General features: G+C 52.5%; 4 protein-coding genes, 1 long non-coding RNA gene and 2 pseudogenes across 11 annotated transcripts; 2 read left to right on the top strand and 5 right to left on the bottom strand.

Moving 5' to 3' along the window:
- Nucleotides 1-11,603: 11,603 nt before the first annotated feature.
- LOC103882166 lies at nt 11,604-18,155 on the bottom strand. The gene is made up of 2 exons (XR_643904.4): nt 17,703-18,155; nt 11,604-12,491 (listed from the first exon to the last, which is right to left on the bottom strand). It is a non-coding gene; the product is annotated as an uncharacterized LOC103882166 (long non-coding RNA).
- A 14,535-nt stretch (nt 18,156-32,690) lies between these two features.
- Nucleotides 32,691-64,776, bottom strand: CELA3B (chymotrypsin like elastase 3B). The gene is made up of 12 exons (XM_021934763.2): nt 64,532-64,776; nt 63,846-64,004; nt 62,633-62,739; nt 60,328-60,381; nt 44,289-44,372; nt 42,922-43,025; nt 40,482-40,579; nt 40,231-40,365; nt 37,890-38,026; nt 37,389-37,531; nt 35,339-35,491; nt 32,691-32,783 (listed from the first exon to the last, which is right to left on the bottom strand). Exons 1-12 carry the CDS (start codon nt 64,774-64,776, stop codon nt 32,766-32,768), a joined length of 1,437 nt encoding a protein of 478 aa, XP_021790455.2. The 3' UTR covers nt 32,691-32,765.
- On the bottom strand, nt 34,084-34,183 carry LOC116272017 (annotated as a pseudogene).
- An 18,956-nt stretch (nt 64,777-83,732) lies between the features above and the next one.
- HSPG2 (heparan sulfate proteoglycan 2) lies at nt 83,733-199,565 on the top strand. Of its 7 annotated transcripts, none has more exons than XM_021937060.2 (99): nt 83,733-83,803; nt 124,118-124,253; nt 125,198-125,242; nt 130,496-130,605; nt 130,705-130,763; nt 131,049-131,209; nt 132,459-132,509; nt 133,428-133,556; nt 133,820-134,074; nt 134,160-134,279; nt 136,061-136,192; nt 136,348-136,492; nt 136,586-136,737; nt 136,830-136,976; nt 140,398-140,561; nt 141,068-141,247; nt 141,344-141,540; nt 141,649-141,796; nt 142,780-142,907; nt 143,231-143,317; nt 143,406-143,464; nt 143,640-143,707; nt 145,248-145,388; nt 145,494-145,670; nt 145,858-146,037; nt 146,151-146,269; nt 146,890-147,001; nt 147,163-147,276; nt 147,359-147,486; nt 147,882-147,968; nt 148,477-148,526; nt 148,807-148,901; nt 149,137-149,277; nt 149,540-149,731; nt 156,150-156,242; nt 156,595-156,675; nt 156,888-157,118; nt 157,748-157,861; nt 159,583-159,710; nt 159,855-159,941; nt 161,800-161,858; nt 162,034-162,201; nt 162,360-162,470; nt 164,503-164,603; nt 164,694-164,874; nt 165,979-166,104; nt 166,216-166,368; nt 166,445-166,587; nt 166,900-167,035; nt 167,118-167,272; nt 167,565-167,715; nt 168,480-168,631; nt 168,717-168,849; nt 169,316-169,461; nt 169,623-169,758; nt 169,852-170,003; nt 170,747-170,882; nt 171,053-171,204; nt 171,975-172,113; nt 172,212-172,363; nt 172,905-173,040; nt 173,157-173,308; nt 173,485-173,623; nt 174,764-174,915; nt 175,100-175,247; nt 176,770-176,921; nt 177,629-177,770; nt 178,139-178,290; nt 178,690-178,831; nt 178,929-179,069; nt 179,398-179,532; nt 179,789-179,973; nt 181,284-181,479; nt 181,750-181,929; nt 182,210-182,470; nt 184,266-184,470; nt 185,924-186,021; nt 186,619-186,885; nt 187,640-187,749; nt 187,951-188,098; nt 188,181-188,297; nt 188,673-188,690; nt 188,960-189,071; nt 189,771-189,915; nt 190,005-190,104; nt 190,242-190,351; nt 190,476-190,584; nt 191,475-191,573; nt 191,964-192,185; nt 192,489-192,733; nt 193,142-193,313; nt 193,416-193,538; nt 193,649-193,705; nt 197,040-197,115; nt 197,204-197,282; nt 197,444-197,514; nt 197,616-197,699; nt 198,098-198,201; nt 198,329-199,565. In XM_021937060.2, the coding sequence occupies exons 1-99, from the start codon at nt 83,741-83,743 to the stop codon at nt 198,499-198,501; spliced, it is 13,245 nt and encodes a 4,414-aa protein (XP_021792752.2). In that variant the 5' UTR covers nt 83,733-83,740; the 3' UTR covers nt 198,502-199,565. The 7 variants fall into 7 exon arrangements, with proteins under 7 accessions (XP_021792752.2, XP_009199569.3, XP_021792761.2 ...); XM_009201305.4 differs by having other exon boundaries at nt 136,827-136,976; XM_021937069.2 differs by lacking the exon at nt 132,459-132,509 and having other exon boundaries at nt 136,827-136,976.
- On the bottom strand, nt 138,875-139,314 carry LOC108585485 (annotated as a pseudogene).
- On the top strand, nt 151,314-152,985 carry LOC103882153 (serine/threonine-protein phosphatase 4 regulatory subunit 3-like). The gene is made up of 2 exons (XM_009201265.3): nt 151,314-151,800; nt 152,334-152,985. The coding sequence occupies exons 1-2, from the start codon at nt 151,639-151,641 to the stop codon at nt 152,631-152,633; spliced, it is 462 nt and encodes a 153-aa protein (XP_009199529.2). The 5' UTR covers nt 151,314-151,638; the 3' UTR covers nt 152,634-152,985.
- LDLRAD2 (low density lipoprotein receptor class A domain containing 2) lies at nt 199,280-210,256 on the bottom strand. The gene is made up of 5 exons (XM_031664007.1): nt 208,962-210,256; nt 206,684-207,109; nt 205,143-205,274; nt 200,144-200,357; nt 199,280-199,370 (listed from the first exon to the last, which is right to left on the bottom strand). The coding sequence occupies exons 1-5, from the start codon at nt 209,041-209,043 to the stop codon at nt 199,280-199,282; spliced, it is 945 nt and encodes a 314-aa protein (XP_031519867.1). The 5' UTR covers nt 209,044-210,256.
- Between the last annotated feature and the right edge of the window lie 27,933 nt (nt 210,257-238,189).

The following is a 238,189-nucleotide window of genomic DNA, read 5'->3' as shown; positions in this document are numbered from 1 at the left end:
TTAAAACAATCACTAGGACAGGGTATGTATAAGGTGTAGAGGAATTGGAAAAGCAGAGTATTCACAACAGTTCTAGCTAACATTTGTTAAGCACTTCCTACACTCCAGGCACTGCTCTAAGTATTTAGTGTGTTATTATCTCACTTGAAATTCACAACAGCTCTGAAATACATAAATTATCAGCAAAAGTCAGACATGGAGAGGTTAGTAATATTTGCCCAAATTCATACAGCTGGTAGGTGGAAGGGGTGGGACTCAAACTCAGAGCTGATCACGGAAGTTTTCCCAAAAGAGCAAGGTCTGATCTGTGTCTGGTGGAGCTGCCCAGACTGGCCGGGCCAGGATAGAGCATGCTGTGTCCTGGCAGAATGAACAGGCGTGTTCAGGTACACAGGCATGGAAAAGCAGGATGCTCAGGGAATGGATGATCTCATAGACACAGTGTTCAACACAAGAAGACAGACACTAATGACTCCCTTTGGTTCAGAAACAGACAACACTAGGGCAATAATATTTCAGGAGGTTAACAATTGGGAGAGGGCATGAGGAAGGCTTCTGAGGTGCTCGTAATATTCTGCATTTTGACCTGGAAGGTGGTAATAAGGGTATGCCCACTTTGTACAAATTCATTAAGCCATACAATTAAGATTTGTACACTTTATAGGATGCATGTTTTATATATATATGAAATTTATTATATATTCTTATGTTTTTATGTTTCCATTTTTTGATTTTTTGATTTGGAGTCTCGCTCTGTAGCCCAGGCTGGAGTGCAGTGGCACGATCTCAGTTCACTGCAACCTCTGCCTCCTGGGTCCCAGTCAAGCAATTCTCCTGCCTTAGCCTCCCGAGTAGCTGGGATTACAGGCACGTGCCACCATGCCCAACTAATTTTTATATTTTTAGTAGAGATGGGGTTTCACCATGTTGGCCAGGCTGGTCTTGAACTCCTGACCTCATGATCTGCCCATCTCAGCCTCCCAAAGTGCTGGGATTACAGGCATAAGCCACTGTACCCAGCCTATTTTTTATTTTTTTGGAGACAGTCTCATTCTGTCACCCAGGCTGGAGTGCAGTGGCGCAATCTTAACTCACTGCAACCTCCGCCTCCCAGGTTCAAGCAATTCTCCTGTCTCAGCCTCCCGAGTGAACGATCTGGGCTTACTGCAATCTCTGCTTCCCGGGTTCGAGGAAGCTGGGATTAACAGGCATGCGCCACCATGCCCAGCTAATTTTTGTATTTTTAATAAAGGCAGGGTTTCATCACGTTGGCCAGGCTGTTCTCAAACTCCCTACCTCAGGTGATCCACCCGCCTTGGCCTCCCAAAGTGCTGGGATTACAGGCATGAGCCACTGTGCCCGGCCTTTATTTATGTTTATTTTCTTTTGACTCAGGGTCTCACTCTGTCACCCAGGCTGGAGTGCAGTGGCACGATCTCGGCTCACTGAAGCCTCGACCTCCTGGGCTGAAGGAATCTGCCCACCTCACCCTGCTGAGTAGCTGGGACTACAGGTGTGCACCACCATGCCTACCTAGTTTTATTATTTTTTGTAGAAACGGAATCTCGCTATGTTGCCCAAGCTAGCCTCAAACTCCTGGGCTCAAGCGATCCTCTTGCCTCGGCCTCCCAAACTGTTGGGATTACAGGTGTGAATCACCATGCCTGGCCAAGAACAGGATTTGATGTATAGAAATTTGACATGAGAAGATGGAGCTACCTGCAGAGAGAGGGTCAAAAGAACAAGATCCAAGGGATAGCTGAGGAAAGGTCACTCACTGAATCTTCCCCTAATTAAGCAGATTCAGATTCAGACACAGTAGCATTTACTGAGTATTTATGGACCTGGGGTGCTGTGCTAGGGTAACCCTGCCTGAGAATAAGCCAGGACCAAGATAAGTATAGGAGCTGAAGCTCAGAAAGGTGGCGTGACTTGTCTGACATCACACATCTAAGTGGTAGAAGTTATTGTGGCTAGAAACCATCCATTTGTGTTTCTAAGACAGGGCTCAAAACAATAAGTATTGGCCCCAATTGGAGGTGGAGTTTTGGCTCAGAGGAAGTGAAGGGGAGGCCCTGGCTGCTCTGGCGGTGTTGGTGGCTTCCTGCCCAGAAGACCACACCCAGCTTCAAAATCACCATTCTGGGTAGTCAAGTTGTTGCTAGGCACCAAAGAGGCCCCTGAGCTTTGCAGAGCCAACGAAGGGCAGCTAACCTCATCTCCTGCAAGGTCAGATGCAGAACAGAGAAGTGAAGCCTTCCCTTTGTAGTTTTAGTTTTTGTTTTGTTTTGTTCTTATCTCCATCCCTGCTCCTTCCACAGGAATCAGTAGTCTCACTCCTTGTTCCCTCCACAACATAGCACCTAGTGGTCACGATGAACCGTAGGTATTTGCATTCGCTAAAAGGAAATACCTTAAGAAGAAGCAACTGTGGCCGGGCGCGGTGGCTCATGCCTGTAATCCCAGCGCTTTGAGGGGCCGAGGCGGGTGCATCACGAGGTCAAGAGATCAAGACCATCCTGGCCAATATGGTGAAACCCTATCTCTACTAAAAATACAAAAATTAGCTGGGCATGGTGGCACATACCCGTAGTCCCAGCTACTTGGGAGGCTGATGCAGGAGAATCGCTTGAACCTGGGAGACAGAGGTTGCGGTGAGCCGAGATCGCGCCATTGCACTCCAGCTTGGTAACAGAGAGAGACTCCATCTCAAAGAAAAAAAAAACAAGAAGGAGCAACCATGTCTCCCACAAAAGTCAAAGTGCTCCTTGAGGATCCCCCAGGTGCAGGCCCTGTGTTCAATGCAAAGAACATAGAGAGTCTCCCTCTTCATGGGGCTCACAATCTGCCTGGGGACACAAACTAGATGCTGCACTGCAGTGTGATGCTTAGAACGGAGCATGGCACATAACATCTGTTTGCTGCATAAGCAAGTACCAAGAACTAAAGCTAAGGTGTTGTAGGAGCTCACAGGAGGGCTTCAAGTGCTAGTTCAAGGCAGAAATCAAAGAAGGCTTCATGAAGGTGACTGTGTCTATCTGCATCATAAAGAATGAACAGTTTGGGAGGCCAAGGTAGGCAGATCACTTGAGCCTAGGGGTCTGAGAACAGCCTGGGCAATATGGCAGACCAACCTGAGAACAGCCTGAAACTCCTTCTCTACTAAAAATACAAAAAATTAGCCGGGCATGATGGTGCATATCTGCAATCCCAGCTACTTGGGAGGCTGAGGTGGGAGGATCACCTGAGCCTGGGAAGTCGAGGCCATTGCACTCAAGCTTGGGTAACGCGAATGAGATCCTGTCTCAAAAAAAGAAAACGAACAAATACAAGTAGGCTGGCAAAGATTCAGAGAAGGGCATTCCAGGCCAAGGGAAAATGTCCAATTGTCTAATACATGCGTGGCAGTGGGTGGAAAGAGAATGTTAGAGAAAGAGTCAAGTCATTGTCAAGCGTGTTGTACTGAGCTGTCTAGGGAAACTGACCACACGACGCTCCTGGGAGGGCCAGCTGTATTTGAATTCTGCAGCCAGCACCATCACTACCACAGTCAACTCCTCATGGCCCCACACCCGCTGGAGCTGGCCTCCTCTCTGGCAGCCAGGGCCTGGCACCCACTCACTGCTCAGGGAGTAGCTGCCCAACAGATGACATGTTTTTCCATGGCACAAGCCAGTTGCTAGGGATCTCATATTACCTTGTGGTCCTAACACTGGTTTTTCCCAGCAGCCATCTCGCAGGAGCACTTTTCAATAGCTAGATGAAATTACTATCTTGTAAAACTTGCAGTCAACATAATCACAAAGGGGAAATAGACATCTTAGAAATACAATATGGAAGTATTTCTACATTGCCCTCGTCCTTCCCCCAAGACTCACGGACAGAGTTTTTAGGGTTCTTTAGAAGTGAGGTCTAGATTGATTCAAGAAACAATGACAGACACAGGTGGTAACTGTGGGTAGTGCGGACTAGCTGCTTAGAGAAAGCATAGGCACCATCTCAGAGGTGTGGCAATAGAAATGGGGGATTCCTCTATTCCCGAATCCTCACAGAGCCCTTGAAACAGTGGAGCTGCTCTATTCTTTGACATTCAGGTAGTGTGACCCTGTGGCAAGGGCATGTGGCTAGGGCCAGATGAAACAAGAGATGAACTGTAGCTTCTCCACTTACTGGGTTTCTTTGGCACAAGGAATCTCGTCTGTAAATTCACTTCCATAACAAAGAACTGTACCATGGGGCTGTTGGGACACAATGCTGGTTTCAGAACGTGAAAGTTGAGACCTGGCTCTGTCACTTACTTCTAAACCTCATTTGTGCCTCAGTGGTTTGAGTCCATACTAAATCCTCTACCTTACACCTATTGCTGGAAAGTAAAAGGCTAAGTACAGCCAAATGGCTGCCAAAAAATTGTTTTTTACCTTTTTTTTTTTTTTTGAGACAGAGTCTTGCTCTGTTGCCCAGGCTGGAGTGTGGTGGTGTGATCTCAGCTCACTGCAACCTCTGCTTCCCAGGTTCAAGGGATTCTCGGGTCTCTGCCACCCGAGTGGCTGGGATTACATGCATCCGAAACCATGCCCAGCTAATCTTTGTATTTTCAGGAGATGGGATTTCACCTTGTTGGCCAGGCTGGTCTCAAACTCCCGGCCTCAAGTGATCTGCCTGCCTTGGCCTCCCAAAGCGCTGAGATTACAGGTGTGAGCTGCCACACCCAACCAATTTTTTCAATAAAGTAAATCTCTGTATGTTGATAGCAAAAGGCCTCTAAGACTTATTGAGTAATGAAAAAATATGTACTAAACATGCATAATATATGTTTACGTAAATTCTAAAGGAATATATATGTGTATCTGCTCACATAAAGATAATCTGTATTTTCTGCTCACATATATATAATTTGTATTTTCTAGAAGGATACATAAGAAACTGTTAATAATGAGAAGAGGGCCTTTAAGTTTTCCTTTTATACCCTTCTATTCTCCTGGGCTTTTCTATCCATATGCAAATATATATTTTTATATATATCACATATTAATATATGAATTTATATAAAATATATAAGTACTTCAATTTATATATAAATATGTAAATCTATATACGTATATTCTGTTTTTGAGACAGAGTCTCACTCAGCCACCTGAGTTGGAGTGCAATGGCACAATCGCAACTCACTGCAGCCTTGACCTCCTGGGCTCAAAGGATCCTCCTGCCTCAGCCTCCTGAGAAGCTGGGAACTGCAGGCATACACCACCATACCTGGCTAATTTTTAAATTTTTTTTGTAGAGAACAGGTCTTGCTATGTTGCCCAGGCTAGTCTTGCACTCCTGGCCTCAAGTGATCATCCCATCCTGGCCTCCCAAATTGCTGGGATTACAGGCATGGCCTCTACTGACATTTTGTTTTGTTTTGAGACAGAGTCTCAAAAAGGCTGGACTGCAGTGGTGTGATCTCAGCTCACTGCAAGCTCCGCCTCCCAGATTCACACCATTCTCCTGCCTCAGCCTCCCGAGTAGCTAGAACTACAGGCGCCCGCCACCACGCCTAGCTAATTTTTTTTGTATTTTTAGTAGAGACAGGGTTTCACAGTGTTAGCCAGGATGGTCTCAATCTCCTGACCTCTTGATCCGCCCACCTTGGCCCCCCCGAAGTGCTGGGATTATAGGCATGAGCCAACGTGCCTGGCCTCTACTGACATTTTTTAAAGCTAAAAGAAATACTTGCAGGAGTGATGTATTGCTCACATTTGTAGTCCCAGCTAAGAAAGAGACCCAGGCTCTTAGAAAAAAGTCAGTAGAAATTTCCTGGGCAGTGAGATTATGAACCATTTTTTTTTTCACACTTTTTCTGTATCAAATGAATCTAAGAAATGTTATTTTACATTGTAAAACAGAGATTTTTAAAAAGCAAAAGAAGGGCCAGGCACGGTAGTTCACATCTGTAATCCCAGTACTTTGGGAGACCAAGGCAGGCAGATCACAAGGTCAGGAGTTCGAGACCAGCCTGGCCAATATAGTGAAATCCCGTCTCTACTAAAAATACAAAAACTAGGCCAGGCACGGTGGCTCACACTTGTAATCCCAGCACTTTGGGAGGCCGAGGCGGGTGGATCACGAGGTCAGGAGATCGAGACCATCCTGGCTAACATGGTAAAACCCCGTCTCTACTAAAAATACAAAAAATTAGCTGGGCATGGTGGTAGGCACCTGTGAGCTACTCGGGAAGCTGAGGCAGGAGAATGGCGTGAACCCGGGAGGCAGAGCTTGTAGTGAGCCGAGACAGTGCCACTGCACTCCAGCTTGGGCGAAAGAGCGAGACTCCATCTCAAAAAAAATACAAAAATTACCCGGGCATGGTGGCAAGTGCCTGTAGTCCCAGCTACTCAGGAGGCTGAGGCAGGAGAATCGCTTAAACTCAGGAGGCAGAGGTTGGATTGAGCAGAGATCGCGCCACTGAATTCCAGCCTGGGAGACACAGCGAGACTCCGTCTCCAAAATAAATAAATAAATAAACAGCAAAAGAAGAAACACTGTGCATACAGGAGATTCTCACAAAATGTTAAATTAACATTTCCATACATGAGGGATAAAGGCCCACGCCTAGGACAGACATCTAAGCCTCAGATCCTAGCTCCACACTTATTAGCCATATTGCTTAACTGCTGGACCTCAGACTTCTCCTCTGTAAAATAGGTAGATTTACTATTTACCTCACATGATTGTTAGGATTCAATGAATCATAGATGCATCAGGGCAGACTTTGGCACACAGTAAATCATCCCAACTAAATGTTCTAAAGGTTGACGATTGGGAGGTGTAGTATTTAGTCTTCACACCAAAGAGCTTCTTTTTTTTTTTTTGAGATGGAGTTTCACTCTTGTTGCCCAGGCTGGAGTGCAACGGCGCAATCAAAGCTCACAGCAACCTCCGCCTCCCGGGTTCAAGCAATTCTCTTACCTCAGCCTCCTGAGTAGCTGGCATTACAGGCATGTGCCACCATGCCCAACTAATGTTGTATTTTTAGTAGAGACGAGGTTTCTCCATGTTGGTCAGGCTGGTCTCAAATTCCCAACCTCAGGTGATCCGCCCGCCTCGGCCTCCAAAAGTGCTGGGATTATAGGCATGAGCCACTGCACCCGGCCAAGAGCTTTTTAAGATGTGCCAGAGTAGGTGGTATTACTCAAGTACATAATAGGAATTTTTTTTTTTTTTTAGATGGAGCCTTGCTCTGTCACTTAAGCAGGAGTGCAGTGGCGTGATCTCTGCTCACTTCAACCTCCACCTTCCAGGTTCAAGCGATTCTCGTGCCTCAGCCTCCTGAGTAGCTGGGATTACAGGCATGCACTACGATGCCTGGCTAATTTTTGTATTTTTAGTAGAGACAGGGTTTCACCATGTTGGCCAGGCTTGTCTCGAACTCCTGACCTAAAGTGATCCACCCACCTTGGCCTCCCAAAGTGCTAGGATGACAAGTATGAGCCACTGTGCCATATAATGGGGATTTAAAGATCAATTTATTATATATACCACTCTTCCTACAGCATTCTCAGTTCAACGTTAAGCCTGAGGCCAGCGATTGGAGGGCTGAGCTCCATGACCCCCTCAGATGGCCATGATGAACTCTCCTACATAATCAGTGGTTCTCAACCAGGGGCCATTTTGCACACACCCTCTCACCCCCACCCCCAGGACATCTGGCAATGTCTGGAAACATTTTTAGTTGTCACATCTAGACAGGTGCTTCTGGCATCCGGCAGGTAGAGATTAGGGATACTGGTAAACATCCTCCAACGCACAGGGCACGCCCCCACAACAAAGAGTTATCTGGCCCAAAATGTCAATAGTGCCAAGGCTGAGGAACCCTGTACTAGGGTCACTCAATTCAAGAAACCTCAGTTGACCAGGTGTGGTGGCTCATGCCTATAATCCCAGCACTTTGGGAGTGAGGTAGGAGGATCATTTGAGCACAGAAGTTTGAGAACAGTCTGGGCAACATAGCAAGACCCTGTCTCTACAAAAAAAATTAAAAATTAGCTGGGTGTGGTAGCACACGCCTGTAGTCCTAGCTACTTGTGAGGCTGAGGTAGGAAGATCACCTGAGCCCAGGAGGTCAAGGCTGCAGTGAGCCATGATCCTACCACTGAACTCCAGCTTCAGTGACCAAGTGAGACTTTCTCTCAAAAAAAAAAAAAAAAAAAAAAAGCCGGCCTTGGTGGCTCACACCTGTAATCCCAGCACTTTGGGAGGCCAAGGCAGGTAGATCACCTGAGCTCAGGAGTTCAAGACCAGCCTGGCCAATATGGTGAAATCCTGTCTCTACTAAAAATACAAAAATTCGCTGGGCGTGGTGGCGCGCCTGTAATCCCAGCTGTTTGGGAAGCTGAGGCAGGAGAATCACTTGAACCGGGAGGCAGAACTCCATCTCAAAAAAAAAAAAGAAAGAAAGAAAGAAAGAGGTTGGGCACAGTGGCTCATTCCTGTACTCCCAGCACTTTGGGAGGCCAAGGTGGGAGGATCACTTGAGGTCAGGAGTTCCAGATGAGCCTGGCCAACATGGGGAAATCCCGTCTCTACTAAAAATACAAAAATTAGCCAGGTGTGGTGGCGTGTGCCTGTAATCCCAGCTACTCAGGAGGCTGAGGCAGGATAATTGCTTGAACCTGGGAGGCAGAGGTTGCAGTTGAGCGAGATGGCACTACTGCACTCCAGCCTGGGCAACAGAGCAAGACTGTCTCAAAAAAAAAAAAAAAAAAGGCCAGGCACGGTGGCTCATGCCTGTAATCCCAGCACTTTGGGATGCCGAGGCAGGCAGATCACCTGAGGTCCGGAGTTCGAGACCAGCCTGACCAACATGGAGAAACCCCGTCTCTACTAAAAATACAAAATTAGCCGGTGTGGTGGCGCAAGCCTGTAATCCCAGCTACTCCAGAGGCTGAGCCAGGAGAATGGCTTGAACCTGGGAGGAGGAGGTTGCTGAGAGCCGAGATCGTGCCATTGCACTCCAGCCTGGGCAATGAGAGCGAAACTCCGTCAAGAAAGAAAAAGAAGGCCGGGCGCGGTGGCTCAAGCCTGTAATCCCAGCACTTTGGGAGGCCGAGACGAGTGGATCACGAGGTCAGGAGATCGAGACCATCCTGGCTGACATGGTGAAACCCCGTCTCTACTAAAAGATACAAAAAAAACTAGCCGGGCGAGGTGGCGGGCGCCTATAGTCCCAGCTACTCGGGAGGCTGAGGCAGGAGAATGGCGTAAACCCAGGAGGCGGAGCTTGCAGTGAGCTGAGATCCGGCCACTGCACTCCAGCCTGAGCGGCAGAGCGAGACTCCGTCTCAAAACAAAAAAAAAAAAAAGAAAAAAAAAGAAAGAAAAAGAAAAGAGAGAGAAACAGAAAGAGAGAGGGGAAAAGGAAAAGGAAGGAAGGAAGGAAGGAAGGAAGCAAGCAAGCAAGCTAGCTCAGTTGTCGTGTCATAAAATCTCTGAGGTGAAAATCTGAGTCCACCTGTAAAGCCAGGTCCTTTACTCACAGACCAAATCCTACATCATTGAAGCAGCTGAGAAACTGATGGAGGCCAGGAAATTCCTGAATACCAGGAGTTCCGGATCCCTGAGGACTAAAGGAAATATCTTCAGAATGATTCAAAATACTACAACCCTATCAGTGATACTAACTCCTTTGCCAACGTTAAATTTTACTATTCAAATTAATGATAGAAAAACTTACCGGCTGGGCACGGTGGCTCATGCCTGTAATCCCAACACTTTAGGAGGCTGAGGCGGGCGGATCACGAGGTCAGGAGATCGAGACCATCCTGGCTAACACGGTGAAACCCAGTCTCTACTGAAAATACAAAAAATTAGCCGGGAGTGGTGGCAGGCGCCTGTAGTCCCAGCTACTCGGGAGGCTGAGGCAGGAGAATGGCATGAACCCGGGAGGCAGAGGTTGCAGTGAGCCGAGATCGCGCCACTGCACTCCAGCCTGGGTGACAGAGCAAGACTCCGTCTCAAAAAAAAAGAAAAGAAAAGCCTACCTTACAGTGGCCGGGCACGGTGGTTCACACCTGTAAACTTTGGGAGGCCGAGGCGGGTGTATCACAAGGTCAGAGTTCAAGACCAGTCTGGCCAACATCCCGTCTCTACCAAAAATACAAAAAATTAGCCGGGTGTGGTGGTGGATGCCTGTAATCCCAGCTACTTAGGAGGCGGAGGCAGGAGAATTGCATGAACCCTGGAGGCAGAGGTTGCAGTGAAGCGAGATCATACCATTGCACTCCAGCCTGGGCGACAGTGTGAGACCTTGTCTCAAAAAAAGAAAAGTCCTTACCTTACAGTTACTAAAAAGCATAATTAACTCATCTTATGGTCACTATTCCCCGAACACTATATACCTTTACATCTTTGCATTCCCATGCTTTTGCCTTCTGTCCAATGATCTCCTACTTCTCTTTCAAAATTTCATTAAAATGTCACTTCTACACCTTGACTGTCCTCTCTCCTCTGCTTGTAATTTTTTTTTTTTTTTTTTTGAGACAGAGTCTCACTCTGTCGCCCAGGCTAGAATGCTGTGGTACGATCTCAGCTCACTGCAAGCTCCGCCTCCTGGGTTCACGCCATTCTCCTGCCTCAGCCTCCTGAGTAGCTGGGACTACAGGCGCCGGCTAATTTGTTTTGTAATTTTAGTAGAGGCGGAGTTTCATCATGTTAGCCAGGATGGTCTCGATCTCCTGACCTCGTGATCCGCCCGCCTCGGCCTCCCAAAGTCCTGGGATTACAGGCGTGAGCCAGCGCATCCAGCCTGTAATTTTTTAAAAAACAAAATCTTTTATCTTGGTGCTGTTTCAAAACGAGATACCAAAAGCAAGGCTAGTTTGACTCCAACATTTCTAACAACGTATTTTTAAGGCTTTTTCCTCTCTTCAAAAATGATACACTTCCTTAAAAGTGGGTTTTACATTTCCATTCTGTAGCAGTCGCAGAGGCACAGGAAGTACTCAACAAACCCCAGCAGAATCAACAAGAGTTCCAGCATGCAGCTGACCACTCCCCACACCAAAAGCTGTTTCTGAAGTGGCACCAAGTTTGCTAGAAGAGGAACAGAGTTACAAGTCCCAGAGCCAGGCCACAGAGGCAGACAGTTTCCTCTGAACTGGGCTGTGCTGGGGAGGCAGCTGCTGTTTACCCTCCCTGTCACAGACACAGCTACTGCTCTATCTCAGCTGTCAGTCACAGAACAGGTCTCCACACACAGAAAAACAACGATGACCTCTGTTGCGGAAAAAGCAAAACACAGTAGCGTCAGAGAGCTTTACAGTAAGTTTTCTTGCAGATAGGCAAGCTATAGGACAAAGGTGATGGACATGGTGAAACAGCCAATCAAACAGCTCTGTGTACAGGTTACTCACCTCTTATGACCCTGTTTGACCCCTTTCTCAGTTCTGTCCAATCTAAATCTTGACTTTGAAAACAAAGGCCAGGACTGTTCCTATTTCCCAGCGCAACCACCACCACAGCCATAGTTCTTATCGCTAGCTCTCATCTACGCCTGATAATTATCTCACCTGTCTCCAATCGCTGACTACTAAGCGCTAACTGATTAATCACCACAGGACATATTTATTGAGGACCAAACTTTAATATTTCAAGGGCACCCCAAATGAGTTACTGGTGGGGTTACATAAGCTTTCATTCATGCCACCAAACCAAGATTCACGAATTCTGAAAGTTAAAGCTGATTACCTCTTTGGATACATAAAAACAATATATTAAAGCATGTCACAAAGTGCAAAAAAAGAGGCATCCAGCAGATGAAAAATAGGCTCTTGGAAAAGCCCAAAGCAGCAGGCTGATTGTCCTAACGAGGACAGAGAAACTCTTTCCGTAGGAAATAAAGCTGCCTCAGCGAAAAAGAGATCCAAACATGGGTTTTGATGGATTCTTATTACAACCAGTCAAAGACAAGCTCAAAGAAAGTGGAAGTTCAGATTTCCCACAGGTGAGTTGAATCTTGCATCCAAGAGAACGCTTAGGTTGACATCTCATATGTAGGCTGAGCAAGAAGCAAGCAGCAAGACTTAGCCAGTGATTGATTCTAGGCTGACATCTCTGTGCTTGAGCTCTGAGCTCCTTGGGCAGGACAGCCTGGAATTGCTCCTGCACCAGCATTCCCACAGTCTGCTTCTTTGTGTGAATATCAGGTCTCAACCACCAACCAGAAAGGTCCCGGAGATGCCTGAGGACATCCCTGGAGCCAGCTGCATCCTCATAGCGGAACTTCCTGAACCTCTGGAGGCTTTCTAGCATGGTTTTAAAGTCTTCAACAGAGTCTTCACTGAGGCTCTCTGGCGGGAGCCCAGAAGGCTCCCATGGAATCTAGACCTGGAAAGCAGGTAGCAGGACAACTTCTGGCTCCTCGGCCCACCGTTTCATTGGGTAGTGATCTCATTTGATCATGCTGGACGTCTGTATTTCTTTGAGTCTCTGGGTACACTTCAGTCTCCATTCTGGAACACCAAGAAAAAAACGTTTCAGACTTCTAGGCACAAAGAGAAAAGTAAGAATCAGCAAAAACAGACCACAACAGCTGCTAAACCCCTCGGATCTCATGGATTTGGTCCAGACCCAGGTTCCATCAGCCTTCCAATCTTAACAGGGTTTCTTAATAAAGCTACTAGAAACTCTATTTTTGTCTTCTTGGTAGATCAATTAACGCAATTGAGAAAACATGACAGTGGTTTAACAAAATAAGAAATGTAGGTTCTCAAAGCCAATTGAAGAATACTGGCCTTGCTAGAGAATCGTGCATTCATTTTGCCCCTCACTATGAAGTATTTTACATTATGTTGAAACAAGAATTGCACATGCACATGATTTGCTTGAGAGACGGCTTAAAATCATGGGTGTTTGCTTCTTCCAACCATTTTGTTTTTTTTTTTCTTTTTTGCAGACGGTGTCTTACCCTGTCATTCAGGCTGGAGTGCAATGGCACGATCTCGGCTTACTGCAACCTCCGCCTCCCAGGTTCAAGCAATTCTCCTGCGTCAACCTCCTGAGTGGCTGGGATTATGGGCACGTGCCACCACGCCCAGCTAAATTTTGTATTTTTAGTAGAGAGAGGCTTTCACCAGGTTGGTCAGGCTGGTCTCAAACTCCTGACCTCGTGATCTGCCCGCCTCAGACTCCCAAAGTGCTGGGATTACAGGCGTGAGCCACCACGCCCGGCCCTTCCAACCATTTTTATATACCATTTGCTATGTCTACAAAGCAATTTATGAAGAGGTGCCAAAAGAGGAGAATAAGGTCAGTTCATTAATATCTAATCTACTGACTTTCTACTTCCCTAGTCTATCTCTTTCATCATGATTAAAGAATAGCAAACATTAAAAAGTACTTCAAAGGAGCAGTGCACTATGTATGATTGCACCTGTGAATAGCCACTGCACTCCAGCCTGAGCAACATAGCGAGATCTCTTTAAAAAAAAAAAAAAGGCCCGGCGCGGTGGCTCAAGCCTGTAATCCCAGCACTTTGGGAGGCCGAGGCGGGTGGATCACGAGGTCAGGAGATCGAGACCATCCTGGCTAACATGGTGAAACCCCGTCTCTACTAAAAATACAAAAAACTAGCCGGGCGTGGTGGCGGGCGCCTGTAGTCCCAGCTACTCGGAGGCTGAGGCGGGAGAATGGCGTGAACCCGGGAGGCGGAGCTTGCAGTGAGCCGAGATGGCGCCACTGCACTCCAGCCTGGGCGACAGAGCGAGACTCCGTCTCAAAAAAAAAAAAAAAAAAAAAAAAAAAGGAAGAAAGAAAAAAAGAAAAAGAAAGCCAGGCGAGGTAGCTCACACCCATAATCCCAGCACTTTGGGAGGCTAAGGTGGGTGGATCACCTGAGGTCAGGAGTTCGAGACCAGCCTGACCAACATGGAGAAACCCCGTCTCTACTAAAATTACAAAAATTAGCCAAGCATGGTGGTGCATGGCCTGTAATCACAGCTACTTGGGAGGCTGAGGCAGGAGAATCGCTTGAACCCAGGAGGCGGAGGTTGCTATGAACCGAGATCGTGCCACTGCACTCCAGCCTGGACAACAAGAGCAAAACTCCATCTCGGGGGGAAAAAAAAGGTGGATCACTTGAGCCCAGGAATTCGAGACCAGCCTGGGTAACATGGCAAAACCCTGTCTCTACAAAAAATACAAAAACAAAAAAATTATCTGGGTGTGGTGGCACAAGCCTGTAGTCCCAGCTACTAGGGAGGCTGAGGTGGGAGAACCACCTGAGCCCGGGAGGTAGAGGCTGCAGTGAGCCGTGATCACACCACTGTGCTCCAGCCTGTGCAACAGAGTCCTTACCCACCCCCCCCCCAAAAAAAAGAACCCAGGTTAAGATCAAGAATGAAGCACCTCTGATCAGTGTATGGGACTTGTCAAAATGCTAATAGAGTACAATTCCAACCCTCTGGATATTTGAGAGCTCCAGGATTATCAAACCAGCTATGGTAAGCAGGGGGAGGGGGGTGGCCAAATTAAATACCTGTAAAATGCCAGAAAAAAAAGCCTTTGCTTCATTTGGGCTAGGGCCCCAGTTCAAAAAAGGAGTTATTTACAGGAAAACACATCCTATGTTAAGTTTAAAATAAGAGACAGTTCAAATAATAGAAATGACTAAATTAATTCTCACATTAGGGTACAGCCCCATGATGCAGTCACTTTTCAAGGATCATCGTTTTGTTTTTTTTTTTTTTTTTTAGACGGAGTCTTGCTTTGTTGCCCAGGCTGGAGTGCAGTAGCACGATCTTGGCTCACTGCAACTTCTAACTCCCAGGTTCAAGCAATTCTCCTGCCTCAGCCTCCTGAGTAGCTGGGACTACAGGCGCGTGCCACCACGCCCAGCTAATTTTTTCTGTATTTTTAGTAGAAACGAGGTTTCAACATGTTAGCCAGGTTGGTCTTGATCTCCTAACCTCATGATCCCCCTGCCTCGGCCTTCCAAAGTGCTGGGATTATAGGCGTGAGCCACCGTGCCCGGCCCATCGTCTCCTTTAATACTCTGTTCCCTCAAAGAACTAATCCTTTCCTGACATATAATACATAGCAGGAGAGTTGACATTTAAAATCCCTCCCACCTCAGAGAATCTCTCAAATCTGTTTCCTGGGCAACAATTGCCAGAAGCCAGCAATCACTAACGCTGACTAGCTGCCATGCACCCAGCACCTAGTCACCCTTCTCTAAAGGTTCCCTGACCCATTTCTTAGCAGACTTTAATTGATTCTGGACCCAGCAGCTTGGATATTCTTGGGAGTACACCAATTCTTCTCATATTATCTTGGTTTTTGTTCAGTTAATAGGGTGTGCTCATCCCCCAAAGTAAGCTGTTACTAACCTAGGGTGGTGAGTAGGGAAAAGTAGAATCACTTAGGGGTGACTTGGACTAAAATATTTCGTTCAAGAAAGGTTATAGGTGAAACACCGTGGGAAAGCAAAATCTTGGGAACAACCTAAGTGACCATCAACAGGGAAATGACTGAAGTACAGTCAACCATTCAGTGGTGCCGCCATGTAAAAAATGAAGCAGGCTTTATGAGTACTGGTGATTAAAGCTGTCAGTATTACAACATGACTAAGGTCCTGATCGATGTGTAGTATGACCCCCCCATCTGAGGAAATTAAAAATACATACATACAAGCAAATAAAACCTTATATATCCAAATAATACATGGAAGGTTATCAAAGAAATCAATTGTATTTACTTCTGAAGGGCAGATACAGTAGAAGGGGGAACACTTTTCATTTTACATCTTTCTGTATTGGTTTCTAACTACACATATGTATTACTTTTTTTTTTTTTTTTTTTTTGAGACAGAGTCTCGCTCTGCCACCCAGGCTGGGGTGCAGTGGCGTGATCTTGGCTCACTGCAAGCTCCGCCTCCCGGGTTCATGCCATTCTCCTGCCTCAGCCTCCCGAGTAGCTGGGACTACAGGCGCCTGCCACCTCGCCCGGCTAGTTTTTTTGTATTTTTTAGTAGAGACGGGGTTTCACCGTGTCAGCCAGGATGGTCTCGATCTCCTGACCTCGTGATCCGCCCGTCTCGGCCTCCCAAAGTGCTGGGATTACAGGCTTGAGCCACCGCGCCCGGCCATGTATTACTTTTATAACAACTCAAGAGGAAGAAAACTTTTCAGGTTTTCCCCTCCTGCCCAAAAACCTTTCTGAGTGAAAACCCCTAACCCACTTAGGAAAACACCCTTTTATCACTTCTTCTAGCTCCTAGCACCCAACGTCTTTACAACCCAGGTTTCTAGGAACAGTTTGTCAGCGGCCCTTTTTTATTTTTATTTTTATTTTTGTTGAGACAGAGTCTTGCTCTGTGGCCCAGGCTGGAGTGCAGTGGCACGGTCTCGGTTCACTGCAACCTTTCCGCCTTCTGGGTTCAAGCAATTCTCTGCCTCAGCCTCCCAAGTAGCTGGGATTACAGGAGCCCGTCACCACACCAGGCTAATCTTTATGTTTTTAGTAGAGATGGGGTTTCACCATGTTGGCCAGGATGGTCTCGAACCCCTGACTTCCGGTGATCCACCCGCCTCGGCCTCCCAAAGTGCTGGGATTACAGGCTTTGGGAGTCACCACGCCTGGCAGTCAGTGGGCCAATTCTTAAGGCTGGCTCTCAAGGATGAACCAGCACAATTTACCCGGCTTATAAATCCTCTCAGCTTCAGAAGACGACTTGCCAAACACAAACTTATCCTCACCAGTTAAAAACTCATTTTCTTTTCTCAAAAACCCAGTGAGAAAAAATAACTCCAGGCCAGGTGCAGTGGTTCATGCCTGTAATTCCAGCACTTTGGAAGCCCGAGGCGGGTGGGTCACTTGAGGTCAGGAGTTCAAGACCAGCCTGGCCAACATGGTGAAACCGTCTCTACTAAAAATGGAAAAAATTAGCCAGGCGTGGTGAAGAGCGACTATAATCCCAGTTACTCGGGAGGCTGAGGCAGGAGAATCGCTTGAACCCATGTGGCAGAGGAACTTGCAGTGAGGCGACATCGCGCCACTGCACTCTGGCCTGGGCGACAGAGCGAGACTCCGGCTCAAAAAAAGATAAAATAACTCCAGTGTACTGCGCCCTTATTTCCTGACATTGCGCCGAACGTTACACATAGATCCTCCTCCGTGTGATCCTTAGTTCAGGTTAAATTCTTGATAAATTACTGCCCCAGGAGCCTCCACTGACATCAACTGCTACTACCATTTGTGGAATTCCGCCGGCCAGACACCCCACACTGCATTCCCTCACAACTGATTCTCCCGATAGCCCACGGGGTAGACACTGTTATTTCCATTCACAGATAAGCAAAGTGAAGCTCGGAGGGAGGGGACTTGCCCAAGGCCACAAGGATAAAAGGGAGTGCGATGACTCAACCGATAAAAATAATCCCGGGTGTGGTAGGGGGAGCTGAGCTCGACTCCTCCCACTATGCGGCCGGGGCTCCGAAGGCCTAGCCCGGGTCCGGAAATGGGCTTCTAGGGCCCCAGGACGAGGTCCACCTCCAGAGCTGAGGTGAGGTCCAAGTCAGCCCGAGGAGCCCGCAGGTCTCACATTTCAATCATTTTTCTACCCCACAGGCAGGGACTCCCAGCTCCTGGGGCAGGCAGCCACTGTGGCTGCGAGCGAGCGTGCGCGGGGTAGGAAGAAGAAGGAAGGGGACAGAAGGAACGTTCACCTGCGCAAGTGCCACCTTGGAGGACGGGGGAGCGGGGTACGAGGGAAGATCAGAATAAGACCCTAACTCCCACAACTGACTCCGAGAAAAGGGAGACCACCACTCCCCGAGCTTTGGAGCGCCGCGCGGGAACCGGAAATCTTGCCCCACCCGGAAGTTAAAAGGAGGAGCATAGGTTGGAAGCGGGGCCGGGTCTCTCTAGCCTCCGGGGTGCTCCGCAGCTTCATGATTTTAACTCTTGGTGGTCTTTTGACAGTCCTCAGTCCTTACCGTGCGGAGTTTTGGCTACATTCTAAGCAGCTTTTTTGCTCCGGGGACGTTCTTTGTCTTTTTGAGCTGCAGTTTGCCCAACTGCAAAATGGAAAGAAATGAAGCAGGAATTAAGATACTCTAGGAGCTCGCCCACAGCTGAGTCAGGGCCCCATTCTGAGGTTACACCCTTGAGCCTTTGCACCACTCAAAGGAAGGAAACCAAGAGAAAGAAGTGGCTGGCTGCTGTTTGGAGACAGTGGTTCTTGCATGGGCGCCCCGCGGAATCATTCCAGATGAGTCAGTGGATAGAGTCTATAGGTCCTGCCTCAGTGTACGCAAACAGCAGTGGGCATATGGCCGTTGGAGGTTGATACAGCCTGTCCGGGGTGGGACTCTGTGTGTATGGGAGGCTAAATCTCAGCAGGACTTTTCCAGTTGCTACCAGACTACGCACTGTCGCCTGATGGTTAAGAACTGAAGCTTTACAGTGAGCCGAGATCGCGCCACTGCACTCCAGCCTGGGCGGCAGAGCGAGAGACTCCGTCTCAAAAACAAAAAACAAAACAAAAAAAAAGATTGAAGCTTTAGCCGTGCGCAGTGGCTCACGCCTGTAATCCCAGCACTCTGGGAGGCAGAGGCGGGTGGATCACCTGAGGTCAGGAGTTCGAGACCAGCCTGACCAACAAGGTGAAACCCAGTCTTTACTAAAAATACAAAAAGTAGCCGGGCGTGCTGGCAGGCGCCTGTAGTCCCAGCTACTCGGGAGACTGAGACAGAAGAATTGCTTGAACCGGGGAGGCGGAGGTTGCAGTGAGCCGAGATTGCGCCACTGTGCTCCAGCCGGGGCGAGGGATCGAGACTCCATCTAAAAAAAAAAGAGAGAAAAAAGAAAAAGAACTGAAGCTTTGAAGTCATACTGATCTAGTTTGCGTCTGATCACACAGGTTCAATGACATAGCCGGCTAGAGGAAGCAGAGATGCTAACCACTGCAGCCGCGATCTTAACCCTAAGGGGGAGGGATTGAGCTGTTAGAGAGAGGTACTCTGTTGTCTTATCCCTCTCTCTTTCCAGCTGGCATATCCGAATGGGCTGAGCTACGGAATTAAGAGGGACACCCCAAAGCCCCCATTGCTGGGTTATTGCTCCAGAGCCAATGTCCTTGGGGAAAGGAAGATATGCCCTTTGTCTACACTGCCACTGCTGGTCTGTAAACTCCTAGACGGCCGGCTGGTGGTTCACAAACCAGGACTCCTTGCTCTGGCCCTACTCCTACCTACCAGAATGACCGTGAACCCTTCCCCACTCACTCCTACAACCAGGTTTCCACCTCCTCTCTCAGCTTAGGTTTCCCTAACTGTAAAATAAGAGGGTTGGACTAGATTAAGGACTTCCAGCTCTTTCTCTCTCCCTACCTCTAAGGTTCCTTAGGAATCCTTCAGAAAACAGCAGGGGTTGGGAGAAGGATGCCACTTGAGTCCCAGAGCAACTCCAACTTTATAGGTACATTAATTTATGGGAAAATATATACATTTAGGCTTGTGTAAGATTATCATCCCAGGTAAAATTCGGCCTTTGTGCTTCATCTTTCCCCACCCTCCCGCTCACTCAGTTTGCTCCAAGAATACTGGCCTTCTGGTTATTTTGCAAATCTGACAAGCTCATCTTCTTTTTTTTTTTTTTTTTTTTTTTTGTTTTTGTTTTTTTTTTGAGACAGAGTTTCGCTCTTGTTGTCCAAGCTGGAGTGCAGTGGTGTGATCTCAGCTCACTGCAACCTCCACCTCCCGGATTCAAGCGATTCTCCTGCCTCAGCCTCCGGAGTAACTGGGTTTACAGGCGCCTACCACCACGCCCGTCTAATTTTTTGTACTTTTAGTAGAGACGGGATTTTGCCATATTGGCCAGGCTGGTCTCAAACTCCTGATCTCAGGTGATCCGCCCGCCTTGGCCTCCCAAAGTGGATTACAGGCATGAGCCACCACACCCGGCCTTTTCTTTTTTTTTTTTTTTTTTTGGGGACAGAGTCTTCTTCTTTTCCCCAGGGGGGAATGCAGTGGCCTGATCTAGGCTCACTGCAACTTCCACCTCTTGGGTTGAAGTGACTCTCTTGCATCAGCCTCCTGAGTAGCTGAGATTACAGACTTGCACCACCATGTCCAGCTAATTTTTGTATTTTTAGTAGAGACAGGGTTTTGCCATGTTGGCCAGGCTGTTCTCCAACTCCTGACCCCAAGCCATCCACCCACCTCGGCTTCCCAAAGTGCTGTAATTACAGGCGTGAGCCACTGCACCCAGCCTCATCTTCACTTCTTTTGCTGATCTCTGCTTGCAGTGCTCTTTCCTGAGATCTGTTCACCCGGGTTCCAGTTCAATTGTAGTGTCTCCTTTTCGGCCCACCTCCTCTATCCCCCCGACCCTGGGCACCCTTCCAATCCCTTTATAATCTGTTACTTTGCTTTTTTTTTTTTTTGAGACGGAGTCTCGCTCTGTCGCCCAGGCCGGAGTGCGGTGGTGCAATCTCGGCTCACTGCAAGCTCCACCTCCCAGGTTCACGCCATTCTCCTGCCTCAGCCTCCCAAGTAGCTGGTACTACAGGTGCCCACCGCCACACCCAGCTAATTTTTTGTATTTTTAGTAGAAACAGGGTTTCAACGTGTTAGCCAGGAAAGTCTCGATCTCCTGACCTCGTGATCTGCCCGTCTTGGCCTCCCAAAGTGTTGGAATTACAGGTGTGAGCCACCGCGCCCGGCCTGCTACTTTGCTTTTGTGATTACCTATTTATTATCTATCTCATCCACTAGAGGCAGGGTCCACAAAGCCAAGGACCTTGTCTGCCCTGTCACCACCATGTCCCCAGTACTTAAAACTGAGCATAGGGGCCACGCGCAGTGGCTCACACCTATGATCCCAGCACTTTGGGAGGCTGAGGCAGGCGGATCACCTGAGGTCAGGAGTTCGAGACCAGCCTGGCCAACATGGCGAAACCCCGTCTCTACTAAAAATACAAAAATTAGCTGGGCATGGTGGCAGGCGCCTGTAATCCCAGCTACTCAGGAGGCTGAGGCAGGAGAATTGCTTGAACCCGGGAGGCAGAGCTGAGACCACGCCATTGCACTCCAGCCTGGGCAACAAGAGTGAAACTCCATCTCAAAAAAACAAACAACAACAACAAAAAAAAACTGAGCATAGGCTGGACAAACACTGAATGAATGAATCAATGAGTGAGTAAAGGAACAGAGCAGCTGGGTGTGGTGGCTCACACCTGTAATCCCAACACTTTTGGAGGCTAAAGCAGGAGGATCCCTTGAGCCCAGGAGTTTGAGACCAACCAAGGCAACATAGTGAGACCCATCTCTACAGACATTTTTTAAAAATCAGCCTGGTGTGATGGTGTACATCTGTGGTCCCAGCTACTTGGTAGGCTGAAGTGGGAGGATCGCTTTAGCCCGGGAGATTGAGGCTGCAGTGAACTGTGATTGAGCCACTGCACTCCAGCCTGGGAGGATAGAGCAAAACTCAGTCTCAAAAAAAAAAAATTTTAAATTTAAAATTTAAAAACAAAAAAAACAATGGTCTGGGCATGGTGGCTCACACTTGTAATCCCAGTACTTTGGAAGGCTGAGATGGGTAGATCACCTGAGGTCAGAAGTTCGAGATCAGCCTAAGCAATATAGTAAAACCCCATCTCTACTAAGAGTTCAAAATTAGCTGGGTGTCGTGGTGCATGCCTGTGACCCCAGCCACTTGGGAGGCTGAAGCAGAAGAATCACTTGAACCCAGGAGGCAGAGGTTGCAGTGAGCCGAGATCATACTACTGCACTCCAGCCTGGGCAACAGAGTGAGACTCTATCTCAAAAGATAAAAAAAAGAAAAGAGAAGGCTTGAATTTTATGACAAATCCAATCTGATAAAAACCACTAGGGATATAGTTGTAGTTTCACAAAATTAGGCTTATTAACTTGATGTAGCAAGAGAGACAACACACCAGAGAAACTGTGGAGGGTCTCATCAAAGGAAGAAATGGGATTATCATAGGATTTGGGGGAGGCTGGAGTTCAGGTGAAATTGAAATGAAGCCGTGTTGATAGGCCTAAAGCAAAGCTGGCAATGTGTAAAGGGGTTAACATCTGGCGTGGGCTGAGAATCAGATTCAGAGTCTTGTTTCCTTGGACACCACAAAGGTAAGACAAATATAGACTATTGTGTCCAAAAACCCTTTATCTGAAGCTCTGCATCTGGGTAGAAAATCCAGGCTGTGTCTCTGTATCAAACCTGGCTCTTCTGACCCACTAAAGAAGCGTGGGATGTTCTGCTCTCACTGATGTGATTTCAAACAGCAAAGTTTCTGACAGTCTCTGATTTTAGAGAACGAGATATCTTTTTTCTTTTTTTTTTTTTTTTTTAGGTGGAGTTTCACTCTTGTCGCCCAGGCTGGAGTGCAATGGTGCAATCTCGGCTCACTGCAACCTCCGCCTCCTGGGTTCAAGCAACTATCCTGCCTCAGCCTCCCGAGTAGCTGGGATTACAGGCGCCCACCACGCCCAGCAAATTTTTATATTTTAGTAGAGATGGGGTTTCACCATGTTGGCCAGACAGAGAACGAGATTTCTCAGCACTGTCTTTTTTTTTTTTTTCTTTGAGACAGAGTTTCACTCTTGTTGCCCAGGTTGGAGTGCAGTGGCACGATCTTGGCTCACTGCAACCTCCACCTGCCTGGTTCAAGCAATTCTCCTGCCTCAGCCTCCGGAGCAGCTGGGATTATAGCCACCCACCACCACGCCCAGCTAATTTAGCCTCCCAAAATACTGGGATAGCACTATGTCTTTGATGTTAATTAATAAAAGAAAGTTTGACAGATTCACTTTTTTTTTTTTTTTTTCTGACACAGTGTCTTGTTCTGTGTCCCAGGCTGGAGTGCAGTGGCATGATCTCGGCTCACTGCAACCTCCACCTCCCGCTCAAGCTGCATTCCCCTCCTGCCTCAGCCTCCAGAGCAGCTGGGATTATAGGCACCCACCCACCACGCCCAGCTAATTTAGCCTCCCAAAATACTGGGATACACTCCATGTCTTTGATGTTAATTGACAAAAGGAAAGTTTGACAGATTCACTTTTTTGACACAGTCTTGTTCTGTGTCCCAGGCTGGAGTGCAGTGGCATGATCTCGGCTCACTGCAACCTCCACCTCCCGCGTTCAAGCGATTCTCCTGCCTCAGCCTCCTGAGTAGCTGAGACTACAGGTGCGTACCACTACACCCAGCTAATTTTTATATTTTTAGTAGAGACGTGGTTTCACCCTGTTGGGCAGGCTGGTCTCGAAGTCCTGACCTCAAGTGATCCACCTGCCTCGGCCTCCCAAATTGCTAGGATTATAGGCGCAAGCTACTGTACCCGGCCCAGATTCACATTTGATAGGAATTCCTTCATGCCTCAATCATCTGAATGTGAAGGCCCTTGAGAGTACCAATCTTTCCATCCCAGTGTGACCCCAGCTCCCTGGGCCCCACATCAGCCTGGCCTCCATTACAAAACTACCAAACCGAGTCACGATCCCCACACGGAGGGACCCAGCTTCCCAGTTGGACTGTGGGCTTGGCTGAATTAGGGTCATCTGCTTCTGCCCTGCACCCAACACAGGATACCAATAGGTGCTTGGGCCGCGTCCATTGAATCTAACTGCTGATGGGTTTTCTAAATGCAAAGAAAAAGAAGTGGAAGGAATCATGGAAATGAGGTCCACTATGTAAGGTAAGTGGGAATGTGAGTGATTTTTGAAAAATCTATTTCCCAAAGTGGAAATCTCTAAAATGTGGCCATTAGTGACATTCTGAAAAAGGAAAATAAAATGGTATTGCTGACTCTTTTAAGATTAAAATAATAAATTACTGATGTTTTAATAATTTTAAAATGAGAATGAAATTGTTGATATGTAATTAAAAGAAATTGTTGATATGTAATTATTGACGTTTTAATGATTTTAAAAGGAGAATGAAATTGTTGGTATGTAATTAAAAAGCAAGAATTGCAATTGATCCCTTTTTTTCCTCTTTCTCTTTTTTTTTGAGGCGGAGTCTCACTCTGTCACCCAGGCTGGAGTGCAGTGGCACGATCTCGGATCACTGCAAGCTCCGCCTCCCAGGTTCACGCCATTCTCCTGCCTCAGCCTCCCAAGTAGCTGGGACTACAGGTGCCTGCCACCACGCTTGGCTAATTTTTTATATTTTTAGTAGAGACCGGGTTTCACCATGTTAGCCAGGATGGTTTCCATCTCCTGACCTCGTGATCCGCCCACCTCGGCCTCCCAAAGTGAGTCCCCACCCCAGCTTTTCTCTTTCTTTAAAGAGGCAGGGTCTTGCTATGTGGGCTGGACTTGAATTCCTGGGATCCAGCAATCCTCCCACTTCAGCCCCCTGAGTAGCTGGAACTATAGGTCCTCACCACCACGCCCAGCTTTGATCCTTTTTCTTTTTTGGGAGTGGGGCAGGGACAAGGTGTGGTTCTGTCACCGAGGCTGGAGTGCAGTGGAGTGATCTAGACTCACTGCAACCTGTGCCTTCCAGGCTCAAGCCATTCTCCCACCTCAGCCTCCCAAGTAGCTCAGACCATAGGCATGTGCCACCATACCCACCTAATTTTTCAATTTTTAGTGAAGATGAGTTCTTGCTGTGTTGCCCAGGATGGTCTCAAACTCCTGAGCTCAAGTGATCCTTCTGCCTCAGCCTCCCAGAGTACTGGGATTACAGGTGTGAACCCCAATGCCCAGCCTCTTTCATTTTTAAAGAGGAAATTGAAGGCAGGGCGCAGTGGCTCACGCCTGTAATCCCAGCACTTTGGGAGGCTGAGGCAGGCTGATCACGAGGTCAGGCATTTGAGACCAGCCTGGCCAACATGGTGAAACCCCATCTCTACTAAAAACACAAAAATTAGCCAGGCGTGGTGGCAGGCACCTGTAATCCCAACTACTCAGGAAGCTGAGGCAGGAGAATCACTTGAACCCGGGAGGTGGAGGTTGCAGTGAACCGAGATTGCACCACTGCACTCCAGCCTGGGTGACAGAGTGAGACTCCGTCTCAAAAAAAAAAAAGGGAATTGAAGCATTGACATTGTGCCTTCTTGAAAAATGGATTGCTGGCTTTTCATGATTTAGAAATCAAAAGCAAAAAATTATTGGCCTTGACATTCTAATCATTATTCAAAGAATTAAGTTATTGACTATATGGGTTTTAAAAGACTTGAATTGTTAAGACTTGGAGATTTGAACAAAGGAAAATTGAACTGTTGGCAGTTTTAGGCAAGATTCCCTGACTCTCTGCTGCCCATGTGTGGAGAGAACTGGGTCATCACAGCTCCCAGCCTCCCTCTGAGGATGAGTAGAGGTCCCTTGGGGGCCCACTGGCCAGCCACATTATGGAATTACACATATCCCACTGCCCTTTACTCTGAAACTATTTTGGAGAATTATCCAAGGGTTCTTCCTGACTCATTGAGAGGAAGTGGACACTCAGCCTTTGCAACCCTACTGTGCCTTGGCAACGCCTGACAGTTACATGTCACCAGGCACTGTCTGACTCAATAACAATGATTAATGTGTGTGGTTTCAGAACTTCCTCCCCACCTCCCAGCACCCCCATGATGCAGAAGTCTCTGCTCAGCTTGACTCTATTTCTCCCCTGCTCTCACTCTGTCCTTGCCATACCAGTTCTCAGGCTTTGCAAGAGCTGGAGTGTGCAGGCAGATCACCTGAGGTCAGGAGTTCAAGACCAGCCCGGCTAATATGATGAAATCCCGTCTCTACTAAAAATACAAAAAAATTAGCCAGGCACAGTGGTGCGCATCTGTAATCCCAGCTACTCAGGAAGCTGAGGCAGGAGAATCACTTGAACCCAGGAGGCGGAGGATGCAGTGAGCCGTGATCGCACCACTGCACTCCAGCCTAGGAGACAGAGTAAGACTCCGTCTCAAAAAACAAACAGACAAACAAACAAACAAACAAAAAGAGCTGGAGTGAGGGTAAAGGTTGGAAGAGAGTTGTAGGGGAGGGCTGAGATGCCAGAAGTGGTTTAGGAGAAAAATGGGGCCAGTTTGTAATGTGTGGGGGCAGTGGATGGGAAAAGAAAAAAAAAAGAGCATTTGAAGGAGTATTGTTGATACAATCACTTTGGAGAGCAATTTGGCAATTGGTAAAGTTGAAAATGAACATGTCCTCCCAGTCAGCACAGCACGTCCATTTCTTGGAATATACCCTAGGGAAACTCTCCCACACGTGCACCAGGAGACATGTCCAAGGACATCCACTGAAGCACTGTTTGCAATCACAAAAAAAAAATAGCTCTGCTTTAAATATCCATGTGCAAGGAATAAAGAATAATAAAAATTTAGGCAATGGGATATGCTACAAACAGCGGCAATGAACTAGAGATATATAAAACAGCATGGATAGATCTCAAAAACACATTATGGCCAGGCGGGGTGGCTCATGCCTATAATCCCAACACTTTGGGAGGCTGAAGCAGGCAGATCACTTGAGGTCAGGAGTTCGAGACCACTCTGGCCAACATGGCAAAACCCTGTCTCTACTAAAAAAAAAAATATATATATATATATATAAGCTGGGCACGGTGGTGGGCACCTTTAGTACCAGCTACTCAGGAGGCTGAGCCAGGAGAATCACTTGAACCTGGGAGATGGAGGTTGCAGTGAGCCCAGATGGCACCACTGCATTCCAGCCTGGGTGACAGAATGAGTGAGACTCCATCTCAAAAAAAAAACAAAACAAAAACACTCCCCACAACATTGAGTGAAAGAAGCAATTTGCAGGACAGTCCATACAGCATGAAGCTGTGCATGTATTTTTAAAACCAAAACAATGCAATATATTGGTTTAGGATATTTATATATATGATAAAAATATAACAGCACAGAGTAGAAGGACAAACACTAAACTCGTATTATCAGTCAGGATAGGTTAGGTCCATACCTCTGTGACAAACAACACCCAGTCTTAGTGGCTTATAACAGAGTTTATTTCATGGTTGGGCTACATGTCCATCAGGGATTAGCAGAGGCTCCAGTTCACATCTCACCCTGGGACCAGGCTGACCAGCAACAACCAGATGTCATGGCAGAGAAAACGAGAGCCTGACAACTTGCTTTGTCTCTCAACACTTCACCTTGGCAAGCCTAATGGCCAGATCCAACCTTTTTTTTTTTTCCCCAGACAGACAGGGTCTCACTCTGTCACCAAGGTTGGAGTACAGAGTGTGAGCACCCCTCACTGAAGCCTCAACTTCCCAGGCTGAAACAATTCTCCCACTGTAGCCTCCCGGGTAGCTGGGACTATAGGCAGATGCCACCATGCCCAGCTAATTATTTTATTGTATTTTTAATAGAGACAAAGTCTCATTATGTTGCCCAAGCTGGTTTCAAACTCCTGGGCTCAAACGATCCTCCTGCCTTGGCCTCCCAAAGTGTTGGGACTACAGGCATGAGACACCACATCCAGCCAAATTGATAGATGTATTATTATTATTATTTTCTTTAAGACAGAGTCTTCCTCTGTCACTCAGGCTGGAGTGCAGTGGCATTATCACGGCTCGCTCAATCCTCAATGTCCTTGGTTCAAGCGATCCTCCTACTCCAGCCTCACAAGTAGCTAGGACTACAGGCATGTGCCACCATGCCCGGCTAATTTTTTACTTTTTGTAGGGACGGGGTCTCACTATGTTGCCCAGGCTGGTCTTGAACTCCCAGGCTCAAGTGATCCTCCCACCACGGCCTCCCAGAGTGCTGGGATTATAGGTGTGAGCCACTGTGCCTGGCCCAAACCCAACTTTAAGGGGGCAAGAAAGAGGTATCCTATTATGTGCCCAAAAGCAAAAGCAGTAACTGATGGATAAAAACCCTCTGTTCATCATGGTGATGACTTTTGGGAAGAGCAAAAAGGGCTTCCACCTTAACTGTGGAAACTGAAAATAAAACCCTAAGCCCTCTCAACCACTGAATGGGCCTCCTCTTGGCCAAGGGAACCCCAGAGAAACTTTGAAATTTGAGTTTCCAGCCATAACAGGATGGGATGTCAGACACACCTCATTAGACTTCCTTTTGGTGGTGTAGACACAACTGACCAGCATTCACGTTAAAAATTAGGCCGGGAGCGGTAGCTTACGCCTATAATTCCACACTTTGGGAGGCCAAGGTGGGCAGATCACCTGAGGTCAGCAGTTTGAGACCGGCCTGGACAACATGGCAAAACCCAGTCTCTACTAAAAATATAAAAAATTAGCCAGGCATGGTGGCACATGCCTGTAATCCCAGCCACACCGGAGGCTGAGGCAGGGGAATCACTTGAACCCAGGAGGAAGAGGTTGCAGTGAGCCAAGATGGCAGCATTGCACTCCAGCCTGGGTAACAGAGTGAGACTCCGTCCCCCACCACCACCCCCCAAAAAAATTAATGTTAAATAGAGATCATACAACTGACAGAACAAACTCTTGGTGGCAGTAAGATACCAAATTATAACAAGATCTAAGGTCATGCCAGATAAGGGTTAAGACTCCTACACTTAAAAAACTATGTTCTAACTGCCACAAGATTTTTCTTTCTCTCTTTTTTTTCTTTTTTTTTTTTTTTGGAGACAAGGTCTCAATCTTTCACGCAGGCTGGAGTGGTACAGTGGTGCAGTCACAGCTCACTGCAGCCTCAACCTCTCGGGCTCAAGTCCCATCTCTACCTCCCAAGTAGCTGGGACTACAGGCATGTGCCACTGCACCCAGCTAAGATGGGGTTTTGCCATGTTGCCCAAGCTGGTCTCAAACCTCTTCAAGCATTCTTCCTACCCTGGCCTTACAAAGTGCTGGGATTATAGGCATGAGCCACCGCTCCCAGCTACCTGAGATTTTTCCTTTTCTCCAGCAGCTCAACAAGCAGTGGCCTTAAGATAAGTAATATTAAAACAACTGCAGCTCATCCACCACCAGACACTAACAGCCCCCCTGCTCCTGCTTCACAGCCATAACTACAGCTTTGATTGGTCAAGACACAGATTTCATTAACTTTCTCCTGATAAGAAGACCAGGGACCATGGACTGGTTCTGTCTTATTTACAGAAGCTGCACTTGAGTGCCTTCGTGTTTCTGCTTCACCTTTTGATGTACAGGGCCTTGTTTTCATGCTTTAGAAAAAGAGATGGGGTCTCACTATGTTGTCCAGGCTGGAGTGCAGTGGCTATTCACAGATGTGATCATAGTGCACTGCAGCCTTGAACTCCTAGCTTCAAGCTATCCTCCTGTCTCCATCTCCCGAGTAGCAGGGACTACAGGCACATGCCACCATGCCCAGCAGTAATGCATTTAAATGTTAAGTCTCCACCCCACAGTGAACATGGGACACATGTAACATGCATGTTTGTTCAGTACACATGTGTCAGGACCCCCTTTGTGAATATTTACAGCTCCTTCTTTGTTTTTGAAACGGAGTTTTGCTCTTGTCTCCCAGGCTGGAGTGCAATGGCACAATCTCAGCTCATTGCAACATCTGCCTCCTGGGTTCAAGCAATTCTCCTGCCTCAGCCTCCTGAGTAGCTGGGATTACAGGCACCTGCCACCATACCCGGCTAATTTTTGTATTTTTTAGTAGAGATGGGGTTTCACCATGTTGGCCAGGCTGGTCACAAACTCCTGACCTTAAGTGATGCACCCACCTCGGCCTCCCAGAGTGCTGGGATGACAGGCGCAAGCCACCGCACCCAGCCCACAGCTCCTTCTATAACCTGTTGAATATGTATGTTTAGCCAACTCTTTCAGCTTAAGGCTCCCATTCCAATCCATCCTCCTTTGGAGTGCCTGTTTCTGGTCTCTGCGGGAGGCTACACTTCCCAGCCTGTCAGCATGGCCACCGTATAGGCTGTAACCCTTTATAAGATATTAAATCTCCTCTCCAAATTTATAGATCTTGGCCAGGCACAGTGGCTCACGCCTGTAATCCCAGCACTTTGGGAGGCCGAGGCGGGTGGATCACTTGAGGTCAGGAGTTCGAGACCAGCCTGAGCAACGTGGTGAAACTTCATCTCTACTAAAATACAAAAATCAGGCCGGGCACGGTGGCTCATGCCTGTAATCCCAGCACTTTGGGAGACCTAGGTGGTGGATCACGAGATCAGGAGTTCAAGACCAGCCTGGTCAATATGGTGAAACCCTGTCTCTACTAAAAATACAAAAATTAGCTGAGCATGGTGGCTTGTGCCTGTAGTCCCAGCTGCTTGGAAGGCTGAGGCAGGAGAATTGCTTGAATCCGGGGGGCAGAGGTTGCAGTGAGCTGAGATCATGCCACTGCACTCCAGCCTGGGCAACAGAGCGAGATTCTGTCTCAAAAAAAAAAAAAAAAAATCAGCTGGGCATGGTGGTGGGTGCCTGTAGTCCCAGCTACTCAGAAGGCCAAGGCAGGAGAATTGCTTGAACCTGGGAGGTGGACATTGCAGTGAGCCAAGATTGCGCCACTGCACTCCAGCCTGGGCGACAGGCTGGATCTAAAATATTATAGATCTCTTTTTCTAGTGGATGATTGTAATAGATATTTTTTAGAATATGAAGCAAAATGTGAAATTTGTTAATTCTGAAGGGAGGATAACTGAGTATAGGTATATATTATTCTCCATATTATCTGTATTAAAATAATATATATTTATTCTCTGTTATATCATTCTCTATGTTGCATCTTTTTCAGTTGTAGCTGAAAGTATAAAGGGAGGCTACAAATGGGCCATTAATGTTAAAGTCATTTGTGTGTGTCCTTGCTGGGACAATCTTTCCTTTCATGGTATTCAAAGAGAAATATGAGTAAAGAGATTCCTTTTTTTTGTTTGTTTGTGTGTTTTCTTTTTTGAGACAGAGTCTTACTCTGTGCCCAGGCTGGAGTGCATTGTCACAGTCTCAGCTCACTGCAGCCTCTGTCTCCTGGACTCAAGTGATTCTTCCACCTCAGTCTTCTGAGAAGCTGGGACTACAGGTACACACCACCACACCTGGCTAATTTTTATATTTTTGGTAGAGATGGGGTTTTACCATGTTTTCCAGGCTGGTCTCAAACTCCTGGGCTCAAGTGATCCACCCACCCTGGCCTCCCAAAGTGCTGAGATTACGGGTATGAACCACCAGGGCCAGCCAGACTCTCTTGTTTTATGTTGCTTTTGTCTGTGTAACAGCATTCTTTTTTTCTTTTTTAAGACGGAGTTTCAAACTCGTGACCTCAGGTGATCCACCTGCCTCAGCCTCCGAAAGTGCTAGGATTACAAGCATGAGCTACTGCACCTGGCCAGCGTTCTTTCTTTCAAAACTCAACTGTTTGCTGGGCTCTGGGCTCGTGTGCAGCATTGTGTGTACCTGTGTGTGTACCTGTATGTGTATACCTGTGTGTACCTGTGTATCTGTGTGTGTGTCTTCTCCCCGCTGCAGCAAGGGCTCTCCCTAGGGTTACCTGACTTGTCTCTATTTTTCCAGCCCTGAACTTGCCACATGTTTAATGAATGACCCTGATATGCTCATGACATGGTGAGGCTTTGTGTCCCCACCCAAATCACATCTTGAATTGTAATCCCCATAATTGCCATGTGTCAAGGGAGAAGGTAATTGAATCATAGGGCGGTTTCCCCCATGCTGTTCACATGATAGTGAGTGAGTGAGTTCCCACCAGATCTGATGGTTTTATAAGGGACTCTTCCCCCTTTGCTGGGCACTTCCTGCCACTTTGTAAAGAAGGTCCCTTGCTTTCCCTTCACCTTCCGCCATGATTGTAAGTTTCCTGAGGCCTCCCCAGCCATGCTGAACTGTCAGTCAATTAAACTTCTTTCCTTTATAAATTACCTAGTCTCGGGCAGTTCTTTGTAGCAGTATCAACACAGAGTAATACAGCTCAGTTATCTTTAAATAATGAGCCACTTCAGGGCAGGAACCATGTCTCCTTACCCCTCTGAGCCCTCCTCTAAAACAAGGAATAAGTGTTTGTTGAATGAATGAATAACCAAAGCCCCCAGCCCATCAATGGAAGCTGAACACACACTGTCCTTCCCACTCTACCATGAGCCTCCTGAGGGGCTGGCAGGGTCTGTTTATCTGCAGATTTTTTTTTTTTTTTTTTCCGAGACGAAGTCTTGCTCTGTCACCCAGGCTGGAGTGCAGTGGTGCGATCTCGGCTCACTGCAAGCTCCGTCTCCTGGGTTCACGCCATTTTCCTGCCTCAGCCTCCCGAGTAGCTGGGACTACAGGCTCCCACCACCACGCCCACGCCCGGCTAATTTTTTTGTTGTTGTTGTTGTATTTTTAGTAGAGACGGGGTTTCACTGTGTTAACCAGGATGGTCTCGATCTCCTGACCTCGTGATCCGCCCACCTCGCACTCCCAAAGTGCTGGGATTACAGGCTTGAGCCACTGCGCCCAGCCTATCTGCAGATTTTTACCATGTTTATATGCCTGCATTGAAAAGCTACTGACTTATGTGTGACTATATACTAAGGCGACCAACTTGTCCCAGTTTTAGCATTAAGTGTCCAGTGTCTTAAGAATTCCTGAAGTTCCAGGCAAACCAGGATGGTCAGGTCACTGGAAAGCAACTCCCTTCTCCCCCAGCATCATTTTTGCCTCATCTTCATATGAAAGGGTTGGACCTGGTCCTATCTCTGCATATGAGATCTAAGATTTTAGGAACAGGCCAGAGGGGAAGAGGTGAGTCAACAAAGAAAGATTCAACTTGGAATTTTCTGAGAGATCTTTATTCTTTATTCAGGATGTGGGATCGATCAGCACTGCCAGCTGGGCCTTGGTTCTAGTGGCTTGCTATGGTCTGGAAAAGTTGGGGTGGATGGACAGAATAGTCAATTTAGGAGCACAGGTTCTGGAGCCAGATGAAACTAGGTTCAATTTCCAGCCCTGCTGTGTGACCCTGGGAGAGGGATTGACCTCTCTGAGCCTCAGTTTCCTTCTCTATGTAGTAGAGATAATGATAGAACTTACCTCATGGGGGGTTCTTGATTAAATGGTTAACTAAGGTTCTCTCTACAATGCCTGGCACAAATTTAGATGGTATGTGTGCATATATGTGTGTGTGTGTGTGTGTGTATATATATACAGAAAATATATACTTTGGGTTTTTTTTTTAAATAGAGTCTCACTCTGTTGCCCAGGCTGGAGTGCAGTGGCACGATCTCAACTCACTGCAACCTCCACCTCTTGGGTTCATGCCATTCTCCTGCCTCAGCCTCCCAAGCAGCTGAGACTACAGGCATACGCCACCATGCCTGGCTAATTTTTGTATTTTTAGTAGAGACGGGGTTTCACCGTGTTAGCCAGGATGGTCTCAATCTCCTGACCTCGTGATCTGCCCACCTCAGCCTCCCAAAGTGGAGGGATTACAGGTATGAGCCAATGCGCCCGGCCTTTTTTTTTTTTTTTTTTTTGAGACAGAGTCTTGCTTTGTCACCCAGGCTGGAGTGCAATGGTGCAGTCTCGGCTCACTGCAACCTCTGCCTCCCATGTTCAAGCAGTTCTCCTACCTCAGCCTCCCTAGTAGCTGGGATTACAGCCATGCACCACCACACCCGGCCAATTTTTTAATATTTTTGTAGAGACAGGGTTTCACCATATTGGCCAGGCTGGTCTCAAAATCCTGACCTTTTGATCCACTTGCCTCAGCCTACCAAAGTGCTGGGATTACAGGAGTGAGCTGCTGTGCCTGGCCTTATATATATATATTTTTTAACATGGGTCTGGGAACCAAGGTATTATGGTCTATAAATCATCACTATTACCATTTTTTTTCTTTTTCTTTTCTTTTCTTTTTTTTCTTTTTTTTGAGATGGAGTCTTGCTCTGTCACCCAGGCTGGAGTGCAGTGGCACAATCTCAGCTCACTGCAACCTCCGCCTCCCAGGTTGAAGCAATTCTCCTGCCTGAGCCTCCTTAGCATCTGGGACCACGTGCATGCACCACCACGCCCATCTAATTTTTTGTATTCTTAGTAGAGACAGGGTTTCACCATGTTGGCCAGGCTGGTCTTGAACTCCTGACCTCAGGTGATCCGCCTGCCTTGGCCTCCCAAAGTGCTGGGATTACAAGCATGAACCACTGCACTAGGCCAGAAATGTTTTTTTAATGGAAGGCTTCATGAGTTTGCATATCATCCTTGTGCAGGGGCCATGCTAATCTCTGTATCGTTCTAATTTTAGTTTATGTGCTCCCAAAGCAAGCATTACTTTTTTTTTTTTTTAAGAGACAGGGTCTTGCTGTGTTGCCCAGGCTGGAGTGCAGTGGCATGATCTCAACTCACTGTAACTTCCGCCTCTTGGGTTGGAGTACAGTGGCTATTCACAGGTGTGATTCTACTACTTATCAGCATGGGAGTTTTGACCTTCTCCGTTTCTGACCTGGGACAGTTCACCCCTCCTCAGGCCACCTGGTGGTCCCCACTCCCAGGAGATCACCACATTGATGCCAAACTTGGTGCAGAACCCAATGGGTATAGCGTACTACAGCCCAGAACTCCAGGGCTCAAGCGATCCTCCTGAGTAGCTGGGACTACAGGTGGGCATCACTGCACCCAGCTAGCTATTACTTTTTGTTGTTTTGGAGACGGAGTCTTGCTCTGTCACCCAGGCTGCAGTGCAGTGGTATGATCTCGACTGACTGCAACCTGCGCCTCCCAAGTTCAAGCAATTCTCTGCCTCAGCCTCCCAAGCAGCTGGGATTACAGGCACCTGCCACCACACCCACCTAAGTTTTGTGTTTTTAGTAGAGATGGGGTTTCACCATCTTGGCCAGGCTGGTCTTGAACTCCTGACCTCGTGATCCACCTGCCTTAGCCTCCCAAAGTGCTGGGATTACAGGCATGAGTACACCGAGTCCAGCTATTACTCTCTCTTTTTTTTTCTTTTCTTTTCTTTTTTTTTTAAGCTATTACTGTTATCACGAGCATTATTAATCCTCTCTGATCACCCATCCCCAGATGAAGCCTGGGGCCTGGACTCCCCTCTCTTGGCTCTCATCAGACTTCGTCATTATCGTTTATGTATCACCTGTCCCCCAGCAGGCAGCCTCTGGTCTGGCATGTCTCTCTATCCTCCCTGACAAGAGAGGACAAGACCAGAGGAGATACTTTATAAACACTTGTTGAAACAAGGAAGTTCAGCTGTAGTTCCAAGCGCCACTCAGAAGCCATCAAGTTCCCAGAGACACACTATATCAGAAAGCATCCCCAAGCTCTTCTGGAATGTCCCCAAGGGCCCTTCCCCACTGAGCTTCTAGGATCCTTTCAGGCCCTCCCCCAGGATCCAACGTTTCTCACCCATCACCTCTCAGAAGAGCCACCACCCTGGAGCCCTCCCGGCCGCCCTGCCCTCCTCACCTCCTCGATCCAGTCGATGAAGGCCGAGACTCGAGTGAACACCGTGGGCTTCCTTTGGGTGTTGCAGCCGAAGGAAGAAACAAAGCTGGTCACACCGTGGACCTGCCAGCCACCATCGTCTGTGGGGCAGTTGAGGGGTCCTCCAGAGTCACCCTGGAACCATCAGAGAGGGGTGGGTGGCTGAGCCATGTCTGAGGTTTATGGAACCGGTTCTGAACTCTAGGGATTTCGAGAAATTCCGACATTACTTGACCCCTCTAAACCTCAGCTCGCTCTTTTTTTTTCTTATTATTTGTAATTTTTTTATTTTTTTAGGCAGAGTCTCACTTTGTCCAGGCTAGAGTGCAGTGGTGCGATCTTGGCTCACTGCAACCTCCATCTCCCGGCTCCCAGGTTCAAGTGATTCTTCTGCCTCCCAGGTAGGTGGGATTACAGGCACCTGCCACCACACCCAGCTAATTTTTGTATATTTAATAGATGGGGTTTCACCATGTTGGCCAGGTTGGTCTCGAAGTCCTGACCTCAGGTGATCCACCCACCTCGGCCTCCCAAAGGGATTATGGGTGTGAGCCACCGCGCCCAGCCAGCTGACTCATTTGTGATAGGGAATAGTAGTATCTATCCAAGAGCCTAGGGAGTTACATGAGATGATGCATGATCTTAGCACGATATCCAGTAGAGAAGAAGCACTCGATAAACATAGTTCTTATTGGCAGTACTATAGTTAATTATTAATTCATACTCAATTATAATACAATGAGGGGGCTGGGCGCGGTGCTCAAGTCTGTAATCCCAGCACTTTGGGAGGCTGAGACGGGCGGATCATGAGGTCAGGAGATCGAGACCATCCTGGTGAACATGGTGAAACCCCGTCTCTACTAAAAAAATACAAACAATTAGCCGGGCGAGGTGGCAGGCGCCTGTAGTCCCAGCTACCTGGGAGGCTGAGGCAGGAGAATGGCGTGAACCCGGGAGGCGGAGCTTGCAGTAAGCTGAGATCCGGCCACTGCACTCCAGCCTGGGCGACAGAGCGAGACTCCGTCTTAAAAAAAAAAAAAATACAATGAGGGTATTTGATAGTATTTTTTTTTTTTAACAGACAAGGTCTTGGCCAGGCACAGTGGCTCATATCTGTAAACACAACAGTTTGGAAGGCCAAGGCGGGAGGATCACTTGAGCCCAAGAGTTAGAGACCAGCCTGGGCAACATGGTGAGACCTCATCTCTACAAAAAATTTAAAAATTAGCTAGGCATTGTGGCGTGCATTTGTACTCCTGGCTACTCAGGAGGCTGACGTGGGAGGATTGCTTGAGCCCAGGAGGGCAAGGCTACAGTGAGCTGTGATGGCGTCACTGCACTCTAGCCTGGGCAACAGAGCAAGATCCTGTCTCAAAAAAAAAAAAAAAAAAAGGGCAATGTCTTGCTCTGTCACCCAGGCTTGAGTGCAGTGGCAAAAATCATAGCCCACTGTAAGCTTGAACTCCCAGGCTCAAACAATTCTCCCACCTTAGCCTCTCAAGTATTTGGGACTACAGATAAGTGCCACCATGCCTGACTAATTAAAAAAAAGCTTTTTTGTAGATGGGCATCTCACTATGTTACCTAGGCTGGTCTCAAACTCCTGGCCTCAAGCAATCCTCCAACCTCAGCCTCCCAAAGCACTTGGATGATAGGCATGAGCGACTGTGCCCAGAACAATGATAGAATTCTTAATGTTTAATTGTAACTTCAGAACCACAGAGTTGACCTGGCATTAGAGGTTATGGTACTGGTGTCTCCTCCTGTGCTGATGCGGAAGCCTGAGGACCAGGGAGAGACAATGACTTGTCACAAGTCGTGTCAGTGTGTGAGCTGAGACTGCAACCCGGGGGTCCCGACTCCCAGGCCTGGGCTCTGTGTCTGGACTGCGCTGACTTCCTCCAAGTCCTGCCTGGCCTGGAGGCTGAATGGGGCAAGCAGGCAAGATCCCTCCTCCACCTTCCAGGCAGTTGGCCCCATTCCAAGATCCTGCACACCCAGCACCACCTCGTGCAGGTAAGAGCTGACTCACGTTGCAGCCAGAGCGGATGTCCCCACCAGCACACACCATGGTCTTCTTCACGGTGGAACCCCACCAGTTCCACCTGGAGCAGTGCTCATAGTCCACCACGGGCAGCAGGGCCTGCTGCAACTTGTCTGGGAGTGGTCCGTTGGCTGCAGGGATAAAAAGCACCGAGTCAGGGGCCTGGGGGCACAGGGCTAGGAGCCCCAGAGGAAGGGGGCATTCAAGGCGCACAGCTCTTCCGCTCTGATGAGGACTCTCCTCCCACCCCCTAAATGGTCCTGCATGCTTTGTGCACAATTACATCCCCAGCACGTGGCACACAGGAGGCACCAAAACATGTGCAACTGACCACATTCATGTTTTGGAGGTTGGTAGGAGAAGGCTGCAGCTGGAGAGAAACGGGAGAAAAGTGCAAGGTCCGGTCTTGGTGTTACCTTCAACCTGCAGCCCCCAAGCCCTGTCTTTCTGACGCCGTCCCTGTGGGCAGCTAGAGAAGTCAGCACGTACTATAGAGACGGCCCCAGCCGGTGATGTAGCAGGGTGTCTCGTTGGGAAGGATGTCACCAGCGGGAGGGAGTGAGGCGAGCTGGACGGCGTCTCCCAGCTGGGCGCTGCGTGAGAGCTTGATGAGGGCGATGTCATTGCTGGGGAAGAGGCAAGAGTCACAGGGCCTGGTCCTCCAGCCGGCCCAAGTCCTACCCTCCAGCTGTTGCTCCAGGCTATTCCACCTCTGAGATGCCCCGGCTCCTTTACCCTCCAAATCCACTCTTTCATCATCATCATCATCATTATTATTATTATTGAGACACAGTCTCGGTGTGTTGCCCAGGCTGGAGTGCAGTGTCACAATCATAGCTCACTGCAGCCTCCTGGACCAAGGGATCCTCCCGCTATCACCTCCTGAAGTGCTGGAATTACAGGCATGAGCCACTACACCTGGCCCAAATCGTTCTTAAGGCTGAGCAATTTTTTTTATTTTTTATTTTTTGAGTCAGAGTCTCACTCTGTTGCCCAAACTGGAGTGCAGTGGCATGATCTTGGCTCACTGCAACCTCCACCTCCTGGGTTCAAGTGATTTTCCTGCCTCAGCCTCCTGAGTAGCTGGGATTACAGGTGCACGCCACCATGCCTGGCTAATTTTTGTTTATTATTTTTAGTAGAGATGGGGTTTTGCCATGTTGGCCAGGGTGGTCTAGAACTCCTGACCTCAGGTGATCTGCCCGCCTCAGCCTCCCAAAGTGCTGGGATTACAGGCATGAACTACCATGCCCAGCCAAGGTTTAGCAATTTTAAGAAGCACTTCTAGCCCCTTGGCTCACTCTGACCCTTGGCCTTCAGAATTGCCCTCTCCTTTGGCGCTTTAACCCTCACAGTTCAGTATCAGAATCACCTGGAGGGCTTGTTAAAACAGACTACTGAGGATCACGAGGTTAAGAGATCGAGACCATCCTGACTAACACGGTGAAATCCCGTCTCTACTAAAAATACAAAAAAAAATTCGCCAGGCATGGTGGCGGGCACCTGTAGTCCCAGCTATTTGGGAGACTGAGGCAGGAGAATGGTGTGAACCCGGGAGGCGGAGCTTGCAGTGAGCCAAGATCGCACCACTGCACTCCAGCCTGGGCAACAGAGCGAGACTCAGTTTCAAAAAACAAAACAAAATAAAAAATAGACTGCTGCATCCCACCCCAGTTTCTGATGCAGTGGATCTTGGCTAAGGCCCAATAATTCACTTTTTTTTTTTTTTGAGACAGAGTCTTGCTCTGTCTCCCAGGCTGGAGTACAATGGAGTGATCTTGGCTCACTGCAACCTCTGCCTCCTGGGTTCAAGCAATTCTCCTGCCTCAGCCTCCAGGGTAGCTAGCATTATAGGTGTGCATCACCATGTCTGGCTAATTTTTTAAATTTTTAGCAGAGACAGGGTTTCACCATGTTGGCCAGGCTGGTCACGAGCTCCTGAGCTCAAGTGATTCACCTGCCTCGGCCTCTGAAAGTGCTGGGATTACCGTGCCTGGCCAATAATTCACATTTCTACAGGTTCCCAGGTGATGCTGATACTGCCAGCCCAGGGACCACATTTTGAGAACCACTGCCCTCTGTCTTCACCTGCCTGCGTGTCACTCCAGTCCAGTCCTTTTGTCTGGGTCTCCGTTTTCTCTCTACTCACCCCAGAAGCCCTGTGAAGACGGGTCGGGGTTTCCATCATACGGTGCTTCACTCCTATACTGCATTTGCAGGGGTTCTGCACCCGTCTTTGACCCTCTCGCCAGAAAAAACTGAGGCACTCAGACTTAAGAATTTTTCATACACTTGAAGGGCATAAGATTGTCTCCTTGGCCTTCACAACCACCCAGGATGCCCAACTTCATGATCACCTTTTGACAAATGGCAAAACTGAGGCCCAGGGAAGGCCAGTGACTTGCTCAGGCTATACAGAGAGTTAATGCCAGGCCTGACTCTCAGGCCAGTGCTCCTCCTTTTGCCCATAGTACTGGGAGCCCAGGATGCACTGGGTGAGCCATCTATTGAATGGAGAAACCCTCGGATTTAGGGGAAAGGTACCAGAGGAACCCTGAGCTCTGAAGCTACTAGCCAAGTGGCCTTGGGGGGTTCCTGCCCCTCCCTGAGCTCTGCCATCCCCTCTATAGGGAGACAGGTTTGGTGGTGATGGTCCTTAAAGACTCTGCTGGCTTCAACCCTCAGTGTGTGAGACCTGGACACAGGCTGCTGGACTCAGCACCCTCTCCCTGCATGCCTACTCAGAGTTGGAGCCTACTCAGACTTGGCTGTGGGTCATGGAGGGACAAGTAGAGGAGCCTTTGAGTTCCAGACTGGAGCATTCACTCACCCACAGGCCACACACAAGCGGTTCCAGAGTGGATGCACAAAGAGGTCCCCAGAGTTGATGGGGATCACCTGCTCGGGGCCCTCCTTCACAGCAAGGTTGTAGTCGCCTAACACCACCTGGTAGGTCAGGGAGCTCCTGCGGGAGGAGGTGAGGTCAGTCTGGGCCTGACTGGCTCACCTCCCTCCTTCCCCATCATCACCCACTCTCTCCGGCTGCCCGGGTCGTAGGCAGGGACAGGGTAGAGAACTCACGAGATGCAGTGGCCCGCAGTCACAACCCAGTCGGGGGCGATGAGGCTGCCACCGCAGGTGTGGTGGAAGCTTCCATTTTTCTCATACTGCAGGGAAACCTGGTGGCCCAGGAAGAGGGCCTGAGTGGGCTGGTCCCCACCACGAGAGTTGCCACCAGTGGCTGTATAGGTTGTGCACTGTGCAACTCCAGAGGGCGCCATTCGCACAGAAAACAAGAGCACGCTCTGAAATGTGCAACGCACGACCTGCACAGCTGCCTGTGGCGGCCCCATCATTTTTCCTGGGAGTCACATTCTGATTCTCCAAAGCCTCCCTGCACCAGGACTATGACCTCCCTGGGGACCCCAACATTCTGTACCTTCTGTCTCCTGAGAGCCCTTGATGGCCCTCTGTTCTATCACATACCCCTTACCCCATCATTTTGTTTTGTTTTGTTTTGTTTTTTGAGATAGAGCTTTGCTCTTGTTGCCCAGTCTAGAGTGCAATGGTGGCGATCTCAGCTCATTTCAACCTCCACCTCCCGGGTTCAAGCGATTCTCCTGCCTCAGCCTCCAGAGTAGCTGGGATTACAGGCACCTGCCATCATGCCCGGCTAATTTTGTATTTTTAGTAGACATGGAGTTTCACCATGTTGGCCAGGCTGGTCTCGAGTTCCTCACCTCAGGTGATCTGCCCACCTCAGCTTCCCGAAGTGCTGGGATTACAGGCAGGAGCCACCACGCCCAGCCTCCCTGACTCTTTTGAACCTCAGATCTTTCAAGGCTTCTTGAGCTTTCTGAAGCACAGCTCACCCTGATGAATTCTTTGCCTCTCTTCTCATTTCCTACACATTCTGATTTTCAAAAGCTCCCTCTAGACCAGGGTTAGCAAACTGTGGACCGTGGGCCACATCAGGCTCCTGGTCTGTTTTTGTAATAAAGATGTCCTAGAAATAGTCACATTCATTTCTGTATTGTTTGTGTCTGCTTTCATGCTACCATGGCACAGTCAAGTCATTCACATCCAAACCATCAAATAACCTAAAATATTCACTCTCTGGCCCTTTACAGAACAAGCCTGCTGACCCTCTCCAATAAAACTTCCCGTGATCATGGGAATGTTCTATATCTTTGCTGTCCAATATGGTAGCCACTAGCCCACATGTGACTATCAAACATTTGAAATGTGGCAAGCAGGACAAGCATGGTGGCTCATGCCTATAATCCCAGCACTTCGGGAGGTCAAGACGGGAGGATCACTGGAGCTCAGAAGTTCGAGGCAAGCCTGGGCAACATAGTGAGACCCCATCTCTACAAAAATATATAAAAATTAGCTGCACATGGTGGCGCATGCCTGTAGTCCTCTCTACACAGGAGGCTGAGGTGGGATGATTGCTTGGACCTAGGGAATCAAGGCTGCTGTGATCTGAGATCACACCACTGCACTCCAGCCTGGGCAACAGAGCAAGATCCTGTCTCAAAAAAAAAAAAAGAAAAGAAAAGAAATATGGCAAGCACCGAGGAACTGAATTGTTAACATTATTTAAGTAAATTTCAGCTGGCTGCAGTGACTCACACCTGTAATCCCAGCACTTTGAGAGGCTGAGGCAGGTGGATCACCTGAGGTCAGGAGTTCCAGACTGGCCTGGCCAACATACTGAAACCCTGTTTCTACTAAAAATACAAAATTAGCCTGGCTTGGTGGCGCGTGCCTGTAATGCCAGCTACTTGGGAGGCTGAAGTAGGAGAATTGCTTGAACCCAGGTGGCAGAGGTTGCAGTGAGCCAAGATTGTGCCATTGCATTTCAGCCTGGGCAACAAGAGTGAAACTCTGTCTCAATAATAATAATTTAATTTAAAAAAAATTTTTTGGGACAGTCTCACTCTGTCGCCTGGGGCTGGAGTGCAGTGGCATGATCTCGTCTCACTGCAACCTCTGCCTCCCAGTTTCAAGCAGTTCCTCTGCCTCAGCCTCCCGAGTAGCTGGGATTACAGGCGTGAGCCACCGCGCCTGGCCTAATTTAATTAAATTTAAACAACCACAGCACATCAAGTCCAGCCTTCTGAGCTTCCCTCCACTGGCCTTACAAGACCCCTTACTCCCTTATTGCTTTCAGACCTCATAGCCCTGTTGTATCATCCTAGGAATCTAGAAATGAGTCTCTCAAAATTTCACTTCTTCAACACAGTGCCTGAAATTCCACCATCGGTGTGCCAACTCCTTGAGTTAAGCATTACCTTCACCCCCGATTCCACTTTTAAGTTGCAAATAGCCCAGTAAGGGTTACAGATGGAGTGGGCAAAACCTCCCTGTGAAGTAGATGGTCCAAGGGCTGCCTGGTTTTTGGAAGCTGAAGTGGACATTGCAAAGGGAGCAATGGTGTCAAGGCTGGATGCCACACCATTAGAGCTTAGGGTCCAGAGCCCATGGTGGGAATGAGTACAGCTGGTATTGCTCTTACCTGCCAGGGCCAGCTGTAGGGGACCGCATCCTCACCATTGACAACGCGGCTGGAAGGGTGAGAGGAAGGTTGGCCATAGCCTGAGGCTAGAGGGGAGAGGAGAGCTATCAATCATCTGAAGGGTCCCAAAAAGCAAAGAGGAGGCCAGGGCCCCAGTCCAAGCTGTGCCTTCAACGGGCTGTGTGGCCCCATGCAAGCCTCTTTTGCCCTCTGGACCTCAGTAACTACACATGAACAGTGAACATTTAAACTAGAGCAGGGCTTTACAGAATCCCAGGAATCCAGGGATAGAGATTAAAATGTGGCCTCCTTCATTGGGAGGATTGAAGAGGTTGATACACTTAGAACAATGCCTGGCCCTCGATGAGCCCTCAAAAAGTGATAGCTATTGTCATACAGAGTGGAGGCTTTAAAGAAGGACTTCCTGGGGTCAAAGTGCAGCTCTGGGCAGTGTGTGGTGGCTCACACCTGTAATCCTAGTGCTTTGAGAGGGTGAGGCGGGAGGATCGCTTGAGCCCAGGAATTTGAGACCAGCCTGGGCAACATAGCAAGACCTCATCTCTAGAAAAATAAAGTAAAATAAAATAAAGTAGTCAGGTATGGTGGCATGGGCCTGTAATCTCAGCTACTCAGGAGGCTAAGGTGGTAGGATTGCTTGAGGCCAGGATTTTGAGACCAGTCTGGGCAACAAAGCAAGACCCCATCTCTACAAAAAAAAGCAAAAATAAAAACCTTAAGTGCAACTCTGCCTTTTGTTCTATGATAAGCTACTTTACTTCCCTGAGGGTCGGTAAAATGGGGATAATGATAATACTGATCTCATGAGGCTGTTGTGAAAATTACATGAGAAAATGTAAGAAAAACCCTAAACATTCTGCCTGGCACATAGTAAGCACTCAATCATGTTATCTGTTACCATTATGGTCAGTCAACGGAGGCTGCTTGGAAGAGGTGGCCCTGAGCTGGAATGGAATATGGCAGAGAGACGAGGAAAATGTCAGAGCATAGTATATGGAGCCAGGTAGCGGGAGTGTGAGAGGAGAGTTGGAGTGGTAAGTAGAACAATGGAAATTCAACCCAAGACGTCCAGCCACAGAGCCCAAACTCTTAACTGTTTGACCTTGTTTACTGCCCCCATCAAGGACTTCCACTACAGCCCTTCATGGTCTTTCTCCATCCACGGCTCCCTCCACTCTCCTGCTCCATCATAAGCTGAAAGCCCCCATAGTCATGCCCCCGGGTACAAGCTGAGACCCCCTTCTGTGGAACCAGGCGTAGGGTGTCATGGGACTCAAAGCGAGTGGTAGATTTCAAGGATTCCTAGTCTAGGGCAGCCCAGAGAGCACACACACAGGTTGGGGTCTTACCAAAGGCCACAAGGAGGAGGGAACTGAGAAGCCGAAGCATCGTGAGTTTTGCGATGATAAGAAAAGGACACAGAGCCTGGGGCTCTAATATAGGGCAGAAGGTGAGCAGGGGGCTGATTGGGCCCTACTCCCAGAACAGGTGGTGGAACTCCAGGTCTCCCATGGTCCAAGGCCACAGTCCTCACCCACTGCAGATGGAGGAGTGACAGCCAAAGGAAGGACCTAATGTTCCCTCTAACAGGTGGCTGCACAGGTGGCATGGAGTGGCCAACTGATAACAGGGGTTCGGGAAGAAAAACTCATGTCAGGACAAGACCTCCTCTTTCCGAAAGAACAGGGTTAAATCCTGGTTCTGCCACCTCCAAGCTCTGTGACTTTGGGCACATGGCTTAACCTCTCTGAGTCTCAGTTTTCTCATCTCTAACATGAGATTCATATTAGTACCCACCTCCACAAAAAATTTTTTGTTGAGCACTTTTTCTCTATATATCCGGTGTTGTTCTAGGGGATACAGCTGTGAAAAATACATGGTCTCAGCCCTTCTAGAGTTTGAGTCTAGGCCAGAAGCGGTGGCTCATGCCTGTGATCCCAGCACTTTGGGAGGCCAAGGCCGGAGGATCACTTGAGGTCAGAAGTTCAAGACATGGTGAAACCCCATCTCTGCTAAAACTACAAAAATTAGCCAGGCATGGTGGTGGGCACCTGTAATCCCAGCACCTGTAATCCTAGCTACTGGGAGGCTGAGGAAGGAGAATCGCTTGAACCCGGGAGGTGGGGAGGCAGAGGCTGCAGTGAGCCGCGATCATGCCACCACACTCCAGCCTGGGCCACAGAGCAAGACTCTCTAAAAAAAACAAAAACAAAAACAAACCAAAAAAACAGAAAAGAAAAGAAAGTGAAACATGGGTGACTGGGGTAGGAATGGGAGTAAGTCATTTAGATGGGGGGACAGGGAAAGTGATATTTGGGCTGAGGAGGTCACATCTGATGGAGTCCTGAGGATAAGTAAAAGCCAGCCACGGGAATCCCCGAAAGAAACGCACTCTGAAGGGAGGGGACAGCAGGTGCGAAGTTCTGGAGGCTGTAATGGGCTTGGCTTGTTCAAGGAAGGGGAGGCCAGTGTGACAGGAGCTTGGTGGTCAAAGTAGAGAGTGGTGGGAGATGAGGTCAATGAGCAGGCGACCCTGAAAGCTGAATTCATGGGTGATCCAGCAGTTTCCCTCCTAGGTCTCCACTGTGAGAAAATCTTACACGTGCTTCAGGAGGTGTGGATGAGATTGTTTGCCACAGTCCCCGTTCTCAAACCTCAACAGCAAAGACCTAGAAACAACTCCCACGTCCATCAAGGTTCGTACGTGAATATGTGTAGCATATTCACACAATGGATTATTATTTCTTTATAGTGGTGCGATCTTGGCTCACTGCAACCTCCACCTCACGGGTTCAAGCATTTCTCCTGCCTCAGCCTCCTGAGCAGCTGGGATTACAGGCATGCACCACCACATCAGCTAATTTTTGTATTTTTAGTAGAGATGGGGTTTCACCATGTTGACCAGGCTGGTCTCCAACTCCTGACCTCTGGTGATCCACCCACCTCGACCTCCCAAAGTGCTGGGATTACAGGCATGAGCCACTGCGCCCGGCCAGATGGGGCAATTTCAATGGATCCCTCCTGGAGGAAAGTCAGACATCTTGCTGGACAGGTTTTCTTTTAGGAGTGACCCCCCTCCAATCACACCCTAGCCACTCTGATAGCCTGGGTTCGTGGAACGTGTGTGGATACAGCGGAAGCAGCTGTGAAAATTCTTCATACTGTGATAAAAATAGCCATGCCCTCCCCTGCCCTCTGTTCCCTATGCGCCCGGACATGTTTATTTACTCAGCTTGAAAGCTCTGAGCCATTCTCCAGACCCTACCCAGGGGTAGAAGGAGGGAGAGGCCCAGGAGGTGGCTGGGGAGAGAGAGGGGTAGGTCTGATACGCCCAGATTCCACTGCAGAGTGTCTGAAACCGACAGGGCCTAAAACGCAATCTAATCCAACCACTTCTGTCTGACAGAAGGGAAAATGATGACCCAGAGAAAAGCCAGGACGCGCTCAAGTCTCCCTGGTTTGTCACTGCTTGGCCTGGTGAAGGGTTAGCCCAAAGGCACAGGGAGGGTCCACTCTCTTTCCCCCAACTTCAAACAAGAAGCCTTCCCAGCTTCTTAACCAGGTGACCTTGAGCAAGTCCCAGCCTCTCTGTCAGTTCTGCTGGGTCCCCAGGGAGAGGGGCTCCCTGAGGCCGACTGTCCCATCACAACCCCTGCCTGGTTGGTCACTTCAAGGCCTTATGGACCGACGCTGTCAGTTGCACGGCTGATTAACTCCCCGAGGGTGTTCTGGCCTAGGAGTAGCTTGAGTGAAATCTCTGAACATGAACCTCCTGCCAACACCTGCTCCCCAAGAGGGAAGACGAGGGATTAGAGCTACTTTAGGCCTCAGCCGGAAGCAAAGCAAGTCATTTCCTGAATGGGAGGTGGAGGTTAGGCCGGAGAGTATGGAAAATTAGGAGGTCAGTCTGGAAAAGAGAGGGAGGGGAGGGAAGCTGGGGAGGGGATGGAGGGGAAGCTGGTGAGCCTTTTTCTTGGACTGGGAGAGTTCCATTCTTTCTAGTTCCCACCCATAGGAAGCTCTTTGAGGGTCAAAACTTTGTCTTATTCCTCTTCGGATTCCCAATGCCTAGAAAGGATCCTGGCATATGGTAGGTTGTCAACAGCATGTATTAAAGGAGGCAACAAATGAATGAAGGAAGCAAAAGGACTCTTCAAACGCCCTCCTCTTCCTACCTTGAAAGCATGTTTGAGCCTGACATTCATGCAGGGTGCACCTGGAGGGTGTCCCCTCTGTGTGGCCTGGAAAAGGGCAGCAGCGTCTGGATGGTGTCCTGATGGGCAGCATTCTAGAGATATTTTTTTTTTTTTTTTTTTTTTGAGACGGAGTCTCGCGCTGTCGCCCAGGCTGGAGTGCAGTGGCGCGATCTCGGCTCACTGCAAGCTCCGCTTCCCGGGTTCACGCCATTCTCCTGCCTCAGCCTCCTGAGTAGCTGGGACTACAGGCGCCCACCACCGCGCCCGGCTAATTTTTTGTATTTTTAGTAGAGACGGGGTTTCACTGTGGTCTCGATCTCCTGACCTTGTGATCCGCCCGCCTCGGCCTCCCAAAGTGCTGGGATTACAGGCTTGAGCCACCGCGCCCGGCCTAGAGATATTAATAGATGTTTGATGATAAACGGACCCACTAGGATGGAGCCCCCATGGGGCGGGGGGTTTTGTGTGCTTTGTTCAGTGCTGTGGCCTCAGCTCCCAGAATATAACCCAGTGGGCACTCAGTGAAGAACTAAATGTCACATGGGATTGGGAAATATGAGGTCAAAGTTCGAATTGTTCTTTCCTACAGGACTTCTCAGAGCCTTTAATATGCCAATGTTTACAGTGAATCACACACACTGGTCTTAAGTCCAGGACTGTGGTGCCTTATTGCCCTGTAGTTTCTGTGAAAATAAGATATTCCAAATCTAAGCTGTTGGAACTTTAAAATACCTTAGACTTAAGGGAATGAGATACGGGACCTGAGTAACGTAAACAATAAGCCATAACTTTTGGATTAGCTTTTCCTCACCTACATTGTTTTATAAAATGTTGTAAATGACTAAAGGGTGACAGGGCAGACTCTTTCCCTCTTAACGTCAATCTTCATTATAGATTAACTTCCTTCTTTTCTTTCTCAAACAAAGACTCCTGACTATCCCATTATCTAAGATAGAATGTTAAATACACAAATTGGAAAGGAAAATAAAACAAACTGTATGGAAAAGAAGACAAATTTTAACTAGCTATATTGTTGTAACTCATAAACCAGCCTGGTATGGAAAATATTATAGTCCTACTAAATTTCTTTGTTTTCTGCCTGTATGAGCAAGATCTTTTTTTTTTTTTTTTTTTTTTTTTTTAATGAGAAGAAGTCTCGTTCTTGTCCCCCAGGCTGGAGTGCGATGGCAAGATCTCGGCTTATTGCAACCTCCGCCTCCCCGGTTCAAGCGATTCTCCTGCCCTCAGCCTCCCACGGAGTTGGAATTACAGGCACCTGCTACCATGCCGGACTTATTTTTGTATTTTTAGTAGAGGCAGGGTTTCACCACATTGGCCAGACTGGTCTCAAACTCCTAACCTCAGGTTATCCTCCCACCTTGGCCTCCCAAAGTGCTGGGATTATAGGCACCTGCCACCACGCTGGACTAATTTTTGTGTTTTTGATAACAGAGGGGTTTTCACCACGTTGGTCAGGCTGGTCTCAAACTCCTAACTTCAGGTGATCCGCCCACCTCGGCCTCCCAAAGTGCTGGGATTACAGGCGTGAGCCACTGCGCCCGGCCCTTTTTTCTTTTTTCTTTTTTGAGATGGAGTTTCGCTCTTGTTGCCCAAGTTGGAGTGCAATGGCGCGATCTTGGCTCATCGCAACCTCCACCTCCCGAGTTCAAGCGATTCTCCTGCCTCAGCCTCCCAAGTAGCTGAGATTACAGGCATGTGCCACCACGCCTGGCTAATTTTGTACTTTTAGTAGAGACGGGGTTTCTCCGTGTTGGTCAGGCTGGTCTCAAAGTCCCGACCTCAGGTAATCCACCCGCCTTGGCCTCCCAAAGTGCTGGGATTACAGGCGTGAGCCACTGCGCCTGGCTTTTCTTTTTTTTTTTTTTTTTTTTTTGAGACAGAGTCTGCTTAGTCGCCCAGGCTGGAGTGCAGTGGCGCGATCTCGGCTCACTGCAAGCTCTGCCTCCCGGGTTCACGCCATTCTCCTGCCTCAGCCTCCCGAGTAGCTGGGACTACAGGCGCCCGCCGCCTCACCCGGCTAATTTTTTGCATTTTTAGTAGACACGGGGTTTCACCGTGTTAGCCAGGATGGTCTCGATCTCCTGACCTCGTGATCCGCCCGCCTCGGCCTCCCAAAGTGCTGGGATTACAGGCGTGAGCCACCGCGCCCGGCCTTTTTTTTTTTTTTTTGAGACAAGTCTTGCTCTTGTCACCCAGGCTGGAGTGCAATGGCATGATCTTGGCTCACTGCAACCTCTGCCTCCCAGGTTCAAGCACTTCTCCTGCCTCAACCTCCTGAGTAGCTGGGATTACAGGCGCCCAGCTAATTTTTGTATTTTTAGTAGAGATGGGGTTTCACCATGTTGGCCAAACTGGTTTTGAACTCCTGACCTCGTGATTGGCCCACCTGGGCCTCCCAAGGTGCTGGGATTACAGTCGTGAGCCACTGTGCCCTACTTTTTTTTTTTTTTTTAAGAGAGACAGTGTCGGCCGGGCATAGTGGCTCACACCTGTAATCCCAGCACTTTGGGAGGCTGAGGCGGGCGGGTCACAAGTTCAGGAGATCGAGACCATGGTGAAACCCCATCTCTACTAAAAAATACAAAAAAAAATTAACCGGACGCGGGCGCCTGTAGTCCCAGCTACTCAGGAGGCTGAGGCAGGAGAATGGCGTGAACCCAGGAGGCGGAGCTTGCAGTGAGCCAAGATTGTGCCACTGTACTCCAGCCTGGGGGACAGAGCGAGACTCCGTCTCAAAAAAAAAAAAAAAAAAAAAGAGAGAGAGACAGTGTCTCACTCTGTTGTCTAGGCTGGAGTGCAGTGGTGTGATGATAGGTCAGAGTAGTCTCCAACTCGGGCTCATGCTATCCTCCCACCTCAGCCTCCTGAATGGCTGGGTCTACAGGTTCATGTCACCACACCTGGCTCCAAAACCTTAACTTTTTTTTTTTTTTTTGAGACAGAGTCTTGCTCTGTTGCCCAGGCTGGAGTGCAGTGGCACAATCTCGGCTCACTGCAACCTCCGCCTCCTGGGTTCAAGCGGTTCTCCTGCCTCAGCCTCCCAAGTAGCTGGGATTACAGGCATGCACCACCACACCCAGCTAATTTTTTGTATTTTTAGTAGAGATGGGGTCTTACCAGGTTGGCCAGCCTGGTCTCAAACTCCTGACTTCAAGTGATCTGCCCTCCTCGGCCCCCCAAAGTGCTGGGATTACAGGCATGAGCCACCGCGCCCAGTGAGACTTGAACTTTTAACTTTGGAGCACTTACTCCTTTTCTCTGGAACTCATGTTTCTGCATGGCTATTCTCAGATTTTTGCTGGAATAAACTCTTAAAAACTGGATTCTGATCTTTTTGAGGACTACAGGTAAACATTCCCCAGCTACCAGCCCCACCTGTCTCAGATGGGACAGCAGTGTCAGGGATGGGGAAGGAGGCCCTGCAGGTGCCCCACCTGTCGTATAAAGAAGCCACCATGGGAACCCAGGGCTAGGACAGTACGCGGGTATCTCTTGTCTCAAGGAAGGCATCACCCCGGCTAGGATCCAAGGAGGTTATTGAGCAATGGCAGTGGGGACAGGCACAGCCCTTTCCCCACAGCCAGTGCCATACCTTCCCGGTGTTACAGGAAAGGGGTCCCAATCCAGATGCCAAGAGAGGGTTCTTGGATCTTGTGCAAGTAAGAATTTAGGGTGAGTTCATAGAGTAAAATGAAAGCAAGTTTGTTAAGAAAGTAAAGGAATAAAGAATGGTCACTCCATAGACATGCCCATTTTTATGGTTATTTCTTGTTGATATGTTAAACAAGAGGTGGATTATTCATGCTTCCCCTTATTTTAGGCCATATAGGGTAACTTCCTGGCGTTGCCATGGCCATTTGTAAACTGTCATGGCGCTGGTGGGAGTGTAGCAGTGAGGAGGTCACTGTCATCGCCATCTTGGTTTTGGTGGGTTTGGCCAGCTTCTTTACTGCAACCTGTTTTATCAGCAAGGTCTTTATGACCTGTATCTTGTGCAGATCTCCTATCTCATCCTGTGACCTAAAATGCCTTAACCTTAACTCACTGTCTGGGAATGCAGCCCAGGTCTCAGCCTCTGAGACCTACCTAGCTCTGTCGCTCAGGCTGGAGTGCAGTGGCGCGATCTCGGCTCCCTGCAGCCTCCGCCTGCCAGGTACAAGCAATTCTCATGCCTCAGCCACCCCAGTAACTGGGACTACAGGCACGTGCCACTATGCCCGGCTAATTTTTGTATTTCTGTTGAGACCTGGTTTTGCCATGTTCAGTCTGGTCTCGAACTCCTGACCTCAGGTGATCTGCCTGCCTTGGTCTCCCAAAGTGCTGGGATTACAGGCTGAGCCACCACGACCAGCCTGACTTGTGTTCTTATATAAAGGGGAAACTGGGACACAGAGAAACCGCATAGAGGGAAGATGGCCATCTACAAGCCAAGGTGAGGGAACAGAACCTTCACTTATAGCCCACAGAAGGAAACAAGCTGCTAATACCCTGATTTCCTTCTTCTGGCCTCTAGGATTGTGAGAAAATCAATTTCTGTTGTTGAAGCCACCCAGTTTGTGATACTTTGTTCTGGCTTCCCTGGCATTAAAAGTGATGGCAAAAACCACAATTACGCTTTTACACCAATCTAAAAATAGAGCATGAAATGGCTCCTCCAGGACAACCACATTCCAGATGAAGAAAAGGGAAGGGGAGAGCTTCACCTTTACATGGTCAACCTGAAATTTGCATGCATCTCTTCTGCCACAGCCAGAAATCAGCGCATGGCCTCACCTTGCTTCCTGGGAGACAGGCAAGCGTGGCTTCCATTCTGCACAGCCCAAAAAAGTCCTCTTATCAAACAGGGTGCAGTGGCTCACGCATGTAATCCCAACACTTTGGGAGGCTGAGGCGGCCAGATCACGAGGTCAGGAGTTCAAGACCAGCCTGGCCAACATGGTGAAACCCTGTCTCTACTAAAAATACAAAAATTAGCCAGACGTGGTGAGGCACACCTGTAGATCCAGCTTCTTCAGAGGCTGAGGCTGGAGAATTGCTTGAACCTCGGAGGCAGAGGTTGCAGTGAGGTTGTGCCACTGCACTCCAGCCTGCGTGACAGAGTAAGACTCTGTCTCAAAAAAAAAAAAAAAAAAAAACGGCAGGGTGCGGTGCCTCACGCTTGTAATCCCAGCACTTTGGGAGGCCGAGGCGGGCGGATCACGAGGTCAGGAGATGGAGACCATCCTGGCTAACACGGTGAAACCCCGTCTCTACTAAAAATGCAAAAAATTAGCCGGGCGTGGCAGCGGGTGCCTGTAGTCCCAGCTACTTGGGAGGCTGCGCAGGAGAACCAAGGGCAACCCGGGAGAGACGGAGCTTGCAGTGAGTCAGACCACCGCACTCCAGCCTGGGCAACTGAGCGAGACTCTGTCTCAAAAAAAAAAAAAAAAAAAAAAGAAAAGAAAAGAAAGAAAAGAAAGGGAGAGCCAATATTGGGGATAGCCACAGGCCTCTGCCACAAAATACAGATATTTTCAGATACAAGCAACATGACACTCTGCCTAAGTGAAACAATTAAGTTTTTTTTTTTTTTTTGAGACGAGTCTTACTCCATTGCCTAGGCTGGGGTGCAGTCGCATGATGGGAACTCATTGCAGCCTCAACCTTCCTGACTCAGGCGATCCTCCCACCTCAGCCTGCTGGGACTGCAGGCATGCGCCACCACGCCCAGGTAATTTAAAAATATTTTTTGTAGAGATAAGGTTTCGCCATGTTGCCCAGGCTGGACTCAAACTATTGAGGTCAAGTGATCTGCCTGACTCGGCCTCCCAAAGTGCTGGGATTACAGATCTGAGCCACCATGCCTGGCCACAAATAGGAAATGTACAATCTCACAGGACTTGACTTTAAGTGGAGAGGAAGGGGAGCCGAAGAGAGGTGCACCTGAGCTCAGGCTTAGGATTTCTGCCGTTCCCCGGCTCTGCCCCACACCGGCTGCTGGCTTCCTCCTCAGGCTGGAAGGCTGCCTTTGTCAGTCACAGTCAAACCAGAAAACAGAAATCTCAAGTATTTGAAGTACAGGGAATTTAATCTGGGGAATTGGCTGCCTAGGTGAGGGAGGTGCAGAGAAGCCAGCAGGGAAGATGTGGGAACCCAGAGATGAGCACAGCTCCCTCCCAAGGTGGTAGGACAGAGAGAGAAGATGCTGGCAGCTGGAGCCCAGGAGCAGAGGTCACCTTGCCAAAGCTGGGCCCAGGCCAGGCATGTGTGGTGGGAGCCGTGGAGGAAGTGTAGGGAGAAAAGGACCTTCTCTCTCCCTCCTGCCTTCCAATCTGCCACTGGAAGCCTGCGGTCATAGGTGCCTGGGAAATCCCGCCTGCCCCTGCCCAGCCACGATACAGTGAGGAATAAATCTAAGGACTGGAGCTTCTCTAGGAAGGGAGCAGAGAAGTGGGGCTGGAGATTCCTGCAGGCCACAGGGGGCCTTTGAAGGGTTTTCCACAGGAAAACGTGATCCAGCTTATGTCTTGAAGCGTAATCTCTGGTTGCTGAGTGGGAAACGGTTTGAAGAGGGGCCAGAATGCCATCAGGGAGGCTAGTGTGGGTTTTGCAGAGGTTCTCCAGGTAACCAGGGTGGGGGCAGTGGAGGAGCGGATGGGCTGAGGTCGAGGGAGGTTTTCAAGAAAGACAAAATCTGAGTCCAGGCGCAGTGACTCACACCTGTAATCCTAGCAGTTTGGGAGGCTGAGGTAGGTGGATCACTTGAGCCTAGGAGTTTAAGACCAGCGTGGGCAACGGGGTGAAACCCCATTTCTACAAAATAATACAAAAATTAGCCGGGCATGGTAACATGAACCTGCAGTCCCAGCTACTTGGGAGGTTGAGGTGCAAGGGTCACTTGAGCCCGGGAGGTCTAGGCTGCAGCAAGCAGTGATGGAGTCACTGTATTCCAGCCTGGACAACAGAGCGAGACTGCGTAGAAAAAAAAAAAAATTTTTTTAAAGAAATTCAGAAATATTTGGCTTGAAAAATAAATAAATAAATACAATTTCTTTTCTTTCCTTCTTTTTTTTTTTTTTTTTTTTTTTTGGAGATGGGGTCCTTTCTGTTGAGCAGGCTGGAGTGCAGTGGTGCGATCTCAGCTCACTGCAACTTCCGCCTCCCAGGTTCAAGCAATTCTTCCCCCTTCAGCCTCCCGAGTATCTGGGACTATAGGCATGTGCCACCATGCTCAGCTAAATTTTTGTATTTTTATTGGAGACGGGATTTCGCCATGTTGGCCAGGCTGGTCTCGAACTCATGGCCTCAAGTGACCTACCTGCCTCAGCCTCCCAAAGTGCTGGGATTACAGTCATGAGCCACAGTGCCCAGCCATAAATACAATAACTTTTTTAAAAGAAAATTTAGTACTTTGTTGATTTAAAGAAAATTATCCTTGGTATTTTAGTGCGGAAATACATCAAAGCATGACTGTAACTATCTTAAAAGCGGATATTGTTATGTGGTGTCAGGACATCTGGACATCCTGCCATCGTCGGAGTTTGCCTTGCAGGAATTACTAAACCGCTTCCTTTGCCAGAAACATCTCATGGCCGTGAGTTGTGACTGGCTAGGAGTGTGTCTTGCTAGTTTGAAGATGCAGTTGATTTTATTATTTTATTATTTTATTTTATATTATTTTTTGGGACACAGTGTCACTGTGTCACCCAAGCTGGAGTGCAGTGGCACAATCTCGGTTCACTGCAAACTCTGCCTCCCGGGTTCAAGCGATTCTTCTGCCTCAGCCTCCTGAGTAGCTGGAATTATGGGTGCCTGGCACCATACCCGACTAATTTTTGTATTTTTAGTAAAGAGGGGGTTTCTCCATGTTGGCCAGGTTGGTCTTGACCTCCTGACCTCAGGTGATCTGCCCACCTCGGCCTCCAAAAGTGCTGGGATTATAGGAGTGAGCCATCGCACCCAGTGACAGTTGATTTTAAAATGGTGTCACCCTGACTCTCTTATTCTCTGTTTCCCTAACAGTGTCACCATGGACCCAGGCTCTTGTCATCTTTGCACTCCGCCAACCTCAGTGTGTTGCCCGCTCCGGACTGCCTCCTTCATCTCCCAGGAGAAGACTCTGAGACAGGATTTGAATGCAAGTGATTTATGTGGGAGGAGATCCCAAGAAGCACGTGTAGGGGAGTGGGGAAGTGAGACAGGGAAGAGAGGGAAGCCAGAACAGGGGACGTTCACGGACAACTGGCACCCGATCCCACTAGGGAGCTCGGAGTCAAAGCCTCAGAGCTGCTCCATCTGAGGTGAGAATGCTGCCCATGCACCTTCCATGCATGCACCCAGTGAACACCTAGTGTGCACAGGTAAGGACTACTCACACACACTTCTCCATAGCACCAGAGCACGCTTGTAGGCGAATAGCCTGCAAAAGTGACATCATCATGAAATGAAACTGCCATGATGACCGATGTCTGACTCCGGCATACCACAGTGGTTTGCAGCAATTTTATTATTTTTATTTTTATTTTTATTTTTTAGTTTTTGAGACGGAGTCTATCTCTGTCACCCAGACTGGAGTGCAGTGGCCGGATCTCAGCTCACTGCAAGCTCCGCCTCCCGGGTTTACGCCATTCTCCTGCCTCAGCCTCCGGAGTAGCTGGGACTACAGGCGCCCGCCACCTCGCCCGGCTAGTTTTTTGTATTTTTTAGTAGAGACGGGGTTTCACCGTGTTAGCCAGGATGGTCTCGATCTCCTGACCTCGTGATCCGCCCGTCTCGGCCTCCCAAAGTGCTGGGATTACAGGCTTGAGCCACCGCGCCCGGCCAATTTTATTATTTTTTTAAGACAAAGTCTCACTCTGTCACCCAGGCTAGAATGCAATGGTGCAATCACTGCAGCCTTGACCCCACCAGACTCAAGTGATCCTCCCACCTTAGCCTCCTGAGTAGCGGGGACTATAGACACACACCATCACACCTGGCTAATTAAAAAAAAAAAAAAAAAATTGAGGCCGGGTGCAGTGGCTCATGCCCGTAATCCCAGCACTTTGGGAGGCCGAGACAGGCAGATCACCTGAGGTTGGGAGTTTGAGACCAGCCTGACCAACATGGAGAAACTCCATCTCTACTAAAAATACAAAATTAGCAGGATGTGGTGGCGCATGCCTGCAATCCCAGCTACTCGGGAGACTGACGCGGGAGAATTGCTTGAACCCGGGAGGCAGAGGTTGCAGTGAGCTGAGATCGCACCATTGCATTCCAGTCTGGGCCACAAGAGCAAAACTCCGTCTCAAAAAAAAAAATAAAAAAATTTGTACGTACAGGGTGTCACTGTGTCACATAGTGCTGGGATTATAGGCATGAGTCACCGTGACTGGCCAGCAAGTTCTTAAATTCTTCAGCAAGTTCTTAAGACAATGGCTGTAGCATAGGTAACCCTTCATAAAAACGCTAATCATGGCCCGGCGTGGTGGCTCACGCCTGTAATCCCAGGCTTTGGTAGGCTGAGGCAGGTGAATCACGAGGTCGAGATTGAGACTATCCTGGCCAACATGGTGAAACCCTGTCTCAACTGAAAATACAAAAGTTAGCCAGGTGTGGTGGTGGACACCTATAATCTCAGCTACTTGGGAGGCTGAGGCAGGAGAATCGCTTGAACCCGGGAGGTGGAGGTTATAGTGAGCTGAGATTGCGCCACTGTACTCCAGCCTGGTGACAGCGAGACTCCATCTCCAGCCTCCCAAGTAGCTGGGACTAAAGGCACCCGCCACCACGCCCGGCTAGTTTTTTGTATTTTTTTTAGTAGAGACGGGGTTTCACCGTGTTAGCCAGGATGGTCTCGATCTCCTGACCTCGTGATCCACCCGTCTCGGCCTCCCAAAGTGCTGGGATTACAGGCTTGAGCCACCGCGCCCGGCCTGAGACTCCATCTCAAAAAAAAAAAAAAAGCTAATCTGGACTCCCCAGTGGTCAAGAGCTTCAGAATGTCTGAGACATGACCAGCTGCACATGTCTTTACCCTAAAAACTTGCTATAAAAAGGATATTTTCTGGAGGGTGGGTACAGAAATTGCTTGCAATTGCTCGACGGTGTCGCTATGGATAGATCTCAAAAGCTTTTGCATTTTATTGAGTAAATGAATTTGCAACTTCTGTTTGTAAGTCCCTATTTTCTTTCCAATAAACTGGACTTGTCAGCCTCTTTCTTCGGCCTCTCAGCTCCCTCGGTCTTGCAGTGGTTTGCATAGGCCTGCTCACCGCAGGACAGTGATACACAAGCACAAACTCAGAATGTGCACCCCGGCACCCTCGTGTACAGACCCCTCCTGTGTACAACACCGGAGCACACACATCCATGGTACACTCACATTCCGGAGCACACACCCTGTCCCCCCTTCCCAGGAAAACAAACACACATCTGCTACTGCTTCTTACTCTGGCCTTTGGCTTGGGCCTGACAAAAGCTAGGGCATTAGATCGGGCGCAGCAGCTCATGCCTGTCATCCCAGCACTTTGGGAGGCTGAGGCGGGCGCATCACCTTAGGTCAGGAGTTCAAGACCAGCCTGGCCGATATGGTGAAACCCCATCTCTACTAAAACTTACAAAAATTAGCCAGGCATGGTGGCACACACCTGTAATCCCAGCTACTGGGGAGGCTGAGGCAGGAGAATCACTTGAACCTGGGAGGCGAAGGTTGCAGTGAGCCGAGATGGAGCCACTGCACTCTAGCCTGAGCAACAGAATGAGATTGGTCTCAAAAAACAAACAAACAACAACAAACAAAAGGGTAAGGAGTTAAACATTTATGACAAGGACCGTAGTCTTAGAAGCCCCTAGAATAGAACTACTGACAGAAGTTGCTGTGCACCAGGAGTTAGTGGGGAGCCAGGGCAGCCGCTTCCCAGAGTCACACTTGGACTCTCCAGCCTAGGATGCAACATCCCAAGTTACCAGCAAGGGGCGCCCGAGAGCCATGACTGTCTCCAGGTGTTTTCCAGGAAGTTGCCAGGTGTGAGGGTGTTTGTCTCTGGGTGCGTCTGAGGGACAGGGCAGATCTCAGAGCCTCCTTTTAGGGGTTGAGTTGAGTGTGGTGGGCACAGTCACCACCAATTCTGGGGACTGCCTCACTCAGTTTCCAATGCCCTGGCACAGAGCTGGTGCTCAGTGTGTGTTAGATGAGTGGATGAATTAACAAATGAATGAATGGATGACTGGGGAAATGAAAAGAGAGGAGAGAACTCAAGAGAAAGAAGGTAAAAAGAGAAGGATGGACCCCAGAGATTAGAGGGGAGTTGGAGGGAAGAGAAATGCAGGGAATGGCAGGGAGGAGTCAAGGGGTGGATGAGTGACTTGGGGGCAGGGGCTCAGTCGGTCAGCCTCCAAGCCTTGGCCCAAAAGTCTCCCTCCCAGATGCCTCCCACTGCTGCCCTCTGCAATGTTCATCTTTCTAGGCTGGTTGGGACTGGTACCTCCTCCAGGAAGCCCTCCCTGAGCACCTCCCTGTTGGGACCAGTCCTTCCTCCCACAGCTCTGCGGATTGTACCAGGGACCTTCTGCTCTGGCTGAAATGTGGGCAGTTGTATCAGACAAACCCAGATTTGGTTTGAATTCCTGTTCAATCATAATTGTGTGATCTTTGTCAAGACACCTAACCTCTCTCTCTTTTTTTTTTTTGAGACGGAGTCTCGCTCTGTCACCCAGGCTGTAGTGCAGTGGTGCAATCTCAGCTCACTGCAACCGCCGCCTCCCAGGTTCAAGCGATTCTCCTGCCTCAGCCTCCCAAGTAGCTGAGATTACAGATATGTACCACCACGCCCAGCTAATTTTTGTATGTTTATTAGAGATGGGGTTTCACCATGTTGGCCAGGCTGGTCTCGAACTCCTGGCCTCAAGTGCTTCACCAACCTCGGCCTCCCAAAGTGCTGGGATTACAGGCGTGAGCCACTGCACCCGGCCTGAGACACTTAACCTCTCTGTGCCTCAGTTTCTTCACCTAGGGTAACATCAATAGCTCCTTCACAAGGTTTCTGTGAGAATTCAAGGAGATAAAGCTCTGAACACTGGGCTTGGCCCATAGGAAGCACTGAACAGAGGGCAGCACTGATTGCTCTCCTGTCCCAGAGAATCCCAACCTTAAGTGCTCCGTCCCATTGTCAAGTTGTTTGCTGTAGTATGGGTTCATAGCATATTGTCATCAGAGCCTGTAGTGAACACCCCTGCTCAGTGAATGTATGTTCCCTGATAACACTCCTCTGTAATTCATTTTTTTGACATGTAAGAGAATATTTATTTCAGTGTTGCTTGAAATAATGAAACATAATTGGAAACAACTGAAAAGTATGCATATTGATGGGGGACTGGATGAATTGTGGTATATATAGAATGCGATGTTAAGCAGTGAAAATGATTAAATTAGAGTCATATGTGTCATTATGGATAGATCTCAAAAGCATTTTATTGAGTAAAAAAGCACATTACAGAATAATGCATTCAGTAGAATGTCATAGTATGTGTAACATTTGAATCCATGAAGATCAGTGCTATGCCATATACAGCAATGTGTAGGAATAGGATAAATACGTGTAGCAAAGATAATCAGAGATTAGACGGTGCCACCCTCCAAGAAGGAAGGGTGTGAAGTTGGCCAGGGCTTCAGCTGTATCTGGAAGCTTAACTTGTTTTGAGCTCCTTGAATATGGTAAAGGAAGAGAATTCATGTGAGACCGTCTCTATTTTAATCCCTAAGCGTGAAATAGGATGAAGCAACTGAGGCTCAGGGAGGCGTGGCAAAGAGTCCACACTTTCCCAGCCACTGAGAAGTAGAGGTGGGAACTGAACCCAGAGCTCCTGACCTCAGTGCCTTCCCTGCCAGGGCAGGCTGCTTGGAACTGCTGGTGGTGGTTTCAGAGGCAAAGAATGTACCCAAGTTGCTACAGCAGGGCAGCTCTGCCAGGCTGAGCAAGAACGGTGGGCTTTTTGGTCCACTGGGTCCAGGGCTCAGCCCATGCCCGGTAGGAGCTTGGGCCCAGGCCAAGCCCAAGGAAGGTTTCCGGCCTTAAGGTCTGTTTCCTGGCACTCTCCTGGTGGAGTCAGAGGTCAGGGCTGGAGCCAGGCTTGGGCAGGGTCTCCACTGCAGGAAGTGGAGGCCTCTGAACCTCCAATCCAGTTTCCCTTTTACTCCTGCCACCTCCCTCACCTCTCCGGGCATCCAGGGGCACAGGAAGGAGGAGGTGCTGAGTGGGCACCAGTCCTAAGGAGATCCAAGGCTTCCTGTCCAGGAACCCCAAACCCTTCAGGGGCAGAGGCGTTCTGGTACACAGGCTGGCAATCATTCATCTGTCCTCTCCTCTTTCCATGAACCCACTAAGTGCCAGAGCCTGTACCAGGCCCTGGGGAGACAGCCCCTACCCTTTAGGGCCTCAGTGGCTGGTGGGAAGAGATTTGATATGTAAATAAACAGACAGCTAGTAGACAATACTTGTGTGGACTGAAGTCAATGAAAATTATCCAATAAAGTATGAGGTCTGGAAGGGCCACTAGAGACTGGCTAGTACGGCCCAGATAAAGGCTGGGACTTGTCAATGTCATAGAGTGGTTCAACAGCATAGCACTGACAATAGAACCCGGGACTCCAGACGCAATCCAGGGCTCTTTCTGCTGCGTCCTACTTCTGCATTTTCTATTCAAGTGTATCATTGTGAAAAATTTCAAGTGAACAGAAAAATTGAAACAGAACCATGTCCTTTGGGATGCCACCAGCAGGCTTTGCCACATCCTCTCAGTGATCATGGCTGGTGCCTTCCCAGTCTGAACAAGATGCTCTCTTTGTTTCTTGGGACGTATTTCATCTCGGGCGTAAAGGCTTCTTTCATTAATTTTATTACTATTATTATTATTATTTTTCTCACCCAGGCTGGAGTGCAGTGGCGTGATCTCAGCCCACTGCAGCCTCTGTCTCCCGGGTTCAAGTGATTCTTCTGTCTCAGTCTCCCAAGTAGCTGGGATTACAGGCACGCGCCACCACACCCAGCTAATTTTGTATTTTTAGTAGAGACGGGGTTTCTCCATGTTGGTCAGGCTGGTCTCCAATTCCTGACCTCAGGTGATCTGCCCACCTCAGCCTCCCAAAATGCTGGGATTACAGGTGTGAGCCACCGCAGCTGGCCTTCTTTCATTAATTTTAATTTTAATTTTTGTAAGGTATTGTTTTTTGTTTGTTTAAGACAGAGAGACCCAGGCTGGAGTGCAGTGGCGCAATCTTGGCTCCTTGCAACCTCCGCCTCTCAGGTTCAAGTGATTCTCTTGCCTCAGCCTCCTGAGTAGCAGCAATTACTTGCGGGCCCCACCACACCCAGCTAATTTTTGTGATTTTTAGTAGAAACAGGGTTTCGCCATGTTGGCCAGACTGATCTCAAACTCCTGATCTCAAGTAATCTGCCCACCACAGCCTCCCGAAATGCTGGGATTGCAGGCCTGAGCCACTGTTCCCAGCCTAAAAGTATTGCTTTTCAAAAAAAAAATTTTTTTTGTAGAGACAAGGTCTTGCTCTGTTGCTCAGGCTGGAGTGCAGTGGCGCAATCATGGCTCACTTGCAGCTTCGAACCCCTGGGCTCAATCGATCCTCTTGCCTTAGCCTCCCAGGGGAAATGGCTTTTACCTCACAATGTTATTGAAAGGGGGTGCTTGTCTAAAGCGTCCTGCCACCTTGGCCTCCCGAAGTGCTGGGATTACAGGCATGGGCCACCGCATCCTGCCTCAGCCTCCCAAAGTGCTGGGATTACAGGCATGGCCACCGCATCCTGCCTCGGCCTCCTTTTCCAGCTGGGCAAACTTAGGCCCAGCTCATTCAGCAAATTAATAACAGAGCCGGGTCTAAAACCCAGTTTTCTCAACTGTCAAATAATGGTGGCAACAGCTAGTATTGATTGAGAGCCTGCTACCTTAGGGATAAACCTGGTGGAGCAGATATGATATGATCTTAGGTGAGGAACCTGAGTCTCAGAAAAGAGAAATAACTTACCCAGGGTAACCCAGCTGGTACATCTGGTACAAAGAAGAACCTCACTGCTAAATTCCTCTCTTGAGAAAATGACTCTTTTTTGTTTGTTTGTTTTTGAGACAGAGTCTTGCTCTGTTACCCAACCGACGTGATCCCAGCTCACTGTAGCCTCGACCTCCTGGGCTCAAGTGATCCTCCCACCTCAGCCTCCCGGGGGAAATGGCTTTTACCTCACAATGTTATTGAAAGGATGTGTTCGTCTAAAGCATATTTGCAGGAAGGAACAAGTTGTCATCTGTTGCTCCCACATCTTAGTGGGGTTGGCAGAAGGAAGTCTGCTCCTTTGTCAAGGAAACCCCCACCACCCACCCCAGCTGAGAGTCAAGAGAGCCAGGAGTCACTCTGCCGGGTACAAGAAAGAACGGGGAATGCTGGCTTTTCTAGTCAACAGCTGAAAGCCATCCATTTTTCAGGCTCAGCAGCCAGAGGGTGGGAGGCCTACTGGGGCGGTGGGAGCCCTGCAATAGGGGCGGGGGAAGAGAGAAGCTGGAGAAAGGTTTCCTGTGGGAGTAGCAGTCACAGAGCAGTGTGGCGAGGGCTGCGACTTTGCTGACAGAACATGACAGTCACAGAAGGTGAAGCAGCAAGAGGGGCTGAGCATTGACCCAGAAGCAGAGATTCAGAGTGAGGGGTGACAAAAGGCCATAACAGCCCCCTGGGCTCCCTGAAAAATAGCAGGGAAGGCTCTGGACTTCCCACAGCCCACGGGATGGAGACTTGAGCCATTATATCTGACTATGAAAGGAAAGGAGCTGGGCACAATGGCTCATGCCTGTAATCCCAGTACTTTGGGAGGCCGAGGCGGGAGGATCATTTGAGGTCACAAGTTCAAGACCAGCCTGGTCAACATAGTGAAACCCCATCTCTACTAAATATAAAAAAATTAGCTGGGCATGGTGGCACATGCCTGTAATTCCAGCTACTCGGGAGGCTGAGGGAGGAGAATCACTTGAACCTGGGAGGGGGAGGTTGAAAGGTTGAAGTGAGTCAAGATTGTGCCACTGCACTCCAGCCTGGGAGACTCTGTCTCAAAACAACAACAACAACAAGTCCTGATGTGCCATATATGCCAATTCCTGTGGTCTAAATATTTTCCTCATGGCTGATTTCAAGCTACCTGTGGTTTAACAGCCACTCATCATATTTCAGAACATTTAACAATTGGCTCTTGTGGGCCAGCACACGGCTGCAGCCACTTGTAAGGTAATCAAGCACTCGGAAATGTGCCGGGGACACGGGGAGCACTTTGTGAACACTCGCTGGGATCGCCAGCCAGTCAAGTCAACAGTGTTCAGGAAGTCCCCTCTCTACCTCCACTTCACAGAATAGGAGATTGAGGTTTGGAGAAGTTCACCTGTTTGCCCCAGGTCACAGCACAAGACACTTACTTGCCATCCTACCTTCCATGAGCACTATTCTCTCAGCAAGGTTGTACATAAGCCTGCCTGTGACCATCCTCCTGCCCCCTCCTTACAGGGAATTTCCCAGGCCCCATCAAGATGGGAGCCCTGCTGCCTCCCAGATTGGCTGCTCTACCCGCAAAGCCCTCAGGTAGCTAGGAAGGCGGGAAGCTCTCGCTGGCCGGGACTCCTGCCAAGCCACTCCTGCCCCAGTGCTCCTGAGCTCAGATCTGCCCTGGCTTGTGCCTGCCACACGTGGGCTTGGGGAAGCGCTGTTTTTGGCAGCGGGTGACCAGGGGCCCCATATCCTTGAGGGTGTTAGGTGAGGAGGATGCGTGACTCACTGTGCTCTGGTGGGTATAAGGTTGCAGCTGGGGGAGGGCCAGATCCTGGCCCAGGAGAGATTTTTCAGTCCTGCAGGCAAGTTGGCTTAAAGCCAGGTATAGGCTCCAGTCACAGTGCCAACAGTTGCCTGAGGCTGGACACAGATGCCCTTCGGGCAGGGTGGAGGACTCTTGGCTCTAGCTGTCCCTGAACTGACCTGGGTGTCACAAACATGTGGTTGCTGAGCTGGGCTTATAAGAGCCTGAGTCCTGGGTGAAGGGATAAGGGGACACTTCCCACCCTCTCAGGCCACAGGTCAGGAGAGAAACTGCTGAGGGGCAGGTGAACGGTTAATGGGCAGCACCTGAGGTCAGGGTCCTCAGGTCTCTGGAGAAGGGAGCTACTCCCTCGACCCAGGGGAACGCAGAGAATGAGATGCCCTGGAAATCCAGTGCTTGGGGTTGGGGGAGGGCCCCAGTGTTCTTGGTGAGCACAGGATGGGCAGAGGATGTTGCTGGGACTGTGGCCCTTGAGGGGTGGGAGGGGGGATAGGTGAGAAGGAGGAGAGCTGGTTGGCGGGGGGTGCAGGGGGAGGGCAACAAATGATGCAGAGCTACTTTTCAGCCAGTTCATCCTTGGCAATGAAGCCAAGGATCCAGTGCTGGAGGTGGTGGAGAGGGGCCAGGTGGGGTAGGGACGGGGGTGGCACTGTGGCTGGAGATGGCTGGACAGAGCACCCCACGACCCAGGACCTTCTGAGACTCTGGCATCTTCTCTGCAGCACTGGGAGTGGGGGCAGCTGGGCTTGGCTGGGGAGTGGAGGATGGGGCGAGTGGGGGATGGTACTGTCGCTGCCCACCATCCTGTCTCCAGGCTGGACCCCTCCCAGTGCTGCTCAGTTCACAGGGCCACTTTCTGAGTCCTCACTGAGTGGGAGGGACAGCCTACCCCCTTTTGCACTGAAGAAGGCCAGGTTCTCACTCAAGCCTCCTGGGCAGGCTTGGGCAAGTCTCTAGCCCTCTCTGAGCCTCGATTACCTCATCTGGAAAACAAAATACCTCTTAGGGGTGCCATGAGGATTAAATGGGAGGGAAGGAGGCTGAGAAGGGCCTGGGACCCACAGTGTCATGTTCTGTGGCACATGATATGTGCCTCACCAATGTCGGCTTCCCAGGGTTGAGCCTAGGAAAGAGGTGGGGCAGGCCTCTTCCCCACATCCTTCCCATCATGCGCCCCGGGCTTGGAGTCAGCTGGACTCCAGCCGGCCCAGCCTAACTCCAGCCCGGGCCCTAAGAGCCCAGGATCGAAGGCCAGAACTTCCCCTCCCCTACCAGGAAGGGGGCCTCCCGCTTCCCACCCTTGACTCCCAGCCCCTTCTGGCTCTGAAGGCCTCTGTGGCCCTCAGTGGGCCTGGAGGTTCCCCGGAGGTGGGAGGCCGCAGAGGGACTGTCCTGATCTAGGACACAGCCCGGCTTTCTGGGAAGATGGAGGAATAGCACAATCTTCCTGAAATAATTGTCCTAGAGCTATTTCCAGTGCCTCTTAGGCCAGAAATGGGTAGTGATCTTGATGCCTGGGACCTTCAGGGCAAGCATCCCAGAGAGGCCCAGCCCTCTTGCTGGGTGCCTGCCCACCCAGCCCCCCCGCCCAGAGCTGAACCAAGCCCTGGCTCAGGCCCCACAAGGGAACTGTAGACACGGCTTCCCTGGTCCACGGAGCTCCCTGCACTCCTCTTCCGCCGGCTGTGGGCAGCCCTTCTGATCCCTCCTCCTGGCTCCCTGTTTCAGCAGCTGTAACTATCCAACCCAGGCAAAAGACTCCTAGTGACTGTGGACTGTGTATTGTGACGGGCCCACACAGGGGTTTCTATTACTAAAGAACTTTGTAATCCTGGATCTGGTCATTAGCAAACATCAGATAAACCCAAATTGGAAAACATTCTCCAAAATAACTGGTATGCACTCTTCAAAAATGTCAAGGTCATAAAAGACAAAGGTCGAAGGAGTCCAAACAGTCGTAAGAACTAAACGCAATGCCTGATCCCGAAATGAATCCTGAATCAGGAAAATAATTGCCATGAAGGACATGAGAGGGATAATAGGTGAAATTTGAATATGGGCTGTAGATTTGATAATAGTACTATAGTGAAGTTCAGTGTCCTGAATTTGATCATTACAGTGTGCATATGTTAGAAAATGTCCTTGTTGGCCACGCACGGTGGCCACGCCTGTAATCCCAGCACTTTGGGAGGCCGAAGTGGGTGGATTACCTGAGGTCAAGAGTTGGAGACCAGGCTGGGTGCGGTGGCTCAAGCCTGTAATCCCAGCACTTTGGGGGGCCGAGACGGGCGGATCACGAGGTCAGGAGATCGAGACCAGCCTGGACAATATGGTGAAACCCTGTCTCTACTAAAAATACAAAAATTAGCTGGGCATGGTGGCTTGCGCCTGTAGTCCCAGCCACTGGGGAGGCTGAGGCAGAAGAATCGCTTGAACTTGGGAGGCAGAGGTTTCAGTGAGCCGAGATCACACCACTGCACTCCAGCCTGAGCGACAGAGCAAGACTCTATCTAAAAAAAAAAAAAAAGTCTGGGCACGGTGGCTCCCACCTGTAATCCCAGCACTTTGGGAGGCCAAGGCAGGCGAATCACCTGAGGTCGGGAGTTTGAGACCAGCCTGGCCAACATGGTGAAACCCTATCTCTACTAAAAATACAAAAAATTAGCCAGGCATGGTGGTGCATGCCTGTAATCCCAGCTACTTGGGAGGCTGAGGCAGGAGAACTGCTTGAACCCAGGAGGTGGAGGTTGCAGTGAGCTGAAATTGTGCCATTGCACTCCAACCTGGGCAACAAGAACGAAACTCCATCTCAAAAAAAAAAAAGAAAAGAAAATGTCTTTGTTTTCCTAGCATGAGATACACATGGAAGTAACAGGGTGAAAGATCCTGTTGTCTGCAACTTACTCTCAAAATAATAAGTATGTGTGTAAGGGAGGGGGTGAAAAATATGGCAAAAGTGTTCATAATTAGAGGATTTGGATGAAGAGTATATGGGAGTTCGTTGTCTTATACGTTTTCAGTAAGTCAACATTATTCAAAATAAAAAGTACAACTGTATATATTCAACTTTTGAGGGAAGAAAATGATGGAGAGAGTATTTTCCTGGCACCTATTTTGAGACCTCAAATGAGAATTTTGTTCTTTGGTTCAACGAATATGTACTGGATGCCTCTTATAGACCAGAGGCCCCAACGAGGGGCACTAGGTTTTGAAAGTTCTGAAATTTGCTCCCTAAGAGTCCGGAGACTGAGGCTGGCCACTGCAAGCTGGAGTTATATTTGAGCCAGCATAGATCTTCCTTGCTCTTGGCGTCATTAAACACAAGAAAACCAATGGCAAACGCTGGAAAACAGCCACCCCACCCTTGTTTCAAAAATAGGGCCCATCTGTCCTGGCAGGCTTAAAGTGGCTCTGGCCCTGAGGCAGGGGCCTGACCAGGATGACCTCAAAGTCCCCTCCCAGCTCTAGGATTTCATGATTCCATGACATGGTCAGCAGTCCAGAGTGGCAGCATGAGGGCATCCTTCGAGGAGAGCAAGAGGAGCTCCAAATCATCTATCTCCTAAAACACTGAGTGAGAAGGGAGAGGCCCCTGGTGGCAGGCGGGGACCAGGCAGCAGGAGAGGGAAGAGCAGCGTCCTGCAGGGATTAGCCCTCCCTGGCCTCTTACTTTTTCAGAGGAGGAGATGGGGTGGGGTTGGACCAGGCAGGGAAGAGGCAAGGGTCTGGACATTCCATCCATATCAGACCCAAAAGACAAGGGCAGCTGAGGGGCCCGGGCTGGAAGGAGGGCAGGCAGCTGTTTGATGGGTAGGATGTGCTTAAACACTGGTCTCTTTTCACTAGGCAGACATGGAAAATCCGCATCAAGCTGGTAGCAGTAGGGGAGAGAAGTCAGAGCCTTCCTTCTGACTAGCGGGGTGGGGTGGAGTGAGTCCTGGGGAGCCAGGGGACAATGGAGATGGGCACTGCCCCTGGCTGGGTCCAGGGTCAGGAGGTGGGGTTAAGTGGATGGGACATCTCTTTGGCCTGGTAAGGCCTTTGTCTCTGAGAAGTACCCATGTTTGGGCCAGGAAGAGTGGGAACCCCCATCCCTTCTTCCCTTGTGGGGTGGATGAGGAGAGTCTGTACTTTCAAAGAGGACCCAGGCCAAATTCCTCGAAAGGTTCTGATCTCATAATCCAGCCCCATCAGCGGGCTTATCACACCACCTGGCCCTCACCCCAATTTGGGGTTCTTAAAGTCAGGATCCACTTACTAACAGGGTTACCTAGAGCCCCTACTTCTCACCAAGGCCCCCGTCTAGGCAGGCAGAGCAGGTGTGGTGAGAATTCATCCTTAGCAGGCTACAGGGGAGGCCAGATTCACCCTGATGATGTGACATTGTCTGTCAGGGGTCAATAGACAAACCCAAGATGCTACCCTGACCCCACCGCTTACAAGCTGTGTGATCTTAGGCTCGTCCCGTCATCCCTCTGAGTCTCAGTTTCCTCATCAGCTGGTGATAGAATAGTAACTACCTCCTTGATTTGTAGCAGGAATTAAAGGAGTTGGCCCATAGGGGACACCCAGTGAGGAGTGCAGCACACAATGTGTATAGCATTGCATCCATGCTAAGATACAGTTTCTAGTATCAGGGTGCATTATATGGTTGATGGTTAGCATTTTGATATGACTTCAAAAGAAGGTGTGTCTCTGCTTGGAATTTCACCATTAGAGATTCAGTCTTTGTGGTCTTCTGGAGTACCTGCTTCAAGGGGGAATGGGAATTTCCAAATGTGGGCTAAAGCTAAAAGGAAAAGAAGGTACTGCCCCACTTCTAGGTGGACCCCTTGGTCTCAGTCATCATAATGATCTGGCCTTATGCCCCATCTCTTATGCTTTCCCTGATGCATTATAAAGAAGAGGCTGTCAGTTTTCCAGTTTGAGAATCCCTGGGCCTGGGAGGAGGACGGGGAGAGGAGCAGAGCATGGACCCCTGGGGGCAGAGGGAACACCTGGAGAGAAAGCCTGGAGGGTGGCGGCAGGGAACCCAGTTGAGCTGAACTAACTCTGTCCCTGCCAGGCCCCGATAACCAGTAACCAATCTCCAGACACTGTCACTGCTCAGCCACGAAGCTTTGCGAACCCCGCCAGGATGATGTCTGGATACCAGGCGAGCCATTCCAACACTGACGGCCGCTTGGGCCATCCCAACAACACATCCTTTCCAGCCCGAATTCCAGGCTGGACCAAATGCACCCTCCTGAATGAGGCTAAGAGCCTCAAGTGCCTCCATACCCAGCGTGGCTCTGGCTCAGAGTCCAGCAGCTGCAGCAGCTGCTCTGAGCAGCCCTTCAACCCCAGCCCCACTAGGCTTCCGCTAGGGAGAATCTGCATGGGCCGGCCCTGCGACTCCAAGTACACAGAAACAAGTCACCTGGTGAGCCCCAAGGTGGCCAGAAAGCCTGCTCTCCACGGCAGCCCCTGCTGCCTGCTCTGTAGGGATTGTCCCTCGGACTCCTCCAGCCCCACCTTCCTGGACCAGCTCATCCAAGGCATCAACTACCTGGACCGATTCCCCAATGCCTGTAACAGCTGCCATAAGACATTGCAGAGCCTGCCAAAGCTTGCAGCCAACTACCTGGAAAGGGCTGCCAGCTCCCTCAACCTAGACCACCAAGACCACCCCTTGCCCCAAAGTTACTCCCGAAGTTACACCTGCATGGTTCTGTCCCTCAGGGGTGCCAGTGCCCTGCAGTGCCTGGACGACTCTGCCAACATGAGTTATCCGCGCAGGTCTCATTGCAAGAACTTCACTACTGTGCTGCCGCGAGGGCCGCGTACAAAGCTGCCTGAACTCCCTTTGCTTGGCAATGGACTGTTTGCCTTAGGTTGTCTGCCCAAGGTCTGGGAAGCAATCTGCTCAGGCTGGTGTGCCCCTGAGCCCATCTCCAAACCCCCAAGCTGGTGGTGACACCAACGCCAACCGTGAAATGGACACATGCCCCTCAGGCTACAGTTGTGGAAAATAAATCGTCTGTGGCAAAATACTTCTTCTAAGACTTTGTTGGAGGGGCATGGTCATTTACATCAGGGTTATAAACTCAAGGGCCTCTGGGGCCAGGCAGGGAAAAGTGAAATGAGAGAATTAGGCTGGGCAGTAGCAGGGAGTGATAGAGACTGTGGCTGGGTGGAGAGGGACTGCCTAGTCTAAACCCACCTCTCAAATGGGTTGAGGACTTTATAAGAGAATCCAGGGAACTGATTTTTTTTTTTTTTTTTTTGAGACTGAGTCTCGCTCTGTTGCCCAGGCTGGAGTGCAGCGGCGCAATCTCGGTTCACTACAACCTCCACCGTCTGGGTTCAAGCAATTTTCCTACCTCAGCCTCCTGAGTAGCTGGGATTACAGGGACACACCACCATGCCCAGCTAATTTTTGTATTTTTGGTAGAGATAGAGTTTCACCACGTTGGTCAAGCTGGTCTTGAACTCCTGACCTCATGATCTGCCCGCCTCAGCCTCCCAAAGTGCTGGGATTACAGGCATGAGCCACTGCGCCCGGCCTCAGGGACCTGATTTTTATATGTCAGTGACAAATTTTAAAATGTCATGATGCTCTGTGGGCTGAACAAAAATACTTGCAGGCTAAATGTGAAGCCCACAAGTCTCAGCTTGGAATCTCTGGTTTAGATCCTGAATGGATCACTGAGGAGGTTGCTGGCCTCCCTTAGCCTCGGTTGCCCCACGTGAAGAAACGGACTGGCTGTCCATTCCCAACTGCTATGTGTATTCCTCTCTTTTCAGGATTGTTGATTTTAGCACAGTCCCATGTGAGCAGAAATGTAGAATTAATACTAATTAGAAGAACAATAACAAGCACTCATAGAGTACTTATTATACAGCAGGAACTGTTCTAAGTACTTGATATATGTTTATTCTTTTAAAGGTGTGATTTTAATGATCAGGGCCTAGGTTAGACACAGAATAAAGCTTCCTGGTGGCTGGTGTGAGAGGCGTTGGAACAGGCCACGAGGGATAGTGGCAGGTAGTTGGATGGCCCTTTTTGGGAAATCTCTGTAGAGTGGTTCTCTCTGTGTTAAGGGAGAGCTGGAAGGGTCAAGATGAGCTGATCTCCTTTTCCCACTATGCTGAATTTCTTGCTGGGAATATCTGGGAAAATGTTCCCTGGGCCACCAAGAGCTCCAACTGAGCTCCTTCAGAGACCCAACTGAGCCTCGTGCTGGAACATAGGGCATTCAGCAACCCGCCATCCTGCTGGCTAAGGGACCCTGGAGACAGGGATTCCAGCCTAGTCCCACCACTAGCCTGCCCTGAGATCATCTTGGATATATCACTTCTCACTCCAGCCCTCAGATTCCCCATCTGTAACAAGGGTGCAGTAGCTCTGATGATCTCTAAGGGCCCTTAGACTCTGATGTTTCTGAGTGTCTCCTCTTGGTCCCGGGCAAGGCCTAGAGACTCTCAGGCTGAGGATTGAGAGTACCTACACCCAAGAACTCAGGCCTTCTGTACCCTAAGCCATCTTCTCAGGCTACCCAGGGGCCATTTCAGGCCTCAGCGCCCATTTCTATATGGTGATAAACTTCAAGCTTCAGGTCTCTTATTGCTTGAGCTCTCCTCGTAACCCTGGCAATGTGAAGGCCAATAGCAGCTCAGACTTCAGAATGGGGCTGACTTTGAGGTATTGCAGAACCTGGAGGCCCACCAGGTGGCCAGTCAGAGAAAGTGACAAACCTGAGTATCCCACCATGAGGTCACCACAGTGGTCCCAGGGCAGGAGGAGGGAAAGGGCCAAACTCCTGGCCCACTGAATTCACCCTCCCTTCTATTCCATCTCTGGAGGACAAGGGCAATCCTCCCTGGGCCCATAGTGTAGCATGTGGCATACTCCTTTCTCTGTTGCACCCCTTCCCTCCTCAGGGAGAAGACTTTGGCCTTAGTCTGGTGGGTTCTCATCTTGCCAATGACCCATTCCCCAGGTGAACAGTTGCAGGAAAACAGCTTGTTAGAATCCATTTGGCCCAGTTCAGGAGACAGTTCAAGGGTGTCCTGACTCCCAAAGCCTCTGTCTGGCCATCCAAAGCCACCTTTCCCATTCCAGGGCTGTATTTTCTTTTTTTTTTTTTTTTTTTTTTGAGACGGAGTCTTGCTCTGTGCCCCAGGCTGGAGTGCAGTGGCGCGATCTCGGCTCACTGCAAGCTCTGCCCCCCCCCGGGTTCACGCCATTCTCCTGCCTCAGCCTCCCGAGTAGCTGGGACTACAGGCGCCCGCCACCTCGCCCGGCTAATTTTTCTTGTATTTTTAGTAGAGACGGGGTTTCACCGTGTTAGCCAGGATGGTCTCGATCTCCTGACCTCGTGATCCGCCCGTCTCGGCCTCCCAAAGTGCTGGGATTACAGGCTTGAGCCACCGCGCCCGGCCTCCAGGGCTGTATTTTCCTGGTTCTCAGAGGCCTCAGAGCGGTCTGTCCGTGACTCTCCTGGAGATGCTCACCTCCAAAACGGTGCACTTTCTCCCAATGAGAGTGTAAGATCCTTGCCTAGGGTGCTGCTTTTAAGGTCTCCAGTATCTAGTCCACTTCTGGATTGTGATAGGGACTTGAATATTAGATTAATGTTGATTGCAGGCCTTGCGCTCAATAGGTGCCCAGTAATAATAACTAGTATTTTCCTAAGGATGATTGCAGGGTCTCATGCAACGGATATTCAATAATTAACAATAGTAATGATGACAGCCAACATTAATTAAGCTCTTGGTTTTTTGTTTTTTGCTTTTTGCTTTTTTTCTTTTTCTTTTTTTTTTTTTTTTTGAGGCCAGTCTTGCTCTGTCGCCCAGGGAGGCTGGAGTGCAGTGGCGGATCTCAGCTCACTGCAGCTCAGCCTCCCAGTTATGCCATTCTCTGTCTCAGCCTCCTGAGTAGCTGGGACTACAATCCCATACCTCGCCCGGCTAGTTTTTGTATTTTTTTTAGTAGAGACAGGGTTTCACGTGTTAGCCAAGATGGTCTGGGTCTCTGACCTGCGTGATCCACCCGTCTCAGCCTCCCAAAGTGCTGGGATTACAGGCAGGCCACCGCGCCCGGCCTTTTTTTTTTTTTTGAGATGGAGTCTCACTGTCGCCCAGGCTGGAGTGCAGTGGCACAATCTCGGCTCACTGCAAGCTCCGCCTCCCGGGTTCACACCATTCTCCTGCCTCAGCTTCCTGAGTAGCTGGGACTACAGGCACCCGCCACCACGCCCGGCTAATTTTTTTGTATTTTTAGTAGAGATGGGGTTTCACCGTGTTAGCCAGGATGGTCTCCATCTCTTGACCTTATGATCCGCCCACCTCGGCCTCCCAAAGTGCTGGGATTACAGGCGTGAGCCACCACACCTGGCCTGCTGTTTGCTTTTTTTTTTTTGAGATGGAGTCTCGCTCTGTTGCCCAGGCTGGAGTGCAGTGGCATGATCTTGGCTCACTGTAACCTCCACCTCCTGGGTTCAAGTGATTCTCCTGCCTCAGCCTCCTGAGCAGCTGGGATTACAGGTGCCTGCTACCATGACTGGCTAATGTTTGTATTTTTTAGTAGAGACAGGATTTCACTGTGTTGGCCAGGCTGGTCTCGAACTCTTGACCTCAAGTGATCCACCTGCCTTGGCCTCCCAAAATGCTGGGATTACAGCATGAGCCACCGCCTCTGGCTGCACAGCAACTCTTTAAGGATGGTACCATTATCCTTATTTTACAGATGAGCAAACTGAGGCACAGAGTGGTCAGGTATAAATGATTATGATGAAGATGATTAAAGTGCACAGAACACAGTGGCTTTTCAGAAAATGTTTGGTATTAACATTACGGAGTACTATATGCATAATAGGTACACAATAATGTAATTCTCTTCACGGGGACAACATCTTGCAAGCAGAAGGCGTTCTGCAAATGCACACAGTAGGTGCTCAATGAATGGTAGATGTCATTATAGAGCCTTGTACTGAGTAGGTGCTCAAATGAGGTTTCCTCATTCGTTGGGGATTGGATTGTATCCCAGAGAGACAGGATCTTGGCCCTTGGCCCAAACTGCTTCTCAGGATAGATACTCACTGTTCACAAATCCCTTCCACAAGTTATTCAGCCGGAGTCCAGGGAAAATAAGCCTGTTAGGGAAGGTCCTCTGCGCCGCATGGCCATGCAGAGGCCACAGGAAGCCTCCTGGGTCTACAGTTCAAGCCATGCATCTGCAGGGTCCACGTAAACAGGAAGCAGCATGCTGGCTGCAGACAATGCCACAGCCTGCTGTACTGTCCCCCTTGTGTTCAGGAGTGGCCTTGGTGTCCCCGTGGCAGGGAGTGGCCGAGGAAACTCTTTCACACCTGCAGAAGTACGTCACCCATTGAGCACTCACACTGTGTGCCAGGCATGCTGCTGAGGCCTGAAACACAGGCTCTCAACCCTCCCCCGCCTGCCAGGCTAGGTTGCAGTGCCCCATTTTGCAGAGGGGGAAACTGAGGCTTAGTGAGAGGAAGTGACTGCCCAAGCGCCTGCAGTCGGTGGCAGAGCTGGGATTTCAACCCAGGGTTCTAACCCTCAACCAATATCCTTTTCATCCAAAGTATAGCTTCTATTTATTTATTTATTTATTTATTTATTTATTTATTTATTTTTATTACAATAGTTTTGGGGAAGAGGTGGTGTTTGCTTAGCTGGATAAGTTCTTTAGTGGTGATTTATGAGATTTTGGTGCACTCATCATTCAAGCAGTGTACACTGTACCCAGTGTGTAATATTTTATCCCTCATTCCCCTCCCATCCTTCCCCCTACCAAGTCCCCAAAGGTCATTATATCATTCTTATGCCTTTGCATCCTCACAGCTTAGCTCTCACTTTTTTTTTTTTTCTTTCTGAGATGAAGTCTCACTCTTGTTGCCCAGGCTGGAGTGCAGTGGCGCGATTTTGGCTCACTGCAACCTCTGCCTCCCGGGTTCAAGCGATTCTCCTGCCTCAGCCTCCCCAGTAGCTGGGATTACAGGCACCCGCCACCACGCCCGGATAATTTTTGTATTTTTAGTAGATATGGGGTTTCACCATGTTGGCTAGGCTGATCTTGAACTCCTGACCTCAGGCAATCCACCCACCTCAGCCTCCCAAAGTGCTGGGATTACAGACATGAGCCACCATACCCAGCCAGCTCCCAGTTGTAAGTGAAAACATATGATGTTTGATTTTTCCATTCCTGAGTTACTTCACTTAGAATAATGGTCTCCAACTCCATCCAAGTTGCTGCGAATGCCATTATTCCATTCCTTTTCATGGCTGAGTAGTATTTCATGGTCAAAGTGCAGTTTCTTTTCTTTTTTCTTTTTCTTTTTTTTTTTGAGATAGAATCTTGCTCTGTTGCCCAGGCTAAAGGACAGTGGCATGATCTTGGCTCACTGCAACCTCTGCCTCCCAGGTTCAAGAGATTCTCCTGCCTCAGCCTCCCAAGTAGCTGTAATTACAGGCATCCACCACCACGCCTGGCTAATTTTTGTATTTTTTAGTAGAGATGGGATTTTGCCATGTTGACCAGGCTGGTCTTGAACTGCTGACCTCACATGATCCACCTGCCTTGGCCTCCCAAAGTTCTGGGATTACAGGGTGAGCCGCTGCGCCTGGCCCAATTTCTTTCTTAGTATTTATTAAACAAATTTAAAGAGAAAGAGGAGTAAATCTTGGTCTCCAAAATATGTACTAAATTAGAAAAAGCAAGGATGGTATTTAACATGGGTTTGGGCTGTCCCACAATACCAGTGTTCTGAACAGGGCAGAGGAAACCTGGAACACGCTCTTTCCAGTAAATAGGAAACAAAGGGAGAAATTTCCTCGAAGGTCATCTATGGTATCAGTTGCCCAATCCAATGGTCTCTGCATCATTTGGTATCATTGGGTATAACTGCATGACATTAAATTTTTTTGTATATTTAAAAAAATCTGATGTGGTCCTTTTCAAACAGACAATTTGATGTCACTTCCGTGATTCTAGAAAATAAAAGCAGCTTTTTGGCTGGGCGTGGTGGCTCAAGCCTGTAATCCCAGCACTTTTGGAGGCCGAGGCGGAAGGATTGCTTGAGCTCAGGAATTCAGAACCAGTCTGGGTGACATGGTGAAATCCCGTCTCTACTGAAAATACAAAAATTAGCCGGGCGTGGTGGTGTGCACCTTTCATCCCAACTACTTGGGAGGCTGAGGTGGGAGGATTGCCTGAGCCTGGGAGGTAGAGGCTGCAGTGAGCCGAGATTATGCCACCGCACTCCAGCCTGGGAGACAGAGGGAGACCCTGTCTCACAAAAAAAAAGAAAAGAGAAATTGAAAAGAAATGCAGCTTTTTTACTACCAAGTTGTGTGTGCCAGAGAGAGACGCTCATCTTATTCCTCATTCTCACTCCACCCCAAATCTTTCCTCATGGGCCTAACTCTCCTAACCCTCAGCCCTCCCCATCCCTCACCCCATTCCTGGACCCTCCTTGATCCCTTACTGCCTCTTCTGTCTTCACAGGACTGGTCCTGCTTGCTCTACCTAAGAAACATAAAAAGGAGGCCTGAGTGGCAACCTACTCGCACCTCAAAATGCACCCGCACTCCCCCCTGTCAGCTGAAATCTGCAGGAGCAGCAAAGAGCCTCGGCCGTGTGCTGTCCCTGAGCGGGTACCACCATTTTTGGCAAACTCTTTAACAGCCTCCCAGGCCCCTCCCAACAGGGCAGGAATTTCTGGTGAACAATTGAACAAAGCCGGGAACTGGGAGAGAGAAGGCACAGGACATTCCAAAAGGATTTCTCTCAAGCTCCAAAAGACAACATGCGGGAACACTGCAGAAAGCTCACGGCCGAGCAAAGAAAATCATGAAAGGGACGGAAAATCCGTCTAGGAGGAAGGGCAGTGCAGGCTGCAGGAAGGAACAAGGGACTGGGGGTGGCCAGGAGGCCTGGGTGGGAGGCCTCTCTCTGCCACTTGTATCCCTGCGGAGGCCATTCCACCTCCCTAGCCTTGGATTTGTGGTCCTTAAAAACTGAGGGAGCTGCAAAGTGAACACACGGATCCACACACAGCCATTCATAGCAATGCCCTTGTGAATGACAAAGACCTGGAAACAGCTCAAATAGCCAACATTTCCATCAGTCACATAATGAATGGTAGTGTGTTGATGAGACACAATACCAAATGATTATCAGAAATACTGTGTGCAAAGGCGATGTCTTTGTTTGTTTGTCTTGAGACAGAGTTTCACTCTTGTTGCCCAAGCTGGAGTGCAGTGGTGTGATCTCAGCTCACTGCAACCTCTGTCTCCCTAGTTCAAGCAATTTTCTTTTCTCAGCCTCCCAAGCAACTGGGATTACAGGCGCATGCCACCACACCCAGTTAATTTTTTTGTATTTTTAATAGAAACGGGGTTTCACCATGTTAGGCAGGCTGGTCTCAAACACCTGACCTCAGGTGATCTGCCCACCTCGGACTCCTAAAGTGCTGGAACTACAGGCGTGAGCCACCGCGCCCGACAGCAAAGGCAATGTCAATGCTATTCAAAGTAGCTGGCCCAGGAATTGTTCATGGGCATCATCCGTCACAAAGAGCTTGCACCAGAATATAAATCTATGTGCTGCTTCCAATATGCGGGCAAGAATGGTCAGGAAAAAAAAAAGTGTCAACTGAGCTAAACTGTCACGAAGCTGTGCTTATTGAAGCAGTTGATATACACCTGGAGCAAACTCCTTATCTCGTCTCAGACTGGTAATAAACAGTTTGGGGACTGGCACCACAGACTCATTTTTAAGTAGCTCTGGTCCTTCCTGACACATAGAACGTGTTTATCTAAAAAATATTCAGTGAGTAAGGCCGTGCACGGTGGCTCACGCCTGTAATCCCAGCACTTTGGGAGGCCGAGGCAGGTGGATCACGAGGTCAGGAGATCGAGACCATCTTGGCTAACACGGTGAAACCCTGTCTCTACTAAAAATACAAAAAAGTTAGCCGGGCGTGGTGGCGGGTGCCTGTAGTCCCAGCTACTTGGGAGGCTGAGGCAGGAGAATGACGAATGGCATGAACCCGGGAGGTGGAGCTTGCAGTGAGCCAAGATCCCGCCACTGGACTCCAGCGTGCGCGACAGAGCGAGACTCCATCTCAAAAAAAAAAAAAAAAAGTTTAGTGGGAAAAGCAAGACATGAAATCGTACATATGCATCGAAACATACACAATGAGATCAAATGCATAATGTCTACACTGACGAGGGAAGGGAAAGGAGCATTTATGGAGCTCTAACCATGAGCCCTGCACAGAAGTCTTCTATAGCTGAAGTAGGGGCTAGCAGGTAGGAATGTGAGGGCATGTACGGAGCCGTAAGAATTCCAGCCTGGCTGGATGGGAGGGGAGGGGTGGGAGTGAAGAGCCATGAGTGCAAATTCAAATTATAAAGACCATCTATGGTCAGCTCAGGAGCCAGGCTCTGGGGCAGCATTTGCAAAGTGTTAAGAGAAATCCCAGCCCTCTAAGATTTTAAAAGGATTTTCCATAAAATCGACTGGGTTGCGTTCTCAAAGAGGTTGAGGAAGGCTGGATTACATACAGTCGCACAGGCGACTTCGCTGGAGGCCTGTTCAGAAACCTTCCTGCTTTGGTGTCCCTTGAGATGGTCAAAGTGTGGGAGAGAGTGCAGGGTAACCAAACTTCTTTGACCAAAGAACCTCTTTTTCAAAGAGCATCTCAGATGGCAGGTGACCCATGAGGTACAGTGTGGGGACCCTGCCTTGGGCCTCGGACCCCAGTCCAAGAAAGTGATGGATAATGATGAAGGGTAGTGGGGAAACAGCAAGTTGGGGCAGGGGGTCAAATCCAAAGGCACTTTCAGAAGATTCACGCTTCTGCCTGAGCTGGGAGAAGTGCAATTCTGCCTGGCCAGAGTTGAGAACAGCCCACGGGGAGGCAGAATGGGTGTGGTTGAGAACAGGAGTTCTAGAATCAGACCGACATGGACAGGAATCCTGGTTCTACCTCTTACTGACTGCATGACCTGGGCAAGCTGCTTCGTCTCCTGGGCCTCAGTTTTCCCGGCTGGAAAGGATGGGGGATAATACAATATACTGCCTTGCCTGCTTACTCCCCAGGGTTTATCTTTGTTCCAAGCACAAACCAAAACAGGGACATTTACACTGTGTGCCATGTTTGAACCAACTTACTCGTTCTTTCATTTAAGTAACAATTATCCAAATGCCAACTCTGTGCCACACACTGTGCTCTTCACAGGGGATATAATCGGGGCCAAGACAGAAACAAGACCTTCATGCCCTCTGCCTTCATTATGCCTCATAATATTAAATGATCTTCCAAATAATTACAATGGTCAAAAATGCTACAAGAAAAGCATGGCGGGGGGACTGTGGGAAAGTGTGGTGGGGAACGCGACCTAGCTTGGGAGGTCAGAGAAGGTTTCTATGGTAATGTGATGTTTGGACTCAATCTTAAGGGAGAGTACAGTGAAAGGGGGATGGGTGTTAACTGGGAAAAGCACTTAGGAGAAGGAACAGCATCTGCAAAGACTATGGTGGGGAAAGGATGTAGCTGGATTGATGGTCAGGACTAGATCATGCCAGGGCTTGTGGGGTCCCTGCCCTCTCCATGGGAACTTTTGCTGCCTGCTTAGACCCACGTCCTGCCTCCTCTTCCTCCTCTTCTTCAACACTATGTTATTCTTTCCTCTCCTCCATCTCAACTCTCTTTCACACCAATTTCTGACTCTCCATTTTCACCCAAGGACATATTGTTACTCTGTTAGCATTTGTTTTCCCACCTGGGCATAGAAACTCTTGTGGGTGGTATTTAGTTTCATTATTGAATGAATGTAGGGACACAGTTAGCCTTACAGTGCCTTCATTCATATTAACAAAAAGTACCTATTCTGGGCCGGATGCAGTGGCTCATGCCTGTAATCCCAGCACTTTGGGAGGCCGATACGGGTGGAATACTTGAAGTCAGGAGTTCGAGACCAGCCTGGCTAACATGGTGAAACCCCATCTCTACTAAAAATACAACAATTAGCCAGGTGTGGTGGCATGTGCCTGTAATCCCAGCTACTTGGGAGGCTGAGGCAGGAGAATTGCTTGAACCCATGAGGCAGAGGTTGCAGTGAGTGGAGATCATGTCACTGTACTCCAACCTGGGTGACAGAGCGAGACTCTGTCTCAAAAAAAAAAAAAAAAGTACCCATTCTGGGCAGATGTAGCCCCACAACAGGGCCCATTACAGTTCCTATTTGCCCACTTGGCCGCATACCCTTGTTCAGTGAACAACCTGCCCAGCTGTCCACTGCAGCCCTGAATGAATGAATGAATGAATGGACAAAGGAATGTGATTAAGATGAGTGATAAGCTCTCAGGCAGAGAAAAGATTTGGAATGGGAGTGGAAGCCAGGAGAAGATGAGTCTTATTGAATTTGGAGGAGTGGACAGGTAAGCCACAGACTCCAGCTGCTGGTTCCAGAACCCCCAACACCTATTCTCAGAAGTCAGGCTGTTTGACTGTTTCTGCCTATCCAAGTTCTTACAGTCTCTCCCTGCCCAGGGAACCTCGTATGAGACTTGAGTTGTTTCCTCGAGTGTGACCAGCACCCTGAACTCTGTATACGCACAGAGAGATTATGGGCGCCTCCAAGGTTTTGCCAAGCACAGAAGGCCTTGCGCCTGCTCCTCTTCTTAGCCATATGAGGAGATAGCCAGGCTCTAGACAAAGCAACTTGAGAGCATTTGCTAAACATATCGAGGACTGCAAACGAAAACAGACCCAGCCAAATCCCTTAGTGGGAAGGAGAGGACGCAGAATAAATAGGTGGATGACCAATCCTCCGCTGCCGGAGCCGCCCTGGAAGACTTTCTCAACATGCCGTATTTCCCTGCTTTCTGCCTGTCAGCCCAGCTCCTTCCAGTCCCCAGTCGGCCTTACCATCTCTTTCCTCAACCCCTTTGAGGAAGCAAGACTTATAGCTCTGGGTTAGTCTTGACCAAACGTCTACAAAGGGTTGCTTGTTTGCCTTTTTTTTCCCTCTTTGCTCATGAGCAAATCATCCAAGAAGCCAAAGCTCTGATACTTAAAGGGCCCGAGGTAGGGAACAGACACTGAGGCAGCTCATGAAATGCGATTTGTCACGGATGCTGACAAATCCACGGACAGGCAAGGCCTTGGAAAATCCTGCCACTAGGGCTGGCCACCTGCCAACTCTGAAGTCAGTGGAGTTTTGAAGCCTTTCTCATCAGACAGGGAGTTTCCAAGCACAAACCTGGTGTGCTCTCCCCTCAAACGGGAGGTCCCTGGGGTAGCTGTGGAGGCTGCTCCTCTATCAGACCTGAGCTCCCCAAGGGCCGAGTCATGTCTCTCTCTTTAGACTGGGAACACACCAGAAATAGTAATAAAAGAGAAATGGCTACCACTTATTTCATGTTTACCATGTGTCTGAAATGGCTGTGTTTTTTAAAAGAAATATATTAATTCATCTTAATTCTCATAACAACACTAAGAGAGAAGTCTTAACGTTATTCTCATTTTCTACATGCAGAGACTGAGACATGGAAGGTGAATAATGTGCTCAAGATTGCACGGCTAGGTGGTGTGGAGGCAGGATTCTCTATCAGACTGAGGACGATACCGGGACGATATCAGACAGGGACAGTTCTTCCCCACACCTCTATCAGATTAAGAGTTTGCTGAGGGCCAAGATTGGGCGTCCCTCCTCTGTCCACCCCTATCTCCCTGTATGGATCAGAGATAGACCTTATTCAGTGCTGTGCCTGGAGCCTGGGTTGGGACCAGGGAGTTGGCCTGACCACTCTGGATGTGGTTTCTGTTCTTCACAACTCTGAGCTGGTCCCGCAGAAATATGCCCCACAGGGCACAGAAGAACTCAATCTTTTGGAGATAGGGTAGTTATCTGGGATGGCGGTCAGGATGCCAGTGTTTTTTCAAACCTCCAGATGCCTGGATGAGAGGCTCCAATGTGCCTGGGAGCCTGCGGACCCCTATCACAGGGAACATAGCTTCCGGAGCCAGGCCTGGTGCTGCCCAGTGAGCTGGGCATTTCCTTCTGTCCACAGATCACCTCACTCCTGGCTACAAACCCAGCCATGAATTTCTGGAACCTAGCAACTCTCGCAGGAAACAATGGAAACTTCAGTTTTATTCTCCTCCTCTATCATTACTCAAAAGGTTTTCCTCAGAGCTACACACACATAGTTTTCCTCTCCACCCATCAGCCTGGGGCTGCCCTGGAAATTTCAGGCAAAAGAGGGGAGCTGAGAGTAGGCAATGGAGAGGCCCCGGGACTTGGTGCTGTTTGCTGCCTGCCGCTGGGTCGGAGACAGATCATAGGGCTGTGATTTTACCATTTACCAGAGCATCTGTGATGGGGCTTTGGCAGGGTCTGTCTGTGTCTGGGCCTGGGTGTGTGAGTTGGTGTGGTTCTGGCTCTGGGGCTGTGATTTATGTAACTCAAAGTTGGTGTGTGAGTGATTTACATGGAAAATGGTGCAGGTGGGGCGGGCAGCTCAGTTCAGTACCCAGTGCCCACTATGAGGCACTGTGATTAGTGGGTGAGAACAGGTAAAAAATTCAGGCTGAGGCTGGGTGCGGTGGCTCACGCCTGTAATCCTTGGGAGGCCAAGGAGGGCAGATTATGAGCTCAGGAATTTGAGACCAGACTGGCCACATGGTGAAACCCCCCATCTCTACTAAAAATAAAAAAATTAGCGAGGCCTGGTGGCGCACCTGTAATCCCAGCTATTCAGGAGGCTGAGGCGGAGAATCGCTTGAACCCGGAGGCGGAGGTTGCAGTGAGCCAAGATCATACCACCGCACTCCAGCCTGGGGATAAAGCAAGATTCCTTCTCAAACAAACAAACAAACAAACAAAAAACAGGCTGGTTAGCGTTCAGGCAATGACGTGGGCCTGTGTGTGAAATGTGCGTGCCTGTGAGGAATCTGTGTGAAAAGGCGTCCTCCCGCTCAGTGACTTGTTGGGATGTATGCGTGAGTCTGTGTGGCATGAGAACAAGCCTATGAGGGGCTCAGTGTAGTGTGAGGGCTGTCCCCTGTGTCCCTGGTGGAGGTGAGAGTCTGGAAGCGAGTTAAGTGTGCGTGTGAGCCGGTAAGGATTGTTCGTACTTGAGAGTTGGGTCCAGAGTGTGAAAGTGTTCCCGGGTAGCGCACGAGTGTGTTCGTGCAGTAAAGTTATGATATGAAGGTGTTCTTAGGTGTGGAAGCTGGCGTGCACGTGTGGCACGGAGTGCCAGCTGCGTGCGTATGAGCGTGGGAAGTAGATCCCGGGGTCCTCAAAAGCTGCGCGAGTGGAGTCGGCCGTGCCGGGCGTGCAGGGGCGTGGAAGTCGGCGGGGCGCGCGGGGAAGCGGGGGAGCCGGGGATCGGGGAGGAGAGAGCGACTGGCCCGGCGGCCCCATACCAGGCCCGGGTCCCAGGCCCCCGGTCCCCCGCCCCGTCCCATCCCACACTCCAGGCCGGGTTTGGCGGGGAGCCGGGCTGGGCCGCGGCTCGCGCGGAGGGGGCTGGGGGCCCAGACAAAGGCCCAGTGGGCTGCGCGGCCGGCTGGGGCGAGCAGAGCCCGCGGCCCGGGGGCGGTCCGGGGGCGGGGCCGGCGCCGCGGGGGGGGGGCGGGCGGGGAGGAAAGGGGGCGGTGGAGAGCCGGCCGCGCTGTCCAGAGCTGGCCGGCGAGCGGGCGGCGCGGAGCGAGCGAGCGAGAGAGCTGCGCGGGCCAGGCCATGGGGCGGCGGGCGACGGGCGCGCTGCTGCTGGCGCTGCTGCTGCACGGGCGGCTGCTCGCGGTGAGTGTGCGGGGCAGAGGGGCGGGGAGCGGGAGGCGGCCGGGCTGGGGCCGTCCGGGTCCCGCTCGCTGCGCCCGCCAACTTGGCTGGGGCGCCCAAGGCTGCGCGGCGGGGATTCTGGCCCGGGACGGCGGCGCCCGCCGGGGACCCCGGGCCGGCGCCGCCCTGCGGCATGGGGCTAATCCAGGGGGACCACCAGTCGGGACCCTGCGTGGGGCCGGGGGCGGGATTGGCCCGCGTGGGAGCCCGTGGGTCTCTCGGCCACGTTGCCGAGTGTCGGAGTCTCGCTGGGCATGGTCCGGCCTACCATTCCTGGGGACCAGGAGGGGAAACTTTGAGCAGGGTGGGAACTTGGCAGGACGAGGGAACCCTTCTGCGCCAGCTTGGCAGAAGGGCCACTCAGTGGTGATGGGGACCCTATGAGTCTCGCTGAAACTTTACCACGCCGTCTATCACCTGGGGGAGCTTGGAGCCAGGTAGGCACAAGCAAAACTTTTGGGACAGAGCTGAAGCTTGTGTGGAACACCCACGGGCCTTGGAGTCATACAGCCCAAGAGTTGAATCAATCCCTGCCTTTCACTGAGTAACTGTGACCTGGGGCAAGCTAGTTAACCTCTCTGAGGCCAGCCCCACGTGGGTCAAGGGAACTCAAAATACACGGCCTCAAAATACATAGCTGCAGGGCGCTGCTGGACCGGGTGGAATGAGCTGCAAAGTGTGTGGGGAAGGGATGCAGTGCACCCTTAGGGGACCCGAGTTCCCCAGCTTTCCTCTTCGCAGGTCTCCTAGAGGCAAGGAGAGGCCTGCCCTTGCAGTCTAGTCCCCTACTCTGAGCTTAGGTGGAGGAAAAGGGAATTCTAGGTTCAGGAATCCTGAGGCTTAGAAGGCACTTGGCCAGTAGAGGCCCTGAGGACCTGAGTGAACTTGAGGAGGACTGGGCGGGGTCAATGGGCAGGGAGCTAGTGGCAGATGTGGGTGGGGGCACATCTGGGGAGCCGAGCCTACCGTGGGGAGCCACAGAGCCAACCCCACTCTGTTTGAGGTGCTCCTAGGCAGTCCGCATACCTGCCCCCCTGTTCTCTGAGCCAAGACAGGGACTTTTCTAACCAGGCTGGTGTTTACCCAGGGACTGCCTGCCTGGCCTCACCTTGCCGGCTTTGTCGCACCTCTGCCCTCCTGAGTCACTCGTCATCCACCCACCCAGACCTGGCTCCTCACTGCTCTTGCCCCACCCACCCAGCACTTCTCCTCCCCCACCCCCACTCTGGGCAGCCTCCTGTGTTGTCCTCCTGTTTCAGCCTCTCACCCCGAAATATTCAGCAGGGCCATCCAGTAGCTCCCTAGTCTTGACCTGAACTTGCACTCCCAGCCCTGACTTTTACTTTTCCCAAGGCACCAACTTAGCACGTGGGATGTTTTCCGAGGCCCAACGGTCTTTCCTGACCTTCCCCCAGCTCTGCCCCCTGATGAGGGGCTCCTCCGTGCCTCCGTGCCCAGGCGCGGTAGGATGGCGATGGGTGGAGTTGTTTGCTGTGTGCATGAGGAATTTCCACAGACATTCCTGGACCGCGGCAGATCATCTCATTCACTTGTTCATTCAACAGATAATCACTGAGCGACATTCCATGGCAGTCACCGGGAGTACAGGGGTTCGTTCTTTGGGCAGATATTTGCCATGCACCTACTGTGTGCCAGTGAACCAATGAACCTGGTGCGGTGCTAGGGGCTGGGGTGGTGTGGACCAGCAAGGACAGGCCCTGTCTGTGCCTTCCCAAAACTCACAGGCTGGTGGACTGTAATTTAGACAAATAAACAGGCAGCTCCAATCCTGTGGGATTAGAGAGCCTTCTCAGCAACACATGGACGGTCGCTGTCCCACCCCAGGCTGCTGGTGGTGGGCTGGAAAGAGCTTGGCCCCTGAAGTCTCTTTATAAAATTCTTTTCAAAAAGTTTCTCAGGCCGGGTGCAGTGGCTCATGCCTGTAATCCCAGCACTTTGGGAGGCCAGGGCGGGCGGATCACGAGGTCAGGAGTTCGAGACCAGCCTGGCCAACATAGTGAAACCCCTTCTCTACTAAAAATACAAAAATTAGCCAGGTGTGGTGGCATACACCTGTAGTCCCAGCTACTCGGGAGGCTGAGGTAGGAGAATCACTTGAACCCGGGAGGCGGAGGTTACAGTTAGCGAGACCACACCATTGCACTCCAGCCTGGGTGACAGAGTGAGACTCCATCTCAAAACAATAAAAAGTTTTTTGGGGGCTGGGTGTGGTGGCACACGCCTGTAATCCCAGCACTTTGGGAGGCCGAGGCAGGCGGATCATGAGGTCAGGAGTTCGAGACTAGCTTGGCCAGCACAGTGAAACCCTGTCTCTACTAAAAATACAAAAAATTAGCCAGGCATGGTGGCACGTGCCTATAGTCCCAAGTACTCAGGAGGCTGAGGCTGCAGAATTGCTTGAACCCGGTGGGCGGAGGTTGCAGTGAGCTGAGATCGTGCAACTGCACTCCAGTCTGGGTGACAGAGCAAGACTCCATCTCAAAAAAAAAAAAAGAGGGCGTCACACTTTGTTGCCCAGGCTGGTCTCAAACTCCTGGCCTCAAGTGATCCTCTCGCCTTGGTCTCCCAAAGTGTTGGGATGACAGGCATGAACCACCATGCCTTGTCTTCCCCTGAAGTCTTATAGACCCAAGGTTGAGTCTCAGGGCTGCCGTTTCTGGCTGTGTGATCTGGGGCAAATTCCTCTCTCAGCCTTAAAGTTTCCACATCTGTACAGTGGGGTTGAGGAGTTTGTTGCAAGTCAAAAATGAGATCAATTCCTAGCCCAGGGTCCCAGCACGCCTTGGACCCTCCTTGCCTGCTGCCCTTTCTCTCCTCTGCCCTTCAGTTCAGTCCGGAGCCAGTGGCAGATGGGGAAGGGTTGGGCACAGGAGCAGGGTGAGATGGGCCTTAGGGAGCTCAAGACCTCCCCGGGACGGGGGACAGGACCGTAGGAAGCTGGTCTGTGATTAAGTGTGGGTGTAATTTCAGCTGTTGGGAGGTGAGGAGGCTTGCTGGAGGAGGGGGCTGGGCCTGGGTGACTCGGCAGGCCTTGGCCTGCTGACCCCTTTGGGGCGGCCCTGCAGGGGACAGGCGTCTTGAGGGAGCCGGTGGTGATTAAGGTGTTTTCCAGGGCCGAGGAGGGAAGTCGCTGAGATACCTGTTTCCTGCCTCAGCTGGATTTCCTCGCTGGGGAGGCTGCCAGCTGAACTGGAGGAGCCTCCCCTTCCTGGCGGTCGCTCAGCCCTCCCCTCCGCGCAGCCAGCTGCTCTGTCCCCCGACACTGGCCTACTCCATACCTGCAGCCAGGACAGGATGGGGTTTTGAGTGTGTCCTGGACTTTCCTGGAGGGAAGGAGGGCAGGTTGCGGGTCTGTCTGCGGGGTGGAGGCTGGAAGGGGCGGAGATGGACCACCCCCCATCCCTTAGGCCCAGTTCCCCGTGTCTGGGGAGTTGTGGCCCCTGCCTGGCTTGGCCCGGGCCTGTTCTCAGGCTGAGTGCAGACAAGCTGGGATCTGTGGGTCTGAGGCCCTGCCCGGGAGACGGTGGAAAGAAGGTGGCAGGAGGTGACTGGGTTCAGGGCCTGGAAGACGTGTGAGCAAAGTAGAGAGGAAGGAGCTCTTGAGGTGCCAGGCTGGATGGTGACAAAGTAATACGGGTACTTCATACTTACCCAGCACCCACTGTCTGCTCTGAGTTTCTCAGCGAATCCTCCCATTCACCTGTGTTTCCTGCTCACCACCTCCCTGCGGTGCTCAGAATTAGGTCTCAGCCCCTGACTTAATACAGCCTACGAGGCCCTGCAGGACCCGGCCTCCTGCCACCTGCCCCTCTCAAACTCCTCCAGCTACACTGGTCTTTTCCTTTTTCTTTTCTATTGTTTGTTATTTTTTTTTTTTGAGACAGGGTTTCACACCATCACCCAGGCTGGAGTGCAGTGGCACAGTCACAGCTCACTGCCGCCTCAACCTCCCAAGCTCAGGTGATCCTCCCACCTCAGCCCCCTGAGTAGCTGGGACTACAGACACCCTCCTCTACGCCTGGCTAATTTTTGTATTTTTTATAGAGACAGAATTTTGCCATGTTCCCCCAGGCAGGTCTCAAACTCCTGGGCTCAAGTGATCCACCCCCGTCGGCCTCCCAAAGTGTTAGGATTATAGGCGTGAGCCACTGCACCCAGCCTTTTCTTTTCCAATGAATATACAAGTTTAAAACAAATAGAGATGGGGTCTCATTATATTGCCCAGGCTGGTCCCGAACTCTTTAACTCAAGCTATCCTCCCACCTCGGCCTTCCGAAGTGCTAGGATTACAGGCATGGGCCACCTCGCCTGACCGTTCTTGTTTCTTGAGCATATGAAACACATTCCCACCTTAGGGTCTCTGCGTCTGCTGTTCCTTCTGCCTGGAACACTTGTCCCTGTAATATCCACGTGACCCGCTCCCTCTCCTTCTTCAGGTCCTTACCACTCTGCCCGTAATGGCTGTCTCCTTAAACTGCTTTATTTTTGTTCTCACAATCGTCTGACCTGTATTTGTCTGTATTTGTTTATGTGTTTGTCTGCCTCCTCCTGCTCAGTTTAAGTTCCACGAGAGCAGGATCTCATCTGTTTTTGTCCACTGCTGTGTCTTTAGCACCTGGCAGGTAGTAAATGCTTAGTGAATATATTTATTGAATGTTTTAAGCTATAGCTACTAACCTGATCCCCATTCTCTAAGCAGAGGACATTGAGGCACTGAGAGGTTACGTAACTTGCCCAGTGGCTTACATATCCACACACTCAGAGATGCTATGAGCCAAGTTTTGAATCCAGACGAAGCTCTCCTAATCACTCCACCTACTGCCCCATGTGCGTGTAATGGGCAGTCAGTAGATATTGCTACAACTTGTCACTGGTGTTGATTAAGAACTCTGGTCTCAAGTAGTAAAGGGGCTACCTCAGGCAAGGAATATCAGGATTGGCTTGGGAATAGAAGCTCTTTAGTGTGGGTGTGCCTCAGTGTCCATGGGGTCTCCTGGGGTTGCCTGTGCCTGGGCTGGGGAAGCCTAGGAACTAAACTCTAGGGTGGTAATTTTTAGGTTTGTTAATTCATTAGCGTCCTCTTCAGATATTCCCCGGGACTCTACAGGGAGTGGAATTTATCCAGGGGCTTTTAGGCCTGAGTGGGCCAGGCTGGCCCTGCCTAGTGTGGGAGGTCAGAGGCCCCTGCCCCTGCCATGCTGCTGGTGGGGGAAGGGGAAGAGCACCCTCCTGGTTGTCCTGCATGGAGCCTGCACTGTTTTTTTCTGGCTGTTCCCTGGGGGCTCAAGGTTTAGCATGAGTCTGCACAGCTTCAAGGGCTGCCTGGCCTTGGGGTGAGAGGCTCAGGAGGGAGGGCAGGAGGGCCTGCCCAGGCTATGGAAAGATCTGGAGCAATGATTCAGAGGCCACTTGGAGGCCAGACGTGTGGGATCTGCACCCTCAGACCACTTGGGGTATATGGGAAGGGTTCCCAGCCCTGGCCTGTTGCCCCCCTCCCCTCCACCCAATCCAGTCCCAGCTGCAAGGGGTCAGGCTGGAGGAGGAAGTGAATATGACTCGGTTCCCCGGCAGCTTCCCAAGGATCTGCTGGGCCCACCTCTCCCCGTCCCAGGGCCTACCCTGGCCGTTCCCTCCTCTCGCTCCTGCTCCTGCCAAGAAGAGAGAGGCTGCACCGAGGGTCCCGGCCCTGCTGGAATGTTGCCTCGGCCTGGGCCTTGGCCTCTTTGGCCCTGCCACCCCCTCCTGCTCCCAGGGCCAGCTGCCCCAGCGCCCAGAGCTGGCTGACTGAAACCCAGAAGTATGTGTGGAACTCACTTCGCGGGGAGCCGCCGGCCTCACTGCCCAGCCCGGTGGCGTCAGGGCTGTGTCAATAGCAGCCTTGAGAGGGGTGTGGCTCGTGGCTGCTGGGGGTGGCTGGGTTGGGGGTGCTGTCATGAAAGCCCCGAGAACAAGGTGGCTCTTTGAGGCCTGGGAATGTGGGGCCTTTGAGTCTCGCTGCCCCCAGAACCACCCTCCCTTCCCTTCCATGATGCTCATCTGTGCCAGGCCTGCAGGGACCTCAGAGCATCCCTGGGGGCATCTGTGGCATCCTGAGATAGCCTTAGGACCAGCTCCTAGCTCCTGACCAGAGCCCATTCCCTGAGCCATGGAGGAGGGTGTTCTGTTGCTCTGGGTTTTAGGGGAGTATCTGGTGCACAAAGCCTTACAGAGTGTATTGAATGAATGAATGAACAAATGATGTATGTGATTAAGCATTTGTTAAAATTCATTTCACAGGCTGGGCGCGGTGGCTCATGCCTGTAATCCCAGCACTTTGGGAGGCCAAGGCGGGTGGATCACGAGGTCAGGAATCGAGACCATCCTGGCTAACACGGTGAAACCCTGTCTCTACTAAAAATACAAAAAATTAGCCAGGCGTGGTGGTGGGTGCCTGTACTCCCAGCTACTCGGGAGGCTGAGGCAGGAGAATGGCATGAACCCAGGAGGTGGAGCTTGCAATGAGCCGGGATTGCACCACTGCACTCCAGCCTGGGCGACAGAGCAAGGCTCTGTCTCAAAAAAAAAAAAAAAAAATCATTTCACAAATATCTGTGGGGCATCTTCTATGTTAATTTATTTGTGTCTGACTGTGTTCTAGATCGTTTTTTGTTTTTTTGTTTTTGAATGGTGTCTCACTCTGTTGCCCAGGCTGGAGTGCAGTGGTATGATCTCGCCTCACTGCAACCTCCGCTCCCCAGGTTCAAGAGATTCTCCTGCCTCAGCCTCCTAGGTAGCTGGGATTATAGGCGCACACCACCATGTCCAGCTAATTTTTGTATTTTTAGTAGAAATGGGGTTTCACCATGTTGGCCAGGCTGGTCTTGAACTCCTGACCTAAAGTGATCCGCCCACCTTGACCTCCCAAAGCGCTGGGATTACAGGCATGAGCCACCGCACCCGGCCTGTTCTAGATCTTGAGGTTACCTCAGAGAATAAAAATGTCAGATTCCTTTCTCTCATGTCACTTGCATTATAGCTAGTGCAGAAAGACAGACGATAAATGAAATACAACAGGTGGTGACAAGTGCTCAGAAGAAAAAATAAAACAGGGAAGAGGGCAGTGAGTGATGAGGCGGGGTAGGGTGGGGTGGTAGGAAAAGCCTCTGATAAGATAAATTTGAACTGAAGGAGACCTGAAGTAAGTGAGCGGGTAAGCCTCGCAGATATCAATGGAAAGGGCATTCCAGGCAGAGGGCACAGCTAGTGCAGAGGCCCAGAGGTGGGAGTGTCCTTGGCATGTCTGTGGAAAAGCAAGGAGGCCCGTGGGGCTGGAGCAACATCAGTGAGGGGGAATGTGGTGGACACAGCAGGCAGGGGGGTGGCAGAGGGTGATTGGCAGAGCCTTGGCCATGGGAAGGACCTTGGATTTGCGCCTGAGTGAATTGAGAAGTCACTGAAGGGGCCTGGTGTTACATAGGATTGCTCTGGCTGCTGTGTGGAGAGGAGCACTGGGAGGGTCCAGGGGAAAGGCAAGGAGGCCGTGACCCAGGACAGACGATGGGAGCTCTAGCCAGGACCACAGAGGTGGGAGGTGGTTGAATCCCCAGTACATTTTGAAGATGGGTCACCAGGATTTGCTAGTGGGTTGGATGTGGGGTGGGACGGAAAGAGAGGAGTCCGAGATGCCTCCACAGTCTTTGGCTTCAGCATCCCGAAGGATGGAGCTGCCACTACCTGAGATGGGAGAACTCCAGGAGGAGCTGGCTTAGGAGGAAGATCAAGAATGGCAGGAGATGGAGTCCAGAATTCTCAGAACAGTTAATTTATTTTGTGTCTTCTCTTACGATCTTTTGTTTGGACAATAAAAATTCTTAAAAAAAAAAAAAAAAAAAAAGGGGCAGGTGGGCCAGGAGTGGTGGCTCACACCTGTAATCCCAACACTTTGGGAGACCAAGGTAGGAGGCTCACTTGAGCCCAGGAGGCGGAGGCTGCAGTGAACCATGATCTTGCCACTGTACTCCAGCCTGGGTGATAGAGCAAGACCCTGTCTCTTAAAAAAAAAAAAAAAGAGAGAAAAAGAATGGAAAGTGATGGAGGGGACAGCGTGGGTGGGGGTTGGACTGGCTCACATGCCTGGCAGTCATCCCCCAGCCAGGAGCTCCCCCATCCCTGCCCAAGCTGGGGCCTCTGCATTGGCTTGTGGTGTAGGTGGAGGGGATCTTGCTGACTGTTCATTTGTGGAGTTGCAGACTCTGCCTTAGAACTCCACAGCCGGAGCTCATGCCTTATAGATTTATTCTTATCCCCTCATCTGGAGTGGAAGCTCCATGAGGGCAGGGACTTGGCTTTGTTCATTGCTGTTTGCCTGGTGCTAGGCAGATAGTAGGTGAACACATTAAAGTTTCAAATGAGGTGGCTCACAGCCTGTAATCCCAGCACTTTGGGAGGCCGAGGCAGGCGGATCATTTGAGGTCAGGAGTTCGAGACCAGCCTGACCACCATGAAGAAATCCCGTCTCTACTAAAAATAATAGTAAAAAAAAATCAGCCAGGCATAGTGGTGCATGCCTGTAATCCCAGCTACTCAGGAGGCTGAGGCAGGAGAATCAATCTCCTGAACCCGGGAGGCGGAGGTTGTGGTGAGCCGAGATCATGTCATTGTACTCCAGCCTGGGCAACAAGAGCAAAACTCCATCTCAAAAAAAAAAAAAATTCAAGTGAATAAAGGATGGGCGCAGTGGCTCACGCCTGTGATCCCAGCCCTTTGGGAGGCCAAGGCAAGCAAATCACTTGAGGTAAGGAGTTCGAGACCAGCCTGGCCAATATGGTGAAAGCCCATCTCTACTAAAATACAAAAAAGTTAGCTGGGTGTGGTGGTGCATGCCTGTAGTCCCAGCTACTCGGAAGACTGAGGCAGGAGAATCGCTTGAACCTGGGAAGTGGAGGTTGCAGTGAGCCGAGTCATGCCATTGCACTCCAGCTTGGGCGTCATAGGGAGACTCTGTCTCAAAACAACAAACAAACAAACAAAAAAATTCAAGTGAACAAATTAATGGCTTTGAGGAAGCCAGCAGGCCAAGAAGGGCCAGGTTCCTTGCTGGGATTGGAAAGGGGCGTGCTCTGGCCCCTGTACTTGGGAGCTGCCTGCCCAGCCATGCTCTCTGCAGGGCCCCAGAAGATGTGGGACAAGCTGGGATGACCACTCTGCCATTTTTGACTTGTCTGTGTCCTCACTGGTTTCAGAGCCCCTTCCCTGGGCACTATGGTCAAGGGAAAGATGTGGGCTCAAAAGGCCCTGCCTTCACGTCTTGGCCCAGCCCTGACTGGCTCTATGACCTTGGGCAAGTTGCTTTACCTCTCTGAGCCTCAGTCAACTGTGAAATGGGGAGGCCTGCTTCCTGGTGGTTGTGAAGTCTCAGTGCCTGGAATGCGGCAGGTATTTGACACTCTGTGATTGCACTAAGTCTTGTTCCTGCTAAAGGCAAGGCCGGTGGAGTATCTGAGGCAGGGTTCCCAGGGCCCAGCTGGGCACGCCTTCTCTATGACCCAGGTCCTGTACTAGGCTTGTTGAATGAATGGCTGTGTAAGGGATTGTCCATTCCCTGGGCCTCTTTCTCAGTCTCAGAGCTCCGGGTGTAACTGCCTCTGATCTGCCACTGCCCCTCCTTCCTCTACCGAGGCCGCAGCTGTAGGACAGAGTCCACCCTTCCACCCTGATTGCTCCTTCCTGGACTGGGAGAAGGAGGGGGGCACACCCCAGGGTGTGGCCTGGGAAAGGCTGGAGCCTTTGGACGCCTTGTCCCCTTCCCAGATGTGTGCAGTTGGTGGGCTCTGAGCAACAGCAGATGTGGCCAAGTGGCTCCCATGGGTGCAAAAAGGATGTTCATGCATCCTGAGGGTAGCGACGGCGGGAGGGTGGGGGACGTCCTGGGACCCCATCCTAGCCCTATCCCTGCTCCAGCCTACACTGGAAGAGGCAGGACCTTGCCTGGGAAGCTCTGGGCAAACCCGTAGTTGGTCCTTACTTGGTGGGGTGTGGGGCTGCTTGACTCTGAATCTGGCTCCCGTGGGCTCAGAGAAACAGCAGGACTCAGGAGAGAGAGACACACAGGCCTGGCGATCTCGCTCCACCCCCTCCTATGCTTTGGGTTTGGGCTGTGGGTTAGAGATGTGTCCCCTCCCCACCAGGCGGGTCACACCTAGGTGTTTTTTAACGTTTGGCCTCTTTCCCCATCTTTCTCCCATTCCAGTCAGTGGGGAAGGGGAGGCCTGGCTGGGGCCTGAGCCTGGGGAGGACTTCAGAGGTGGCCTTGGGTCACCCCACAGATGCTTCTCCACGGGTGGGGCTGGGATTCCCAGCTGCCTCTGGCCCCTTCCCAGCCCACCTCCGGGTCCCTGCCCCCACCTTCCCACTCCCCGCGCCTGCCCATGCCTCTCTCCCAGGAAGCCAGCTCCAGCCCCCACCTCCTGGTCCTGGGCTCCCCTCCTAACTAACCCCAGCTGACTCAACCCTCTCCTTGTTTGGCGTTTCCAATTTTCAAATAGTTGGGAACTGGGATCATGCCTCTTCTTGGAACCCTCGCTGGGCTGGATGGATTGAAATTCTGGCCTCATAAATCCCAGCCCTAGTGGCCTCTACTCTATCATTTTTTTTCTTTTTTTTGAGACCGAGTCTCACTCTATCTCCCAGCCTGAAGTGCGGTGGTGCCATCTCGGTCACTGCAACCTCTGCCTCCTGGATTCCAGCGATTCTCTTGCCTCAGCCTCCAGGGTAGCTGGGGTTATGGATTACAGGCATGCACCACCACACCTGACTAGTTTTTGTATTTTTAGTAGAGTCGGGCTTTCACTATGTTGAATAAGCTGGTCTCGAACTTCCGACCTCAGGTGATCCACCCGCCTCAGCCTCCCAAAGTGCTGGGATTACAGGCATGAGCCACCACGCCCAGCAGCCTCTATCACTTTCATAGCTCTTCATCCTCTCCTGCCTTTTGCCTTCCTATGAGCCTCAGGCCAGAGGAACAGAAACCCAGGAGTTTCCTGGGGACAGACCAGTCTCTTCCCTGTCCTGGGACTTGCAGGTTCTCCTCCGCAGTGGCCTCAGTCACATAGGTCGCCAGCTAATGTTCCCTGAGTGCTGACACCTTCCCGTTAAAACCGCCACCCTCTTTAGAGCCAAGCCTCCCACTGGGCTCTTGCCAGGCATTATCTCATATAATACTCACAGCAGTCTTTTGAAGTTGGCATTATATCTCCATTTTGCAGAATGGGAAACTGAGGCATCAAGAGGGGGAGTTGGGGGCCAGACTTGCACTGGTAATCCCAGCACTTTGGAAGACCTAGGCGGGCAGATTGCTTGAGGCTAGGAGTTCGAGAGCAGCCTGGACAACAAGGTAAAACCCCATCTCCACTAAAAATACAAAAATTAGCTTGGCCTGGTGGCTCATGCCTGTATTCCCAGCTTCTTGGGAGCCTAAGGCAGGAGAATCGCTTGAACCTGGGAGGTGGAGGCTGCAGTGAGCCAAGACTGTGCCACTGCACTCCAGCCCGGGTGACAGAAAGATACTCTGTCTCAAAAAAAAAAAAAACTAGGGGGAATGGCTGGCCCTTCATCCACCCAGTACACGCCACACCTGGGAATGGAGCCCAGGTTGTCAGACTCCCAAGTCGTCATTGTTTTCCCCAGTGGGTCCAGCCTGTTGTGTCCAGAGAGGGGAATTCTGGGAGGGCTGTGTGGAGAAGGTGGGTCCAGGCTGGCCTTGGCAAAGGGTTATAGGAGGCTGCATGTCTGCCACCTGGGCTTTGCCAGTTCCTGCTTCGCAGACTCGGGTGCCTTTTTGCCCTTTGACTTCCATTTCAACCCAGTGATAATGTTCCTCAGAGAGATGGATGTGGGAACCCTGATTCTTCTCAGTTAGGTCCCAAGCTCCCTGTGGTGCCTGCAGGTTTTGCCCTGTTGGGAGTTCAGTGAGTTTTCCTGAGCGGGGCCTGGTCGGAGCCAGCCCTGTGTCTCCCTCATACTGGGGGCTTGAGTGAAATACAAGGCAGAGAAAGAAGCACATGACTCAGCTGCCAGGTGAAATCTACATCCAAGTCCCGCCTTATATTGTTTCAACAGCCCTGTGCAGTGGAAGCTTCAAGAATCCTTCCATCCATCCCTCTGTCCACTCATTTGTTCACATATTCAGCTAGCGCTGCCTGAGGACCTGCTGTGTGCCTGAAATTGCGCTTATTGTTTTATCTGCATTATGAGTCCCCCTGTACAGCTGGGGTTATGCCTCCATTTCCCAGATGAGAAGTAGCTCCGAGAGCAGGGAATAGTCAGGTGCAGGGGAAGGTGGAAGCTGCCTTCAGCATCCCCAGACCTCCTGGAAGAAGTTGGAGGCACGGTCCCTACTCTCTGGATGCCTTGGATCTTGTTGGAGAGGCAGGACTCATAAGCTGTAAGTGCCCAACACAACTCAAAGTCCAGACAATAGCAGAGTGTCAGGGGAAGGAAAAGACTGATTGGGCATGAGTGATCTGGATGGACTTTCTAGAGGAAATGGGGCTTAAAGAGCAAGTCTGATTTGGCTGGTAGAGGAGGAAAGCATTGTGGCAAGGGTCCAGGAGTTGTCCCCATTGTCCCTGGACTCACATTGTCCGCATTGTTGTTGCATGTGCAAGAGCAGGAAGACACTCGCCTGCTGCCAGAGTTGTTAAAGTTGGGAAAGAATAAGAGGAAGTCCCCAAGATAGCTGAGGTGACATTCATTGCTGGTGAGACCAGGGAGGCAAGAGGTTAAGGCCTGGGCATCCACTTGGTCACCAGCCAGCTACCATCCCTCCTCCCTGGGCCTCAGTTTTCCTACTCATAAAATGGGCTCCTTTCTTGCTTGTTGGCCACCTTCCAAGTCAGAAGAAAGGGACCCTGAGTTCTTGGAGAGAAGTGCTCACTACCCCCAAGAGTTGGTGGCATTCCATTTTCTGGAGCCTGGGGTGGTAGACACCTCAAGGAGCCCACCACATTACCAATCCCATATCTTCCTTCATTGATGCCATTGATTCCTTCCCCTGACGCTCTGCTATTGTCTGGACTTTGAGTTGTGTTGGACACTTACAGCTTACAAATCCTGCCTCTCCGACAAGATCCAAGGCATCCAGAGAGTAGTAGGGACCATGCCTCCAATTTCTTCCAGTAGATCTGGTAACGCTGCAGGCAGCTTCCACCTTCCTCTGTGCCTGGCTGTTCCCTGCTCTCGGAGCTACTTCTCATCTGGGAGACGGAGGCATAACCCCAGCTCCCAAGTGCCAGGCTCTGGGCTAGGGAAGATCTGGGAGATCTCTCGAGTCTTTGTGACTTGGTCTCAGCACCCATTGGTGAGTCTGTTTCCCTTGCAATGAGCCTGTGGGAGGAGAGGACCTGGGGGCCAGCTCCCCTGGGTGAGGGCAGGGGGAGGGCCCACAGCAGCAGAGAGAAGAGCAGGCCAATTTTATTATGAGTCTCAGATGAGCTCATGGATGTGCAAAATAGCGAGGGCTATTTATGTTGAGTCTGGTTATTTTATTTTATTTTTTTGAGACATAGTCTTGCTTTGTCACCCAGGCTGAAGTGCAATGGCATGATCTCTGCTCACTGCAACCTCCACCTCCCAGGTTCAAGCGATTCTCCTGCCTCAGCCTCTCGAGTAGCTGGGATTACAGGCGCCCACCATTAGGCCCGGCTAATGTTGGTGTTTTTAGTAGAGATGGGGTTTCACCATGTTAGTCAGGCTGGTCTCGAACTTCTGACCTCAGGTGATCTGCCTGCCTCAGCCTCCCAAAGTGCTGGGATTACAGGTGTGAGCCACTGTGCCCGGCTGTGTCTGGTTATTTTCATTTAGGAGAAATGGAAGCTGCCCACAGAGCCCAGGTTTGGGGTTCCCTGGCATTGAGTGGATTAAATGAGGGATGCAGTCTTGGGGTGCCTGCTTTTCACTTTCCTCCCTTTTTTTTTCTCTCCCTAACTCCTGGGGTGGGGGTGGGGGCGGGATGGGGGAAACAGGTCAGCTCAAGCCTGGATTCGACTTGAGGACATGGGAGGAAATGGGAGGAAAGGGTTAATTAAGTCAGTCTGGCTTCCCACCTCCCTGGTAGGGGTCGAGGAGGGGGGACAGGGATGGCTGGGGCAGGAATGTGTGATAAGATCAAAGCTTTCAGTCGGCCTGGGCCCCACCTCTGGTTTCACCTGAGCAATTGAAGAGAATTCTCTAGCTGGGAGGACTGTGGCCTCCTAGGCAGGGAGGTTTTAGGCAGGGCCACCTTCCTCCAAGAGGCCCCACCTCACGTTGGCTTCAGGTGCTTCCTCCTTCCCCCTACACTTCCCCCTCATCTCCCAGAAGAACCACCTTGTGCCCTGACAGGTACTAGAAGCCCCAGGGGCCACCTTTACTTGGTGCTTCAAATTGAGGGGGATGCGCCCTCTCTAGCAACAGGCCTCTCTCCTGCTCCCTCCGCTGCCCTCTCATAGTTGGGGTTTCTAAGCCCAGGACACTTGGTTTTAGAAAGACCAGGAGGACCCTGGCTAAGGAGCTGAAAGGCTTCAGACAGCCCAGAAAAGAGCCCAGAGCCTCCTTGCTGTGGCTGTTAGCTCCCGTCCGTCAATTCTGCACCGTTTCATTCTGCAGGTTGTACTTTGGGACAGTGTTGTGGGCAGGAGGCATAGCCCTGAGACCTGTCCTAGCTTCATCACTTATTGCTGTGTGACCCTGGGCTGGTGGGTTCACCTTTCTGAGCCTCCTCTGTCAGGTGGGAATGGCAATTCCTACATTGCAGGGTTTTGGTGAAGATTAGAGATCATATAAATAGCCTATAGCCAGAATAGGCAGTTGATAAATAACAGGAGCTATTATTTTGTGATTTTATTTTTCCTCCTTCGAGAGGGCCCCTGGTACTTGGTCCTAGATAAACCTCTGCATCTTGGTTCTATTGTGTGTCCCCCTGCAACCCCACCTGCCACCTCACCCCTGCTATGGGAAGGCCCTAAGTCCCAGAGTCCATCCTCTCGTCCAACACTGTTTTCTTACAGGATCTTCATAATGTTGGGAGGGGAGCAAGATGGAAGGGGTGTGAGTGCAGTGGGCCGAAGGCTCTGTCAATGCCCTCAGGGACCTTCCCTTGGGATAGCAGGTTGAGCCTTCCTGGACAGCCGGTGGTCCAAGCTTTCCCTCTCCACTGCCAGAGGCCTCACCAGGCCAGCTGGGCTACAGAAGTGGCCCCAGGAGGCACTCAGTGGGGAGGAGCGGATGCTGGGGGTGCCGCAGCCCGGGCTTCTGCCTGCTCTCCGCGCTGGCTCTGCCCTGGTTAATGATTACTCTGGGTGAGTGGGAGAGCAGAGGAGGGGGCCCTCCCAGCCCCCTTAACCACTGGTTGCACCCGAGGTATGTCAGTAGTCCAGTGTTCCCTGCTTTAATGTGGCAGCCTGCTCTGGAGTGCGTGGGGCAGGGAAGCAGGGGCTTGGAGTCACATATTGACAGGCTACTTGTGCACCTGGGGTCCTGGGGACAGTCTTAGGGCCCACAGGATCTAGGTGCAATGTGAACTCTGGTATAATAACAGGCCCTGTGGTTTGGTGGCAGCTGTATGAACAGACCCTGCAATAATACATGAGGCAAGCAAGCCCCTTCTAGCTCAGAAAATCCTGCACTCCTCCTCTCCCAGGCTCAGACCCTGCACAGGAGTCCTGGTGTGATGATTAGCCTCTTTGGGGCAGCTGGTCTTGGCTTCCAACCCCCAACTCTGCCAGTTCTGGGCTGTATGACCTTGGGCAAGTCACTTTACCTTTCTAAGGGGCTGCTTCCTTATCTGAAAGAAGAGAATGCTAATCCCTACTTTGCAATGGCAGCAAGCCACTGGGAGGGAGGTATTTAGTTCACAATTAATACCTGGGGAATGGCAGCAATTGTTATATTACCATCATAGTTTTTGTTATTAGTAGAAAGGGAAATTGAATCTTGTCTTGGGTAACCAGGGCGACAGTGGCCATTGGGGATGAGCTGGAAGATTTGCAGGGGGGGGGGGGGGGGGGGGGGTGAGGAGGCATAGGCGGATCCCAGACACATGTTTGAAGAGGGCATGTAGGAAAGGGCTGGAAGGATGAAGAGAACAGGGGCTTAGCAGAGATTTCAGGCACACTGGGCCCACCTTAGACCTCTCAGCCTGGATTCCTCCTTGGGCTGGGTCCTGCGGCTGGCGAAGGCCAAGAGTGGGGGAGGAGGGAGAACTGTTTTATTTTGATAACATTAGGGCATTTTCCCCTCCTGGCGGCTGCTATTTTGAGAGTCCCAGAGAGCAGGGGCTATGGTTAAATTAGGTAATGTTGCTCCAACAGGAATGTGTGAAGCAGTCGGGCTGAGGCTGCAGAGAGGACGGTCAGTTCACTCCATATAAAATTAAACTGCAGCATGGAAAAGAGCAGCTTGGGCCACTTTATAAGGCGATGTGGGGGGAACCACTGGAAGCAGCTGCTAGTGGAGTGAAAGTGATGGCCCAAGGCCTCTTTTTAGAGAGTCTGGGCCTCTGCCCGGAGGCCTGACTGACCCAGCAAGGATCCAGTGACTGGCATGAGGGGCAGGGCTGGGGCGTCTTCAGCTCCACGCCTGTGGCTGCTACTCGAGGTGGGTGGGGTTTAGGGTGGCGTGGTGCATGAGAAGGATGGCTTGGCAGACTTGGCCTTGAATCCTGCCTCTGCCTCTTTCTAGCCTTCTGTGCTTGGGCAAAACCCCTCAACGTCACTGGACCTCAGTATTAGCAGCAGTAGAAAAACAGTCCAGCCACCTGTGATCCCAGCACTTTGGGAGGCCAAGGCCAGCGTATCACTTGAGGCCAGGAGTTTGAGACCAGCTTGGCCAACATGGTGAAACCTCATCTCTGCTAAAAATATGAAAATTAGCTGGGTATGGTGGTGCACGCCTGTAATCCCAGCTACTTGGGAGGCTGAGGCAGGAGAATCGCTTGAACCCGGGAGGCGGAGGTTGCAATGAGCCAAGATTGTGCCACTGCACTCCAGCCTGAGCAACAGAGCAAGACTGTCTCAGAAAAGAAAAAACAGTTCCAGTCCCTTAGGAGAGTTTCTTTTTTTTTTTTTTTTTTGAGACTGAGTCTCGCTCTGTCGCCCAGGCTGGAGTGCAGTGGCGTGATCTCGGCTCACTGCAACCTCCACCTCCCAGGCTCACACCATTCCCTTAGGAGAGTTTCTTATAGATCATATCACAAGAAACAAAGGCATAGCTCACTTTTATGGAGGGCCTACTGCGTGGCAGTCATCCCTTTATGTCCTTATAGCTCCAAGGGTGGTCTAGACACTAGCAGCCCGGGCCTCAGCTGGGAGCTTGTCAGAAATGCAGAGTTTCTGGCCCCTCTTGGACCTACTGACTCAGAATCTGCATGCCGACCAGATCTCCAAGTGACTCATGTGCTTGTCAAAGTTGGAGAAGGGCTGCTTTCCGTCTGCTGTCTCATTTCATCCTGAAAACCGCCCCTGGAGAGATGACCGCCATAGAAACTCCATCAATGATCATACTCTTCCCAGATTCTTCCCCTCTTCCCTTTTTTTGGTCCAGGTGGGGGTTCAGCGAAGAATAGGGTGTCAAAACCCCTGACAGGACTGGAGAAAGTTGAGAGTATTACCTGCTTTTGAGACTTTTTTTTTTCTTTTTTCTTTTTTTTTTTTTTTTTTGAGACAAGGTCTTGCTCTGTCCCCAGGCTGAAGTGCAATGGTGCAATCTTGGGTCACTGCAACCTCTGCCTCCCAGGTTCAAGCAATTCTCCTACCTCAGCCTCCCAGGTAGCTAGGATTACAGGTGCCCGCCACCACGCCCAGCTAATTTTTGTATTTTTAGTAGAGACAGGGTTTCACCATGTTGGCCAGGCTGGTCTCGAACTCCTGACCTCAAGTGATCCGCCAGCCTTGGCCGCTCAAAGTGTTGGGATTACAGGCGTGAGTCACCGCCCCCAGCCCCTTTGAGAGTTAATCACACTTTCTTGTCTCCTTTCACCTGCAGGCTCGGCACAGCCGGACAAAGGTCATTTCCCCAAAGTCGTTCCATGCTGCTTGTCTTTGGGGAAAGATGGGGGCTGGAAAGAGGTTCTCTACTGACATGGCCTGTGGGACAGGGAGCAGCCATTGCTCTATAGATCAGAGGAGAGGGGAGGAGCCCAGTGGGGAAGGGAGTCAGAGAGGGGCGGCCCTGGGCTTAGTTAGGGTCCGCCCCACCTATCACTGGTACATCTGGGACTGATACAGTCTAGCAGCAAATATTTGGAGAACGCTGACTATGTGCTCAGCCCTGGGGAAGTCTCCTCAATTTCCCCTAATTCTGTATACCTTTATTATTCAGAAAAAAACTCCACAACTGTTAATACAGTTTATTTAGTAGCTAGCATGTGCCACACACTATACTGAGCACTTGAGTTGCATTAGCTCTTTGATCTATTTAATTTCACCATCACTTCCCTCCTATATAAAATGAGGATAGTAATAATAATACGGATCTTGTGGGATTGTTATGAAGATAACTCAATGTTTGTCAAGTACCCGGCACACAGTGTTAAATAAATATAGTAAGTACAAATAATCTTCCAATAAGGTAGGTACTGTTATTGTCCCACCCGTCCTTTCCCCCCCCCCCCCCCCGCAGAGTCTCACTTTGTTGCCCAGACTGGAGTGCAGTGGCACCATCTTGGCTCACTGCAACCTCCTCCTCCCAAGTTCAAGTGATTCTCCTGCCTCAGCCTCCCAAGAAGCTGGGACTACAGGTGTGCACCACCACACCCTGCTAACTTTTGTATTTTTAGTAGAGACAGGGTTTTATTATGTTGGCCAGGCTGGTCTCGAACTCCTGACTTCAGGTGATCCGCGTGCCTCGGCCTCCCAAAGTGCTGGGATTACAGACGTGAGCCACCGTGCCCGGCCTATTGTCCCCCTTTTACAGAGGTACAAATTGAAGTTCAGAGAAGAGAAGGGTCTGGACTCCTCTCCTGGGATCACAGGAGATTCGGGAAGAGCCATAAGAAATGGAGTCCCCAAACTTATAAGCCAATATTATCATTCAGTTCAACATAGTATTTGTTTGTTATCCCCTAGCTGCTGGACATTAGGAAGTATCTAAAGGTTTTATATATATGTATATATTTATGTTTAAAAGATGAAAAAAAACTTGGCGTCTGTCCCCAAGGAGCTTTGGTTCCAATAGGAGAGAAGAGACATTAACTCAAGTGATTATGATTTAAGACTGAATCTCTAGTGTTCTGAGGTACAAATTAAATCCACATACTTGTAGGGAGAAGGATGTCTTTATAGGGGTTCCAAAAAGTCTTTAGTATGGAGGTGGTGATTGAGTGGGCCTTGAAGGATGAATAGATTAGCTGGAGGGGCGTGGGAACAGCATTCCAGGAAGAGGGAACTGTATGACTAAAGGCCTAGAGGCAGGCAGATGTGCCCTGTGTTACCCTGAGTGGGTGTCGCCCAGTTCTTAGGAGCCTCAGGGGGCTGATAGGGTCAGGGTAGCCAGGTGGAGAAGGCCAAGCCCAGCTTTTTGGCCATTGAAGATTCCTGGTGTTCTTAAAGACATGGCTTCTCGACCAGCTGGGATTATTCCATCCCCATTCTGCCCTGTCTTTCTTATTTATTTATTTATTTATTTATTTATTTATTTATTTATTTATTTTTGAGACAGGGTCTTGCTCTGTCACCCAGGCTGGAATGCAGTGGCATGATCATGGCCCACTGCAGCCTTGACCTCCTGGACTCAAGTGATCCTTGCATCTCAGCCTCCCGAGTAGCTGGGACCACAGGCACACACCACCACACTTGGCTGATTTTTGTGTTTTTCATAGAGATGGGGTCTTGCCGTGCTGCTGAGGCTGGTCCCAAGCTTCTTGGGCTCAAGCAATCCACCTGTCTCAGCCTCCCGAAGTGCTAGGATTACAGGCATGTGCCACCGCGCCCAGCCATTCTGCCCTTTCTTAGTGTCAAAAAATCAAAGACCTTTGTAAACAGGCGGTCAGAACTTCTGGTCAGCGTGTGATAACTGGTGTAGCTGACAGAATTCAGGCCAAAAGCAGACAGACTTAATGTCTTGATTAACGAGGCAGCCTTATCACCACACATGTTCGATTTCCGTTAGCTGTTTCCAGCGTTGACAATAACCGTGGGTGGGGAGCCCTGTGGCAGGGCCAGGCCTGGTTCTGATTTTGCCTCTGCGGCCTACAGCTATGCAGCCTTGGCAAACCTCAGTTTCCTCCTTTGTAAAATGGAGATAGCTCCACCTCTAGGCTTGACCTAGGATCAATTATGGCATAATCTGCACTGTCTGATATGGTAACTGCTAGTCACACATGACTATTTCATGCAAAATTTAAAATTAAATAAAGTTTTAAATAAAAATTCAGTTTCTCTTTTTTTTTTTTTTTTTTTTTTGAGACAGAGTCTCGCACTTTCGCCTGGGCTGGAGTGCAATGGCGTGATCTCAGCTCATTGCAACCTCTGTATCCTGGGTTCACGCAATTCTCCTGCCTCAGCCTCTAGAGTAGCGGGGATTACAGACACACACCACCACACCAGCAAATTTTTTGTATTATTTATTTATTTATTTATTATTATTATTATTTTTTCTAAGATGGAGTCTCGCTCTGTCGCCCAGGCCAGAGTGCAGTGGCACAATCTCAGCTCACCGCAAGTTCCGCCTCCCAGCTTCATGTCATTCTCCTGCCTCCGCCTCCCAAGTAGCTGGGACTACAGGCACGCAACACCATGCTCTACTAATTTTATTTTTGTGTTACTAGTAGAGACGGGGGTTTCACCGTGTTAGCCAAGATGGTCTCGATCTCCTGAACTTGTGATCCACCCGCCTCGGCCTCCCAAGTGCTGGGATTACAGACGTGAGCCACCGCACCCGGCCAAATTTTTTGTATTTTTAGTAGAGACGGGGTTTCACTATGTTGGCCAGACTGGTCTCCAACTCCTGACCTCATGATCTGCCCGCCTCGGCCTTCCAAAGTGCTGGATTACAGGCGTGAGTCACCATGCCAGGCCTTTTTTTTTTTCTTTTCTTTTTTGAGATGTAGCCTTGCTCTGTCACCCAGGCTGGCGTGCAGTGGTGTGATCTCAGCTCACTGCAACCTCTGCCTCCTGGGTTCAAGCAATTCTCCTGCCTTAGCCTCCCTAGTAGCTGAGATTACAGGCGCCCGCCACCATGCCCAGCTAATTTTATTTTTAGTAGAGATGTGGTTTTACCATGTTGACCAGGCTGATCTTGAACTCCTGACCTCAGGTGATCTGCCCACCTCGGCCTCCCAAAGTGCTGGGATTATAGGTGTGAGCCACCATGCCCAGCAAAAATTCAGTTTCTTGGTGGCACTAGCCGTATTTGAGGTGCTCAGTAGCTATCTTACTGGATGAGTGCAGGCACGCAACATTTCCATTGCACCAGAAAGTTCTGTCGGAAGCGCTGTTTATGTTAATTGCTGGGTATTGCTGGAAGGAGTTGCTGTGGTCATTATCGCTGGTCCCCTTTCCCATATTGAACCGTTCCGGCTCTCATTGGTTCTTCTTGCTGCTCCTCTCTCTGCTGGGCCCTTCCTGCTTTCTTCTCAGCAGCCTCTCACTCTCCCTTTGCCTGACCCCACCCATAATGTTAAAAACTCCGTGACTTGCCTTCATCCAGCTCCTCTGCCCCTGTCATTTTCCCACGTGCTCCCTGCAGCCTGTCTGCGTATCTGCCCTTTCAGCTGCTGGCATCTGGAATCTCCATGTCCAGGCTCTGAAATTCCCACTACCCATTCCCAGTGGGAGAGGGGGAGGAGGCCTCCCCTGGCAGTCCCTAGTCCCCAGCTCCCAGCAGAGGTGCCGGCTGCCTGGGCCCCTCAGGGGGGCGGAGATGATGGTTTGTTGTGACGGGGGCAGTGGGCAGCCTGCCCGCTCTAACGCGCCCGTATCAGGGCGCCAAGCATGCTGTTTGCACTTGGCTGGGCCCCGGGATCTGGCCGGGTGCCCGTGAGGGCTGGCCCGCTTTGGCACCCTTGGTAACAAAAGCCAATCATGGACCCTCCACCTGGTCAGGAACACAAGGAGCCGGTCCTGGGCTGGGCCCTGGGGTGAGGGGCATGTCTGACACCCAGAACCAGAGTGCAGGACAGAGGCTGTGGCTGTGGCTGGGCTCTGGGTGCTGAGTGGGACAAGGCCCAGGCAGGCATAGGCAGGATGTGAGCTCTTGGGGGTCAGGCAGGTCGTTGCTCTGGGTGGTTCGGGGGGCAGGATCTGCACCTGGCATTCACACCTGCCTGGGGAGGAACTTTGGCCTGAGATGCCAGAGAAGCTCAAGGTCACCTCCCAGCACCATACTTTCTCCTCCCCTTCCTTTTGGGCACATCATCTGCGAAGTGGATGAAACAGACATGTCTAGCCCATGAGTGACAAGGACATTGAGGCCCTACAAGGAGATGCAGCTGGTCTGAGATCACATGACCAGTCCCTGGAAGAATCAGAGCTTGGACTCAGACACCTGTGCTTTTCTCCCTTTCTGCCGCTCCCCAAGGGAGCTCTGAGGAGAGTCGGATCTGGACACCTGGCTGTGGAGGGTCGGATCCTGGCCCTGCCAGATTCTCCTCCGGAGGATAGAGACAATTACACCTAGCTCTCAGGGCAGTCATGGGGGTTAGATAACCAGCATCCTGGCTGTTTCCAAAACATTCTGAGGATCCTCCTGCCTCTGGGGTCTTTATAGGCACTGCTCCTGGTGCCTGGGTGCTCTTCCTCTAAGCATGTACCTGACTTACTCTGTCAGCGTCACCCTCCGTACCCAGGGAAATAGCAACTCTCAACGGGCCACTCCCCGTCCCCTCACCCTGCTGTGCTTTCTTTTCAGCGCTCTCACCATTTGACATGTATTTTTGGGGTATTAATTTATGGTCCATCTGTCTCCTACTAGAAGGTCAGCCCCATCAAGGGCAGAGAATATTGTGTGGCTCATAGTACCTGTTCCTATAACTATTACTGTTTTTTTCCCCTTCTCTTTCTAATACTTCCCAATACCTAATAGCCACTGTTTACTGGGCCCTCTCTACCCATCAGGTCCTGGGCCAAATGACTCACAGCTTAGCGCCACGAATTTCACAGGTTCCTGTCACAGGCTGCTGTCACTTATGTATTAGAGATGAGGGTGGAAGGTGCTGCAGTGCCTTGCCCAGAGCCACCCAGCTGGCAAGCGGCAGAGCCAGGCCTCCGGCCGGGTTAGTCCCACCCAGAGCTCACACTGTACTGCCTCCTGTGTTGGGTTAACGAGATCAGAGCCTTCATCCAAACTAGGGACTCAGAATCCACGTATGATGGGATTGGATGGATCAGATTTGGGGGTAACTCTCAATCTTTTGGGGGTTTCCCCTTCTAGCCTTCTCCTTCTTCCCCGTGCCCAACACACATTTCCTAGGATGGCTCCTTCCCTGGGATTAGTTAGTTACAGCCAGGCTCACTGCCCCAGAATGACAGGTACCCTTTGGCTGGGGGGACCCGGCAGCTAACCTGAGGCTTGGGGGTGGGGCAGGGAGCAGAGAGCGGGTCCAGGTTCCTGGCCATCCCTAGGCTGTCTGAGGGCAGGTGGACAGGATGTTCCCTGGGGCAGCAGACATTCCTGGTCGGAGGTGACAGGCAGTGGGGAGATTTACCATTTCCGGTAACCCGAGTCCCTGTGATGTCGTGTTCTCCTGCCAAGGACACACATCCCTCGCTTGCCAGCCCTTCCTGCCATTTCCTAGACTGGGCCTGTCTGACTGGGACTTGAAGACAGGCTGGAGGGACCAGCTCTGGGTGCCAGAGGTTGAGACTGAGGGCTCTGGCCCTGATTAGCACCCCCACAAAGTCCTAGCCCATTGCCACCCTCCCAGAGGCCTCATCTGTGTAGCCGCTTATCCTGGCCTTTGAGAATCCTTGCCCCAAGGAGAGGAGGAGGTGGCTTCGTGAAAGGTAAATGACCCTGTGTTAGGAACAAAGAGGCTGGGTCCTGGATCTGCCTCTGCCATCAAGTTGCTGGGAGGCTCCTTTCTCTTCTCACAGCTGCCCTAAAGCACCGTTCTTAACACTCTGCATACATAATCCAGCTTTTTTTTTTTTTTTTTTTGAGATGAGCCTCACTCTTTCGCCCAGGCCGGAGTGCAGTGGCGCAATCACAGATCACTGCAACCTCCGCCTCCCGGGTTCAAGTGATTCTCCTGCCTCAGCTCCCCGAGTAACTGAGATTATAGGCGCGTGCCACCATGCTCTGCTACTTTTTATGTTTTTAGTGGAGATGAGGTTTTCACCATGTTGGCCAGGCTGGTATCAAACTCCTGATCTTAAGTGATCCACCCGCTTCGGCCTCCCAAAGTGCTGGAGTTACAGACACAAGCCACTGCACCCAGCCGTAATTATTAATCCAGCATTATGGGGGTATGGGAGGCACAAAAATGAGGCTCAAAGTGATAAAGTCACCCAGCAGCCAGTAGTGTCAGAGACAGGATTGAACCCAGGCCCTCTAAGTCTGGTTGGTTCCCCATAACATGCTCACTTCCCTTCTCTGGGACTTGGTTTCCCCGTCTGATAAACGAGGGTGTTGGGCTAGGTGATCCCTCCCAGCTTGGACAGTGCAGGATCCAGGAATGCATTGGAACCTTTTGCAGGCAGGTCTGTCCTGTGTCTCATTCTCCCCAGGGGTCTTTGGAGAGCTCACTCGCTTGGTGTGTGAGTTCTTGGGTGGATAGTCCTGGGAGAAAAGGAAGAAGTGGTACTTACACCTCATAAGTGCCCGACATTAGCACTTTGGTTGTCCTGTGGAATTCTTACAGCAGCCTTGTAAAGGGGTCATGTTTATTCCCATTTTACAGATGAAGAAACACAGGCTCAGAGAGGTCAAGTGATTTGCCCAGGGCCACACAGCTAGGAAGTTGCCAGGCTAAAGTGTCCAGTCAACAGTTAACAGTGGTATGGGGTGGCATGTGCCCAACACACATCTCCTAGGATGGCTTTGATTTATTAATAAAATATGATAAATATAGTAGTCATCCCAAAAACTATCAACGTGTCTCGGAGATTTGAATACCTCTGCATCCAAACTACATCTCCCAGGCTGCCTCTGACACTCAGAAGTAGCCCAGAAATCCTTTTGTTCAGTGGTTTCTTGATTTCTGCTTTGGAAAGTATGGTCAGTTGTAATTATGGGTATGTGAGAGTTCAGAGGAGAGAGAGCTGCGTGGGCTGGATGGAGCGGGCTGGAAAGGCTTGGCACCGAACTGGGAGTGGAGCTGGGCTGGCCAGCAGCTGAGGGGGCTGAGATGAGCTGGGGTGGGCCAAGTTCACAGCCTCCAGGGACATTTCCTGAAGGGCCTGTAATGGGGCTGTGCACCAGGGAAACTGCAAGCCTCTTCAGGACCCCCTCCCTCCCGGCCCTGCACCTCCCCACGGGGGCCCTGGAGCAGGCCAGGCTCCAGTTAAGGCATGTTCAGCCCCAGACCTTTGCTCCGGCCTCTCCACCCAGGCTTCCCAGGGAACTGGGTAAAGGGCTGCACGATGGGACAGCGGGGCCAGGCACCCTGAGGCTTTAGCAGTTGACAGCATGAGGACTGAGATGACCCCAGCCCGCCCGCCCGCCCCCCCCCCACACCCCCGCTCCCTGCCTGCTCTGGGTCCCTTGGCCCCGAGGCCTCAGCAGCTGTCAGCAGGGAAGGGTGACAGAGGAGGGCCAGAGGTGACTTCCCAGCCTGCCCCTTCTCCCCCTGCTTGGGCCAGGCCCAGAGCTCTCCCCAGCTGTTGTCAGCAGCTGCAGAGCTTTGTTCCCGAGCCAGCTCTGGGTAGCCCCCTCCTCCCAGCACATCTTCCCACCATCCTTCACAGCTGCTGCCCCTGGGGAGGGGCTGGGGCTAATGTGGGAGACAGAGTCACATCCTTTGGTTCCTTTGATCCTACCAACGACCTGAAGAATAGGAATTCATGCCCTTGTTTTTATGGAAGAGTAAACTGATTCAGAGAGGCCAAGCAACTTGCTTGAAGTCACACAGCTTAGTGGCTGACTTCAGGCTCCTGGCTCCCCACCCAGTGCTCTCCGACTGCCTTTCTTCAAAGTGCATTTGCGCAGGATGCTGGGGGCTTCAGGGCTCCTGGGCTTGACTCCCAGCTTGGCCATTTAGGACCTCAGGCGAGCTGCTTAACCACCTGGGCTGGAACTCCCATTTTCTTGCTTGTGAAATAAGATAATGGTACCGACCTCTTGGAATTGTTGAGCAAATTAAATGAGATAATTAACGTCAAGTACTTAGCATAAGGCTTGATGTGTTCTTTGTGCTCAAGCTGAGAGCTGGCAATGTTACCATCGAGGGTATTAGCCACCTGTGTGCCTGGCATTCTGGGTGGTTCTACGGAGGCTACACACACATTCCACAAATATTTGTATCAGTCAGTAAATATTGACTTGGCACCTACTGTGTGCCAGGTGCTAGAAAAAGGCAGTGACAAAACAGACCAATTCCCGTTCCTGCTTATATTCTGCTTCACAAGGTGGCTGGAGAGACGCTACTCATCCTAACCATGGAAGCCTCTGGAGTGCTTTCACACACTGGGATTCACATCCACGTTTTGCAGATGAGAAAACTGGGACCAGAGAAGATCGATGGCAGAGCTGGGCCAGGACCCAGCTTTTCTGAGGGTCTCAGGCAGTGCTGCTGAGCACGGGAGGCAGCCCTGTGGGCGTCCTGGAGGAGGCATTTTACGCTGAATCTTACAGGGCCTCAGGGCCTGGGAGGAGAGGTGGGGAACAGTACAGGACGCAGCCACCACAGTCTGGGCAGGAACAATTTCAGGAAGGTCTTAAGGAGGGCAAGGCCTTTTGTTCCCCAGGGAGGAGGCCCAGCCAGAGCTTTAAATACCCTGGGCAGCCCAGAATAGCCCCCATTGTGTTGTTCTGCAGCTGGGGGACCCAGGGAGGAACCAGCATTGCCGTGGAGGATCCTGAGGGGGCTGATGCTGGCAGATTCTGGAGGTGGGGCGGGAAGGTCTTCAGGCACTTCCCTATATGGTGCGGTGGCATTTCTGTGGAAGGCTTTTCCAGTCTGGCTCAGGCAGGAAGGCCTGCTTTGTGGGAAGGGTGGAGCAGCAGCTCAAGTTCTGCGTGAGCAACGTGCAGCTGAGGGGGGAGCCTGGTGGGTGGGGGACTCCCAGGGACAGCTCCATGGCCGACTGAAGGTGCCTCTTTGTGCACCAGAGGTATGTGTGCATTGGCCCACTGGGTCCTCCTGTAGGTGGGCCTAGCCCAGGCCCTTGCCAGGGCCTCCTGGCACTGTCTCCTGCTCTAGCTATTTTGGGCACTGGCTGTGTTCGGGCTTGGAGAGTGATGGGTAATCTTGCCCAGACCAAGGCTGCTGGGGTGAGGTTGGTGAGGTACTGCCTGGACTGCCATCCCAGCTCCCTGAATCTTTGATCACTGTAGCCTCTGCCCCTGGCTTCAGCTTCAAAGGGTCATGGTCAGCAGACTCTGAGGGGATGCCAACCCCACTGATGAGGCAGAGAAGGGTACCAGACAAGCCTGTCCCCTGGGGCATTCCCTGCTCTCAGTATCAGAAATAGTTGTGCTTTTTCTAAGCAACTGGTTTGTTTTTACATTATGAGACATGGAATCTAGGGACCGGTTAGGTTTCCTTCTTCCCATTGGCTGCTGGCAAGCTCAGGGCCACATGAGTTGTCCCTTTCCTAGATCTCTGGGATTCAGCATGTGCTCTCTGTCTGCTTGCCTCACTCCAAGCTCCATCTGCCTGCCCTGCCTGAGTTTTTCTTACATATCTTTAGTTAATAAAATGTAATCCCCTCCTTTAGCCCTGTTCCCTTTGCAGGTGGGACACAGCCGAGAATTTTAGAATCCTAATGTTGTACAGTGTCAGTGCTCTAAAATATCAAAGCCAGTGGAAGCTAAATAACTAAATAACAATAAAACTAAAGATATTTACGTATCTTTAGTTAATATTTTCTTGGCTGTTAAGTGCACATCTTTGTAACCTCTCTGCAGCCTTTTTGGAACAGGGCAAGAGGGGAGGTATAAATGAATAATGAGGAGGGCTAAAGGAGGGGATCACTCTGTCGCCCAGGCTGGAGTGCAATGGCGCCATCTTGGCTCGCTGCAACCTCCACTTCCCGGGTTCAAGCGATTCTCCTGCCTCAGCCTCCCAAGTAGCTGAGATTACAGGCATGTGCCACCATGCCCGGCTAATTTTTGTATTTTTTACTAGAGTCAGGGTTTCACCATGTTGGCCAGGTTGGTCTCGAACTCCTGACCTCAGGTGATCCACTAGCCTCAGCCTTCCAAAGTGCTGGGATTACAGGCATGAGCCACTGCACCCAGCCTGTCCTGACTTTGTAATCCCCTCCTTTAGCCCTGTTCCCTTTGCGGGTGGGACACAGCCTAGAATTTTAGAATCCTAATGTTTTAGAGTGTCAGTGCTCTAAGATATCAAAGCCAGTGGAAGCTTTGGGATCATTTAAGTTGATGGCTTTCAAACTCGCTAAGCAGTGAAACCCTTATTTTAATCATAATAGCAGTAATAATCACAGCAAACACTTACAGAACATTCACCATGTGCTGTGTTATTTGTAGCATTTTACATTTGTATTTAATTCTCACAATAGCCCTATGAGATAGATACTATTACTATGAATGATCGTGCCCATTTTACAGACGAGGAAATGGAGGCACAGAGAGGAGAAATGACTTGCTCATGACCTCACAGCTAATCAAGGGCTGAACCAGATATTTATGTAGAAGGTGAGAATATAAAAAGGAAAGGGGTGGATTTGTGGCCAGGCACAGTGGCTCATGCCTGTAATCCCAGCACTTTAGGAGGCTGAGGCAGGAGGATCTCTTGAGACCAGGAATTCGAGACCAGCCTGGGCAACATAGCGAGACCCCATCTCTACAAAAAATAAATTAGCCAGATGTGGTGATGTACCACTATACTCCCAGCTACTTGGAAGGCTGAGGCAGGAGGATATCTTGCGCCTAGGAGGCTCTGAGGAGGCCCACTGCCCTCTAGCCTGGGCGACAGAGCAGAACCCTGTTTAAAAAAAAAAATTGGTTGTGTTTTGATGAAAGTGAGTGTTTGGGAAGGGGCCCAAACTCTTAACGGTGCCCCGCTTCCACCTCACCCCTGTCCAGAGTGGCCCTGAGGCTGCTGAGGATGGACTGGAGAGCCGCGACCTAGGGTTGCTTCGTCATCAGACAGAGGGGAGTCTGAGGCCCAGAGAAGGGAAGGGACTCACCCAAGAGAACAGAGCTGGCTGGGAGCCCTGTTCTCAGTCCCTGCCCTGAAGAGCACCAGCACCCCCTCGCCTGCATGGTCCCCAGCCCTGGGAGTGAACCCCTGCGCCGGTCTCTGCACTCAGCCCAGAATGAAGCTCTATTACTCTCTGGGGCACAGGTACCTCCAGACTTTCTGGAGGGTCCCTGCAGACCAGGAATGACTGGGTGCTGGGCGACCTTCTCTTTCACCTCCGACAGGACTCACCCCCTGAGAGAGCAGGCTGATGGCTGGGCAGGGAAGGCTCAGGCTGTGTTTGGATTTCTCAGGTGACAGATGTCAGTCACCCTGAGGAGAGAGCACACACCCCTCCTACCACCAGCTAGCCTGCCGCCAGCCCGCTTTTCCTTCCATGGGGACTCGCGGCTTTTCTTATCTTCTTGAAGAGCCTCCCTTACAAAGCCCCTGGGTACTGGGGAGCATATCTTACATCTAAAATCTTACTTAAGGCTAGCTTCAGGGAAAAGTGGGATGGTTGGCATGGTGTTCCCAAACTGTGTTCTGTGGAACCCTAGCCTAGTGAACTTTGCATAAATAAAGGGTTCCAAGTTAAGCAACTTTGGGAAACGCTAAATAGTTGCACGTGAGGTCCCCCCCAGCCCCCCGGCCCCATCATGTTGCCTCAGCCATTTAGGACTTAGGGAGGCAGCTCAGCTTTGTGTAACCAGCCTTTCCCAGATGTGTTTGTCTCCCCCGCGCGTATTCCCATCCCAGAGTTTTTGTGTCCGGGAAAGGACATTATCATGAATAAAGCAGACACGGGCGCTTCAGGACGAGGACCCCTTGCTCTGATTTCTAGCTCTGCTGTCCACAGGCCTATCTCAGCCATGGGCTTGGCCCTGTCTGCCCTTTCCTCTCCTTCCATACAGCAGATGAGGAAAGCTGGCCTGGGGGCAGGGGAGCCGACCTCCTTGGCCACAGCTGCCGGGCCGCCGTTCCAGCCTGTTTTTTCCTGTTGCCGATGCCCACGGGAGCAAGCGCTGAGTGGAGTCACTGAGGCCTGGCTGTCTGGCTGTGTTGCGCAAGGCCCTGGAGCCAGAGCTCTGGCCCCTACTTGCCTCCGAGGCCCCCCACCCACCCCTCCGGGATGCTCCTCAGTGACCATGAGCAGCCTCTTGTCGCCCTGGAGACAGGCTTCCCAACAGGAAAGTCCCAGGCATCATCAGTGGGACCGGGTGGTACGGAGTTCCTTCCGGCTGTGGAGCCAGGGGTCTTAGGTTCTAATCCTGTGACTATGGGCAAGTCAGCTCTCTGAGCCGCAGCCTCCTCACTTATAAACCCCGTTAATTAATCAACTACTTAATTGTTTTCAGAGACAGGGTCTAACTCTGTTGTCCAGACTGGAGTACAGTCGTGCAGTCATAGCTCACTGCAGCCTCAAACTCCCGGCTCAATCAGTCCTCCTGCCTCAGCCTCCTAAGTAGCTGGGACTACAGGTGTGCACCACCGCAACAGGCTGATTTTTAATTTTTTTGTAGAGACAGGGTCTCACTACGTTGTCCAGGCTGGTCTCGAACGCCTGGCCTCAGGTAATCCTCCTGCCTCAGTCTTCATTAATTAATTCAACAGTTTTTTGTTTTTTTTTAGATAGATTTTCGCTTTTGTTACCCAGGCTGGAGTGCAATGGCATGATCTTGGCTGACTGCAACCTCCGCCTCCTGGGTTCAAGTGATTCTCCTGCCTCAGCCTCCCAAGTAGCTGGGATTACAGGCACCTGCCACCACACCAGGCTAAGTTATGTATTTTTAATAGAGAGGGGGTTTCACCATGTTGGCCAGGCTGGTCTCGAACTCCTGACCTCTGGTGATCCACCCGCCTTGGCCTCCCAAAGTGCTGAGATTATAGGCGTGAGCCACCTACCGTGCCCAGCTGAAAGGTGACATTTGAGCAAAAACTAGAAGAAGGGGAGCGAGTGATGGAATATGTGGGGACAGTGTCCCAGGCAGGGGGCTTTGTGTGTTTGAGGACTATTGAGGGGATGCATGTGGCTATTTTAGAAGGCAGGGAGTTGGGTGAGCACAGTAGCAAAAGAGATTGGAGTGGGGCGTGTGTGTGTGTTTGTGTGTGTGTGTGTGTATGTTTATGTGGGGGTGTGTGTAGACAGATTACATAGAACCTGGTTGGCCATGATAAGGGCTTTTCCTCTCACCCTTTGGTGAGTCAGGAGTCATGGGAAGTCCTAACCTGACAGGTTCAGGAAATGGCCATGGTTGTTAGTGGTGTCTCATGGCAACATAACTTTGTGGAACGTTCCGCCCATCCTTCCATAGTCCTGGCACTGCGCAAGGGGCATTCATGAAATCTGTGAGCAGTGACCCAGGAGGGTATGGGCAGGCCCAACCAGGTTGGTGTGCCTTTGAAGCACCACAGACATGCCAGGGCAGCAGGACAGCTGGGAGCTGGAGAACCTGAGAACCAAGCCAGGCTTTTTGCAGGAGGCCGGCACGTGAACGCTGCAGGTGCTGCCGGCAGCCGAGGTGCCTGGCGGATAGTGTTCAACCCCCAGGGACCTTCTTGCTGGGCAGCCCAGGCAGAAGCTGTTCCCGCTTGGGCCACCCCCGCTGCCTTGGCCACACCTGGCACATGGGTGAGGCAAGGGCATTTCCCAGTGGCTTCCTGGTTCCCTGTAAGTTGGCAGGCAGCTCATTCAGCCACCAGGGGAGACCCAATCTTGGGTTGTCTGTGGCGGACGGAGGAGAGTGCAGGGACTCTGGGGGGACAGGGGAGACTTGGCCTCTGTGACTAGCACCGGGTCAGCAGCACAACTGAAGGACGGCGTTTTTAAATGGAAAAGCCCACTCGTGCCACCCTCTGACTCCTCTGCCACTCACACACGTGTCCCGCTGCACCAGGCTTCTTTCCGCCCCGCAAACGTGCCCTGCCCTCTCTGGCCCTGGCCTCAGCGTGTGCCCTCCCCTTCACCTGGTCCACACTTCCCCTTCTCCACTTTACTTAGGCGAAGTAATCTCTCAGGCCCCAGCTGAGTTAGCATTTCTTCTGGAAATCATCCCCAGCCTCCCAGCCACCTCCCTAAGTTGAGGGGACCCTCCCCTGGTCTCTGCCAGCCCCTATCCTTCCCTTTCAGCACTCTCCTCGCATGGTGTTGCCAGCATGTGGTTCTGTGGCCTGTGTCCCCCAGGAACATGGAGTTCTGTGTCTGTCCATTTCACGTTTTGTCCCCCGGGCCCAGCACATAATAGATACCCAGTAAGTCAAGGTTGAAGTGACTTGAATTGAACCGAATGGGACAGATCTGATCGATTCTACCTTTTTTTACTGATGAGGAAGCTGAAGCCCCCCATCTAGAATGTGGCCAGGGTGGCCTGGACTTGGGGGTGTCTGACAGCGCAGCCTGCTCTGCCCCACTGGCTGGAGGTCAAGTGTTCTCGCCAGTCCCCCGCCTGGTCAGTGCCAGACCAGGTTGGGTACCCACCCCTAGCGATGTCATAGGAGCCTCCAAGGCAGAGACCACATGGGGCCTGCCTGGAGAAGGGCCAGGCAGATTCAGAGCTTGGGACTATGCCTCTCAAAGAGGTCACTGCCTCACACTTTCCTCTCCCAGTAGCCCCAGGAGGGAGGCAAAGCAGGGACCTTTTTTTGCTTCCATTTTATTTATTTTTATTTTATTTTATTTTATTTAGTTATTTTTTGAGATGGAGTTTCGCTCTTGTTGCCCAGGCTAGAATGCAGTGGTACGATCTCGGCTCACTGCAATCTCTGCCTCCTGGGTTCAAGCGATTCTCCTGCCTCAGCCTCCAAAGTAGCTGGGATTATAGACATGTGCCACCATGCCCAGATAATTTTTGTAATTTAGTAGAGATGGGGTTTCACCGTGTTGGCCAGGCTAGTCTCGAACTCCTGGCCTCAGGTGATCCGACTGCCTCTGCCTCCCAAAGTTCTAGGACTACAGGTGTGAGCCACCGTGCCCGGCCTTTTGCTCCCATTTCATAGCGGAGAGAACTAAGTCTGGGAGGGATTGTTATGCAAAGACAGGGGGTGTCTTAGAATGGATTTCAGGGCTCCTGTGACCTAGTCCCCTCCTTCCCTTTGGATGAAGTGTTATGGCCTCTTGTATTAATGGGAACTGAGGACTAGAGGTAATTCTGGCACTTTCAAGCTGTGTAATCTCAGGCAGGTCTCCTTCTGAAGTTCGCTTTCTTCTGTCAGGTGGGTTAATTTCCACCTCAGGACTGTTGGGCAGGTTCATTTATCTGGTTTGTCTGTGAGTCTGCAGATTTATTAGTACCTACTGTGTGTTTTCTGTTGTGGGGTTGCAGCAGTGCTCAAAACAGATCAAAGTCACTGCCTTCTGCGTGTTGTTTGCAGGGACTGAAATGGTAGGTGTGGATGCCCAGTGCATACAGTACGGAGTCACTAAAGTTAGCTAAAAGGTAAAGGAGGCAGGGGCTTGTCCAAGGCAACATGGTGAGTGTGGGGCTGAGCTGGGACTAGAAACTCCAGACCCCAGCTTCCCGCCCTCTGGGCCTCCGTTGAAGGCCCTGACCTGCCCCAGCGCTCTGAAAAGCCCTGGATGGAATGCAGCTTTTCCAGGTTGCAGGCCTTGATATGAGCTTACGGAGGGTAGGGATCAGAGGTCAGAAGCAGGGCGCTGCTGGGAGCTGTGCCTCTGAGCTAGCCAAATACAGAAGCATGAACCCAGCAGAGGGGAGTCCTAGTTTCAGACTCCATTCCCATTGCCTTTGCTGTGTGACCTGGGGCAGGCAACTGTACCTCTCTGAGCCTGGTTTCCTTATCTATCAAATGAGGATGCCTCCAGTGTCTCCCTTGTGAGGTTGTGGTGGATCTGAGTGACGTAAGCCTTGTGAAGACCTTAGCTCAGCCCCTGGCACAAAGAAGCCCTGGATGCATGTTGGACCCTCTCCTTGTTTGGGGGGCTCCATACTCCTCCTGGCTGACTGGCTGGCGAAGTTCCTGCCACCTGGGGGGCCTCCGTCTGAGAAGCTGGCAGGCCTCCCGAGTGGCACGGGCAGCACAGGCATGCCAGAGGAGGCTGTGGCCACCTCCCTTCCGGCCCGGCGCCCCTCTCAGACTGCCAGGGGATTAAAGGCCTTTTGGCCTTTGTGTCGGATTCTCCCGCCCCTGGCAGTTTGTACAACAAAGTGCTGCCCCAACAGATTCCTTCCCTTGTGCTGTCTGTCGCCTGTGGACAGGGCACTGGGTGGCCTGGGGGTGGGGCAGGGCACCTCGATCCTGTATCTGGGGCCTGGGTTGCAGCTGAATAGGGGAAGCACTTGTTTTGGGGTTACCTAGGAGCCTGTATCCTGGCAGAGGGGGACGGGGACCTTGTCTGGGTTCAGATCCCTCCCCAGAGATTTGGGGACCATGGGTCACATTGTCTGCTGGTTCCTCGGCAGGAAGCAGGGGAAGGGGCACGGAGGCAGAGCCCGTGGTGACCGTGGCAGGGAGGCAGGTGGGCAGGCAGTAGCTCTTTTGTCTCCCTGCCCCCGCACCGTCTCTGGATTTTGATGGGGTGAGCTCACTCCATCCCCACATGCCTGGAGCCTGGCCCTGGGCAGCTGCAGCCGCCCTGGGGACCATGCAGTGCTCAGACCTTCCTGCCTAGCTGTGGGGGCAGTGGGGGCTCAGTCCCAGGCCTGGGCTACAAGCAGGGTGGGGTGGGCTGGCTGCCGAAGGCATGTGAGGAATGTCACTGGAGAAGCCCAAAGCCCTGGGTTGGTCCCAGAGTCAGCCTCTGAGCAGGCAGACAACTTTGAGCCATGGGACCCAATTCTATTGCCCACCCCTTGCTAGGGTCCCGCCCGCTCAGCCAGGCTCCTCCCTTCATCCCAGATCTGGAGGTGACCCCAGGCCTGAGCCCACACCTCACACTCCCCATGCATCACCCCTCAACTACACCTACCCCTCACCCCTACCCTGCACCCCCTGCATAGTGCGAACCCTAATGCTTATTAAGCAGTTACTGTATAAGTAATTCTAGTACTTATTAAGCACTTATTGTATAAGTAAACACCTCACTAAATGCCTTACCTGCTTGATCCCATTTACCGAGACAATCCTCTCTGAGCCTCAGTTTCTTCATCCAGAAAATGGAAATAATAATAACACAAGCTCACAGTTCCTTGACCGAAAGCCTCAGAGTCAGATGTGTTTTGGAATTCAGAATTTTTCAAGTTTGAGGAAGGTGACATAGAGCATGTACCCAGCCAGGATGTGACATCCCCACTGGAGTCTGGGGGTCACATCCCATGATCAAACAACAGTAATAATGCTGCAGTGAAACGCAGGACTCTTGCCGCTGAGTGGAGTGTACACACTCTGAATAGCTTCATGTCAGTTCAGGTCAGGGCTTGGCACCAAGTGAGCTTGCTGTAAACTCTTTTTTGAGAGTCTTGCTCTGTCACCCAGGCTGGAGTGCAGTGGTGTGATCTCGGTTCACTGCAACCTCTGCCTCCCGGGTTCAAACAATTCTCCTACCTCAGCCTCCTGAGTAGTTGGGACTATAGGCATGCACCACCACGCCGGGCTAATTTTTGTATTTTTAGTAGAGACGGGGTTTCGCCATGTTGGCCAGGCTGGTCTCGAACTCCTGGCCTCAAGTAATCTGTACCAGCTCTCCGTATCTGTACCTCCCCCACCTTCTCTCCTTTCTGTGCCCCACTCTTGTGGTTTTCTCCTCAGTGCTGAGTCCTTTCCTAGACAGCCTTGTCTGCCTCTTTATCCTCACCCAGGCCAGGAGAGGAGGATCCAGCCTGCATTCATTGTCCCCAAGGACACAACTTGGACCTGGAGTTCCATGTGACCCTCGTTCTCACTAGGAGGGCCTGGATGTAGCCCACCTCTGGGATTAGGTGCCTCCCAGAAGCCTTCGCCTACAGTCCCGCCTGTGTTCAAGGAATGCCTGCCCACTGGGGGCCGCCCTGCCTGCATCCCGGCCCTAAGCAATTGTTCTCAGCCTGTTAGAACAGTTCTCTGGCCTGGGCCCGGTTGAGTCAGCTGCCTGCACCCCCCCAACCAGGAACTGGAGGGTCTGGAAAATCCCCCTCTCTGCTTAGCTCCTTCCTTTCTGGCTGAGGTCTGCCCCCTAGACCCCTCCCCTCCGGCTCCCCATCTGGCTCCAACACATGTCTGAAGTGCTGGGTTCCTCTGGGAGGAAGCCGGGCTCCCTCACAGCCGGAGACGGGCTGGAGGGCAGGAAACCTGGGTTCTATTTCTGCCTCTGACCTTGGAGCTGCTAATAGCCCTCCTTGGGACCTGAGGCACATGCTGCATGGCCCCAGGCTGCTGCCAGCTCAGGCATCCCATGGGGCCGTCCTGAGAGCTGGTCAGGTTGGGGATAGGGACTGGCCAACCCTGGGCTCCCTGGTATTGCTGTCTGCTTAGGCCTCATGGTCAGCCCAGAGGTCCAGCCCTGCCTCATTTCCTGGTGAGCAGAAGGCTTGGGGTGGGATGCCAGCTCCTCACCTGCGATCTAGGCAGATGCGTCTCCCGGGACTCACTGGGAAAGGGGAGCATTCATACCTCCTCAGCCACCTCCAAGGGTCACTGTCAACTCAGGTGATACTAGGCTGAGGAAATGCATTACAAAGTGACGTGCAGTGTGGCAGAGAGGCTTTGCAAGAGTGACTCCCAGTGATCTCGTATCTGCCTCATTGCACACCCCTGGTCACAGAGGTGGGATAGCACAGTGGCAGCTGCTTAGGTATTGGAGCCCGACCACCAGGGTTCGAATCTCAGCCCTGCCACATGCCAGTTTCACCAGGTAACCTTTCTCTGCTCTCTTTGCCCCCCTTCTCAGTGGAACTCCATAAGACCTATAACCTGGTTTAGAAGTGCCTGGTGCCTAGTAAGTGCTCAATAAATGTTAGCTGTTATTATTCCTCAAGCAGATCCTGGACTTTCCCGTTCTGGGTCCAAGGTCCTTCTATGGTCAAGTCTCAAGTTCCTTTTGGCTCTTTCTGGGAGCCTCTTTCCTGTCTGGTTCCATCTCCTCTCCCAGATGTGAAATACAGCTGCTGGAACCTTTTGATCTTTAGCTTTTTACAGATGAAGCCTCTGCTGTTGCTGACTTATTCCTTGCTATGGGCCCTGATCTGACCCTGGATCCTCAGACCCTGGGGTGGGGGCTGCAAGCAAGAGCAGACTGGCAGATGGAGGGGTCCGTGCTCTGGGGTCCTGTGGTGGAGTGTGGGGTCCTTCTGTCCAAGTCCCGACGTGCTCTGGCCTCTCTTTCCCCTCTCCCTGCAGATGTGTGTTCCTGGCTTTCTTTCCATGTTGAATCTCACTTTGCTATTTCCTGTCTGGTCCCAAGGCCACCCCTGCCACCACCTCCTGACCAGCTCCCTGCTCCCTGGGAAAAGCTGTGGACCTTGCACATGACTCACCACTCGGTTTGCCTTTCTAGACGGCAGTGTCTAGGAGATGCCGGGAGTCTCAGTGCTCCAGGCATGCCCTCCATAACCTTGGTTGCAATGGGAGGGGGATTGGCATTGACGGAGCCCCCCACCAGGTTGGGAGGACCCCTCAAATCTCCTCTATCCAGAGTCAGTGCCCCTGCACCAGCCCCAGCCTCATGCCCGTGTTGGGTCAGTCAGGCCTGCTCCAGCCAGAGGGAACACTGCCCTGTACCCCACCCAGGGAAGGAGGCAGAACCCCTGGCAGGGGCTGGTCTTATGGTTCTTAACCAGTGGCTGTGGGAATCCCCTGGACATGCAAAATTATAACCACCCTCCTGGGATGGAAGAACCTGACTCACTGTCTCTGAGAGGGAGCCCAGGAATCTGCATTTCTCACCAGCTCCCGGAGGTTCTAAAGCACACTCCTGAATGCACATCCCACTGACACAGCCTAGAAGTCCACAGGCCAGCACTCAGGAGGACAGGGATGGGCGCTTATGCACAGGGAGAGGGCAGGGAGAGGAGAAGGAACAGGAGGCAACGTTTGCCGGTGGATTGTTGGGGGCAAGGGCTTTAGGCCAAAGCAGGAATAAGATGTGGACAATGCAGATTAACAAATGGCACCCAGCCACTCCCCCATCCAGGGAACTCACAGCCTGGGACAGGAGATGCTTTTAGATTGCCCAGAGGTAGGTAGTGCCTCCCCAAAGCAAGTCAGCTTCAAGGAGTGACTGAAATGCGTAGGTGATGACATTTTTGTCCATTCATTTATTCATTGATTCATTCAAGTATTTATTGAGCACGGGGTGCAGAGAAGGTGGAGATGAATTCATCACAGCCCTTGCCTTCAAGGTGCTTCCATTCCAATGGAGGTACAGACAATAACCTTGTGAGCCCAGGAGGGCCCAGAACCAGACTGGGGGTTGAGGTCACTGTGAACAGCAAGGAGTTAGGACAAAGAGAGTTTCCCGTCATCCTTATTGAGGCATAAATACACACAACAAAATATACCCATTTTCAGGGTGCAGTCAGTAATGAGATGTGTACATCCAGTGAACCATCACCCCAGAAGGTTCTCTTGTGCCCCCTTCCCAGCCACCCACAGCCTGCCCTTGGTCCCAAGTGACTACTGATCTTTCTGTCACTATGGATTAGACTTTCACCCCCAAGGGTTCATATAAATGGAATCGTATAGTTTGTAGTCTTTTGTGTCTGGCTTCTATCAGATCCACGCGTATCAATCAGTCATTTGTTCCTCCTTATTCCTGAGTAGGTGGAGGAGGTGGTATTTAAGCTGATTTCGGAGGATACATTGGAGTTCGCCTGAGAAACAAAGAGAGGAAGGGCATTCCAGCAGAGGGCCCGGCGTGAGAAATGCCAGAGGCGTGAGGGACATGGACTGTGGGAGCTGTGGGGTTGGGGAGGGAAGGGGGCCTGGCTAGCTCTTTGTTTTTTTCTCCTCTTTGGCCTTTGCTCTGGCTTGGACCTCACTACCTTGTCTAGCCCTTGTGGGTTTGGTTTTCAAAAGCAAGACCATTTCCTTCTGGCTTAAGGCCAGGGCAGGGCCTGAGGCCCTCAGGCCAGGCCATTACCAGTCTGTGCATACTTGTGTTTATAGAATCTGGGGTCCAGCCATCATGAATCTGCACACTTGTGGGCCACGGGGTTCCCGGGGTTCCCTTGGGCTCCCCTGGGTTTGTTTTCCTCTAAGTTATTTGGTAAAACTGCTTTGGAAACATCCGGATCTTGTCTAGGGGGAAAGAGGCACTCATTGCCCAGACCCACACCTGAGAAGGCAGGTGTTATGGCCGCTGGGGCCCTTCTGCTCTGGCCCACATAGCACAGGCCCCAAGGTAGAGCTTATCCTGGGCTCAGCAGCAGCCTGAGGTCACGTGGAGTTGACACCACGCCTGTCCCCATTCAGCCCAGATGCTGGGCTCTGCCTCTGCGCTGCTGGGCGCAGAGATGAGCCTGTCAGTGTGGCTGCGTGTGCCAAAGCTAATTCTCCAACACAGTGGAATGTGTTCCCTGCAGCCTGGAGACGGGCAGGCCAGAGGGAGGCAGGAAGAGGAGCCAAACAGCCTGGGGAGGAGCTGCCTGGGGAGGCAACAGCTTTGAGCAGCTCGCCCTCGACTTCTGCCTGTGTCCCCACCCATGCTGACCCTGGCCATCCTTCCACCTGCCTGTGCCCCCGATCTGCGCTGGCTGAGGTCACCCCTTTACCTGCCTGCATCCCCCCATCCACTCACTCATGTCCTGGGTGTCCCTTGCCTTCTCCCAAGGAAAAGGAGTCTTTACTTACTAAAGTGATTTACATTTTATTGTCTGTTTTATTTGAGGATTCATTCAGAATTTACAGGCTTGGGCTCTGAAGCCTCCAGGGGCTAATGGGGCTTGGGGAAACTGAGTCAAAAACGAGTTCAGCCCCAGCCTGGCTCACTGAGCCATACTAAGTCAAATTTAGTATGGGGGGCCTGGGGGTGGGACTCTGGGTCCCCCTGGAAGTGAGGGGAAGGACCATGGGGCTCAGTGGGAGCTGGACAGAGTGACTCAATCGGCTCTGTTGTTCGCTTACAGGTGACCCACGGGCTGAGCGCGTACGATGGCTTATCTCTGCCTGAGGACACGGAGACCGTCACAGCAAGCCAAATGCGCTGGACACATTCGTACCTTTCTGATGATGAGGACATGCTAGCTGACAGCACCTCCGGAGGTGAGCCAAGGATCCGAGGCTGGGAGCAGAGGGGTGGGGGGTGAGACTGTGCTTCTTCCCTCTTTAAAAGAGGCCCCATGAAGTTCCACAAGGTGGTTCCTCAAGAGATGGGCTGTGTGTGTCCTGAGCCCTGGTCCCCATGACCCCGGCATCCTCCACTTACAACCTGTGTGGCCCTGGGCTGGTCATCATTCTACAGCCTGGGACGGTCAGGGCCTACCAGGCAGATGGCTGGCAATGCAGTGTGCAGGACGATCACGCATCCTGTACCCCACCTCCTTGTTCTCACCTGGAGGCTAGTCTGATCTGCCCGTTCCCACCCCAGCCACTGGACAGATAATTTGAGTCCCTGGAGTTTGGGGCATCAGCCCACATCTTGTCTCTCTCTCTTTCTATTTTATTTTATTTTATTTTATTTTATTTTATTTTATTTTATTTTATTTTTTGTTTTGTTTTGTTTTTTGAGATGGAGTCTCACTCTGCCACCCAGGCTGGAGTGCAGTGGTGCAATCTCAGCTCACTGCAGCCTTTGCCTCCCGGGTTCAAGCAATTCTACGTCAGCCTCCTGAGTAGGTGGGACTACAGGCGGGTGGCACCACACCTGGCTAATTTTTGTATTTTTAGTAGCGACGGGGTTTCACCGTGTTGGCCAGGCTGGTCTTGAACTCCTAACCTCAAGCGATCCACCTGCCTTGGCCTCCCAAAGTGCTGGGATTACAGGCTTGAGCCATCGAGCCCAGCTGGCCCACACGCTCTGTGATGGAGGCTTCCAAGCCGACTTTCACAGGCCCCCTCCCTAGGCATGGGGGAGGAGGGTGACCGACCATTCTGTGCTTCCTCAAGCCTGCCTCACTGTATGCTAGGTGCCCAGAACAGTACCTGACACCCAGTAGGTACTCAACAAATATTTGTTGTTGCTGATTATGTCTCTTTTTTGCTTATAGACGACCTGGGCAGTGGGGACCTGGGCAGCGGGGACTTCCAGATGGGTAAGTTGCTGCGGGCCTCCTGCAGGTCTCCCTCCTGCCCCACAGGGAAGCCCCAGAGCCAGTCTCCTGGGCTGAGGGCCTCGAGGGCTCCTTGGGCCTGCCCCTGGGGTACAAAGCAAGGAGAAGTGGGAGTGATCTCTTAACCTGTGGAGTGACAGTTGTGCAGACTGATTGGGAGGTCCCTGCAAGGCTGGTGTGGCCAGTTCCTGTGCTTGCCCATGCCACAGGCACAGGTATCAGGGCAATGGGCAGGTAAAGCCCAGTTCTGCTGGGGGCTGAGAGCCAGTCAGCTATTCCACATTCAAAGCAATGTTCTCACCTCCCAGGGCAGCTCAACTGTTGAGTCCTTCCCCAGAGCTCTCCTGGTGGCACAGAGCTGGGGGTCCCAGGCAAAGACAAGCAGAGCAGAGGGGCTCTGTGGAATCCGGCGTTCAGGCATCCAGCAGGGCGGGCAGGGATCAGAGTGAGCCTGACCCTAGGCTTGGGAGAGAACCCTGCCTCCTAAGTGCTGGCCTGTGGACTTCTAGGCTGTGCCCATGGGATGTGCATTCAGGAGTGTGCTTTAGAACTTCCAGGAGCTCGTGAGAAATGCAGATTCCTGGGCTGCTTCTCAGTGACAGCGAGTCACCTGCTGGGAAGCAAGGGTTCCCAGCTTAGGGAGGCAAGACTGGGCTCTTGGAGGGAGGAGAGTCAGCCCCCACCCTGGTCAGACTGGCCCAGCACTGGGATGGGGGCTCATAGTCCCCGCTTCCTTCCACTCTGGGATACTGGGTGGAGAAGGACCTACCCGAGGACAAGGCCCCGTGGCTCTTTATGGTTCCTACCGCCCTCTCTGGGAGGCAGCTCCTGGGACAGTCTATGACCAGGGCCAAGGATGGAGCAGGTGCTTAGGTCAGACCAACCACTGGGCCACCCCGTGGTATCCAGGACTGCCTTCACCCTAGGTAGGCCTTGGCCAAATCTGGCCTGGGCCTACTTCAGGGGTGGAGTCACCTCCCTTTAGCTGACATATCAGGGGCCTTCAAATGCCAGCGGGTGGCATCCCAACTGGGTCAGTGTAGACAGGAGGGTGGGTCCCTGGGTAACCTGGTCCTGACTGTGACCTCCCAGAGCCTGGACTTGGGCTCCGCCTGAAGGTTTTCCTCGTGTAGGTCTCCACGAGGCTGCAGGACGCCTGGGAACTGGGCGGGGCTTGGGAGAGGGAGTGTCAGGTGGGCTCCAGGCACACAAACCATGTCCCATCCTGCAATGGCCTATGCTAATGTGTCCCTGGAGCTGCCTCTGGCCAAGCCGGGCTTGCCTCTGAGTCCACCCTGTCCATTCATGAACCATCTCCAGCCCCTGCCCCAGCTGGGCAGTCCTGGCCAGCCCACCTGCCCTCCCTGAGAAGCAGCTGTGAGGGCAGGCGAGGCCAGAGGGGAAGAGGTGGGGAACAGGGCACAACAGCTGGAGGGGCCCAAGACCAGGGTAGGTGCCTTTCCTCACAAGTGGAAACAGGTGGGGCCTCAGACCCTCCAGGCCCAAACCCTGGCTCCTGCCAGCTGCCCTTGGGGCAGGTCCAGGCAGCTGGGCTGAATGGCAGTCAGGGAGGCAGCAGGTATGACTTCCTGATCCCGGGGTCCCAGGGCGCCCGCTCAGCCTTGACCAAGGGCAGCGCCCCCACTGCGCCCATGAGCCAGGGCCATCCTGACCGTCATGGGGCCATGCCTAGGCTCTGGCCCAGTCCCAGACCCTGGACTCCAGCCCTTGAGATGGCTCTTCCCCTCCTCCCCCTGGGCATGGCTGTGGCTCTCTGGCTCAGCTCCAGCCCCCTGTGTGTCAACACCCATCCCTGATAGCCTCCCCTCCCTAGGACCCCTTCCCACCTCTCCTCCCCCAGTTTCTTTCCATCTTCTGACCTGTCTCTTTCTGTCTTCCCCATGCCCGTGTGTCCTGCTCTGACCCTTGTCTGCATGTCTGTGTGTGTCCCCTGTCCGCCCTGTCCTGGGCCCTCTTCCCCACTCCTTGGGTGTCTGTCTCTGCACCTCCTCCCTCTGCCTCATCCTGTTCTTCTCCCTCTCTCTGGCTCACCATCCCTGCCTCTGTCGCCCGCTGTCTTTCCCTCTCTCCCCTCTGCCTGTTCTTTTCTTTTTTTTTCCCCACTGCCTTTTTCTTCACCTTTGTCTTGCTTTTTCTATGTCATTCTCCCCACCCTCACTTTCTGTGTCTCTGTCTCTGTCTTTCTGTCTCTTTGTGTCTCCCTCTCTCTTTCATTGTCTCTGCCTCTCTCTGCTTCTCTCTGTCTCGTCTCCCTTGCTTGCCTCCTTCTGTGTCTCTACTCTGCAGTCTCAGGGCCGCCCCTGGGCCGCCCGCCTGTGGCTGGCATGATGGTCTCCGAGCCTGATGAGGAGTCCCCTCTCAGTAAGTGACCCAGGCCTGGGCCAGGTGGGAGTGCTGCTCTCCCTCTGCCTCCCTCCCCATCCTCTCTCCCCACTCTTCCTTTTCTCCCCTTTCTCCCTATTCTCTTCCTCCCCAACCTGCACTTTGCTACGAGTCACACAAGTGGCTCAGAGGCACCTCCCTGCAGAGTCCAGGGGCCAGGCCAGCCACTGCCCCTGCCCAGGACACAGCCAGGCCCACCCTGGGTCTACAGATCTAAAATGCAGTGGACTGGGACCCTGGCGTTCTTCCCCATGGGGTGTCGGTCGGGCAGAGTTGGGTGCAACAGCCCTGCAGGGAACCAGGCCCTGCATTCCAGAGGCCACTCCGGCACAGGCCAATCCTGGGCCCACCCGAGGGATCCACAGGGACCCAGGACTGGAGTTCAGGGGCCTGGGCGTGTTGCAGGGAGTTCTGTTGGGCAGGGATGGGAATCAGGAGTTGGTGAGTAGCCTCCTCCGGGGCCAGGGCTGGTCAGGAGTGTAGCTCCCACTTCCACCCTGAGTGCAGAGCAGCTGCCTCCCTCTCCCAGCCTCTGGCTCCAAGGGAACTCACCAGATAGGGTAAGAGGAAGGAGAGGACTGGCCAGAGAGCACCCCTATTCCAAGGCAGCCTCGCCCCTGCTGGCTGCACCAATGTCCTTGGCTCTGGAGGCTGGTTCTTTTTTTTTTTTTTTTTTTGGATGGAGTCTCACTCTGTCACCCAGGCTGGAAGGCAGTGCAGTGGCACAATCGCAGCTCACTGCAACCTCTGCCTCCCTGGTTCAAGCAATCCTCCTGCCTCGGCCTCCTGAGTAGCTGGGATTACAGGCACGCACTACCACGCCTGGTTAATTTTTGTATTTTCACCATGTCGGCCAGGCTGGTCTCGAACTCCTGACCTCAAGTGATCTGCCCGCCTTGGCCTCTCAAAGTGCTGGGATTACAGGCGTGAGCCACCGTGCCCAGCCCGGGGGCTGGTTCTTAAAACAGAGGTGGACTCACCTTCTGCCCCAATGCTCAGGCACCAGCTGCAGGGTGGCAGACGGAGGGTGTTCGCCTGGACCTGCCCTTGGTCTCGAAGAACGAAGGGGGGTGGGGTCAGGCTGGAGGTCCTGTGCCCTTCCCAGGCCCTAGTAGAAAGGGGCTTTGTGGAGCTCCAGCCCCCTTCCCCAGGAGCGGACACATTCCTGGGCAGAGGCCCGGCCTCCTCACCCGCTCTGGGCCATGGGGCTGAGGCCAGGGGCTTGGGTGGGGGGACTCTCAATGGGCCTCTGTGCCGGCTCACAAGGGGCCTCTGTAGCTGAGCCATGGCCCCCACACTCCAGCCCACAGAGCCCCGCCCACCCGGCACCCAGGAGCCCGGCCCAGCGGTTCAGGGCAGGCAGCGCCAGGGCTTTCTTCACCCGAGCCACAGAGCAAGAACGTCCTATGCACCTGCGGGCCTGACAGACAGAGTAAAGCGGGAGGAGGATGGGCCTGGCAGTAGCACAGACAGTGCCACTCCCTGCTCTGCCATGTACACACCGGATTTCAGATTTTTGGATTAGGGATGCTTAGCTTGTATATGACTCATTTGTCACTCTTATTCATTCATATTTATCACATACATGAATTCACAAACATTGTGAAACGTAATGAGTATAAAATGTCTAGTATATAGTAGGTGCTTAAGAAATGATAGATGTACTTTGGGAGGCCATAGCGAAAGGATTGCTTGAGCGCAGGAGTTTGAGACCAGCCTGGGCAACATAGCAAGACCCCATCTCTATCAAAAGTCAAAAAATTAGACGGGCATGGTGGCATGCACCTGTAATCCCAGCTACTCAGGAGGCTGCAGTGGGAGGATAGCTTGAGCCTTGTAGGTTGAGGCTGCCGTGAGCTGTGATTGTGCTACCGCACTCCAGCCTGGGTGACAGAGCAAGACCCTGCCTAAAAAAAAACAACAGATGCATGTGTATGTTCACGCCAGTCTGAGATGAATTTGTTCAGCCATCACTTTCGAGGAACTCGCTGTGTGCCAGGCACTCGGGAAGCACTAGGGATGAGGTCGTGAATGAAATCCCAGGTTCCCCCTCATCAAGCTTAGAGTGGTAGAGAGGATGACAGCAGCTTTGATTCTCAGGTGCTTTGCTGTGTGCCAGGCACTGCATCTGAGTATAACGGCCTGGTGCATGTGAACACAGCATCATGCACTCCTCGCAGCCACGCAGGTGGTGCATGCAGTCAATATCCCCGTTAGGAAACAGAAACTCAGAGCCGAGGTCAGTGCCTGAGGCGTGGCTGGCCTTAGAACTCACGATTGTTACTGTGATGTGAAACCTGGCAGAATCTACACAGTACACGGTGGAAGGTGCTCTGCTAGGGAAAGCAGGGTACTGTGAGAGCCCAGGGGAGCGGTCTTTACCCCAGCCAGGGCAGATCAGGAAGATCAGGAGACAATGGCTGAGCCAGGTCCTGAGGAATGACTAGGAACTGGCCAAGGAAGGCTGGCAGAGCCTTTCCCATTCACACACAGGTAATCCCTGTGCCAGGCCAGCCCCCTCTGGGAGCCACCCCTTCTTGTCCAGCCTTCCTCTGAACTGCGGGGGTCTCCTCTTCTGCACTCGCACGTGGTTTCTGGATCAGGCCATTTCCCCTGTTAGTTAAAGCCCCTCAGTCAAGTTGGGGCTTTGACATTGACCCTTGAGCATGTATACCTACAGGCAGTGCTGGGCATAGCTGTGGGCACACAGGTGTCAGTCTTAAGGGAGGCCTCCCGGGGCTATCCCCCCAACTCTGTCTGAATGCTCCAACTGCCTAAGGCCACTACATGCCAGGCTGGGGCTCTCAAAATGATCCTCCTTTGATTTTCCAGTTTATTTCCGAGCCCTGGTGAATTTCACTCGCTCCATCGAGTACAGCCCTCAGCTGGAGGATGCAGGCTCCAGAGAATTCCGAGAGGTGTCCGAGGCTGTGGTAGACACGGTGAGGTGAAGGGGATTCGGGAAGCTCGTGGGTGTGGTGGGGCAGGACCGAGGATGGGGTGAAGGCCTCTGGGGCTGATGGCACTGTGTCCCTCCCCAGCTGGAGTCGGAGTACTTGAAAATTCCCGGAGACCAGGTTGTCAGTGTGGTGTTCATCAAGTGAGAAGGGGCCCCCTGGGGGTTGCTGGGGGACTTGAGTGGGTAACCTGGAGGGGGCTGACGAGGATGAGAAGGAAGCCTGGCACCGCAGAAAGGCCTATGGGATGAGTCGCTATGGGTGGAAATTCAGGAATTGGTGGGGGGATCATTGGGACCTTTAGTTGCCCTTCTTTGGGTACAGGCTGTCCTGGAACAGGGCCTGAGCGTCGGGGCAGGAGCCTCATGGAGTAGCTGAGAACACAGGCGTCTCTCTGACCCTCGTCTCCTGCCCATCTCCATCCCCAGGGAGCTGGATGGCTGGGTTTTTGTGGAGCTGGATGTGGGCTCGGAAGGGAATGCAGACGGGACTCAGATTCAGGAGGTGCTGCTCAGGGTCATCTCCAGTGGCTCCATGGCCTCCTACATCACCTCTCCCCGGGGATTCCAGTTCCGACGCCTGGGCACAGGTGAGCCTATCCTGGTGTCTGGGGTTGCCTCCTCCAGACTCGTGGGGTCCCCTTTCAGTGTCTCCACCATGGGCTCCCAACTTGGGCTTGCACACCACTAGAAACAGGGAGCTCACTACCCTCCTGAGTCTGCCCCATCGATCCTTATACAGTCTGGGCTTGGTAGAGTGCAGACTGTTTCCTGTAGCACATGCCCATTAGACCCAAGTTCTGCTCCTTCCTTCTAGACCTCTGCACATTGACAATAGGTAGTCAGGCCTTTATTTATCCTGTACGTACAAGTCCAAAACATATTAGTACTTAATAATAACCAGCAACTGTTTACTGAGCCCTGACTGCCTTTATTTCCGGCCTCCGGGTCAGTCTTCACAGCAATTCCTTTGAAGGAGATGTTATTCCTCCTGTTTCAGAGACGAGGGAACTGAGGCCCAGAAAGGAAAATCTGAATTTGTCCAGGATCAGATAGGCAGATAGTGAAAAGGCGAGGATTTCAAACAAACTCGGTGTCTATGACAGTCTTGCCAGAACCTGTGATGAGAGAAGCAGGAGAAAATGAGGCACAGAGAGACTAGGAAACTGGTCCAAACCACACAGCTGTTAGGTGCAGAATCCTGACCTTTGTACTCTGGGTCAGCCCAGATTTCCTTCTACTATGCCCTTGGTCTCCTGTTTTAACCTCCTGAGTTTTTTGGTTTTTTTTTTCTCTAGACCGAACAGCCCTAGTTCATCCCTCACAGGCTGTGGTTCTCAGCCCTGTCTCCATCTCGGTTCCCTCTCTCTGGGAAGACCCTGACTCAGTGGAACTCAGAATGGAACAAACTCCACCCTAGCCCAATGAGGAAAAAATAGTGAAACCATCACCTCCCTTGTTCTGCACCTCAATTAAGCCAAGCATGGTGGTGCACGCCTGTAGTCCTAGCTACTCAGGAGGCTGAGGCGGGAGCCCAGGAGTTTGAGGCTGCAGTGAGCTAGGATCATGCCACTGTACCCCAGCCTGGGTGACAGAGCAAAACCCTGCCTCTAAAACAAAACAAACAAACAAAAACCCTTAATTATTGCACCCCAAGATCAAGCTTGCTCTTCTGCATCATCAGGCCCAGGTCTAAAGACTGCTGGGGGTCCAGCCCTCCTCTCTCCCTTTTCAATGAGTCCTCCTGGCTAGGGGTGGTGGAATGACCTGGCCCAGCCCTGCAGCCCTCAGCTCCCGGCTCCCAGGTGGAACAGCCACTGACCACATCTTCCTTTCCAGCACAGACCCCCCCACCCCCGCCGGCCGCTGTGGCGGTCGCAGTGACACCAGGTGAGAGTGTAAGCCAGGCCCAGGCCCAGCCAGGTTCCTAGAGAAGTTAAGGTTGGAGAGGAAGCCGGGCGTGGGGGTTCACGCCTATAACCCCAGCACTTTGGGAGGCCAAGATGGAAGGATTGCTTGAGGCAAGGAGTTCCAGACCAGCTTGGGCAACATAGCAAGACCCTGTCTCTAAAAAAATAAAAAAGAGAGAAAAAAAATTTTTTTTTAAAGGATGGGCCGGGTGCGGTAGCTCACACCTGTAATCCCAGCACTTTGGGAGGCCAAGGCGGGTGGATCACGAGGTCAGGAGATCGAGACCATTCTGGCTAACACGGTGAAACCCCGTCTACTAAAAATACAAAAAATTAGCTGGGCGTGGTGGCGGGCGCCTGTTGTCCCAGCTACTTGGGAGGCTGAGGCTGGAGAATGGCATGAACCCAGGAGGCAGAGCTTGCAGTGAGCCGAGATCGCGCCACTGCACTCCAGCCTGGGCGACAGAGCGAGACTCTGTTTCAAAAAAATAAAAATAAATAAAAAAGGGATGGAGGGGAAAGAAGGGTGTGGGTGAGATGGCTGACTGAGCACAGCCCAAGACAACTGGGCACTCTCTTCCCTCCTTCTTTGTCCTCACTGGGCCAGGCTGTGGCCTGCATGTGTGTGGTGTGCTGGTTGCATGCGTGTGGCATGTCAACTGCCTGTGGGGTCTGTGTTAGAGACGGGGGAGGCCACTGCCACTTGTCCCATGCCCCACGCGTGCTGTGGGTGTGTCTAGTATGTGCTCGTTGCCCTCACTGTGCCTGCCAGAAACCAAGCTGCCTGACAAAGGGTCCTGAAGCCCGCTCTAGCCCTGCAGCACCTCTGCATTCCCTACAGCTTCCCGCACCTCCCTCCTGCCACCTCTGACTCCAGTCTGCTTCCTTCCACCTGCAGTGCCCCAGTTCCCAAGAGCCTGCACGGAGGCTGAGTTTGCCTGCCACAGCTACAATGAGTGTGTGGCCCTGGAGTATCGCTGTGACCGGCGACCCGACTGCAGGGACATGTCTGATGAACTCAATTGCGGTGAGGGGATGTCTGAGGCCACAAGTGGTTTGGGCGCCAGGGGAGGGCCAGGGTGCTACACCTGGGTCTTGGAGCCCATCGAAGACTATGAGGGTTTGGTGCAGGCAGAGGATAGAGGCATAGGAAGGGTGATGACAGAGCCGGGCAGGGGGCGGCAGAGAGTAGTGTTGGGGAGTACAGGGTGGGCCTGGGGAGGGTTGGGGACAAGAAGCAGGTGAGGAGCCACCTGCTTCTGCCAAATGCCAAGTGGAATCTGTCCACAGAGGAACTGGTCCTGGGGATCAGCCCCACAGTCTCTCTCCTGATGGAGACGACACCTTTACCGCCGCGGCCGGAGACAGCCATCATGCGACAGCCACCAGTCACCCACGCTCCTCAGCCCCTGCTTCCCGGTTCCGTCAGGCCCCTGCCCTGTGGGCCCCAGGAGGCCGCATGCCGCAGTGGTCACTGCATCCCCAGAGACTACCTCTGCGACGGACAGGAGGACTGCGAGGACGGCAGCGATGAGCTGGACTGTGGTGCGCACTGGCAGGGGTGCAGGTGGGTGCGGGGAGCGGGAAGCTGGCCCAGGAGGATGCTGCTGACCCCTGCCCTGTCTCCTAGGACCCCCGCCACCCTGTGAGCCCAATGAGTTCCCCTGTGGGAATGGACATTGTGCCCTCAAGCTGTGGCGCTGTGATGGTGATTTTGACTGTGAGGACCGAACTGATGAAGCCAACTGCCGTGAGTATCCGAGGGTCCAGCAGAGGCCCCCGCCCTGCCCAGGCCGCTTGCTCCTGCCCCGCCTTCCACTCCTGCCCCACCCCTACCCTGCCCTCTGCTTTCCACCCTCCCCAGTCCCCCAAGCCTGTTTGTTTGCTCTCCCTGGCTGAGTGCGGAAGGCCCTGGAGACACCCTCCAAGGTTTCTCTCTGACCAGAGCTGTAAGGCCTCTTGGCCCTGAGCTGGCCTTTGGTGAAGCTGTGTAGTTAGCCCACCTGTGGTTCGTGTCTCTTCATTTCTTTCCTTTATTTTTGTTACCATGAACCTTCTCTTTGTTTTGTATGTGTGTCAGATGAATGACTAGGAGGGTTCTATGTGCCAAGGTCCCTTGGTGATGGGTCCTTGGCTTATGTATGCGAGTCAGAGCCTTACCCATCCATCTGTCCAACTCCCCAGCCACCCATGCACCCACGTATGCACCCATTATCCATCCACCCAGCCCTTCATCCATCTCTCCACCCATCCATCTGTCATCCTTCTTCCCTCCCATCCGTCCTTCCAGCCTCCCACTGCCCCACTCTTATGGTATCCATCTTTCCAGTTCACGTTGTGGACATTATGGGCGTCCTGATAGTTAAATAGGAGGGGGAGGCTGGAGAGGCAGAGACCACATCAGGTGGTATCCAGTATGTCCCATCCCATGAGAAGCCTGATGCTTGTTAGTGCGAGATTGAGGATAATCTTCAGGCACTTCGTTGTGGTCCTGGGTGGTGTGTCTGGGCGCGTGTCCATGTTCCCACCGTGAGCTTGTCCAACTTCTCCTTGCCTTCCTTCCCCTGCCCACTCCACAGCAAGCCCTGGGGAGAGGCTGCATCATGCCACAGACCAGCAGAGTTTGAGAATGCCTTTCTGTGGCTCTAAGCTTGCCTGTCAGCACCAGCTCCTTGGGAGAGAGAACGTAATTGGGGGCTTTAGTGGGAAGGCCCTTTCCAGGGACCTCTGCTGGGGAAGTCAAAGGAAGGACAGGTCCTTGTGGACAGCACAGAGCCAGAGAATGTGAAGGCTGAATGGCCTCATGGGCTCCTGAGAGTACGGGGAACAGAAGCACCTGAGCTGCCTCCACAGCTACCTCCTGGTCTCCTCTCGCACCTGCTCTGTGGATGCGCAGCTTCCGCTCCTCCTGCATGGCTGTGACTTCTCTGTCTGTGTCTGTGTCTCTCTCAAGCTCCATCTCCCTGAGGAAGAATATTGGTCACCAGCCACTAGAGAGGCCTAGTGGGGCCCAGCCCTTGTCCCAGGCCACCTCCAGCTTCTGGCCACTCCATTGAGGGCCTGTCAGTGGGAGCGCAGACTGTCGAGCCCCACAGGGGACCATGCTGTGCCAGGCGCCTTGCCGGGCCTTTCTGGTAGAGAAGGGTGTGTGGAGCATTGCTGGCGCCCAGAGATGCCAGCCCCACTGGTTGTGCCTTTGACGTGGGTCTTGTCCATGTGTACAAGATAGCGCTTCTGTGACTCTGAGTGTGGCTGGGTGACACTGTAGTTGTGACAGTGATGTGCCAGCCATAACTGGCATGGGGAATGCAGGTGGGGTGAGGGGTGGGGGCTGGGTAATGTGATGAGTGGTTCGATGACAGCTGGTGGCCGCATCATGCTGGCTGTGAGGCGGACAGTGTTGTGCAGCAGGGACTAGGCATGGCGAGGGCCACTGTGGGTTATGTGGGCAAAATGAGAGAGTGACTCCGGGGATGGCCAGGGAGGATGGACAGGGGTGGGCTGTTGGGAACCACCTGGCTTTGTCCCCAGCCACCAAGCGCCCTGAAGAGGTGTGTGGGCCCACACAGTTCCGATGCGTCTCTACCAACGTGTGCATCCCAGCCAGCTTCCACTGTGACGAGGAGAGTGACTGTCCTGACCGGAGCGACGAGTTTGGCTGCAGTGAGCAGGGAGCTGGGATCGAGATGTGGGCCCTGGGCTGGGTTCTGGGGGCTTCTGTCCACAGCCTCAACCTCCACTCTTCTCCCTCCTAGCCCCTCGGAGCGCTCCCTCCGCTCCTCCTTCCTTTGCCCTCACCCCTGCCCTGGTCTCCTCAGTGCCCCCCCAGGTGGTGACGCCTCCTCAGGAGTCCATCCAGGCTTCCCGGGGCCAGACAGTGACCTTCACCTGCGTGGCCATTGGCGTCCCCACCCCCATCATCAATTGGAGGCTCAACTGGGGCCACATCCCCTCTCATCCCAGGTGTGGCTCTGGGCCCGGGTGGTGGGGTAGGAATGGGGGACAGCTGGTCCAGAGCCCTAGGCCAGATCCTACCGCTTGTCTTGGGGCCAACAGGGTGACAGTGACCAGCGAGGGGGGCCGTGGCACACTGATCATCCGTGACGTGAAGGAGTCAGACCAGGGTGCCTACACCTGTGAGGCCATGAACGCCCGGGGCATGGTGTTTGGCATTCCTGACGGTGTCCTTGAGCTGGTCCCACAGCGAGGTACTGCCGGAGGGCAGGTGTCACTGGGTGTGGGGGCAGAGCTGGGCTGCCCGCCACAGCTGGCTGCAGCCCCCTCCCATGCCGCCCAGCAGGCCCCTGCCCTGACGGCCACTTCTACCTGGAGCACAGCGCCTCCTGCCTGCCCTGCTTCTGCTTTGGCATCACCAGCGTGTGCCAGAGCAGCCGCCGCTTCCGGGACCAGATCAGGCTGCGCTTTGACCAACCCGATGACTTCAAGGGTGCGTTGGCGGGCGGGTGAGCGCTGCGGGAGGTGGGAGGTGGGTACCAGGCTCCAGTGGGCACAGAGGATAGATACAGACAGAGGGGGCCACGTTTCGGGAAGGAATACGAGTCACTGAAGAAACACTGAACCCTGTCAAAAAAGCATTTTGAGGGGAAAACCACCATGTTTAGGAAAAGCCAAATCCCCTCTTGCTACCTACCTGCTTCAGGTTACGGAGAGGACGGACTCTGGAGCCAGCTTCCTGCTTCAGATCCTGACGTGGACGCTGTCCACCTGTGTCCTGGGTCAAGTTACCCACTATCTCGTGTCTGCTTTCTCATCTATAAAGTCGGGGGAGTGGAATAATAACTACCTCCCAGGGGTTGGTAAGGACTTAGTGGAGTCGTGTATGTAAGCCTCTCGGAATTGTGCTCAGCCCATGGTCAGCACCCAGGAGGTATTTGCTAACGTCACAGTCATTGTCCTCATTCTGACAGGCAGAGGTGCCAGCGTACCCAGAGTATAGGAGCCCAGGCTTTGGCATCTCCTTAGCCTGAGGGTGGCCTCCAGCTGCACCACTTACTGCTGCTGTGTCTTTGGGCAAGTCTCTTGGCTTCCCTGGGTCTATTTTCCCAAAGATAGAGGCAGGCGGCTGGACTCAATTCTTTCTGGCTCTGAGAGGCAGAATGGCAGCATGGCTGAGAGCATGAGCCCAGGCACTGCCTGGACTTGGGCTCAGGTCCCAGCTCTGTCGTGTCCCACCTGGCATCAAGCAGCCCTCACTTCTTCATTGCAGAGGATTAAATGCATGTAGAGAGTTAGCTCCAAAGCACTCAACACATTTTATGCCCTTTTGTTGGTTGAGGAACCTAAAAATGACTTGTATAAGACTTAGTTACCTGGCCAGGCATGGTGGCTTATGCCTGTCATCCAAGTACTTTGGGAGGCTGGGAGGGAGGATTGCTTGTGGCCAGGAGTTCAAGACCAGCCTGGGTAACATAGTGAGACCACATCTCTACAAATAATTAAAAATGAAAAATCTAGCCAGGCATGGTGGCTTGCGCCTGTAGTCCCAGCTACTTGAGAGGCTGAGCCAGAAGGATCTGTTGAGCCTAGGAGTTTGAGGCTGCAGTGAGCTATGATCATGCCATTGCTCTCCAGCCTGGACAACAGAATGAGACCCCATCCCTAAAAACAAAACAAAACTTAGTTACTTCCCAAAGTTGTTCCCCAGCATGTTTAGAATACTAATGCCATGGCCACCATTTGGTGAGCAGGCAGTTGGCCCTGTGGCTTGACATGACAGTCATCGAACTGCCAATAACCCTTGCAAGGTCAGGGCTGATTTCACAGTTTTAAGATGAGAGCCCCAGGGCTCTGAGAGGTTGTGGAACTTCCCTGGGTTCCCACAGCCGTTTAGAGGGGGAGCTGAACCCAGGGCTGTCTGATTGGAATCTGGATAGTCCAGGGGAGGGAGTGGTGGGAATTCCATGGTGAGCAGGTGGCCTGTGTGTGGATGGTGACCAGGAGGGAGGAGGCCTGAAGACATCCCCGGAAGGCAGGGAGGAAAGAGGATAGAGTAACCTAGACCCGGGGCTGTGCTCGGTCATTCTGTGGGTGAGGAGCTGGACTCCCCTGTGGATGCAGGGGGTTAATTCAGGATGAGCAGGAGAACCTATTGGCAGACAGATGTGGACTCCATGTAAGGAAGAACTTGCTAAAAGTCAAAGTTGTCCAGAGCTGGGAGGGACGGTCTTTGGAGGTTGTACGCTCCCCATCCATGACAGCTGCGCCGCCTAATGTGGCAGTCACTGACCATGTGTGGCTCTTTAAACTGAAATACAACGATTCATTCCTGAGCAGCACTAGACACGTCTCCAGTGCTCGGTGGCCACGTGTGGCTAGTACCATTACTTTTTTTTTTTTTCAATTTTGTAACTTTATTTGATGTATTTGACGATCAGCGATTAGTTCTCATCCACATTGACTGTCTATAGATTTTTGAAAGTGGTAACAGGTGCGTAGGTAACCAAAGTATAGAGCTTATTTGGTGAATCTTCGTCCTCTTTACGTTTTCTGGACAGCCGCACATGGATTCGGTATGGGACATTCCTTATTCCTTTGGCCCAGACAGCTTTGTTGAGCCTGGTATCAATGCGCACATCTGGAGTTCCCATCTCCTTCGTGGCAAATTTCCAAATGTCTTTGAGTGCCCGAGGGGCACGCTTCTTGAAGCCCACTCCATGGATGTGCTTGTGAATGTTGATGGTGTAATCTCAGGTCACCACCTCGTTGATGGCAGAACGGCCCTTTTTCTTCTCGCCACCCTTCTTTACGGGAGCCATTCTGCCGGGTCCAAGTTGGAAAGCACCATTACTTTTAATGGCAAAATCAGCAATTACTTTTGTACCAACCTAATAGTTACCATAATGAAGAGTGTAGGTACAGGATATTTTCACTCCACCGAAAGTTCTCTAGGGTGGAGCTGTCCTAGAGATCTGGGGGGATGCTGTCAAGGGAATTCCCGTGTGGCATACTGTGCGTATGTGTGTGTACATAGGAGAGGGTTGGACTGGATGACCCGTCATAACAAGAGCAACAATAAGAGCTAGCCATTTTATGTCAGTTTTCTAATTTTAGCTTATACCTCTAGGAGGCAGGCTACTTTAAGCACCATCTTACAGATGAGGAAACTGAGGCCCTTGCCCAGGCTTACAACACACCTGGACTTGAGCTCCTGTTCCTCAGCCCTGTGTAGCTCTCCTGCCCGCAGGGTTGTTCCAGCGCTGAAAGTCTGTGGGTCTCTTAGCAAGAAAGGCCCGGAGAAGTCTGGCTGCAAAGAACCCCCTGGACCTTTCTTTGACCCTGTGGTTCCCAAATGGTTCCCCAGCCATCATTCCATGGCATCGACTTACCTTTCTCAGAGCATGCTTCGGGAAATGCTGCTCCAGTATTTGGGAAGGAGGAAAAGAACTGCATTTTCTTTTTTCTTTTCTTTTTTTGAGACAGAGTCTTGTTCTGTGGACCAGGTTGGAGTGCAGTGGCACGATCTCAGCTCGCTGCAGCCTCTGCCTCCCAGGTTCAAGTGATTCTGCTGTCTCAGCCTCCTGAGTAGCTGGGACTACAGGTGTGCGCTACCATGCCTGGCTAATTTTTTTTTTTTTTTTTATTTTCACCATGTTGGCCAGGCTGGTCATGAACTCCTGGCCTCAAGTGATCTGCCCGCCTCAGCCTCCCAAAGTGCTGGCATTATGGACGTGAGCCACCGCACCTGGCCAAAACCTGCATTTTCTTCACTTTGGAAGAGAGATCGAAGTTTTCTTGAAATCGAATTTCCCCTAGAACTTTCCCATCTTTTTCTGGGTTGCTGCCCCTCAAGGTGGGTGTATCAGGCAGGCCCAGGCTGCAGCCCTTAGCCTCTCTCTTGCCACCCGCAGGTGTGAATGTCGTGATGCCTGCACAGCCCAGCATGCCACCCCTCTCCTCCACGCAGCTGCAGATCGACCCAGCCCTGCATGAGTTCCAGCTAGTCGACCTGTCCCGCCGCTTCCTCGTCCACGACTCCTTCTGGGCTCTCCCTGAGCAGTTCCTGGGCAACAAGGTGAGAGGCCTGGGCTGCCGCCCTGGGTGGAGAAAGAATCCCCGTGGGCTCCACTCCCTCTGCAGTTGGTGGACAGCAAGGCAGACTTGGTGGGGAAAGGTGTTGCCGTGCCCTGATGCAGCCCCCTGTGGCAGTGGCTCAGCCATTCAGGGCAGGACCTCTCCCTGGCACTGCTGGCTTGGGAAGAAGAGCTGGCCTTCTGTCCTCCCAGGAGCCCTCCCTGACCGCTCCCGCATGCCTGGGTTGGGTTCTGTGCCTCCGCACTGGCTTCCCTGGGCACCCTGTGCACTGCATGATTCCACACCCTGCCATGGACCAAACACCCTAGAGTCAGGGCCTGAGTCTCACCCATCTCAGTTTCCCTATACCTAGCTCAGTGCCTGGCACACAGTGAGTCTCAGGTAGGCACAGTGAGGGAGGAGCTGGAAGACTGTAGGCACCTTGTAGGCACGATGGGTGTCAAGTGTGCCCACAGCTGCCCGCCCTGATCCACCCTGTTGTGCCAGGTGGATTCCTATGGTGGCTCCCTGCGTTACAACGTGCGCTACGAACTGGCCCGTGGCATGCTGGAGCCAGTGCAGCGGCCAGACGTGGTCCTCGTGGGTGCCGGGTACCGCCTCCTCTCCCGAGGCCACACGCCCACCCAACCTGGTGCTCTGAACCAGCGCCAGGTCCAGTTCTCTGAGGTAGGTGGTGCCTGAGCCCTTAGGGCTGGGAGCAAAGGGGGATTTAGGCTGAGTAGGTGCTGATGTGTGACCCCTGCCACCTTCACCCGTACCCAGGAGCACTGGGTCCATGAGTCTGGCCGGCCGGTGCAGCGCGCGGAGCTGCTGCAGGTGCTGCAGAGCCTGGAGGCCGTGCTCATCCAGACCGTGTACAACACCAAGATGGCCAGCGTGGGGCTGAGCGACATCGCCATGGATACTACTGTGACCCACGCCACCAGCCATGGCCGTGCCCACAGTGTGGAGGAGTGCAGGTGCCTGAGCCGGCAGGGCTGGGAACCACAGAGGCCCTGGCAAGGATAGAGGAGAAACGGCAGGGCCTCACAGTCCTTGCAGCAACTCTCTCGGTCCTGTCCCCACAGATGCCCCATTGGCTATTCTGGCTTGTCCTGCGAGAGCTGTGATGCCCACTTCACTCGGGTGCCTGGTGGGCCCTACCTGGGCACCTGCTCTGGCTGCAATTGCAATGGCCATGCCAGCTCCTGTGACCCTGTGTACGGCCACTGCCTGGTGAGTAGAGCCAGCTGGCACTTGGACACTAAAATAGGAGCAAGGACAAGGTGCGAGACTCCCTGTGTTCATGAGCTCAGCACAAGCCTCCAGAATGAGTGTCATGACTGCCAGATGGACTATCATGACCTCTGGATGCAATAACAGAGATAGAGGCTGGGCGTGGTGGCTCATGCCTGAAATCCCAGCACTTTGGGAAGCTGAGATGGGTGGATCACTTGAGGTCAGGAGTTCGCCACCAACCTGGCCAACATGGTGAAACCCCGTCTGTACTAAAAATAAGAAAATTAGCTGGGTGTGGTGGCGCACGCCTGTAATCCCAGCTACTGAGGAGGCTGAGGCGGGAGAATCACTTGAGGTGGAGGTTACAGTGAGCCGAGACTGTGCCACTGTACTCCAACCTGGACAACAGAGCGAGACTCTGTCTCAAAACAACAACAACAAACCCCAGAGATACAGCGTCCAGACAAGGGAGGTGATGGCCCTCCTCTCCTCCACCCTCATCAGACTAATCCTGGAGAGTGTCAAATGAAGAAGCATGACCTGCAGAGGGCAGCCCTAGGGGGAAGAGCCCTTAGGATGATACCTTATTTCTTAGGAATGGTGGCGAGAGCTGGGACTGTGGCGCTGACAAAAGAAAAGACTCAAGCAGGGCAGCATTGTCATCTCCAAATCCCTGCAAAGGTGTCGGGTAGAAGAAACAGACTCTGGGGAGCAGAACTGGCCAGTGGGTGCAGATTGGAAGAGGGTGGCAGGTTTAGGTCGATAAAAAGCAGGCATTTGGAATCATCTATGGGACAGGCTGCCGTGTGAGGTGATGAGCTCCCCATCATCTATAAGTGGTTGCAGTCGATGGTCCCCTGTCTGCAAAGCCGTGCCTCCAGCGTGATGGGGAGGCTGAGCCAGACAGCCTCCAAGGCCCCCCACAGCATCTGGCCCAGTTCTGCTCTAGAAGTTGAGCCATACCCTCTTCCTTCTCCTAGAATTGCCAGCACAACACGGAGGGGCCACAGTGCAACAAGTGCAAGGCTGGCTTCTTTGGGGATGCCACGAAGGCCACGGCCACTGCCTGCCGGCCCTGCCCTTGCCCATACATCGATGCCTCCCGCAGGTCAGCCCCGGCTCCGGGTGGGGGGATTTGGCTGGGGGCCGTGCAGCAGGCCGGGAGAATGCTCTGGGCAGGGAGGCGGGAGACTTGGATTCAGATGTCCGCCTGGTCACTAAGTTATCCTGTGCTCCTTGACCTCTCTAGGCCTCTGTTTCCTTGTCTGTATAATGAGCCCCCTGACTTCCCATAGTTGCTGTGCCAGGCAGGGAGATGGTGTCATGCCTCATGGCACACTGTGTCTGTGTGGACAGCGGTCATTTCCCAGGGTGGGAGGAGAAAGCCTGACCGCAGCCCTGCCCCATGCCCTGTCTACTTGATACCCACAGATTCTCAGACACTTGCTTCCTGGACACGGATGGCCAAGCCACATGTGACGCCTGTGCCCCAGGCTACACCGGCCGCCGCTGTGAGAGGTGAGGGAGAGCCTTGGGGGCTGCAGGAAGGGGGCTCCTGAGTGGGGCCATGGAAGTGCCACTGACGGGGGCCCCCTTTTTCCCCTAGCTGTGCCCCCGGATATGAGGGCAACCCCATCCAGCCCGGCGGGAAGTGCAGGCCTGTCAGTGAGTATGGCTGCCACCATCCCCTGACACCCACCTTCCAACCCAACCTGGGCTGCACACCAGGTACCCTCCCTCCCTGCCCCAGCTCATGATCCTTAGAGAGCCGCCGTTCCTCTGCCTGAACTGTGTCTATCCCATTCCCACCTGCCCTGCCAACACCCACTTTGTGTCCCAGACCAGGAGATTGTGCGCTGTGATGAACGTGGCAGCGTGGGGACCTCCGGCGAGGCCTGCCGCTGTAAGGTACGCATGCCATCCGCCACCCACCCAGAGGCCTTGGGCCCAGCACCACAGCTGGGAGAAGGAGGAAGGAAGCTCTGTCCTCTCCATAGATCCTTGGCCAGTGGGTGGTAACATAGTCAGAGACTAGTGGACCTGGCTGACCGGCCTTCTGTACCAGGAGAGGTGGCCTGGTGTTGGGAAGGAGCACTTGTTAGGGAGTCAGGCGACCTGAGTTCAAGTCCCAGTCATTCTTTATGCAGCCTTTGTATCTGCATTGTACCTTTGCTTTTGCCATACTTTGTCCATTGTCACACTGATACAATGATATAGATATTAGTGTCCCCAATTTGTGAATAAGGAAATGGAGGCCAGAGAAGGGAGGTCACTTGCGTTAAGAATGGGAGCATTGGCCGGGCGCAGTGGCTCACGCCTGTAATCCCAGCACTTTGGGAGGCTGAGGCAGGTGGATCGCTTGAGGTCAGGAGTTCAAGACCAGCCTGACCAACATGGTGAAACTCCATCTCTACTAAAAATACAAAAATTAGCTGGGCGTGGTGGCGGGCACCTATAATCCCAGCAACTCAAGGGGCTGAGGCAGGAGAATCACTTGAACCCGGGAAGCAGAGGTTGCAGTGAGCCAGGATCATAACACTGCACTCCATCATGGGCAACAAGAGCGAAACTCTGTCTCAAAAAAAAAAAAAAAAAGAAAAGAAAAGAATGTGAGTATCAAGTGTCAGTGTAAAAAAGAATGGACAGATTCTGGAGTCAGGCACTCCTGGTCTTCAATCCCAGAGTGGATAAGCAAGCTGAGTAACTTTGTGCAAGTCATTTCACATCCCTGAGCCTCTGTTTCCTCATGTGAGGGATGAAGGTATCATCTACCTCTCAAGGTCCTTAGGAGAGTTAAATGAGGTGATGTCAAATGGAAAGCAGAACAGTGCATGAAACACTCCATAAATAGAAGCAGCAATTATTTCAATCAAGTCGCTGTATTTCAAATTTAAATTTATTGGTGAACCCCCTGGCAGCCAAAGAGAAAAGGGAAAAGTGCTTGCCTAAGCACTTGTTAAGTGGGAATTACTGTTCAGATGGTAATGATGCCTCATACATGTGCTCTTTCTTCTTCTTCTTTTTTTTTTTTTTTTTTTTGAGATGGAGTCTCGCTCCCATCGCACAGGCTGGAGTGCAGTGGTGCGATCTCGGCTCACTGCAACCTCCACCTCCCAGATTCAAACGATTCTCCTTCCTCAGCCTCCTGAGTAGCTGGAATTACAGCTGTGTGCCACCATGCTGGGCTAATTTTTGTATTTTTAGTAGAGACAGGGTTTTGCCACGTTGGCCAGGCTGGTCTCAAACTCGTCTGACCTGTGGTGATCCACCCACCTTGGGCTCCTGAAGTGCTGGGATTACAGGCATGAGCCACTGCACCCAGCCACGTGTGCTCTTTCAGTGGCTCCCCTGGGTCTCAGGTTCTTATCTGGACTGAGGGTGGATTCGGCCTGAGCTCCAGGCAGCCTCTCCCCTGGGCTGTCCTTCAGCTCCAACTCTGTGCCTGCAGAACAATGTGGTGGGGCGCTTGTGCAACGAATGTGCTGATGGCTCTTTCCATCTGAGTACCCAAAACCCCGATGGCTGCCTCAAGTGCTTCTGCATGGGTGTCAGTCGCCAGTGTACCAGCTCTTCCTGGAGCCGTGCCCAGGTACCTCTGCAAGGTGGACGGGCAGGACCGCCAAGCCCTGGGCTGGAAGACCAAGTGCCAGTCCCAGGCCATGGCCCCCATCCCAGCCCTTTCTCCTCCTCCCAGGTGCATGGGGCGTCTGAGGAGCCTGGTCACTTCAGCCTGACCAACGCTGCAAGCACCTACACCACCAACGAGGGCATCTTCTCCTCCGCGCCTGGGGAACTGGGATTCTCCTCCTTCCACAGACTCCTATCTGGACCCTACTTCTGGAGCCTCCCTTCACGCTTCCTGGGGGACAAGGTGGGTAGTGGGTGGGAAGGGAAAGGAAACTCCAGGCAGCAGGAACAGCACAGGCAAAGGCTTGGAGGCAGGAGGGTCGTGGTGCCTTGGGAGAACAGTGAGATACATCGCATGGAAAAGGTGGCTGGAGCAGCGACAGGGCCCGAATTCAGGCCCCTGCTAAGCTCCTATCTAACCCTGGTCCCAGGTGACCTCCTATGGAGGAGAGCTGCGCTTCACAGTGACCCAGCGGTCCCAGCCAGGCTCCACACCCCTGCACGGGCAGCCATTGGTGGTGCTGCAAGGTAACAACATCATCCTAGAGCACCACCCGGCCCAGGAGCCCAGCCCCGGCCAGCCCAGCACCTTCACTGTGCCCTTCCGGGAGGTGAGCAGTTCTGTCCCCCGGGGACAGGGTGCGGGCAGGCCCTTGCTCCTGCCTCTCCAGCATCAGTACTCCAGGACATCCGGGGCTGAGCACACATGTCCTTTCCTTGGCAGCAAGCATGGCAGCGGCCCGATGGGCAGCCAGCCACACGGGAGCACCTGCTGATGGCGCTGGCAGGCATCGACACCCTCCTGGTCCGAGCGTCCTACGCCCAGCAGCCCGCTGAGAGCAGGTGTCTGGAGCCGGGCGGGAGGACCAGCATGGGCTTGGGGAAGGGACTCTGTCTACGTGGTGCAGTGCGGCACAGCCACTTACAGACTGTGACCCTTTTGTGCCTCACTTTCCCTGTCTGTGAAATGGAGAGTCTAACAATGTCTCTGTTACAGGCTGGTCTGGGGTCAGGCTCCCTAGAAGGAAGCCTGAGATGGGGATTGGGGTGCACGTGGTTCACAAGGAGAGGGCCGCAGGAGTGGGAGGGCCACGCAGGGATGTAGTCACAGGTCAAGTCTAGCCCCAGCCTCGGCCCACAGGGAGCTCTGGAGAGTCACTTGCCGGAGAGTGGTCTTACTTTCAGGCACGTAGGCTCTTGTAGCTTGTATCAGCCTGTCATTGGGTACCCCAGGGGGACGGGGTGGTATAACCTCTCCAGGTGAGGAAGGGTGATGGTTTGGAGTAAGTTGCAGGTAACGGCTGTTTGCCACGGCCCTCACAGCCTCTGGAGAGCTGGACAGGGCCCCAGCAGCTCTGTGACAGGGCTGTCGGGAGGACTGACCACACCCTCCGAGTGGAGGACTCCAGGCGTGCCTGGCACAGAGCCAGCGGTCCTATTCATGTGGGGTCTTGTCACGCCAGGGTCTCTGGGATCAGCATGGACGTGGCTGTGCCTGAGGAAACCGGCCAGGACCCCGCGCTAGAAGTGGAGCAGTGCTCCTGCCCACCTGGGTACCGTGGCCCATCCTGCCAGGTGAGTCCTGGGCCCCACGCCGGCCCAGCAAGCCCCCTCTATAGTGCTCCCCACCCCTTCTCCATGAGCCCTCCCCACTTCCCCAGCCCTGGCCATCCAGTGCCCCTACCCGAATGGGCCGTGTTCAGAAGGCCCTCCCACTGCCATCTTTCTGCCCCCAGGACTGTGACACAGGCTACACACGCACGCCCAGTGGCCTCTACCTGGGTACCTGCGAACGCTGCAGCTGCCATGGTCACTCAGAGGCCTGCGAGCCAGAAACAGGTGCCTGCCAGGTGAGTCCTGCCCTCCTTCCCCCCACCTCAGCGATCTGTGGCCTCTGGGTGCCCAGCCTCAACTCACATCCTGCTCCTCCAGGGCTGCCAGCATCACACAGAGGGCCCTCGGTGTGAGCAGTGCCAGCCAGGATACTACGGGGACGCCCAGCGGGGGACACCACAGGACTGCCAGCTGTGCCCCTGCTACGGAGACCCTGCTGCCGGCCAGTGCGTCCGGTCCCCACCCGCACCTGCCCTGCCCTGAAATGTCTACCAGACCCTCCCACACACCCTTCTTCCAGGGCCCTTCTGAGAGGCAGTGGTTAAACCCTGGCCTTGCTGCCTCCTCAGTGTCACTTGGTGTGAAATACACTTCACTTTCAGGGCCTCAGCTGCCTCATCTGTAAAATGGGGTAGTCCACCCTCCTCAGCCCCTTGTGTGAGAGTTGAATGAGGCGATGCATGTGGAACTCTTAGCACAGTGCCAGGCATGCAGTGGCACTCAGGACACACGAGTTCACTTGCCTGTTCTTCCCCTCCCCTCTCCCCCGGTCCTGAAGGAGAATAAGGGGAGAGGTAGAAGCCACTGCGTTACTGACTAGAAATCTGCCCCCTATACTCAGGGCTGCCCACACTTGTTTTCTGGACACAGACGGCCATCCCACCTGTGATGCGTGCTCCCCAGGCCACAGCGGGCGTCACTGCGAGAGGTGAGGCAGGGGATGGAGAGGGTGGGGGAATGCACACGGGGGCACACAGCGGGTGTCCCTGGAGTCCTCGGGCAGGGCCCAGCCCTCCCAACCCAGAGGAATCAGGGATACCTCTCACTCTTAACCTTGCACAGGCCCCAGAAGACAGTCAGCTCCCCTCCTCGGGAGCCTCAACCTCTAGCCCAGAATTCAAGACCCTCAGACATACATCCTAGCCTGCGGTTCACCTTCAGCCCCCTGGTCCCCTGCCCCAGCCAGGCCAGTCTTCCCACAAAACCCCTGCTTCTTCCTGAAGCTCCTGGGTTCCTGACTGCCCCGATTCACTGGCTGTGTGGTCCAGGGTGCATCCCTGCTCTTCTCTGCCCAGTTTCCCCGTAACATGGGCGAGTCAGGCTGTTGGTTTCTTGTAGTGCACGAGGCCATTGAATTCAGTATGAGACCCCCAGCCCAGCCCTGGGGTTCTGCTTCCCTTCATCCAAAATTCATCAGAGGCTTTCTCTCTCTGCAGGTGTGCCCCTGGCTACTATGGCAACCCCAGCCAGGGCCAGCCATGCCGGAGTGAGTAAGATTGGGGAGGTCGTTGGGGTCGGGTTACCCAGTGTCCCCAGGCGGAACTAGGACAGAAGCCTTTACTCCCTTTTGGCTTTGCCTGTCCAAGCCTCAGTTTCTTCATCTGTAAAATGGGGATAGGAGCAGGCCCCACCACTTCCAAGGGCTGTTGTGAGAGTGTTGAGTGCTCACGTCAGAAATCAGAGCTCCCTCTCGGTGAGCAGAGTGGAGGGAGAGGGGTGCTGGGTGGTGGCTTTGGGGCTCCAGCCATGGCTTTCTTCCACCTCAGGAGACGGCCAGGTGCCAGGGCCCATAGGCTGCAACTGTGACCCCCAAGGCAGTGTCAGCAGCCAGTGTGACACTGCTGGTCAGTGCCAGTGCAAGGTCAGTCCGAATCCCTGCCCCGAGGGACACGCTCTGCCCCACTGCCTAGAGCCTTCGGGGAAATCAGGCAGCATCTGGTGGAAGCCGAGACCTGGGCATGGAGGGCAGAGCATGGGGAATGGGGCAGGGGCTGCCCAGGGCTGCTGGAAGCGGCCGGGGAAGCTGGCCTCAGGCTGCTGGGGGTGCAGGAGACCCACTGAGTCCCCTGCCTGCCTCCTTCCATCCACCTACCCAGGCCCAGGTGGAAGGCCTCACCTGCAGCCACTGCCGGCCCCACCACTTCCACCTGAACGCCAGCAACCCCGAGGGCTGCCTGCCCTGCTTCTGTATGGGCATCACCCAGCAGTGCGCCAGCTCCGCCTACACGCGCCACCTGGTAAGAGCCTGTGCCGCCCAGCCCCAGGCGGGGTTGCCACCTGCTGCCTGGTATTGTCCATCTCAGCACTGAGCCCAGTGACCCTCATCCCTGCCTCAATACCGTCACATGCCCCCATTATTTCTCTCCCAGCCCTGATCTCAGCAGGACCCCATTCCCCGCCTTAACACCCTCCCGTGCCCCATCCCCCACCAAGGCACCCCATCCCCCACCAAGGCACCCCAGTGCCCAGGCTGACGCCTCCTTCTTTTTCCCCTGCCAGATCTCCACCCACTTTGCCCCTGGGGACTTCCAAGGCTTTGCCCTAGTGAACCCACAGCGGAACAGCCGCCTGACTGGAGAATTCACTGTGGAACCCGTGCCCGAGGGTGCCCAGCTCTCTTTTGGCAACTTCGCCCACCTTGGCCACGAATCCTTCTACTGGCAGCTGCCGGAGACATACCAGGGAGACAAGGTGGGCCCCAGCCTGGCACCAGGGTCAGTGGTGACTCAGACATGAGTTCACCTCTGCGCCGTCTCTCAGCAGGCAGGCACCTGCCACCTGCATGGCCATATCGTGGTTAGGCACGTGGCTTTTGCGGTCCCATAGACATTGGTCTAAACCCCAGCTCTGCTGCTTGCCAGCTAGACACCATTTGATAAACCTCAACTTCATGGTGGCTGAGGGGATTGGAGATCACGCCTGGCACATAGTAAGTGCTCAGCTGTTCATGACTTTTAGCTTTCATGCAGTTATTCAACAGACAGGTCCTAGGAGAGGCTGGGAAATGCAAAGACGAGTGAGACACAGTTTCAGCGTCATTCACATGCCCACTCCAACTTCACTCATCCGCGCTGCTGGCTCTGTACTTGTGTTGGACACAGTAATTCTCATCATAGGTCATGTGTGTTGAGCTCTCACTCTGTGCTAGGCAGCGTCCTTTACAAGTCACAAATCACAACTGTGTGAGCCAGGTCCTGCTACTGCCCCATTTCATAAATGAGGAAACTAAGGCAAGAGGGGCTCGGTACCTTACCCAAAGCCCCGCAGCTGGGAGGTGGGAATGCTGGAATCCAAACCCAGGTCAGAGGCTGCCCTTCAAATGCTCTGCTGAAGGCCAGAGCCCATGCCTGTAATCCCAGCACTTTGGAAGACAAGAGGCGGGAGGACCACTTGAGCTCAGGAGTTTGAGACCAGCCTGGGCAATGTGACGAAACCCCGTCTCTACAAAAAAATACAAAAAATTAGCTGGGCGTGTTGGTGCATGCCTGTAGTCCCAGCTAGTTAGGGAGGCTGAGGTGGGAGGATCACTGGTGCCCGGGAGGGGGAGGTTGCAGTGAGCCATAATTGCACCATTGTACTCCAGCCTGGGTGACAGAGTAAGACACTGTCTCAAAAAACAAACAAACAAATACTCTGCCAGTCAGAGGTGAACCTGTCTTTGCTACTCCAGAACAGGGTCTAGTGGGAAGGTGGTGATGGCGGTGGCGATGGTGTTGTGGGGGGCAGGGACTCAGGGCTGGGCTCTGGGACAGCCTGCCCAAATGTGTTCCTTGAGCAGCACAGGCATCTGGTCGCACCCAGGGCAAGTGGGTCTTGGCACAGGAGTCCACTGCTGGTCGAGGCCAGTGTTCCAGCAGATGTGCCCCCAGGCAAGGGGTGAGGGGGCCAGGGACACCTGGGAGGGGGCGCTCTGGGGTTGCCCCATCCCGGTTCCTTGGACAGAGCCAGGTACTCCGGGCTTCTCCCAGGGCTGGCTGCCTTCTGGTCCCTTCTCCCCTCTCCCTTCTGGGGTTCGCTATCTCTTGGCCTCTCTGCTGCTCTGTCCTGCAATTCTCAGACCTATCTCTGTCTCCTGTCCTGGCATTTCCCTGCACCCCATAGGGAGAGGCATACTTTGCGCGGATGCGCCGGGCTCACCAGGTAGGCCCAGGATGTGCGTGCTGTGAAGTTGGTGTAATGGGGTGTGGCGCCTTCTTGGGTGCTCCCAGCCCTGTGTGGGGAGATGCGCAGTGCCCAAGGCATTGGGGGTCTGCATGAACCCAGGCAGTGTCCCATGGCCCCAGGGTTGGAGTCAGGAGGGTGTGTGCCCCACCTTGCCTCACCTGCTGTGTTCTGGTCCTGGTGCCAACCGTCTGAAGTCAGAATGGCAACTGAGGTAGCAGGGAGACTAACCCGATGCTAATCCACGTGACTGTATCTAGCCCCCCCAGGTTCTCCTGGCCCTGCCTGTCAAGCAACCACTGTTAACCCTCTGTGTGCACGTGGGCAACCTGGAGTTAACCCCGGGGTGCCAGCCTGGAGAGGGGGGGCATGCGTCTTTCTTCCTAATTAGTGTGGGCCTTTCTAACTACCACGCCCATGGGTAGAGGACCCTGCCCATGGCTCCAGCTCCGGGACCTTGGGAGGTCTTAGCTGGCCTGCTCCCTCCATTTCATCAGAACCGCACGTCCCTCTCAGAGGAGCAGTTGCGGGCAGCCATGACAGCTGGGAGGATCCCAGGGCCCCCAGAGGGCAGGGACCAGGCACAGCAGGCATCACAGGTAACTGAGGACCTGGCTAGGACAGGTTGTAGGAGACCAAAGAGCTGAGTCCAGGCAGGCACCTGAGCAAAGACCCCAGCCTTCCTGGGCCATTTCCCCTATGCCAGGCCAGACCCCAGCCTGATGCCTGGTCTGCTCTGGTGTCATCCTTGGGAAACATTCCAGAACCATGAGTGGCTTGGGCGGGTGCCAGGGCACACACAGAGAGTCAGGCCGAGGAGCAACAACCCCCTCCAGATGCCCCTGGGGCTGCCTCCAGCACTTCTGCCCATCCCTTGCTGGGCACCCTTTGTAGGGCTTCTCCCATCAGTCACGGCCCATAGGCAGCCAAGCCCATCCCAGGATATCCCCGCCTGGCTCAGGAGGAACAAGAGGGCAGTGGGTACAAGGGCCAGAGTGCCAAGTATCAGCACTTGTGAGCTAACAGTGCATAGCGGGTGGCTGGCTGGGCCCGCAGGGAGGTAAAGCCTCACGGACGTCCTTTCTGTCCCTCTCTGCTCCCTTTCACCGCTCTTCGGCTCCTGGTCCCCCAGGTGGACGAGGCTCAGAGACGGATGGATGCTGAGATCTGGCAGCTTCTGTCCAGCTTTGCTGCCCACCCGCAACCCCCTCCCCAGGGGCTCTCTCCTCATCCGCAGCCTGCAGCTGCTCTGCGAGCAGCACCCCCTTCTTCCTCCTCCTCCTCCTCCTCCTCCTCCTCCACCTCTTCCTCAGCCTCTCTGTCTTTCCCACCAGGCTCTCAGGTATGTGCCAAGGTGCCCATCAAGGGATCCCCACCCACCATGCTTTCTAGACTTCAGTCATTTCTGAACCAACTTCACCAATTTCTGTGAACTACTTGGACTATTATTTCTTTCAAATTTTCCTTTAACTCAATCATATACCAACTCAGTTAGGCTGATTACTTGCTTTCAAATACATATGAAAGGAGCCACCCCATTGGAATTGTTCACTGATGTGCTGTGTAAACGTTGGGGTCCACAAGAGACCCACCAGATGGGAGGAGAGGCGGACCCAGGCCATGCCCAGAGACATCAGCTAGGGACCTGGGCCGGGATTGGAAAGAAAATTGTCCAAAGACCAGGGCCAGGACCTGCACTGTCAGGTGGGGGTGGGGGGCTGGCTCTGTCTCTGCCCTGCCACTGGGCCTCTCTCCCATGACGGTCCACCCCTGCCGGGACCACCTCCGCCCTCCCACCCCCACCCCCGCTCCCCTCGGCTCTCACCACCTGCCCTTCCCTCCTAGTTCTCTCTCTCCTACGAAGGCTTCTCTCTGCTCCCTGGAAGCCTCTATTACTGGCAGCTGCCCCGGGCCTTCCTGGGGGACAAGGTAACAAGGATTTGGGGGGATTATAGGGGTGTCATGGAATCCTAAAATATCAGAGGGCCCTTTGTCAAGGCCCTTTATGACACAAAGAGGGAGACCGAGGCCCACAGTGGGTAGAGACTTGCCTGGGACATTCAGGTCAAAGCACACAGCTGAGACTGAAGTCAGCCTGCCCGTGTCCTTCAGTGGGCCCTGACCCCTGACCCCTGGCCCCTGACCCCTGTCAGAGGAGCTGTCTCGCCTGGGAGGGTTCCTCTAGTGCCTTTTCTCTGGGCTTTCTTGACCTTGTGTCGAGACGCCTAGTTTTTGGTACTGCACTCAGTCATTCAAGAAGCATTAATTAAGTATTTACTGTGTGCTGCGTCATGTACAGGCAGAGCAGGCAGAGTGGGCCCTGCCCTCCCGTAGTCCATCCGATTATCATTCCTGTCACCATTGGTATCATTATTATCATCATGAGTGCTGGCATTGGCCTTAGATGAGTATTAATATTGCCTCCATTTTGTTCCAACAATTTCAAGTACCTCTTAAGAATACACATAACAGGCTGGGCGTGGTGGCTCACACCTGTAATCCCAGCACTTTGGAAGGCCGAGTCGGGTGGATCACGTGAGGTCTGAGACCAGCCTGGCCAACATGGTGAAACCCTGTCTCTACTGAAAAAACAACAATTAGCAGGGCATGGTGGCGGGCGCCTGTAATCTCAGCTACTTAGGGGGCTGAGGCTGTAGAATCGCTTGAACCTGGGAGGCGGAGGTTTCAGTGAGCCAAGATCGTGCCACTTCATTCCAGCCTGGGCAACAGAGCAAGACTCCATCTCAAAAAAAAAAAAAAAAAAATTCAGCTTCCTGGCTGGGCGCGGTGGCTCATGCCTATAATCGCAGCACTTTGGGAGACCGAGGCAGGTGGATCACCTGAGGTCAAGAGTTCGAGACCAGCCTGGCCAACATGGTGAAACCCTGTCTCTGCTAAAACTACAAAAACTAGCTGGGCGTGGTGGCGGGCGCCTGTAATCCCACTACTTGGGAGGCTGAAGTGGGAGAATTGCTTGAACCCGGGAGGTGGAGGTTACAGTGAGCTGAGATTGCGCCACTGTACTCCAGCCTGGGCAACAAGAGTGAAACTCCATCTTAACAAACAAACAAACAAAACAATAGGCATGACGTGTCACAAGGTACATTCAGAGAAGTGTGACAGGGAGGTTGAGGGGTGAGGATAAGAAGCGATCTGCCGGAGCTGAGGGTGGAGCTGGAGTACTGCAGGGTTATCAAGCGTGATGTGCGTTCTCAAGCTGTGCAGAGTGCATCACCGTTTGTGTCCTGTATTACTTAATCCTCATGATACCCTTCAAAGTCGGTATTACTTTTACTTCCGTTTCCATGTCAGGAAAGTAGGGCTCGGAGAGGTTAAGCGACTTGTCCAAGGCTGTATAGCCAGTAGAGCTAGAGTCTGAACCCAGGTCATTTAGACTGTGGAGTCTGCCCTTTTAATCACTATGCTGGATCTGGGCACAATGGCTCACACCTGTAATCCCAGCACTTTGGAGACTGAGGCTGGAGGATCGCTTCAGGCCAGGAGTTGAGACCAGTTTAAGCAACATAGCAAAATCCTGTCTCTAAAAAAATAAATAGGCCGGGCATGGTGGCTCATGCCTGTAATCCCAGCATTTTGGGAGGCTGAGGCAGGGCAATCACTTGAGTCAGCAGTTTGAGACCAGCCTGAGCAACATAGGGCGATCCCATCTCTATTTAAAGAAAAAAAAAAAATTGAAAAAATAAATAAATTCTTTTAAAAAAATCACTGTGCTTATACACACCCGCAACTTGCTAGAAAGTCAGTCCCAGAAACGGCTGTGAACTTGCTGGCATTCAAAGCAAACAGGAAACCAGTTCTTTTATGGTTATTTGGTTACACTCTAAAATTCCTTACCACGCCTTGAGCTCATGGAGAACATCCCTGGGGCCCTTGTAGCCCGGGGCCAGTGTGTAGTCAGTAGGTGTTTGATGAATGCTGGTTAGCTGAGTGAACACACAAACGAACAAAGGGGTAGACTTGATGCAGTTTGGTATTGAGATGAATGTCTGCCCTGGTGGCAGAGGAGAGAAAGGAAAGTCCGGCCTCAGCTGTCCGTGTGAAGGTCCCCTGCAGCAAGAGTAAGGACTCTCTGGTCATGAGCAACACAGTACCTAAGTCCAGTGGGCTTGTCTGCAACAAAGAATCTATTGGTTCATGCAACTGCGGAATCTAAGCATGTCTGGTATCAGGCATGGCCTTATCCAGGGGCTCATTAGGGCTTTATCTTGGTTCTCCAGCTTCTCATCTGACTGCAGAAGGGACTTTCTCTGGCCTGGTAGAAAGAGCAGAAGTACCCGGGTTACTTGTCTATTCCTGATGGGGTGGCGAAGGGCAGTGGTAGGTTATGCAGATTGACCAGGCCTGACTCATGTCTCCACTATAGAGGAGGAGGGGATCAGGGCCCTCAGACCACATGCTCTTCCTGTGCGGAGACAGTTGTTCTTTATAGAAAACCAGGGTTTAGCTTCTAGAAGGGAGGAACTGGATTCTGGGCAAACAGAAACCACCTGCCTAGGTGGCAAGGTTTCCGAGGGGCTGCCCTCAGCCTCACCCCCATGGCTGAGAACTTTTGAAGCTTCCGCAGCCTCCCCTTGGTGGTCATTGTCATTACCCTTGTCTGCCTTATGGGAAATTACTGTCAATGAAAGCAGACCTGGAGTTTGTTCACTGGCACCGTCAGGCAATGGGGAATAGAGAACCTTGCAGAGCGAAGAGGCTGCTCAGCATCATCACCACCATGTCTGGGGCTGCAGAGGAACTGAGAAATGTCCTGTTTCCCAGGCAGCCGTGGGCCATGCACCCTGACCTATTGGTTTGGGCAGGGAGGGAGTGAGGGAGTGTGGCACACTCACACCCCAAGGCCGCCAGATGCTCCATCCCTCACCTTTATGGTCCAACACTCACACCCCAAGGTCAGTCTGTGACCTCTGGACTTGCCTCTTTGCAGGTGGCGGCCTATGGTGGGAAGCTGCGATACACCCTCTCCTACACGGCAGGCCCACAGGGCAGCCCACTCTCTGACCCCGACGTGCAGATCACGGTGAGCATTTGGATGCCATGCTGGGTGGGCAGAAGGGCAGGATTGAAGCCCGGGGCACCCTCGGCATTTGTCCTTTGTCCTTTCCATCCAGCACTCAGTTTCCTGGCACAGGCTGGAAGAGTTAGGCCTGTGCCCCCACATCCCTGCCTGGTTGGACACGACCCAAGCAGAGGATCCTGCTGCTGGGAGAAGGGGGCAGTGGGCATGTGCCTGACTCCTTTGGGCACGTGAGCTTGGGAGAGCAGAGAGGTGGGAGATTGGGGGTTACAGAGAATCTAGGACTGGTGGAGGACACCCTGGCACCCCAGGGACCCCTCGGCTCCCCTTCCAATCCTGCTGGTGTTCTTCCCAGGGCAACAACATCATGCTAGTGGCCTCCCAGCCAGCGCTCCAGGGCACCGAGAGGAGGAGCTACGAGATCGTGTTGCGAGAGGTAAGGGGCACCTGACCACGCTGTGTCTCACCCCACCCCACCCTCCACCCTGACTCGGAGCCTGGCTTTGATGCCCACCCTGCCTCTCGATCCCCAACCTTCACCTCGCAGCCCTCAGTCAGTGCCTGCAAGGCAGGAGTTGGGGGGTGGTAACTGCAGGAGCAGCCCACAAAGCCCAGTGCCCCCGCCCACGTTGCCACCCCCCAACCCAGGAATTCTGGCGCCGTCCCGATGGGCAGCCAGCCACACGCGAGCACCTCCTGATGGCACTGGCTGACCTGGATGAGCTCCTGATCCGGGCCACATTCTCCTCCGTGCCGCTGGCGGCCAGCATCAGCGCAGTCAGCCTGGAGGTCGCCCAGCCCGGGCCCTCCAGCGGACCCCGGGCCCTCGAGGTGGAGGAGTGCCGCTGCCCCCCAGGCTACATCGGTCTGTCCTGCCAGGTAAGCGTGTGGCCGGCTCCACCACCTCTGCACGGGCACAGAGGCATCAGCAAGCAACTCAGCCAGCATCACCACAGCCTTGATTACCATCATAACTATAATGACCCCGGCATCTGGGCCCTGCATGTATTCCTCCCGACTGCCCTGAGATACGTATCATTATCCCCTTTAATGGGTAAAAAAATAGAGGTGCTGAGGGGCCAGTGTGTCCCGAGGGCACATGGCTAATGTGTGGCAGAAACTAATTTGAACCTGGGTGTGATTGACTCCAAAGCCTAGCATGTCCTAACCGCTGGGCAGTGCTACCTCAAGCGTGGGCCGCGCTCTCCGGAGGTTAAAACCCAGTTCATGCCCGTGAGGGGGCCCACCAGAGACAGGGAGCCAATTCAGAAACACAGATTACTCCAGCCCAAAGAACAGCACGGAGATGCCTCCAAGAGGTGAACAGTGTGGACTGGGAGAGGGCCGTGGGCAGGAGGACACACTGAGCAGAAGTGGGGAAGGAGGAGCGCCAGCCTGTGATGTACCAGCGTCACCCCTGGGAGGACGCTGGAGGGAGGGGTCCTGGGTCTGCTGGCTGTGGCTGGGGCGCATTGGGAACAGAGGCCGACCTTCCTCTCTGCCCCCAGGACTGCGCCGCCGGCTACACACGCACTGGGAGTGGACTCTACCTTGGCCACTGCGAGCTGTGTGAATGCAATGGTCACTCAGACCTGTGCCACCCGGAGACCGGGGCCTGCTCGGTGAGCCGCAAGCGAGGCCAGGACAGGGGGTCAGCTCAGCTGGGCCTGGGTGGGGGACCAGGGCTGGACAAGGCAGGCATCAATCCCGGGGATCAGGGTCATGGGGCATGGCCTGTGGTTCGAAGCACCTGGGTCAGCAGACCAGGTCACTGGGCATGGTGGGGTGGCCAGAGCTATGGAGTAACATCCTTCTGTGTAAAGAAAAAACTTTGGTTCCTTACTATTTTTCTCTTTTTCTTAAAAAAAAAAAATAAATTATCTAATAGAGATGAGGTCTCCCTTTGTTGTTCAGAAGGTCTTGAACTGCTGAGCTCAAGCAATCCACCTGCCTTGGCCTTCCAAAGTGCCGGGATTACAGGCGTGAGCCACCACACCTGGCCTTTTTACTTTTTTTTGAGACAGGGTCTCAGTCTCGTTCTGTTGCCCAGGCTGGAGTGCAGTGGCCTAATATTGGCTCATTGCAACCTCTGCCTCCTGGGTTCAAGTGATTCTCATGCCTCAGCCTCCCGAGTAGCTGAGACTACAGACATGAGCCACTGCGCCTGGCCTCATTACATATATTTTTTTATACCTGGACTTTTCAGAGTAGTGTGTATATAGCCCCCCAGGGTATGCGGTGAAGGGGCAGCTGGTTGACAGCCATAAGCTAAACTTGGAGCAAGGAACACCTTATGTTGGTACAACAAACATGAATCTCTTCGGAGGAGAATCTGTAACCCACATGTTTTTATGAGGATGCACATATTTTCTTTTACTTTTTTTTTTTGAGATGGAGTCTCGCTTTTGTCACCCAAGCTGGAGTGCAATGGCACAGTCTCGGCTCACTGCAATCTCTGCCTCCCCGGTTCAAGCGATTCTCCTGCCTCAGCCTCCCAAGTAGCTGGGATTACAGGCACCTACAACCATGCCTGGCGAATTTTTGTATTTTTAGTAGAGACGGGGTTTCACCATGTTGGCAGGCTAGTCTTGAACTCCTGACCTCAGGTGATCCACCCACCTCGACCTCCCAAAGGGCTGGGATTACAGGCGTGAGCCACTGTGCCCAGCTGATAATGCACATATTGTTAATGCTCTGCACCCAAATACCTGAGTGTATACCTTTCCTTTGCTATCACAGGTACTTACGGAGAAAATAGAATCACCATCACCCTTTTTGACAGCTATTTGAATGGATGTACTTTTTAATTTATCCAATTCCGTATTCGTGGATGTTTAGGTTTGTTTCCAGCTTTTTTTTTTTTTTTTTTTTTTCTGAGATGGAGTCTTGCTCTGTTGCCCAGGCTGGAGTGCAGTGGCACAATCTTGGCTCACTTCGACCTCCACGTCCTGGGTTCAAGCAACTCTCCTGCCTCAGCCTCCCGAGTAACTAGGACTACAGATGCACACCACCCCACCCAGCTAATTTTTGTATTTGTTAGTAGAGATGGAGTTTCACCATATTGGCCAGTTGGCCTTGAACTCCTGACCTCAGGTGATCCACCCGCCTCGGCCTCCCAGAGTGCTGGGATTACAGGTGTGAGCCACTGCTCCCGACCCATTTTGCTTTTTATAAACACAACAGAAATGAGTGTCCTTGTAATGAAATCTTTGTGCCCTTCCATGATTCTTTCTTTATGATGAGTTCACAAACTTGGAATTTCTAGATCAAGGGATTACAACCCCGAAAGGTTTCTGGTAGATTTGGCCTAACGGCTGGTGCCTGCCCCCCTTGTGCCCTGCAGCAATGCCAGCACAATGCTGCAGGGGAGTTCTGCGAGCTGTGTGCCCCTGGCTACTACGGAGATGCCACAGCCGGGACGCCTGAGGACTGCCAGCCCTGTGCCTGCCCACTGACCAACCCAGAGAACATGTGAGTGCCCTAGCTCAAGGCCCAAGGACACACTTCCACTGGGGAGTGAATGGAAGGTGCTGCATTGTCTTTTGGGGCAGAAGTGAAGGGAGCAAGATGGAGAGTGGGCTTCTCATGACCTGACCTTTGCCTCCCCAATTCCAGGTTCTCCCGCACCTGTGAGAGCCTGGGAGCCGGTGGGTACCGCTGCACAGCCTGCGAACCCGGCTACACTGGCCAGTACTGTGAGCAGTAAGTTTGTAAACAGAAGTGGGGGAAGGATGGAGGACAAATGGTGGACTCCCAAGTGAGAGCCTTAAAGGGTGTTGCTCAGAAAAGTCTTTTCCAGGATTATGCTCCTTCCCTGCCCCAAACCCTTCTAAGTTGCCCCATTGCCCTTGGGACAAGCCCAGCCTCCTTAGGCAGCTTTACTGTAGCAGCTTCATCCCACTTCTGACACCCAACTCTGTACTTTAGCTGGGCTTGACTTTTTAAATTATTTTTCTTTTTCTTTTTTTTAAACTGAGACAGGGTCTCACTGTGTTGCCTAGGCTGGTCTTCCTGGGCTCAAGCAGTCCTCCTACCTCAGCCTCTCAAAGTGCTAGGATTACAGGCGTAAGCCACCACGCCCAGCCACTTCTTGAATTCTTGATGTTCAGGCTTTGCATATGCTGTTCCCTCTGCAGGAACAGTCTTCACCCCTAAACCACCTCTTCCTGGCTAACTTCCACTTAGCCTTCAGACCCAGCTTCATTCAGTCATTCAGCAAATTTTTATCAAGCAGCTCCTGTGTACCATACTGTGTGCTGAGGTGTTGGAGATAATGGAGCAAACAGAACAGATTCCACCCCGGCCCTTACGGAGTCTGCCATCTAATAAGAGATCAGCCCTAATGGGAGATAAGACAGGAAAAAAGTAATTGTGCAAATGTATATTTACAAACCATAGGCTGGGTGCGGTGGCTCATGCCTCTAATCCCAGCACTTCGGGAGGCCGAGGCAGGCGGATCACAGGGTCAGGAGATCAAGACCATCCTGGCTAACACAGTGAAACTCCATCTCTACTAAAAACACAAAAAATTAGCCGGGCGTGGTGGTGGGCACCTGTAGTCCCAGCTACTCGGGAGGCTGAGGCAGGAGAATGGCATGAACCCGGGAGGCGGAGCTTACAGTGAGCTGAGATCGCACCACTGTACTCCAGCCTAGGTGACACAGCAAGACTCTGTCTCAAAAAAATAAATAAATAAATAAATAAAATTTTAAAAAACCATGATAAGTTATCTGAAAGAAGAGTACAGCCTGCTCTGAGGTAATACAAGAAGTCCGATCCTCTTGGAAGCCTCCCTGGCTCTCCAGGCTGGGCCAGTGCCCTCCTCTGCACCTGCACAGCCCTGATACGCTTCCTGCATTCTCATTTTCACATAGAATTTCCATGTTGGGTTCCCGGCTAGTAAGTTCCACAGACCAGGGACTTCATCATGTTCATCGTTATATTTCCAACAACACCTATAGCACATGCCTGGCATGCAGTCATTGCTTAATGGACGTTTGCTGGCCGGGCCCAGTGGCTCACGCCTATAATCCCAGCACTTTGGGAGGCCGAGACGGGCGGATCACGAGGCCAGGAGATCGAGACCATCCTGGCTAACATGGTGAAACCCCGTCTCTACTAAAAATACAAAAAATTAGCTGGGCGTGGTGGCGGGCACCTATAGTCCCAGCTAATCGGGAGGCTGAGGCAGGAGAATGGCGTGAACCCGGGAGGCACAGCTTGCAGTGAGCCAAGGTCACGCCACTGCACTCAAGCCTGGACGACAGAGCGAGACTGCATCTCAGAAAAAAAAAAAATGGATGTTTTCTGAATGAATTTCTCTGGAGAATAAAGACCTTACCTCCCTCATCACCCAGCCTGCTAACACTCCCTTACACTCCCCTTTCTCAGTTCACCAGCGCCCTGTGTTGGGACCTGTCTGGTCCCCAAAGTGCTTCCAGAGCTCTGAGCCCCCTCACCTGACATTGGGCAGCCTGCTGAGCTTCTGGCTCCCCAAGTCCAGCATGAGGCACTGGGGCCCTTGAGGCCTGACATTGCCGGTCCTTGTTCCCCCTTACAGGTGTGCCCCAGGTTACGTGGGTAACCCCAGCGTGCAAGGGGGCCGGTGCCTGCCAGAGAGTAAGTGGGACCATGGCCCAGGATGGGGACGATGGGCAAGGCAGGGAGCCCTGGGAATTTGGGGGATACTGGGTCTGGGGGACAGGGCTGAGGGTGGGGTACCCCAGCTTTTGGGAGAGCACAAATATCGAAGGCAATGTTGAAAGGCCCCTCCTGTCCCGGCCCCTACCCCCAGCAAACCAAGCCCCACTGGTGGTCGAGGTCCATCCTGCTCGAAGCGTAGTGCCCCAAGGTGGCTCCCACTCCCTGCGGTGCCAGGTCAGTGGGAGCCCACCCCACTACTTCTATTGGTCCCGTGAGGATGGGCGGCCTGTGCCCAGCAGCACCCAGCAGCGACATCAAGGTACCCATGGCCCTAGGCTCCTCAGCCCCAAGAGCCATCCCAGTGGGAGGGGAGGCAGGGGCCTGTCCCTGCCCTAGTGGGGTCCTGTCCTTGCGCATGGGGCTGGATGTGAGAAAGAGTGTATCTGCACCAACAAACTCCTTTCTCCTCCCCACCAGGCTCTGAGCTCCACTTCCCCAGCGTCCAGCCCTCGGACGCCGGGGTCTACATTTGCACCTGCCGTAATCTCCACCATGCCAATACCAGCCGGGCAGAGCTGCTGGTCACTGGTGAGTCCCTGCGCCCCGTGCAACCAAGACCGCCTGTGCTGGGCTGGGCTGCAGGCGGCAGATTCAGCAGATGGTACATTCACCTGCTGGGAGGGGGCAGTGGTGGCCTGGACAAGGTCAGCGGCCATGGAGATGAGGAGAGATGGCAGATTCAAGACTCATTTTAGAGGTAGGATCGGCAGGACTTGACTGGTCAGTGAAGCCAAAAGAAAAGGGTGGGCCGGGCACAGTAGCTCACGCCTGTAATCCCAGCACTTTGGGAGGCCGAGGTGGGCAGATCATGAGGTCAGGAGTTTGAAACCAGCCTGGCCAACATGGTAAAACCCCATCTCTAGTACAAATGAAAAAATTAACTGGTCATGGTGGTACACACGTATAATCCCAGCTACTTGGGAGCACTGAGGCAGGAGAATTATTGCTTCAACCCAGGAGGTGGAGGTTGCAGTGAGCCGAGATTGCGCCCCTGTACTCCAGCCTGGGCAACAGAGCAAGACTCTATCTTAAAATAATAATAATAATAATAATAATGATGATGCATCTCGGAGTCACCCTGCCCTGGCGTCCAGGGAGCTGCAGTATGTCTAGGCCAGCTCCTGTCAGTCACTGACTGAGATCTATTCTGGGAGCATCAAGTCCCCTGCATGTCTGTCCCACCCATAGGTGTGCACTGTGGGCTCCAGTGGCCTAAGAAAGCCCTCAATGCAAAGTGCAGTGGTTGGCGAAGTCAGGCAGGTGGGCACGGGGTGGGGCATGGCTAGGCCACCAGCAGCACAGGCTACAAACAGGTCAGAGAGAATCGCGAGCTTGCTTTGGACGTGTTAGAGTCTGAGATGTTTGGGAAGACATCTCATGGAGTCCACCAGGCAGGCATTTGGGTATGTGAGTCTGAACTCCGATAAGAGGCCCCAGCCAGAGAAATGAGTCTGGTTGCTGTTGGCACAGGGATGGTGTTCAAAGCTATGCGTCAGGATGAAGTCACCTAGGGAGAATGTGGCCCGAGGACAGGGCCCAAGCCCAGAGTCCCAAGGAGCTCCAGCATGAACATGTCAAATGGAAGAGGAAGGGCAGGAAGAGCCTGAGAGAGTGCGGCCATGAGGCAGGAGGAGATGGGGGGCATCATGGGAATCAGAGGGAAAAGGGCTTCCAGGGCAGCCTGTCCACTGGGAAGCAGATAAGGGCAGAGAAATAGCCCTTGGAGGTTGCGCTTTGACAAGAGCGGTTTTCAGTGGAGAGAAGGGATAGAAGCCAGATTGGAAGGAGGCGACGCATGGGTGGGAAGGTGGCGAGTGTGGACAACTCCTGCAAGAGTCTTGGCTCTGAAGGGAGGCCAGGAAATGGGTCATTGACCACGAGAGCATGAGGTCAAGGGGGAGTTTTCAGAAATGGGAAATCCTAGAATGCACTCTGGACTGAAGTGATCTCATGAGAAGAAGGAGACGCTGATGTCGCGAGAGCGAAGGAAGCGCTGGGGAGGGGTGGCACTCAGGCGCAGCGGTGGGACGGGGTGGGGGCAGGAGAAGGGGCCTGTCCTTCAGGGACCAGTACCTAGAGAGCCGGTGGGTTTGGGAGGCTGGGAAAAGTCCTAACTAGCCGTTTCTATTTTCCCAACAAGTGTGTGTCAGTACCACTAGCTAAGAAAGTGCAAGGGTGGTTGGAGAGGCTGGAGGAGATGGGAGGAGGTGTGAAATAGTTGTTTTCGGGGGATAGAAACTCAAACCAGATGGAGAAACCCAGTTGGAGTGAAGTGTGATGTGTCAGGAGCTTATTGTGGTGTGTGATCAGAAACTGGAGCCAAGTGGACTCATGGCGTGGTGTTCCCTAACCACATCCGTGGCCGCTCTGTGTGGGCAAGGGAGGGCGGGCATGGTGGGGTTCAGCCGGAATGGGGGACGGAGGCGCCAGGGAGTGGAATGAGAGTTAGGCTGGACCAGGAAGGAAGTGATGCCTAGAGGAGGTTATGGAGAAAGACACAGTGGCCACAGGACCAGGGCCTAGCCAGCACCGGCACACGGGGGGCTTCCCGTCCCTGCAGAGGCTCCAAGCAAGCCCATCACAGTGACAGTGGAGGAGCAGCGGAGCCAGAGCGTGCGCCCCGGAACCGATGTCACCTTCATCTGCACAGCCAAAAGCAAGGTGTGCAGGGCAGGGAGTGGGGATGAGGGAAGTCTATCTTCTGGGGCCTCTGAGCCCCACCCATGACCCCCTTTCGCCTTGCCCTGCTAGTCCCCAGCCTATACCCTGGTGTGGACCCGCCTGCACAACGGGAAGCTGCCCACCCGAGCCATGGATTTCAACGGCATCCTGACCATTCGCAATGTCCAGCTGAGCGATGCGGGCACCTATGTGTGCACCGGCTCCAACATGTTTGCCATGGACCAGGGCACAGCCACTCTACATGTGCAGGGTACACCTCCCATCTATACCTGATTCTCCCACCCCAGCTCTCCCCGCATGCCCACCGAGATTAGCACAGCATTTCTTCATTCAGCTGATATTTCTGAGCACTGCTGCACGCCTGGTCCTGGTCTAGGCTCTGCAGAAGCAGGGGAGAGAAGCATGTACAGTATCTCGGCCCTCCTGAAGTACAGGTTCTAGGCAGGGAGACCATAAGCATGGGAATAAATGAACAAGCAGATAACTACACATGGTGATGAGTGCCAGGCTAGGAATAACAGAGTGACGAGAAAGCAAGAAACGAGGTGGGAGAAGGCCAGGCGCGGTGGCTCACACCTGTAAGCCCAGCACTTTGGGAAGCTGAGGCAGGTGGATCACTGGAGGTCAGGAGTTCCAGACCAACCTGGCCAACATGGTGAAACCCTATCTCTACTAAAAATACAAAAACTAGCTGGGCGTGGTGGCAGGTGCCTTTAATCCCAGCTACTCAGGAGGCTGAGGCAGGAGAATCACTTGAACCGAGGAGGCAGAGGATGCAGTGAGCCGAGATTACACCACTGCACTCCATCCTGGGCAACAGAGCGAGAATCTGTCTCAGAAAAATAAAATGAAACAAGATGGGAGAGGCAGGTGCTACTCTAGACAGGGCAGTCAGGGAGGGCCTCTCTGAGGAGGTGACACCTAAGCTGAGACCTGAAGGAAAGGTAGGCATTGAGCGAGTTGGAGAGTTGGCAGAGTGTGCTTGGCAGAAGGAGCAGTACATGGCAAGGCCCTGAGGCAGGAGCGCATTGCTGAGTTTGAGGAACAGCAGAGACTGCGGGGCTGGGGCTGTGGGAGGGAGGACGGATGTGGGCAGAGTGGAGAGCATGAAGTATGTGGTGGATGACGGTAGGAATTTTGGATTTTATTCTAAAAGCAACAGGGAGTCATGGACAGGTGTCAAGGAGGGAGGCCACAAGGTCCTATTGACATTTCCAGAGCTCCCTCTGGCTCCTGTGTGCACAGACGGCCGTGGAGAGCTAGCCTGGAAGCAGAGAGAGCGGCAGCGAGGCTCTTGTGTGAGTCAGATGACACCCCCCACCCTGACTGCATGTTCCTTTTCCTCCCTCGTCAGCCTCGGGCACCTCGTCCGCCCCTGTGGTCTCCATCCACCCGCCACAGCTCACAGTGCAGCCCGGGCAACTGGCAGAGTTCCGCTGCAGCGCCACAGGGAGCCCCACGCCCACCCTCGAGTGGACAGGTGAGGCCGTGATGGGAATGACATTCAGGGCCTGACTCTCCTGGGTGTGGGAGGAGAGAGGCAGGACTCTGAGCAGGCTTGGTGGGTGCTGACCCCGCATCTGCTTGTCAGGGGGTCCTGGCGGCCAGCTCCCTGCAAAGGCACAAATCCGTGGTGGTATCCTGCGCCTGCCAGCCGTCGAGCCCACAGATCAGGCCCAGTACCTGTGCCGAGCCCACAGCAGCGCTGGGCAGCAGGTGGCCAGGGCTGTGCTCCACGTGCATGGTGAGAGGCCGGGCTCAGGGTGGGGGCCGGGAGTGTGCTCAGCCCAGGGCGTGTTCTCACAGCACTCTGTCTGCAGGGGGCAGTGGACCCAGAGTCCAAGTGAGCCCAGAGAGGACCCAGGTCCACGAAGGCCGCACCGTCAGGCTGTACTGCAGGGCTGCAGGCGTGCCCAGCGCCACCATCACCTGGAGGAAGGAAGGGGGCAGCCTCCCACCACAGGTGAGGAGATGGACCCACCCAGGAGGCCCACTGGCTCTGTAGAGAGTCCCAGCCACCCTTCCTCCCCCTCCACGCCCCACCCCACCTCCTCCTCTGTGGCTCCCTTCATCTCCAGGACGGTGGCCTCCTGCCCCTGCATCAGCAGGGAGCCCCTGGCGTCCTCCTGGCTGCCTGGCGTTTGTCCTCCTTCATGCCCCACTGGGCCCTAATATTGGCCCTGCACCTGCCTCTCCCTTTTATGCCCTGTCTGTCCCCCTGGCGAGCCGTTGCCCAGCCGCCTCTGGGGCAGCTGACCCTTCTCGTCCGTGGCAGGCCCGGTCGGAGCGCACAGACATCGCCACACTGCTCATCCCAGCCATCACGACTGCTGACGCCGGCTTCTACCTCTGTGTGGCCACCAGCCCCGCAGGCACCGCCCAGGCCCGGATCCAAGTGGTTGTCCTTTCAGGTGCGGGCCCTCTGGGAACGGAGGGGTGGGGAGGGCAAGCCAGGGCTCCCCTGGGGCCTGCTGACCCCTACTCTGTCCCCAGCCTCAGATGCCAGCCCACCACCAGTCAAGATTGAGTCCTCATCACCTTCCGTGACAGAAGGGCAGACGCTCGACCTCAACTGTGTGGTGGCAGGGTCGGCCCACGCCCAAGTCACCTGGTACAGGCGAGGGGGCAGCCTGCCTCCCCACACCCAGGTATGTGGGCCCTCCCCACACCTAGGTATGTGGGCCCTGAGCCTATGGCAGGGTACCAGGGTGCAGGGGCTGTGGCGGAGGCGGGGACCTGTACGCGGGCCGGGGGAGGCGGCACACTGTCCCACACGTTCCAATAGCAGAAGCCAGGCCTCATCTCCCACCCCGCCAGCTTCCAGCATGGGATGGCTCAGAGCAGAGCCAGTGAGAGTTTGAATGAATCACTGAGGCTGAGGGAGTGGTGACGACAGCCTCCATCCCTGTCCTCACATACCTCTGCCTCCTCCTGGCCCAGGTCCACGGCTCCCGACTGCGGCTCCCCCAGGTCTCACCAGCTGATTCTGGAGAATATGTGTGTCGCGTGGAGAATGGATCGGGCCCCAAGGAGGCCTCCATTACTGTCTCTGTCCTCCACGGCACCCATTCTGGCCCCAGCTACACCCCAGGTGAGGAGCCAGGTGCAGCTGGGCCATGGCTGAGCCCTAGGCGCTCCCAGGGAAGATGCCGGTGGCTTCTTCAGTGGCACCAGGACAGAAGGGTCGTTCCAGGCAGGCTTTGACCCTTCAGTGCCTGCTCAGAGAGAGGAGGGGGCTAAATGGATGGGAGGGGGTCTAAGGCTGGTCCAGCTTACCTGGGCTCGCTGTGAGGGACTGTTTCAGAATTTGACAGGAAGCAGCAGTGTCCGGGTTGAACACTAAGCGGGGAACTGGCTGACCTGGTTCAAATCCCAGATCTGTCCCTTAGCAGCCTTGAGCTAGCTTTTACCTTTTGGGGCCTCAGATTCATCTATGAAATGGAGCAGTTACCACCCACCTGCTTGGTCATGGTGTGGTTTAAAGGAGACGGTGTCTGTGCAAAGTACTTGTGAGCACACAGAAGACGCCCTGTAGAAGGGAGGTGTCTCATTGTCATCTGCATCCTGGGGCGCAGCCTGTGTAGTAAAGCTTGCTGGTTCCCTACAGACCAGAGAAGCTCATCATCAAGAAGTCATGGTTGGGTCAGTGGGGCTCCAGCTTGTGGTTAGAGGTTGGGGAGGGAAGAAGCCGTACTCAACTGGCCATGTGGAGGCAGAAGGGTGTGGCCCTAGTCCCAGAAAGGCTACCTGTCGGCCGTCCCCACTAGGGCCTGGTCACAGCCCAGAGCCCTCTGCCCCAGGGCTACAGGTTACAGCCCAAGAGTCCAGGCCTCTGAGCAGCCCCTCTGTGTCCAGGGCCCGGCAGCACCCAGCCCATCCGCATCGAGCCCTCCTCCTCACACGTGGCTGAAGGGCAGACCCTGGATCTGAACTGCGTGGTACCTGGGCAGGCCCACGCCCAGGTCACATGGCACAAGCGTGGGGGCAGCCTCCCTGCCCGGCACCAGGTATGGCAGCCCCCGGAACCACCTTGCTGGAGGGGCTGGATGGGACTGTTCCGACCCCCTCCGAACCCACCCCATTTGCACACAGACCCACGGCTCGCTGCTGCGGCTGCACCAGGTGACCCCGGCCGACTCAGGCGAGTACGTGTGCCGTGTGGTGGGCACCTCCGGCCCCCTGGAGGCCTCAGTCCTGGTCACCATCGAGGCCTCTGTCATCCCTGGTGAGTGACTCCCAGTGATGTGGAAGGCTGGAGGAGGCAGACAGCCCTCCAGGGTGGTGAGATCCCAGTGACCCCTGTTGCCGACAGGGCAGGAGGCCCACACTGGAGCTGGCTGCAGGGCCCTGCCCAGGCAGACCCCACCCGTCAGAGTAACCACTGCCTTCCCATCACACTTCGCTTTGGCCACATGACTCCTCAGGCGTCCCTTCCCACCTCCTCTTCCTCTCTCCAAGCCTCCACTACCCTCATCTCTCTCACTTCTTCACTCCCCTCTGCAAGGTGTGGTCCATGCCCTGGTCCTCCCTTTGGGATTGCTGAGCTGAGGGCATCAAGCCCAGGCCCCCAGGTGCCTGAAAACCTGGACCTGGCCTTGGAACTCTGGGCTGAGCTAGCTGCAGGGTGGGCGACCCCTGCCCTCTCATCTCAGGAGCATCTACGACTCTCACTCCCATCTCCACTGCCGCAGGACGCGTCCCACCTGTCAGGATCGAGTCTTCATCCTCCACAGTGGCCGAGGGGCAGACTCTGGATCTGAGCTGTGTGGTAGCAGGGCAGGCCCATGCCCAGGTCACATGGTACAAGCGTGGGGGCAGCCTCCCTGCCCGGCACCAGGTACAGGGCACCAGGAATGTGGGATGGGGCCATGGATAGTGGATTGTAGGGTCCTGGCCCCTAGCTGAGGGGCCAGCCCTTCCTAGATCAGGGAGAAGGGGTGGGGCATCTGCTTGCCTCCAGGAAGCCCCACTCTCACACTTCTCTCCACGGCTGCCCAGGTTCGTGGCTCCCGCCTGTACATCTTCCAGGCCTCTCCTGCCGATGCGGGACAGTACGTCTGCCGGGCCAGCAACGGCATGGAGGCCTCCATCACGGTCACAGTAACTGGGACCCAGGGGGCCAACTTAGCCTACCGTGAGTGGGGCCACTAGGCTGGGCTGGGATGCAGAGAACAGGCTGGGTCAGCTTCAGAGAACAGGAGTGACCGGTGACCATCTTATCCCTCAGCTGCCGGCAGCACCCAGCCCGTCCGCATCGAGCCCTCCTCCTCACAGGTGGCTGAAGGGCAGACCCTGGATCTGAACTGCGTGGTGCCTGGGCAGTCCCATGCCCAGGTCACATGGCACAAGCGTGGGGGCAGCCTCCCTGTCCGGCACCAGGTATAGGACTGGAGGACAGACAGGCCACGAAGAGGAAGCAGGGTCCCTGGGTGGCGGAGGTTATTGGGGGGAGGGCTAGAGGCTCCCCTCAGATCGGGAAGCCCTGGACCCCATTGCAGAGATGTATAGTGCAGTGGTTAGAACCCAGAATCGGGACTGACCAACCTGGGTGTGAATTCTGGCCCCACCACTTAGCTTGTGACCTCGGACAAATTACTTAACCTCTCTGTGCTATAGTTTCAGGGCCTATAAAATGGTAAGAATAGTATGTACTTTACAGAATTATCTTAAATATTTATATATATGCAAAATCCTCAGAGCTTAGGCTCACAGAAAGTACTCTAAGCTGTTAATATTACTATAATACCATTAGCTATTGTTGTTACTGTAATTTGTAGAATTTAGGATACCACTGATTGCAAGATCCACTCTGATTTTATGTACCTCTAAGAAAAAGCTTCCATTTGTAAGGTTATTCATTTTAGATGCATCTTGATTTTAGAGGTATTGAAATGTGTGTCTAGAATTGATGAGATGTGGTATGAGTATGTACCCAGCTCACTGGGGCTCCTGGGGTCGACCACCCGGCTCCTGGACAAGAGTCCCCCTTCCCCATGTGAAGGACAGGGAAAGTGATCCAGAGCTGGTGGCCAGGTCTTAGGGGTCAGAGTGAGGCAGGATTGCAGGTTATAGGAGCAGGGGTGTCCTGAGGACTCTCTCTGACTCACCCCCATTCTGACCAGACCCACGGCTCCCTGCTGAGACTCTACCAAGTGTCCCCCGCCGACTCAGGCGAGTACGTGTGCCGAGTGGCAGGCAGCTCCGTGCCTCTAGAGGCCTCCGTCCTGGTCACCATTGAGCCTGCGGGCTCAGTGCCTGGTGAGTAGCTCTCAGGGAGGGCAGGGCTGGAGGCCCAAGGTGGGAGGTTCCCCACTCTTGCAATGGCAGGATCAGGAGGCCAAGCCACAGACTGCACCTGCCGTGAGACCAGGAGCCCCATCTCATCTCACCTCCCAGCCAGCTATTGACCCTTTGCCCTCTGTCCCCAGCACTTGGGGTCACCCCCACAGTCCGGATCGAGTCATCATCTTCGCATGTGGCTGAAGGGCAGACCCTGGATCTGAACTGCCTCGTTGCCGGTCAGGCCCATGCCCAGGTTACATGGCACAAGCGTGGGGGCAGCCTCCCGGCCCGGCACCAGGTAGGAGGCAGGAGCTAAGGAAGCCTGAAGGACCCTGTAGCTGCAGTACAAGAGCATAGGCTTGACCGGGCGCAGTGGCTCACGCCTGTAATCCCAGCACTTTGGGAGGCCAAGGTGGGAGGATCACGAGGTCAGGAGTTCGAGACCAGCCTGTCGGACATAATGAAACCCCCATCTCTACTAAAAAGACACAAATTAGCCGGGCGTAGTGGTACGTGCCTATAATCGCAGCTTCTCAGGAGGCTGAGGCAGGAGAATCGCTTGAACTCAGGAGGCGGAGGTTTCAGTGAGCCAAGGTTGTGCCATTGCACTCCAGCATGGGCGACAGAGCAAGACTCCGTCTCAAAAAAAAAAAGACCATAGGCTTTGAACTCAGGCACATTCAAGTTCAGACACTGTTCCGCCACTTGCATGCTGTGTGACTTTAGGCCAGTCACCTGTCACTTGATTCCCTGACCCTCAGTGTCCTCGTCTGCCAAATGGGCTCATGCTGCCTACCTCATCTCCCCTGTAGCATGTCAACAAACACTGGTCCCCACTTTTCTCTGGTGCCGAGTCTCAGGCGTCCCTGGCATGGGTGAGGTGGGAGGCTAGACCCAGTCCTGACACTGGGGCGGGAGATAGGAAGGCACAAGGTAGTTTCCCCTGGAAGAGCTTCCATCAAGTTGCAGCTGGCTGGGCTGGGAGTGGCACCCGGGAAGGGAACAGGAGCTTGGTGTGAGCCACAGTGACCGGTTCTGAGCCTGCCTTCTCCCTCCTGACCCTCCTAGGTGCATGGCTCGAGGCTACGGCTGCTCCAGGTGACCCCAGCTGACTCAGGGGAATACGTGTGTCGTGTGGTTGGCAGCTCGGGCACCCAGGAAGCCTCGGTCCTTGTCACCATCCAGCAGCGCCTTAGCGGCTCCCACTGTGAGTGTCTAGGGGGTCACGCAAATGGTAGAGGGCTGGGGGGCCCCCACTGCAGCCTCAGCAGCTCCCACACCCTGCCTTCCATCTTGCCCTCCCAGCCCAGGGCGTGGCATACCCCGTCCGCATCGAGTCCTCCTCAGCCTCCCTGGCCAATGGACACACCCTGGACCTCAACTGCCTGGTTGCCAGCCAGGCTCCCCATACCATCACCTGGTATAAGCGTGGAGGCAGCTTACCCAGCCGGCACCAGGTACAGGGCCAGCAGGTGGGGAGGGCAAAAGCAGGGCACACCAGCCCCCAGTGGGAAGAGAGGGAACTCTCAGAACCTCACTCTGTGCTCATTCAGTCATTCAACAAACATTGAGTATCCTTGCTGGATGGATCCTAGACTGGTGCTGAGAATACAGAAATAAGGCTCACTGACCTCAGGGAGATCCACTTAGGCGCCAAATCTCACTGAAAAGCTGCTCCGGGCCATGTCCTGTGCCTGGCACTGAAGATTCTGGATGGAATGAGACAGTTGCCTGCTCTCAGGCAGCTCGCAGGCCGTGGGAGCCCCAGCAGGATACTCGGTCAACCCTGCGGAGGGCCTTAACAGGCTTTCTGGAGGGGTGACGAAAGGCTAGTCCACCCCAGCCCAGAGACAGGCCATGTGCTATGCTGGGAGCTTCAGGAAGGCCACTGAGGAGGCAAGGCAGGGGGGCTCCCAGAGTCCAGGGGGCAGTGGCAGCAGTGCCCAAGACGTAGAGGTGCTGCCCACACCTACACCTCCTGCCACCTGCTTCCTGCAGATCGTGGGCTCCCGGCTGCGGATCCCTCAGGTGACTCCGGCGGACTCGGGCGAGTATGTGTGTCATGTCAGTAACGGTGCAGGCTCTCGGGAGACCTCGCTTATCGTCACCATCCAGGGCAGCGGCTCCTCCCACGGTGAGAGCAGAGAGGGCGGGGGTCAAGACAAGTGGTACAGGGGGTGGCAGAGAGGTCCCCGGTGCCATCACTGTTACCTCACTCTGGCGGCGTGGTCCACACCCCTCTGTCCCCAGTGCCCAGTGTCTCCCCACCAATCAGGATCGAGTCCTCTTCCTCTATGGTGGTAGAAGGGCAGACCTTGGATCTGAACTGTGTGGTCGCCAGGCAGCCCCAGGCTATCATCACATGGTACAAGCGTGGAGGCAGCCTTCCCTCCCGACACCAGGTACAAAGTGGAGCCACGGCAGCAGGGGTGGAACCCTGGTCTCCTGGGGTGAGCAGAGCAGGCTCCCTGTCTCATGGACTGGGCCCTGGGTAGACAGACAGCAGCCTCGACAGGCTGAGCAGGAAGGCCTGAGCCCTCCACTCCCTCTTCCTCTCCTTCCCCATCCGCACGCCCAGACCCATGGCTCCCACCTGCGGTTGCACCAAATGTCTGTGGCTGACTCGGGCGAGTATGTGTGCCGGGCCAACAACAACATTGATGCCCTGGAGGCCTCCATCGTGATCTCCGTCTCCCCTAGAGCTGGCAGCCCCTCCGGTGAGTCTGCCCAGGAAAGGGACAAGGGATGCAGGCAACAGTGTTCCCTGGGGAGGAAGGAACTTTCGAGTCAGAGTCCTCAGACCTGGTGGTACTCAGGCAAGGGCCAGTGAAAAGTGTGGGTTCAAAGGCTGGGCGCGGTGGCTCATGCCTGAAATCCCAGCACTTTGGGAGGCTAAGGTGGGTGGATCGCTTGAGCCTAGGAGCCCTGGACAACATGGTAAAATCCATCTCTACTAAAAATACAAAAATTAGTCCGGCGTTGTTACCTCTAGTCCCAGCTACTTCGGAGGCTGAAGTGGGAGACTTGCTTGAGCCCAGGAGGTTGAGGCTGCAGTGAGCTGTGATTCACTGTGCTCCAGCCTAGGCAACAGGAGTGAAAAAAAACCCTGGGTTCAAATCCTGCTTGTACCACTAAGGGACTTAAAGAGTTACCTTCCCCTCTCAGCCTCAGTTTCCACCAGTGAAATGGGGGCATTGACTTTTCCAACCTCTCAGAAGTACACTGTTGAATACAGTGGCTACGGCTACCCCATTTCTAACATTTCAAGTTCTCAATAGCCACATGTGGCTTGCAGCCACTGTCTTGGCCTGTGCAAACATTTCCATCATGGCAGGAAGTTTATGGACTTTGTGAGGGTTAAGTGAGTTAGTGCATTTAATGTGCTTAGAGCAGTGCCTGGCATGCCATAAGTGCTTTCTAAATGTTGACTATTATTATTTTTTTTTTTTTTTTTTTGAGAGGGAGTCTCTCTCTGTCACCCAGGCTGGAATGCAGTGGCGCAGTCTCAACTCACTGCAACTTCCGCTTTCCAGGTTAAAGCGTTTCTCCTGTGTCAGCCTCCCGAGTAGCTGGGACTCCAGGCACATGCCACCATGCCCCACTAATTTTTGTATTTTTAGTAGAGACAGGGTTTCACCATATTGGTCAGGCTGGTCTCAAACTCCTGACCTCAGGTCATCCACCCACCTTGGCCTCCCAGAGTGCTGGGATTACAGGCATGAACCACCATGCCCAGCCAAGTGTTAACTATTATTATTACTCTGGGGGGGTGAGATTTTCCATGGCAGAGGGTCCCACCAACCCTGTTCCCAAATCTGACAATGGCTGAGCTGACTCACTGGTCTCTGTTCCCCCAGCCCCTGGCAGTTCCATGCCCATCAGGATTGAGTCATCATCCTCACACGTGGCCGAAGGGCAGACCCTGGATCTGAACTGCGTGGTCCCCGGGCAGGCCCATGCCCAGGTCACTTGGCACAAGCGTGGGGGCAGCCTCCCCAGTCACCATCAGGTACGCAGCCGGCAGGAAATGGTGGGAGGGCCGCTGGATGTGGGGGCCCTGGCTAGCTCTGCTAGGAGGGAGACGAGGAGCCCCTGTGGGGTGCAGTACCCACCTGTGTCAGACCCTGGCCCCAGGCTTTCAGAGATTCCAGACTGGCACCTGACTCTGTTCCTCTGTCCTGTCCCCTGTTCAGGCCCACGGCTCACGACTGCGGCTGCACCAGGTGTCCCCGGCCGACTCGGGTGAATACGTGTGCCGGGTGATGGGCAGCTCTGGCCCCCTGGAGGCCTCAGTCCTGGTCACCATTGAAGCCTCTGGCTCAAGTGCTGTCCACGTCCCCGGTGAGGGTCCCTGCGGCGGGACTGGGAGGACAGAGGAGGGAGGAAGGGACAGAGAGCCAGTGGGCAGAACTGGGAGAAGGAAACACTTTCTAGCACTTGGCGAGAACGGCCGCTCTGATTCCAGACTCTACCTCCCGCCGCCCACATGGTCCCAGGACCGAGGAGCCAGTGTAAGCGGAGTGGCTCCTATCCCTCTCCACAGCTTGCGAGCACAGGCTTTGGAGTCTGGCATCTGTGCATGAGTCCTGGCTCCTCTGGCCACACTTGGAGATGTGGCACAAGGGACTTCAGCTTTCCACGTGTCACTGTCCCTTATCTGTAAAGAAGGGGTAGTAGCGCTCTTGTATTCTACTATCTAATTACAGAGTTCCCAAAAGCCTGGGACTGCACCTCTGCGAGGATTGGAAGGTGATTTATACATCTTTATTAGGGCCGGTGTGGTAACTCACACCTGTAATCCCAGCACTTTGGGAGGCCGAGGTGGGCGGATTGCCTGAGCTCATGACCAGTCTGGTCTCAGAGTTCAAGACCAGTCTGGACCACATAGTGAAACCGCACCTCTACTAAAAATACAAAAGTTACCTGGGCGTGGTGGCACATGCCATTAGTCCTAGCTACTCAGGAGGCTGAAGCACGAGAATCACTTGAACCCAGGAGGCGGAGGGTGCAGCGAGCCGAGATTGCACCACGGCACTCCAGCCTGGGCGACAGAGCGAGACCCTTTGTCTCCATAAATAAATAAATAAATAAATAAATAAATAAATAAATAAATGCCTTTATTAGTACTGGTGACATATAAGGGACAAAAAAACACATCAAGCTTGTCCTTATTTCTTGGAAATCTTTGTTTATGATGGGGCTAAGTAGTTAAGGTTTTTTAAAAGTGAATCAGTTGAAAGGAAAATGTCCAGTAATTAATAGCACACGGGGCACATGCTATGCAGAAATCACAAGGGGACACGGATTGCTAAGTAGTAAACATGATCCAGCACCTCTTAGGTGCTAGGCCCTGTCATATTTACACATATTAGTTCATTTTGTCTTCACAACAGCCCTTTGAGGTAGATGGCATTGTTCTCTCCAGTTTACAGATGGGGAAACTGAGACTCAGGTGAAGTTCTTTTCCAAAGGTCATACCGCTAATCAATGGCAGAGCTAGGATTTGAATCCAGGCAGTCTGGCCCCAGAGTCTGGGTTCTTAGCCACATTCTCTCCAAGTTTGCCAAACATTAGGGGCCTTGTGGTCTGTGTGGAGGTGTCTAGACCTGAGCCCTGGCCCCACTGGTGCTGGGAGCGAGGGAGGAGGAGGAGATGGTGGGGCTACTGCCTGGGGGCGGGGCTAGGGGAATGAAAAGTGTCTCCACCTCCCAGGCTAGCCCAGCTGCTCCAGGCCTCAATGGAATGGGAAGGGAAAGAAGCCATGTCCCAAATGGCCTCTGGTCCTAACATCTGGGCCCCAGGGGAAGGGCTGAGGGCATCAGGGTGGGTATCTCAGCTCACTGACCTCTCCCCTGTGCCCCAGCCCCAGGTGGAGCCCCACCCATCCGCATCGAGACCTCCTCCTCCCGAGTGGCCGAAGGGCAGACCCTGGATCTGAAGTGCGTGGTGCCCGGGCAGGCCCACGCCCAGGTCACATGGCACAAGCGTGGAGGAAACCTCCCTGCCCGGCACCAGGTAAAGGAGCTGGAGAAGGAGGCATGCCTCCTCCACACCCACAGCGGTCCTGCCTGAATCCAGCCCTGAAGGGAAAGTGGTCTCAGCAACCGGGGCTTGTGGGGAATGGCAGCAGGAGGCCACTGGAGTCAGGAAGTTGAGAGCAGGCTGGGCACAGCAGGGCCACCACCAGCCCCACACCATCTTGGTGCAAAATAGAAAAGGACACCTCTGGCCAGGTACGGTGGCTCATGCCTGTAATCCCAGCACTTTGGGAGGCCGAGGCAGGTGGGTCACTTGAGGTCAGGAGTTCAAAGCCAGCCTGGCCAACGTGACTAAACCAAAAATACAAAAATTGGCCAGGCGTGGTGGCAGACGCCTGTAATCCCAGCTATTCGGGAGGCTGAGGCAGGAGAATCACTTGAACCCAGGAGGCAGAGGTTGCGGTGAGCTGAGATTGCACCACTGCACTCCAGCCTGGATGACAGCGAGACACTGTCTCAAAAAAGAAAGAAAAGGGCACCTGTTACTCAAGGCTCTTGACTTCCTCCTACCGGAAAAACCATCCTACTAAACATGCCCTCCACAGTGCAGGCTGTCAAAGGGGTCGCTGCCAACAGGATGCACCTACATATCTGTGCATGGCAGTCCCCGGGTGTGGGTGCCAGAGGCCTGGGCATCTGAAGGCTCCCAGCTCACCCTCCCCACTCTCACCCCACCTTGGCCAGGTCCACGGCCCACTGCTGAGGCTGAACCAGGTGTCCCCAGCCGACTCTGGCGAGTACTCATGCCAAGTGACTGGAAGCTCAGGCACCCTGGAGGCATCTGTCCTGGTCACAATTGAGCCCTCCAGCCCAGGCCCCATTCCTGGTGAGTGACAGGGAACAGTGGGCGATACACAGGCACGGCGCCCCTTCCCAGCGCTGCTCCTCTCCTCTCTCCCAGCCAGGCGCTTACTGTTGCCTGCCGGCAGGGTTTCGTACCACAGAGGATCAAGCCAACCCAGGTGTTCCCAAGTCTGACGATGGTCCCGTCCCCTCAACCAGGGGTCCCCAGCCCTGGGTGTCAGGAGGACACTTGAGTCCCCAGGGAAAGGAGACCCTTCTTAGGTTATATCAGCCACTCTCAAGCCACTGCACCCCCAGGACCAACTGGAGTTGGCCTTCACTGCCACCACCTTCAGCCCCTGCCTTGATCCCGGGAGCCTGGCCTCTCTCACCCACCCCCTGTGCCCACAGCTCCAGGACTGGCCCAGCCCATCTACATCGAGGCCTCCTCTTCACACGTGACTGAAGGGCAGACTCTGGATCTGAACTGTGTGGTGCCCGGGCAGGCCCATGCCCAGGTCACGTGGTACAAGCGCGGGGGCAGCCTCCCCGCCCGGCACCAGGTACAGGGGCCAGGATGGGGAGGATTCCAGGGCAGACAAGGTTAGACCTGCAGTTGCTTTCTGCACCCAAACCTCATGCAAACACCAGCCTGCTTGGGTACCCCAGGGGATAATACTTTTGGGGGATGAGTTCACCAGCCTGCAAATCAGGAGACCTGGGTTTTTCTCTTGGCTCTGCAGCTGAATCATTTCCTGGGCCTCAGTTAAGTTAAGTTGCTGGGCCACTGTAAAGTTAGTGGGTTGGACTTCTAGGATTCTGGGAACAAAGCTTCCATCAGCCCTGCCAGCTGGGGCCCTAGGCTCCCGAGAGAACTCTTGGGCACCGGCACAGATGGGCTTGGGGACATTCCTTGTCCCGGGGACTTTGCCCTGATAACTGTCCCCTCGCTGCTCTGACAGACCCATGGCTCCCAGCTGCGGCTCCACCAGGTCTCCCCTGCTGACTCAGGCGAGTATGTGTGTCGTGCAGCTGGTGGCCCAGGCCCTGAGCAAGAAGCCTCCTTCACAGTCACCGTCCCACCCAGCGAGGGGTCTTCCTACCGTGAGTACGGCAGATGCCATGGGCAAGGGGGGAAGGGGAGGGCCCTGAAGCTGAGCCCAGCCCTGCTGAGCCCAGCCCTCTGCCCCTTTGGCCCCAGGCCTTAGGAGCCCAGTCATCTCCATCGACCCGCCCAGCAGCACCGTGCAGCAGGGCCAGGATGCCAGCTTCAAGTGCCTCATCCATGATGGAGCAGTCCCCATCAGCCTCGAGTGGAAGACCCGGAACCAGGAGCTGGAGGGTGAGCCAGGCTGGCGGGCGGGTGGGCAAACCGAGGGCAGGTGTGGGGGTGCCGTCATCCCCGCTGTGCAAGGGTGGGGCGGAAGTCTGGACGCCCCACATTCATGGTGTGGCCCTGAATAAGGCCCTTCCCGTCTCTGTATGGTGAGGGCGCTGGACCCAGGAGTTTCCGAGGCCTTTGTTACCTTCTGCTCTCTGGGACTCTGTGAGCTGGACACACCCAGGCCGGAGGGGTTGGAGGCGTGGGCCCAGGGGCACAGGCTGGCAGCACCAAGACACGAGAAGGACCAAGTCAATCCTCTCTCACCCTCCCCCATGCAACCTTACAGACAACGTCCACATCAGTCCCAATGGCTCCATCATCACCATCGTGGGCACCCGGCCCAGCAACCACGGCACCTACCGCTGCGTGGCCTCCAATGCCTACGGCGTGGCCCAGAGTGTGGTGAACCTCAGTGTGCACGGTGAGGGGACGTTGACTCTGTGGGGCTCTGCCCTCCTGTTTCCAGCCCTGATTCTCAGCTCAGAGCCTCCAAGTTTAAATCCTCCTTCTACCACTGACTCTGTCTTGGGCATTCTCCCTGTCTGAGCCTCAGTTTCCGCCTCAGTGCGGTGTGGAGACAGGTGCCCACCCAGCACTTACTAAGCTGGAGACCATGCCAGTGTGGGTGACCAGCAGAGCCCTGCCTGTGTGTCAGTGGTTGTCATTCCTCCACACAGGGCCCCCTACAGTGTCCGTGCTCCCCGAGGGCCCCGTGTGGGTGAAAGTGGGAAAGGCTGTCACCCTGGAGTGTGTCAGTGCCGGGGAGCCCCGCTCCTCTGCTCGTTGGACCCGGATCAGCAGCGCCCCTGCCAAGTTGGAGCAGCGGACATATGGGCTCATGGACAGCCGCGCAGTGCTGCAGGTGAAGCCGGGGCTGGTGCCTTGCTGGGTCTGAGGCCCAGTCCAGGGCCCAGCCTTGAGCAGGTGTTTGGAGGAGATAGTAGTAGATGGGCAGGTGGTGATGAGTGGATGGAGAGAGGAAGGGAGGAATGGGATGGGATGGAATGGGTGGATGGCGAATAGACTGGAAGATAAGAGGGTAGAGAGAAGGAAGGTAGGAGAAGGAAGAAAGAATGAGTGGAAGGATGGGAGGGTGGGTCGAAGGCCAAGTGGATGGATGGACTAATGGGGTGTCATGAGGATGAGCCCTCAAGCAACCAGATGGGAGAGCTAAAAACCAAGGAAAGGGCCAGGCATGGTGGCACGTGCCTGTAATCCCAGCACTTTGGGAGGCCAAGGCAGGAAGATCACTTGAGCCCAAGAGTTCAAGACCAGCCTGGGAGGCCGAGGTGGGAGGATCACCTGAGGTCAGAAGTTCGAGACCAGCCTGGCCAACATGGTGAAACCCCATCTCTACTAAAAATGCAAAATTAGGCCGGGCACGGTGGCTCACGCCTGTAATCCCAGCAATTTGGGAGGCTGAGGCGGGTGGATCACGAGGTCAGGAGATCAAGACCATCCTGGCTAACATGGTGAAACCCCGTCTCTACTAAAAATACAAAAAAAAAAATGTCTGGGCATGGTGGCGGGCACCTGTAGTCCCAGCTACTCAGGAGGCTGAGGCAGGAGAATGGCATGAACCTGGGAGGCGGAGCTTGCAGTGAGCCGAGATTGTGCCACTGCACTGCAGCCTGGGCGACAGAGCTGAGTGAGACCCTGTCTCAAAAAAAAACAAAAAGTACAAAATTAGCTGGGTGTGGTGGCACACACCCGTAGTCCCAGCTACTCGGGAGGCTGAGGCAGGAGAATTGCTTGAAACAGGGAGGCAGAGGCTGCAGTGAGCCAAGATCACGCCACTGCACTCCAGCCTGGACCAGACAGAGCAAGACTCCATCTCAAAATAAATAAATAAATAAAAATTAAAAATAAAAATTAAATTAAAAATTAGCCAGGTATGGCAGCACATAACCTGTAGTCCCAGCTATTCAGGAGGCTGAGGCGAGAGGATTGCTTGAGCCCGGGAGGCAGAGGTTGCAATGAGCCAGGACGCTGCCACCGCACTCCAACCTGGGCAACAGAGTAAGACCCTGTGTCAAAAAATAAATAAATAAATAAATAAATAAATAAATACCAAGGCAGGTAGAGGAAATAGGGAAAACCAAGCCAGAGCTGGGGCTGACATCAAAGTCCCCACTCAGTACCCACATAACCAGCCTCCTTGGTTTCTCCCAGATTTCATCAGCTAAACCATCAGATGCGGGCACTTACGTGTGCCTTGCTCAGAATGCACTGGGCACAGCACAGAAGCAGGTGGAGGTGATCGTGGACACAGGCGCCATGGCCCCCGGGGCCCCTCAGGTCCAAGCTGAAGAAGCTGAGCTGACTGTGGAGGCTGGACACACGGCCACCTTGCGCTGCTCGGCCACAGGTGTGGCCAGGGACTGGCACATAGGGCTGGCAGGGCAGGGATGCCCTGGGGTCTGAAATGTAGGCACATGTGATCTAGAGATAATGTCATGCCCAGGGGTGGGGAGTACGGGGAGACCATGTTGCTAGCGTCCTCCAGTGATGGCTGAGGAACCCAGCTAGGGTCCCATAGAGGGACAGGATCACCCAGGGCCCTTCCTCACCACAGCCACCCTCTGCGGCTCCCTGAGGTAGCCCAGTGACTTCTGTCATCTTCCATTCAACTCCACAGGCAGCCCCGCGCCCACCATCCACTGGTCCAAGCTGCGTTCCCCACTACCCTGGCAGCACCGGCTGGAAGGTGACACACTCATCATACCCCGGGTAGCCCAGCAGGACTCGGGCCAGTACATCTGCAATGCCACTAGCCCTGCTGGGCACGCTGAGGCCACCATCATCCTGCACGTGGAGAGTAAGGCCTCATCCCTTCTTTGTCTGCACCAAATGGAGATATGAGCCCCCCAATGAGGCTCCACCCCACACAGAACCCCAGGAACCCCATCCAGAGGTCTCCAGGCACAGCAGGGTCCCAGAGCCTGCCCTTGCCCGACACCCCACCTGGGACCTTTGCTTTCCTTATCCCCGGTCCTCTGGGATCACCGTTCAGTTTTCCTGGACACCTGGATCCAATGACCTGCTGCCATTCTGACCTTTGCCCTCCCCCATCCTGACCTCTGTGTCCCCCTACCCAGGCCCACCATATGCCACCACGGTCCCAGAGCACGCTTCGGTGCAGGCAGGGGAGACGGTACAGCTCCAGTGCCTGGCTCACGGGACACCCCCACTCACCTTCCAGTGGAGCCGCGTGGGCAGCAGCCTTCCTGGGAGGGCTACTGCCAGGAACGAGCTGCTGCACTTTGAGCGTGCAGCCCCTGAGGACTCAGGCCGCTACCGCTGCCGGGTCACCAACAAGGTGGGCTCAGCCGAGGCCTTTGCCCAGCTGCTCGTCCAAGGTAAGCAGCCCCGGCTCAGGGTTTAAGGGGGTCACCTTTCCTCTTGGCCCTTCGATGACCCAGCTAGGCAGACTCAGATGGGAAGGCCTCCCTCCATAACCCCACCTGGAATGCCCTCATCTCCCCTGCTCTCCGGGGCCCAAGGCAGGTCCAGGAAGCCCTCCATCACGTGTGCTCAGCTCCTCTAGCTCTCACGGCTGCTCCCCACCTTTGGCACAGCCCTGGCACTGCCGAAGGAAACCATTCTGTGTACATAAGCACCCCAGCCAGCCTCCCCTGCCAGGCAGTGAGAATGCTCAGGGCAGGGCCTGGACCCAGGCATCTCAGCAGCCCTGGGCTTAATTGAGGGCGACACGGCCCAGGATGGGCTGGGTAAATGCTTGACAGGGACAACAGTGAATGAGTGACAGGAGCGCCCACCCCCGGCACGCCCAGGGCTTCAGTGGATCTTCAGAAGGCCCAGCATTTCCATGGCCTCTTGCATCAATGATACAAATGAGAGCTTTTGGGCCCAAACTCTTAAAGTAGCACAGCATGTAGCCCTCTGGTCACAGGCCTGGACTATGGACTCAGACCTGGGTTCAAAGCATAGCTTGGCCTTTTGCTGGCTGTGCAACCTTGGCCAAGTCACTGAATCTTTTTGAGCCTCAGTTTCTTTTTTTTTTTTTTTGAGACAGAATCTCACTCTGTCACCCAGGCTTGAGTGCAATGGCACGATCTCAGCTCACTGCAACCTCCATCTCCCGGGTTCAAGCGATTTTCGTGCCTCAGCCTCCTGAGTAGCTGAGACTACAGGCATGCACCACCATGCTTGGCTAATTTTTGTGTTTTTAGTAGAGAAGAGGATTTGCCATGTTGGCTAGGCTGGTCTCGAACTCCTGACCTCAAGTGATCCACCCACCTCAGCCTCCCAAAGTGCTGGGATTATAAGAGTGAGCCACCACGCTCGACCTGAGCCTCAGTTTATCTGTAAAGTGGAGAGAACAATGCCAACCACGTAGGCTGAGTTGGAAAGGTACACAGAGGTAAACACAGATGTAAAACTGTGGTTCACAGTAGGCACTTAGTAAATGGGGACAATATGCATCTGCCCCCGCCTCCCATCTGTCCCCTGCACGTGTAGGTGTCTTTGCCATGGCCAAGTCCCTGGATTCTCTTATTTAAACTGCAGGCAGAATAGGCTTTGCTGTCCTTCCTTAAAATGTCTGAGTCTGGCCGGGCGTGGTGCTCATGCCTGTAATCCTAGCACTTTGGGAGGCCGAGGCTCGCGAATTGCCTGAGCTCAGGAGTTCGAGACCAGCCTGGGCAACATGGTGAAACCCCGTCTCTACTAAAATACAAAAAAAAAAAAATTAGCCAGGCGTGGTGGCGGGCACCTGTAGTCCCAGCTACTCAGGAGGCTGAGGCAGGAGAATCGCTTGATCCCGGGAGGCAGAGGTTGCAGTGAGCCGAGATCATGCCACTGCACTCCAGCCTGGGGACAGAGCAAGACTCCATCTCAAAAAAAAAAAAGTCTGAGTCCCTCCCACTCTTTTCGTGGCCTACCCTCCCCACCCAGAAGCGAAGAGCTGTGGAAACAGAGCCCAGCTCTCCACAGGCCCTTATCCGTGTTGGCAGAATGGCGGCTGCGAGTGCAGATGAATGAATCTGCCACTGAAGGGGCTTTTTTCCCTGGTCAGAGAGGCTATCAGGAGAACATTCCTTGAATGTTGGGCTGGGGGTTTCCTGGGTCCCCGGAGGGACATCAGGGACATCACACACATGTACCTGCAGAACCTCATACATGTCCCCGCAGGCCCTCCCGGCTCTCTCCCTGCCACCTCCATCCCAGCAGGGTCCACGCCCACCGTGCAGGTCACTCCTCAGCTAGAGACCAAGAGCATCGGGGCCAGCGTTGAATTCCACTGTGCTGTGCCCAGCGACCGGGGTACCCAGCTCCGTTGGTTCAAGGAAGGGGGTCAGCTGCCTCCAGGTCACAGCGTGCAGGATGGGGTGCTCCGGTAAGTGGGTCCAGGGGCAGGACTGGACTTGGGCAGCACAGCCCAAGGCTCACAGTGAGCAGAGTTAAAGCACCTGCCCCAGGGGGCGTAACATGAAGCACTGTCCTTGGGCACATCACTTTACCTCTCTGAGCCTCAGTGTTCTCAGCTGTACAATGGGTTATATAAGACTGAATGAGGCTGGGCACAGTGGCTCACGCCTGTAATCCCAGCACTTTGGGAGGCCGAGGCGGGCGGATCACCTGAGGTCAGGAGTTCAAGACCAGCCTGACCAACATGGAGAAACCCCGTCTCTACTAAAAATACAAAATTGGCCGGGCATGGTGGCACATGGCTGTAATCCCAGCTACTAGGGAGGCTGAGGCAGGAGAATCGCTTGAACCTGGGAGGCGGAGGTTGCAGTGAACCAAGATAGTGCCATTGCACTCCAGCCTAGGCAACAAGAGTGAAACTCCGTCTCAAAAAAAAAAAAAAAAAAAGACTGAATGAGGTCCAGGCACGGTGGCTCACGCCTGTAATCCCAGCACTTTGTGAGGCCGAGGCTGGTGGATCACCTGAGGTCAGGAGTTTGAGACCAGCCTGGCCAACATGGCTAAACCCTGTCTCTACTAAAAATACAAAAACTAGCTGGGCGTGGTAGCGGTCACCTGTAATCCCAACTCCTCGGGAGGCTGAGACTGGAGAATTGCTTGAACCCAGGAGGCAGAAGTTGCAGTGAGCTGAGATCGTACCATTGCACTTCAGCCTGGGCAACAAGAGCAAAACTCTATCTCAAAAAGAAAAAAGACTGAAAGATTATCTAAAGGACTTGCCCAGTGCTTGGTGCTTGGAAGGCCTTCAGTAAACAGTGGCCCATTCATATTTATTATTAGTGGAGGAAAGAGAACAGACCCTGGGGCCAGAAATGTACGAATGACCCCAGATCTCAGCTCTGCTGCTTGATAATTGTAATCTTGAGCCCTAGACCATAAGGTCTTTGTCCAAAATGGGTGTGGTGCCCCCCAACCTGCCTGCCTACCTCTAGTGGTTATTGGGAAACTAGAATGCAACACTTTGTGCTGTTCTTCATCAGTTTTTAACGCCCACACAATTGCAAAGCATTTTTTTTTTTTTTTTTTTTTTGGAGACAGAGTCTCACTATGTCACCCAGGCTGGAGTGCAATGGCGCAACCTCCGCCTCCCGGGTTCAAGTGATTCTCATGCCTCAGTCTCCCGAGTATCTGGGATTACAGGCATGCGCCACCACGCCTGGCTAATTTTTGTATTTTTAGTAGAAACAGGGTTTCACCATGTTGGCTAGGTTGGTCTCGAGCTCCTGATCTCAAGTGATCCGCCTGCCTCAGCCTCCCAAAGTGCTAGGATTACAGGCATGAGCCACCGTGCCTGGCCCAATTGCAAAGCATTCTATCAAATGTTTTCATTTTCCTGATGTCTTATTATTTTTTCTTTACAGAATCCAGAACTTGGACCAGAGCTGTCAAGGGACATATATTTGCCAGGCCCATGGACCTTGGGGGCAGGCCCAGGCCAGTGCCCAGCTGGTTGTCCAAGGTAGGAGGGTGGCTTCAGGCCTCTGCTAAGAGTAGGGAACAGAGATGAGAAAGGGAGAGAGGCACAGAGCCCAGACCCTGTTCCCCAGGAATCCCCCTAAATGTGTCAGAATAAAGAGAAATATTCTATTTTGCCTAGCTTGTGTCTAGCATAGAGTAAAAGGGGCTTGATAAATACTTCAAGGGAGGGAAGAAGGATATGGGTGGAGTGTGTGAGTGCTCACATGAACTGATGAAGATTGAATCAGTGTGAATTGGGCATGGTGGAACACACCTGTGGTCCCAGCTACTCAGGAGGCTAAATTGGGAGCATTGCTTGAGCACATGAGTTCTAGGTTGCAGTGAGCTGTGATCACACCTGTGAATACAGCCAAGACCCTGTCTCTAAAAAAACAAAAGAATAAGTGGACACGTGAGTGAGTAAATGCATAAGACCTGACAAGTGAGTGTGTTTGTGAGTGAATGCATGAAGAAGCGAATGAGGAACGAATGAATGCTGGAGCTTCAGTGCTCACCTTTCTTTGGGCAGTCTATGGCCTCCCTCGGGCCGGGTCTGCAGTGACTGATCTCACTGGACCTCCGCCTCCCTCCTCCCCAGCCCTGCCCTCGGTGCTCATCAACATCCGGACGTCTGTGCAGACCGTGGTGGTCGGCCACGCTGTGGAGTTCGAATGCCTAGCACTGGGTGACCCCAAGCCTCAAGTGACATGGAGCAAAGTTGGAGGGCACCTGCGGCCTGGCATTGTGCAGAGCGGAGGCGTCGTGAGGATTGCCCACGTAGAGCTGGCTGATGCGGGACAGTATCGCTGTACTGCCACCAATGCAGCCGGCACCACACAATCCCACGTGCTGCTGCTTGTGCAAGGTGAAGGCTGGTGGGGACTTTTGTTGGGGGACAGTGAGTGGGGCTGGGGCTTCTCCTGCCGTCATCTTCTGCCTGCCCGCTCTGCTCTTCCTTTCTGTTCGCTTGGGATATTTTCCATTGTGTGTATTTAAGGGGCAGGTTTCGTAACAGGTGGCAGCAGCAGGGGATAAAAGTGAGATTCCCCCAGGGTAGCCTGGAATGTACAGGGAGAGAGCTAGGCCATAGAGCATCAAGAAGAAAAAAGAAACCTTGCCCTCATCGGCAGGGAGTGCCTGCTCTGCTGGGAGAGACTTGCAGCGTGGTCTGAGGGCAGAGACATAACCCAGACAACAAACAGACCTAATAGAGAGTAAAACAAGGACAACAGATGCAGGGCAGACACAAACACTGTGTGTTCTTTAAAGGCAATTCCTTTTTACCCCAAGCCCTGTGACTTGCCTCCAAATTTTCTTACCTATACTGTCCCTAGTACGCACTTCTCAGGTCCCCAGAGGGCTGCACAATTTTTTGCCCAGGCATGTTGAAGAGGTCTCAGGCTGTGGAGTGAAATGGATCTGGCCCTGAACCCTGACTCTGCCCAGCAAAGAGCAAGCAGCCACTTTTCCCCCTCTAAGCCATAATTTCCTCATCTGTGAAATGGAATGTAGTGGCTCCCTTCAAGGGGTGGTGTGAGGATGAAACGAATCAGGGTGCAGGCTGGGCACACATCTGTGACTGTCATGTTGATGGCCTATGTCTCTTCCATGCCTCTCAGCCTTGCCCCAGATCTCAATGCCCCAAGAAGTCCGTGTGCCTGCTGGTTCTGCAGCTGTCTTCCCCTGCATAGCCTCAGGCTACCCCACTCCTGACATCAGCTGGAGCAAGGTAAGCACTGGAGAGGGAACCAGCAGGCATCCCTGGGGGGCTGGGACCAGGTCTGAAGCATCTCAGTGTCCCCAGGATGTGGCACAGGCTTGGCCAAGAGTAAATGCACAATGTTGGAAGGTGGGCCTGAGGCACAGATGGGAGGCAGGCCCCTAGAGCTGTGGGCCAAGGCCAGGGCCCTCAGTGCTGGTGTGCTTGCAGCTGGATGGCAGCCTGCCACCTGACAGCCGTCTGGAGAACAACATGCTGACGCTGCCCTCAGTCCGACCCCAGGACGCGGGCACCTACGTCTGCACTGCCACTAACCGCCAGGGCAAGGTCAAAGCCTTTGCCCACCTGCAGGTGCCAGGTAAAATACCACCCCCAAGAATTGGCAGTGCCCTGCCCACTCCCTGACTGGCAGGGTCTCCAACTGTGCTCTCTGCCGGCAGAGCGGGTGGTGCCCTACTTCACGCAGACCCCCTACTCCTTCCTACCGCTGCCCACCATCAAGGATGCCTACAGGAAGTTCGAGATCAAGATCACCTTCCGGCCCGACTCAGCCGATGGTGAGCAGGAGGGTTCATTTGCGGGGTGGACTGGCCTGGGTTGAGGGACCTCATGGAGTAACTGCCATCATGGCTTGAGCCCTGGCTGCCCCTCAGTCTTGCCCCGATCCCTCAGCTCTCCCTCTCCAGAAGCCCCCAGACCTCTGGGCCTCCGCCCTGGCATACCTTCTCTCGCGCCTCCCCACTTCTCCATCCCTGCCTCTTTGGTATCTCCAGCCTCCCCGTGGCTCCTCTGCCACCAGGGCATCACCCCCAGTCCTCCTGTCCCAGCTTCCTCTCCCCGTCTCTGCTCCTTCCTCCTTCCCCTGCCTCCATCTCACCCTTTCCTCCTCTCTTTCTCTCGTCTCTTACGGGTCTCTGACTTTCACTGTCCAGGCCTCCTTCTCTACTCGGGTGAGTCTCTGCCTCCCTCTCCCGCTTGAGGGAGACTCCAGTGTGTGTGAAGCAAATTCAGTTTCTTTCTAGGGGCGCTCAGTAAGGCCCTTGCATTTGAGGCACCAGCCCTGAGATAGTGAGAAGGCCCTGTCTGTGCGAGGAGTGCCAGAGGGAGGGACAGGTTCCGAGAGTGGACAGGCTCAAGAGCTTGGGTCGTTTCTAGGGTGGGGGAGGATGGGGAGCCTGTGGCTGGATGGGAGGCCCCTTACACAGTGGTGCCCATCCAGGGATGCTGCTGTACAATGGGCAGAAGCGAGTCCCAGGGAGCCCCACCAACCTGGCCAACCGGCAGCCCGACTTCATCTCCTTCGGCCTCGTGGGGGGAAGGCCCGAGTTCCGGTGAGACCCCCAGCCTCCCCATGTATAGGGGGACTGGACACAGGGCTTTGGTCTGGCAAGCACTACCCTGGGCTCCATTATGCAAAGGAGATCTGGAGGAAGGAGAAAATGTGGCCGTTTCCCTTGGTGACCACCCAGTCTGCTGGAGTAGGAATAGTATGCCAGTCAGGTGGAGGAGGGTGCAACCTCAGGCTTGGGACTGCTGCAGGCCAGGATTCATTCATTCATTCATGCATGCATTCATTCATGCATGCATCACTTATTTGCTGAGCACCCCATGTGTGCCAGGCACTGATACAGGTAAAACAAAACAGACCAAATTCTGGCTCTTGTGGGAAGGTGTATTCTCGTTGGGGAAGAGTAAACAAGCCATAAACAGAGAAACAAGGTGATCTCAGGGAGAGAGGAGTCCTCAGAGGAACAGGGAGGCCAGGTGCTAGGCTGCAGGGCCCTGAGCCTGGGGTCCCTGTGGGCTGCTCTGGAAAAGCTCCCAGCGAAAGGATGTGGGGAGAGAAGATCTAGGGGATGAGTCGTGGGGTGGGAGGACAAGACAGGGACAGGAACTGGAACAGCCCCAGGGCTGGGACTGCAGGAATTGGTGACATCCCTCCTCTGGGGCCCCTCTGTCCAACTGGGCCCCTAGCCCTTCTTCCGAATCCCCTATCCATCTCTCCTGCCCTGGCCTGCCCCACGGAGCAGGTTCGATGCAGGCTCAGGCATGGCCACCATCCGCCACCCCACGCCACTGGCCCTGGGCCATTTCCACACCGTGACCCTGCTGCGCAGCCTCACCCAGGGCTCCCTGATTGTGGGTGACCTGGCCCCAGTCAATGGGACCTCCCAGGTGAGACCCAACCCCATCCTACTACTTCCAGCCCTCATCCCACCCCTGCCCAGCCTCTGTTGCCATTCCTGACTTCCCCACCTCCCCAGGGCAAGTTCCAGGGCCTGGACCTGAACGAGGAGCTCTACCTGGGCGGCTACCCTGACTATGGTGCCATCCCCAAGGTGGGGCTGAGCAGCGGCTTCATAGGTGAGCCCCCTCCCCACCTCCAGCTGAGGCTAGGCCTTACCTGGCTGGCTGGAAGAGCCCTGGAGAGCCTGGGAGGGCACCGCAGGTGTGGGCTGGGACACCCTGCCCTGTGCTCATCCTGCCCACTCACCTCCCAGGCTGTGTCCGGGACCTGCGCATCCAGGGCGAGGAGATCATCTTCCACGACCTCAACCTCACGGCGCACGGCATCTCCCACTGCCCCACCTGTCGGGACCGGCCCTGCCAGGTGACCCCACACCCCACATACCACCTGGCTGCCGTGGCCTCCACCCCCAGCCATGGCTGGCCCCTGTGGGGATTATGGGGGGGACTGAATGTTCTCGGCCTTATTTCTGGGGGCTGCTTTGCAGAATGGTGGTCAGTGCCATGACTCTGAGAGCAGCAGCTACATGTGCGTCTGCCCAGCTGGCTTCACCGGGAGCCGCTGTGAGCACTCACAGGCCCTGCACTGCCATCCAGGTATGCACCCCCCAGCGCCAGTCGCTGTCGCCCCAGGGCCTGCCTCTTCCCTTTGCTGCCTCCCCATACCCACCACCATCTCCACCACCGGGGCACTTCCACACACCCCACTCTTACCTGAGCACTCACCACTCCTCCCATGTACCCATCCCCCATCTCTGCTACCCAGGGGCCCTCGCCCCATCACGGCTGCTTCCTCTCCTCCATCCCTGCTGACCAGATTCTTACCACTACCCTGCCACCCAGGCACTCCCCCACCCCCAGCCCCATCTTTTTTTTTTTGAAACGAAGTTTCGCTCTTGTTGCCCAGGCTGGAGTGCAGTGGCACAATCTCAGCTCACTGCAACTTCTGCCTCTTGGGTTCAAGTGATTCTCCTGCCTCAGCCTCCTGAGTAGCTGCGATTACAAGTGTCCACCATCACCCCTGGCTAGTTTTTTGTATTTTTAGTAGAAGCGGGATTTCACTACGTTGGCCATGGCTGGTCTTGAACTCCTGACCTCAGGTGATCCACCCACCTTGGTCTCCCAAAGTGCTGGGATTACAGGCATAAGCCCCTATGCCCAGCCCCCAGTCCCATGTTATTACCGAGGTGCCCACCCCATTACCCACCACCAGGTGCCCCCCCAACCCAACACTGTTATCCAGGTCCAGTCTCTGAAGAACCTGCAGACACAGAGTCCCTCTACTGCTTCCCCCGCAGTCCTCCCCATGGCCTCTTTTGGCTCCCACCTTGCTCTGCTCAGTTCCCTCCTCCAAGGCCTCCCAGGAGGCTGGCCTATCCCTCACTAGCTGAGCCCCCCGGGGTGTGATGGGCAGGGCTCTGGCATCAGGGCCCCCCTCCCTCCAGAGTCACCTCCATGTCCTTTTCACTGGCCTGTGTGCCCCCCAGAGGCCTGTGGGCCCGACGCCACCTGTGTGAACCGGCCTGATGGTCGAGGCTACACCTGCCGCTGCCACCTGGGCCGCTCGGGGTTGCGGTGTGAGGAAGGTGAGTGGAACCAGGCCAGTGACCCTCAGAGTCCCAGTGTCAGCCGGGGAGGCTGGGTGGGGCACTCTGAAGCTGTGATGGGCCCCTACGGATGATAAAAACGATGCCCGACCCAGAGGATCTCAAAGTCACCTGGTCACGTGTCTGCCCAGGCTGAATCTCTTAGTGAGTGAGGGCCCCCAAAGAGGACCCCTGTCATATTGGAGCTCCTCCCAGGCCAGTCTGCAAGGGCAGGGGGGCTCCTATGCTGCTGTAGCTAGTGCCAGCTGGTCCTGAGCCTCTGGGCTGGGGGAGTGAGGCAGGCAGGGATCCCAGAGGAAGGCAGAGTAGCTGGACCCCACCCAAGGGTCCAGGATCCCCACTTCCTTAGCTGAGCTGTGGCTGCTGCAGGTGTGACGGTGACCACCCCCTCACTGTCGGGTGCTGGCTCCTACCTGGCGCTGCCCGCTCTCACCAACACACACCATGAGCTACGCCTGGACGTGGAGTTCAAGCCACTCGCCCCTGACGGGGTCCTGCTGTTCAGCGGGGGGAAGAGCGGGCCTGTGGAGGACTTCGTGTCCCTGGCGATGGTGGGCGGCCACCTGGAATTCCGCTACGAGCTGGGGTCAGGTAGGCACCCAGCACCAAATGCGGGGCTCTGTACGCCAAGCCTTGTGCCCCCCTCGGCTCTCCAAGCCCCAGGGAGGCGTGGGGGGATAAATGCAGGGATCAGGCCGAGTCCCCTCTTTCCGTGCCTTTCGTCTCTGTGTCACTTGAGGCCAGTCCCTAGCCCTCTCTGAGCCGTGGGCTCCTCATCTGGAATACAGAAGGCTGTAGGGCATTCCCCATCTGCTCAGGGCCCTGTTTGTGGTGGAGAGGGCAGGGAGCCCCGTGTGCCCCCATGTGCCCAACCCTGCCTGGTATCCTCCCCAGGGCTGGCTGTTCTGCGGAGCGCCGAGCCGCTGGCCCTGGGCCGCTGGCACCGCGTGTCTGCAGAGCGTCTCAACAAGGACGGCAGCCTGCGGGTGAATGGTGGACGCCCTGTGCTGCGCTCCTCGCCTGGCAAGAGCCAGGGCCTCAACCTGCACACCCTGCTCTACCTGGGGGGCGTGGAGCCTTCCGTGCCACTGTCCCCAGCCACCAACATGAGCGCTCACTTCCGCGGCTGTGTGGGCGAGGTAAGAGGAGCCTCCTCGGGACAAGCGGAGGGGAGGGGTGCCAAACCTTGTGCCTCCCTCGGCTCTCCCAGCACCTTGGCACTGGGCCCCTCCACCTGTAACCACCCATGGGCCGTGGGCCAGGATGCTGTACCTCTGAGCCTCAGTTTCCTCCTCTGTAAAATGGGCATGATCACACGTACCTTGAAGGGTTGGGCAGAGGATTGTCTGCACTGACGGATGAATGTTTCTGGCACACAGTAGGCACTCAACTCCTGTGCCTCCCTCCCCACACTGAGAATCCATGCTGCCACTCAGGGCCCAGTGTGGGCTCCCAGCTGCCCTCTGCTATATTCTTCTCCCTGCTGGTACAACCTGGGCCTCTGCCTCCCATGCCCCTTTAGTCCCTCAGTGTCCCTGTCCCCACAGGTGTCAGTGAATGGCAAACGGCTGGACCTCACCTACAGTTTCCTAGGCAGCCAGGGCATCGGGCAGTGCTATGACAGCTCCCCATGTGAGCGCCAGCCATGCCAACATGGTGCCACGTGCATGCCCGCTGGCGAGTATGAGTTCCAGTGCCTGTGTCGAGATGGATTCAAAGGTGGGAAAGCCTGCCCAGGGCACCGGAGGGGAGGGGCACAGGTGGTCAGCATCACCTCCAGCCCATGCCCACCCACCCACTCGCCTCTGCCCTGGTCCACAGGAGACCTGTGTGAGCACGAGGAGAACCCCTGCCAGCTCCGTGAACCTTGTTTGCATGGGGGCACCTGCCAGGGCACCCGCTGCCTCTGCCTCCCTGGCTTCTCTGGCCCACGCTGCCAACAAGGTACCCAGGCCTGGCTTCTCTCCACTTCATCTCTGTCTTGGGGCCCCGGGGCTCGACATAGTACCCACGGGTGTCTGTGCCCACCAATTGGACCCTGCCCTTCTCCATAGGCTCTGGACATGGCATAGCAGAGTCCGACTGGCATCTTGAAGGCAGCGGGGGCAATGGTGAGTACTTGCCATGGCCTCCTCCCCAGCTTCAGCCTCAACTCACTCTTCCAGTTACCCCACACCCTCAGTTCTGGCCTGTACGCAAAACAGCTCTATATGAGGAGCTTGCTGGGCAGAGAGACAGAATGAAGACCACAGCCATGTGGAGCTGGGGCCTGCCCCACACTTACTGGCTGGGTGACCTTGGGCAGGCCTTTGAAACCACTCTGACCTCAGTTTCCTCCTCTGTATTCATGTATTCAGTCAACAAACTATTGTATGCCCATCCTTGCCCTGGGAGCAGTAAATATATGGGAAGCCGAGGCAGGTGGATCACGAGGTCAGGAGATGGAGACCATGGTGAAAACCCGTCTCTACTAAAAATACAAAAAATTAGCCAGGCGCGGTGGCAGGTGCCCATAGTCCCAGCTACTCAGAGGCTGAGGCAGGAGAATGGCATGAAGCCAGGAGGTGGAGCTTGCAGTGAGCCATGATCGCGCCACTGCACTCCAGCCTAGGCGACAGAGCGAGACTCCGTCTCAAAAAAAATAAAATAAAATAAAATAAAAGAAGCATAAAGCAAGACCCTCCTTCCCAAGAATTCCACTGTCTGCTGAAAAGCTAAGGAAACAGTCAAGAGTGAATGCTGATTGAATGTTTATGGGCACTGTGCCTTTACAGACACATCCCTTCTTATGTATCACTAATATCATAGGCGAGGCAGTGGTATAGTGGTTAAGAGTATAGACTTGGAGCCAGCCTGCTTGGGTTCAAATCCTAGCTCTCCCACTTACTAGCTGTGGAACTTCAGGTGAGTCACTTAACCTCTCTGTGCCTCATATAAAATGGAGATGAGTAACATCTTTCCCTAATGATCTGGATAAACTTTTATGTGAGAGTAAAATTACTTAGTGCATTTTTTTTAAGGTGGAGTCTTGCTCTGTCACCCAGGCCAGAGTGCAGTAGCACAATCTCGGCTCACTGCAACCTCCGCCTCCCAGATTTAAGTGATTCTGCTGCCTCAGCTTCCTAAGTAGCTGGGATTACAGGTGCCTGCCACCACACCCAGCTAATTTTTGTATTTTTTGTAGAGATGGGGTTTCACCATGTTGGCCAGGCCGGTCTCTAACTCCTGACCTCAGGTGATCTGCCCCCCTCATCCCCCTAAAGTGCTGGAAATACGGGCATAAGCCACCGCACCTGGCCACTTAGTCCTCTTTAAATGCCTAGAACAATGTCTGGTACAGAGTCAGTACAGAATGTTAGCTGTTGTTAATATTATATTCAGCTGGCCGGGCGTAGTGGCTCACGCCTGTAATCCCAGCACTTTGGGATGCTGAAGCGGGCAGATCACCTGAGGTCGGGAATTTGACACCAGCCTGACCAACATGGAGAAACCCCATCTCTACTAAAAATACAAAATTAGCTGGGCGTGGTGGCGCATGCCTGTAATCCCAGCTACTCCGGAGGCTGAGGCAGGAGAATCGCTTGAACCTGGGAGGTAGAGGTTGCAGTGAGCCGAGATCCCACCACTGCACTCCAGCCTGGGCAACAAGAGTGAAACTTCCTCTCAAAAAAAAAAAATACTATATTCAGCTGGGCATGGTGATTGACGCCTATAATCCCAGCAGTTTGGGAGGCTGTGGCGGGCAGATTACTTGAGCCCAGGAGTTCTATACCAGCCTGGGCAACATGGCGAAATCCTGTCTCTACAAAAAAATACAAAAAGTAGCTGGGCATGGTGGCGCTCATCTATGGTCCCAGCTACTCGAGAGACAGGCAGGAGGATCACTTGAGCCCAGGAGTTCAAGATCAACCCGGGCAACACAGGGAGACCTCATCTCTACAAAAAATTTAAGAATTAGCTGGGTGTGGTGCACATGGCTGTGGTCCCAGCCGAGGCAGAAGGATCACTTGAGCCCAGGAGGTCGAGGCTGTAGTGAGCTAAGATTGTGTCACTGCACTCCCGCCTGGGCAACAGACCAAGACCCTGTCTCAAAAAAATAAAAAATAAGACTGGGTGCGGTGGCTCACACCTGTTATCCCAACACTTTGGGAAGCCAAGGTGGGTGGATCACCTGAGATCAGGAGTTCGAGACCAGCCTGGCCAACATGGCGAAACACCATCTCTACTAAAAGTACAAAAATTAGCCGGGCATGGTGGTGTGCACCTGTAGTCCCAGCTACTTGGGAGGCCAAGGCAGAAGAATTGCTTGAACCTGGGAGGTGGACGTTGTAGTGAACCAAGATTGTGCCACTGCACTCCAGCCTGGGCCACAGAGCAAGACTCCATCTCAAAACAATAAATAAAATAAGACATATCTATATATAATCTTCATTCATAGGGTTGTCGTAAGGATTGAATTTAATGCAATGGTGTCTGTGGCTGGATGGGACACTCACCACACAGGCACATCGTAGGTGCTTGGTAAATGTCAGCCGTTCTCCTCATCATTTGGCAGAGGGTAGGAGAGGGTCCCCTACTCTTGCCCCCTGCCAGAGCTACTATGGCCACTGCCAGCCTGTAGGATGGGTCGTGAACAGATAGGGCTGGGGGTGGTAGAGCCACACACAGTATGGACATCAGGGCTAAAAGGTCCAGGTTGCAATCTTAGTTCCCCCCACATCCTGGGCCAGTCACTCGCCTGAGCCTGCCTGCCCATCTGTAAGATGGAGAGAACACCAAGGCTCTGAATCATTTATTGCCATGGTCCAAGGTGACCAACCATCCCAGTGGCTCCAGACTGAGGGGTTTCTTGGGATGTGGGACTTTCAGGGCTAAAGCCAGACAGAACTTGGCAAGTAGAATGGCGCGTCACCCAACATGGATCCTGTTGACTGCACAAAATAAAATGAAATGCATTGATTTAAGGAAAGCAATTATGCTGAAGTAAAGTAATCAAAACATTTTTTAAGTTTTCTGACTTGCTCTATGTGTGCTTCTTTATTAATACATCAAATAACAAGATCCGGTGGTCTCAGTAGCTACCAGAGTTTCAAAGCAGCAATATGTGTAAATGATATTTTGAAATATTTGCAGCTACTGTAATGTGATAAGCAAATACTAGTAACAAAGTTGCAGGTCCTACCACTACTACTTTGGTTTCTTGCCTACATCTCATTGAAAGAACTGCTCAATTTCAGTGAGAAGTGAGTGAAATTGAGATGTAATGCTTTCCCATCCAAAGTCACAGGCCCCCTGAATTCTGTCGACAACTCCCTTGGGTCCCCAGGGACTGCAGGCTCAGAGCCCCCAGTCCTTCATGTTGGCGTGGAGGTGGGGGTCAGTGGAACTGACTGGGGATTGATGCCTGATGTGGCAGGTGTGGCACCATCCCCCTCTCTCCCGCAGATGCCCCTGGGCAATACGGAGCTTATTTCCACGATGATGGCTTCCTTGCCTTCCCTGGCCGTATCTTCTCCAGGAGGTGAGACTGGCGTTGGGAGAGCCCGTGGGCCTAATGGGGAGGACGGGAATCTGGGACTTCTGTCCCCTCACCCACTCTTCCTCCGCAGCCTGCCCGAGGTGCCCGAGACCATCGAGCTGGAGGTTCGGACCAGCACGGCCAATGGCCTCCTGCTCTGGCAGGGTGTGGTGAGTGTGGGCATCCGGCCAGACTCTTGGGGCTCCTGGGGCAGGAGGCTGGCTTCCTGGTGGGCCAGAGTGGTGGGGAGAGGGGAAAGCGGAGCCTCCTGGCCTCGGCAGCCTCCGCTCTCCAGGCTGGGGACCCCAGAGACCCTGTGCTTCCCTGGCAGGAGGTGGGAGAGGCCGGCCGAGGCAAGGACTTCATCAGTCTCGGGCTTCAAGATGGGCACCTTGTCTTCAGGTGGGTCCTGGCACCTGGCCCTTCCTCTCCCTTCCCTGGTCCCAGCACCCCACCCCCCCATCCTGCCCCAGCTCACACTTCTTGGGCCTGGATGACTACAGGTACCAGCTGGGTAGTGGGGAGGCCCGCCTGGTCTCTGAGGACCCCATCAATGACGGCGAGTGGCACCGAGTGACAGCACTGCGGTAAGGGACCCTGCCGGGCACTCGGGACGGGGCCCAGTGTTCTGGAGTGGGGCAGGACGCCCCCCACCATGGGCAGAGAGGCAGGCATTGAGCTCTGTGGAGACAGAATTTAAAGCCAGGAGAGGGGAGAACCCACCAGCCAGGGCTCAAGCTTCCATCTCAGACTGCACGCCGCTGGGGGCAAGCGAGCGCCCTCGGGGCAGGAGGAAACCTGGGCGCAGAAACGAGGAAGATGCCTTCATGGGGCCGATCTCTTGTTCAGCGGGGGAAAGAGAGCTTGGGGAACAGGGACAGACTTCTGAGTCTGGAATCTCGGTGCCAGAGGGAGGGGACTCTGTCGTGGCGCTGGGGAGGACCGGGGAGTTTGTGGGAAGGGGCCTGACCCAGGTCCATTGCAGGGAGGGCCGCAGAGGTTCCATCCAGGTCGACGGTGAGGAGCTGGTCAGCGGCCGGTCCCCAGGTCCCAACGTGGCAGTCAACGCCAAGGGCAGCGTCTACATCGGTAAGTCTGGGGCTCCTTCTCAGGGCAAGGGCAGGAACAGCACTCCCTTGGGGCTGGAGCTCACCCAGCCTTCCTCGCCTCCTGGGCTGCTGGAGCCCACAAGCCCTGTCCTCTCACCTCCTGGCAGGCGGAGCCCCCGACGTGACCATGCTGACCGGGGGCAGGTTCTCCTCGGGCATCACAGGCTGTGTCAAGAACCTGGTGCTGCACTCGGCCCGACCCGGCGCCCCGCCCCCACAGCCCCTGGACCTGCAGCACCGCGCCCAGGCTGGGGCCAACACACGCCCCTGCCCCTCGTAGGCACCTGCCTGCCCCACACGGACTCCCGGGCCGCGCCCCAGCCCGACAACGTCGAGTATATTATTATTAATATTATTATGAATTTTTGTAAGAAACTGAGGCGATGCCACGCTTTGCTGCTACCGCCCTGGGCTGGACTGGAGGTGGGCACGCCACCCCCACCCACACAGCTGGGCAAAGCCACAAGGCTGGCGGGCAAGGCAGGTTTGATGGGAGTAGGCGCCTCAGAAAGCCACCAGGACTTGGGGTCAGGAACGGTGGCTGGGTGGGCCCAGAACTGCCCCCACTCTCCCCCTACCCACCAATGGAGCCCCCAAGATAGAGCTGGGTGGCCTGTTTCTGCAGCCCTTGGGCAGTTCTCACTCCTAGGAGAGCCAACCTCGGCTTGTAGGCTGGTGCCCCACAGCTACCTGAGACGGGCATCGCAGGAACCTCTGCCACCCACTCAGGATTGGGAATTGTCTTTAGTGCCAGCTGTGGAGCAAAAGGCAGCTCACCGCTGGGCAGGCGGTCCCCATCCCCACCAGCTCGTTTTTCAGCACCCCCACCCACCTCCACCCAGCCCCTGGCACCTCCTCTGGCAGCGTCCCCTTCCTACCACACCCTCCTCCTGGCCTGCATTCCCACCCCCTTCTGCCAGCACACAGCCCGGGGTTCCTCCCTCAGGGGCTGTAAGGGAAAACCCACCCCAACTCTTACCAGGAGCTGCTACAGGCAGAGCCCAGCACTGAGAAGGCCCCGCCCACCGGGCCTTGCCCACCCCAGGCCACATCCCCACTCATCTGGAAGTGAAGGCCCAGGGACTCCTCAGATGCCGCTGGTGCCCAGGAAGAGCTAGTGCCTTGGGTGGGGGAAAGCAGAACTCACAACTGGGAGAGAGAGGAGGGGGATATGACCACCGACCACCCTGCCCCATCTGCGGGAGCCTGAAGATCCAGCTCGAGTGCCATCCCGCCAGTGGCTCCCAGACTGTGGGGTTGGGACGCCTGGCCTCTGTGTCCTAGAAGGGACCCTCCTGTGGTCTTTGTCTTGATTTTTCTTAATAAACGGTGCTATCCCCGCCAGGGGCCTCCCGTGTCTTTGATGAGGACTTCACTCAGTGGAGTCTGTGGGTGGGGCAGAGCAGGGCAGGCGAGATCTGGGGGTGAAGCAAGGTGTTTTTGGATCAGTGAGGCTCCCAGACCCCCAACCCTGTGAGGCAGGAATCGTCCTATTTTCTGGAGGGGCAACTGAGTCTCAGAGGGTCAGGAGGCCTGTCCAACATCAGACAGAGAGCCAGGTTAGAACCCGAAGAGTCTGTCTGACCCCAGAGCCTAGTCTCATTCCCATGTGCCCAAAGCCCTCTAGGGATGGCCTCCCTGACCCTGGAAGGCTGGGCCACTCAGCTGCAGCCCCCTGGGGAGACCTGGCTGGGACATGGGTAGCAAATGGCAGATGTGCTGCAGCAGAGGCAGAGGCCACAGGCGCCAGGTTGCGAGGCCAGCCAGCTAGGAGAGCACCAGCACCAGAGGAGGCCCATGAGGAGGCCAGCAGAAGCCAGGAGCATCGAGGAGGCCAGCACCACCCCTCGGAGCTGGGGGCCTGTGGGAGGAGAAAGTCCACTCAGGCCTTGGCCTGGGCCCACTGCCCCTGTCTCCATCACCTGGAGAGGGACAGGTGTGATTTTGGCAGGGAGAGTAGGAGCAGGGTGTAACCTTCCAAAGCTGCGTCCTGTCTCGTGGGGTCCCTGCCTGCTGGGGGACTCCTCTCAGCTGCAATCCGGAGGGATCCTGCGGACCCAAGAGCTGGAGAGGGAGTCGGAGAGCTGGAGGTGTGGTGGTCTGTACTTCCTGTCTCGCTGGCCACCGGAGAGGGACCTACATGGGAAAGAACAGAACTAGCACACTGAGAACTGCCCTTTCTGGGGCACTTGCGTGTTTCATTCAGTCTTCACAAGACTTCCCTAGTTTGTCACTCTTTGTGTTTCCATTTTACAGAGAGGTTGTCACTTGCCAAGGTCACTTAGCTGGAAGTGATAGGAGGACTTGAATTCACACGGTCTGGCTCCAGGGCCTACGGTCTATGAGTGGAGCTACTTCTCAAGGAAGAGGGTGTACATGTACTGAGCATTGAGGCAGGGTCTCATTCTGTCGCCCAGGCTGGAATCCAGTGGCGCAGTCACCACTCACTGCAACTTCTGCCTCCCAGGCTCAAGCGATCCTCCCAGCTCAGCCTCCTGAGTAGCTGGGACTACCAGCACACACCACCACACCTGACTAATTTTTTTATTTTTTGTAGAGACAGGATCTCACTATGTTGCCCAAGCTGGTCTTGCCTCCTGAGCTCAAGCGATCCACCTGCCTTAGCCTCCCAAAATGCTGGGATTACAGGCATGAGCCACCATGCCCAGCCATGAGCATTTTCTGTACATCAAGCACCACACTCTGTGCTGGGCCCTTTACCTATGTATGCAGCTTACAGTTTACGACACTTCTGAAGGGTGAGGTTTATCCGCATTTCACAGATAAGGAAACTGAGCCATGCAGGTTCATTCTTCCATTCATTTGACTAGTATTCCTTGAGCATCTCCTATGCCCCAGGCATGGCTCTAGCAACTGGGGGATACAACCATAAGCACATGACAAATATATCTTCATGGAACTGGGAGTTTAGTGTGGGGAGAAACAAAACACGTGAATAGAATTTCGGTCCATAGGAAACACGTGCTAGTGAGAAAAATTACTCATGTTGGTGGGGGCAGGGCTGCTGCTTTTCTTACTGTGGCAAAGCACATAACATTTACCATTTAACCATGGTTAGGGGTACAGTTCAGTGGCATTAAATATATTCTGATAGGGTTTGGATCTGTGTTCCCACCCAAATCACAGGTCAAATTGTAATTCCCAGTGTTGGAGGTGGGGCCTGGTGGGAGGTGATTGGATCATGGGAGTGGATTTCTCATGAATAGTTTAGCACCAACCCCTTAGTGCTGTTCTCATGATAGTGAGTTCTTGCAAGATCTGGTTGTTTAAAGTGTGCAGTGCCTCCCCACTCTCTCTCTCCTACTCTGGCTGCACCTGCTCCCCTCGCCTTCTGCCAAGATTGTAAGTTTCCTGAGGCGTAAGTTTCCTGAGGCATCTCCAGATGCTGAGCAGATGCCTGCATCATGCTTCCTGTACAACCTGCAGAACTGTGAGACAATTAAACCTCTTTTCTTTATAAATTACCCAGTCTCCGGTGTTTTTTTATAGCAATGCGAGGACGGACTAATACACATTCACACTGGGCAGCCATCACCGCCGTCCATCTCCAGAACTTTGCATCTGCCTGAACTGAAACTCCATCAATTCCATTACCTCCATATCCTCCTTGTCCCCACCTCCCCAGCCCCTGGTGACCATGGCTCTACTTCCTGTCTCTGTGATTTTGACTATTCTAATATGCATATTAGAATATAATAATATATTAACAGTTATTAATAATATAACTTCTTTTTTTTTTTTTTTTTTTAGGAGGAGTTTTGCTCTTGTTGCCCAGGCTGGAGTGCAATGGAGTAATCTTGGCTCACCAAAACCTATGCCTCCTGGGTTCAAGCGATTCTCCTGCCTCAGCCTCCCAAGTAGCTGGGACTACAGGCATGTGCCACCACGCCCGGCTAATTTTGTATTTTTAGTACAAATGGGGTTTCTCCATGTTGGTCAGGCTGGTCTCTAACTCCCCACTACAGGTGATCCGACCGTCTTGGCCTCCCAAAGTGCTGGGATTACAGGCGCAAGCCACTGCACTTGGCCAGGGTTGCTATTTTTATATAAAGGAGTCAGGGAAGAACTTAACTAGAGACCCACCGGGAAGCAAAGGAATGAGCTTGCAATGCAGATCTCAGAAGAAAAGTCTGGTAGAGGACACAGCTACTACAAAGGCCAGAACAAGGCCGGAGTGTGGAGGGGAGGCAGGGCCAGGGAGGAGGTGGGGCCAGGGAGGAGGCAGGGTCGGGAAAGAAGAGGCGGGGCCAGGAAATAAGGGGCAGGGCCAGATCGTGCAGGGCTTTCCAGCCGGAGGGAGGCTTTGCCTTCGTTGAGCGAGATGAGGGTTTTGAGCAGGAGAGTGACATAACCTGAGTTACTGCTTTAAAAGGTTCCTCTGGCGGGGAAGCATAACTCCCCACTCAAGTGGGCTATACATAGTGACTTCCCAAGAATACAGTGGGGAAAGATGGGGCCAAAAGTAACAGTGGAGAAATCAAGCAGACACAACTTCAGCCAGGCGGTCAAGGTCAGCGTCAACCACCACCCAACACCACCCAACACCAAAGTCATGTTGGGCGTGTGTGCCTTTGATATGATGTGATAAATATGGTATTTCACTTCTGTGAACTGTAACTCCAGTCTTATTATGAGAAAAGTACCAAATAAATCCCAATAGTGGGGCATCCTACAAAATCCCTGAGCAGTACTCACAACTGTCAAGGTCATCAAAAACAAGGAAATCCTGAGAAACTGCTACTGCCAAGGGGAGCCTAAAGAGGCATGATGACTATTAATGAACGTAACATGAGGCTGGGCGCAGTGGCTCACGCCTGTAATCCCAGCACTTTGGGAGGCCAAGGCGGTGGATCACTTGAGGTCAGGAGTTAGACCAGTCTGGCCAACATGGCGAAACCCCGTCTCTATTAAAAATACAAAAATTAGCTGGGTGTGGTGGTGTGCACCTGTAATCCCAGCTACACGGGAGGCTGAGGCAGGAGAATTGCTTGAACCCGGGAGGCGGAGGTTGCAGTGAGCCGAGATCATGCCACTGCAGTCTATCTAGCCTAGGCAACACAGCAAGACTCCATCTGAAAAAAAGTAATAAAATAAATAAATAAATAAGTGTAACGTGAGATGCTGAATGGGATCCTGGGACAGAAAAAGGACATTAGGCAAAAACTAGGGAAAACTGAATACACTGTGGACTTTAGTTAATATTGCTTCATTAATTAAAACAAATGTCTCATACTAATGTAAAATGTCAATAATAGCACCCAAACTGAGTGCTGGGTATATGAGAATTTTCTGTACTATCTTCTCAATTTTTTTGTAAATCTAACACTGCCCTGAGAAATGAAGTTCATGCAATCCCAGCACTTTGGGAGGCCAAGGCGGGAAGATCACTTGAGCCCAGGAGTTCGAGACTAGCCCTTGCAATATAGTGAGACCTCATCTCTACAAAAAACACAAAAATTAGCTGGGCATGGCAGCGCACGGTGTAGTCCCAGCTGCTCTGGAGGCTGAGGTGGGAGGAACTGAGCCCAGGAAGCAGAGGTTGCAGTGAGCCGAGATGGTGCCACTGCACTCCAGCCTGGAAAACAGAATGAGACCCTATCTCAAAACACTAAACAAATAAATAAATAAACAAGTTCATTTGAAAGCAAAAGAAGCCTCCCCCAGGCTTCCATGGGAAGAACATGCTGTCAGAGGCAAAGGACAGAAGGAGGGAGACCAGTTCAGAAGTTATTAGAACAACCCAGACGAGAACTGGTGGTGGCTCAAACCAGGTGATGGCAGAGCAGGTGTGAGAAGGGTCAGAGCCTGGAGAGTTTTCGAAGGACTTGTCGCTGGCTTGGTTATGGGTTATAGGCTATGGGTTGAGCGGGGAGTAAAAGATGACTCAGTGTGAGGCCTGGGCATCTGGAATGTGAAGCTGCTGCTCAGTGAGAGGGAAGCAGGATGCAGGGAGGGCTGTGGACCAGGAGTCCAGTGTGGGGCAAGTTAAGTTTGAGATTTCACCTATACATCCACGCAGAGATGCTGAGCAGGGAGAAGGTTATGTAGCTGAAGTTCAAAGACAAGTCCCGCTGGTGATACAATATAAATGAGATCCACAAGGGAATGAGCCTGGATGGAGGACAATGGGACATAGGACCTGGGTCTCATGGCACAAAGCAGACAGCATCAGGGAAATGACCAGGAACCTCCAAAGATGGCTGAGCGGGGGATGGGGAAGCTAAGTATGTGGGGTTCTGGGAAACTGTGTTTCACCCCTGTTCAACTGTACCTGGCAGCCCTACCTCCATCCCACTCCTCACTGGGTGTGGTGGGCAGGTGGAACATCTCTAGATCCCCAGGAAGGTTATTCCTGGGTGATTTATTCTGGTCCCTTCCACCAACCCTAGCCCTCCTATCCCACTCCCCTGTCTACAGAGATCATTCCTGCTCATTTTACTCACTGGCTTTATGACCTTGGTCAAGTCACTTCTCTCTAGGCCTCAGTTTCCCAATCTGTAAAGTGTGGGAGTCAGACTGGATTGATGGTTTTCAAATTATGTCTTGAGGGTGACACTCAGGGCCCTCAGAGAGACATGAGGCAGCCAGAGCCCCAGGACCACCATCCAGTTAAGCAGAGGGTATCTCCTTTGAACGTCTTGGGCCTCCGTGCCAGGTCCCATTTAGCAAAAGTTTCCACCACTAAAGCATCATTTGGAATCTGCCGGATGCGATACATCTGCAGCGTAGCTCTCTGCCTGACTGCTCTGCCCCTCCAGCCCTTGGCCTAAGCCGATTCCACACTTTCGCTTTCCTCTCTCCTGCCTCCCCACCCGGGCCCTGCCCTAGGGAAGGGGAGTTACAGCCGGCCAGGCTTCCTTCCAGCTGTTCGGTAGGGCCCAGTCCGTACCCCGCACTGACCTCTGCAGTCAGCTGGTGGCCAGGAGCCCTGGTCACTGCCGTCGCCACAGTTGTCCATGCCCCAGGGGTCACACACGAGGCTTGAGGGGATGCACCTGCCATTCTGGCAGCGGAAGTAGGCACCACAAGGTCCTGAGGCCAGAAGCGGAAGCCTGAGGTGAGGATCCTGGTCCGGCCCACGACACAGCAGGGTGTGTGGTCCCATGGTGACAATGTGGGGGTGTGGGCAGGAGATAGCTGCTGTTGAGGATGCGGATGAGAGCATGGGTGAGTGTTTCAGGGGGAGGAGGGTGGAGGACAGCAGCTAACACGTACTGACTTCCAGGCACAGCTGTAAATACTTCACATCCTGGCCCATTGAGGCCCCACAATACCCTTATGGGGCAAGTACTGTTATTAATTTTATTATTTTTTAATTATTATATTTTAAAAATTTGTTGTTGTTGTTTTAGGCAGGTCTCTCTCTGTCACCCAGGCTGGTCTTGAATTCCTGAACTCAAGTGATCCTCATGCCTTGGCCTCCCAAAGTGCTGGATTACAGGTGTAAGCCAGGGCGCCCAGTCGGGTGAGTATTATTAATTGCAGTTCCAAGAGGCCCCTTTCCTGGCTTGAGTTGGTTTCTGCTGCCTACAGGCCTGGAGAGTCCTGACCACACCCTTCTCAAACATCTGAAGGGCTGACCCAGCGCGGAGCAGCCAGCATGTGGCATGAGAGCGTGGGAGCTGTGTGTAAGCATGCAAGGTGGTACTGGGTGCATATGAGGTGTGTGATAATGGTGAGTGTGCACTGTGAGGCGTGTGCTGCAGTGAGTGAAAGGCATGAGTGTGGAGTGTGTGGGGGCGATGAGGTGCGTGGGTTGCATGTGTCGTGTGTGTGGATGTCAGAGTGTGAGGTGTGTACATGTGTGGGAGTTCTGTGTGAATGTGTGTGGGGAGGAAGTTGTGTGTGTGTGTGTGTATGTGTGTGTGCACTGGGGCTGGTAGGACAGTCTGGCACACACATCCACGGTAGCCAGATTTATATGGTTGACTCTTTTTTTTGAGACGGAGTCTCGCTCTGTCGCCCAGGCTGGAGTGCAGTGGCCGGATCTCAGCTCACTGCAAGCTCCGCCTCCCGGGTTCATGCCAGTCTCCTGCCTCAGCCTCCCAAGTAGCTGGGACTACAGGCGCCGCCACCACGCCCGGCTAGTTTTTTGTATTTTTTTAGTAGAGATGGGGTTTCACCGTGTTAGCCAGAATGGTCTCGATCTCCTGACCTTGTGATCCGCCCGTCTCGGCCTCCCAAAGTGCTGGGATTACAGGCTTGAGCCACCGTGCCCGGCCTATATGGTTGACTCTTAAGATCCGGGAGGTCCCTTATTGTGACCCTGCCACTAGCCACTACCTTCTTCCCTCCCTTTAGACCCAGTCCCTGCCACCTTGTGCTTCGGGCGCCCGCGCCATTCCCCTGTTGGCAGCAGCCCTCCCCGGGGCCCCCACTGTGGCCCCAATCCCGCATGGCCTCTGCATAGGGCCCCGTCCCGGCCTTCAGCCCCAGCTCACCCAGACGGAAAGAGGTGCCTTCGCCCACGAAGTCCACGCGGGGCTGGCGGCCTCTCGTGACCAGGCGCAGGCCTAGGAAGGGCCCGGAGGATGCCACGGGGACCGGGATGGTCAGGCCGCAGAGGGCGGACCCCAGGGGCCGGGGCGCCCCCGGCGGGCCCTCGTAGAACTGCAGGTAGGAGCCGGGGGCGCACGGGCCGGCCGGGGCCGGGGAGGAGGTGTTGAGCGCCGGGGGCGCGGGGGTCAGGCTGTAGACCAGGAAGAAGCGGAACTGGAAGCGGATCCAGTCGCCGGGGGCCGCCGCCTGCATCCAGAGCCAGCAGTCCGTGTCCGGAGCCACGAAGTAGAACCTGAGCGAGGCGGCATGCGAGCGCAGCAGCAGCCCGTCCCCCTGCCACGTCTGCCCGCACAGGTCCGCCAGGTCGGCTGCAGCGGAAGGCACGGACCCTGGAGCCGCGCGGCGCGACCCCGAACTCGACTCTGCCCCCTGCCGGCTGTGTGATCCACTAGCCCTCTCTGAGCCTCAGTTTCCTTATCGGTAAGATGGGGATGATTAAGCAATCTCAGAATGATTGTGAGGACTAAATGATTTAATTTAATTTAATTCAAATCTACAATCCCTTATTCAAAACCCTAAGATGCGGGGCCAAGCACGGTGGCTCACGCCAGTAATGCCAGCACTTTGGAGGCCACGGCAGGTGGATCACCTGAGGTGAGGAGTTTGAGACCAGCCTGGCCAACATGGTGAAACCCCGTTTCTACAAAAAATTAGCCGGGCGTGGTGGCACGCACCTGTAATCCCAACTATTTGAGAGGCTGAGGCAGGAGAATTTCTTGAACTCGGGAGGCGGAGGTTGCAGCAAGCCAAGATCGCGCCACTGCACTCTAGCCTGGGCAACACAGCAAGACTCCATCACAAAAAAAAAAAAAAAAAAAAGGAGAGCTGTGTGATAAGGAGCCCCTTTTCTTCCTGCTTTTGAAAGTTGCTGACTGAGGATGAGGACGGGATGTCCAGAGCTGCAGCAGCCATTTTGCAAAGATGAGGTCAGAGCATTTCAGAGGAACAGTGACATTGTTGAGCCGTTGAGTTAACCATCTCTGGAATTACCTATGACCACTCTTAAGTGAAACAGCAAATATCCTACCATTTAAGCCCCATTTAGTTTGTTGTCTGTTACTTACAGCCCAAAATATCCTCACTGGTACAGGGTTGTTGTGAGGATTAAATGAGATGATGTGTGAGTACTCAAAGTAGCCCTGATTTCTGTAAAGACAGAGAGAAAAGAGTAGGTGGGTTTTCTGGTGCAAGATAGGGACCAGTGGGTGCTTGAGGACCAGTCAGGATAAGGGTCTTTGAGGAAAAAAATCCTTCATCAGAGCTCAGGATATGAAGCACTTTCCAATATTTGGTATTTCTCTGCTAAAGCCAGAGCCCACCGTGAAGGTACATAGAGCAGGCATGGAGTTTAGAGAGTAAGCAAATTGGGCACCCCTTTGTTTTTTGTTTTTTTTTTTTTGAGACGGAGTCTCTCTCTGTTGCCAGGCTGGAGTGCAGTGGTGCAATCTCGGCTCACTGCAGCCTCCGACTCCCTGGTTCAAGCGATTCTCCTGCCTCAGCCTCCCAAGTAGCTGGGATTACAGGCAGATGCCACCATGCCCAGCTAATTTTTGTATTTTTAGTAGAGATGGGGTTTCACCATGTTGGCCAGGCTGGTCTCGATCTCCTGACCTCCTGATCCGCCCACCTCAGCATCACAAAGTGCTGGGATTACAGGTGTGAGCCACCATGCCCGGCCAGGAATTGGGCACCTTTTATGTGCCAGGCATTGTGAAGTGTCTTGCGTGGCTTATCTCATCTTATATGCACAATAATCATTGCCTTTAAGGGGCAAGGGCCTATTATTTTCATTTTACTGCCAAAGAAATTCAGACAGAGAGTTGAAACAATGATCTCAAAGGTACAAACAGAAGAAGTGGCAGAGTGTGTAAATGCAGCTTTTCTGAATCCAAAGCCTACAGAGTTTTGCAAAGCAGGCCCTGAGGGCTGTTCTGCCCGCTCCCAGACTCCTGCTTCTAGGTGAGTGGGAGGTCCAGCCTTCCAGAAGGCTTAGGGTTGGACTTGGGGATGCCAAGCAAACTGGAAACACAGTTTCCCAGCCTCCTCCAACTCAAAAGGTCTCAGCCCAGCAAGATGAGTGCTGACTGGGGAGACATATTCTCTAAGGATGGTGGGGGCCCAAGTCTTCTGGGTACCCCAACCAAGCCCCCTCATACTTACCTGTCTCCAAAGCAGTTGCAGTCAGGGCGGCTGCCCCCAGCAAGAGCAACCTTTGGGGCAACTGCAGAAGACAAGCCTCCATCCAGGCTCTGCTGTGCCCAGCAATGGGGCAGACCCACAGAATCTTCAGCTTGGGGTTTCTGGGGAGACTGGGGTATGGGGCCTGGTCAGGCCAGCAGGGAGGCTGGTGGGACACAAGGAGAAGAAGGAGACAAGTCCTCCAGCCCCCTGGTCTCTTCAGTATGATCTTTGTGCTCCGCCTTCCAGATCCTCCTCCTTTGGTTCAGAACTGTGTCCAGGGGTTGCCATGGAGATTTGGGGCCAGGGCTAGAGCCTGGGGAGAGGAGGCAGGGAGGAGATCTGCTCCCCTTCTGCCAGACAGGAATCAGGAAACTCAGATCCGGTTCAGCCACAGGGTTTCTGGGAGGAGGACCTGCAGGATATGCTACCTTCCTAGATCAGTTGTCACCTTAGGGACTGAGCTTCAGGGAGGTCCAGGACACCAAAGGAGCCTCTCCGAGGGCCTAGAGAGCAGCAGGCAGCAAAGGAGTACTGGACCAGGAGTCTGCTCTATTACCAACAAGCCATTCCTGCCTCAGGGCCTTTGCACTCATAGATCCCTCTGTCTGGAGTGTTTTCCCCCCATAGCAGTGCACGGTTGACTTCTTCAGGTCATCAGGTTGTGGCTCATATGACACCTCCACAGACCACACTCTCCTGACCACCTCTCCATCTAAATTAACACTCTCTCTCTCCTTGTCACTCAGTCACATCTCAAATGTATCATCCCAGCACTCTCTGGAATTATTTTGCTTATTCATTTCTTGTTGTATATATTGCCCACTGGCCTCCAATAAATTATATTCCATGAGTATCTTGTTTACCTCTGAACCCCTATGTCATAGCACAGCCACTGGCACAAAGCAGGCACCCAGGAAATAATGAAGGAATAAGTGTGTGACATTAAACAAATGACCCTTTTTTCTGGATTTTACTTCCCCATGTGTAAAATTAATACCCTGGACTAATTCAGACTTTTTCAAAACGTGTTATTAGTAGAACAATTTTTTTTCAAAAGGTATCTTACAAGGAACCTTAATCTAAAAACTGAAGCTTTTCGAGCCCTGGCATCCTTCTCTGGAAAATGGGATAATGACAATTCCAACCACATACTTACATTGTAAGAATTAAGTAACTTGGCCCAGCGTGGTGGCTCACGTCTGTAATCCCAGCACTTTGGGAGGCCGAGGTGGGTGGATCACAAGGTCAGGAGTTCAAGGCCAGCCTGGCCAACATAGTGAAACCCCATCTCTACTAAAAATACAAAAAAAATTAGCTGGGCATGGTGGCACATGCTTGTAGTCCCAGCTACTCGGGAGGCTGAGGCAGGAGAATCGCTTGAATCCGGGAGGCAGAGGTTGCAGTGAGCCGAGATTGTGCCATTGCACTCCAGCTTGGGCAACAGAGTGAGACTTCATCTCAAAAAAAAAAAAAAAAAGAATTAAATAACTTAATACAAGTTGGGTACTTGGGATAGTGTCTATCATGTAGTAAAGTATTCAATGTATGTCAGCTTGAATGATGATCATTAATGTCATCATTATTATTTAAACAGAGGTTTCAAGTGTGGGCGAGGGGAGGAGCTAAGCAGCCCAAATTGGCAGTGCCTGAGACACCACCTCAAAATCCCAGGAATCCATGAGAAGGTTAAAACCCCTGGACCTGGCCTGGCACAGTGGCTCACACCCATAATCCCATCACTTTGGGAGGCCAAGGCAGGCGGATCACCTGAGGTTGGGAATTCGAGACCAGCCTAGCCAACATGGTGAAACCCCATCGCTACTATAAATACAAATATCAGCCGGGTGTTGTGGCACATGCCAGTAATCCCAGCTACTCAGGAGGCTGAGGCACAAGAATCGCTTGAACCCAGGAGGCGGAGGTTGCGGTGAGCCGAGATTGCACCACTGCACTCCAGCCTGGGCAATAAAGGAAAAAAAAAAAAACCACCTCTGGACCTATTATTCCCTAACAGCTCTCCCTCCTGGAGCGGTCATTTGATGCAACCTTGATTTCCTACGGTGCATGATGTCCAAATCTGTGCCCCTGGGGGACTCCGAGAAGACTCAAATCTTCCCTCAGCAAGAATGAATTTATCATGAAGCCCACTGAAGTTTAAACTTTAGAACTCATCACTTGCATGGGATTATATGTTTTGTTTGTTTGTTTGTTTGTTTTTTGAGATGGAGTCTCACTCTGTCACCCAGGCTGGAATGCAGTGGCATGATCTCAGCTCACTTCAACCTCCCAGGCTGGAGTGCAGTGGTGTGATATCAGCTCACTCCTACCTCCCAGGCTAGAGTGTGGTGGCACAGTATCAGCTCACTGCAACCTCCGCTTCCCGGGTTCAAGAGATTCTCCTGCCTCAGCTTCCTGAGTAGCTGGGAGTACAGGCGCGCGCCACCACACCCAGCTAATTTTTTATTTTTAGTAGAGACGGGGTTTCATCATGTTGGTCAGGCTGGTCTCAAACTCCGGACCTCAGGTGATTCGCCCACCTCGGCGTCCCGGAGTGCTGGGATTACAGGAGTGAGCCACCACGCCTGGCCGGGATTATATGTTTTTATAAAATTTGCAAAAGTAAGAATGGTTATAAACTTTCAGTTTTGCAAGATGAAAATGTTTTAGAGATCTGTTGCACAGTAATGTGAAAATACTTAACACTACTGAACTGTACACTTAGAATGGCTAAGACAAGCCAGGTGCAAGGCTCACACCTTTAATCTCAACACCTTGGGAGCCTGAGGCGAGAGGATCACTTGAAACCAGGAGTTCAAGACCAACCTGGGCCTGTAATCCCAGCTTTTTTTTTTTTTTTGAGACGGAGTCTGTCACCCAGGCTGAGTAGTGGCACCATCTCGCTCACTGCAAGCTCTGCCTCCTGTTCACGCCATTCTCCTCCGCCTCAGCCTCCGAAAGTAGCTGGGACTATGCACCACCACCATGCCCGCTAATTCTTTTTTTTTTTTTTTTGAGACGGAGTCTCGCCTGTCGCCCCAGGTTGGAGTGCAGTGGCCAGATCTCAGCTCACTGGGCAAGCTCCTCGGGCCTCTGCAGTTATTCTCTGCCTCAGTCTTCCCGAGTAGCTGGGACTACAGGCTCACCACTCCCCTGCTAGTTTTTGTATTTTTTTAGTAGAGACGGGGTTTCACCGTTAGCCAGGATGGTCTCTGATCTTCTCGGACCTCGTGATCCGGCCACACTGCCTCCCAAAGTGCTGATTACAGGCGGTTTCGCCCAGCGCTCGGCCAATTTTTTGTATTTTAGTAGGACGGGGTTTCACCTCGTGTTACCTAGATGGTCTCGATCTCCCTGACTCTGATCTCGGTCACTGCCTTCCAAAGTGCTGGGATTACAGGCGTGAGCCACCGCGGCTCCAGCTGTAATCCCAGCTACTCAGGAGGCTGAGGCAGGAGACTCCCTTGAACCCAGGAGGCGGAGGTTGGTGAGCCAAGATCTAGCCACTGCACTCCAGCCTGGGCGACAGAGACTCCATCTCAAAAACAAAAACAAAAACAAAAAAAGACCAAATCACGCAACATAGCTAAACCCCTGTCTCACAAACATTAAAAGTTTAAAATTTAAAATTCAGTGGTACCTATACTCCTAGCTGTACTATAGTTAGTCAGGAGGCTAAGGCAGAAGGATCACTTGAGTCCAGAAGCTTGAGGTTACAGTGAGCTATGATCATGACACTGCACTCCAACCTAGGCAACAGAGCAGACCCTATCTCAAAAAAAATGGTTCAGATAGTTAAGTTTTGTTATGTATTTTCTTGCCATAATTTTTTAAAATTTTGCAAACATAAGGGGTACATGTTCTCAGGACCCCTTGATACTGTGCCTCAAGCCAATTAAAATTTTTTAAAAATAAAAATAGGGTCAGAGTGGTGGCTCACTCCTGTAATCCCAGGACTTTAGGGAGGCCAAAGTGGGTGGATCACTTGAGGTCAGGAATTCAAGACCAGCCTGGCCAACCTGGTGAAACCGCATCTCTACTAAAAATACAAAAATCAGCTGGGCATGGCCGGGCATGGTGGCTCACGCCTGTAATCCCAGAACTTTGGGAAGCCAAGGCAGGCAGATTGCCTGAGATCAGGAGTTCGAGACCAGCCTGACCAACATGATGAAACCTTGTCTCTACTAAAAATACAAAAATTAGCCAGGCATGGTGGTGGGCACCTGTAATCCCAGCTACTTGGGAGGCTGAGGCAGAGAATTGCTTGAACCTGAGGCGGAGGCCGCAGGAGCTGAGACTGGGCTTACTGGGTGCAATCTTAAATCCTTGGGTGGATAGAATGAGACTCCATCTCAAAAAAAAAATTTTAACTGGGTGTGTGGTGGCAGGTGTGCCTGTAATCCCAGCTACTTGGGAGGCTGAGGCAGGAGAATTGCTTGAACCTGGGAGGCGGAGGTTGCAGTGAGCTGAGACTGGGCCATTGCACTCCAACCTGGGTGATAGAATGAGACTCCATCTCAAAAAAAAAAAAAATTTTAACTGGGTGTGGTGGCAGGGGCCATGTGCGGTGGCTCACACGTGTAAACCCAGCACTTTGGGAGGCCGAGACAAGCAGATCACCTGAGGTCAGGAGTTTGAGACAAGCCTGGCCAACGTGGTAAAACCCCATCTCTACTAAAAATACAAAAATTAGCAGGTGTAGGGGTGTGCATGTGGATTCCCAGCTACTTGGGAGGCTGAGGCAGGAGAATTGCTTGAAGGCAGGAGAATTGAACCTAGGAGGCAGAGGTTGCAGTGAGCCAAGGTTGCGCCATTGCACTCCAGCCTGGGTGACAGAGTGAGACTCCGTCTCAAAAAAATAAAAATAAGTTAATTAAAATAAAATAAAATATTAAAATAAAAATTTTGTAAACATAAGATATTTTAACCATAGTTAGTTCAGACTTTTTTTCTCTTTCCACTCTCGAACTGTCCTTCATCACACCTCACTTTATAGCAGGTGGCCACAGGTGTTTTGAAATCCGGCTGGGGAGAGGCTGATTTGGGTTTAGGGCTGGGGGCGAGTGTATTTACGAGATTCTGGCCCTTTGCGGGTACAGTTACATTATTGCTAGGTGCTCCAGGTGGCATTCGGGAATATTCCTGATGCCACTGTGCTGTCTTCCTGAGTGTTGTGCTCTGAAGGTGCTGAATCAGAGATGATATGATGCCCAGCCCCAGGAGTACAAGGGCATTGTAAGAGAAATAAAATCTGAAATGCAGGAAGCCAGAAATAGTGTGTGGAAAATCCTTCCAAATACACAGCTCACATATGTAAGATATTTTATAGCAGTTGCTCCAAATGTAACAACAATCATTAAGAGTTAAAATAATCTTACCAACGATGAATTGCAAAGCTGAAGGAAAATAATTCCTAAACTATCACTAATAAAAAACTAATTTTGATCAATCATGGTAGAGGAAAGGCTGAATTATCTTTCCAGTCCTGCTATAAAAATATCCTGGCCAGGCCAGGCGCGGTGGCTCAAGCCTGTAATCCCAGCGCTTTGGGAGGCCAAGACGGGCAGATCACGAGGTCAGGAGATCGAGACCATGCTGGCTAACACGGTGAAACCCCGTCTCTACTAAAAAATACAAAAAACTAGCCGGGTGAGGTGGCGGGCGTCTGTAGTCTCAGCTACTCAGGAGGCTGAGGCAGGAGAATGGCATAAACCCGGGAGGCGGAGCTGGCAGTGAGCTGAGATCCGGCCACTGCACCCCAGCCTGGGCAACAGAGCGAGACTCTGTCTCCAAAAAAAATAAATAAATAAAAATAAAAATATCCTGGCCAGGCGCAGTGGCTCACACCTATAATCCCAGCCCTTTGGGAGGCCGAGGCGGGCAGATCGCGAGGTCAGGAGTTTGAGACCAGTCTAGCCAACAGGATGAAACCCCATCTCTACTAAAAGTACAAAAAAATAGCTGGGCATAGTGGCAGGCGTCCATAATCCCAGCAACTCAGGAATCTGGGGCAGGAGAATCATTTGAACCTAGGAGACGGAAGTTGCCGTGAGCCGAGATCATACCATTACACTCCAGCCTGGGCAACAGGGCGAGACTCCCTCTCAGAAACAAACAAAAAATCCTACTGCCCAGGCACAGTGGTTCATGCTTGTAATCCCAACACTTTGGGAGGTGGAAGTGGGAGGATCGCTTGAGGCTAGGAGTTCGGGACCAGCCTGGGCAACATAGTGACCAAACCCCATCACTACAAAAAGCATAAAAATTAACAGGCGTGGAAGCATGCATCTGTAGTCCCAGCTACTTGGAAGGCTGCAGCAGGAAGATTGCTTGAGCCCTGGAGTTCAAGCTGCAGTGAGCTATGATCATTCCACTGCACTCCACCCTGGGCAACACAGCAAGACTCCATCTAGCAAAAAAAAAAAATAGAGAAAATATCGTACAGTTGCTATCACATAAAGAATCAAAAAGTGTGCAGCCAAAAAAAAAGTGGCATGCCGTGCTGAGGCTCACACCTGCAATCTCAGCACTTTGGGAGGCTGAGGTGGGAGGACTGCTTGAGCCCAGGAGTTCAAGATCAGCCTGGGCAGCATTGTGAGACCCTGTCTCTATTTGAAAAAAAAAAAAAAAGTATTATAGAAGAATGTTAAGCAGTTAACAAAAAATTGTTATTATTTTGGATTTTATATTATTTGTCTTATTTGTCAGCTTTTTACATTTCAAGACTTGTTGGGCTGGGCGCGGTGGCTCAAGCCTGTAATCCTAGCACTTTTGGGAGGCCGAGATGGGCAGATCACGAGGCCGAGGATCGAGACCATCCTGAGTTAACACGGGTGAAACCCCGTCTCTACTAAAATAGCAAAAATTAGTCAAGCATGGTGTGGTGGCGCTTGTAGTCCCAGCTACACGGGAGGCTGAGGCAGGAGAATGGCGTGAAACCCGGAGGCGGAGCTTGCAGTGAGCTGGTATATCCGCCACTGCATTCTAGCTTCCGGCGACAGAGCGAGACTGGTTCAAAAAAAAAAAAAAAAAAAAAAAAGAGACTTGTTGGGTTTTTGTCTCATTCTAAATAAATATTCACTTTCAAACCTGATTTTTTTTTTTTTTTTTGAGATGGAATCTCACTCTGTTGCCCAGGCTGGAGTGTAGTGGTGCAATCTCGGCTCACTCCAGCCTCTGCCTCCCTGGTTCAATGAATTTTCCTGTCTCAGCCTCCCGAGGAGCTGGGACTACAGCTGCTCATCACCACACCCGGCTAATTTTTGTATTTTTTGTAGAGATAGGGTTTCACCATATTGATCAGGCTGGTCTCGAACTCCTGACCTCAGGTGATCCACCCGCCTCAGCCTCCCAAAGTGCTGGGATTACAGGAATAGGCCGGCATATCTGGCCTCAAACCTGACTTGTGTTAATAATTTCATATTTTAAAGAGGGCCCCCAAATTGTTTCTGCTTAAAGGATGCATATGAGTTTCTGTGCAGAAACTGTGCAGAGGACCCAGTATGTGTCATGGTCACAGAGGAGCTATTCTGGGAACAGGCTGGTATGGCTAAATCCTGCTGCACAGAAAAGAGGAGAGAAATGACAACAATATTAACGATAATAGGCCAAGTGAACCAAGATCATGCCACTGTACTCCAGCCTGGGCAATAGAGGGAGACCTTGTCTCAAAAACAAAACAAGGCCGGGCGCGGTGGCTCACACCTATAATCCCAGCACTTTGGGAGGCCGAGGCGGATGGATCACGAGGTCAGGAGTTCAAGACAAGCCTGGCCAAGATGGTGAAACCCTGTCTCTACTAAAAATACAAAAATTAGCCAGGTGTGATGGCAGGTGCCTGTAATCCCAGCTACTCGGGGGGCTGAGACAGAGAATTGCTTGAACCCGGGAGGTGGAGGTTGCAGTGAGCCGAGATCGCACCCCTGCACTCCAACCTGGGTGACAGAGTGAGACTCCGTCTCAAAAGCAAAAACAATAATAGTAACTTTCTGGCCCCTTGATCAGCCTCTGTGCTGAGATATTCCTACCTTTCATGACTAGGAACAAACACCTCGTACATCCTTACATATTTCTAGAGACTACTTCAGTTTTTTTGTTTTGTTTTGTTTTGTTTTTTTTGAGATGGAGTTTCACTCTGTTAACCAGGCTGTAGTGCAGTGGTGCGATCTTAGCTCACTGCAACCTCTGCCTCCCAAGATCGGCTGATCCTCCCACCTCAGCCTCCCAAGTAGCTGGAATTACAGGCATGTGCCACCTCACTCAGCCAGAGACTACTTCTTGAGTGATTACAGCATGCCAAGCACTGGCTTTAAGTTTGTCATATGCTCTATCACACATAATCTTCACAATATGTCACAATGACCCTGCAAAGAGGGCATTCTTTTAGGAACCTCATTTAAATGATGAGAAATCTGAGGTAAGGGGGTAGAGTCTTCCCCTGGGCCACACTTCCCAGCCGTATGACCCTTAGGCAAGTGACCTGATTGCTCTGTGCCTCAGGTTTTTAATCTACAAAGTGGAGACAATATTGAAGTATCTTATTGGGAAGATTAAAATGGAAAAAAAATACATATACATTCATTTTTCAAATTTCACTAACCTCTGTTTTAGGCATTGAAGAAATTTCAGGGAACAAAATAAACAAAATTTCTGGGCCAGGCATTGTGGCTCATGTCTGTAATCCCAGCACTTTGGAAGGGCAGGAGGAGTGCTTAAACTCAGAAGTTCAAGGCTACAGTGAACTATGATTGTGCCACTGAACTCCAGCCTGGGTGACAGAGCGAGACCTTGAAAAAAATAAAATAAAATTTTTCTAATGTTGCGGAACTTACATTCCAGTGGAGGATAGATGAGTAAGATGTTTGATATATTGAACAGTGATAAATACTAAAGAGAAAAAACATAAAGCATGGTTGGCAGGCATGTCAGAGGGGTGTTGACATTTTGATGGGACAGCCAGGGAAAGTCACACTGAGAGGGGTCTTTTGAGTAGAGACCAGAAAGAAGCAAGGGGGCCAGTCATGCAGTTATCTGGAGAAAGAACATCCTAGGCAGAGGCAATAGTAAGTGCAAAGGCTCTGAGGCAGGAATGTGCCTGGCACAAGCAATATGTGCGGAACAAAGGCAGAGATGCAAAGAGTGATAAAGATGAGTCAGATAACGTCGGGCCCTAGAGGTCATTATAAAGACTTTGGCTTTTTCCACTGGGCACGAGAGCTCATGCCTGTAATCCCAGCACTTTGAGCCCACAGCTGGTGGATCACCTGAGGTCAGGAGTTTGAGACCAACCTGGCCAACATGGTGAAACCCCGTCTCTACTAAAAATACAAAAATTAGCTAGGCATGGTGGTGGGCACCCGTAGTCCCAGCTACTCAGGAGGCTGAGGCAGGAGAGTCACTTGAACCCAGGAGGGAGAGGCTGCAGTGGGCCGAGATCGCACCACTGCACTCCAGCCTGGGTGACAGGGTGAGACTCCATCTCAAAAAAAAAAAAAAAAAAAAGACTGCCTTTTTCTTCAACTGAGATGAGAACTACTGGGTAAGGCCAGATGCTGCAGGACCAGATAGGAAACTATTTGAATAAGAAGTCTAGAGGTGATGATGGCCTGGACCAAGGTAGCTAGAAGTGTTCCAATTCTGGACATACTTTGAAGGTATAGCCAATAGGATTTGCTGAAGGATTGGACTTGGGTAGTGCAGGAAACAGAGGCACCAAGGTTGGCACCCAGGATTCCAAAGTAGGCATCTGGAAGGATGGAGCTGCATAACTGAGATGGCGGGGACCGAGAGGAGCCAGCTTGGGGAGGATGAGGAGCTCAGTTTTGGACACATCTAGACTGAGATGACTGTCAGACATCCCGGTGGAGAGAGAGGACAATGGCAGTTGGATCTCCAAGTCTGGAGTTGGGGATGGGGGAAGTGTGCACTGGGGATATAATTTTGGGAGTGCTTCACACATGGATGAGATGTAATGCCACGGGCATGAGCAGAAGGGAGAGGGGCTTGGTCCTATCCTAACCCTTCTCCTGTGGAATCCTACTGGTACCCATGGTTCTGGAGCAAAATGCCCCCTAGAGGGCAGTCAAGGCAAATCAAAGAATGGCAACACAGCCCTGCATCCCAGCAACAGCTCCCTGGAGGCTGCAGGACGCCTCCCAGTTTAGAGGCAGGGGAGGGTGGCAGCTCTACCAAGAAGCCAAGTTCTCAGCATCGCAGGACTGAGGCCTTGGTCTCTTCACTCTATGTTTTGGCCACTGTAGAGAAGGACAACTGCCCTGCTTGCCCGACACCCCCTTACCATTCTATAGAATAAGGACCTCAAGGCCAGGTGCGGTGACTCACGCCTGTAATCCAACACTTTGGGAGGCCGAGGCAGGCGGATCACATGAGGCTAGGAGTTCAAGACCAGCTTGACCAACATGACAAAACCCCGTCTCTACAAAAAATACAAAAATCAGCCCAGCGTGGTGGCGCACATCTGTAATCCCAGCTACTCAGGAGGCTGAGGCACAAGAATCACTGAGATCGTGCCACTGCACTCCACCCTGGGCGACAGAGTAAGACCCTGTCTGGAAAAAAAAAAAAAAAAGAATAGGACCTCAAGCAAGATGGTTTTATCTCTAAGGGGCTTAGATATGGGCTGATGTTTGTGCATTGAGGATATCACGTCTCATGTCGCATTCTTTTTTTTTTTTTTTTTTTGAGTCAGAGTTTCACTCTTGTTGCCCAGGCTGGAGTGCAATGGCATAATCTCAGCTCACCACAACCTCCATCTCCTGGGTACAAGCGATTCTCCTGCCTCAGCCTCCCGAGTAGCTGGGATTACAGGCATGCGCCACCAGACCCGGCTGATTTTTTTTGTATTTTTAGTAGAGACGGGGTTTCTCCATGTTGGTCAGGCTAGCCTTGAACTCCCAACCTCAGGTGATCTGCCTGCCTCGGCCTCCCAAAGTGCTGGCGTGAGCCACCACACCCGGCCATCATGTCACATTCTTTCATGCAACATTACATTTGAGGAAGGACACTGGCTCACCCCTGTAATCCCAGCACTTGGGAGGCTGAGGTTGGTGGATCACCTGAGGTCAGGAGTTTCAGCTAAACCCTGTCTCTACCAAAAATACAAAAATTACCCAGGCATGGTGGTTCGTGCCTGCATCCCAACTACTTGGGAGGCTGAGGTAGGAGAATGGCTTGAACCCAGGAAGCAGAGGTTGCAGTGAGCCGAGATCGTGCCACTTCACTCCAGCCTGGGCGACACAGCGAGACTCCATCTCAAAAAACAAAACAAAACAAAACAAAAACCTCATTACATTTGATAAGCCACTAGTAAATAACTATTCATTGACACCAATTTCAAGCCTGCTTGCTTTGAATATTCTCACTCAAGAAAAGCTATGAGGCAAGTAAAATTATCACTCCTTATATGTACATGAGGAAACCAAAGTCCAGAGAGATGAGGTACTTGTTTCAGATAACCCAAGAAATGGGAGGCAGGGCTAGGACTGCCCACTTCGGTGTGGCACCAGACCCCATTCATTTTCTATTATCCCGCTTTGACCTTGAGTGCTAAAGAGTCTGGCCCTGCACTCAGAGCTGTGGGGGAATGAGAAAAGTCATGCTCCTGCCTTTAAGCAGGTCAGCGCTCAGCAGACAAGCAAAACAAAAGTACTCAGCATCATAAGAGACAAGGCTGGCCGAGCTCAGTGGCTCATGCCTGTAATCCCAGCACTTTGGGAGGCTGAGGCAGGTGGATCACTGGAGGTCAGGAATTCGAGAACAACCTGACCAACATGGTGAAATCCTGTCTCTACTAAAAATACAAAAAATTAGCCAGGCATAGTGGTGGGTGCCTGTAATCCCAGCTACTAGGAAGGCCGAGGCAGGAGAATCACTTGAACCCTGGAGATGGAGGTCACAGTGAGCCAAGATCGCCCACGCACTTGAGTACTTACTGTTTGGTAAAGATTGTTTTCATGTATTGGCATATATATATATCTCCATCCATATATAGAAGATAGATAGATAGATAGATAGATAGATAGATAGATAGATAGATAGACAGATAGATAGACAGATTTAATTTTATTTTTTTTGAGACAGAGTCTTACTGTGTTGCGTGGGCTGGAGTGCATGGCATGATCTTGGCTCACTGCAACCTCCACCTCCCAGGTTCAAGAAATTCTCCTGCCTCAGCCTCCCAAGTAGCTGGGATTACAAGCATGCACCACAATGCCCAGCTAATTTTTTTTTTTTTGTATTTTTAGTAGAGACGGAGTTTCACCATGTTGATCAGCTATTTATATATTTTTTGAGACAGAGTCTTGCCCTGTTGCCCAGGCTACATTGCTGTGACGCGATCACAGCTCACTGCAGCCTCTACTTCCCGGGTTCCGGTGATCCTCCCACCTCAGCCTCTCAAGCAGCTGGGACTACAGGCATGCGCCACCACCCCTGGCTAATTGTTTTGTATTTTTTGTAGAGATGGGGTTTTGCCATGTTGCCCAGGCTGGCCTTGAACTCCTAGGCTCAAGCGATCCTCCCAATTTGGCCTCCCAAAGTGCTGGGATTACAGGCACCTTGGCCAGACGGCTAATTTAAGCTGATTTATTCTTCGCAGTAGTGCCATAGTAGGTACTATTATCATCTCTATTTTGCAGAGGAAGAAGCTGAGGCACAATGTTAAGTGCAGAAATATTATGTAAGGAGGAAATGGGGAATCAACAGTGTTCCAGGCAGAAGGAGAATCACATGCAAAACCTAGAAGGCCGGGGAGAGCCTGGCTTTGTTGGCTTTTATGCAGCAACCAGAGAAAGCACCTTCTTCCGGCCACACTGGGCTCGTATCCCACACACGCCAATCAAGTGTTCCGGTTCAGCCCACAGTGGAAGGGACAGAGCCAGGATTTGAACTCGGGGCTGTCTGACTTCCAAATCCATGACAACCATATCAAGTAAATTTTCTCAATATTGAGTCATGTGGGGAGAGAGTTCTTCCCTTTCTGTCACCCATATATTTCTGGTTTTTTGTTTTTTGGGTTTTTTGAGACAGAGCCTCACTCTGTCGCCCAGGCTGGAGTGCAGTGGCATGATCTCGGCTCACTGCAGCCTCTGCCTCCCAGGTTCAAGCAATTCTCCCACCTCAGCCTCCCGAGTAGCTGCGATTGCAGGCATGTGCCACCATGCCCAGCTATTTTTGTATTTTTAGTAGAGATGGGGTTTCACCATGTTGGCCAGCCTGGTCTCAAAATCCTGACCTCAAATGATCCGCCAGCCTTGGCCTCCCAAAGTGCTGGGATTACAGACGTGAGCCACTACATGCCGGCCATATACTGACAGAGGTTGTTAATACCCTCACAATACATAATTCAAGGATGAAATAATGAGATCACAGAAATTTTTACTAGATTAGAAAAAGAAGGCATCATTAGGCAAACCTATGTCCCTACATGTCACTAGTGTGGCCAGAAGGAAAATGGAAATTGACAACAGACAAAAATAAAAATATAATGTGTAAAACAAAATAATGTGCAAAACAAAAAATGTAGTAAGCTCTTATCTAACACATTAGAAATGACAGAAAGGGTCAGGTGCTGTAGCTCATGCACATAAGCCCAGCACTTTGGAAGGCCAAGGCAGGATCACTTGAACCCCAGTTTGAGATCAGTCCAGGCAACATAGTGAGACCCCCTCTCTATCAAAAAGGCTGGAGGCGGTGGCTCACTCCTGTAATCCCCAGCACTTTGGGAGGCCGAGGTGGGCGGATCACCAGTTCAGGAGATCAAGACCATCCTGGCCGACATGGTGAAACCCCGCCTCTGCTAAAAATGCAAAAATTTGCCGAGTGTGGCGGCGCACACCTGTAGTCCCAGCTACTCAGGAGGCTGAGGCAGGAGAATTGCTTGAACCTGGGAGGCAGAGGCTGCAGTGAGCCAAGATGGCGTCACTGCACTCCAGCTTGGCGACAGAGTGAGACTCCGTCTCCAAAAAAAAAAAAAAAAAAAAAGTTTTAAAAAGTAGCTGGGTGTGGGCCAGGCACGGTAGCTCACGCCTGTAATCCCAGCACTTTGGGAGGCCGAGGCAGGTGGATCACGGGGTCAAGAGATCCAGACCATTCTGGCCAACACGGTGAAACCCCGTCTCTACTAAAAGTACAAAAATTAGCCGGGTGTGGTGCCGCACGCCTGTAGTCTCAGCTACTCGGGAGGCTGAGGCAGAAGAATCACTTGAACCGAGGAGGCGGAGGTTGCAGTGAGCTGAGATGGCACTGCTGCACTCCATCTGAGCAACAGAGTGAGACTCCGTCTAAAAAAAAAAATTAGCTGGGTGTGATGGTACATCCCTGTAGTTCCAGCTCCTTGGGAGGCTGAGTTGGGAGGACCACGTGAGCCCAGGAGGTTGAGGCTGCAGTGAGCCATGATGGCTCCACTGTACTTCGGCCTGGGTGACACAGCAAGACCCTGTTTCACAAAAAATAAATAAATAAATAAAATAAAATAACAGAAAGGACCTCCACATATCCAAGAAAATACATGTCTACTACATATCCCAGTAACATGTTTTTTTGTTTGTTTGTTTTATAATACCAATACCTCCAGATCACCAGATCCACCAGATCACCCTGCCCATTTGCATTTACACAGCAAGGAAAATGATACGTATTATATCTTAGAAGCTATTCGGCCGGGCGCGGTGGCTCAAGCCTGTAATCCCAGCACTTTGGGAGGCCGAGACAGGCGGATCACGAGGTCAGGAGATCGAGACCATCCTGGCTGACACGGTGAAACCCCGTCTCTACTAAAAAATACAAAAACTTAGCTGGGCGAGGTGGCGGGCGCCTGTAGTCCCAGCTACTCGGGAGGCTGAGGCAGGAGAATGGCGTAAACCCAGGAGGTGGAGCTTGCAGTGAGCTGAGATCCGGCCACTGCGCTCCAGCCTGGGCGACAGAGCGAGACTCCGTCTCAAAAAAAAAAAAAAAAAAAAAAAGAAGCTATTCTAGGGAAGTATGAACAGCCTAGTACTTGCAGGAATTTGAGGATGTTAAATTTCCCTACACATTGTTGCATAGATGGTATCATGATTAGAGGAACAGGTAGAAAACATAAAATAACTTGAACAGGTAAAATCATTAAATGTTGGTTGAGTGCTGTGGCTCATACCGGTAATCCCAGCACTTTAGGAGGACAAGTGGGGAGAATAGCTTGAGTTCAAGACCAGTCTGGGCAACATGGCAAAACCCTGTCTCTGCAAATAACACAAAAATTAGCTGATCATGGGAACGCATGCCTGTAGTCCCAGCTACTCGGGAGGCTTAAAGTGTGAGGATCACTTGAGCCACGGAGGCAGAAGTTGCTATAAGCTGAGATCGCACCACTGCATTCCAGCCTGGGCAACAGAGTGAGACCCTGTCTTAATAAATAAATAAATAAATAAATAAATAAATAAATAAATAAAATTGTTAAATGCTTAAAATTAAGAATATGGGCCAGGCACGGTGGCTTATGCCTATAATCCCAGCACTTTGGGAGGCCGAGGCAGGCAGATCGCTTGAGGCCAGGAGTTCGAGACCAGCCTGGCCAACATGGCAAAACCCTGTCTCTACTGAAAATACAAAAATTAGCCGGGCATGGTTTCGTGCACCTGTTGTCCCAGCTACTTAGGAGACTGAGGGATGAGAGTCACTTGAACCCGAGAGGTGGAGGTTGCAGTGATCCAAGATCACACCACACCAAGATGACAGTGCTCCAGCCTGGGTGACAGAGCAAGACCCTGTCTCAAAAAGAAACAAAATGAAAAGAAGATGGGGTCGGGCGCAATGGCTCATGCCTGTAATCCCAGCACTTTGGGAGGCCAAGGCGGGAGATCTCCTGAGGTCAGGAGTTCAAAACCAGCCTGGACAACATGATGAAATGTCGTCTCTACTAAAAATACAAAAATTAGGCCGGGCGCGGTGGCTCAAGCCTGTAATTCCAGCACTTTGGGAGGCCAAGACGGGCAGATCACGAGGTCAGGAGATCGAGACCATCCTGGCTAACACGGTGAAACCCCGTCCCTACTAAAAAATACAAAAACCTAGCCGGGCGAGGTGGCGGGCGCCTGTAGTCCCAGCTACTCGGGAGGCTGAGGCAGGAGAATGGCGTGAACCCGGGAGGCGGAGCTTGCAGTGAGCTGAGATCCGGCCACTGCACTCCAGCCTGGGCGACAAAGCGAGACTCTGTCTCAACAACAACAACAACAACAAAATTAGCCGGGCGTGGTGGCAGATGCCTGTAATCCTAGCTACTCAGGAGGCTGAGGCAGGAGAATCGCTTGAATCCATGAGGCGGAGGTTGCAGTGATTCGAGATAGTGCCACTGCACTCCAGCCTGGGTGACACAGCAAGATTTCATATCAAATAAATAAATAAGATGGAGAAGATGGACAGGGCCAGGCGTGGTGACTCATGCCTGTAATCCCAGCACTTTGGGAGGCTGAGGCAGGTGAATCACCTGAGGTCAGGAGTTTGAGACCAGCCTGACCAACATGGTGAAACCCCATCTCTACTAAAAATACAAAAATTAGCCAGGCATGGTGGCACATGCCTGTAATCCCAGCTACTTGGGAGGCTGAGGCAGGAGAATCGCTTGAACCCGAGAGGCAGAGGTTGCATTGAGTCAAGATAGTGCCACTGCACTCCAGCCTGGGTGACAGATTGAGACTCAAAAAAAAAAGCTTCTATAATTAATGGTATTATTCAGCTAATAGAGAAAACTTATACTAAGTTGAATATTCTTTTACCATATATCAAATCACCAGGAAAAAAATCCACAAATTTCCTTGAGGATCAGACATCCTTCAATGGACTGAAGGAGGTAGCAAGACATTTTACCCTGAGGACCTATACTAATAACGGAAACAAAGATTTCAATGACTCATGAACATGCTGATTGACCACTCTGAGTCAGACTTTGAAGGTCAGGCATAGGATCATTTCTCTGTCAGCCTACTGGACAAACAAATTTCTGATACAGAAAACTAGACCCGCCAGGCGCGGTGGCTCACGCCTGTAATCCCAGCACTTTGGGAGGCCGAGGCGGGCGGATCACAAGGTCAGGAGATTGAGACCACAGTGAAACCCCGTCTCTATTAAAAATACAAAAAAATTAGCCGGGCACGGTGGCGGGTGCCTGTAGTCCCAGCTACTCAGGAGGCTGAGCCAGGAGAATGGCGTGAACCCGAGAAGCGGAGCTTGCAGCGAGCTGAGATCGTGCCACTGCACTCCAGCCTGGGCGACAGAGCGAGACTCCGTCTCAAAAAAAAAAAAAAAGAAAAAAGAAAACTAGACCCCAGCCAGGTGTGGTGGCTCACACCTGTAATCCCAGCATTTTGGGAGGCCAAGGCGGGCGGATCACTTGAGGTAAAGAGTTCAACAACGGCCTGGCCAACATGGTGAAACCCCGTCTCTACTAAAAATACAAAAACTATCTGGGCATGGTGGCAGTTGCCTGTAATCCCAGCTACTTAGGAGGCTGAGGCAGGAGAATCACTTGAACCGGGGAGGTGGAAGTTGCAGTGAACCAAGACGGCACCATTGCACTCCAGCCTGGGCAACAAGAATGGAAAATAAATAAATAAATAAATAAATAAATAAAACTAGCCCCATGGAGAAAAAAGGCACTGGTGACATCCTTGCATTACAGGATGCAGAGGAACTGTTGGTAGCCCCAAAATAAGAACAAAGTTACTCATCCTATCATGAGCTAGACTCAGTTCTGATCAGACAAAGGGAGTAGCCCAAGTATTACCCACCTAGAATGGAAATGGAACATAATGGAAAGGACAACGCAGGGTCCCAATGATACATCAAAGGTGCATGAGGGGCCAGGTGCGATGGCTCAGTCCTGTAATTCCAGCACTTTGAGAGACTGAGGCGGGTGGATGGCTTGAACTCAGGAGTTCGAGACCAGCCTGGGCAACATGGTGAAAACTTATCTCTGTAGAAAAAAAATTAACTGGGTGTGGTGGCATGCACCTGTAGTCCTAGCTGCTTAGGAGGCTGAGGTGGGAGGATTTCTTGAGCCTGGGAGGCGGAGGTTGCAGGTGAGCCGAAATGGCGCCATTGCACTCCCACCTGGGGGACAGAGCCAGTAGACCTTGTCTCAAAAAAAAAAAAAAAAAAAAAAAGGTGCATGAGGAGGTAGTGTCTCCGCTGTTGCTAGACTTGCTCCATGAGCAGAGAGAACAGGAAACACCTTGACCACCACCCCTGGAGACAGCAGTTTCCTCCTGTCTGAACTGGCACTGGGGCACAGGTGATGTGGGTGGTTCATGAATGCAAATGCCTCACTCATACCGTAGGAATCAAGCAGAAAGCAGCAGCAGCCCTAAATTCATCATAGGGGAAACCCTGGCAAGTGCAGGGACAGAAAAGTCATTATATAATGAATTACAATCAATGAGGCCAGGCATGGTGGCTCATGCCTGTAATCCCAGCACTTTGGGAGGCAGAGGCGGGTGGATAACCTGAGGTCAGGAGTTCAGGACCAACCTGGCCAACAATGTGAAACCACTTCTCTACTAAAAATACAAAAATTAGATGGGTGTGGTGCAGGCACCTGTAATCCTAGCTACTTGGGAGGCTAAGGCAGGAGAATCGTTTGAGCTTCGGAGGCAGAGGTTCCAGTGAGCCGAGATCATGCCACTGCACTCCAGTCTGAGCAACAGAGGGGGACTCTGTCTCAAAAAAAAAAAAAAAAAAAAAATCAATGCAATTGTCAATAAGTCATAACTTACAGAAAAAGCGTCCCAGTCTGATCCATGGGTGGTAGCTAAGGGCCTGATAATTTGGTGCTCAAAGTGGAAAATAATTGTCTAACAAACATTCAGTATGGAGAAAACCCGTAGGGGAGTATATACATCCAATTACACAGTCTCACATTCAGGAGACCATGTTTCAGCCCCAGAAAGGTAAAACTTTTTGAAGCAAAATAAAATTAGAAGGTAGATAAATTGGCAGGGCTCAGTGACTCACGCCTGTAATCCAGCACTTTGGAAGGCCAAGGTGGGTGTGGATCTACCCGACGTTTCCAGACGAGACCAGCCCGGACCAACATAGCAAGTGAAAACCCCTTCTCTACTAAAATACAAAATTATCGGGCATGGCGGCGGTAAGGCGCCTGTAATCCCAGCTACTTAGGGTCTGAGTCGAGAATTGGCTTAAACCCGGAGGCAGAGGTTGCAGTGAGTTGATCACCATTGCACTCCAGCCTGGGCAACGAGCAACTCCAAAAAAAAAAAAAAGAAAGAAAGAAAGAAAGAAAAAGAAAAGAAAAGAAAAAAAAGGAAGCAGATAAATTTTGACGGGAGTTCAGAATACCAGGTTGAGTGGAGGATCTGAGCCATCATTCTGTTTCACGCTATTTCGCTCCCGCCAGCTCCTCGAAAGAAGCTGATTCGAGCCTCGCCACACTCATCGCCTCGTTAGCTGTTTTAGAGACGGGGTTTCACTGATGTTAGTTCGGATCTCATTCCTGATTCGTGATCCACTCGCTTTCAGAAGTGCTGGGATTACAGGTTTGAGCCACCGCGCCTCGGCTGAAGTAGATAAATTAACCAGAAGTACATCATCAAAAATGTTCAACTGGCCAGGTGCAGTGGCTCACACCTATAATCCCAACACTTTGTGAGGAGGAGGCAGGTGGAACACTTGAGGCCAGGAGTTCAAGACCAACCTGGGCAACATGGTGAAACCTCATCTCTACTAAAAACACAAAAATTAGCTGGGTGTGGTGGCACATGCCTGTAATTTCAGCTGCTCAAGAGGCTGAGGCATGAGAATTCCTTGAACCTGGGAGGCAGAGCTTGCAGTAAGCCAAGATCATGCTGCTGCACTCCAGCCTGGGTGACAGAGCAAGACTCCATCCCAAAAAAAAAACCCTTGTATTATCTCTGTAAGAATAAAAAAGCATTTATGGCTCATGCCTGTAATCCCAACACTTAGGGAGGACAAGATGGGAAGATCTCTTAATTAATTTTTAATTTTTTTTTTTCGAGACGGAGTCTCCCTCTGTCGCCCAGGCTGGAGTGCAGTGGCCAGATCTCAGCTCACTGCAAGCTCCGCCTCCCGGGTTCACGCCATTCTCCTGCCTCAGCCTCCCGAGTAGCTGGGACTACAGGCGCCGCCACCACGACCGGCTAGTTTTTTGTATTTTTTAGTAGGGACGGGGTTTCACCGTGTTAGCCAGGATGGTCTCGATCTCCTGACCTCGTGATCCGCCCGTCTCAGCCTCCCAAAGTGCTGGGATTACAGGCTTGAGCCACCGCACCTGGCCAGGGAAGATCTCTTAAGGTCAGGAGTTCGAGAACAGCCTGGCGAATGTGGTGGAACCTCATCTCTACTAAAAAATAAAAATAAAAATAAATCGGGTGTGGTGGCACACACCTGTGGTCCCAGCTACTTGGGAGACTGGGGGAGTGGAAGGAGGGGATGGCAGCTGTAGTGAACCAAGATTGCACCACTGCACTCCAGCCTAGGTGACAGAGCGATACTCTGTATCAAAAAAGAAAAAAAGCATTTACAATGACAATCCTCTGCTGCTTTAATACAAACATCCTAATCATCTGACACTATGCACTCATTTTTCCTGTAAACAGATGGGCCATAACCCAACTGGTTGACCTCACAACCTGATTGCCAAGTGTATGAATACCACTCTGGACCAAACCACCATTGGGCACAGATCTATGGACATTTTACAATAACTGAAATACATCCTACGAGCCCAACTACAACTGTCACGAGAAACACAGCAATGGGGCTGGGTGTGGTGGCTCACACTTGTAATCCCAGCACTTTAGGAGGCTGAGGCGGGTGGATCACCTGCGGTCAGGAGTTCAAGACCAGCCTGGTCAACATGGTGAAACCCTGTCTCTACTAAAAATACAAAAATTAGCCAGATGTGGTGGTGCACGCCTGTAATCCCAGCTACTCGAGAGGCTGGGACAGGAGAATCGCCTGAACCTGGGAGGTGGAGGTTGCAGTGAGCCGAGATGGTGCCACTGCACTCCAGCCTGGGCAACAGAGTGAGACTCCATCTCTCAAAAAAAAAAAAAAAAAAAAAAAAAAAGAAAGAGCAATGGTCCAGTTTCACATGAAAGGAAAGAAAGTGAGCTGGGCACAGAAGCTCACACCTGTAATCCCAACACTTTGGGAGGCTAAGGCGAATGGATCATTTGGTTTCAGGAGTTCAAGACCAGCCTGAGCAACATGGAGAAACTCTGTCTCTATAAATAATACAAAAATTAGCCAGTTGTGGTGGTGCACGCCTGTAGTCCCAGCTACTCAGGAGGCTGAGGCCAGAGGATCCCTTGAGCCAGGAGGTTGAGATTACAGTGTGCCATGATTGCACCACTGCACTACAGCGTGGGCAACAGTGAGAGACCCTGTCTCAAGAAAAAAGGAAAGAAAGCCAGATGACACTTCAGATGGCCTGGCTGAGGTCAATGTAACTCAGTACAGGGATCCTGAATGGGGATATTGACCTTATCAGAGAGATGTCAGTAACAACAGAGCATCAGACGTGGACTTTGTGGGCCTCAGCCTATATGTAGAACTTCATCTCAGTGGCACCTACTAAGAGTAGATCCAACAGGAACGCTAATGCCTTCCTAGAGGAAAACAAGTGAACTAAAAGATGGAGAAGACTTGGCCGGGCACGGTGGCTCATGCCTGTAATCTCAGCACTTTGGGAGGCTGAGGCGGGTGGATCACGAGATCAGGAGATCAAGACCATCTTGGTTAACACAGTGAAACCCTGCCTCTACTACAAATACAAAAAATTAGCTGGGTATAGTGGCGGGCGCCTGTAGTCCCAGCTACTCGGGAGGCTGAGTTAGGAGAATGGCGTGATCCCGGGAGGCGGAGCTTGCAGTGAGCAGAGATTGCGCTACTGCACTCCAGCCTGGGCGACAGGGCAAGACTCCATCTCAAAAAAAAAAAAAAAGATGGAGACTTATACCATCATCATCATCAAAGAATGTGAAGGCCATTAGGAAGAAGGGAAAATAGGTTGGACGTAGTGGCTCAGGCCTGTAATCCCAGCACTTTGGGAGGCCAAGGCAGGTGGATCACTTGAGGCCAGGAGTTCGAGATCAGCCTGACCAACACAGTGAAACCCTGTCTCTACTAAAAATACAAAAATTAGCTGGGCGTGGTGGCACGTGACTGTAGTCCCAGCCACTCAGGACCCTGAGGCAGGAGAATCACTTGAACCCGGGAGGTGGAAGTTGCAGTGAGCAGAGATTGTGCCACTGCACTCCAGCCTGGGTGACAGAGTGAGACTCCATCTCAATAAAAAAAAGAAAGAAAGAAAGGAAGAAGAGAAAACAGAACAGACTTGAGAGAGGATATCACAAATGGTCATAGACACTGAGCACAGTGACCTGAACAGGTACATGGAACAATTATAATAAAGATGCAGTGGAGGGAGTTATATCTCTTCCTGGGGTGGCAAGATTATGTGCCATGGGTATTTATAGGACTACTTTTTGGGTTTTTTTGAGACAGGGTCTCATTCTGTTACCCAGGTTGGAGTGTAATAGCCCCATCACAGCTCACTGCAGCCTCGACCTCCTGGGCTCAATCGATCAGTAACAATCAATCAGATTACCAGACATAGACCTTGTGTCCCTCCTGAGTGGCTGAGACTACAGGCACACACCTTCGCACCCTGCTAATTTTTTGTATTTTTTATATGGTAGAGGTAAGGTTTCGGCATGTCACCCAGGCTGGTCTCAAACTCTAGGGCTCAAGCAACGTGCCCGCCTCAGCCTCCTAAAGTGCTGAGGCTTCAGCTGTGAACCACCGCACCCGGCCTATGAGAGTCTTGATATGATCTCAGTGATTAGACACATCAAGACACTATCAAATACTTTATTTATTTATTTATTGAGACAGAGTTTCACTCTTGTTGCCCAGGCTGGAGGGCAATGCCATGATCTCGGCTCCCTGCAACCTCCACGTCCTGAGTTCAAGCGATTCTCCTGCCTCAGCCTCCCAAGTAGCTGGGATTACAGGCATGCACCAACTCATCCGGCTAATTTTGTATTTTTAGTAGAGACAGGGTTTCACCACGTTGGCCAGGCTGGTCTCGAACTCCTGACTTCAGGTGATCCGCTTGCCTTGGCCTCCCAAAGTGCTGGTATTACAGGTGTGAGCCACCACACCTGGCCTCTTTTTAAAAATGGACTTATATAAGCCAGGTGTGGTGGCTCACACCTATAATCCCAGCACTTTGGGAGGCTGAGGTGGGTGGATCACCTGAGGTCAGGAGTTTGAGACCAGCCTGGCCAATGTGATGAAACCTTGTCTCTACTAAAAATACAAAAATTAACCAGGCATGGTGGTGGGCGCCTGTAATCCCAGCTACTCGGGAGGCTGAGACAGAAGGATCGCTTGAAAATGGGAGGTGGTGGCCGGGCGCGGTGGCTCAAGCCTGTAATCCCAGCACTTTGGGAGGCCGAGACGGGTGGATCACGAGGTCAGGAGATCGAGACCATCCTGGTGAACATGGTGAAACCCCGTCTCTACTAAAAAATACAAAAAACTAGCCGGGCGAGGTGGCGGCGCCTGTAGTCCCAGCTACTCGGGAGGCTGAGGCAGGAGAATGGCGTGAACCCGGGAGGCGGAGCTTGCAGTGAGCTGAGATCCGGCCACTGCAACTCCAGCCCAGAAGACAGAGCGAGACTCCGTCTCAAAAAAAAAAAAAAATTGCACCATTGCAATTCAGCCTGTGCAACAGAGCAAGACTCCGTCTCAAAAATAAATAAATAAATACATACATACCTAAAATAAAAATTGACTGATACAAAAGAGGGCCCAGGACAAAGGCTAGAAAAGCTCCAGCATTTCTAAAACCAGTATGGGAGGAAGCACTAAAGAGAGTTGAGAGTGATAGAGGCAGGAGGCAGATGAAAGCCCAGGCAGATAGGGGCGGGTCCCCATTGAAACCCCACCTCCAAGTCAAAGACAGTTTAAAAGGCTGAAAGTCAAGCTATAAGTCAAATCCACAGACTGGATTGAGAGCCTGTCTTCCCGTTTGGCATGGTTTTCTCTGATTGATTCCTACCCTTCACCTGTTTCACATATACCTACCCTTCCCTAATTGGTTTTTTACCCTGTAATGCCCACTTTTGACTGGTGTCTTTTTTTTTTTTTTTTTTTTTTCAGATGGAGTCTTAATCTGTCACCCAGGCTGGAGTGCAGTGGCATGATGTTGGCTCACTGCAACCTCCACCTCCTGGGTTCAAGCTATTCTCCTGCCTCAGCCTCCCGAGTAGCTGGGATTACAGGTGCATGCCACCATGCCCGGCTAATTTTTGTATTTTTAGTAGAGACAGGGTTTCACCATGTTGGTCAGGCTGGTCTCAAACTCCTGACCTTGTGATCCACCCACCTTGGCCTCCCAAAGTGCTGGGATTACAGGCGTGAGCCACCGCGCCTGACTGATGCCTTTGTTTTAACCTTTTTTTTACATACTTACAAACCAATCAGCATGCACTCCCCCATTCTGAGCCCATAAAAGCCCTGGACTCAGCCTCACTGGGAGAGAAACCACCCCACTCCAAGTGGTTGACCACTCTCTCGTCCCGTCTCCACTGAGAGCTATTTCGTCACTCAATAATATTATTCTCCTCCCTCCTGATCCTTCACTTATCAGTGTATCCTCATTCTTCTTGGATGTGGGACAAGAGCTCAAAAACCACCAAACACAGGTACAAGCTATAACACAGTTGGGCTGGGGTTAGTCCTGTGCACAAGCCCAAGCACAAGCCAGGTATGGCCCAGTAGGCCGAATGGGTGGACGCCTCCTGTGGCAGGCCTGGGGCCAAGCAAGGCCCAGGCAGGGGCATCACCAGCCAGAGGTCTCTGACTGGCAAAAGTGGCTGAGAAAAATCGTGTGTCAGAAGGAGCAGCCACTGAAGGAGGTGGAGAATCAAGAGGGACATTTCAAGATGGCAGGAGTGGTCATCCGTGCTGGTGACTGCAGAGAGCTGAGGCCAGAGAGAAGACCACTGAATTTGGTAACATGGAAGTCATGGTAACCTTGATAAACGAGCTGTAGAGGAGTGACAAGGTCATAGGCCAAACTAGAGTTGGTTGATGAGTACATAGCAGATGAGGAAGCCAAAAGGGTGTAGACCTGTGCCATCTACTAGGGTAACCACTTGCCATATGTGGCTATTGAGCACTTGAAATGTGGCTCCTGTGAACTGAGATGAGCTGTAAGTGTAAAATACACACCAGAGTTCCAAAATTTAGTGTGGAAAAAAGAATGTAGAATATCCATTAGTCTTTGTATAACACTGAAAAATATTGATTACATGTGGAAATATAAATATTCTGAATATATTAAAGATTTTTTTTTTTTTTTTTTGAGACAAGGTCTCACTCTGTCACTCAGGTTGGAGTGCAGTGGTGTGATCTTAGCTCACTGCAACCTCTGCCTCCCGGGCTCAAGTGATCTTCCCACTTCAGCCTCCTGAGTAACTGGGACTATAGGTGCACGCCACCACAACCAGGTAACTTTTGTATTTCTTGTAGAGAGACAGGGTTTTGCCATGTTGCCTCGAACATTTCACTATGCTGGTCCGAACTCCTGGGCTCGAGCAATCCACCTGCCTTGGCCTCCCACGGTGCTAGGATTACAGGCACGAGCCACCAAGTTAAAGATATTATTATTATTATTATTTTTGAGGGAGTCTCAGACTGTCACTTCAGGCTAGAGTGCAATGGATCTCAGCTCACTGCAAGCTCCCAGGTTTACCATTCTCCTGCCTCTCAGCTCTCCCTAGGCTGGGACTATGGCTCACACCTCGGGCCTCCGCTATTTTTTTGTATTTTTTTAGTAGAGATCGTTTCACTGTTAGCCAGGGATGGTCTCGATCTCCCACCTCGGATCCGCCTGCCTCGCCTCCCCAAAGTGCTGGGATTACAGGTTTGTTTCACCGCTACCGCCTATTTTTTTTACTTTTATTTTTCGAGACAGAGTCTCGCTTCTGTCACCTATAGGAGCGTGTCAATCTCAGCTCACTGCAAACTCTGCCACCCAGGTTCAATGAGGTAGCTGGGACTGCAGGCATGTGCCACCATGACCGTTAATTTAAATATATTATTAAAATGAATTTTACTTGTTTCTTGGACTTTTAAAGTAGCTGGGGCCGGGCCGGTGGCTCAAGCCTGTAATCCCAGCACTTTAGTCGGTGACGGCGGATCACGAGGTCAGGAGAGATCAAGACTATCCTGGCGAACACGAAAACCATCTCTACTAAAAAATACAAAAAACTACCTGGCGCAGGTGGCGGCTTCAGTCCCAGCTACTCGGGAGATGAGGCAGGAGGAATGGCGTAAACCCGAGGCGGAGCTTGCAGTGAGCTGAGATCCGGCCACCGCACTCCAGCCTGGGCTTATTGGTGAGCCGTGACCCCCAAAAAAATAAATAAATAAATAAATAAAATAAAGTAGTTAATAGTAATAGTGGTTCACGCCAATCCCAGCATTTGATCGAGGCAGGTGGACTGTCAGGAGATGGAGAGCATCCCGTTAACAATGACGGTGAAAGCATTTACTAAAATACAAAATTAGCCCAGCATTGTGGTGGAGTTTGCAGTCCTGAGCATTAGGGCTGAAGCAGGAGAACGGTGTGAGCCCGAGAGGCAGAACTTGCGGTGAGCTGAGATCGCGCCACTGCACTTCAGCCTGGGTGACAGAGTGAGACTCCATCTAAAAAAAATAAAAAGAAATAAAAAGACTTAAGGTCTGTGTTTACGTTAAATGCTGGTCGCTTTTCCTGAACTCCAAAAGGAAGGAGGGCATAATGAGTCATGGCTGACCCCACTTCCTATTAAGGCCTGAACCAGTCTTTCAGGTTAACTTTTGGGTACCCTGGCCAAGGAGGGAGTCCGTTTAGGTGGTTGGGAGACTTTTGAATTTTTTTTTTTTAGACGGAGTTTCGCTCTGGTTGCCCAAGCTGAAGTGCAGTGGCGCGATCTTGGCTCACTGTAATCTCTGCCTCCTGGGTTCAAGCGATCCTCCTGCATCAACCTCCTGAGTAGCTGGGATTACAGGCACGCGCCACCATGCCCGGGTAACTTTTTTGTATTTTTAGTAGAAACGGGGTTTCATGATGTTAGCCATGGCTGGTCTCGAACTCCTGACCTCAGGTGATCCACCTGCCTCAGCCTCCTAAAGTGCTGGGATTACAGGTGTGAGCCACTGCGCCCAGCCCACACCTTTACATTTTATTTTTGGTTTACACCAGTTAGGAAGCTTTTGCAATAATCTGGGTGAGACCAGAGTGATAATGGTAACAGAAAAGTGATGGCACTCTACATACATTTTGTTTTCTGTTTGTTTGAGACGGAGTCTCGCTGTGTCCCCCAGGCTGGAGTGCAGTGGTGCAATCTCGGCTCACTGCAAGCTCCGCCTCCTGGGCTCATGCCATTCTCCTGCCTCAGCCTCCCGAGTAGCTGGAACTACAGGCACTCGCCACCACGCCCGGCTAATTTTTTGTATTCTTTAGTAGAGATGGGGTTTCACTGTGTTAGCCAGGATGGTCTCGATCTCCTGACCTCGTGATCCACCCGCCCTGGCCTCCCAAAGTGCTGGGATTACAGGCGTGAGCCACCGCGCCTGGCACATCTAGCTAATTTTTTTTTTGTATTTTTAGTGGAGGCGGGTTTTTGCCATGTTCGCCAGGCTGGTCTTGGACTCCTGACCTCAAGTGATCTGTAGATCACTCTACAAAAATACAAAAATTAGCCAGGCGTGGTGGCATACCTTGGCCTCCAAAAGTGCTGGGATTACAGGCGTAAGCCACCGTGTCCGGCCTCTACATACATTGTGAAGGCACAGCTGACCGGTTTTGCAGGGCTGGATGGGGATGTAAGGGAAAGAGAGAAGTCGACCTGCAAGATTTCTGGTGGGATGAAGTTGACACCTACCAAGATGGAAAGATTACTGTCTTTTGGAAGGAAGGATATGTGAAGAGAGGGGAGGTTGGGGTGGAATAGGAATACCTTTTGGCCTTGTAACATGTGAGATATCTATTGCACACTGGAGATGCCAACAAGCAACAGGATATATAAATCTAGCGTTTTAGAAGTTAGGTCAGGTCTGGAGATGTGAATTTGGAAGTCATCCACACATAGCAGGAGGAGATAAGATTGTAAAAAGTAGAGTTTCCTCTTCAAGGAGACTTTCCTCCCCATCTAATTGGGAATAAATAGTAACTTCTCAGCCAGGCGCAGTGGCTCACACCTGTAATCCCAGCACTTTGGGAGGCTGAGGTGGGCGGATCATCTGAGGTCAGGAGTGTGAGACCAGCCTGACCAACATGGAGAAACTCCGTCTCTACTAAAAAAATACAAAATTGGCCGGGCGTGGTGGCGCATGCCTGTAATCCCAGCTACTAGGGAGGCTGAGGCAGGAGAATCGCTTGAACCCGGGAGGCGGAAGTTGCGGTGAGCAGAGATCTCGCCATTGCACTCCAGCCTGGGCAACAAGAGCAAAACTCTGTCTCAAAAAAAAAAAAAAACCAGTAACTTCTCTGAGAAGCAAAATTTATTCAAAGACCTGTTCTAACATTCTTAAATATCTGCTAGCCGTGATAAAGAAATCAATGTACGTTTTAGGTTCTTAGCTCCCACAATTTAGCCTAAATATTTGCCGTGGCATGCTTATACTGGTCCAAGCAAGCATTAGCTCATAGCCTGTTCCTCTTCCTTATTTGAAGGTGTTTTTACCTTTCTCAGCATTCCACACGTTACTTCCTCCTTCCTTTGTTCTCCTCTGCCTTTGCTTCTTCTTTTTTTTTTTTTGAGATGGAATTTTATTATTGTTGTGCAGGCTGGAGTGCAATGCAGGAACGCGGCTCACTGCAACCTCCACCTCCCGTGTTCAAGCCATTCTCCTGCCTCAGTCTGGGCAGTAGCTGGGATTATAGACATGCGCCACCATGCCCAGCTTTTTTTTTTTTTTTTGGCGTTTTTAGTAGAGGCGGGGTTTCTCCATGTTGGTCAGGCTGGTCTCGAACTCCCGACCTCAGATGATCTGCCCACCTCAGCCTCCCAAAGTGCTGGGATTACAGGTGTGAGCCACCACGCCTGGCCAGCCTTTGGTTCTTTTGTGAAAGTTCTAAATTAGAAACACCGGACAATATAGAATGGGAACCTGCCTGC

Source organism: Papio anubis, chromosome 1 (genome assembly GCF_008728515.1).
Source record: "Papio anubis isolate 15944 chromosome 1, Panubis1.0, whole genome shotgun sequence".
In the NCBI taxonomy this organism is placed as follows: Eukaryota; Metazoa; Chordata; class Mammalia; order Primates; family Cercopithecidae; genus Papio; species Papio anubis.
The sequence above is the reverse complement of the archived record's forward strand: the minus strand, read 5'-3'. Positions and strand labels throughout refer to the sequence as shown.

Coding starts and splice junctions, on each gene's coding strand:
- CELA3B (XM_021934763.2), bottom strand. CDS start 64,776: ATGGTGGGCAGCGACAGTACCATCCCCCACTCGCCCCATCCTCCACTC. Junction 44,373..60,327: donor GCCCCTGGATGCCCGGAGAG/GTGAGGGAGGTG, acceptor GCCCTATATTAG/AGCCCCAGGCTCTGTGTCCT. Junction 40,366..40,481: donor ACTGCGGGCCACTGCATCTC/GTGAGTTCTCTA, acceptor CTCCTCCCGCAG/GAGCTCCCTGACCTACCAGG.
- LDLRAD2 (XM_031664007.1), bottom strand. CDS start 209,043: ATGGAGGCTTGTCTTCTGCAGTTGCCCCAAAGGTTGCTCTTGCTGGGG. Junction 205,275..206,683: donor AGGCACCTCTTTCCGTCTGG/GTGAGCTGGGGC, acceptor TTCTGGCCTCAG/GACCTTGTGGTGCCTACTTC. Junction 199,371..200,143: donor TCACACCTGTCCCTCTCCAG/GTGATGGAGACA, acceptor TCTCTCTCCCAG/TTGTGAGTTCTGCTTTCCCC.
- HSPG2 (XM_009201305.4), top strand. CDS start 83,741: ATGGGGCGGCGGGCGACGGGCGCGCTGCTGCTGGCGCTGCTGCTGCAC. Junction 136,493..136,585: donor CACATCCCCTCTCATCCCAG/GTGTGGCTCTGG, acceptor TGGGGCCAACAG/GGTGACAGTGACCAGCGAGG. Junction 159,942..161,799: donor ACTGGCCAGTACTGTGAGCA/GTAAGTTTGTAA, acceptor TCCCCCTTACAG/GTGTGCCCCAGGTTACGTGG.
- LOC103882153 (XM_009201265.3), top strand. CDS start 151,639: ATGGCTCCAGCTCCGGGACCTTGGGAGGTCTTAGCTGGCCTGCTCCCT. Junction 151,801..152,333: donor AGGCACAGCAGGCATCACAG/GTAACTGAGGAC, acceptor CTGGTCCCCCAG/GTGGACGAGGCTCAGAGACG.